Source organism: Ascaphus truei, chromosome 5, assembly GCF_040206685.1.
Source record: "Ascaphus truei isolate aAscTru1 chromosome 5, aAscTru1.hap1, whole genome shotgun sequence".
Classification (NCBI taxonomy): domain Eukaryota; kingdom Metazoa; phylum Chordata; class Amphibia; order Anura; family Ascaphidae; genus Ascaphus; species Ascaphus truei.
In genome coordinates this window covers 198,869,909-199,158,266 of record NC_134487.1, presented here as the reverse complement: position 1 = coordinate 199,158,266, position 288,358 = coordinate 198,869,909, and the positions used below count along the sequence as shown (strand labels likewise).

At 44.3% G+C, this 288,358-nt stretch overlaps 2 protein-coding genes across 5 annotated transcripts; one reads left to right on the top strand and one right to left on the bottom strand.

Annotated features, from left to right (window-relative positions):
* Nucleotides 1-62,572: 62,572 nt before the first annotated feature.
* PHYKPL (5-phosphohydroxy-L-lysine phospho-lyase) lies at nt 62,573-195,383 on the top strand. 2 transcript variants are annotated; one of them, XM_075601603.1, is made up of 12 exons: nt 62,573-62,703; nt 104,378-104,496; nt 104,611-104,770; nt 105,229-105,303; nt 129,532-129,619; nt 129,710-129,826; nt 144,956-145,038; nt 145,546-145,771; nt 146,422-146,576; nt 172,210-172,299; nt 182,946-183,076; nt 195,212-195,383. In XM_075601603.1, exons 1-12 carry the CDS (start codon nt 62,609-62,611, stop codon nt 195,247-195,249), a joined length of 1,377 nt encoding a protein of 458 aa, XP_075457718.1. In that variant the 5' UTR covers nt 62,573-62,608; the 3' UTR covers nt 195,250-195,383. The 2 variants fall into 2 exon arrangements, with proteins under 2 accessions (XP_075457718.1, XP_075457719.1); XM_075601604.1 differs by lacking the exon at nt 172,210-172,299.
* On the bottom strand, nt 133,941-225,606 carry HNRNPAB (heterogeneous nuclear ribonucleoprotein A/B). 3 transcript variants are annotated; one of them, XM_075601606.1, is made up of 9 exons: nt 225,452-225,606; nt 224,819-225,031; nt 222,930-223,098; nt 222,694-222,852; nt 221,609-221,740; nt 220,988-221,090; nt 220,563-220,730; nt 220,402-220,488; nt 133,941-135,872 (listed from the first exon to the last, which is right to left on the bottom strand). In XM_075601606.1, exons 2-8 carry the CDS (start codon nt 225,010-225,012, stop codon nt 220,418-220,420), a joined length of 996 nt encoding a protein of 331 aa, XP_075457721.1. In that variant the 5' UTR covers nt 225,013-225,031; nt 225,452-225,606; the 3' UTR covers nt 133,941-135,872; nt 220,402-220,417. The 3 variants fall into 3 exon arrangements, with proteins under 3 accessions (XP_075457721.1, XP_075457720.1, XP_075457723.1); XM_075601605.1 differs by lacking the exon at nt 133,941-135,872 and adding an exon at nt 219,839-220,171; XM_075601608.1 differs by lacking the exon at nt 133,941-135,872 and adding an exon at nt 219,839-220,171 and having other exon boundaries at nt 224,858-225,031.
* Between the last annotated feature and the right edge of the window lie 62,752 nt (nt 225,607-288,358).

The following is a 288,358-nucleotide window of genomic DNA, read 5'->3' as shown; positions in this document are numbered from 1 at the left end:
AATTTGTACAGTGGCTTCATCATGCAACTATATATACAGTATATATATGTATACAGAGAGAGAGAGAGAGATATATATATATATATATATACAGTATATACACACACATGATGAACCAATATACAAATAAATGTAAAGGGGTTATATACAGTATATACACACACATGATGAACCAATATACAAATAAATGTAAAAGGGTTATCAAAACCATACTGTACTACAAATAACACTTCTCCATACAGACACACTACATTACAATGAATTTCCTTTTATAATCCTAACTGATCTTACAATCTAAATCATCAAATGCCAATGAAAAACCTCACATTCCAATCAATACATTGCATTTACATTGTACAAATGATGCATAAAATCTATGCACCATATACATTCTGCAAATGAATGTGAACAAAATCATTGCAAGCCAAATACAAACACAGTACCTCCAAACAAGTCAACTATTTTAAGCAATCAAGTAAACAAAAATCAATTAGCAATCATTATTTACATCCCTAAACAATTGACAGTCCATCCCGAACAATGAAACAATTAACTAATTCACGCCTGGAGCAGAACAATTTAGCATGTGAAAAAATATAAGTACCAACCAGAATACAAACTTTAAAACCAAGGCTAACCCTGAACACAAGCACACAATATCAACAATTACATCTATTTAATTTTAAAATACTTTAAACACACAATAAAGCATAGCAGCATAGACAAATTATTTTAAAACACATGAAAGAAAGCTTTTAAAACAACATCATTTCTTACCCTGTATGTATATATCTCTCTAGACATATATACATAAATACATACAGTTGCAAGAAATGATATACACTGGCGACACACTTTATTCAAGCTCGGCTAGTCCCACGAATTCGGGTATACCCGGGTGTATTGAGGTTTGTGACTGATTTCTGCCCGAGTGCATTGAGGTATTTTCCAGGCAGGGATTGAAGCATTTTATTCCCGCTGGCTGCAATACTGCACAGTATATATATATATACTGCATTACAATTCATGAATTTATGCCATCTGGTAGACACGCGAAGCATTGCAGCCTATTAAATCCTAATCATTATCATTTAACAGATCAGCCGCCCGTCAGCCAGGCATGAACCCAGGCTGGGAAGGCAAACGCAACGGGGCTTGTCAGAGGTGAGGAGCGGCGCATTCCAGGTATCTGCCAGGTACATACTGGGTATTTGCTCGAATAAAGTGTGTCGGTGCAGTACCACAAAAAAAATACACATGTTAAAAAATCTTTTAAAAAAATTAACAAGTTAAATAAAATACATTTCTTTAGTTCACTTACCATTACTTGCCCCCACCGACTCTCATTGCGCACCTTACTCACGAACCAATCCACCAGGCACAGGAACCCATAAAATAATAAACCATACAAAAAAATAAACATTAAACTAAAAATCCAAATCAATCCACGGGTCTTCTACTTGTAATCCATCTTCATCTTCATATGTATTCTTCTTTCTTCTATCTTCTTCCGGGCGGGGTCTTCTTTCCATCTTCGGCCACGCCCTGGTCTTCTTTCTTCTCCGGAGGTCCTTCCTCCTCGGCGTCTGGCTTCAAAATGAGAGGACATAGGCTTTTAAAGGCCTATGACGTCACATTTTCGTCATATGGTTCCCACTGCCCTGATTGGGCCGTGAAAACCATGTGTTTTGGCCGATAAAAATAAAAATGATGACGTCACTTAAAGGCAATGAAAGCACAGCCAATCAGAATGGCTTTGCTTCAATTGCCTTTAAGATGACGTCATTAAAAGAAACATGGCCGGCCTCACATGGTATGGTAGCCAATCAGAGCATGGGAACTCCATCCCTACTCTGATTGGCTCTAGTATACCATGTGACAGAGGCTTGGGGGGAGAAAGGATGTGACGTAATTGAAAGCTTGTCACATGGTACTAGAGCCAATCAGAGCGTGGGAACTCCATCCCTACTCTGATTGGCTGTAGTACGTGCGCAACGGGAGTCGGTGGGGGAAAGTAATGGTAAGTGAACTAAAGAAATGTATTTTATTTAACTTGTTAATTTTTTTAAAAGCTTTTTTAACATGTGTTCTGCTCCAGGCGTGAATTACTTAATTGTTTCATTGTTCGGGATGGACTGTCAAATGTTTAGGGATGTAAATAATGATTGCTAATTGGTTTTTGTTTACTTGATTGCTTAAAATAGTTGACTTGTTTGGAGGTACTGTGTTTGTATTTGGCTTGCAATGATATTATTCACATTCATTTGCAGAATGTATATGGTGCATAGATTTTATGCATCATTTATACAATGTAAATGCAATATATTGATTGGAATGTGAGGTTTTTCATTGGCATTTGATGATTTAGATTGTAAGATCAGTTAGGATTATTAAAGGAAATTCATTATAATGTCGTGTGTCTGTATGGAGAAGTGTTATTTGTAGTACAGTATGATTTTGATAACCCTTCTACATTTATTTGTATATTGGTTCATCATGTGTGTGTATATATATATATATATATGTATGTATAGGGATTGTTGTTATATATATATATATATATATATATATATATATATATATATATATGTATTTATATTCATGTATTTATTTATTTATTTAGATTTATTTATTAATTGTGGGGCTGCTGTGCGTGAATTTTTTTTATTGTGGGTAGCGGGGGTGGGTGAAGGGGGTATTTGGCCCTTGGTGTGAGTTTAGGACTTGCGGGGGGGTTGCGGGTGCACTTTACCCCTTCACGACCGTAGCAGTTAATACCGCTACGGTCATTAGGGGTTAAGTGCACCCGTTACCCCCCCGCAAGCCCTAAACAACCACCGTTGGGGCTAATACCCCCTTCACCCACTCCCGCTACCCACAATAAAAAAAAATTCACACACAGCAGCAGCACAATTAATAAATAAATCTAAATAAATAAATAAATACATGAATATAAATAAATACATTTAAAATACATTTTTATTCATAGTGTAGATGTGCAAGGGGTCTCCGGAGCTGAACCGCTTTAGTTTTAGGTCTGGGGACCCCCTGCTTCCCGAGATACAGGCCCCTTTATGGGGTGCCGGTATCCCTCTGCTTTGTTTACATGCCGCGGTCACGTGATCGGAACCTTTAAATGCAGAGGGATACCGGCACCTCATAAAGGGGCCTGTATCTCGGGGAGCAGGGGGTCCCCGGACCTGAAACCAATGCGGTTCAGCTCCGGAGACCCCCTGCACATCTACACTATGAATAAAAATGTATTTTAAATTTATTTATTTATATTCATGTATTTATTTATTTATTTAGATTTATTTATTTATTTTTTGGTCGGCTGCTGTGTGTGAATTTTTTTTATTGTGGCTAGCGGGGGTGGGTGAAGGGGGTATTAGCCCCAATGATGGTTGTTTAGGGCTTGCGGGGGGGTAGCGGGAGGAGTTAACCCCTTCATGACCGTAGCGGTATTAACTGCTAAGGCCGTGAAGGGGTTAACTGCACCCGCAACCCACCCGCAAGTCCTAAACTCACACCAAGGGCCAAATACCCCCTTCACCCACCCCCGCAACCCACAATAAAGCGGGCACGGAGGGTTAACCCCTTCATTGCCTTAGCGGCTATCAGCTATGGCAATGAAGCAGCATTTCTGTATTTTTAATAATATTGTGCAGGAGCAGGGGGTCCCCTGAGCTTTAATTTGTGGCTCAGGGAACCCCTTGCTCACTGTACAATATTATTAAAAATACAGTCATGCTGCTTCGTTACCATAGCACATAGCCGCAAAGGTAAGGAACGAGTGTTTATTTATATATGTGTTTTATTCATACTGTAGATGTGCAGTGGGTCTCCGGAGCTGATCCGCTGTGGTTTTTGGTCCGGGGACCCCTGCTTCCCGAGATACAGGCCCCTTTATGGGGTGCCGGTATCCCTCTGCTTTGTTTACATGCCGCGGTCACGTGATCGGGACCTTTAAATGCAGAGGGATACCGGCACCTCATAAAGGGGCCTGTATTTCGGGAAGCAGGGGGTCCCCGGACCTGAAACCAACGCGGTTCAGCTCCGGAGACCCCCTGCACAACTACACTATGAATAAAAATGTATTTTAAATAATTTTTAATTTACCGATATTTGCGCAGGGAGAGCAGCGGATCTCTCTCTGCTGCAAACACATCTCTCCAGGGGACGGCCTATAGTATCATTGATGTGCATATACAGTACTGTATGTGTACAGTACTGTATGTTAGGGGTTATAGGGGTTGTTGTTATACAGTGTATATATATATATATATACTGCATTACAATTCATGAATTTATGCCATCTGGCAGATACGCGAAGCATTGCAGCCTAGTAAATCCTGAACCATTATCAATTAACACATCAACCGCACGTCAGCCGGGCATGACTCCTGGCTGGGAACGCGGCATGCTCCAGGTGAACAGTGTCGCATTCCAGGAACAAGCCAGGGACAAACCGGTGATTTGTTAGAATAAAGTGTGCCGCAACAGTATATATATATATATATATATATATATATATATATATATATATATATATATATATATATATATATATATATATATAATGTGGTTATACGTTACCGTTCCAAGGATTGGTAAACAAGAGACAGCACTCAATGTTGAAGATCAAAGTGTATTAGTGAAAGCAAAAATACATCCAGAAACCCAACGTTTCGGTCCTACAGAATGGGACCTTCCTCAGGGGGATACGTATATATATATAATGTGTATATATAGTTGCATGATGAAGCCACTGTACAAATGAATGGGTGAAGGGTGTGTATTGGGCCAGGGTGGCTTAAACCCTTCATTACCTTTGCGGTTATTATCCGATAAGGTGATTAAGGGGTTAATTGATTTCTGAATGTAATTGCAATGTATTGGCTATGTATTTTGTTGGCAACGGAGGACAAGGATTTTGCTGGCGATGGGGGCTTCTTATTGATGAGGTCAGTAGTACTTTATTTATTTTAATATGCTAGTTAATGTGTTTAATAATGGGCAAATAATCTATTATCCCTATCTGGATAATAGTTATTTTGCACATTATTGTACTGTATGTGTTGGGGGGGGTGGGGGGTTATGTATTGAATGTATAAGTCAGGTTTATTTATTTTACATTCAGGGTTTGTTCCTTTTGGTTCTGCGTGAGACCTCTGGCGACCACCTGCGGTATCCTCGGGAATCTCACGGGTATCAGGCTGGTGAGTCCACGGGGGACACCTGCGGGGAAGAACCGGTGGCCCCACAGCTGTGGGGGCACCGTGGACCCGTAGTCTGCGGGGAAGAACCGGTGGCCTCACATCTGTGGGGGCACCGCAGACCCGTAGTGTGCAGGGAAGAACCGGTGGCCCCACATCTGTGGGGGCACCGCAGACCCGTAGTGCCTACCCGTGGGTCCCCAGACCCCATGGGAACCACCCGAGGCCCCGCAGACAACTGTGGGTCTGGCCCGGGGCTCCCAGACATCCGCGGGCCTATCGTGGGGACCCAATTGGGGCCCACGGTGACCTGAGGAGACCATCTGGTGGGCGATGGCGCCTGGCGGGACCCACCAACAGGCCTCCAGAACCTGTATGAAACAAGTTGCTGGTAACCTGTAGGTCTGTGAGGTGACCCGTCGGACCCACCGGGGACTCGCGTGGGCCTGGGGTATGAACCCTGTATGTAAAAGAATAAATCATGTATTTATAGGGGGGCACAGGGGGTGGGTTATGAATTTAATAAATAGAATGATGTTTATTGTGGGGCTGTGCATTGTTTTTATTGTGGGTACTGGGGGTGGGGGGAGGGGGTATTGGCCCCAAGGTTATGTCGGTAGGCCTCCCGGCTGGGTAGTGGGTGAGGGTGGTTAAGCCTCACGGGGTGGGGGGTTAGTGGGGGAGGGTATGTAGGCCTCCCAAGTGGTGGGTGAGGGTGGGTTAACCCCTTAATGACTGTAGCGGTTAATAACCTCTATGGTGATTAAGGGGTTAGGGGACATTACATTGGATGTTTTTATTCTTGTTTCTGTTTTGCAGCAGCGGAGGGGGCATGGACGGTGATGAAGATGAGGATGGCCTTGATCGTGGCAGCCAGACAAGGGTGAGTGCAATATGTATTTATTGTTCTTTATGTAATTTAAAACAACAAATGCACTATTATCCATTTGTTTATAATAGTAATTTTGCCCATTACTGTATTGTATGTTTTAGGGGGGGTGTATTTATTGTTAAGTATTTGTGTTGTTGTATTTTTTTTTGGGGGGGGCACAGAATTGGTACTGCAGGCCTGCGGGGAACACCCGAGGGCCCCCGCCGGCCTATAGTATCATTGCTGTGCATCCCAAAAATGTAATATATGTAAGTGGGTATAGGGGTTGTTGGGGGCACAGGGGGTGTATGTTGTGTATTGCAATGTTTATTGGGGGCAATTGTCCCCAATAAACATGCTATTATGCCTTAACCCCTTCATTGCCTTAGCGGCTCTCCGCTATGGTAATGTAGCAGCATTAATGTATTTTAATAATATTGTGCGGGAGCAGGGGGTCTCCTGAGCTGAACCGCATTGATTGGTGGCTCATGGACCCCCTGCTTCCCGAGTTACAGGCCCCGGTTTGGGGCATCGGTTCCAGTGTCGCCGCCATTTTTATAGCGTCCAAGAAGTGACGTGGGCTCTATAAAGATGGCGGCGACACTGGCACCCGATGCCCCTTACCGGGCCCTGTAACTCGGGACGCAGGGGGTCCCTGAGACAAAAATCAATGTGGTTCAGCTCAGGGGACCCCCTGCTCCCGCACACTATTATTAAAAATACATTAAGGCTGCTTAATTACCATAGCGGATAGCCGCTAAGGTAAGGAATTATTCTTTATTGATATGTGTGTTTTACTTATAGTGTAGATGTGCAGAGGGTCTCCGGAGCTGAACCGCTTTGGTTTTAGGTCCGGGGACCCCCTGCTTCATGAGATACAGGCCTCTTTATGGGGTGCCGGTATACCTCTGCTTTGTTTACATTCCGCGGTCACGTGATCTGGACCTTTAAATGCAGAGGGATACCGGCACTCATAAAGGGGCCTGTATCTCGGGAAGCAGGGGGTCCCCGGACCTGTAACCAATGCGGTTCAGCTCTGGAGACCCCCTGCAGATCTACACTATGAGTAAAAGTTGTTTTGACATCTTTTTATTTTGCCGATGTTTGCACAGAGAGAGCGGCGGGTCTCTCTCTGCTGCAAACAGATATCGGCAGAAACGGCCTATCGCCAGGCTATCGGGAGCCAGGCTTTTTTATCACCGGCTCATCGGCGTTTTGCTTTCGCAGTGATTCGCCAGGGATTCGTCAGGGATTCGGCCCTTACTGAATACTGCGAGGGCAAATCGCCAAAATCATGCCGATAGGGAACACTTGGCGATTGCACTTTTTCGGCGCTTAGTGCATGAGGCCCTAAGAATTGATGTAATGGAGCCCAACCTAACCACTACACTACCGACACACTTTATTAAAGTGTGGCCGGTACCGCAAGCCGGGAGATTTCCCGGCTTGCTAGTGGCCGCCCCTCGGCGTGCCGCGCGTCATAGACGCGCGGTCACGCGTCTTCGGGAGCGTGCGCCCCCTGCACGCGCGTCCAGGGGCTCCCCGAGGGAGCCCTGGTGTCCCGCGATCGCGGGACAGCGGCAGGGGGTTCCGGGGGACCCGGCGGACCCGGCAGCGGTAGGGAGAGCGCCCCGATCGGAGGGCGCTCTTCCGCTGCTTCGGCGCGCGCCCGTCACTCTCGGGCGCGCGCCAGGCTACTGCTGCGGCCAAGAACGGGCAAATGCTCGAATAAACTTGGCCGCAGCAGTATGTATTTTGTCAAAGGTAGATGTATAAACCTTTCCAGAATAGCCATATAAACATTACCTAACACGGAAACGTGTCTATAGGCTATATTAGAAAGCTCACATTGACTCACGTTGGAGAGAGTAGCTGCTAATCCAAATGTTGTCTAATATGTTGCCTGAAAAGAACATTTAGCATGCATGTATAATAAAATTCACAGAAAATACTTTAAATCCCATTCAGAGTTGAGACCTTTTGGAATTAATGAATCTAAAGCAAAAATCCAAAAGGCCTCACGTTGATAGAGAATTTTAACTCTATCACCTCCCCGAATGTGTGGTTTGACATATTCAATAATCATACATCTGAAATTCGTCAGCTGCCATTCTGACACAGCTTAAAATGATAGGAGACCAGATGGGTGATATCCATGCTGGAGATGTGTCTCATGTGCTCAAGCATTCTGATTTTAAATTGTCTGGTTGTCAATCCTATATATCTCTTGTCACAACCGCAGGTGACCACATGGTCTGTTCTGCAGGTGACAAAGGATAGAATACGAAAAAGTTTAGGATTATCTTTATTGGAAGAGAAAGTTTTAGTTCTTTGAACATGTTTACAAACTTTACATTTCCCGCATGAAAAGCACCCACACAGCCCTGGGAAAAAAAACCTTAGTATGTAATAAATCTTTTTGACTTTTAACAAGACTGGGTGAAACAATATTACCTAGTGTGTTAGCTTTTTTAAAAACAAATTTAGCATCTGAAGACACCATTTCTCTTAATAAGGGGTCTGTTTTTAAAATGTTCCAGTGTTTCTGGACAATAGATCTTATGGTAATGGCCTGTTTGCTGAATTGGGTAATAAAGAAAGGTGGTTCTTTGTAAGAATCAAAATCAGTGTGGTTAGATATTTTGTTACAATCATTTCAATGGGAAAAGCTAGAGGGATTTGGATTAATCGATTCTCCTCTCGGTCGCTCTCGTACCTTCAAGTAGGCTTTCTGAACATTATTAGAATTGTATCCTCTCTCCAGAAATCTCTGCGACAGGTGAGCTGCCCCCTTGTCGAAGTCCTCCCTGATGGAACAATTTCTGCGTAAACGCAGAAACTGTCCAAGTGGAATACCACGAAGGACCGCCGAACCGTGGCAGCTAGACGCATGTAGCAGAGTATTCCTGGAGTGAGGTTTATGATAAATATCTGTTGATACCTTAAGATCCACATCTACACCAAGGCACAAGTCAAGAAATTGGATGTAATGGTGATGGTGTTGGTGAGTGAAGGTGAGATTGTAGGATTGGAAATGAGTATGTGAATGAAAGCGTGTAAATGAATGACCGTACCCCTCTAAACGAGGAGCAGGGCATCAATATATCTGTGATAAGAGACAATCAAATGACGATAGGGATTAAATAAATAAAGTTTTTTATTTTTACCTACTGGTGAGTACTGTACCCTTAAGGAGCGGCTGCCTTTTTTGAACCTCTACGTTTTGTGCTAAAATTTCCTCATAGTAGGGAGTTGGGCCCACTATAATTCAGCAACTTCTTTTGGACCCTCAGCCCTCCCCTTTATTTCAGTACTGCTTTGGCAAGTCCCATTGGTGACAACTGCCATGTGGACAACCAGGAAAATAAAAAAAATGATACCCAACTTACTGTAATTTTCTTTTCCTTATTGCGCAATCCCTGCGAGCTCTAACCCCAGCATCCACCACATCATACTATATATTTGTGTTGAAAGTAGTGCTACTGGTCGTGGCCAAATGTATACAACAAAAGACAAAAATACCTAATTCTACATCCAGGGCTGCCGACAGGGGGGTCTGCTGGGGTTGGTGTCCAGGCCCGCTGGCTGGTGGGGGGGGCAGCCGGAAGTGCAAATTTCCCCCACCCCTGCCAGGCCCTTCTACCAGTCGTGGCCGGGCCTCCAGTGCGGTTTAGTCAGGCGCCCGGGGCAGGAGGTAGGCTCGGAGGGGGCAAAACTGGTCTCCCCTGGTCACCATGGCTGCTGCCCGGGGTGGGAGGTAGGCATGCGCGCAGGGGGGGCGGCAAAGAAGACTGGTGGTTGTTGCACACAGGGCTTCCCGCTCTCCTCGGGGCTTCCCTCGATAGAGGAGGTGTCCAATGTGGCCGTGTGTGGCAGGTGCGGTTCTCTCCTGGCTCTCCGCCCCTACCCGGTTACTGCTGGCAGCTGTTTGAGTGGGGGGATGTTTGGGAGAGACGTGTTCGGTGCTTCCATGGCCTGGGTGTCACTTGAACCCAGGGAGGAGGGGCCATTGGGTATTTTTATCTTCTGTTGTATACATTTGGCCACATCCAGTAGCACTCTTTTTGAAACAAATATATATATATGTAGCCCCTCTACCCCCACCCAATCGCAGATCGGGTACCCTAGGGTGTCTAAAGGTCTGGCTACATGTCTCGGTGTGGTGCATACCTGCTGTCAACAGGAGGGCCTGAGTCTCCCGCGATGACATGGGGGACAACAGGATAGGCTTCTGGGGTGAATGCCTTCGTTCTTCTTCAATGGCGCAGCGCCTCCATCTGTAGTAGGCCCCAGGGATATGGGGTGGAATCCCTACTGCAGAATCCCCTCCCAGGGATGAGAGGTCTTTTATTATTAGCAGCAGCTCTTTATTTACTTCTCTCAGCAGCATACAATCAGGTACAGGATTAGGCACAGCCAGCCGGCTGTATTCCCTCAGGATGTCCCTGCCCCCACTCTGGACCTAAGGCCATCCAGAGTGGGGCTAGCTCTTCCTTCACCCCCTAATCAGGATGAGAGGTATTTGGTCCACCTCACTATCAGTTCTACTCATAGGCTTCCAACTCTCCTCTTCTCTCTAGCTAACTAGACATACTCTCAGACTAGACTTCTGTGTCCTAAAGAGGAAGTGCACTGCTCTTTATGATTTCAGCAGGCACCGCCCCTGTGTCTCTTGAAGTGGCAAGTGCTTGAAGTGGGGGAAACCCATGATAACTCCTGGCAACCTGCCCTTACAAGGGATTACTGCGCAGGAGGAGGATAGAAATATAGCCCCTAAACGTACCAGGGCTACACACACACACACACACACACACACACACACACACACACACACACACACACACACACACACACACACACACACACACACACACACACACACACACACACATATATATATATATATATAACAAGAAAAAAAATATTAGCGCCAACCTATCACTATATAATATCTCTATAAAATTAAAAAATAAATATAAAGATAAAATAAATAATAAAGATATGAATAAAAAACCTATGCTAAGCACAGTGGATAGAATAAAAATGAATGTAATAAACCAATAAAATGCATATAAAATACACCAAAAAAGAAAATGTCTAGAAAAATATATATAAAAAATATACAAATCCCAAGATATTCCAATTGCTATCCAAAAGAGTCTCTGCAGCCCGAATGAAGGGAACACCACTTCCTTGAAGATATCTACAAAAACACAGAAAAAACAGGCGCACTCATAGCGTAAAATTGTATAACAATAAATTTATGGAATAAGGGATAAAAATACACACTCACAAACAAAGCTGAATAAAATGCATTTTTGAGTACAACTCAGCCCGTTCAGACGCAGGAACCCAAGGAGAAGGACTTCGGTGTGATGTCCGCGGTGTGTCTTGCCACAATAGCCCCTCTATGTCCTGGCAGGGACCGAAAACCACGAGGGACGCCGCCTTCCCCTAGCTCCGACGCTACACAGAGCATACACTGAATCAAGCCTCGCGTGAGCTCGATGACGTCAGCGAGGTTTCAGCCGGAGAGAGTTCACATTGTAAACAGGGACTTGAATGTCTGAATGGCTGGTAGCAAAATGCTAGCAACGCAGCACAAGTGCAATATATGCAGATAAGTTTCAGTATAAAATATACAAACTGGACAGTAAGCTCCACAGCTATCTCTACGCGTTTCGTCTCGAACGAGACTTCATCAGGAGTAAATAGCATAGGCATTGAACATATCTATATATATCTACAAGACAAAAAAAGAAAGCGCCCGATCCTAGTGTAATATGAAAAATACACATTTAATTCCAATATTAAGTCCAACAGATTAAAACTCACAAACAAATGTGAAATAAAAGCATGTAATGAGTATACTCATTCGCCAACCGCCAAAAGCCAAACTGCTCCGCTCTGCTCACACGTCTCTCCCTTCTTTTGTGGAATCCCAGCTCTTCTTAACCACCGTCCAGCAAGGGCCTTGAAGAACGTACAGTCGCTCCCAGTATGACCCGGAAGTCCACCACTATTGCAGCAACTCCGGATGGGAGGATGGAGGACATGACCTTGTGGGGGCACGGGGGAGGGGGCAAGAGTTTGCCGATATGTAACGGCGTAACAAGCAGTCCCGGCAGCAGGCAAGGTGGGAATGAGTGTGATGATCAGTAACTCACACTATACTGACTTTCCCAACGCGTTTCTTCACACTAACGGTGATTTCTTCAGGGGATACCTCTGATCATCACACTCATTCCCACCTTGCCTGCTGCCGGGACTGCTTGTTACACCGTTACATATCGTTGCATTAATGTACATAATATTGTGCGGGAGCAGGGGGTCCCCTGAGCTGAACCGCATTGATTTCTGCCTCAGAGACCCCCTGCTTCGCTAGTTACAGGCCCCAGTATGGGGCATCAGAGGCCAATGTCACTGCTATCTTTATAGCGTCCAAGACGCAACGTGGGCTCTATAAAAATGGTGGCGACACTGGCAACGATGCTCCAAACCGGGGCCTGTAACTCGGGAAGCATGGGGTCCCTGAGGCAGAAATCAATGCGGTTCAGCTCAAGGGACACCCTGCTCCCGCACACTATTAATAAAAATACTTTAAAGCAGGTCATTACCTTGCGGCTATCCGCTAAGGCAATGAAGGGGTTAAGGAACAATAGCATGTTTATTGGGGACTATTGCCCCCAATAAACATAGCAATATACAACACACATCCCCCCCGCCCCCTAACACATACAGTACTGTAATGGTCACAAAAACAATTATCCACATATGGATAATAATGCATTTGCCCATTTTAAATACATATAAATTACAATAAATACAGTCAATATATATTACACTTACCTTTTACAGGCACCCACAATGAAGGTCGTCTTCATCCTCATCTTCATCCTGCCCATGTCCCTCTGGTGCTGCAAAATATAAACAAGAATAAAAACATCCAATGTAATGTCCCCTAACCCCTTAATCACCATAGCGGTTATTAACCGCTACAGTCATTAAGGGGTTAACCCACCCTCACGCACCACTCGGGAGGCCTACATACCCTCCCCCACTACCTCCCACCCCGTGAGGCCTAACCACCTCACCCACTACCCAGCCGGGAGGCCTACCCACATACCCTTGGGGCCAATACCCCCTTCCCCCACCCCCAGTACCCACAATAAAAACAATACACTGCCCCACAATAAACATCATTATATTTATTACATACATAACCCACCCCCTGTGCCCCCCATAAATACATGATTTATTATTTTACATACAGGGTTAATACCCCAGGCCCACGGGAGTCCCCGGTGGGCCTGACGGGTCACCTCACAGACCTACAGGTGCCCAGCACCATGTTTCACACAGGGTCTGGAGGCCTGTTGTTGGTTCCCGCCAGGCGCCATGGTCCACCAGTTGGTCTCCGCAGGTCACCATGGGCCACAATGGGGTCTCCATGGTAGGCCCGCGGGTGTCTGGGGGGCCCTGGGTCAGACTCACAGGTGTCTGATGGGCCTCGGGTGGTTCCCATGGGCGTCTGGGGATCCACGGGTGGTCCCTACGGGTCCGCGCTGCCCCCACAGATGTGGAGCCTCCGGTTCTTTCCTGCAGGTGTCCCCTGTGGGCCCGGCAGCTTGGTACCCGTGAGAAGCCCGAGGATACCGCAGGTGGTCTCCAGAGGTCTCTCGCAGACCAAAAGGAACCAACCCTGTTGTCACGGTAGCTTATGACAAGATATAATGAACACCAAATATCTGGGTTGAACTGAACGAGGCTTAGATATAATAAAATATAATTTATTCCTTAAAAAGGTGAACACAGCAATATAGTACAATTAACAGACAAGAAGGTAACACTTACTTAGGGTTGGGGGATGGAGAAGTATCCGCTAGCAATTCTCCAGCAGTCCAGTGACCTTCAAGATGGGATCAGAAGCACAACTCCAGCAACCCAGTGACATTCAAGATGGTATCAGAAGCACAACTCAAAACTGTAGGGTTGACACAGTTTATATACCTGTGCAACCCTATTCTTAACATTGAACACAGCCTATTGGTGAACAATTAGCTGTATCCACTCTCTAATGTGGAGAAACAGACTAACAGACTAACCCATGCCCTCAGGTAACAATTAGACTGGCAGAGTTTTGTTGATTGATTAATACTTAATCCCTAGACATTGGGTAACAATCAAGGCAGTTAACTTTTGATCACCATGCTTAGGCTACTCAGCCGTCTGCCCGTCATGACCTATTAGCCTAGCAAATGGTGTCTGCATTTTCAGAACAGATCCGAAATAAAATACATATACACTTTAATATCTACACATATTAATAAGTTCCATTCTGGTGGGCTCAGTGGGTCGACCTTTGCCAGTTTTTAATGCCTACAGTGCCTCCACATATTGGCCAAATATGAACTCTCTGCGACCTCCAGAACTGGAGATACAGAAATGCACTTTAAAACATTAAAATACATGCTTATAATGAAACATGGGAACAGGGGAACATACATTTTCAAGGTACAACAAGGTGCAAACCTCATCCCTGGACCGCAGTCCAGTTAACCCCTTGTCTCTCTGGTGAGGTCAGGGGATGGCCATATGGGGTGCAACCCCTTTAATACTGGGCCACCCCCTTTCTCCCTCTACACCTGTATGTAAAAAAATAAATAAACCGGACCTATACATTAAATACATTAAATAAGGCCCCACAACACATACAGTACAATAATGTGCAAAATAACTATTATCCAGATATGGATAATAGATTATTTGCCCATTATGAAATACATAAAACATGCATAAATCAAAACATGAATTCTTAATCTTAAAATCACCACATTGCATGTTATAATAAATCCAGCAGCAATTGTAAATATAAACCAACAAACCAGCAGCTACACAAATGTATATGAAATGTCACACAATTGCATTGAGTATGTACATGATGCAATTAATCTGTGCATCATGTAACACTATGCAAAATATATTTAACAATAAAATACACTATGAACAATGTCCCCTAACCACCAATGCCATCATGAAAATCAAATAGAAACTAAGCAACATTAATACAATTGCCATCAATCAATTAATCCATTTCCTAAACCAATTACAATACAATACAAATCAATTATACAATTCCCTATTCAATTCCTAAAGCCAAACCATTGCCAAAAGAATTCTAATTGAAAGTAACCACCATCATTCTAATCTAACTACCAGAAAGAAGCCATTAAAAATAACGTGTAACTAAATACAAATTACATTATTCACACGAATGTCTAAATAAAGCTGATAAATATATTAGCCATACATGAAAAGAACATAAACATTAGCAAAACAATCAATTATTATCCCTGTATGTCTATCCATATAGATAGATATACATAACATACAGGGGCAATAATAGAGCATAAAAAACAATGCATTTACATCCAAAAATCACATAGAATACACCCATTCAGTGTCCGTGAATGTATGTATATCCATAGGTACATAGATACATTCACGGGCATTAAATGGGACTGAAAAAATAAAAGACATGAATCAAAAATTTAAAAAAACTATAAAAGTAAAAATAATACACTTTTCTTTTGTTTACTTACCATTAGATGCGCACTCCCCGAAATCCAGGTGACCCGGAAGCACTGGAACCAATCCACAGGTAACCATAAAATAATAAACCCTTACAATCCACAACGGTGTCTTCTTTCTTCTATTTATAATCCTTCCCGTCAGTCTTGGGGTCCTCTTTTCTTCTTTGGGGTCTTCTCATCTTCTTCCGTCTTCTTCCATCTTCTTCTGCCACGCCCTTCTTTTCTTCATAGGAGGGGAGGTGTTCCCTCCTCGGCGTCTGGCTTCAAAATGAGGTGACATAGGCTTTTATAGGCCTATGACTTCACATTTTGGTCAAATGTTTCCCACGGTCCTGATTGGGCCGTGAAAACATGTGATTTGTAAAAAAAAAAAAATGATTACGTCATTTAAAGGCAATGACGTCAGCAAATCAGAATGGCTGAGTTTCAATTGCCTTTAAGATGAAGTCATGAAAAGAAAGATGGCCGGCGACACATGCACCCCTCATCATCATCATCATCCTCATATCTCCCCCAGCATCCATCATCATCCTCATATCTCCCCCAGCACCCATCATCATCATCCTCATTTACCCACCCCCTGCATCTCCCATCACCCTCATATACCCCCCCTGCATCTCCCATCACCCTCATATCACCCCCCTGCATCTTCCATCTCCCTTATATAACCCCCCCTGCACCCCTCTCATATCACCCCCACCACCTGCATCCCCCTCATATCTCCCCCCACTGCATCCCCCTCATAACACCCCTGCATCTCCCATCACCCTCATATCACCCCCCACCCTGCATTTCCCATCTCCCTCATATCACCCCTCCTGCATCTCCCATCTCCCTCATATCACCCCCCTGCATCCCCCTCATATCAACCCCCTGCATCGCCCATCTCCCTCATGTCACCCCCCCCTTCATCTCCCATCTCCCTCATGTCACCCACCCTGCATCTCCCATCTCGCTCTCTCCCCCCATACCTCAGGCAGAAGATGAGGCGCACAGTAAGCGGTTATGAGCAGGAGGCGGCAAGAGGCAGGAGGCAGCGAGGACTGCACACACACACGTACGCACGCACTCGCTATCACCAGGCACCGGAAGTGCGCACTGCTAGAGCGGAGTGGACTTTGGGTGGAGATCCGGAGGGAGCCGGGAGAGCAGGGGAGAGCCGGGGGGAGGTGGGAGAGCGGGGGAAAGCCGGGGGGAGCCAGGAAAGCTGCTGCGGGCAGATAGGCGGAACCCCTGGGACTGATCTATGGAGCCCCAGGGTTCCACGGAATCCTTGTTGAGAATCACTGATCTAGAGATTTGGATGCTGTAAAGGAGTCCAGGGGTTAAAATCCCTTTACAGGTCTGGAAACTGCACTGGTGTCGGGTTTCCTACCTGAACTGGGAAGTGGAGATAATAAAACTCCTGATTGAACAGGTATAAAAGGCAGGAAATGAGAACCGGTCACTGTCCCTGTTTGGAGTCTGTGTGTAACGCCTGTATGCCCGCAGACCTGGCCAGTCCCCAGTACTGAGGTGGGTAAGGGTATAACATGCACCCACAGCAGTGAGGGCATGCCCAGAGTGTGGTGTTGCATTGCCGGGCCTGGTGAATAAGGGTTAACGTTATACCTGCTGAGTCCGGGGTGCCAGAGGTTGGAGGGTAATGTCCAAGAGCCAGAGTTCAGGGGTTGGAGAGAGCAGCGTAGTGATGTCTGAAAGCCAGGGTTCAAGGGCAGGAGAAAGCAGCGTAGTCAAGTCCAAAGCAGAGTTCAAGTTCAAGTCAAAGGAATCCAAACAGGGGCAGGGACAGGAACCAGGGCTGAAACAGACACGGGAGCTAGGCATAGACACTGCACACACAGGAGCTACAGGAAAGCTATGCAGAGCAAGGACTGAAAGGACAGAGTGGGGTTATATGGGAAGAAGGGCCAATAGAGGTGAGGGGTGGAGCAGAGGCTTAAGTGGGTAATTGCAGGGATAGGTCCGTGAGAGCAGGGAAGAGACAGGGAGGTAATCCAGGGTAATTGCCTGCAACCAACGGGGGTGGAGCCAGTGCCTGGGGACGGCTGATAACTAGAGCGGGTGCGCGCGCCTTCCATAAGATTGTTATGCGCGATCACAGCGCGTGTACCAGGGCGTGAGGGGTGTATCGCGGAGGAGGCGTTTGGCATGAGAGGCAGCAGGGAAGGAGGAGCGGAGGAGCCAGGTATGGTAAGGGCTGGGATGACAGAGGCACGCTGAGGGACGCGTGTCCCACGGCAAGTGACAAGTGATCGGGAGCGCGCGCACTCAGTGAGGGGGCCGCACGCGTGCCCTGAACGTGTGCCTGGGCGTGCAGACCGTGCTACTGAGGAACGCCTCAAAGAGGAGGAGTAGAGTGGGGACGTAGGGAAAAGGGACAGCTAGCCGCCGTGGGACCTGGGGTGACGGGGACACGCTGGGAAGCGCGAGTCCCCCGATCCGTTACAGTATCCCCCCTTGAGGATCGGACTCCGGACGATCCTCCCAAGGTCTATGAGGAAACTTCCGACGGAACTGTCTGAGGAGCGCTGGGGCATGAATGTGATGAGATGGTATCCAGGAGCGTTCTTCCGGGCCATATCCTTACCATTGAACAAGGAACTGAAGTCTGCCCCTGGACCAACGAGAATCGAGTATGGACTGGACTTCGAATTCTTGTTGTCCTTGTATGACGACAGGATTAGGTCTCTGAGGGTGGTCCGGAAAATGGGCATTTTGGATCAAGGGCTTAAGTAGAGACACGTGGAATACAGAGGGGATCTTCATGTAAGGAGGAAGTGCAAGTCGGTACGCGACCGGGTTGATCTTTTTGAGGACCTTGAGAGGACCCAAGAATCTCGGGGCCAGTTTCTGGGATGGAGTCTTGAGCTTGATATTCTTAGATGATAGCCAAACTCTGTCTCCGGGTTTGAATACTGGGCCCACTTGACGTTGCCGATCTGCTTGCGTATTTTGTCTTTGAACGGAACCTTGCAAAGCTTTTAGAATCTTTCTCCAAGAGTTTTGAAGACTGGAAATGTGGGATCTGCTGCGGGAACCCCAGAGGGGAAGGAGGAGAGGGGAAGACTGCTGGTATGGAATCTATAGTTAATGAAAAAAGGTGACTCATGCGTGGACTCGTTTTTTAATGAGTTAATAGCAAACTCAGCCCAGGGAAATAGATCCACCCAATTGTCTTGAGATTCAGACACAAAGCATCTGAGATACTGTTCCAGAGTCTGATTCATTCTCTCCGTCTGACCGTTGTTTTGTGGGTGATAACCCGAGGAAAATAGAAGGGAAATACCAAGTCTCTGAGAAAAAACTTGCCAAAACTTAGAAATGAATTGAGTACCTCTGTCTGAAACAATCGAAATAGGTACACCGTGTAGTCTGAAAATTTCCTTAGAAAAAACATCGGCCAAGGTAGCTGAATTGGGAAGACCCTTGAGGGGTATAAAGTGTGTATGCTTGGAAAACCTGTCTACTACCACATCCTTTTAGAATTGGGTAGTTCCACAATAAAGTCCATGGAGATAAGTTTCCAAGGTTGTTCCGGAATAGGAAGAGGCATGAGGAGACCAGAAGGTTTGTGTCGGGCGGATTTGCTCTGGGCACAGACCGGACAAGCTCTGGTGAAATCGAAAATGTCCTTGTTCATTTTTGGCCACCAAAAGGTCCGTTTGAAAAGATCTACTGTCCTCTTGAAGCCTGGATGACCAGCAGATCTAGAAGAATGTCCCCACAGAAGTATTTTATGGCGAAAACGCGGGGCAGCGTACAACCGTCCTTCTAGCACCTTATATCTCCTAGGAATATGAGCCTGGGCTTTATTGATTTCATCTAAGATATCAAAGTTATTGGCGGAAATAATACACTTAGCGGGAAGAATCGTCTCCGAGGATTCGTTAGATTCGTTCTCCATAGAGAACTGGCGAGACAGAGCGTCGGCTTTGATATTCTTGGTGCCAGGAATATAAGAAATTGTGTAATTGAACCGAGAGAAGAACAAAGCCCAACGAGCTTGACGGGATCCCAAACGACGAGCCCCCTCAATGTACAATAAGTTTTTGTGATCGGTGAGGATGGCTACTGGCTCCTTGGTACCCTCGAGGAGATGTCTCCACTCTTGGAGGGCCAATTTGATGGCCAGAAACTCATGGTTTCCGACATCATAATTTCTCTCCGCCGAAGAGAACTTCCTGGAAAAGAATCCACAAGGATAGAGTTTTTCCTGTTGGGAAGATCTCTGAGAAAGCACTGCGCCGGCTCCCACATCAGAAGCGTCTACTTCTAAAGTAAAAGGAAGGGAAGTATCCGGATGCCGAAGGATGGGGGCAGACACGAAGGCTTTTTTGAGGAACTCAAAGGCTTCGATGGCTTCAGGGGACCAAACAGTCAGATCAGCACCTTCCTTGGTCAGGGCAGTAATAGGTAGAGCAATAGTGGAGAAGTTACGGATGAATTTCCGATAGTAATTAGGAAAGCCAAGGAAGCGTTACACGGCCTTGAGGGAATTCGGCATCGGCCAGTCGAGTACAGACTTCAATTTCTCGGGGTCCATGGTGAAGCCTTTGTCAGAGATTATATAGCCTAAGAAGGCTGTGGAAGATTGATGGAAAAGACATTTCTCCATTTTCGCGTAGAGGTGATTAGCACAAAGCCGAGAGAGAACCAACTTGGTATGGCGAATGTGCTCCTCCAAGCTTTTGGAGAAAATGAGGATGTCGTCCAAATATACGATGACGAACGTTCCCAAAATGTCCCGGAAGATATCATTCATGAATTCTTGGAAAACAGCAGGGGCATTGCATAGGCCGAACGGCATCACTAAATACTCATAATGTCCCGAACGCGTGTTAAACGCGGTTTTCCATTCGGCCCCGTCTCTTATACGAATAAGATTGTAGGCTCCTCTTAAATCGAGTTTGGAGAATATAGAGGCTCCTTGTAGACGGTAGAAAGAGTTCTGAAATTAAAGGAAGGGGGTACCGTTTTTTTACCATAATCTTGTTAAGCCCACGAAAGTCGATACAGGGTCTTAAAGAGACATCCTTCTTTTTCACGAAGAAGAAGCCTGCCCCAGCGGGGGAGGTGGAATTCCGGATGAACCCCTTCTTAAGATTCTCCTAGATGTATGACGTCATTGCTTCCATCTCGTGCACAGATAAGGGGTAAGACTTAGATTTGGGAGTATGGTACCAGGAATTAAATCAATGGGACAGTCATAAGAGCGATGAGGGGATAACACCTCAGCCTGTGTTTTATTGAAGACATCTAAGTAATCATGGTATACCTTCGGCAAAGCAGAGTGGGAAGATGAGGTGGTGTCGAGGCCAGCGAGCACGGCAACAGAAGGAGTAACCGTCTTCTCTGAGGTAGCAGCCCATTGGATCGGCAAAACATTGGTCTAATCAATACGCGGGTTGTTAAGCTGGAGCCACGGCAATCGCAGAATAACCTGGACAGTAGGGGAGTGGAAAACATCGAAGACCATTACCTCGGTATGACCATCCGCGGTGGTCAGGGTAAGTGGAATAGACTCCCAAATGATGAAGGCTGGTTGGAGCGGTCGACCGTCGATAGCCTCCAGGCCGATGGGCGACTTTTTCTTGACTAACGGGATTTGGTTGTTGCAAGCGAAGGTGTGATCAAGAAAGTTACCACCAGACCCGAAGTCGATGAACGCTTCAACCTCTATTTGAAGATCAGGACCCACAAGAATTATAGGGGGTAGTATCTTCTTCGGTAGTTCCTTAGAGAGAGAGGGGCAAGGAGAAATAGTACCCAGTAGAAGCCCCTCTACCTTTACTGGCCGTTCCCGTTTCCCAGTTTCAAGCAGCAGTGATGAAGTTGGTGTTCTGGGGATCCGCAAAAATAGCAGAGACCCTCCTCACGGCGTTGTGCTTTCTCAGTGGCCCGAAGCTGTTGGCTAGCCATTTGCATCGGTTCAGGGGTGTCCAACGCAGGGAAGGTCAATGGAGGAGACCTAGGAGAAACAGGCAGAGACAAGAGAGAACGAGAACGGTGATGCTCGTGGCGTCGTTCTTGAGTGTGCTGATCCATCCCGATACTGAGAGCAATGAGTTCCTTATGGGATGAAGGCCAAGCGTGAGCTGCAAGGTCATCCATGAGAGATTCGGACAAACCGTGCCAGTATGCCGCAGCGAGAGCTTCATCATTCCACTGGGTTTCTGCAGCGATGGTGCGGAACTCCACCGCGTATCTTGCAGCTGACCTACGAGCCTGAGAGAGATGAAACAAGGAAAAATCAGCAGTCTCTCTACGCGCTGGTGTGTCAAAAACCTGTTGGAACTCACGCCGGAATTTGGGGTAATCTTGGGTTATGTCTGATCTGTGTTCCCAGAGGGGAGAAGCCCAAGCGAGAGCGTCGCCAGTGAGTAGGGCATAGATGTAGGCCACCTCGGAACGACCAGTAGGGAAGTGGGATGGGGACATATCGAACTGGACTTCACACTGATTCAAGAATCCTCGGCAAGCGAGGGGGTCCCCGTCATACCGGTTGGGGGGTGGAATACGTGGCCCCGGATTGCTTATAGACACTGGTGCCGGGGGTGACGGTGCCCCAGGGGATTCCCGGAGAGATAAATTAGAAAGTTGCTGTGTAACATTAGTAAGTTGATCGCTTAGGAATTGCCAATGTTCCATGGAGACACCTTGGCCCACCTCAGGGGGGTCTGCATTTGTTGGGCTCTGCATAATGTAAAGCCTGTATGCCGGAGACCTGGCCAGTCTCCAGTACTGAGGTGGGTAAGAGCAGGGGAGGAGACAGGGAGGTAATCCAGGGTAATTGCCTGCAACCGACAGCTGATAACTAGAGCGGGTGTGCGCGCCTTCTGTAAGATTGTTATGCGCGCGCATCGCGCGTGTACCAGGGCGTGAGGGGTGTATCGCGGAGGAGGCGTTTGGCATGAGAGTCAGCAGGGAAGGAGGAGCGGAGGAGCGAGGTACGGTAAGGGCTGGGATGACAGAGGCACGCCGAGGGGCGCGTGTCCCACGGCAAGTGACAAGCGATCGGGAGCGCGCGCGCTCAGTGAGGGGGCCGCGCATGTGCCCTGAACGGGTGCCTGGACTTGCAGACCATGCCGCAGAGGAACGGCTCAGAGAGGAAGAGGAGAGAGAGTGGGGACGTAGGGAAGAGGGACAGCTAGCCGCCGTGGGACCTGGGGTGACGGGGACACGCTGGGAAGCGCGAGTCCCCCGATCCGTTACACTGTGAGAGGATCACAGATTGCCTGCCCACAGGGATCCAGGCTGGTTGACCAAAAGATTTTGCCTGGCAACCGTGAGGAACTAGAGAGAAACTCCGCTTCAGCTTAAAAATAGTGGTACAGAGGTGATAGTGCTGATTGGGGCGGTGAAAAAGTGAAACAACTGTAAAGGAGAAGAACCCCAAATTGATAGCACTCTCTCAGAAATGGATGATCGTTAAAATTAAAATAAGTTTTATTATGAACAACCGATAAAATACAGGGCTTTAAAATAACAATTAAATAGCACATTGAGCATACATTTGGAGTATTGAAAACCCGAATAACAAACAATGCTTAGAGGCAGTGTAATAGTAATAAGCCCTGTGCCTAGGTGTGATCTAAATGAAATCAACTACCTAGGAGAACAAGGGTAAAAGAGGGAGCTATATCTAGAGAACCAGGATTAAAAATGCCAGTAGCTGACCTGAGTGGATAATTAATGCACAGGAGTTGACCAATTAATAACAGCACCTAGTGGGTTAATGTTAACCACTGTGTACAAATAGTGGTCTGTGAAATAAGATGTCCACAAACTTCATATAGACCAAGAAATGCCAATAATAGCAAACAAGTAGGCGAGAGTCTTAAATACAGATACTTGCCAATATAAGAATTATGTTGTTAACCTTAAGAGGTAAATTAAATTCAAATGTATAGACACCATAAACAGTGTGTAAGCAGGGATCTTAGGACGTTAGATCTGGGCAAACACTGAGTACTCAGGTTGAAGAGCAGCTGCGTAATGGATTAGGGCAATGTTGAGGCTCTTGTTAAACATACAAGAAGACCGCAACTACACAACACACTGTGTTAGTAAAAGCATGTGAATGTTCCCAGTTAAAAGGACACTGCAACTAAATAGTGTGCCATTAATATAATCATGGGTATGTAAAAGCACCTCAGATTGTGAGTATTTTAACAACTCCCTGAACTGAACACCGAACTAGAATCTACAACATATGCCTAAATAACCCCAGGATAGGTACTGCTGCGGCACAGTTTATTCGAGCATTTGCCCGTTCTGTGCCGCAGCAGTAGCCTGGCGCGCGCCCGAGAGTGACGGGCGCGCGCCGAAGCAGCGGAAGAGCGCCCTCCGATCGGGGCGCTCTCCCTACCGCTGCCGGGTCCGCCGGGTCCCCCGGAACCCCCTGCCGCTGTCCCGCGATCGCGGGACACCAGGGCTCCCTCGGGGAGCCCCTGGACGCGCGTGCAGGGGGCGCACGCTCCCGAAGACGCGTGACCGCGCGTCTATGACGCGCGGCACGCCGAGGGGCGGCCACTAGCAAGCCGGGAAATCTCCCGGCTTGCGGATCTGGCCGCAGTGTAATAAACTGTGTCGCCAGTGTATATTGTACTAGTCTACAGTGTAGCAAGCACTACGTGTGACTTAGCTACTATATACATATAATTCCATGTGACTGATATAGTAGAAGCAATGGTGCTTGAATAATGTCTTTCCCCCTTAGGGATATGCTCCGTGAATCCGTCGGATCTGCCAGAGCCTTGATTTGTACAGGAGCAGGGCAGCGCATGAGCTCCCAAGTGGAGTCTGAATACTGCGATACCCATAGTGAGCCCTGCGTGTACATATTGTCAGATGTGCCGATGCCCGCGTTTTGCTGAAGAAAGCTTTGACAAGGCGGGAGATTCTGTTCTGGCTGACAGATTCAATCTGTCAGTGGTGACATTGGATACCGAGGCTTGAGCCTCATTACTCCAAGTTCTCTTGTTGAGTATATTGTCGCACATTTTAGAAAGCTTCTTGATCTGTGTTAATTACCACAGTTGAGTTGGTTTCACAGGGTCAGCGCTGTGATGGGTCGTGGCTTTGTCAAGGCCAGTAGGAGGGGAGTTTAAACAGCAGCGCTAATTGTATATCCCCTTTGTATTAACCCCAATGTTGCCACACGCATGCACAGTTGAAAGCAAGCCAGGCAAGTAGAGACGGGCTTAATTCTGTTGTGCAGTTTCAGGAGTGCTTCAACTGGTACTAGTGTTACATAAAGATAGTAAACTCCAAAGTACTTATCACTAGATAATGGAGCTAATAGTGGTGTACACAATGTATATATAGCAAGCATGTGGTAAATGCCAGTGGGTTAAATAGATTATCAGTGTCCAAATCTACATAGACCCCTAAAGATAAGGGTGGTTGCTGTGATTCTAGATGTAGAAGGCTTATATAGCAGCATCTATCATGATAAAGGCCTGGAGGCAGTGTCTTATTTCCTCCATTCTAGGGGACAGGTACTCTACCCATAACAAATTTGTGCAAGATCTACTGACATTTGTTCTAACAAAAAACTTTTTTTTATTCGGGAACAAAATTTACCATCAAAAACAGGGCACAGCGATGGGTACTAAATGCGCACCATCTTACGCCAACCTATACTTAGGTTGGTGGGAGTCTAAGGTTGTTTTCACTGAAGAACTTGAACATCTAACTTCCCACATTATCTTATGGGTATGCTTTATAGATGACGTGCTGATTTTATGACAGGGCACTGTGGCAACACTCAATGAATTCGTTGGTATTTAGAATAATAACCAGTTGAACCAACATCTCACACTGGAGCACGATAAAAACTCTATATGCTTCCTGGACCTGACAATAACAAGGGGTGATCATATAGATCAAATGATCAGATAGAGACCACAGTGTTTCGTAAACCTACTGCTACAAACAACCTTCTGGATGCATCAAAACACCACCCTCGCTAACTAATTCAGGGTATCCCGGTGGGCCAATACCTAAGGATCAGGAGGAACTGTAGCACTGACAAAGAGTTTGAAGCCCAGGCCTCCTGTAACGATGTGCTCACCACAAACAAGGCGTGACCGCAAGGCCGAGGTGGGGATTTGATAAATGCCAACCCACAGCCGCGAGGGTGTGTCTGGAGTGTAGATAGGTCGAGGTAGCCGGGTCGGGTTAGGAGAGGTCAGGATGGTCAGTGATACTTGCCGAGGTCTGGATTGGAGAGGTATGGATTGTTGCAGGTACTTTTGCCAAGGTCGGGATTGGAGAGGTGCGGATCATCGTGGGTAAGCCGGGGTCAGGATCGGAGAGGTACAGATCATCATTGGTAAGCCGGGTCAGGAGCGGAGAAGTGCACAATCCAAAGAACAAGCAAAGTCAGGTAACACAGGACAAGACAGGCAAGGCTTAGACAGGCGGCAGGACTACAGTGAACACAGCGCACATACACAAGGTTATGCTCAGCCAATGTGCCAGAGGGCAGGCTGAGCATATATAGGAAGAACAGACCAATGAGGAGGAAGCATACTCCCTAGTATGCATGGCTGTGGTTGGCTGATGGAGACAAGGCAGGTGAATCTTATTACACAGCAAAATGGAGGAGACTCTGTGTGCATCTGCTGCATGGTGATGGTGACATCACTGCACGAGCAAAGCCCGGAGGCGGGACCAGCGGGAATGACATTTAGTACCGAGTGAGGTCCGCGCGCGCCACTAGAAGGTACGCTGGTAATGGCTGGCCTGCGAGATGTGCTGCAGGAGGTAGCAGAGGCAGAAAACCCGATCGCGAGTTTGGGTAAGCTGGGAGCACGTCGGAAGGGATGCGGATGACGGATCCTTACACCTCCATCATGACCAAGCGCTTTCAAGAAAGAGGCTACAACAAGAAAACACTGAAAAGGGCGTACAAAAGAGCAAAGTGCCTACCTCGCAGGGAGGTTTTAATTGACAAAATTCCAAACACAGGTGAGAAAGTAGTACAGTTTATTGGGACTTACAATAAACAGTTGAACTTGGCAAGAGGGATCCTTGAAAGCACTGGCATATTCTCAGAGTGGACGTGGGCATCAAGGATGTTATTGACACTCACCCCTCTATGGTTAGCAGAAGGGTGCACAACCTGAGAGATATTTTAGTCCATAGCCACTTCTCAGAAACGCCAGTTAGAACTTGGCTACCACGCAAACCAGTAGGCACTTACAGGCACCTGTCAACACATCAGGACAACCAAAACTTTCCACAATTGGGATAAGTCTCGCATATAAACAACAAAACAGGTAGCGCTAACTGCTGTAGAATCTAGTACCTTATATGAAATAATATACTATCTATAAAGGGCTGCCTGGGACACAAAACCTAACTCCCTGGTCAGGATAACAGTATGGACAAAAGATAGTTTCCGTGGGCGCCTATATTAACAACTACTACAAAAGGATATATGAAAACCAAGCCTGTTGGCTGTGAAGAAACGTGGCTCTTCACGGTGTGCTTAAAAGAAAAGAAAAAGCACAACACATAGCGTAATACTGTTAAAATGTAAGACAAACAACACTTAAGACAACATATAACAGCTGAGAACTGAATAGGTGAATTTAGCACAATAAAAACATTTAATAACAATTAATAATTAATATAATGCACAATACACATGGACATATATTATATGAACAAATAAAATGAATGAATTAATGGTTCTAATACTCCGTAGCACCAATGATGATGATTGCAATGCCTACTCACCAGATGGAATAGGTTTGCAGGCAGTGGATAATTTAGAGAGTATCCCCTCTCGTTTTTAAAGTTGCTCTCTGCTAGCTGGTGTCTCCGTCTGCTCGTGGATGTGACTCGTCAAGCAGGAACTCCTGCAGCACTCCGGGAAGGGCGTCCGGATGGATGGCAAACAGCAGCAGCTGATTCGGCACGCCGTCGGCAATGGGAACTAGTCAGTTAGTGGCGCACACAGATTCGCCAATGCGTGGGGATACTAACACCAATGTGCTGGGTATTAAAATCGCCACCCTACGCGTTTCGAGAGCGCTCTGCTCTCTTCCTCAGGGGTATATGAATTAAAAGTCCAGCAATGTCCTTTAAATACAAGGTCTGCAATTTTAGTAAATAATTTCACCTGCAGCTGATTGCACATGTGCAGTGGATGAAATTAAGTAGTTCTTGAAAGTGGTTATGCAATCAAACACATGCGCAATTGGACAGTCAAGAAAGCTATTGCAAAAAGCTACTACTATTTGTATATAGCTGTTATACGTTACAAACAACATTGACATAACAAACGTATTCTATGAATAACAAATGACATATATAACTAACAACATATATTTATATATTTAAATAATTCTTCTAATGATAAGAAATTAAATAATAAAAAATGTAATCAATATATAATTGAACTTAATAATTGTGAACTAATGTGACCATTGATAACTAATATAACTTAATATAATAATTAAAATATTTAAAATATTTAGGAATGTGTTAAACTAGTGGTAGTGTACTTATGATATATGTAGGAGGAGCCTACTGTTAGAAGTGAAATAGACCCTATTATCTATGATATGTCTGTTTAAAGGGACGATTATAATTTTAACCCACCAAAAAGGATTTCAAATCAAATTCTACATTTAAGCCCATTGGGGACAGAGTGCATAACTCATAAATCCAATAGGATTCTCTTCTCCCCAATAGGCTCAACGTATTTCCTCCTCTCCAGTGTGGTGTAATACACTCTATCCCTACACATCTTAGACCTTTATTTGATCTCTATTGTGCACCTGAAGAAAATGATTAGACACATTGTGTGTAACTAAACCGGTTTTAATATTGTATATATGTTCGTACAAACGTCTTTTTATAGCTCTCGTTGTCATACCCACATACTGCAGACCACATGGACATTCGAGTAGATATATAACAAAAGAACTACTACATGTAATATGTTGCTTAATTTTGTACTGTTGTTGTGTTTTATTTGATATAAAGTTAGCTTTTTTGATACTGTATTTGCATGCCGTGCATTTATTGCAGAGGAAGTATCCCCCACAAAGTGTTGAATTGCGATGCACAGGTTGCAGCGATGGACAGCTGGGTGCCAGTCTCTGTCCTATATTAGGAGCTTTTGTGAATATAATATGTGGATATTCGGGTAAAATACCCTCAAGTTCTTTATCCTTTTTTAATATTGGCCAATATTTTTTGAAAGTTTTGCGTATGTTTGGTGCCATTTGGTTAAATTGAGTGACAAATGCCAAATTACCTGTTGAATTGATATTTTTATTTTTGTTTTTATATTGTAATTGACTGGTTCTGTCCATCGCTGCAACTTCACGTTTGTCACTAGCCCCAATAAAATAGAATTTTTAGATTTAGAAATCACTATTGTTAATAATCACATTCACACTAGCACATATTTTAAACCTGTTCAATCCAATAATTATTTACACGCACAGAGTCACCATAATCCCACATGGGTCAAAAACATACCTAAGGGACAAATCATTAGACTAAAAAGAAACAGCTCTCATCCAGATACATTCAAAATCCAAGCCGAAGATTTGAAGCAAAAATTTGTGGAGAGGAAGTATTCCCCACGAGATTTAGATAGAACTATTGCTGAAGTTGCAGCGATGGACAGAACCAGTCTCTTACAATATAAAAACAAAAATAAAAATATCAATTCAACAGGTAATTTGGCATTTGTCACTCAATTTAACCAAATGGCACCAAACATACGCAAAACTTTCAAAAAATATTGGCCAATATTAAAAAAGGATAAAGAACTTGAGGGTATTTTACCCGAATATCCACATATTATATTCACAAAAGCTCCTAATATAGGACAAAGACTGGCACCCAGCTGTCCATCGCTGCAACCTGTTCATCGCAATTCAACACTTTGTGGGGGATACTTCCTCTGCAATAAATGCACGGCATGCAAATATAGTATCAAAAAAGCTAACTTTATATCAAATAAAACACAACAACAGTACAAAATTAAGCAACATATTACATGTAGTAGTTATTTTGTTATATATCTACTCGAATGTCCATGTGGTCTGCAGTATGTGGGTATGACAACGAGAGCTATAAAAAGACGTTTGTACGAACATATATACAATATTAAAACCGGTTTAGTTACACACAATGTGTCTAATCATTTTCTTCAGGTGCACAATAGAGATCCAAAAGGTCTAAGATGTGTAGGGATAGAGTGTATTACACCACACTGGAGAGGAGGAAATACGTTGAGCCTATTGGGGAGAAGAGAATCCTATTGGATTTATGAGTTACGCACTCTGTCCCCAATGGGCTTAAATGTAGAATTTGATTTGAAATCCTTTTTGGTGGGTTAAAATTATAATCGTCCCTTTAAACAGACATATCATAGATAATAGGGTCTATTTCACTTCTAACAGTAGGCTCCTCCTAAATATATCATAAGTACACTACCACTAGTTTAACACATTCGTAAATATTTTAAATATTTTAATTATTATATTAAGTTATATTAGTTATCAATGGTCACATTAGTTCACGATTATTAAGTTCAATTATATATTGATTACATTTTTTATTATTTAATTTCTTATCATTAGAAGAATTATTTAAATATATAAATATATGTTGTTAGTTATATATGTCATTTGTTATTCATAGAATAAGTTTGTTATGTCAATGTTGTTTGTAACGTATAACAGCTATATACAAATAGTAGTAGCTTTTTGCAATAGCTTTCTTGACTGTCCAATTGCGCATGTGTTTGATTGCATAACCACTTTCAAGAACTACTTCATTTCATCCACTGCGCATGTGCAATCAGCTGCAGGTGAAATTATTTACTAAAATTGCGGACCTTGTATTTAAAGGACATTGCTGGACTTTTAATTCATATACCCCTGAGGAAGAGAGCAGAGCGCTCTCGAAACGCGTAGGGTGGCGATTTTAATACCCAGCACATTGGTGTTAGTATCCCCACGCATTGGCGAATCTGTGTGCACCACTAACTGACTAGTTCCCGTTGCCGACGGCGTGCCGAATCAGCTGCTGCTGTTTACCATCCATCCGGACGCCCTTCCCGGCGTGCTGCAGGAGTTCCTGCTTGACGAGTCACATCCACGAGCAGACAGAGACGCCAGCTAGCAGAGAGCAACTTTAAAAACGAGAGGGGATACTTTCTAAATTATCCACTGCCTGCAAACCTATTCCATCTGGTGAGTCGGCATTGCAATCATCATCATTGGTGCTACGGAGTATTAGAACCATTAATTCATTCATTTTATTTGTTCATATAATATATGTCCATGTGTATTGTGCATTATATTAATTATTAATTGTTATTAAATGTTTTTATTGTGCTAAATTCACCTATTCAGTTCTCAGCTGTTATATGTTGTCTTAAGTGTTGTTTGTCTTACATTTTAACAGTATTACGCTATGTGTTGTGCTTTTTCTTTTCTTTTAAGCACACCGTGAGGAGCCACGTTTCTTCACAGCCAACAGGCTTGGTTTTCATATATCCTTTTGTAGTAGTTGTTAATATAGGCGCCCACGGAAACTATCTTTTGTCCATAAGTCTCGCATATACCAAATTAGAAAGTGTATCAACTGTCAGAGCTTCAGGGTGATAAAAGGGGGTTTGTTCCCTTGCTGTTTCTTTTAATGTGCCAATAAACATTTTTTGTATGTGAGTATAGCAGCCCAGTCTTATTTACCCTCGGAGCTGTTGCACCGCCTACAGCCTTTTCTAAATTGTAACATATACAATACAGACCGGCGCCGTAATAGTCCAAAAGGAGATTTTTCTAAATTGATTCCATTTCGGCAGGAGCATGCTGACAGTACAAAGAGGAAACCCACGGAAAGGAGTACATTTTTTTTCAACAAATACTTTCTTCATGCTTTCATATATGCAGAGTTAACATTGATTGCCTTCAAGATAGGGCTAGTTAACCTGCTAGTAACATGTTGAGCTTATTATCAAACCCTTTGTGATCTCAGTATTGATTACTGACACCGTGGGACATTGCCTTTAAACTTTAATCATACTGTCATTGGGAACTTATTGAATATAAAGACTGAGCTTAAAAGTATACATCATCTGGATTGTCCTCAGGGAAGCATCGCTAGGGGGTCAATTACTCCCACCACCTGTATCTGATATATCAAAGTGTCTGCGCCTGTGGGAAAATGTATGGGGTAAAACCAAGAGACAATTCAAGCAACGGGTATGTTGCAGGGTACATGCAACTACACAGGCGGGTTCTTTGGATAAGGCTTATTTATTTTAGCCTTAAAACATACAGCACACCAAAAACAAATAGCTTCTCATCAGCAAACAAAAGACAAATAGCTTATCTTCAGCATGTAAACAAAACAAGTTTTCTTCAGCGTGCAGGACACAACAGTTCATCAAAATGTACTTTGCAAACAGACCTTAAATCAAGCTGTTCTCTCTCCAGAGTTTTCAGGGTATTTCCCTGCTTCAGACAGCATACAAAAAGACAGACCTTGTAACAGTAATCTCTTCAGTAACTCACTCCTGTCTGATGACCAGCTACCAGCATGTGTGCACATCCTGGGGTTTTTAACACACCTTAATTAGGCAGCTGGGATTCAACTAATTGCCATGACCTTCCCTGCTGAAGTTAACCTCATCACTGCTGCACTGCAGACTAAATATATGTCTGCCAGGCATATAGTTGGTGGCTTTTATTCACCCTGTCACATTCCTCCCCTGTTAGTGTGTGGCTGGGGCTACGCACGGCTGAAGCCCGACCATCCACCCCTTCTCTAGAAAATAAATCAGCATTTGCGTTCTCTTTTCCCGGCCTGTGCTGAATCTCAAATGAGAAGGGTTGGAGGGCCATATACCACCTAGTTAACCTAGCATTGGAATATTTCATACTATTAAACCACTTCAGTGGAGCATGGTCCGTCACCAAAGTAAAATGGACTCCTGCGAGGTAATGCCTCAAAGCCTCGATTGCCCACTTTACTGCGAGGCACTCCTTCTCAATCACTGAGTAGTTTTTTTCCCTCTGGAACAATTTCCTACTCAGGAAAAGGATAGGGTGTTCAACTCCCTCAAACTGTTGTGACAACACTGCCCCTAGCCCTATCTCTGATGCATTGGTTTGCACTACAAAAGGCCTGTTAAAGTCTGGGCTTCTAAGGACGGGACCCTCTGATAGACACCTTTTTATGTCCTCAAAGGCTCCCTGACACTCCCTTGACCATACCACTTGTGTAGGGGCACACTTTTTTGTGAGGTCCGTTAATGGGGCTGCCACTTCCGAGTAGTTGGGGATGAACCGTCGATAGTACCCTGCTAAACCCAGCAGAAAGCGTACCTGTGTTTTTGTTTGGGGGGGTCGGCACTTCTTTCAGGGCAACTACCTTGTCGGCTAGTGGCCTAACTTTTCCACCTCCCACTGCATACCCTAAGTATTTGGTTTCTGCCTTACCCAAGGCACATTTCTTAGGTTTGGCTGTGAGCCCTGCCTCTCTTAGAGATTTGAGGACCGCTTTCAGCCTATTTAGGTGGGCCCGCCAGTGTTTACTATAAATGACAATGTCATCTAGGTAGACTGCGGCATAAGTCCTATGGGGTCTCAGCACCTTATCCATTAGTCTCTGAAATGTGGCTGGAGCTCCATGCAGTCCAAATGGCATTGTCACAAACTGGTATAAACTCATGGGAGTGGCAAAGGCTGTTTTGCACTTGGACTTTTCCTCTAAAGGTATTTGCCAGTATCCTTTTGTTAAGTACAGCGTGGATATATATTCCGCGTTACCAAGGGCGTCAATTAATTCGTCCACCCTTGGCATCGGATATGCGTCAAACTTGGATACTGCATTGACCTTTCGGAGGTCCACACAAAATCTTACCTTCCCATCGGGTTTAGGGACCATAATTAATGGACTACACCACTCACTGTATGATTCCCCAATCACTCCTAAGTGTAACATTTCTTGTACCTCCTCTACCAGAGCCCTACGACTTTCAGGCAACCTATAAGGACGGGAACATACTTTTACCCCAGGTGCTGTCTCGATCGCATGGGAAATTAAGTTAGTTTGTCCTGGTAAATCAGAAAAAACATCATGGAACTGTGTAATTATTGCTAACAAGTCACCTTTTTGTTCAGAGGACAACTGTTTACCCATTGGGATTTTATCGTCACTCACGATGTTCTCCCGTGGAGGCTGAGGACCCAAGTCCGTTTCCTCCTTCACCGGGTGGATGGATAGAGACCGCTGCATCTTCCAGGGTTTCAGCAAGTTCACATGGTAAATTTGTTTACCCTTCCTGGACCCTGGTTGAGCGATCTCGTAATCCCCATCACCCGTACGGCGGAGTACATAGAATGGGCCCTGCCATTTGGCCAGGAGTTTACTCTCGCAACTGGGTAACAATAACATCTCCTGGTCTCCTGGGTGAAACACTCTCATGCGAGCATTCGTATTGTAATGTCTCTCCTGACTGTCCTGGGCTGATCTAAGATTCTCCCTGGCAAAATGGCCGACCACATCTAGGCGCTTCCTAAGGTCTAGTACATATTGCAGGGTATTCTTAGAAGGGGACCGCTGTTCCTCCCTGGACTTTTTTAGGAGGTCTAGGATACCCTGGGGTTGGCGGCCATAGAGCAGTTCAAATGGAGAGAATCTCGTGGAGGCCTGGGGAACTTCCCACACTGCAAACAGCAGAAAAGGGAGAAGTTCATCCCAGGCTCTCTTCTCTGAATCTACAAATTTCCTCAGCATCCCTTTTAGAGTTCGGTTAAATCTTTCCACCAATCCGTCAGTCTGTAGATGGTAGACCGATGTCCGAACAGACTTGACCTCTAGTAACTTTGAGACATCCTGCATCAGTTTAGCCATGAAATTTGTACCTTGATCTGTCAACATAACCTGGGGAAGTCCAACCCCCTGAGAACAGTTCCAACAACTTGTTGGCTACTTGCTTCACCATTGCTGTTCTCAGGGGGAACACCTCGGGATATCTTGTTGCATAATCAACTATTACAAGGATAAACCTGTGTCCTTTTGCAGAAGGTTCTAGAGGTCCTACCAAGTCTACCACAATCCTCTCAAAGGGAACTGACACCAAGGGTAGAGGAACCAAAGGGGCTGGTTTTTGTCCTTTTGGACTAGTTAGCTGGCACTCCGGACATGCCGCACATAGCTTAGCAATATCACTATACATCCCTGACCAATAGAATCGGGATGAAATACGGTCCAATGTTTTATCCCTGCCCAGGTGACCACCCCAAGGGACAGTATGGGCTAGAGTGAACACAGATTTAACAAACGCCTTGGGAACCAATATCTGTCTGGTGACCTCCCCTGTTTGTGTCTGCCTGTTCACCCTATATAGGATATCATTTGATAGCTCAAAATGGGGGAATACTATCACCCCCTGTGCATCTAAAATCTGCTCATCAACTTTCACCACCTTGCCATACTGTCTAGCAAGGACTGGGTCTTCCCTTTGCCTCTGGCGAAAATCAGGGAGGTACTGCTGCGGCCGAGTTTATTCGAGCATTTGCCCGTTCTCGGCCGCAGCAGTAACCTGGCGCGCGCCGGAGGGTGCCGGGCGCGCGCCGAAGCCTCGGATGAGAGGCCCGCCGATCGGGGCTTCCCCCTCTCCTCACCGGGTCCGCCGGGTCCCCCGGAATGTCCCGCCGCCGTCCTCACATCCGCGCGACACCAGGGCTCCCTCGGGGAGCCCTGGGCACGCGTACAGGCGGCACAGGCACCCGATGATGCGTGACCGCGCATCGGTGATGCGCGGCACGCTGAGGGAGTGCGGCTCGCAAGCCGGGACATATCCCGGCTTGCGGAATGAGCCGTACTCAAATAAAGTGTGCCGCCTGTGTATAGGTCTGGTAAATCTCCAGGGCCCATATCCCCCTCCCTCTGGCCATCCCCAGTCATCACTTGTGACTTCTGGCTATTAGAATGGTCACCTTGAGACCCAGATTTCTGCAACCAGTCCTGTTTGTCAGAGCGTCTTTGCTTCCGAGTCTTTCGAACCCAGTATCTACTGGGAAAAAGGTCTGCCGAGAAGGGAAACAGTTTGCCAGGGTTCTCCTGAGCCATAGAATAAGGCTCCTCATGAGAGACTGGAGCCATTAGGTCCGAAAAGAAAGGCCAGTCCCGGCCGAGCACAACGGGGGCAGGGAGCCAAGGAGCGACTCCTACTTCGAGGTAGGCCTCCTGGCCTTTTACCTATAGTCGGATTTTGGCCATCGGATACCGCTTTACATCGCCGTGTATACATTCTATTCTCCATGGGGAGTCAAAAGAACACACGTTAGGCGGTAACAGTTCCTGGAAGACCAGAGTTTTCCCAGAGCCTGAATCTATAAGGGCCTGGACGGTTTTCTCCCCAACCTGGGCTGGAAGTAGCCAGGGCTTGTAACTTTCTCCAGTGAAGGCCGAGGCGACAGTCCTGCTGAAGGAATAATCCATCTGTGGACAGTCCACGTGCCGGTGGCCTTGTTCTCCACAGGCGGAACATGGAGAGGGTTCCCTCGCAGGAGGGTGCCGCGGATAGCGCTCCACTGGACCGGATACTGGAGACCAGGCATCTGGTTGGTCCTGTGGGCGACGTCCTCAGAAGTTCCTCTCATTTGGCAACAAGCCGACAAAAGGAAAGGAATGAGGGTCTCGGCGGGGACCAGCATTTGGACTCCGCCCTTGCCGGAACGACTGCTCCTTCAGTTGGACTTGGCTGTTGCGTATGAACGGGCCGTAGGTTCCCCATTGATCTGACCTCTCTCTTTGGGCGTCCGCAAGTGCCGGTGGAGTCGGATCCGTCGGGTCCAGGACACTCGCCTGATCCTACGCCCCAAGGAAGTTCTCCACGAGTCGGACTGCCAAAGCTAGGGTTTCAGCAGCGTGGCGTTTTACCCACGAGCGTGCGTGTGACAGGGTAAACAAAAGCCACCAGTTATATGCCTGGAAAACCTATGTCTAGTCTGCAGTGCAGCACTAACTAGGTTAACTTCAGCTGGGAACCTCAGGACAATTAGTTGGATCCCAGCTGCCTAATCAAGGTGTGTTAAAATCCAGGCTGTAAACACATGGAGGCTGTCGGTTGAGGAGAGAGGAGTAAGCTGCTGAGAGATTTCCTGATACAAGGTCTGATTAGAAAAGTAGATGAATTGTGAACTGTCTGTCCCCTGCATGGAAAAGGGCAACTGCCATATACACTGTCTGCTAAAGAGAAACTGTTTTTGTCTGTCTGCTGAAGAAAAGACATTTTCCTTTTGTTGCTGATGAAAAGCTATTTTTGTTTTGTGTGCTGTATATTTTGCAAGGCTAAATAAATAAGCCTTGTCAAGAAACCCGCGTGTACTGTAGTTGCATGTACCCTGCAACAGTGCGGAAGGGGGTATTATCTGTAGGAATTGTTCCAACACCACCTGCTCAATAATTGCCTCCTTAGTGCACTCCTCGGGTTGTATCCAGTGCGTACACAAGTCTAATAACCGCTGAACGAGGACCCGGGGTCTCATTTTAGCAGTGTACTTAATGTTCCGGAACTGCTGCCGGTAGGTCTCTGGGGTCAGACCTAAGCGATCCAGTATGGCGGCTTTTACTTGTCGGTAGTCCATTGCCTGATCTGCAGGGAGGCCCTGATATGAGGCCTGGGCTTTTCCTATGAGGAGCGGGGCCAAAGCAGTGGCCCAGCGATCTGCAGCCCAGCCCTGAGCTTCGGCAACCCTTTCAAATGTCAGTAAAAAAGCCTCTGGATCCTCGTTCGGAGCCATTTTCCTCAGGAGAACCAGGGGCCTGTTAGCAAGTTCTGGATTGGCAGACCCCTGGAGTTGGGTCAGCAGCCTGGCCATCCGCTCATCCTGTGCTGCCTGTAGTCTTTCATCTCTCTCTGCTTGTAGCCAGGCCTGCTCCTGCATTAACAGTCCCTGCTGTCTGGTCTGCTCGCACAAAAACTCTTTCAAAGCTTCTTCCATTTTTCTCATTCTTGTGTGTGTGTCACGGGAGACTCCTGTGGCGGGTAGGAACTCGGTGGCCGGAACAGCACGAGCGTAGTAGGGGTCACTATCAAAGGTCCGATGTAGGTGGCAGATATCTAAGTCGGGCAACAAGCAGGGGTCCGAGGCAGGTGGCAGATAGCGAAGTCGGGCAACAAGCAGAGGTCGGCAACGAGGAGACTGGAACAGGACAGGGGAGCAGGGACAGGTCTGGGAGCAGGGACTGAGAACGGGAACAAATAGGAACAAGCCAGATTACCAGCAAAGGCCTTTACTGCGAACAGACTCAAATATAGGTACAGGAACAGATCAGGATCAGAGGCATGTGCATAGGAGTCTGACTTGAAACAGAGGCAAGGGAGGAACAGGAAAGGGAGGTTTATATATGCAGGCTGAGAGGGAGCACAGGTGCAGAGGTGTCAGGTATCAGAGTCTGGAATGTTCCTTAGTTTAGCAGCAGCAATCCTGGTGGACAATTATAGGTACTGCAGGCTAGAACAAGACATTGAGAGTGGCAGCAGTCCCGGTGGCCAAGCATGGGTACAGCAGGCTAGAGAATATGACATTACTCCCCCCTCCCAAGAGCGTTCTCCGGACAATCCTCCAGGCTCTTCCCGGAGACCTTGATGAAAAGTGGACTCAAGGTGACCCACCACTGGTGGTTTGTCAGCGGACAGAGGGTACTCCACAGGTACATTGAGTGCTGCAAGGAACCTCCAAATGAGTGCGTTCAACCCAAAAGCAGGGGCAGAGACATCAGGAATGTGGGCATCAAGGACGGCTGCAGCCTTTCCACATGAGTCAGTGGGGACACAGATTTTGCTCTCCATGGTCTCCTCTTGTGACTGCCGTTTCGTGGCATCACCCAATGAAAGACCAGCTATTTGAGTTTTCAGCTCTTGAAGCTGTCCTTCTGCACTTCTTTTCCCACTCAAAGCAGTTGTCAGTTCAGCTTCTTTGGAGTTGAGTCGCGACTCCATATCTCCCAGCTGACTTAGAACAAGGCTTAAATGTGTTTCTTTTTCTTTATTTCTGACCTGTAGCTGCCGGTACTCCTCATAGACTTTGTCCAGCTGCAGCCGGGCTTTCTCATGGGCTGTGTGATTCAACACTTTGCAGGCATCAGTCATCTTGACCCCACAGCGCAGTGTCAGGCCAGCCACTTGACGGACGGACACCTCCTCCCTCTCTTTTTTGGCCAGCTGTGTCTTGAGCTCAGCGATCTGCGCCTGTAGCGCTGTGAGATACTGTGATGTGTGTTCAGCTGTCAGCTTTAGCTCTTTCATTTGTAGGTGTTGTTGCAATTTCCACTCCTCAGTGAGAGATCCCTGGTTAAGTGCATCCTGCAATTCTCTTCTCAGGGCTTTTATCTCTTCACTGTGATCATGTTGAGCTCGCTTCCATGCATCCCTCATCACGTCTTGGAGCTCTGCAAATTCCTTTGCTATGGTCTCAGCAGCTTGTCTTTTCCAGGTCTCTTTCTCTTGGGTGCACTGGCTGTTAGGGATGGAGCAGTGTTTCTGCTCCTCTAAGTCTTGCTTCAGATCCTGGACCGCCTTGTGCTCCCTCTCATACAGGGTTACCTGGGCTCTAAGCTCCTCCTCAAGTGAGGCAAGGGTTATGCTCAGTGTGGCCTTCAGCTCCTCATGCTGCTCTTTGGGGACACACTGGGTACTCAGATACTCTTGCAGCATTTTTACCTTGTAGGCAGTCTTGAAACTTTCTTCTTGCAGAACTCGCTGCTTTTCCTCAGCATTCACCCATTTCTCTTTCGTGTCCTGCAGATGTATATGCAGTTCTTGCAGCTTACTCTGTAGCATATTTTCTGCTTGTGTGCGCTGCTCCAGGGAGACACGTTCTTCTTGCAGCACTCTCTCTGTATCCTGCAGTGCTGTCTGCACGTCTATTTTTTCCCGGGCCAACTGTTTCTTCTCGTCTCCTAATTCATAGAGTTTCTTATCTCCTTCACTGACTTGGGCATATAGATTCTTGCACTCTTGGGTTACAGTTTCAAAACTGATATTTAACCCTTCGAAGATTTCTCTCAATGAACATAGTTCTGTGTTGAAGTGGCAACTCTTCTCCTTAGAGGCTTCCAGCTCTGTAGTAAGCCTGTGAACCTCTTTCTGAGATGCTTCCAGTGCTGCGTCAACTTGAGCCATGAATGTCTGGTACTGGGCAGAATCAGCGTAGGCCTTCTCCAGCTTACTTGACAAGATCACCCTGTCATTCTCCAACTGATATTTTTCTTTTTCCCAGTCACCCTCTGCTTTTTCCAGCGCTAATTGCATCCTTGACTTTTCTTCTATCAATAGTCTCTTCTCCTCTTCTGATTCATGGAGTCTTTTATCTCCTTCACTGGCTTGGACAGAGAAGTTCTTACTCATTTGGTTTATAGTTTCAAACCTACTTTTTAACTCTTCGGAGGCGTCTCTCAAAGAACATATCTCTGTTTTCAAGTAGCATCTCTCCTCCCGAACAACTTCCATCTCTTTTTTGAAGTAGCAAATCTCCTCCTGGGAGACTTTAAGCTCTGTATTAAGCCTGTCAATTTCCTTCATAGAGATTTCCAGGAATTCGTTACTTTTAGAAGCGAGGCGCTGATCCTCAGCAGCATCAGCATATGCCCTCTCCAGCTCACCTGACATGACATCCAGGTCACTCTCCAACTGGTGCTTTTCTTTTTCCTGGAGAACACACTTAGCAATTGCTGAGGATAGACAGCTCTGTAGTGCAGCCTTGGCTTCTTGCGCTTTATCTAAACGTCCATGAAGACAATCAATCTCTTTTCGTGCAGATTGAAGTGTCTGAGTTAGGGCATCTTTTCCTTGATTAAATACTTCTTTCTTTTCCTTCTTCTTCCTTGCTTTGAGAAGTTCTGAAAAATCAGTGGTACTATGTTCACATTAACTGCTCAAGACTGTTTTTTGAGTGGGAGCCATCATTTCAGACATGGGGAAACCACACTTCCCAAGAAACCAGTAAAGAGGAAATGTGTCTTTAAAGCAGAAGCATTAGAATGAACAACAGAAACATTAGACACAGAGAGACAAGATAGGAGAGCTGACACTTTTGAGACCTTAGCATCAGTCACAAAGATATCATAAATGCAAGGAAAAAACATAAACAGAGAGACCTGCAGTTAAATCTGAAACTTTAGATATCAGGCGGAGGGATATCAGACAGAGAACCCTGCAGTAAAATCTGAAACTTTTACACATCAGGCGTAGGGATATCATATAGACAGAGAAAAATCTGCAGTTAAATCTGAATCTTTACAAATCAGGCATAGAAATATCATAGACAGCAGGAAACTACTACAGAGAAAACTTGCAGTTAGATCCGAAACTTTTGACATCAGACATAGGAATATCAGACAGAGAAAACCTGCAGTTAAATCTGAAACTTTAGAACCAATCATAGGAAGAACTACAGATTGCAGGAAAAATCACAGCATGCAGTAACAAAATAATGGAAGCACTCTTGTCTTTTGAAATGGGAACCCTGTGAACAGCAGTGGTCCAACCAGGGATGCAGAGGCAAGCCTTGTCCAGGGAATGAAAATTCAGAGTCTAAAAAGGTGGCAAGGGGTACTGAAAGGGTTAACCCAGGCACTGCACAAAAGAAAAAACCTCAAAGAAAGGTGCACTTAAAGGGCTTTAAAATAACAATTAAATAGCACATTGAGGATCCATTTGGAGTATTGAAACCCCAGATAACAAACAATGCTTAGATGCAGCGTAATAGTAATAAACACTGTGCCTAGGTGTGATCTTAATGAAATCAACTACCTAGGAGAACAATGGTAAAAGAAGGCACTATATCTAGAGAACCATGATTAAAAATGCCAGCAGCTGACCTGAGTGGATAATTGATGCACATGAGTTGACCAATAAATAACAGTACCTAGTGGGTTAATGTTAACCACTGTGTACAAATAGTGGTCTGTGAAATAAGGTCCACAAACTTCATATAGACCAAGAAATGCCAATAGTAGCAAACAAGTAGGCAAGAGTCTTAAATACAGATACTTGCCAATATAAGAATTAGGCTGTTATTAACCTTAAGAGTTAATTAATTTCAAATGTATAGATACCATAAACAGTGTGTAAGCAGAGATCTTAGGATGTTAGATCTATGCAAACACTGAGTACCCAGGATGAAGAGCAGCTGCGTAATTGAATAGGGCAATGTTGAGGCTCTTGTTAAACATACAAGAAGACTGCAACTACACGATACACTGTTTTAGTAATAGCATGTGAATGTTCCCTAATTAATGAACACAGCAACTAAATAGTGTGCCATTAATATAATCATGGGTATGTAAAAGCACCTCAGGTTGTGAGAGTATTTTAACAACTCCCTGAACTGAACACCGAACTAGAATCTACAACATATGCCTAAATAACCCCAGGATATGGATCTTGTACTAGTCTACAGTGTAGCAAGCACTAAATGTGACTTAGCTACTATATACATATAATTCCCTGTGACTGATATAGTAGATGGCAACAGTGTAGATAGGTAAGTATGTTCGAGATGATAGGTTAATAAGGAACCAATGGTGCTTGAATAATGTCTTTCCCAATTAGGGATATGCTCCTTGAGACCGTTGGATCGGCCAGAGCCTTGATTTGGGCAGGAGCAGGGTAGCGCATGAGCTCCCAAGTGAAGTCTGAATACTGCGATACCCATAGTGAGCCCCGTTGTCAGATGTGCCGAGTGGTGCGTTTCGCTGAAGAAAGCTTTGTCAAGGTCAGTAGGAGGGGGGTGTCCCATATTTCAGCAAGGGTTTAAGGAGTGGCTCAGGGAGTAAAGATACTGACTGGCACTGAGTTTGAAGCAGGGGAACCTGGTTCAATTCCCGGTGTCGGCTCCTTGTGACCTTGGGCAAGTCACTTTATCTCCCTGTGCATCAGGCACCAAAAACATAGATTGTAAGCTCCACGTGGCAGGGACCTGTGTCTGCAAAAATGTCTCTGTAATGCACTACGTAAAACTAGCAGTGCTATACTATAACATGTTATTATTATTACTATTATTATTATTATAATAGCAGCGCTAATTGTATATCCCCTTTGTATTGTGTTAACCACATGCATGTACAGTTGAAAACAAGCCAGGTAAGTAGAGACAGGCTTAATTCTGTTGTGCAGTTTTAGGAGTGCTTCAACTGGTAATAGTGTTACATACAGATAGTAAACTCCAAAGTACTTATCACTAGATAATGGAGCTTATAGTGGTGTACACCCCAGTGGGTTAAATAGATTATCAGTGTCCAAATCTACATAGACCCCTAAAGATAAGGGTGGTTGCTGTGATTCCAATGATATGGTCATTCAATGGTGCAAGTGGGTTCCAACTTACCCACTGTAGAGTAAACTGTGTAATAAAATGAATAAAAGCATGTCAGTGTCTATCATCAATGCGTATTTATTGATCCAGTTAACAACTAGTTAGTATAAAACCATACCAGGTAGGTATAAGAGAGGTCAGGATGGCCGGCACAAGAGAAGTGGCTAAATGAATACTAAGAATCAGTAAGTAGAGAGCTTAATTAGATGAATGGGCTGCACACAAAGCCCTCATTGAGCCCTTTAGGTGACAGTGATTGTAGCGTATAAATCCATTGTGCCTCTTTTTGAAGCAAACTGGAGTCCAGGTCACCTCGCCTTGGACCCGTTGAGAATAAATCAGTGCCTATAAATTCAAAGGCATTTTGAGCACCATTGTGGCATAGATTTATATGTCTAGCAACAGGGGTGTCTGCCTTGTTTCGAATGGTACCTAAGTGTTCAAGTACCCTGTGACAGGGTGAATAAAAGCCACCAGCTATATGCCTGGCAGACATATGTTTAGTCTGCAGTGCAGCAGTGATGAGGTTAACTTCAGCAGGGAAGCTCATGGGAATTAGTTGAATCCCAGCTGCCTAATTAAGATGTGTTAAAAAAACCAGGATGTGCACACATGCTGCTAGCTGGTCAGCAGACAGGAGTGAGTTACTGAAGAGATTACTGTTACAAGGTCTGTCTTTTTGTATGCTGTCTGAAGCAGGGAAATACCCTGAAAACTCTGGAGAGAGAACAGCTTGATTTAAGGTCTGTTTGCAAAGTACATTTTGATGAACTGTTGTGTCCTGCATGCTGAAGAAAACCTGTTTTGTTTACATGCTGAAGATAAGCTATTTTTCTTTTGTTTGCTGATGAGAAGCTATTTGTTTTTGGTGTGCTGTATGTTTTAAGGCTAAAATAAATAAGCCTTATCCAAAGAACCCGCGGGTGTAGTTGCATGTACCCTGCAACATATGGTGTCAGAAGTGGGATTTTCAAAAGGCCCCTGCAGTTAAAGGGCCACACACACACACTGTCATATTCTCTAGCCTGCTGTACCCATGCTTGGCCACCGGGACTGCTGCCACTCTCAATGTCTTGTTCTAGCCTGCAGTACCTATACTTGTCCACCGGGATTGCTGCTGCTAAACTAAGGAACATTCCAGACTCTGATACCTGACACCTCTGCACCTGTGCTCCCTCTCAGCCTGCATATATAAACCTCCCTTTCCTGTTCCTCCCTTGCCTCTGTTTCAAGTCAGACTCCTATGCACATGCCTCTGATCCTGATCTGTTCCTGTACCTGTATTTGAGTCTGTTCGCAGTAAAGTCCCTTGCTGGTAATCTGGCTTGTTCCTATTTGTTCCCGTTCTCAGTCCCTGCTCCCAGACCTGTCCCTGCTCCCCTGTCCTGTTCCAGTCTCCTCGTTGCCGACCTCTGCTTGTTGCCCGACTTCGCTATCTGCCGCCTGCCTCGGACCCCTGCTTGTTGCCCGACTTTGCTATCTGCCACCTGCATCGGACCTCTGATAGTGACCCCTACTACGCTCGTGCTGTTCCGGCCACCGAGATCCTACCCGCCACAGGAGTCTCTCGTGACAGAAAACAGAGGCCACTTCTGGACCTCTCTGGAACAGATTCTTCTTCTGCCTGCACCCTTTCCTGCCTGCTGCAGCAGACCGCATCCGCATGGTTGAAGATAAGTACTTTTGTTTCTTTTTTGTTAATCCCAGTTGGGATCTTGAAGTTTTTTGTTCTGCAAGAATTATTGCGTTCATAAAGAAAAACATTTTTGCTGAGACTAGAACTGTTGCTGCAGAGTTCAGACTTCACTTGGGAGCTCATGCGCTACCCTGCTCCTGCCCAAATCAAGGCTCTGGCCGATCCAACGGTCTCAAGGAGCATATCCCTAATTGGGAAAGACATTATTCAAGCACCATTGGTTCCTTATTAACCTATCATCTCGAACATACTTACCTATCTACACTGTTGCCATCTACTATATCAGTCACAGGGAATTATATGTATATAGTAGCTAAGTCACATTTAGTGCTTGCTACACTGTAGACTAGTACAAGATCCATATCCTGGGGTTATTTAGGCATATGTTGTAGATTCTAGTTCGGTGTTCAGTTCAGGGAGTTGTTAAAATACTCTCACAACCTGAGGTGCTTTTACATACCCATGATTATATTAATGGCACACTATTTAGTTGCTGTGTTCATTAATTAGGGAACATTCACATGCTATTACTAAAACAGTGTATCGTGTAGTTGCAGTCTTCTTGTATGTTTAACAAGAGCCTCAACATTGCCCTATTCAATTACGCAGCTGCTCTACATCCTGGGTACTCAGTGTTTGCATAGATCTAACATCCTAAGATCTCTGCTTACACACTGTTTATGGTATCTATACATTTGAAATTAATTAACTCTTAAGGTTAATAACAGCCTAATTCTTATATTGGCAAGTATCTGTATTTAAGACTCTTGCCTACTTGTTTGCTACTATTGGCATTTCTTGGTCTATATGAAGTTTGTGGACCTTATTTCACAGACCACTATTTGTACACAGTGGTTAACATTAACCCACTAGGTACTGTTATTTATTGGTCAACTCATGTGCATCAATTATCCACTCAGGTCAGCTGCTGGCATTTTTAATCATGGTTCTCTAGATATAGTGCCTTCTTTTACCATTGTTCTCCTAGGTAGTTGATTTCATTAAGATCACACCTAGGCACAGTGTTTATTACTATTACGCTGCATCTAAGCATTGTTTGTTATCTGGGGTTTCAATACTCCAAATGGATCCTCAATGTGCTATTTAATTGTTATTTTAAAGCCCTGTATTTTATCGGTTGTTCATAATAAAACTTATTTTAATTTTAACATTAATCATCCATCCTAGTGAGAGAGTGCTATCAATGTGGGGTTCTTTTCCTTTACAGTTGTTTAACTGTGAGCAACCCACAGCCTCACCCAGCAGAGAAGCCTGTACCAGTGAAGAGTGAAAAGGACTTATTGGGAGCAGCAAGACTTCATAGCTTGCACCTGGAGAAATCAGAGATGCCGGACCAGCATCAATCAGATAAGACTGTATACATTGTTCTCTTGTCTTGCTAATATTGTGTATAGGATTTGGAGTTGGTAACCAGTTTAGTTGGCCAGCTGTCATTAGAAAGGGCAACAGAAATGTTTAGTTAGTCTCCTGAAAGGAGTAGGTGTTTATTTTATGATTTTATGTTTTGCCTTAAAGGGGCAGTAGCCCCAATGTTTTAGTTGTTTTTGTGGCCAATAAAATCACTCAACGTTTGGTTTACCCTAAAAAGTGCATGTGTGGAATCTGATCTGACCTTGCCTACAGGCCGCTCCGTCACAGATGCCCAAATATTTCTTTGCTTTGGTATTCCACTTAAAAGGAACCTTATCTTTCTTCAAGAGTGGCATCCGATTTTTTTTAAAGGTTATTTGAATCCTGAGATGTCACCAAATTCCAGAATTGTGTTTATAAAATGTTGTATTTATGAATGTTGGTTGCTAATAAATTGCAGCATATCATCAGCAAGCTCTGAAATTTTTATTTCTAGGGTGTTTGTAAGGATTCCTTTAAATGAGTCCATGGATTTTAAATGCCTGATGAGTGGGTTCAAAGCCAAGTTAAACAACATAGGTGACAGGGGTCAGCCTTGTCTCGTACCTTTCCCTAATGTAAAGATGTTAGTGTTTAGATTGTCTGTAGTAATGAAGGCTTCTGATGTGGTATAAATTATTTGAATTAAATTGCTATAAAAAAAAAACCTCTACAAAATTTTAAGATTTAGAATAAGTGAAGCAATGCTATTTTATCAAATGTTGTTTCTGCTTCTGGATTTACAATTACATTAGGTTGCTTTTGTTTATCTCTTGAAGCTATGATCACTGCTAGGGCTTTCCCAATATTTGTAACAGAATGCCTGTTTTCTGTGAACCCTGTTTGTTCTATTGATATTATCTTTGGCACACTGTGTTTAATTCTGTTTGCCATTGTTTTTAAGATTTTAAAGTTGTTTAGTAGTGACATGGGTCGGTAGTTCTGGGTTTCTGTCAGGTTTTGGAAGTACAATAATTCTGGCTGTTTTGTGGTCAAATACCAATTTAAGAGTATGGATGACATCATTATGTAAAATGATGTAGTATTCAGTGATTAGTACATCAGGCCCAGGGGCTGTGCCATTCTTGAGATTCTTAATTACATTAAATATTTCTTCATTTGATATTGGTTTGTTTGTTGGTTTATTGAATCTTCTCTTCTGGCAATTTAGGGAGGCTTTCTTTCTCTGAAAATGTTCCCGCCCCATCTTTGTCAGCTATTCCTCATAGAATTTCTTAAACGTCATGTTTGTTTTGTCAGTGTCACTATATCTAGAGCCACTTTGCGACTTCATTATTGGTATGGTTTTCTGCTGTTCTTTACTAGGTTGGCTAGTAGACTGAAAAATACAAAAAATTGGGGTGCAAACACAAACCAAAAATAGTGTAAAATTGCATGTCCAAAAAGTAATGTATGTGAATAAATGAATGGCTTACATCTGGTGAAAAAGAGGCCTCTGGATCATCAAATCTGAGAGGACTTCCACTTACGAAGAAAAAAGAAGGAAAAAAACCACAATAGTGTAATATAGTCTAATAACATAAATTGTATTTAAGAAAAATGCGAACTCACAAACAGAAGTATATAAGCAGCATCAAGGTCTTAAAACATAGAAAGGGTCTCACGCTTTGTCCTTGGTGCAGTGGCCGATAGAAGTCCGCAGTAGTTGCTCTGTCGCCATTGCGCTTACTATAAGCGCTTGCGACAGAGTCAATGGATTTGTTTTGGATCGACGTCGCGTCGCCAGGCACTATAAACACAGCACTCTGACCAATCTGGTCGTTGACTGACGTGACATCACTATGTGACGTGGCTTGGGACCTGGATAATCACTCTCTCTCAGTGAAGGAGTCAGACAGAAGCCGTGCACGTCGAAAAGACACCGTGGGACCGGAAAGCTTGGCACTCATCCAACACATTTCATTCAGTGAAGAGCTTCCTCAGGGATTGTGGAATAACATGGACAATTGATCCTTATATACCTAATATCTGTGATTTCACACATCTGTCCCTAATATTAAGAAATCAGTGCAATTACTGTGTATAATCATATTAAATATAAAACAATGAAAACAACCTTTATTTTAATACATAGAGCTAAAATATATTAAGAATTGAAGTAATAAAATTATTTAGTCAGAACTGTAACGAATTAAATACACACGTAATGCAATTAGGAAAAACGGCCACAAGATGGTGGTAAAGAGCAAAGATACCACAGCAGAAATAACATTGATTTAATAATACACTCAATTCATATTTAAATACATATGACACCAATATAAAAAGTTATAAAATACATTAATGAGAGAAGAAAGATCAAACAACTGTTAGTTGATAAAAAGAGTTTACATCTATATAAAAATTCAGTCCATTTGGATGAAGGGTATTCCGATTATAAATTCAAAAGGACTCTCTCCGGGAAAGATCCTTTATCCTATTGCTCCCTCTCCAATTAGGAGATACTGACTCTATCCCAATATATGATAGGCTGGTTGTGTCTTAAAATGTAGGGCAACATTGTGGGTTTCCAGTACCATAATGATGTTATGAATGTGTTCTAAAAATCGAACCCTTAATGGTTGTGTGGTTCTGCTCACATATTGTAAATCACAGGGACATAATAGTAAGTATAGCACATAGTCAGATTTGCAATTGATGAATTGTTTAATTTAAAATTGTTTCTTAGTGCTGTTTGAGCAGAAAGAATCTTAGGTCTCGCGTATAGTGCCATCGATGGCGACACGACGGGTGACGTCACCCGTTGCCGCAGGCAAAAGTTATATTTCATCGGGTGGCGGCGGCGCGAGTTTCTGGCCATTTGATTGGTTCAAAGGCCGTCACATAAGGTGACAGCCCTTGAAAAATCAAATTTTGCCGGCTACCAGTTTTCGCGACAGTGACGTCGCCCCGTTGCATTGTCGCCGTCACGCTTACTATAAGCACACGCGGCGGCGGCGGCAATGCATTTGTTTTTGGGTGACGTCACGTCACAGACACTATAAGCGTGGCCTTAGGCTGTGGCCCCGCTGGCGCTGACTGTACTCATGCTTGAGAGCGGTGATGTCACTAGCTCTCCAAACATGAACGCCGGGTGTCCTGTATATTTTGCAAGCACGTGCGTGGGGGCATTGGGGGCATGTTGAGCGCACTTCACACTCTCTCTTTTTGTCTCCCCAAGCACCAAGCTTGGGAGAGGGTACGTGCCTGCGCACGAGCGTGCGCGCACCGCGTGAGCAGGGACAGGACAATTTAAATTGCAGGAACTAAACTCGGCAAGCTCTGCACGCTCAGCGCTAGCATGGACGCAGCCTTACCTTTGCAAATTGACATGCTTTGCACTTAGAGCATTTAAAAAAGCCAATTGGTCTGTTAGTCATCCAATTTGATCCACTAATAAATTATTTTTTTCTTCAAAGCTATTGGTGCTAGATTGTATTTCAAATTGTTTGCTTTGGAAAAGATGATCAGTGGTCTCTCCGGTAAAATATCTGTAAGAAAGTCATTATTCTGAAGTATATGTCAACGTTTATTAATCTTTTTCATATCATTTAGATTATTTGTTAAATTTAGCAATAAAAGGAATACAATTATCTGAAGTCTTCTTTCTATTTTTTTGGTTTTAAAATGTATTTTCTTTCAGTGTTTAAAATTTCAAGTTGTGCTGATTTAACCACTGCTTCTTGGTGTTTATTTTCTGAAAATGTATTTGAGAATACAAGCCTGTTCCTCTAAATGAACAAACAAATATAAATATAAAGTCCCCAGCGCTAAAGTCCAAGATACCGTGATCTTTAAGGCAGTCTCTAGTCTTTAAGGTGGTAGTTGGGCTCTGATATAGATGCTCCAGATGGGATGATGTCCTTGATGTAGGTGGATACACCGTCTGAAATAACAGATAAAAAGACACACCTGATTGCGCAGTGTGTTACAGCAATCAGAGCCCTATCTGAGATGTGAAAGAATCCTACTCACATAATAAACGCCAATATATTCAGTGGAGAGGATCTGTGCTTGCTCCCCTTCTAATCCGCTCCTCACACGAACCCCACGTGGAGACAGCTTACTGGGGACAGCTTACAGGGTACACCCTCTATCCTCAATGGCGTCGGGGTTGCGTCCGTAACGACACCTCCACCAATGTGAGACAGGAATATGTACAAGATAGTGTAGTATGAACAGACCTTTATTCCTTAAAACACTATAAAACGTGATAAAATACACTCACATGGTGCAATAACAGATGGTATTGCTCAATATGCCGTCCGCAGCTTGCATTTCCTGATGCCACACCGGAGAGAATCACTGCACACAGACACGCTGTCGACTTGGCGTGTGACGTCAGTGCTATAGGAAGCTCTCCCTGCGGCAGGACTACAATAGCTGGGATGGTCCAAAAGACTAAGCTCCTCCTCCCTACGCGTTTCGTGACACGTGGTCACTTCGTCAGGGGATGGTGGAGCTTTGCCGAAATGGTTATTTCTGACTTAGAGGAAGCCAGTAATGATTTCAAATGCCGCAAACAAAACCTGATCCTGGCGCCGGCTGCTTGACGTCCCAGGGAAGTGCTGCAGGACACTTTACACGTGTGTAACGCTGAGCTCAGCTTCCTGCAGAACACAGTGTGCGAACACTGTGTTCTGCAGGAAGCTGAGCTCAGCGTTACACACGTGTAAAGTGTCCTGCAGCACTTCCCTGGGACGTCAAGCAGCCGGCGCCAGGATCAGGTTTTGTTTGCGGCATTTGAAATCATTACTGGCTTCCTCTAAGTCAGAAATAACCATTTCGGCAAAGCTCCACCTACCCCTGACGAAGTGACCACGTGTCACGAAACGCGTAGGGAGGAGGAGCTTAGTCTTTTGGACCATCCCAGCTATTGTAGTCCTGCCGCAGGGAGAGCTTCCTATAGCACTGACGTCACACGCCAAGTCGACAGCGTGTCTGTGTGCAGTGATTCTCTCCGGTGTGGCATCAGGAAATGCAAGCTGCGGACGGCATATTGAGCAATACCATCTGTTATTGCACCATGTGAGTGTATTTTATCACGTTTTATAGTGTTTTAAGGAATAAAGGTCTGTTCATACTACACTATCTTGTACATATTCCTGTCTCACATTGGTGGAGGTGTCGTTACGGACGCAACCCCTACGCCATTGAGGATAGAGGGTGTACCCTGTAAGCTGTCCCCAGTAAGCTGTCTCCACGTGGGGTTCGTGTGAGGAGCGGATTAGAAGGGGAGCAAGCACAGATCCTCTCCACTGAATATATTGGCGTTTATTATGTGAGTAGGATTCTTTCACATCTCAGATAGGGCTCTGATTGCTGTAACACACTGCGCAATCAGGTGTGTCTTTTTATCTGTTATTTCAGACGGTGTATCCACCTACATCAAGGACATCATCCCATCTGGAGCATCTATATCAGAGCCCAACTACCACCTTAAAGACTAGAGACTGCCTTAAAGATCACGGTATCTTGGACTTTAGCGCTGGGGACTTTATATTTGTTTGTTCACTGTGATTATCAGGTTTGGAAATACCTGTCATTATTGTCACCTAGCTGCTGTTTTTTTCTCACAGCATTGTGTAAGTCACTTTGATATTAATTTGATGTTGCACGAGCACTTATCATTGTTTTAAGCACAATATTGTTAGCACTTAGTTTAGTGTAGGTTAGCGCTTTTGGAGGGGTTATTTTCTTTGTTTTGTTCATTTTTCTGTTCCTCTAAATATTTACAATTGTACAGTTTCATTGTAATCTACGGAATCGGCCTTTGGGAATGTTGACTAACCAACTTTTGTCATGGCAACTCTGTAGATCTAAAATTATTTGTATCCACATTTAAAAAAAAAAAAGGTTTTGGTTTTAATAAGATGGCTTTCTATATAAATATCTAAGAAATTTACTCCAGTTTTGCTCAATTCTGAGGTAAAATTCAGGTTACAATTATTAGAATAAATAAAACTAATAAAATCCTCTAATATATTAAAATCACCATGCCATATAAAAATAATATAATTGATGTATCGGCGCCAGATTCACACTGGAGGCTAGTAGACTACCTGATTTCTTTGCGTCTCTTAAAAAAACCTGTTGTTTTAGAAGTCTAATTTTAATTGGGTGTGTTCCTTAAGCAAGGTTTCATGTGTTCTTGATTTCAAGATCATTTTCATTTCGATTGTTAATTGACTTGTGTATGGGTTTGGTAAGCTTCTGTGACTTTTTTTGTTTAGGGATATTATTTTATCCTTTATTATTTTCATTTTCCCTGCTACATAAGATATGATGTGTCCTCTAAATACTGCCTTCGAGGCATTCCATAATAGTGGGGGATTGTTTACATGTTAAGCATTATCTTTTTTGTAGTTTGACCAGGGATTACGCCTTTTACTCTACAGGTACATCCCAAGAGATTTACATTTCCTTTTATGAATGGGATGGATTGAGTGTTACCTCTGTTTTGAGGACATTTGGAGTCACTCCTGTCTAGGGATGTGTTATGAGTGGTGTTGAAATGAACCCCCAAGATAATTTGGGAGCCTGCTCACTGGACGAGTTGCAAGTATACTGTATGGAGATAAACAAATTGCAATTAAGAGCATGGATATTTTCCAACACCAATTTCTTTACTTCAACAATACATCTGATCACCAGAAATTTGCCCTTTGGGTCCACTAGCTCATCTAGGATTTTATCATGGAGATTTTTATCGAATGGAATTGCTACTCCCTTTTTTCTCTGTGTATGGCGCTGCTATGTATTTACCCACCCAATCAGTGCAGAGTGTTTGGTGTTCATTTTCGGTTAGGTGTGTTTCTTGCAACATTGCTATATGGCTACCAAGTACAGTATGCTACCAATGTGGGTATCCCACATTCCAGGAGAAAATGCTAATGTTATTTTGAAGAAAGGGTCTATTACCAGTATTGAGGATATTTAAGCCTGCATTAGTCATAAGTGTTGTGTATTTTGGTGTTTTTGTAGAAAATCAAATAGTTATCTTTCTCAAGGTGTCCATCCCAGCAAGAGGACCCGAGTGTGATTCTGCACAAAGTTGTCTGACAAATTTGCACAATAGTTATCATTGTATTCTGATGTATATCTGGCCATCAGTATGTGAGTAAGGTCAAGAAAAGTAACATGAATAGCTAGAATATCTTTCTCAACATGCCCCTCGCAGCAAGATGACCCCTGAATGTAATTCTGCTTATTGTTGTCTGATTCTAATTATCTCCTTTAATTTAGCTGATCAAACCAGGGTTTCAATTATTTTTCCACATACTCATTGTTTGTCTAATTCATACGAAAAAAATTCTGGAGCGCAAAAAAAAAATGCATTGTGAAGTGATTTAACCAATAAAGGCATATTTCTCTCATTCATACATCATTTTGTTTCAAAAGACATGGAATTGGTTAATATAAACCCTATTGGATATTTAAGAAAATGAAGGTTATCATGGAAAAGGTATGGAATTTCCATAAATATCATTGGGGTTCACAAACTTTTTCTCACGTGTGCAAATGTATTGATAACAGATATATAGGTACACTCGAACAGTTTATTAATTGAAAACGTAGTAGTGTGTGTATATACCACACTTGCACCCACTACAAGATGCAAGAGACTGTTTAACCTGTGTTAACCTGTCGCAAGCATGGACCAACCTCCTAAATCTTCTATGTTTAATGGTTCTGTTAGAATCTCTGCACGGCAGACTTGCATTAAATAGCTGACAGTTCCTTACCCCAAATCCAGCGTTATCCAGTGCAGGTTTAATGTTGCTGACATCAACCAGTTTCCTCTTAGATCCCATATGTGAATCTCATCAAGCGTATCCCGGCGTAACGCACTGTGCAATGATGACTATGAAGCATCCGGTGGGAGAATCTGATGGCTGTAAGCCCAAGGGACGTCCGTGCTCTGTGTCTGTCACTCACAGCTGATCGTCTGGCCTCTCTGCTATCCGTTTGGTTCTGCAAACAATGAGCTGCATGTGGAGCTGTTAAGGACAGGTCCAAAAGAGGTCTCACCAGTAAAGCTTGTATATTCAAAGGAACAAGAGGTCCCAAAATCGACCAATGCATTTCGTCAGATGTATAACCAGCAGGGCCGCCAACAGCAGGGGACAGAGGGTACTGGCGTCCCGGGCTCTGTGAGTTAGGGGGGCCCAGCCACCCAGGCCACCTGCGCGACCGTGCCCCTCGATAAATCCCGTCGCCCGGTCACCACGATAAGACAGGATTTAGCGCTCGCGATGCGCCAGGCAACGCGCGCTTCTCTCCAAAGGGAAGGAGAGAAAAAAATTCTCCCCCCTCCTGATTGGCTGCCAGGATTTTGTTTTTGGCCCGCAGCAAGCTCTATCCGAGCTTGCAAAGCGAGGCCCGCCTCTTCCTGCATGGAGCAAGTAAGGTGAGTATTGCTCCACGCCTACCTTGCTTCCCCTTTGCCCCCCTCCTCTGATTCCCCCCCCCCCCCGTTCTGATTTCCCCCGAGTGTCTGAGAGTGTGTGTGTGTGTCTGAGTGTGTGTGTGAATGTGTGATTCCACCCCCCTGCTTCGATTTCTCCCCCCCTTACTCTGATGGCCCCCCCTGTGTCTGTGAGAGTGTCTGTGAGAGTATCTGAGAGAGTGTCTGAGAGAGTGTCTGAGAGAGAGTCTGAGAGAGAGTCTGAGAGAGAGTCTGAGAGAGTGTCTGAGAGTGTAAGAGAGTCTGAGAGTGTCTGAGAGAGTGTATGTGAGAGAGTGTATGTGAAAGAGTGTTTGAGAGAGTGTCTGAGAGTGTCTGAGAGAGAGTGTCTGAGAGAGAGAGTGTCTGAGAGTGTCTGCAAGAGAGAGTGTCTGAAAGAGAGAGTGTCTGAAAGAGAGAGTTTCTGAAAGAGAGAATATCTGAAAGAGAATGTCTGAGAGAGAGTGTCTGAGAGAGTGTCTGAGAGAGTATCAGAGAGAGAGTGTCAGAGAGAGAGTGTCAGAGAGAGAGTGTCTGACAGAGAGAGTGTGTGTGTGATACAGAGTGTGTGTGATACAGAGTGTGTGTGTGATACAGAGAGTGTGAGTGAGACAGAGAGTGTGTGAGTGAGACAGAGAGTGTGTGAGTGAGACAGAGAGTGAGTGAGTGAGACAGAGAGGGTGTGAGTGAGACAGAGAGAGTGTAAGTGAGACAGTGTGTGTGTGTGTGTGTGTGTGTGTGTGTGTGTGTGTGTGTGTGTGTGTGTGTGTGTGTGTGTGTGTGTGTGTGTGTGTGTGTGTGTGTGTGTGTGTGTGTGTCGTCACTCCGCCTCAGGCCAATGAGAGGTGTGGGGGCGGGCGGACCAAGGGACCAATGAGATTTCCCCTAGGGACACAGGAAGATGCAGACAGGCATACAGTGCTTTCACAAATATATAATAAGATATTGGAATATTGTTATTAAATACAATTAACATATTTCTCCTAACCAGGACTCAATTACCATCTTGTATGTGTTTATGAGTTTATGTTTAATGATTGATAGGGAGTGACAGCACTGGCCCCAGTTCCCAATTACTCTGTTTTTTGTGTGTGTGTGTGTGTGTGTGTGTGTGTGTGTGTGTGTGTGTGTGTGTGTGTGTGTGTGTGTGTGTGTGTGTGTGTGTGTGACAGAGAGTGTGTGTGTGAGACGAGAGAGTGTGTGTGTGAGACGAGAGAGTGTGTGTGTGAGACAGAGTGTGTGTGTGTGAGACGAGAGAGTGTGTGTGTGTGTGTGTGAGAGAGTGAGTGTGTGTGTGTGTGAGTCTGTGAATTAATACAGACACCAACCCACAGTCAGTCATAGTCATCCACCCGTCAGTCACCCACCCAAGTGTCACCCAGTCACCCACCCAAGTTTCATCCAGTCACCCACCCAAGTGTCAGTCAAAACCCAAGAATCAGTAACCCACCTACCCCCCACACCCACTCTCTCTCTCTCTCTCTCTCTCTCTCTCTCTCTCTCTCTCTCTCTCTCTCTCTCTGTCCCTCTCTTTTACCCACACTCTCTCTGTCTTGTCTTAACTGCCCTATACCTACACCGAAATAATCTATACTGCTTTCTTCCAGATCTGACTCTCAAGCCTCACACAGGAGATATCGGAATCCCCCCTAACCCAGAAGACAGGTAGGGAACACCCCAGTCCCATACTGAATCCCCCCCAGGCCTTTTGTCACATAAGATGTAGCATTGGGTATCTTTGACTTTTGTTGAAAATATTAAAATAAACAGATTGCATTGTAATGTTTTTTTATTAACAAGAAAAAGTTAAATAAAAGTTGCGCACTAAAAAAAAAAATTTCCGCGGTAGGTTTGCTATGGGGAGGCGGGGGGTGTTGCTGCTCCTTTCATTTGTCCTGGGCCCCATGATTTCTGTTGGCGGCCCTGATAGGAGTATTTAAACCCCAGCGGTTTCCAGGGTAAACTATAATCAAATTCCTTAATTAAAGCAAGGAAATGGACAAATGTGGGAAAAAGAGAGGTGCATCCTATACAAAACTGTTACACATTAACGTTAAAACAATTATTAATACAATGTATATAATAAAAACTTTCAACATTTTAATTCACAAATAACATAATAAGGTACTGTATGTTAATGTGACTAAAAACACATGGGATGTTAAAAATTAACTATAAATAAACAGATAAAGTTAGTATGTTGTGCATAGCTAAATATATACTATGCACCCAGATGATCAATAACATTTAAATAAATTAGTTCATATGTTAAAAAAGTATGTCAAACTAAATGATTATATGATGGTATACTTACATGATGCATACCATAAATATTGGGAATAGGATTAATCTAAATCCACACTGTGGTAGAGTATAACCTCTGGGGTGAGACAGGAGAAGAAGTAAAACAAATAAAACAAAAGTCTATTCAATCATTGCTGTAGAGTCCCTGGTGACTAAAGTGTAAATAAAATAATCTTTAGACCATAGATAAAAACTAGTCCCAGAGGCTCAGAACACTGAACAGAAACTCCACTAGCATTTATATTTATTCTTTCAAGAGACAAACAGTAAGAACCTTAAAACCCAATGTTCAGAGGAATCTTGGAGAACACAAAATATATGATTTGCTCTAACGGGAAATTACAGTTCTTGTGTCCAACTATTCATTTAAACCATTAGGTGTAAGGGTATCCAATTTGCAAATCCAATAGGTCTCTTGGCGGCATAGAGTCTTAAACCTATCCCCACCAAATCTTGAGACTGGGATGTGTTCAAGACCCATGATATTTAAAGTAGAGGTGTATTTGAGATGTTTATTACAGAAGAGTTTGGGAATGCTGTGTAATTGTACTCCCTTCAGAATGCTACGTCTGTGCTCTAAGAAACTAACAAACAAGGGGTGAGTGGTGCAACCTAATATAAGTTACAACCACAAGTGGTCAGGTACACAACATGACTTGTTCTGCAATGAATTTGTCCCTTAACAGGGAAACTTTAATGTGTCTTAAAGTTCTTAAATTAATTTTCAGTGATCAGAAACTGACAAGTTAAACACCTGGAGGCCCCACATTTAAAATTGCCTGTTTTTGACAATGGGTTGTAAATATCTATAGTGGAAATTAGTGGCGGCAATCTACTAGGAACCACCCAATGTTTTGACACTTTTGGCCTTACGAAAAACAAGAAGAGAAATCCAAATGTGGAGAAAAAAGTGGAGCACTGCGCTGCAAGAAACGGGGGCTAAGCAAATCCAATCTTATGGCAGAAGGAGCGACTCAATAAGTAAAGACGCTGACTCTGGCACTGAGTTTGAAGCATTGAACATGGAGATAAAGCAGGTTAGTACTCTAACGCGTTTCACGCTATTACAGTGCTTTGTCAAAGAGTGACACCCATTGACAAAGTGCTGTAATAGCGCAAAATGTGTTAGAGTACTAACCTGCTTTACCTCCATGTTGTCGCCCCTTCAATAAAGCAATTATTTAAGATTGGATTTGCTTAGCCCCCATTTCTTGCAATGCAGTGCTCTGCTTTTTTTCTCCACGTTTGGATTTCTCTTTACTTGATCTCCTGGCTGGATGCACACACCTGAAGACAGATTTTCACCACATCGTGAGTAGTATAGTCATCATTATATGTCTATTATATGGATGAAAATTGAACTCTATCAGCTCTAGGGTGATTTGCCTGTAAGAATAGGAACTGTTGAAACATTGCTGTTGTCACAGACAGCTTTTGGCTCTTAAAGCTCCAGACCCCAGCATTTCTTCTATATTCCATTAATGAGCTCTTCAAGCAAGTCTTTATTTCCACTCACCGGTGTTGTAATTATCTATCTTCCAACTCAAAGACATTAAGAAAAAATATGTTGTTACATTATTAATCCTACATGATGACACACTGATTCCAGAGACTCTCATCTCCACTGCTTTGATCTTACGAAAAACAACATTGGCGAGATGGGAGATGATTTTTTTTTTAAAACAGGGTCACTCGCAAGTATTCTCCAGTGTTTGTTAAGAATGGATTTAGTGTGGGACGCTGATTGATTAAACATTGTAGTAAATACAGATGTAGTCTCATTATACTGTATATTGTATCATCAGAACTAAAATTGGTAATGGTCCTCTTTGAGACATTTTCTATACAGTATGTTTAGCCAACATGGCCTTCCTATCTGTACTACTCACTTTCAAATAAGATTCTTCAATAACTTTGACACTAAAGCCTTTGTCCAGAAATTTCTCAATAAGGCAAAGCGACTGTCTCTCAAAGTCAACTGCTGCTAAGCAGTTCTGCTTCAACCGGCAAAACAGCCCATAGGGAATGTTATTTAACCACTACCACAGTGGTAGTGATTACTTCTCGCATCAAGTTAATTATTACAAGAAACAGTTTTAAAGTGAACATCAGTTTTAATACAATGTTCTCCATCCACATGCAGAATAAGATCCAAAAACACGGTGGGTTTGGGATTTGTAACAAAAGTAAAAATAAGACCAAAATCATTAGTATTAAACTACAGATAAAGCATGATTTATGTGAAATTTCTCACAAAAAGTGTGCACCTCACCGTGTACCTCACAACACTGAGTTGCTTGGAACTTATTTGTGGTCAGACAGAATTATTTGTGTTGTTGCAGTTCAGTCGGTGTCCAGCAGGTGGCGCACTGAATATGCTTGCCTATGACTCTGAATGCTACAATGCTGTGAGGGCAGGGGTCTTAAGAGAAGATAAAATGTACGTCTCTTTGTCTAATGACCTTGTATAGTACTGTACATATATACTGTTGCATATATACTTTATTAAAAAAACACTCTGCATTTACGCATTCTGTGTCACAACTTTTGTACATGGCATTACTCCTTGCCACACAAGACCGACTTGCAGTTATGCCTATATGATATATTGCGCCATTCAAGTCGGGAAGCTCTATCAGTATATCGTTTACAAGTAAGAATGTTACAAAGAAACACCAAACCAACTAGGGTGGAGTATTTCTATTAGACACAACTTAACTAGTAACTATAGATGCGTAGTGCTACAGACCATACTGTATACAGAACAAATAATATATGAAGATGAATGGGTACTCATATAGCGAAGCCTGGATTGCATATCTTAAAATGAGGATAAGTACTGGGTGTTGTATCCTGGTTGGTAAACCGACAGATAAAGAAATGAAGGTATGGTACACGATCTATCCAGAAACCAATGCAATCTGATCACCCTAAATAGTACCCAATGTCCTTACAATCACAGTGGGAAAACATGTAGCAAGCAAAAACTCACAAGTCTGCTGTAACATCCATGTTGATCCAGATTCCAGGCAATCTTGGGGGCCTCCGTCAGGATAATACAGGATGCAAGATTTGAAAAAAGTAACAGAGCACAACCAGGGGTATCCAAAAAAGATAATTAGAAGGAAAGTGCGTTTTCCATAAAAATAATTATTTATTGGTCATAATAGAAAAAAGTAGCAAGGCGTTGCCCTACCAACGTGTTTCGCGCTACACAGAGCGCTTTCTCAAGGTATACATATCATATCATCCCCAATATATTTATAAGTAAATAATAAAGTAACTTACCAATCATAAAACATAGCTGGGATAGCACACCTCTTGCATCAACAACGGGTTACTGCAACCCAATTTTCAAAGTGTCTAATCAAGGTAAATATAAATTTACATACTGTACTGTAGTGTACAACTATACAGTAGAACTGTCATTCCCAGATGACCTGCATATGTGTTCCATAGACCACACATGCGTCTACATTAAAAGATCAGCATATGCGTTCCATACACCAGGAATACGCATAATGTACTTTAAGCATTTATTTATTTTGTTTATTAATAGGGTACAGTAAATTATTTCACATTATTTTACAGAATTCCAAATGTCAAATTGACAGCCAGACAATGTTGATGGAAGTCTAAAAACCATTAACATTTTGAATCTTTTAAATACTGTTGAGATACACAAGGATTTCTCTTGTTTTTATATGTAGTATTTTAATTGTAGTGGGCACACAGAGATATGCTGTATACATTATTATATTACTGTGTGTGGGTGTTTCACAGAAAAAAAACCATTGTAACAGCCAAACATTGCAATTGCAAAGTGACTCGTTTCTTCAGCAATATGATAGTATTCAATGTTCACATTATTGCTGTTGGATTTGGCCACACTATCGACAGGAAGTGTGCATAGGATAGACTAAGCCATCCCTCCTCTCGCACTTTGATTCTATCAAGCGGAAAACTCTCCCCCGGGTGAAATTATTGTGCCCAAGGTCCCTTCTCACTTATTCCCTACCTTTCCATCATGTGTTGAGAAAAATTCAGCACCCCTCCCCTCTGACCACCTCCCTGAAATTCAAATACCTAATGAATGACACACATAGCCTATTGTATTGTATGTCTTTATTTATATAGCGCCAAAAGTGTACTCAGCGCTTCACAAAGAATACAGTACAGGGAATTTTAAAAATACAATAAGTGCAGCAAAAATCAGACAATGGGAAAGGAAATCTAAGAGGTTTGAGGGGAAACTTACAGAGACAGCAGGTAAGGGAATAAGTGCTGTAGATGGGTGTGCTTGGCCACAATGGTTGGTATTAGTGACTGTGGGACAATAGCCATGAGTGCAGGCTATTGGGATGCTTGATTTGTTGGGCAAGTTTTAAGGTTAGTCAGTGTTAAATGAAAAGGTTAACACCATTTACAGGGGAAGAGATGGCAGGGAGGCGTGGGTAAGATCAGGTGTGTATGTCTGGGTTCAGGCTTAGGGGAGATCCCCAGCAGCAGGAAGGGGTAGATAGAGGGTGTGAATAGACGATTTGTGTGGGTGATTTTTATTGAGGGGTAAAGAAGTTGTTGGGAGAGAGGTGTATAAATAATGGTGCAGTGGGGAGTGGGGATGTTGTAGAGAACAGAAATAGCCTATGCATTCAATAGACAAGCATGCACATAGACACAACCCCTGTAGCCTTTATTTCTGCAAGTGCAGTGTACTGTAATGACTAGGTGTAAAATATATATACATATATAAATAATAATAATAATTATTATTATTGTGGTGGGAAAATAGAGATAAACTGTATACTTTATTAGAGACATTTACATTATTTATACACTTTTATACTAGTGAAGTTTCACTGAATAAAGACATGGCTACCAATAAAGTATTGCAAATACTGTGCACCAGGGTTTCTGCTGTTTTTATATTTTAATCGTAGTGGGTTCAGAGATATACTGTATACATTATTATACTTTTAGACTACTGTGTGTGAGTGTTTCACTGAAATATAAAAACATTGTAGTGCCAAACATTCCAAATGCAAAGTGATTAGTTTCTTCTGTAATATGACAGTATTCAGTGTTCACATTAGTGCTATGGAATTTGACCACACTATCGGCTGGATGGGTGCATCAAATAGCACCCATTCCCCACTTTGCTTCTATCAAAAATCACTATCAATAAAAAATGAGACTCCCTCCCGCCCCTCTGAAAAAAAGGAGATTATAAAACTGTTATTCTGTTTAACATAATTTTAAAGAATACATTATAATAAATCTAATGCATTAAGGTTCCCCTGAGAATCTGTGTTTACCACTTTACAACTACAGTAAGTGTGAAGTCAGCTGCTGTAAAATACACTAAACATGAGTATCTCGCCTGTTAAAATACCTGAAAAAAGGGGGAATAATAAAACTGTTATTCTGTTTAGCATAACCAGTTTACAGCCTAAACCTGAGTATCTCGCTTGTTGTTAAATTACCTGGAAACGGGATTATTAGATTAAAGCTAAAGATATTTTGCATGTACAGTATTAAAAGAATATGGCATAGCATGTAGAACACTGTAGCAGCAAAGGGAAGACATACGGTGATGTTGTTATACATTAAGTGAAGTTAGCAATGCAAAGATAGAGGGCGCTCATCGTGTAGAGGAGAGGTCACGTGTCTGAAAACAGGAGAGGAAGAGGAGTGTATGAGTTTCCTTCGGCTTGACCATTGCAACATGAACGTGGCACAGGAGCTGTATATTAAGAAGGAGACTTGGGATCTACGCCTGGATTTAATAGGGTAGGTCGGCACGTTGCTGGGTGCAGTGGATTACGCGATTGTGCAATTAATGAGTTGGTATGAGGAGCCTGGTCTCTGCATTTGGATTTTACGTGAAGCTATGAGACACCAGCCCTTGCTGCAGACTTTGCTCTGGATACCGGGCCTTGGCTGTTGGATCACGAGATAACTGAACTCAGGGTCTGCAGGACGGTGACACCGGGGGAGGGGGGGGGGAGGGGGGGGGTCACTGGATTGTTTTACTGCTAAGTATTACTCTGTCTATGAATGATTAATAAAACGGATGTGATTGAAGAAGAGATTTAGGTTAAGTATGCAACTACCGCTATTTTTTCGTCTCTTACTTTTATTTACTCGTATGTTACTGTTCCAAAAGTAATGTTCAGACGGCAGGCAGTTTTCCAGATGGGGGACAGCTGTGTGCAGATGTGCCAGGGTGTGATCAGGTCTTTTCAGTACTGAAACATGGGGGTGACGTGGGAGCCTCTGAGTGTATATTGATAAGTCTTTATCTGTTGCTCATATCTTTCACACTGCGGTACTTATTTCGTTGTCTGTGTGTTGTTCGTACACAGAATCTCTTTTTCCTGAAGTACCCTTTTTTAAGGAAAAAAAACTTTGTGTGTACAGCTAATTATGTTCCTTAGTCACGATTAGGCTTGCATTGAATTGCAATTCTCTGTATAATACATGTTTTTGGCACCGAAATGGGCATACTGTACATGTATAAAAGTGCAGTCTAAGCATATTTATATTTTTTTAATGTCTGGTGTTTTTTTTTGTTTTTACTGCTGATTCTGCTTTCTGTAAACATCATAACATGGAAATAGGTTCCTCTTCAATTCATGAAAAATACATTTAATTCATAGTAAATGTTAATAAATCACCTTGGTTATCTATTTTTAACTTATGACCAATGAAACGTCTTTCGATAAATTATATTTTACAACTAATGCATGAAAACACCACAAGACCACTACGAGTAAGGGTCAGGCTGCGGCCAGGGTGAATGAGAGTGCGCTGGCACTCGAGCTAGGCGCTCATTTTGATTGGGCAGATTTGTGTCCTGCTAGTTGCCTGCGTAGGGGGGCATCGGGGGCACAGCCATAACGTCACGGAGCTGGTTCACCCTCATTGGGCGAACCACTTACGTGACGTGCCAGCGAGCGGCAAATCAAATAGATTTGTCTCGCCAAGCAGCTGAGCACCATGCGCACACAGGCGTAAACACGCACGCATGCTGGACAAACACATTGTAGCAATGTGATTGATCGCATGAGCGCCCACTCAGCATCACCCTGGCCGCAGCCTAAGGCCATGATTATACCAAAAAAAGTGTGTGTGCCGAGCACGCGCATTTTAAGTGAAACTTCTTTGTCTTTTGTCACAGAAATTGTATTTGTGATGGTGATGTTTTTAATTAAAAATCAAAACAACATTTCAGTTCCAAAACACAAAGAAGTTTGACCGCGTGCTTTAGCTATTTGCACGTCTATATTTATATTCACTGAATTCCTTGTGTCAGTCAGTGTGTGTGTTGTGTGTGTTTCTCTCTGTGTCCTGCCCCCCCCCCCTCACCTGCCCCCCGGTGGAGCTGCGGACACTGGGGGCTCTGTCTGAGTCCCACCCCCCCCCCAGATGGAGCTGCAGGCTTTGTGTCCTGCTGTAGCCAGCCTACCGGGGGAGGTACGGGGATATGTGGGGGTGTCAGGGCCATCTTAATGTATGGGCACGCTGGGCAGTTGCCCGGGGGCCCCACGCACCCAGCCCATGTGTGCCCACCAATGACCAATGCTCTCCCCCCGCCCGGCACCCCGGCTCGCTCTTAAGGTTGCCAGATGTCCGGTATTTGGTTCCCCTGCAAGAGATACCGGACATGGGATAGGGCAGGGCTGCTGCTGCTAGGGGGCTGGGCAGCTTCTGATTGGCTGAATTACACAGCAGCAACCAATAGGGAGGTGGCAGGAGCCTGGGGATGGGGCCAAAGAGCGGAGGAAAAGCATGCAGCAGAGAGGTGAGGCTGTGTGTGTGTGTGTGTGTCTGTCTGTCTGTGTCCTGTGTGTGTGTCTCTCAGTGTGTCTGTCTTTCTGTGTGTAGGTCCTGCCTGTATATGTTTGTGTTTGAGTGAGTGTGTGTGTGTATGTATATGTCTCAGTGTGTGTGGTGACAGACAGTACATACAGTACTAGCAACTTTTCTTTAATTGCTCACTCACCCTTACTTTTCTTTTACTATACTAACAGTCTTCCCATTTTCAAGATCTATTAAAAATAACCACCATTGTAAATTCTCAGAAAGGCTCCATAACTCAGCTCTCATCACAACAGCATTGGAATCTCTGCAGCACTCTTACTTACAGATCATCCCCAAGAAGGCAGAGCAGGTTACTTATTCAATGGCATGATTCAATATGCAATTTAAAGCTGGATTTTGAAGTCTAAATTTGAAAGCTGCTGTACTGATAATGACGGGGGGGGGGGGTTTGAGAGGATGAAGGGATGGGGGGTAACATAGGATGAAGGGAGGGAGGATGGGGGTTGAGAAGAGAGGATGAAGGGAGGGGGTGAGAGGACAAGGGGGGGTGGGATGGCGAGAGGACAAGGGGGGAGAGAGGATGAGGAGGGGTGCAACAATTTTGGAATTTGTGGGAGGAGCAGTAAGATCAGTATTGTTCGCCACGTACAGTATGACTGACTAAATTTCACTCCAAGCATGCACCAATTTGCACTATTTCCTATTCTATTTCCTAAAACAATCCTCGGAAGATTTTTTACGAAATAGAATTTAAATTTGTGAAAATTGGTGAATACTTCGAGTGAAATTTAGAACAAATGACATAAACAGTCAGGTCATTTATAAATAACATTCTTCCCCCCCAACGAATCTCCCGTGCGTCGCACCTTTCACCATTGTGTCCAGTATTTTTGGACAAGCCACCTAGCAACCCTACTCGCCCGGCACCCCGGCTCCGCTCGCTCTCCGCCCTCCCGGTACCCTGGCTCGCGTCACAACCTCTCGCAGCCGAGCAGTGCAGCACTTCCGGTGCTGCTAGTGAGCGCGTGGGAGGCTGGGAGCGGCAGTGTAGGCAGGGCCCCGTGCACTGCTTTGCCCGGGGGCCCCTAATGTTGTTAAGATGGCCCTGGGGGTGCTCGGCAGCTCACTGGAGGGGATAGGCACATCACTCTGGGGACGGTGTTCGGCACATCACAGGGTGTGTGTGTGTGTCAGTCAGTGTGTGTGTGTGTCAGTCAGTCAGTGTGTGTGCGTGTGGGAGTCAGTCAGTGTGTTTGTATGCGTGTCAGTCAGTGTGTGTGTATACGTGTCAGTCTGTGTGTGTATGTATGCGTGCCAGTCAGTGTGTGTATGTGTGTCAGTCAGTGTATGTGTCTCTCTTTGTTTGTGTGTGTGTTTATTTCTCTTTGTGTCCCCTCCCCCCTCTCCTGACTCCCCCACCCCCTGCGGAGCTGCGGACACGGGGGGCTCTGTCTGAGTCTCCTGAGCAGACCCCCCGTGAAGGTACATGGCCGGAGCAGCCCCCACTCTCTCCCCCCGGCAGAGCTGCGGACACGGCTATTTGTCCTGCTGCAGCCAGCCCCCTGGAGGTACGGGCCACGGCAACGCACGTGTGTGCACACGTGCTCAGCGCTCTTCCTCCCCCCCTCTGGTTATGCTGCGGGGGACTCAGCGCACTCAAGCCCCCCGTTACCGGACCAGACAGGAGGCGACAGGGCACAGTAACGCGCATGGTAACGCGCGTGTGCACGCGCACTCAGCGCTCTTCCTATATCTTCACACCCCACTGCCGAATGTGGGCATGGAGGTAAGTGTTGGCCTCATCTGCCAGCACTGACGTCACTTGCAACTCACATCTGTTTCCATGTGACAGCGGGTGTGTGGGGGCAGCAGCGGCCGTTAGGAGCGTGACATTTCCGTTTCACATTTTTGTCTCCATGAAGGAGTTTTGTTCCTTCAAAATTGACTTGGTGCCACTAAAGAAGTTTCACTTCAAAAACGCGTGCAGTGTCGCGGTGCCAAAACAATTACCTTAGATCCAATCAAACTGCTTATACCGCAAGCGACGGTCGCGGCGCGCTGTAATGCAAGGCGGATGGCTGGGGAAGAGAGTGAGAATTTTGGGGGGGGGAGGGTGGTTGCGACACCTGTGTTATGTGAGCGGTTTAGCCAATGAGGGTGAACCACTCACAGCCACGCCTCCAAGACTCTCCTGCTCTTCCTCCCCGGTATAATCAAGATGCTGCTCGGCGGCGGCACAGGGTGACATCACAGAATAGCGCTGGCACCTTGCAGCACTTGGTATAATCTCAGCCTTAGGGCACTGGTGGGTATCAGACTTCCCCTGCAGCCAGGGCCAATTTAATAATTGGGTGAACTATGCAGCCGTTTACGGCGGCAAAATGTAGGGGATGGCAGCCGGCTATTTTGCCTAATGCAGTTTCCTAACAGAGCGACCACGAGTCGGGAGAAAGCAGGGCAGTTGCTATGGGGCTGGGCAGTTAACTTCATTCATCCTTCATCATTCATTCATTGGCTGCTGCTGGGTAATGGTGCGAATCAGGTGGAGCTATGGTAGAATAGCAATTGTTACAAATGGCGATCCTTCCTAAATCTACTAAAACAATTAAATGGTTAAGTAAATCAGTGAGTGCCAATCAGTGCAAAAAACTGTGATAATATTCTCTATATAAAACAATGTGACATCCAATGTAAATATAAATGATACTTTTGTGCACAAAATAAATGAAATAACATAATGTAACAAAACAGTGATACAATGCGAGAACACATTGAAGTGAACAAAAGTTGCTGCTCAAACCCTCCCAAGAAATGTTCCAGCAGATCTTCCAAGACTTTTTTGTCTTCAGGTCAGGGGAGTGCAACTCGATAACGCAAAGATATAAAAATGAGGCAAAACTAGTGTAATATGCCTACAGCACAAAGGAATATCTGGTTGAGGGTAATAAATCCTAATCACATTTCTCCCCCCAAAAAATGCGTATCCAAAACAGTGGCATATTATTCCATGGTAGTCTGAAGTGTATGGTACCTTACAGGGAAGTGAAGAAAGAAGAGCACTTCTAAAATGGACACTTACAATAAGTAAGATCTTTAAAACATTTTAAATGAGCGAACGGTGCATCAGAGATTTTTCCTCTCGTGGATGCCGAAGTCTGGTGTTCAAACCTCCGCAGTTCCGGATACGAGCCCCGGATGTTTCTCCCTGTCTGGTGCCGACACGTAATTCTCTCTTCTCCCCTCCTGGACTAGGATGAGCCACTCAACGCGTTTCACTGCTTTACGGCTTTGTCGGGGGTGTTTGAGCCTCATCCCTTCAGGCTTTTCTTATATATCCTGTATTTCTCTCTCATTGGGCAAAGATTCCGATTGGGACAAGTGTGAGTGTTAATTGCCCAGCTTTGTTTAATCACAGCCACTCCGAAATGATCCCATTTAAAAAAAAAATGTCATACCAGATAAACCAAACATAATTTTTTTTAAAGCGCCTAACCTAAAGAATCAATTAGCACCAACTGCCCTAAAAAAGATGGATAAACCAATTGGTTAGAAGTGCCCAAGGGTTTTTTTTTATTGCAGAACATGCAAGGCATGTAAATTCAGTTTTAAAAATAAAAATCATTTCAAGTCTACAGTAACTCAACGGGGAATGAATTTAAAGTGGCAACACATATAAACTGTAGAAGTAACCTTGTGGTTTATATGTCGGAGTGCCATGTAGGAAAAACCACACACCTTTTGAGGATACGAATCCTAGAACACTTGGGGAACATCAGAAAAAAACCTGATGACTCAAGTGTCAAAACCTTTTGAAGTCTGCCATGTGTCTGACCCTACGGGATTTGGATACATGGAGATAGAGAATGTTTTGCCACAATGGAGAGAAGGAGATAGGAACACTGAACTCAAGAAAAGAGAAACCTTCTGGATTTACCAATTGGGTACTCTCATTCCAGCAAGGCTTGATGTAGGATTTTTAAATCAGAGCTTTTCTTTTGTGGTTTTTGTTTTCCTTTTTATCTATACATTTTTTTTTTTCAAACAATCTCCCTTTTTTATATATTTTTTTTACATTTGATCCAAAAAATATATATATTCTTGATGCTAACTGTTCTTTTTTGTGCCCCTTACTCTCCCCTTGTTTTGTTTTCTCTTGAATGTTTTTTGTTTTTCTACTTCTTTATAAATGATGCATTTGAGGATCTTGGTTTCAGGAATTTTGAGACTTTTTGAGTGAAGATGGGCATATGTGAGATTGCCTAAAGTTTATTTAAAAAAAAATCTATTTAGAATCACTCTTTGCAATTGTATATAATCCTAGATTATTGGATCTAAAATGCTCTATATATGTTCCATTTCTTTCCTATTAGACTGAAATATATTGTTACTAGATTCCATTTTAAGAATAATATCTAAATTATGAAGCTGATACAGTAACATCGTGATGTATCTGATATGTTCCCCCTTTAAGACAACTGTGATATTTGCACAGATATAAATTTGAATTATTAATTTTATATTTTTATAGAGTGTTTATATCCTTCTCAAATCCAGCTATACAAAACAATAGCAACCTCCAAACTATTGAAATTAGTTGCATTTTTTTGCAATAAGTTTATCAATTTTAAGATTAAAATGTTTGTTAAGAAATAGTATCTGAAGTTGATCATTGTTATGGGGCTGTGATTAAACAAAGCTGGGCAATCAACACTCACTTCTGAGTCTCTGCCCAATGAGAGAGAAATACAGGATATATACGAAAAGTCTGAATGGATGAGGCTCAAACACTCCCGTAAAGCGGTGAAACTCGTTGGATGGCTCGAGCGAGTGGAAAAAATCCGGGACTCATACCCGGAAGTGCGGAGGCTTGACTACCAGACACCGGCATCCACGAGAGGAGAGGCAGTGAGAGGAAACCCTCAGATCCTATGGAGTGCATTGTTCACTCATTTCAGATGTTTAAAAGATCTTACTAAGTGTTCATTTTAGAAGCGCGTTTTTTAAATCAATATAAAAGATACTTTACCATCTGCCTTAGTGTTCTTCTTTCTTCACTTCTCTGTAAGGTACAATAAACTTCAGACCATGGAATAATATGCCACGGATTTGAATACGCCTATTTTTGGGGGGAGAAATATGAGTACGATGTATTACCCTCAACCACATATTCCCTTGTGCTGTAGGCATTTTACACTAGTTTTGCCTTTCACATTTTTTATCTTTTGGTTATCAAGGTCTCCTGATGTGGAGAGAAAAGTTAGGAGGAGCTGTCTCAGGAACCTGGAGATGGGGCCATGAAGAGGGGGCAGCAGCATAGATGGGAGAGAGAAGGGTCGTAATTAGGGAGGGGGGGGAGAGAGTCAGTGAGTGGGGGGGGGAGAGTGTCAGTGAGTGTGGGGGGGGGGGAGTGTCAGTGAGTATGGGGGGAGAAAATGTCCGTGAATGGGTGGGGGGAGTCAGTGAGTTGGGGGGGAGAGAGTGTCAGTGAGTAGGGGGAGAGAGTGTCAGTAGGCGTGGGGGGGGGAAGAGTGTCAGTGGGGGGGGTGAGTGTCAGTGAGTTGGGGGGGAGAGTGTCAGTGAGTGGGGGGAGAGAATGTCCGTGAATGGGTGGGGGGAGTCAGTGAGTGGGGGGAAGAGAGTGTCAGTAAGTGGGGGGGAAAGAGTGTCAGTGAGTTGGGGGGGAGAGAGTGTCAGTGAGGGGGGAAGAGAGTGTCAGTGGGGGTGGGGGGGGAAGAGAGTGGGGGTGGGGGGAGAAGAGTGTCAGTGGGGGATGAGTGTCAGTGGGGGGGATGAGTGTGTGTCAGTAGGGGAAGAGGGAGAGAGCGTGGGGGGGGGGGGGAGAGAATGCCTGCGATGATCTGCTGGGCCTCTGAACGCAGACTGGCCCCCCAAGTCACTCTTGATCGAGCCTGAAATAATTCAGGCTCATGCAGAGCTGCTGTGGAAGCTATGCTGTAGCACAGGGGTGGGGAACCTTTTTTCTGCCAAGGGCTCTTTGGATATTTATAACATCATTCGCGGGCCATACAAAATTATCAACTTAAAAATTAGTCTGCTATATTTGGTAAAATATTTAATTAACTCACCCCTAATGTGATGGCTGGAACTGCTTCTCTTTGGTGAGGCATGTGATGTTAGCTGGTATTGATGATGTTGCTACTCGCAACTGGTTTTCCAGGTTTGGGTGGCTGGGTGACTGACTGACACTTAGGTAACTGACTGACTGACACTTGCGTGACTGACTGGACTGCCCTTCCCCTCAGTACCCGACTAGCACCCTCTCTATCCACCTTTAATACCCACCTTAAGACACACTTGCTTAAAGAAGCATATGAATAGCACTGTGGATTATACTGGACACATGATACATAATGCTTGGCCCCCCGCAGACGCACTTACCAGAACTCCCTCCTACTGTCTATGTACGTTCTCCCTACCTACCAATTAGATTGTAAGCTCCTCGTGGCAGGGACTCCTTTTCCTTAATGTCACTTTTATGTCTGAAGCACCTTTTCCCATGACCTGTTATTTATATTATCTGTTATTTATTTGATTACCACGTGAATTACTACTGTGAAGCGCTATATACATTAATGGCGCTATATAAATAAAGACATACAATACGTAATGCTGACTTCACGCGGCAGCCGCCTGAGAAGACAAAAATGTTTGTCTCCTCAAAACGCTGCGGCGTCAACGCACCTCTTGCCCTGCAGGCACTTGGCTAACTGCTATGGCCAATGACTGAAGTGTGCTTGTCGTGCACGCAGCAACTCCTCTACTATAAGGTTGGCCGTAGGCACCAAAACAGATTGCAAGCTTGTCTGGGCAGGAAGTCGTAAAATTATATGTACCACGTTACATTGTTATTGTGAAGTGCTTTCAGTCCCACGGAGAGAAAAGTACTATATCCACATACTTATCTAGCACTCTGTTTTTTCCCCTAGGCTTTTCAGTGTAGAATTTGTTTTCCTGGATTATGAGAGGTTGAGCACCTGGTTGTAGCCTGATTTAGTCTTCCCATAGCCAGGGATTGGTGTGGGAATCTGACAGCAGCAATCCCTGGCTTCAGGACATATAGCTGGGTGCAGCCAGTTCACTGAAATGTAGCCGTTCTTTCTCCTGTAGCTTTGGCAAAGTTGGACATCATCTGTATTTAAAGTTTTTCAGTAAACAAAAACAAACAAACAAAAAAAATTGTAGCTGTATTGATCTCTTATTTTATATTAAATAAAATGGGCAGCATGATACCTTTATTGGACCAACAATAGTTTACAGCAGTGTTTCCCAAATGGTGGGTCGCGACCCGGCACCGGGCCACGGAACCAAAATTGCCGGGTCGCAGCAAGGCTGGCCGCGCAGTGTCCCCTCCTCCCTCCCGCTCAAGTTAAAAAAAAATGACGGCGACTCCCCCGCGGTCCTGCACGCATGCGCAGGGCAAGCAGGGGCTCCCCCCCGCTCCCAACATGGGACAGGAGGAAGTACCAGCTCCTACTGCGGCCCGCTTGCCCCAGCGGCCAGCTTCCCGCGCACCCCCCGAGCTCACCTCCCGTGGCCCCCCTCCCAAGCCCACCTCCCGTGCCCCCAAGCCCACCACCCGTCTCGGGCAGCTGCCGCGGGGATATCGGGGGCAGCAGGGAAAAGAGTCCGGCGGCAAGGTAAGTCACCCCACCCAGTCATTGTCACCCACCCAGTCATTGTCACCCACCCAGTCACAGTCACCCACCCAGTGTCGCCCTGTCACTGACGCCCTGTCACTGTCGCCCTGTCACTGTCGCCCTGTCACTGTCGCCCTGTCACTGTACACCACCCACCCAGTCACTGTACACCAACGGTCACTGTACACCACCCACCCAGTCACTGTACACCAACGGTCACTGTACTTAGTCACTGTACACCAAAGTCACTGTACACCAACCCAGTCACTCACCCACCCAGTCACTGTACACCAAGTCACTGTACAAACCCAGTCACTGTACACAAAGTCCCAGTCACTGTACACCACCCACCCACTGTACACCACCCATACACCCAGTCACTGTACACCACCCATCCACCCGGATGGGCGTGGGGCGGGCAATGGTGGCTGCGCGGTCGCTGGCGGGCAGGGGGAGGCGGTGGAGCCGCCTGCTTGGATCGCCGTCCTTTCCTCTCTCCCCTGCCCCCCTCCCCCTCCAGTCACTCACATCCGTCGCTGCCTGTAATTCACTGTGTGTCTGTGTGTGTATAGGGGAGAGTGTGTGTGTATCAGTGTGTGTGTGTGTGTATCAGTGTGTGTGTGTATCAGTATGTGTGTGTGTACCAGTGTGTGTACCAGTGTGTGTGTGTGTGTGTGTGTGTGTGTGTGTGTGTGTGTGTGTATCAGTGTGTGTGTGTGTGTGTGTGTGTGTATCAGTGTGTGTGTGTGTATCAGTGTGTGTGTGTGTGTGTGTATCAGTGTGTGTGTGTGTTTATCAGTTTGTGTGTGTGTGTGTGTGTGTGTGTGTGTGTGTGTGTGTGTGTGTGTGTGTGTGTATCAGTGTGTGTGTGTATCAGTGTGTGTGTGTGTGTATCAGTGTGTGTGTGTGTATCAGTGTGTGTGTGTGTGTGTGTGTGTGTGTGTGTGTGTGTGTATCAGTGTGTGTGTGTGTGTATCAGTGTGTGTGTGGGTATCAGTGGCTGTGTGTGTGTCTGTGCAGGCCAGCAGTGTCTGTGTCTGTGTGGGTGTCTGTGTTGGTCTGTGCAGGTCAGAGAGAGAATGGGGGGGGGAAGAGAGAATAGAGGGGGTTGGGAGAATATATGAAATCTGTATGGACATTCATAACTGTTTTATTTTACCTATAGGCGATAACATTTTTAGTGGGTCACGAAGGAGAAGTTCAAAAATAACCGGGTCACGGAAAAAAAAGTTTGGGAAACGCTGGTTTACAGTGTAAAAGCTTTAATTCAGCATTCCTGAAGTTCTTACGTTGCCCAGATGAACAAAGTTGATTTATTGACTTAACAAGGCGTTAAACTAAATTACCGCCTCATTAAAGCTGCAGTTCAGGCAATATCCTGCATGTGTGTTTTTTTAATAAATCAGTCCTGTAGTAAGAAAAAATACTTTTAGCATTTTCTGTTTTAAAAAAAAACAATTTGAAAGACCAATTTTCTTGTATTCTATTTTAACAAGCATGCTTGTTCCTATAGCAACTATTTACATTCACCATATTTAAAGATGTCGCCAAACTTTACCGATCAATAGACGGAGTACGAATTAACCGGCAGCTATGCAGTTTTTTTAGGTAAGTAGAGATTGCCCAGATAAAACTATTGAAGTTAAAAAAAAACTAAAAAAAAAAAAAACGGGAGCCTGAACTGCAGCTTTAATTGCTAACATGTATATAACCCCCTTGCAAGTACAGGCAGGTAACACACATACGCTGCCCCTTGGCTGCAATAGGAAACTACAACTCTCAGCTAGCTGTGCTGCTACAGGGAGCCACTTCCAGGGCAGGAGGATGGGACTTGTGATGGACAGGGCCTCAGACAATGAGATTAGGTGGGACTAACTGAGGGGCCTTTCTGAACTCCCCTCGCATGAGCTGCAAGAGGATAACTGCTACAGCAGGGGTGGGGAACGTCCGGCCCGCGGGCCATATAAGGCCCGCAAAATCATTTGGTCCGGCCCCCGGGAGTCAGGGAGCCCGGCCGTGCCCCTAGATAAATCCGTCGCCCGCCCAGCGATGCGCCTGCAAGAAAGGTTTAAACAACAAACAAAAACCTCCCCCTCTTCTGATTGGCTGCCCGTGCTGTCACTCTGCCAAGATTTTTTTTTTTTGCCCACCTCTTCCTGCATGGATCAAGTGTAGAGTGCAAGCCGGATCTCCCCTTCCCTCAGAACTGCCCCCCTCCATTCTCTCCTCCAGTAATGCCGGCTCCGCCCCTCTATCCCTCCCTTTAGGCTCCGCGGGCCTGCCAGTCTCGTCTGCACTGGCTACCTATGCTGCTCCAGCAGCCCATCGAAGGGCCCCAGGTAACCCGCACGCACACAGCAGGATCGCATCGCCGCCGAATGACGTCACAGCGACGTAGATGGTAGTCTCTTCCGCACACGTGGTATGCAGTATGCACTTCACCTGATGAAGTAGTGATTGCTACGAAACGCATAGGATAATACTCTTCTATTGCTACGATTTTAGCCCCATATGCTTGGTGTTTTAATCACTGAGTTTGTGACTGTAAGCTGTACACTCATTGCTTTGGTGAGATCGGGACTTTGTTCCGCTTTGGACTGATCTGCATACCACGTGTGCGGAAGAGACTACCATCTACGTCGCTGTGACGTCATTCGGCGCCGACACGATCCTGCTGTGTGCGTGCACACACGCTGATATCCAAGAGAGGAATCCTCCTTTGATGAGAACAAGACCACCGGACAGACGGAGTTCCAGCAGCACCTTCCACTGAGGACGTGAGTTTGGTAAGGGAATAAACCCCTATTTGGGTGCTTCAAACTGGTGTCGGTGAAGACTTACATGAAGCTTTTAAAGTCTTCAGTGAATCCAGGGTTTTAATGCTTCACGCGCAGTGTGGTAGGTTCCCCAAATCTTTGAATAAACAGTTCATAACGACAGCTATAGAATATATCCAGACACTGTTAGGGTTAAACCGTTATTGGGGAAAGAAAACCTCTAACCTGACCGGAATGCATGTCCCATCCGGCGGTTCCTTCTCTGGCGGGTCACGTGTTCCCAGCGGGTCCTCGGGCAGGGAGTGCAGAGACTCACAGAGCTGCCTCAGTAGTGCCGGTAGGCTGTCTGTCCGGGGGAAAGAAACCTCACCACTGCTCTTCTTGTGGTGTGCATCCGTCCCAGCAGTAGATAGCAAGGTAAGTGAAAAAGGCTTTGGAGCACTGCAGAAAAAAGTATCAGGCTGGCGGCAGCGTGCAACAAAAAAACTTTAATGTGGCATATAAGCCCTGATTAAAAAGACAAACAGAACAATTCTCTGACGCGTTTCGTCTTAACGACTTTATCAAAGTCTTTGATTTTTTGTTTTTTGTTTCCTGTTCAGACCGAGTGAGCCAGGTCTCAGTTATAGCAAATAGGAGCAGAGAGTGAGAGAGAAATCATGCATAGAGGGGCACTTGTTAGAAAGGGAGTGTGCATTCCAAAGGGCACAGGAGAAAGGGAGAGAGGAGGGAGGGTGACGGGATGGGTATAAGGTTAGAGGGGTTGACACAAAAAGGAGTAGAGGTTGCATTTGGCAGGCGAGGACGAGAGTATACAGATATAAGGTAGGGACCAGGATTGATAGAGATATCCCCAGAAGCAAGGAGGAGAAGCATGGATAGAAAGAGAATGTGTGAGGAGGATTTGTAGGGGTGTGATTTAGTGCCGGGGGTATAGCTGTATAGTGTCACGTGAGCTGGTTCAGCCAATGAGGGCGAACCAGCTTTGTGACGCGTCTGCCACGCCCCTTCATCGCCGCCAGCACTATGAGCAGGGATCGCTTGTGCTGCAGCCGCACGGCACGGTAGGAGCACGCACTCTCGCTAGCAAGCGGAGTGTATAATCTGTGCTTAAGGCACAGAAAGATAAAGTGACTTGCCAAAAGGTTACAAGGGTGTGAACAAATAGAAAAAACAAATAAGTGCGCACTAAAATATATACTTAATACAAAAGTGTTAATTGTGATGTCAATTTAAATCAAAAAAACACACCCCACCATGTGGAAAAGGTAAATAAATATATACCAATGCAGATGAGCGTCTGCTGCTTTGTAAAGGGTAGCCCAAGACCCTAGAATCTAGTAACAAAAAAACAAAGCGCACAACACTCATCGTGAAAAATGTAATAAACTATGTTTATATATTAGGTGTTTCAAGGTTATGCGTACATCAAGGTAGATTAATCAAGCATAGAGCCACAGAGTGGCAGTTACCAGCGTCTGCAACCAGGAACCACCAGAGCTTCACTCTCCACCTACAGGTAGGTGAAATGCCAGATAATTGATGACTCTGCCACAGTCTGAATGTCCTGTAAATAGCGTCAATACGCTTAGTGGATTCTGGGGAGTGGTTGTCCTTTGCTCGCAAGTAGTACATAGGTTCCTCTGCAGACCTCACTGTGTTTCCCGATCAGTCAGGCAGCGTGACGGCGTGGTCCCACGGGCCCTTCTATGACGTCAGAGCGCCCGCTCTGCTTTGAGTAACAGCATCTGCCAGTAATGATTCAGACCTCACTTGGCAACCACAGAGGCAGGCAACAGCGCGGCACATGCGCAGAAGAGGAAATCAACTCGGAGTTCAGCAAACCGTTTGACAACAATAAAATACACCTTGGAACATGAATAATAAAAATATATAGGTTGAATGGTATCTCTCCTGTCTATTACATTTTTCACGATGACTGTTGTGCGCTTTGTTTGTTTTTTTTTTGTTACAAGGGTGTGACACTGGAATTTGACTAGGGCTCCCTGGCTATAGTTGTTGAGTCACTAAGCCACTCAAAATACACAGTACATAATCCCCTGAAAAGATCTACAGTATTATTTCTGGCATGGACTCTTACTTTTCATTTGTCCCATTCTATAGATCTTTTTTTTCCCCCCCATTTACAACAGTTTATAAGAAATAGAGCAAACAGAAGCACCTGAATTACTAACTATGCCTAATGGTAAACACCGAACTCAAGGATGATATAGTCAGAATTAGTCCCAAGTAATATGTGACGGTAGCTTTGAGACAGGCTATAATAGTACACCACCAAATATAACTGGGTTGAACTGAACGAGACTTAGATATGATAAAATATAATTTATTCCTTGAAAAAGGTGAACACACAAGATATACAAATAACAGACAAAATATGGACACTCACTTAAGATGGAAATGATGAAACAGTCATAATTCTGGACTGGCAGTTCATACAGCAATCTTCAAAAATCATCAAGACACGGAAGACATGAAAGACACATGAAGACAATAGCCATAGGCTGAGCCTGGTTCTCATACAATTATTTCACATTGAACACAACCTAAACCCAGCCCCTCTCATAAATCAGTGGTGAGGTTGACAGTTTTCCTCAGAGTAAAACTCCTCCCACCCAAGGACGTTTAAAAACTGCTTTTCCTATCTAAATAACTTCATAACTTCAGTTCAGTAGTACTTACTGGCACGTGAGACACATTAATACATTCCGGCACGCATGACGCTCCCAATAAGACTAAATATTACAGTGTAATACTAAAATTAAGAGAGATATTAATATCTGTCTCTTAGGACCTGCTAAACATCAGGTGTCGGTAATCGTTAGTTGCGGCTCGGTCCCACGAATACACATATGTAGCTTTTAGCACGTTCAGCCGAGGACATCTCATAATATTCTTATATTTAATAAGGTCACTCATTCCGATATCTGCTTGCGTAACCGCACCCCTGGCCCCCATAAAGAAATCCTTTGAAGCAGGGCTGTGTAGTGGACATCTGTCACTGGTGCTATATTTCACACCCAATGCCCCAGACCTCCTGTCCTAGCTGTCTCCCAGCAATATACCCTTGGCCTGCAAATTAGGTATTAACATACTGTACACTAAAAAAAACCTCTACTTTTCACACCCAACTTCAATCAAGCCTTTTGAAGCCCAGAGATTTCTGAAAAGACACCACGCATCTAATGTATTTTCCTAAACTACCGCTCATTAACCCCTTAAGCCCCAGTGTGTGTGTGGTGCAGACACTGGCCCAGAAACAATACATTTATACAGGGGAATAAACAGTTGAATGGCTGAAGCAAGGCAAAAACACATTACTGGACCCCAGTCCAGTTAACCCCTTGCTTCCCAGGTGAGAGTAGAGGGTGGCCAAATGGGGTGTAACCCCTTTAATCCCAGGCCAAATCTTCTCTCTCATGACACCTCCCCTGCTCAATGGGTGCCTGGTGCCCCAGCTGCCTCCCCTGGCACTGGGACACCACTGGCGCCCTTGAAGCACTCAATAAGTCCTGAGGGGTTGGCCTGGCAAAATTGTCTTCCGGCATTGTCCAGTACATTGTCCTGGCCACAGTGGATAATGAAGTCCAGATCCTGCTGAGCAGGGCTCCACCGTGGCTGCCGGGCATTCTCCTTTGCCTCCCTGTGCCCCCCACCCAGTGCCTGGTGAACCAAGTCCATGGTGAAGGGGCCCCTTAGCAGACCAGGCTGCACACTGCCCAGAGACTGGCATGTCTCTGCACCAGCGAGAGACCAGCTATCAAGCACAGACCGTTTCTTTCCTGTCAACCAAGTCTGGGAAAGAGCTATGTTACTATCCTGTAGGGACCCTACCTGCCCTGGCCCTGTGCCCACCTGTAGCTGCTCTGCTATACCCTTGACTCTCCTCCCTGGCTGCCTATCTACCCACAGCAATGTAGAACCCAGTGACTTGGAACGGCGCTAAAACAACAATTATAATGTGAAGAAAATATATATAAAGAAATTATAGGGTGTAGCTAAAATATTCTCAACCTTCACAGGGAATATGTGAAACAAAGGGGTTAACCGGCGCCAAAGAGGGTAAATACCAGTCCTGTTGTGACAGTCCAAATACAGTCCTTGGGATGATGAATGGTGATGATTCTCACCTCAGCAGTGCATATGTGAAAAAAGAGAAAGAGAAATAATAGTGCAGTAAATCAACACAGGGGGGGGGGGGTGATCACAGATATTGACAAAAAACAACAAACAAGACATACAAACATATAACACTAGCACGGCCTAAATATTAATAAAAAGCATATTTATTGATGTGGAAATGTGCATAAACCGCATCCGGAGGGGTAAAATTGCAACCCTACTCACAAAATGCTGGAAAGGTACAGGCAGATCTGCTGTATGCAGCTGGGCTCTCAAGATGGCGAACGGAGCACTTGTGCTGGCGTCCACACGTGACTAGGAAGCCAGGCAGATGACTCAGATGACGAGGCCTCTGGGCGGACGTGACGTCACCCCCGTTGTGTATTCTCCACCGGCTCACAGGACTCCAGTCCTCCAGTCCTCATCAGCAGCCGCAATATCGCCGTACCTCGGTTCAAAACACTAGTTGGAGACTGCAGAGTTTCTCCTTTGGAACTGCAGACTTCACCACACTGGAACACTCTAAAAACTTGAAACTTTAGTTAAGTTTTTAGAGTGTTCCAGTGTGGTGAAGTCTGCAGTTCCAAAGGAGAAACTCTGCAGTCTCCAACTAGTGTTTTGAACCGAGGTACGGCGATATTGCGGCTGCTGATGAGGACTGGAGTCCTGTGAGCCGGTGGAGAATACACAACGGGGGTGACGTCACGTCCGCCCAGAGGCCTCGTCATCTGAGTCATCTGCCTGGCTTCCTAGTCACGTGTGGACGCCAGCACAAGTGCTCCGGTCGCCATCTTGAGAGCCCAGCTGCATACAGCAGATCTGCCTGTACCTTTCCAGCATTTTGTGAGTAGGGTTGCAATTTTACCCCTCCGGATGCGGTTTATGCACATTTCCACATCAATAAATATGCTTTTTATTAATATTTAGGCCGTGCTAGTGTTATATGTTTGTATGTCTTGTTTGTTGTTTTTTGTCAATATCTGTGATCACCCCCCCCCCCCCCCCTGTGTTGATTTACTGCACTATTATTTCTCTTTCTCTTTTTTCACATATGCACTGCTGAGGTGAGAATCATCACCATTCATCATCCCAAGGACTGTATTTGGACTGTCACAACAGGACTGGTATTTACCCTCTTTGGCGCCGGTTAACCCCTTTGTTTCATCTGTTTCCCTGACTGGTTGTTCCACCAGTCATTCACCTGGCTGCCTGAACATTTATTCATCAGTATCCCTAGCGCTGTTTTGCACCTATTCCTTTTTTCTTCACAGGGAATATGTACTGATTCCCTTACAAGTAGTTAGGATCCAGGGTAGGAAGGGAGCGATGGCATCAGGAACACCCAAAACGAAAAAAATAGGATACTAATAGTGCAGCAAGTTAACCAAAAATATTCAGCAATGGGCCCAACACCTCAGCCCCTGCTGATGACTCCTGCTGCTTACCTCCCTGCAGCCCACCTGCACTCCTCTCTCCCCTGGGCAATCCTAACCCAGACCCTGGAACTACCTGAGTGCACCTACCTCCCTGACCTTGTCTCCCCCTTACCAGGGATGAGCTCAGGGGCACCTCTCCAGATGCAACCATCTTGGCTGGCAGGTATCCCTGGGGTGGCACAAGCTGGCCACTGCCCATGATACCCCCAGCCCATAGCTAGGCTGCAACAGAGGGTTGCTGATCTGAGAAACCCCCTGAGGCTCTGCCAGGGTAATGGGGAACTCTAGCTGCCATACCTGCTGCTTTCCCTCCCCGGCTACCACTAGCCCTTCTTCTCCCACTGAGATCTGATGCTGGCTACCTTCCTGCAGCCTCCCCTCACTCCGCTTCTCCCTAGCTAATCCTAACCTGGATCCTAGGGACACCTGAGTGAGGCCATCTCCCTGACACTGCCTCCCCATTACCGGGGATGAGCTCAGGGTTGCTGGTGCAGATGCACCCACCTTAGCTTTTGGCTGGCAGGGAATCTGGGGGTGGTCTAACTTTGCCACAACCCCTGATACCTCCAGCCCATGGCAAGGCTGCAACAGTGGGGCTCTTAACTGAGAGTCCCCTTGCAGCTCCGCCAGGGTAATGGGGAAGCCTGGCTGCCCTACAAGCTGCCCTTCCTTCCCCTCCCCTGGTATCCCTATCTCCTGCCACCCCCCGGTCACCCCTATAGTGAAACAACGTGGTACAGTCATAGGGAAAAATAAGTCAGGGTCAGTCTGCGACTTGGTCTAGCTTACCTCGCTGGTCCCCGCAGAGACCGCCGCCTTCGTTGGTCCCAATTGCAGCGGGACCGGAGTGGCCGCCGCCGGCACCATCTGGGCCGGGCAGCAACGGTGCAGGACAAGGGTCCCAGGTCTTTGTGGAGGAACACGGCTCCCGCCAAACCAGGTAAAATAACCCCCTCCCGCAAACCCTGTCCCTTCCCCCACTCAGAAAGGGCTCGCGCACTTTGCCGGAATCACGGCTCTTCCGCCACCGTCGCCGCCATGGGCGAGCCTCGGGTAGCTGCCGCAGCAGTACCCGGCTTTGGTGCAGGGTCGCCGGCGTGGATTGTGGGGCTCCGGTCATTGCTGGGAATTGCCGACTCCGCCAAACAATGTGAAACACTCAAATCCCGCACACCCCAACCCTCCCCCCAAATAAAATTGTCGCCGGCAGGATGCCGGAGTGGCGGCGTCTTCTCCGTCGCCACCGGTTCTCCGCCGGGATCAGGTGGATGGCCGCTGCTCTCCGCCGCTATTGCCGATGCAGCCCGTCCAGGTTCTCCAGGAGACGTCCCGAGGAGGGTTGTCGCCCCGGCTGGGCGGGAGCCATCAGAGGATGCCGCTAACTGGGTCATCTTTTCCGCAGCTCGTGAGCGCTGGCCCTGAGGGGCTTCTTCGCCCGACCGCGCACGGTCCGGGCATTATTGTGGGCCGTTTTTTGGCAGTGCCGCAGCACCTGCCAGAGCTTCTCCACCACCGATGGACTAACCCCAGCAAGGGGCAAAGGAGTCCAGAGCGGAGTTGCTCGAGCGCCGGGCTCTTTCCGGAGCTTCTCCGCCGCCGGTGGACTAACCCCAGCAAGGGGCAACAGAGTCCATAGCAGAGTTGCTTGAGCGCCGGGCTCAGGGAAGGGATAAGCGGGTCGGTGTGGTACCGACGCCAGGAACTGGGTCCACTTCGCCGGGAACCATGTCTTGCCCAACGCACACCAGTGCTAGCTCTTTCAGGGAAAATGGACGGGCCACCGCAACGGCCATTACCTCTCCTGGTGCAAGACTTCTGTGGTCTCCGAGACCACCCACTCCCTCCACAAGTCTCTGCCGTCCCGGAGCTGGGTCCATTCCTTGCTCTCCGTGCAGTTTGATGGTTACAGCGGCTGCAGCTGTGGATCTTTGCTCAGCCTGCCGGGTTTCATGCTCACCGATCGCTGTCTCCGCACCGACTTGATACACTCCTCCGGTCTCGGTGCCTGGCTCCAGTCAGACGGATGGCCGGCACTTTGGTTCTGGAGGCAATGCTTCTCACAAGTAGGGGAACAGTGAGGAGGTGCCATATCTTGTGTTATATGGTGTACACTGTGTGTTCAATATCTTCAGTCCCAGGAACTCGCAATTACCATCAAGTTCCCACTATATTACAGTATCCCGCAGTACACTGTAATACAGGTCCAGTTCAATCCCACCGCTGCCACCAGTTTTTATTATAACCCTGTGATGGTAGTTTTGAGACAGGCTATAATAATACACCACCAAATATAACTGGGTTGAACTGAACGAGACTTAGATATGATAAAATATAATTTTTTCCTTGAAAAAGGTGAACACACGAGATATACAAATAACAGACAAAATATGGACACTCACTTAAGATGGAAATGATGAAACAGTCATAATTCTGGACTGGCAGTTCATACAGCAATCTTCAAAAATCACCAAGACACAGAAGACATGAAAGACACATGAAGACATGAAGACAATAGCCATAGGCTGAGCCTGGTTCTTATACAATTATTTCCCATTGAACACAACCTAAACCCAGCCCCTCTCATAAATCAGTGGTGAGGTTGACCGTTTTCCTCAGAGTAAAACTCCTCCCACCCAAGGACGTTTAAAAACTGCTTTTCCTATCTAAATAACTTCATAACTTCAGTTCAGTAGTACTTACTGGCACGGGAGACATATTAATACATTCCGGCACGCATGACGCTCCCAATAAGACTAAATATTACAGTGTAATACTGAAATTAAGAGAGATATTGAGAAAAAGCGTAAATAAAAAATACAGTCTGAGGTTATTTTGAAACAGAATAACACGTGAATTTATTCAAGTCAAGTGCACAACGGAGACAGCTTCAAAACAAAAGTTCTCTAAACAATAAACATGGTATGCCATATATTTATACCCTAAATCCTAAAGCTCCACCCCTTTATGGGGGGGCTTGCACGTCACTAAACATTACTTCATTTTGTAATACATAACAATACTAAAGCTGATGTCATTTTGTAATACATAATAATATTGTATAACTGCCTGTCAGCTAGAAACCATTCTGGGGTTAAATGGGATGTGCCTATCCTACCACCTGGCATTTGTGTGAGAACTAGTTTCACTGCGAGAATCTAAGTTTATCTCATGGGTTCTCATAACCTTTAGCCTGTTTACACTTTCAATTTGAAGCTGATTGGATGAGGAAGGGTCAATAAATTCAGCTAAGAGCGATAACATTCCATTTTCTGCTTCACACATTTGTTTATACAGAAATGTAACACAGAAATTAAGACTCACAGAGACAAGACAAGATGGCGGATTGAAATATTCACACAAAATGGCTTCATCCTAAATGCTTTTATGTTGTTATGCCAGACCCCCTAATATCTCATCTTTGTCAGTCCCTCCTCTGATTCTTTAAAACATTGTTTTTTTAGAATTATTGGTATGATGTTAGTCCAGAAACACGTTGGGAGGCACAAGGGTGCTCCATCATCTCATAATGCTGCTTGAGGGTATAAGACAGTGCACGAGGGTGCCTGCCAAATGTAGTCATAGTCTCGTATGGCGTTGCAGCCAAATTCTTTTCCAGAGTTAGAACATTGTACTTGGCATCTTCTTTCTTCAAGGGACTGCTGTAGATTGGTTCTGCAAACAATGGCATTATGTCTGCAGAGGGGGTTGCATATTTGTGGATCATGCCTTTGACAAACGTAACACAAACATAGATGACAACGAGTATCACAATCACACACATTACCGCATTCAAAAATATCGCTCCTAGTGATCCTACCAATCCAGTCAGCCCCAAAGGGTCCCAGTCTGTGTCACCTTCCTTCCTAAGTCTTTCTTGAATTTCTCCTATCTTATCTAACTCATGTTGTACCTTGCCACTCTGATCTTGGATGAAAACACCACATTGTTCTTTAATTAGGGCACACACACCTCCTTTTGATGCTAAAATGTAATCTAAAGCCATTCTGTTTTGTAAGGTCATAAGCCTGATCTGAACCTGTTCTTGGTTTAGTGGTGATATGGCTGTAGTGGTGTGATTGAGGACATCATCTAACACATCTGTTAATGTATTAAGCCTGTCATATAGTAACCCACCTCCTACATTTGGAAATAAACTAGCCCAAAATTGTTCTCTACATAAACTACTTTTCAGTCCTGCAGTGTTTGGTGTTTTTCTCTTGTTTCTGAGGCGCCCTGCAGGTAATTCTTTGGTGAATGTAAATGCAGGGACTACTTTCCCTAAATAATTGCATCTACTGATAAAGATGTGTTTGCAGCTATGTATTTTGTTGCTGCTATTTGTTTTGCTCTATACTGTGTCTGATTCAGTGTACTGTTATCTATGCATTTGTACAAATAGGAAATTGATCTTCGGTCTTTGTTTACATATATGTCTAGTTCAAAACAAGTGTCATTTGTGGGAGGGAGGACTTTACCTATGGAAACATTTCCAGTTGTACTGCTTATATGACAACCTCCCACTGGAATATTATTCAATAACGGTACCCTGTTAAATTCTTTGGAGAATTGTCCAGTCAACATATCTGGTAATCTTGCTGTGTCATTTGCTGCAGGAGTTAATTCGTCCTGGGTATAAGGAATGCCAATCCATGGTGACTCCTGATTATGAGGCACATATCCACATACCCAGCAAGATTCGTTAATACCAGATTTCTGGTATATTGTTCTGCATGTGTCCATAAATGTATGATCTCTTTCCCAAGGGGTTAAATGTAAGTCTCGTTTGTTTCTGGATGTACCAGTGGACTTTGTGAAGTTTGTGGGTGAGATGCTTTGTGTAGTGTTACCTTGACCATGGTGATAGATATCTGCGATGTATAAGGAACACAGACAGATGAGTATTGTTGACAATGCTCCGCAGAGCATCATCATGACAATCCTGTCATCTCTCTGTGGGTTATACCTTCGCAGACTCAATGGTCCATACATCTTAAAAATCTAACTTATACACACTATAAAAGAATAAAAATATTGAGTCTCTGAAAAATGAAATGTTCTGATAGAAATCAGGAATATTGAGTCTCTGAAAAAATAGAATGTTTTGAGTCTTTGAAAAAATGAAATGTTCCTGATAAGATCAGGCCTCTGCCTGGTATCTTATTTTCCTCGTTGGTTAACGGTCAAAGTTTATGTCTCGTCAAAACGTTAACTTGATGTGGCTTTGGTGGAGCTGGAATGAGTTTTATGTGAGCCACGTGGATCCAGGAATCTCTGACTTTAATTGCTGTATTGGTGGTTAGTATGGTCCTTTTCATCTGGGATGAAGAGCATGCTTGTTTAGGAACTACTTGACCTTTAACTCCGTCTCGTGTAGGTGCACTTTTATCATACCTTATGCCTAGAGAGACTCAAAAAATATATTAGTGGCATACAATACTTATTAATTGTTTTATTACCAATAGATGGTCCTTAATTTGTTCCTTTGAACTACTGTTAGTCATAAGTCATCCCATAAGTGTCTCATAGGGAGATAATTTATACCTAGGAACAAATTCTTGTATCAATGTGTTTACTACTGTCTTAACATCCGCATATAGACAGAGGTATCTCCTATTAATGCTCCTCATATTTAAAACTAAGCAGCTAATGTGGACTTGACTGTACTACAATCTAAGTGCCTAAGGCTTTGGGCCTCCAACCATTGTCAAACTAATTGCTGCCATAATCAACTCTATCCTGTCTACAGGCCATATCCCTAAGACCTGGAAAACTACCAGAGCTGTCCCAATCTTCAAAAGTGGGGACAAAAACACTGCCTCAAACTACAGACCAATATCTCTTCTCCCAATACACACTTGCTCTCATTCATGCCTCACTATCATCTCCTCCGATGCAAATGGTATCAACCTTTTCATAAAATACTAACTAACCTTTAAACTTGCCCCACAAATTAAACATCCCAATAGCCTGCACTCATGGCTATTATTTCACACACAGTCACTCCTACCACACCCATTGTGGCCAAGCACTGCCATCTACAGCACTTATTCCCTCACCTGCTATCTCTGAAAATTTCCCTTACACCTTAGATTGTAAGCTCTTAAGGACAGGGATTTCCTTTCCTATTGTCTGATTTTGCTGCACTTATTATTCTATTATAATTCCCTCTACTGTATTCTTTATGAAGTGCTGAGAACATTTTTGACGCTATATATAAAGTCATACACTGCAATACACTGATAGAAACAAAAAAGGGTGAACTGCGCTCTAATAATTGTGAACAAAAGTGTGATCTTACAGTGAATAAAGTGATTATATATATATATAGAACCTGTTACTTTGAATGTGAAGGTGTGCAGCTGTAATCGTGGAATGGCTCCACAAACCGAAGCTAGAAGAACAAATACAAAAGAAACAGCGCAAAAAAACTCATAGTGTAGTATGTATAAAAAATTATATTATTATAACAGGTGAGTATTGCACGTACATCAGATAAAATAATTACTGGCAGTACATGTATATGGACATGTTACCAATCAACCATGGATGGGATAAGCTGGTCATCAGGTGGATTTTCTTCTCCTTTTACTTCTCCTTTGTTGCTCTCTGCATGGATCGAAACTGCCGTGGTGTATGGCGTTAGCCCAACAACGTGGTTACAGCAGCCCGGTTGGATTCATCTGTTTCACGGCTGTTACTGCAGAGAAGCAAGAATGAGCGGTGGGTGGTCCCGTGGGATCCGACGGCGGAGCACTGCAACTGTGAACAAGGGGAGCTACAAACCAGTTATAGTTTAAAAATGATTTATTTAGTGGTCATGGGGAGTACAAACGAACACTCTTAGTGTACATTCAAAGTACGAAACGCGTTGGATGAGAGGACGCATTCACAGTACTACCCGCGGTGCTATTTTATCCTGTATACACTTCTTGTTCATCATGTGAGCGCTGGCCCTGAGGGGCTTCTTCGCCCGACCGCGCACGGTCCGGGCATTATTGTGGGCCGTTTTTTGGCAGTGCCGCAGCACCTGCCAGAGCTTCTCCACCACCGATGGACTAACCCCAGCAAGGGGCAACGGAGTCCAGAGCGGAGTTGCTCGAGCGCCGGGCTCTTTCCGGAGCTTCTCCGCCGCCGGTGGACTAACCCCAGCAAGGGGCAACAGAGTCCATAACAGAGTTGCTTGAGCGCCGGGCTCTGGGAAGGGATAAGTGGGTCGGTGTGGTACCGACGCCAGGAACTGGGTCCACTTCGCCGGGAACCACGTCTTGCCCAACGCACACCAGTGCTAGCTCTTTCAGGGAAAATGGACGGGCCACCGCAACGGCCGTTACCTCTCCTGGTGCAAGACTTCTGTGGTCTCCGAGACCACCCACTCCCTCCACAAGTCTCTGCCGTCCCGGAGCTGGGTCCATTCCTTGCTCTCCGTGCGGTTTGATGGTTACAGCGGCTGCAGCTGTGGATCTTTGCTCAGCCTGCCGGGTTTCATGCTCACCGATCGCTGTCTCCGCACCGACTTGATACACTCCTCCGGTCTCGGTGCCTGGCTCCAGTCAGACGGATGGCCGGCACTTTGGTTCTGGAGGCAATGCTTCTCACAAGTAGGGGAACAGTGAGGAGGTGCCATATCTTGTGTTATATGGTGTACACTGTGTGTTCAATATCTTCAGTCCCAGGAACTCGCAATTACCATCAAGTTCCCACTATATTACAGTATCCCGCAGTACACTGTAATACAGGTCCAGTTCAATCCCACCGCTGCCACCAGTTTTTATTATAACCCTGTGACGGTAGCTTTGAGACAGGCTATAATAATACACCACCAAATATAACTGGGTTGAACTGAACGAGACTTAGATATGATAAAATATAATTTTTTCCTTGAAAAAGGTGAACACACGAGATATACAAATAACAGACAAAATATGGACACTCACTTAAGATGGAAATGATGAAACAGTCATAATTCTGGACTGGCAGTTCATACAGCAATCTTCAAAAATCACCAAGACACAGAAGACATGAAAGACACATGAAGACATGAAGACAATAGCCATAGGCTGAGCCTGGTTCTTATACAATTATTTCCCATTGAACACAACCTAAACCCAGCCCCTCTCATAAATCAGTGGTGAGGTTGACCGTTTTCCTCAGAGTAAAACTCCTCCCACCCAAGGACGTTTAAAAACTGCTTTTCCTATCTAAATAACTTCATAACTTCAGTTCAGTAGTACTTACTGGCACGGGAGACATATTAATACATTCCGGCACGCATGACGCTCCCAATAAGACTAAATATTACAGTGTAATACTAAAATTAAGAGAGATATTGAGAAAAAGCGTAAATAAAAAATACAGTCTGAGGTTATTTTGAAACAGAATAACACGTGAATTTATTCAAGTCAAGTGCACAACGGAGACAGCTTCAAAACAAAAGTTCTCTAAACAATAAACATGGTATGCCATATATTTATACCCTAAATCCTAAAGCTCCACCCCTTTATGGGGGGGCTTGCACGTCACTAAACATTACCTCATTTTGTAATACATAACAATACTAAAGCTGATGTCATTTTGTAATGCATAATAATATTGTATAACTGCCTGTCAGCTAGAAACCATTCTGGGGTTAAATGGGATGTGCCTATCCTACCACCTGGCATTTGTGTGAGAACTAGTTTCACTGCGAGAATCTAAGTTTATCTCTTGGGTTCTCATAACCTTTAGCCTGTTTACACTTTCAATTTGAAGCTGATTGGATGAGGAAGGGTCAATAAATTCAGCTAAGAGCGATAACATTCCATTTTCTGCTTCACACATTTGTTTATACAGAAATGTAATACAGAAATTAAGACTCACAGAGACAAGACAAGATGGCGGATTGAAATATTCACACAAAATGGCTTCATCCTAAATGCTGTTATGTTGTTATGCCAGACCCCCTAATATCTCATCTTTGTCATATTAATATCTGTCTCTTAGGACCTGCTAAACATCACGTGTCGGTAATCGTTAGTTGCAGCTCGGTCCCATAAAGAAATCCTTTGAAGCAGGGCTGTATAGTGGACATCTGTCACTGGTGCTATATTTCACACCCAATGCCCCAGACCCCCTGTCCTAGCTGTCTCCCAGCAATATACCCTTGGCCTGCAAATTAGGTATTAACATACTGTACACTAAAAAAAAACCTCTACTTTTCACACCCAACTTCAATTAAGCCTTTTGAAGCCCAGAGATTTCTGAAAAGACACCACGCATCCTAATGTATTTTCCTAAACTGCCGCTCATTAACCCCTTAAGCCCCAGTGTGTGGTACAGACACTGGCCCAGAAACAATACATTTATACAGGGTGTGACAAACGCCCCTCTTTTGTAGTGCTGACGTCTGTCTGGGTTCTTCCCGACACAGTCTTCTAGGGTTATTTAATACAAAAACAGGATCATGCAAAGTATTAAGCTGCTTAACTCAGGCTTCTGCCTGCTTTATTTTCATCCAAGTAAGGTACTGCAGCTTTAACATGTGAAGGTTAGAGGTACTCAGATACTTTCATTCAGCAGTTCACTCATTTCATTGTTACAGTATTTCACACACTGTTATTTCAAGTAAAAAGAAACCAAATTATATAAACAAAATCCTATCCCTTTCAGGGATCTAACTACACATCAAAATCAGTCTCTCTAACAGCTGCTGGCCAACTAAACTGGTTCCCCAGCTTAAAACAATGCCCTCTCATTTAGGGTCACAAGATACAGCACAGTCTTTTAGCAACAGCAGTAACCATTTGTTTGTCTTATCTGTTTGGGGTGTCCAGGCAAATCCTCTGGTACTGTGATACGTGGAGAGGCCGTCAACCTCGATACTGGATGCAGGAGAGTAGCGACACCCCCAGCCCCCAGGCTCCAAGGAGAGAGAGAGAAATGCAAAACCTCTCTGCTCTAAATACCTGTGCATGTGATTAGAAGAGCAGGTGAGGGAGAACTAGAGCCATTGTAATCTGTGGTCTGGATTTTCCATCCAGCTGCCTGAGTTAATGGGAAGCTGTGGAACGGATCCTTAACTATTCCTGCATTTTCTGCTCTAAAATGGGGCAGAAAGCTGCCTAACATCTTTGGACTATGTCACATATCCCCCTCCCCAGCTCACACCTACTGGGGTGAGCGGCCATGGACCTCACTGGGGTGAGCGTCCTACCTGAAATACTTGAGCTAACTCCTCAGTACAACATTAAGTATTCACATGACACGAATATGAACTTTTCCCACGGCAATTATGGACAATAGGTTTCGTCATAAGAGACTATATTTGGCAAACATATTTTGTTGCTCTCTATTAGGGAACTATTTTGAAAAATAAGTGTCTAGCACACATTCTTACAACCCAGGATATGCTAAATATATTCAGAAAACCAGACAATTTCTATTACCTCCCTGGGTTGTTCTACTCTAGAATATGAACCTCATTATATAATTTACCAACTGAAAGGGCCATCAACCCTGTATATTAATTTGTAGTTTAGCTACATTTTCAACACAGAGAACCAATATAACATTGTAATATTGACAAAATGCTTATTTGCATAGTTAAGTGTCCGTGACATAGTCCACACGTGTAATAACAAAAAAAATATCGGTCAATTCCCCAAACTTTTTTTTTTTTTTTTTTTTGACTTCCAGTCTATTGCATCCTTTGACTTTATTTCATAGCCCGCTGCAACCTGCAAATGACTGGACTGTTTCTTTAGCTTCTGATGAGACCCTTGGACCAGATTCTCCTTGGCTCCACAGTGTGGTCCAGATTGGTGAGATATGGAACTATTCAGGCGCCGTGTTAACCTTCGTTGTTTTTTCTTTTCAATCTTTGATTTCCCTTTTGTGGCCATTACCAGGCCTTTGGGTTTTGGAGACCTAGTTGCCTCTGTACAAACGTAGTCCATATTAACCACGTCATCAGGATCTGTCAACAAGTTTGTGTTTTCAGGAACTGCCACCCACTTGGCTAAAACATCTTCTGTGGTGTCCTGGGTGTGTCCACAAGTTTGATAATCTTCTGGACAACGTAAATGAAATTGAGGATCTGGATTTTTGAATCCCAGATCAGGGAGAATATTCTCAGGAGGGTGCCTATCTGTTTCTGGAATAACAGCAGCACAATCAAAGTCAATTCTTTCTCCTTCCTCTTTGTCATCAGTGAGGGCATTGAGTTTACTTTCCCTGGTCTCCTTTTGTGACCGTGTCTCTTTTAGCCTTGGAATCTCTTTCTCCAACTTCATCTTTATAGCAAATCGTAATATTGCAACAGCATTGAAGATACACGTATAGGAACGTACAGCTTGCTTGGTTAGGAGGTAGGATTGATAGCCCGACTGAACCACTTTAGCCGCTTCTCCCATGTCCGTCATCTGTTTCAGAGCGAGGTTTAACTCTGTTTCATTTTCTCTATTCTTGACCTGCAGCTGCAGGTGCTCCTTCCGGGTCTTGTCCAGCTCCAGCAGCAGCCGGGCCCCCTCATTTGCCGTGTGGTCCAGCTGCTTGTAGATATCGGCCATCTCGCTTTTATAGCGCAGTGTCAGGCAAACCACCTGACGGACGGACACCTCCTCTCTCTTGGCGCACTGTATCTCGCGCTCAGCCATCTGCTTCTGCAGCTCTTCAACCTGATCGTGCCAGACCTCCCTCAGGGTCTTCACCTCTTTCTGGTGCTTGCTCTGGGTGTGCATCAATGCATTCTGTAGTGCTTCCTGCACTTCTAATTTTTCCTGAGTCAACTGTTTCTTTACTTTTTCTGCTTGGTCAGTCAAATCTGAATTTTCCAATTTCAGAGTCTCATTTTCTTGCTTTACAGTCTCTAACTCACTTAGGGCAATCTCATAGGTTTGCTTCAACATTCCCAGCTCTGTGTTCAGACCGTGGCCCTCCAGGCGTGAGTTTTGCACCTCTGTGCTGAGCGTGTGCACCTCTTGTAGAGCCTTCCCGTATTTCTGTTTTAGGATAGCAATCAATTTGTCAGACTTAATCTGTTTTTCATCCATGGTGGCAATTACGGTGTTGGCCTTTTCCAGCCTAGTCGTCACCTCTTCCAGCTCACTCCGTAAGAGAGACTCTGTTTTCTTCAAAGCCTCGTACTCCTGTAAAGCTGGAAGTATACACCTCTGTAACTCGGCGTTCGCTTCTCGCACCTTATTGTTAGATTCTTGCTCCTTCTTCCAACATTCTCGCTCCTTCATCAATCCCTGCCGCAGGACTTCATAATCATGGCGGGCAGCTTGGAGTGCAGAAACCAAAGCCTCTTTATCCTGGTTCAAGGATTCAGCTTCCCTTTGCTCCTCCTTTTCCTTTGCCACTGTTCCCGTGACAATTCTGCCGGTCACTCCGGTCTGCAGCACATCTCGGCGCCTTTCTGACGCATGTCCTGACAGCGCAGGTTCAAGTGGCTCGGTCACTTCCCCTGTGACTTGAGGAACAGTTTTCTTTTTCTTCTTTCTTTTTGCTTTATTAGCTCCAGAGATATCAGTGGTACTGGGCACACGCTCACTGGTATCAGCTTCCACATCTTGCTTGCACTCACAGGCCGTTGCTTGCTTTTGCAGCTGTTTGTCTTTGAAAATTTTGGGGCACACATCTTCCATGTGACCTACTTTATGACAGGCCCAGCATACTAAATTCATCTGTGGGTACGGCTCTCCTCCAGGGGCCACATAGGAGTCATCATCATCATCATCATCGTATGGCCTGAAGGGACACTGTTTTTCATGATTATGTACATTACAAAACAAACATTTCACGTCGGCCATTTTAGAAGCCCGGCAGGGACAATTTGCTAGCTGCAATTTCACTCACTTCAGCAACTTGCATACAGCACTTGCTAGCTGCAAATTCACTCACTTCAGCAAAAGGCATAAGCTTTACAAACAGCACTTGCTAGATGCAATTTTTTTTTTTTTCTCTTCAGCAAAACATTTTGGTTTTCTGTTTGGGTTCAGGGTGCTATTGCATCCACACTTCGCACATTCTCTGTGTATGCTAGAAGCACAACTGATATACACAGTAGGACAGACTTCACTCATAGCATCTGTACTTTAGTTCAGCTGGGCGGCCATTTTAAACCCCCGCATTTATTTGCAAACCCACAGACTTTTAGTGTCTGCCCGCATTCTCCACCATATGTGACAAACGCCCCTCTTTTGTAGTGCTGACGTCTGTCTGGGTTCTTCCCGACACAGTCTTCTAGGGTTATTTAATACAAAAACAGGATCATGCAAAGTATTAAGCTGCTTAACTCAGGCTTCTGCCTGCTTTATTTTCATCCAAGTAAGGTACTGCAGCTTTAACATGTGAAGGTTAGAGGTACTCAGATACTTTCATTCAGCAGTTCACTCATTTCATTGTTACAGTATTTCACACACTGTTATTTCAAGTAAAAAGAAACCAAATTATATAAACAAAATCCTATCCCTTTCAGGGATCTAACTACACATCAAAATCAGTCTCTCTAACAGCTGCTGGCCAACTAAACTGGTTCCCCAGCTTAAAACAATGCCCTCTCATTTAGGGTCACAAGATACAGCACAGTCTTTTAGCAACAGCAGTAACCATTTGTTTGTCTTATCTGTTTGGGGTGTCCAGGCAAATCCTCTGGTACTGTGATACGTGGAGAGGCCGTCAACCTCGATACTGGATGCAGGAGAGTAGCGACACCCCCAGCCCCCAGGCTCCAAGGAGAGAGAGAGAAATGCAAAACCTCTCTGCTCTAAATACCTGTGCATGTGATTAGAAGAGCAGGTGAGGGAGAACTAGAGCCATTGTAATCTGTGGTCTGGATTTTCCATCCAGCTGCCTGAGTTAATGGGAAGCTGTGGAACGGATCCTTAACTATTCCTGCACTTTCTGCTCTAAAATGGGGCAGAAAGCTGCCTAACATCTTTGGACTATGTCACAAGGGGAATAAACAGTTGGATGGCTGAAGCAAGGCAAAAACACAGTACTGGACCCCAGTCCAGTTAACCCCTTGCTTCCCAGGTGAGAGTAGAGGGTGCCCAAATGGGGTGTAACCCTATTAATCCCGGGCCAAATCCTCTCTATCATGACATAATATTTTTACTAATACAGGTAAACCCCGTTATAGCACGGTCCTCGGGGGCCACCCGATCCGACCGCACTACAAACGGGGTCACGCTAATTAAATAAATTAATTAATGAAACAAATTTTAAAATGGCCGCCACACCCGGGGTTCCGTGTCTACAGAGGGGGGAGAGCTGGGATCGCATCATCGCACTGTGCTGCACTGTGCTACTCCTCCCTCCTCTCCCCTCCCTCCTCCCCCCTCCCTCCTCCCTCCTCTCCCCTCCCTCCTCCCTCCTCCCCCCTCCCCAGCAGTCAGAGAGCTGCAGGCAGTGCTTGGAGAGTGCGAGGCTCAGGGCTGCAGCCTCCTCTCCATGGCAATTTTACTCACATGTCCACTGATCACCTGCACAGCAGCTTCTCCTGCTCTCACTCACAAACTTTTCAGGGACGCCGGGGGAGCCTGCCCTGTCTAGGAGGAGAGCTGTGTGTCTGTGTGTCTGTGTGTCTGTGTGTCTGTGTTCCTGATAGCTTCTCCTGCTCTACACCACAGACATTCTATCCTGTGTGGGGGGGAGCGGGGGGTTAGGGGGAGAGGGAGAGAGTGTGTGTGTGTGTGTGCTGTGCAGTGTCCTGTGAGTGTGTGTCCTGTGCAGTGTCCTGTGAGTGTGTGTGCTGTGCAGTGTCATGTGAGTGTGTGTGCTGTGCAGTGTCCTGTGAATGTGTGTGCTGTGCAGTGTCCTGTGAATGTGTGTGCTGTGCAGTGTCCTGTGAGTGTGTGTGCTGTGCAGTGTCCTGTGAGTGTGTTTGCTGTGCAGTGTCCTGTGAGTGTGTGTGCAGTGTGCAGTGTCCTGTGAATGTGTGTGCAGCGTGCAGTGTCCTGTGTGTGTGTGCAGTGTCGTGTGAGTGTGTGCAGTGTCCTGTGAGTGTGTGCAGTGTGCAGTGTCCTGTGAGTGTGTGCAGTCAATGTGTGCAGTGTGCAGTCAGTGTGTGCAGTGTCCTGTGAGTATGTAGTGTCCTGTGAGTGTGTGCAGTAGTGCAGAGAGTGTGTGCAGTGAGAGTGTGTGCAGTGAGAGTGTGTGCAGTGTGCAGTGTGCAGTGTGCAGTGTGCAGTGTGCAGTGTGCAGTGTAAAAAAAATTAAATTAAAAATGTTTTTTTTTTTTTTTTTAAACGGGAGCCACGTGAAAACCGCGTTATAACGGGGTTTACCTGTATTCATAGATAATGCAGACAAAATGAGTCCAGAGTAATATTTTACCAGAGAGAGTGAGATTTGAAGCATTCTTTTTCATATGTCTACTGTATTTGTAACTGGCTAGGCACCGCAAACAAAAATAGTGATTCTTCTAGCATTGGGGATACATCATAACCAAATGAAAGTATTAAAATCTCAACCTTTTAAACTCCCCCCTACTCCTTCTCCTCCTTCTCCTCCTTCCTGCTGTATTTTAGTGCACATTATTTTAATTTGCTGTTGCACTTGATACCGGTTTATGTTATATGTTTGTTAGTCTGGTATTTTTTTCTCACTGCGTCCTTTAAGGACCAGTGAGTTACCTGTTGCCGGCCAATCAGGCTTTACCAGATTAAATAGTCCTCCTTCCTGCTGTATAGATACACTCCTTGTCATAGGCAGAATACTGAAAGTGACAGCCCACAGAGGAAAACTATAAAGTTACTTAGGGTGACTTATTTCCTTTAAATAACCTTTATCAATCATAGAGATGAGATTACACACCAGCGTCAAATAGAAAGTTGCATAGTCATCGGGAGATCAAGTTGCAACTTTCTATTTATCACCTTGCTGATATATATATATAGATAGATAGATACGGAAGATAGATATCTCAAAAGCAGCACAAAACATTACAAACATCTCGTGAACTGGGGAGTCCAGGATGTTGGGGAAATCATGGACTACCTCCATGAGCCCCCCACCCATTAAGTTCAGGGGTGGTTTCTACTTTTAGAGTCATGTGCGCAAACTTGGGGGTGCTAGATTTTCTGGAGGGGGGAATGGCGCTCTCCTCCCAGGCATTTAAATTAAATGCCGGGTGACCACGCGAGGCCTCTAACACACCTACCTTCCAGCAACGTGTCGTCATGGTAACCCGGCGTCAAATGATGCAGCGGGGTCACGTGACGTCAATTTACCATGGCAACGTGACGTTACATGACCCCGTGCGTCATTTGACTCAGAGGCCAAGCGAGGGGGGGGGGGTCACGAGGCGCAGAGGACAACAGGCAGGAGTGCGCATGGGGAAAAGTTTACGCACCCCTGTAATAATCCACTGAATTCCAACTGTGACACTATCTTTGGCTCAATATAAAAGAAAATAGTAAGGGAGCCCCTGCTACTGCCACGGTGATATTGTGAGCGGTGCGTATGGGTGGTAACGTGAATAATATGGGGAGAAAAGTGACCCAAATATAGCACTCAGGCTCACCCTCTGGTGGTAAATGTAGTAATTAAAAAAAAATTTAAATAGTAAATCAATCCGCAGTCGTACTGATAAGCTACAACTGTGTAGATCAGGTGATTATATTTACAGTTACTGGCATGGATAGGGAAACCATTAGGAAACATAAACCATATATTGTCAGGGTTGATCTATAATCTATATTCTTTTATATTGATTAATATGGGGAGAAAAGTGACCCAAATATAGCACTCAGGCTCACCCTCTGGTGGTAAATGTAGTAAAAAAAAAATTCTTTATTATGTAACAATAGATAAAATAATGGGTGTTAAAAGATTGAACTGAAGGTTAGTTGGATCTTGAGACTGATAGCCGTTTGGCTCAGGATCCTGTAAATCAAAGTGTATCAATAGACCATTGCTAGATAACACTAAATGACAGTCCTTGTAAAGGATCTGTCAACCAATAAGACGTCCAGGGAATTATCTTAGCTTATATGCAAGATATGATGTATAGTAAATCAATCCGCAGTCGTACTGATAAGCTACAACAGTGTAGATCAGATGATTATATTTACAGTTACTGGCATGGTTAGTGTGGTATCTAGATTATAGTATAATTAGTATACCACAATTCAACCAGTAGAGGTATTTGGTAGATCTGGGCTAATCTGAGTCCTCCATTTGATAAGGTAGAGGTATAGGATTTTCACACCAATAAATAAATGATATGACCTCATATAACCTTGCATAAATAAAGTAAATGCAATGGTGTATCCAGGTAGTTCTCCTAATGCTGAGATCTTAATATATAAAATTGAAATTTGTGAGGTTGGTGCTAGATGTGGTGAATCTGATTGGTCCTCAGCCTCTGGCCAATCAGATTGGTGGCTCTATGACGTCACTCAACTGCCACTCTCTTCTTCTCCTCACCCGCAGCTCATCTTCCCCCTCGGCCTCACCCAACTGACACACACACACACACACACCACCTCCCATCCAGGTAAGTAAGTAAACCGCCGCCTCACACCCCTGCGCCTCCAACCTCCCCTCCCAGCTCACACCCTTGCCGCCGGGGCCTCAAACCCCTGCACCTCCAGCCTCTCTTCCCGCCTTGTCTCCCAGCTCACACCCCTGCCGCAGGGGAGCGCACGCCACGTGCACGTGCCTCCGTCTGATGAACATCCCCAGCAGACGGAAGGTTCCGGGGGGTGGTGGTGAACGAACGACCGGCCAAGACAGTGGGGGAACGGCCGAACGGGGGAGCAAGCGGCCGCAGGATACATTAATTGTCACTTAACCCCCCACCTCTTCACCTCCCTCCCCACCCCCTTCACCTCCCTTCCCCACCCCCTTCACCTCCCTTCTCCACCCCCTTCACCTCCCTCCCCCCCTTCACCTCCCTCCCCCCTTCACCTCCCTTCCCCCTTCACCTCCCTCCCCCCCTTCACCTCCGTCACCCCCTCACCCCACCCCCCCTTCACCACCCACCCCCCTCACCCACACCACCCCCCCCCCAACACCCTCCCACCCCCCACCACCCTCCCACCCCCCCCTTCACCACCCTCCCCCCCTTCACCCCTCCCCCCCTCACCCCCTCCCCCCTCACCTCCCTCCCCCCCTTCACCTCCCTCCCCCCCACCACCACCTCCCCCCCCCTCACCCCCACCCCCTCCCCCCCCCCCCCCTCACCCACCTCCCTCCCCCCTTCACCCACCTCCCTCCCCCCCTTCACCTCCCTCCCCCCCCTTCACCCACCTCCCTCCCCCCTTCACCCACCTCCCTCCCCCCCTTCACCCACCTCCCTCCCCCCTTCACCCACCTCCCTCCCCCCTTCACCCACCTCCCTCCCCCCCTTCACCCACCTCCCTCCCCCCTTCACCCACCTCCCTCCCCCTTCACCTCCCCCCCTTCACCCCCTACCATCCCTTCACCTCCCTCCCCCCTTCACCTCCCTCCCCCCCTTCACCTTCCTCCCCCCCTTCACCTCCCCCCCCCTTCACCTCCCTCCCCCCCTTCACCTTCCTCCCCCCTTCACCTCCCTCCCCCCATTCACCCACCTCCCTCCCCCCCTTCACCTCCATCCCCCCCTTCACTTCCCTCCCCCCATCACCTCCCTCCCCCTTCACCCACCTCCCTCCCCCCTTCAGCCACCTCCCTCCCCCCCCACTTCACCCACCTCCCTCCCCCCCTTCACCCACCTCCCTCCCCCCCCTTCACCCACCTCCTTCACCCCCTACCATCCCTTCACCTCCCATCCCCACTTCACCTCCCTCCCCCCCTCGCCTCCCTCCCCCCTTCACCTTCCTCCCCCCCTTCACCTCTCTCCCCCCTTCACCTCCCTCCCCCCTTCACCTCCCTCCCCCTCTTCACCTCCCTCCCCCCCTTCACCTCCCTCCCCCCTTCACCTCCCTCCCCCCAGCTTCACCTCCCTCCCCCCATTCACCCACCTCCCTCCCCCCTTCACCTCCATCCCCCCCTTCACTTCCCTCCCCCCATCACCTCCCTCCCCCTTCACCCACCTCCCTCCCCCCTTCAGCCACCTCCCTCCCCCCCCACTTCACCCACCTCCCTCCCCCCCTTCACCCACCTCCCTCCCCCCCTTCACCCACCTCCTTCACCCCCTACCATCCCTTCACCTCCCATCCCCACTTCACCTCCCTCCCCCCCCTCGCCTCCCTCCCCCCTTCACCTTCCTCCCCCCCTTCACCTCTCTCCCCCCTTCACCTCCCTCCCCCCCTTCACCTCCCTCCCCCTCTTCACCTCCCTCCCCCCCTTCACCTCCCTCCCCCCTTCACCTCCCTCCCCCCAGCTTCACCTCCCTCCCCTTCACCCACCTCCCTCCCCCCTTCACCCACAGCCCTCCCCCTTCACCCCCCTCCCCCCCCTCCCCCTTCACCTCCCCCCCTTAGGGGTCAGAGGAGGTATAATGATATCTTAGTCCTTGGAGCACCGTTAAACAAACTAAGTGGGTCAGCTAAAGTACAACCTGATCCTGGAGTGAGCAGATAATGTGATCAAAGTCCTGAGTATGTACTTAAAACAACACCCCCTAAAGATGAAGTACTCATATATATTCCTAGTGGAAATACGCCCCTGATACATTTCAGTTTAAATAGCAGGAGCCGGAGTGTGTTATTTAGCAAGCTAGTGGGGTACAATATCTCATAGTCTTGCGTAAGTACATGTATCTAGAGAGTACGGTCAAGTTACGAGGCTTATATTGGTCCGTCGGAACACATTAAGCCTATATCGAGCAAGAACAGCAAACCGCATCAGCTCGCCATGCGAGACAGTCAGATGCGGTGGTAATCAATCCCTGCGCGTGCACATCTGAGAACGAGTCGACGCGCGCGTTTCGCGAGAGACGCTTTTTCAAGGCAAGTTGCAAGTAGTGATCACTGTTGCCTGGTAACACTGTTGTATACCTCCCCAGTAGAGGGTCATGTGCGGTCATATCAGCCATCATACAGATGTGATAAAACCCATATAAGATATCTCAGCATTAGGAGAACTACCTGGATACACCATTGCATTTACTTTATTTATGCAAGGTTATATGAGGTCATATCATTTATTTATTGGTGTGAAAATCCTATACCTCTACCTTATCAAATGGAGGATTCAGATTAGCCCAGATCTACCAAATACCTCTACTGGTTGAATTGTGGTATACTAATTATACTATAATCTAGATACCACACTAACCATGCCAGTAACTGTAAATATAATCATCTGATCTACACTGTTGTAGCTTATCAGTACGACTGCGGATTGATTTACTATACATCATATCTTGCATATAAGCTAAGATAATTCCCTGGACTTCTTATTGGTTGACAGATCCTTTACAAGGACTGTCATTTAGTGTTATCTAGCAATGGTCTATTGATACACTTTGATTTACAGGATCCTGAGCCAAACGGCTATCAGTCTCAAGATCCAACTAACCTTCAGTTCAATCTTTTAACACCCATTATTTTATCTATTGTTACATAATAAAGAAATTTTTTTTTACTACATTTACCACCAGAGGGTGAGCCTGAGTGCTATATTTGGGTCACTTTTCTCCCCATATTAATCAATATAAAAGAATATAGATTATAGATCAACCCTGACAATATATGGTTTATGTTTCCTAATGGTTTCCCTATCCCTTGATTTGGACCACACTTGCTGCATTGCCCAAAGGGAAGGGCCAAAAATCATGGTCTTACAGTTGAAAATATATTTTGGATAAGGTTGCTGAAAAATATTTTAAGACACTTCTCACTCCACAAAGCTTTCCACCGTAATAAGACTTGATCAGATAGACCTTTGTTTAATCCTCAAGTCACGTTTTATATAATATCTACAGTATTTAGAGATATCATCTCTATTCTTTTTTTATATGTTAGTTAGTGGTTTATTTTGCTGTTCTCCAAATGTCACAAAGGTCCCCAAGAGATTAATGGGGGCCTCTTTATAATGGAGGTGTATGGACCTCTTGCATCATAAACCCATATAGTTAAATGAGACAAGAAAAAGAGGGGAACAGGGTTACACATATATCACTGTACAAAATAAAGACAGTGATTAAAAATATACTGTATACACAGCGTATAGGCGTCACTACCACCAAAGCTGCTTGCTAACACTGGTTGAATTAATACCAGAGCAGGCAGCAAGGGAATGAATGGACGGTAGTGTGGAGATTAGTGGTGTACCGAGTACCCGGAATTACCCGGTACCCGGCGTTACCTGGCCCATTTCCAGCTACCGGAACATTACCCGGAACCGGCCACTGAGAAGTGGGCTCGGCCGGGTAATACCCGGCGTCGGGTAATGTCAGGGCAGCTGGAAATAATCTTTCATACTTACCTTTCCGAAGACATCTAGGATCAGCAGCAGCAGTCCTGTGACGGTGGCTGCATCAAAGGTGTCTTCAGCCGGCGGGGGAGCTGCAGGAATCACTTCCACAGCACCGGAGCAGGTAAGCAGTGTCTGTGTGAGCCGCCGGGGAACCATGTGACCGGAGCAGGAGATGGAGCGTTCCTATTGGACAGCCGTCTGTCCCCGGTCACCCTCTTGGTGACTTTATCTGATCACCATTTTGGTTGCGATTGACCCGGGTATTCATCTATATTGAGTTATCTATATCTACCAAGCCACAGTTGCTTTACCTCTGTTTGAGACGGTATCTCCACACTACCGTCCATACATTCCCTTGCTGCCTGCTCTGGTATTATTTCAACTTGTATTAGCAAGCAGCTTTGGTGATAGTGACGCCTATACGCTGTGTATATATTTTTAATCACTCTTTATTTTGTACAGTGATATATGTTTTATGTAACCACTCAATTAATAAAGTGATTTCATTTTTCTATTTGGTGGTGTGCAACAAAGTTGATTTCTCTCTAGAGAATTCCTTAGTATTCTCTTATTATTTTTTTGTCTGGCACCTACCTCTCATTATTATCATTACCTTACTATTTACCCTGGTCTATGAGCTGGCTGTTAAAGTTGATCATTAGTCTTTCCCTACCTCATTTTCTGATCACCAATGAAATAGTCCTTTTTTTTTTCGAGGTAGTTTTGAATATTATTATTTTTTTAAAAGCCTTACATGTTAAGAGCTCTATCATCTGAATAACATCGGCAAGCGTATAATGGAGATTCTCATTTTTCTACATAATTTACATTAATCTTTTTCTACACCTTCTTACTTGACTTTCTCATGTCTGTATCTTTACCCCTCCATTCCTTTTTCCTTAATTCATGTTATACTCATTTTTGTTCTCTCATCTTTCACATTTTTACCGCTTTCCTTTTTATTGATATTATTTCTCTCTCCTTTTTTTGTTGTCTTTCTCATTGTCTACAGCTATTCACAAAATAGCATGAAAACATTAAGTGCAAGTGTTTATCAAAGCAAATAATATTTTCTGTGTTTATATATGTATGTATGTCTTTATTTATATAGCGTCATTAATGCACATAGCACTTCACAGTCGTAATACACGTGACAATCATATAAATAACAAATGACTACAAATAAAATATCATGGGAATAAGTGCTTCAGACATAAATGTAACATTGTAGAATGAGTCCCTGCTCCAAAGAGCTTACAATCTAATTGGTGGGGAGAACGTACAAAGACAGTAGGAGGGCATTCAGGTAAGTGAGTCTGCAGGGGGCCAAGCTTTATGTATCAGGCCGGGGCCATGGTAAAAAATACAGTGCTGAGCCGCGGTGAGCCACGAAACTTACCTCCTGCATCCGGCATGTGTGGGGCGTTGGTAGACGCTTCTGCAGGCATGTGGTGGCGTGTGGAATTACAGATTCATTAAATTTTTCACGCTGAGGGAAGCGGAGGGCCGGTCACGTGACCGGCAAAAGCTAATGGAACTCCGTGACGTCGGCGTCGTGACGTGGCGCGCTAGCCCTGCCTCGCCTCCCGCCTCACAAGCGCGCTCGCTGACGCTCATGCTAGGACACAAAAAAGCTCCTGCTTGAGCAGGAGAGCATGAGTGTCAGCGCGGCTCAGCGCTGTATTTTTTTTACTATGGCCCCGGCCTCATGTATAGTATTAGCCACGGTGCTACTCATATGCTTCTTTAAGCAAATGTGTCTTAAGGTGGTTCTTAAAGGTGGATGGAGAGGGTGCTAGTTTGGTATTGAGGGGATGGGCATTCTAGAGGTGCGGGGCAGTCAGTGAGAAAGGTTTAAGGTGGGAGAGCGCTTTAGATACACAGAGGGTAGAGAGAAGACATCCTTGAGCAGAACGCAAGAGTCGGGATGGCGCATCGCGAGAAATTAGGGCTGAGATGTAAGGAGGGGCAGAAGAGTGTAAAGCTTTAAAAGTGAGCAGGAGAATTGAGTGCGAGATGCGGGATTTGATAGGAAGCCAGGAGAGGGATTTCAGCAGGGGAGACGCTGGGACAGATTTAGGAAAGAGTAGAGTGATTCTGGCAGCAGCGTTAAGGCTAGATTGTAAGGGAGAAATGTGGTAGGCAGGATGGCCGAACAGCAGGAGGTTACAGTAATCGAGACGGGAGAGAATGAGGGCCTGAGTCAAAGATTTAGCAGTCGAGTAACAGAGGAAAGAGCGTATATTTAGTCTATCATATTTTAATTATTTCAATGTAATATACAGTACTATTTTTACAGATCATCATGCAGGCTCTTTTATGATGCCGACCCACTGAAAATTGTAAGAGCTGAGGGTCAATATCTGATTGATGAGGAAGGAAAACAGTATCTTGACTGCATCAACAATGTTGCTCATGGTAAGCATAGTTATATATACATTTTATAATTGCAACAGATTCGTAAATCGGACACAATGACAACTCTTTTAATTGTTTAAAATAGTCAATTCAATACATTATTTTGTTTTTCAGTTGGTCACTGCCATCCTGCTGTGGTAAAAGCAGCACATGAACAAAATCAACTCCTAAATACAAACACAAGATATCTACATGATAACCTAGTGGAATATGCCAAACGACTGTCCAAGACATTGCCTGAGAAACTACGTATTTTCTATTTTGTGAATTCAGGGTAATGTCGAGTACATGTTGGGTCAGGGTTCATTGGTTTCCAGTCTTCTTTTGATGCAGCAAATCTTTTCCTCCTGTTTATTTATTAATTTCTTGTGTGATTGTATTTTAAAATAAATATTCTGAAAGGAAATTACCCCTGATTTATACAAAGATACCTCATATTTGCTTAGTGCAACTATAGCATTAATGTAGTTTACATTAAAATTGTAGAAGGCCAGAAGGTCCATGGCACTCGAGTTCGATGCTTCTGTCATGGCAATCACGTGATCCCTTGTGTAGCTCTTCCTGAAAGCTGTGATTATGACCATCACTAGAAGAAAGCAAAAATATTATGATATCCACTGTCATTACAAGGGCCACTAGCATACCATCTCTTGGATTTATTAAGAGAAAAACAACTTGACTAATATTTTTTTTTTTAATATCTATATTGAAATAATATAATTTCTGTTGTAGATCAGAGGCCAATGATCTTGCCCTGAGATTAGCCCGTCAGCACACCAATCACAAAGATGTAATAGTTCTTGATCAGTAAGTAATATATATCTTATTATACTATTATTATATGGTATGTTGTATTCATTAATTATAGTTATCTATCATCTATCTATCTATCTATATTAGTTGGAAGCTGGTAGAGAATGGATGGGGTGAAAGGAGAGGGTATAGAACATGGGTAGGGCAATTATTTTGTCTGGTGGAGCTACTTGACAAGCTTTCGTAAGCTTCTCAGGCAACACACTACATTAAGTCTGTGGCACGCAAAGCTTACCAAAGCTTCCTCCTCACTAGCTTCTCCCCTACATACTCTTCTTACCTACATCTCCCCTATCCTTTCTCTCTTACCCCTCTCACTCTCTCCCTCCCTTTTTCACTCACTCTGCCCCACTCTCCTTTCTCTCTCCCCCGTCTCTTTTAATTCTCACTCCCCTTCTCCCTCACTACCCTTCTCCTCACTCCTCTTCTCCCTCACTCCCCTTCTCCCTCACTCCCCTTATGCTCTTCTCCTTCACGACCTTTATCTCTCACTCCCGTCTCCCTCATGCCCCTTCTGTTTCATGCCCCTTCTCTCTTACTCCATTCTACCCTTCTCCCTTGGGCCCTACATGTGGCGCGGGTGGGCAGGGGAAACAGCAGCGCGGCGGGAGCACACACAAGCAGTGATTACGGAAGTTGGGCCTGACTAGCGGTCAGTCCTAACTTCTGTGTTAGGACCACCGGGATGGGCTCCCACCATGCTGCTGCTGCCTCCTCCGCTGCTGCCTCAGTCACTCGCACCAGAGGTGGGGAGCGGGATTCTATGTGTGGCGGGCTGCAGGACACCATCCAGCGGGCCAGATATGGCCCACGGGCCGTACGTTTCTTACTTTTCTCTTCTTTTTTCCTGTTTCTATCTATCTTTCATTTTCTATAACTTATTACTCTCTCTTTGCTGTGTCTCTCTTTTGATTCAACGGACAGTCTTTTTTTAAAAAAAATGTATTTTATTTATTTTTATTGCCAAATCAATTAAGACTTTGCAGCTTTCAAAAATAATACAGTAATTGTAATGTGAGCACAGAGAAATCTGTGAAGTGTGGTCTAGAAATACATATTGAGAGAGAGAGAGAGAGAGAGAGAGAGAGAGAGAGAGAGAGAGAGAGAGAGAAAAGATCACTTGTTAGCACATTCACACACATGTCTTAAACAGGTCTGCAACCCTGCCTTTCACCATTATCACCTAGCATAAAGTGCTTCCACTGCAACAAGGGATACTGGGAAATGACATGCAAATGAGCACACCGTGTCCCCTTTGCCTGAAATATTTTTTTACATGGAACCCTTATAGGCTTATGCTCGCTGTAACTATATATATATATTTTGGCAGGATGACTGTGGTTAGTGAGGAGGCAACACAATTCTTCCGGTGAAATAATATGCTGGTGGTTTTAATTGTCCAAAAATATAACAAAACAATGGGTGCTCTGTCCCTTTAAGTAAAACAAAACATCAAATCAAAAGCCTATCCCCGTTAGATTGAACTTTTGTTTAGTTAGTTCCCCTATCTACCTGGCTGGCCAGCTATCCTAGACCAGACCAACAATATTCAGTAACGCCAGTTGGCTCCTTACGTGGGAGCTTTATTCCCCTCGGGACAGCATAAATATGATCTGTCAGCTCTGTCAGCTCTGTCAGCTCTCAGTGTCTGAGAGAGAGAGCTGCCCCAGAAGCATTTCTTATTTCTCTTTTAAAATCAGGTGGGCTTACTCAATTAGGATCACCTGTGGACTGCCTAATCAGTGGGGTTAACTCCTCGCATACTGCCACCTCCTACTAATGTATACAGAGTCTATGACTGTCACAATACATACATGCATACATACATACATACATACATATACGTACATTGGGCCTATTACTGAGTCATGGTACATTTAAACTAAGGACTTGGACAAAGCTATGCCAGGTTACACTATATTTAGGAAAGGGCATAGTAGGAAAGAAGTACATTTTATTAAAAACAACATAAAGGGTACTTTAGTACAAGTTGTTGTAGAAAAGACTGAAACTATTTGTCGTAAACCTAGACATTTCTGAGAAGGATGTCATCCATAATGGGCGTTCTACAGTCCTTCAGAAGGAGGAATTGGATTGGGGATAGAGAACATCACAAAATTAAAGATAGGTAATCATTATGTGATACTTCAATCTGCCAGATGTGGACTGGCATGTGCCTGTTGCAGGTTCAGGGTAAAACAGAGACATCCTGGATTCCTTACAAGGGGCATCTCACAAGGAATTGGGGGGGAAACCCACTCGCAAGGAAACAATACTAGACTCAATACCTAGTTATTGAAGTATTGGCAAATTTGATCAAGAGATCAAAGAAAGACCCTCTAAACATGCACTCATATGATTAGTAATTTAACAAATATCTTGGACAGTTAGTTGATAATTTCTCTTAGAGTAGGATCTATGTTAAAATCACAAAATTAAAAAAACTTTATTACATCCAAAAAAATATATATGTGACAATGTGAGCTATAATAAAAAAAATACTAAAATCCCCGTAACGAAGTAGTAGAATTGTTCTTTGTATATAATTATTATTATTTAACAGGTTCTACTGCGACAACCAATTTCATTTATCAACAATAAAAGTATTGTTTTGACTCTTCAGAATATATGGCTCCTTAGCTGTAATTCTCTTATGTAAGGAGCTATATGATGATATAATAGCTTAGAATGTTTGTAACCGTTAGGTATCAGATATGTCTGAATAGATAACTATGATTTTCTATGTCCTAACAGAATATAATGGTGAATCCAATATACACAGATTCATTTGTTGCCCAAAGCATTTCTTGTTTATAGGAGATACAACCAAGCTACATCAGTGTGTGTACTTATGTGGCTTCTGATATGTAACAAGTTCAGCAAATAGCATTTCATACCTATACGGGATACAAACTATTGCGTAAGTGTGTTTAGTGACTCCCAATCAATAAGCGGGCTTGTCATACCACAGTATTAGCACACATTAAGTTATAACTTCAAAATGAAGGATTTCAATCCTGCCTCAACGGGTCAGGAAGAAAACTGTGGCTGTTAGGCATAATATGTCACTTGTCTCCTATAAACCTTCACTATACACCTTTCGTTTAATTGGAAATCAATGTGGCTGCTAGAGATAATAAGTCACTTTTCTCCTATGGGCTTTCAGTTAGGTATCTATGATATTGTTAATTTCCTCAGTCTTCTTTAATGTTTACCATAGACTTCTAACTGGCTATATCTATGCATAACTTGTTAGGAACATAGGAAAGAGTCAAAAACAAACTGTCTCGGCGGGTGAGTATACTTAAAACCCCATAATACAGAAAAAGCGAGTTGATCTCGTGAAACGTATGTCGTGACGTAATCGGAGAGCGACGCCAACGCCCGACACCAGTGCCAGCAACCACGGCTTGTATTATGGTAAACATTAAAGAAGACTGAGGAAATTAACAATATCATAGATACCTAACTGAAAGCCCATAGGAGAAAAGTGACATTATCTCTAACAGCCACGTTTTTTTCCTGACCCGCTGAGGCAGGATTGAAATCCTCCATTGTGAAATTACTATTCAATGTGTGTTAACACTTGGAACCTAAATGTTATCTATACATAATACACAACATTGATTTCCAATTAAACGAAAGGTGTATAGTGAAGGTTTATAAGAGACAAGTGACATATTATGCCTAACAGCCACAGTTTTCTTCCTGACCCATTGAGGCAGGATTGAAATCCTTCATTTTGAAGTTATAACTTAATGTGTGCTAATACTGTGATATGACAAGCCCGCTTATTGATTGGGAGTCACTAAACACACTTACGCAATAGTTTGTATCCTGTATAGGTATGAAATGCTATTTGCTGAACTTGTTACATATCAGAAGCCACATAAGTACACACACTGATGTAGCTTGGTTGTATCTCCTATAAACAAGAAATGCTTTGGGCAACAAATGAATCTGTGTATATTGGATTCACCATTATATTCTGTTAGGACATAGAAAATCATAGTTATCTATTCAGACATATCTGATACCTAACGGTTACAAACATTCTAAGCTATTATATCATCATATAGCTCCTTACATAAGAGAATTACAGCTAAGGAGCCATATATTCTGAAGAGTCAAAACAATACTTTTATTGTTGATAAATGAAATTGGTTGTCGCAGTAGAACCTGTTAAATAATAATCTTACTATATATTTCTGAAAGCGTCATATGTTTCCGTGTCTGTATGTGTCTCCCTGTGTCCCTAACGGCAATCCCATTGGACCTTGGGCCAGGCCAATGAGATTGCTCCCTTGGCCCGCCGGCCCCCGCACACCTCTCATTGGCCTGAAGCGGAGTGACGGGCCAAAGCAGAGACGGAGACACACATACACACACACACACACACACCACCCCCCCCCCCCCACCTCCCCACCCCCCTCCCCCACGCTCTCTGCAGTTCTCCCCTCACATAGGCCGCTCCCCCAGCTGACCATCCCAGAGAGCGCTCCCCACGGCTCTCACCACCCATAGGCCACTCCCTCACCCGGCGCTCTCCCCCCCCCCCCCGCCCACACACACAGAGCACGCTCTCTGCGGCTCTCCCCTCACACAGGCCGCTCCCCGTCCCAGAGGGCGCTCCTCCGGCTGTCTCCGCCTCTCCCCGCGAAAGGCACAGCACCTTCACACCGGAGCGTCTCAGCCTCTCCGCTGAGGAGCCCGAGGTGGAGGAGGACAGCGGCCGGTACCCGGAGGAAGAGGAGCGCGGCCGTGTGCAAGGTCAGTAAACGCAGGGGAATGGGTTATTTAACGCGTCCCTGACTCCCCCTGCCCTTTGCCCCCTCCCTGCCCCCCTGCCCCCCTACCCTCCCTACCCCCCCTACCTCCCTGTCCCCCCTACCCTCCCTGCCCACTTGCCCCCCCTGCCCTCTCTCCCCCTGCCCTTTGCCCCCTGCCCTCCCTCCCCCTGCCCTTTGCCCCCTGCCCTCCCTCCCCCTGCCCTTTGCCCCCTGCCCTCCCTCCCCCTGGCCTTTGCTCCCTGCCCTCCCTCCCCCTGCCCTTTGTCCCCTGTCACTCCTCCCCCTGCCCCCCCAGCCCTTTGCCCCCAGCCCTTTGCCCCCTGCCCCCCTGCCCTTTGCCCCCTGCCCTCCCTCCCCCTGCCCTCCCTCCCCCTGCCCTTTGCCCCCTGCCCTCCCTCCCCCTGCCAATTGCCCCCAGCCCTCCCTCCCCCTGCCCTTTGCCCCCTGCCCTCCCTCCCCCTGCCCTTTGCTCCCTGCCCTCCCTCCCCCTGCCCTTTGCCCCCTGCCCTCCTGCCCTTTGCCCTCCCTCCCCCTGCCCTTTGTTCCCTGCCACCCTCCACCTGCCCCCCCAGCCCTTTGCCCCCTGCCCCCTAGCCCTTTGCCCCCTGCCCCCCCCAGCCCTTTGCCCTTTGCCCCTCCCTACCCTTTGCCCCTCCCCTCCCTGACCTTTGCCCCTCCCTGCCCTTTACCCCGCCCCTCCCTCCCCTCCCTGCCCCTCCCTGCCCAACCCGCCCCTCCCTGCAACACCCCCCGCCCCTCCCTGCACTCCCTCCCCCCCCCTCCCTGCCCTTTGCCCCCCCCCACCCCTCCCTGCCCTTTGCCCCCCTGCCCCTTCCTGCCCTTTGCCCCCCCGCCCCTCCCTGCCCTTTGCCCCCCCCCGCCCCTCCCTGCCCTTTGCCCCCCCCCCTCCCTGCCCTTCGCCCCCCCCCCCGCCCCTCGCCCCCCTGCCCTTTGCCCTCCCCACCCTTTGACGCCCCTTGGCTCCCCCCCTGCCCTTCGACGCCCCTCCCCCCCGCCCTTCCACTCCCCTCCCCCCCCCCGCCCTTCCACTCCATACCCCCTGCCCTTCCACGCCCGGGCAACGCCGGGTATATCAGCTAGTAATTATATACAAAGGACAATTCTACTACTTCGTAACGGGGATTTTAGTATTTTTTATTATATTTCACATTGTCACATATATTTGTTTGGATGTAATAAAGTTTTTTTTATTTTTGTGATTTTAACATAGATCCTACTCTAAGAGAAATTATCAGCTAGCTGTCCAAGATATTTGTTAAATTACTAATCATAGGAGTGCATGTTTAGAGGGTCTTTCTTTGATCTCTTGATCAAATTTGTCAATATATGAATTTATTCCTCTGTTTTGCACCATGATTTCAAATTATGTAAAATATTCTATGTACAAATAGGTGAGCAGAATTGAACACAAAATCATTCTACTTATTGAAGACCAAGTTAAATTCCAGTGATGATTAATCTGTGTGTTTAGTATAAAGACAGCCGCCGAATAATGCCACACAAAAACAAAGGTTTTTGTTGCTCTATGTATTGAAGGCAAAATTTAGGCACAAAGTTTTTGTCGTAACGTAGGAAATATGGAGCAAGTGGGAGGGGTTAGCACGGAGTCACATTTTCATATTGGCTCAGGTCTATGAATTCAGAAATGTGTGGCTTGCGTAAGTAATTTTCTTAGCTCATTTTAGCGCAGCATGCATCAACTTCTTCAACAATATAAATACACTTACTAAATATGTCCGTTTCAGACATAAAAACATTTCTAATCTTTGTACGCAAATGCATCAGTGCAGACCACTTTCTTGATACTTTGACCCCTTAGATATTAGGAGGACTGACTTTTCAGAAATGGGAAATTATTTAAGGGAGTCTTTGGCCAGGTGGAGTGAAGGGCAAAAGTAATAGAAAAAACTAAAATATACAATACAACAAGCAACAGACCTTTGTGTCAGGCAGATTTGTAAAACCACAAGGAATATAAAGTCAATATAATTCTCAAAGAAGATGGCAGGTGTTGTCTTTGACACTGTCTTTTTAGTCTTTGCTAAAAAGGCAGCTTTTAGTAAATGTAGACTGAGAGGAAGGAGGATAGAGTACTATATCAGGCTATGCAGAAGGTGGCCACCCTAATAATCACGTGCAAAGGCCCACGCAGAAGAGAGAAAAAACGAGGACAAAACCTTTTTACCAGATTTTATAAAGGATGAAATAGTAAAACTAAAGATATATGAGGATAGTCATGTTGAGGGAGACAATTGTATGTATAGCAGACCTTTAACCCTTTGAGTGCCACACACATCGTGGCACACCCAAGAGGTAATTATTACTTTTGCTTAGTCTTTACAGCTAAAAGTAAAAGCAAGGGACCACAGTTTGGTAACAGGGATATAAATGTAAAGGACGTGGATACTAGTACATTTACAGAGGAGAACGTCCTACTAGAACTTTTATAACTGAAAGTGGACAAGCAGGGGCCAGATGGGATTTGAAAAAATCTTAGAGGTGTTCTGGGCACACCATTAATAGAACAATTTAACCAGTCACTATCAACAGGTGTACTTCCAGATAAGGAAGAGGCAGGTAACTACAGTCCAGTGTGACTGATGTTAGTAGTGGGAAATTGATGGAAACTCTGCTGAAAGAATTGTACAATATCTAAAGTCAAGCAATGTACAAGATTACAGGCTGAATTTATTTATTATTATTATTTTACTGGATGACCAAGGTCATCAAGATGGATGGAGCATTACCTTTAGATTAGATTTCAAGGAAAAATAAGAGCAGCACCAAGTCCTATACAAAATCCTATATATTGCTATAAACATATACCTAAAATCTCTGCAAAGGTTATACTCACAAGCAGACAGTGAATAAAGGCATTTCAAACACAAAGTGTACACGAACAGTAGTCCCACGTATAGGGGCTTCTGGGGACCAGGATGGGATGGATAGGTTGCACTACAGCAGAGGACAAGTGTCATGAGAGAGAGGATTTGGTCCGGGATAAAAGGGGTCACACCCCATTTGGCCACCCTCTACTCTCACCTGGGAAGCAAGGGGTTAACTGGACTGGGGTCCAGTAATGTGTTTCTGCCTTGCTTCAGCCATCCAACTGTTTATTCCCCTGTATAAATGTATTGTTTCTGTGCCAGTGTCTGCACCACACACACACTGGGGCTTAAGGGGTTAATGAGCTACAGTTTAGGAAAATACAAATATGTGTGGTGTCATTTCAGAAATATCTGGGCTTCAAAAGGCTTGATTGAAGTTGGGTGTGAAAAGTACAGAGGGGGTTTAGTGTACAGTATGTTCATACCTAATTGGCAGACCAAGGGTATATTGCTGGTAGAGACAGCTAGGCCCATGTCTGGAGCATTGGGTGTGAAATCTAGCACCTGTGACAAATGTTCTCTACACACGAGTCCCTGCTTCAAAGGATTTATTGACCAGGGGTTATGGGGGCCAGGGGTGCGGTTACCCAAGGAGATATCAGAATGAGTGACCTTATTAAATATAAGAATATTATGAGATGTCCTCGGCTGAACGTGCTAAAAGCTACATATGTGTATTCGTGGGACTGATTCGCACATAAGGATTACAGACACATGATGTCTAGCAGGTCCTAAGAGACAGATATTAATATCTCTCTTAATTTTAGTATTACACGGTAATATTTAGTCTCATTGGAAGCGTCATGCATGCCGGAATGTATTAATATGGCTCGCGTGCCAGTAAGTACTACTGAACTGAAGTTATGAAGTTATTTCGATAGGAAAAGCAGTTTTTAAACGTCCTTGGGTGGGAGGAGTTTTACTCTGGGGAAAACTGTCAACCTCACCACTGATTTATGAGAGGGGCTGGGTTTAGGTTGTGTTCAATGGGAAATAATTGTATAAGAACCAGGCTCAGCCTATGGCTATTGTCTTTCGTGTTTTTGGTTATTTTGAAGATTGCTGTATGAACTGTAAGTCCAGATGTGACTGTTTCATCATTCCAACTTAAGTAAGTGCCTATATTTTGTTGTTATTTGTACTATCTTGTTGTGTTCACCTTTTTCAAGGAATAAATTATATTTTATCATATCTAAGCCTCGTTCTGTTCAACCCAGTTATATTCTTGGTGTGTATTATTAATAGCCTGTCACAAAGTTACCGTCACAACAAGAACACACCATAGTGCGAACTGTGCAAAATTTAATGAATTAAAAAACACTTCACAAGTGCTCACTTACAAAGTATAAGCTATCAGGCAATAAGGAATCAGAGGTACAGGCATATGATGATCTCACCACCCCTTCCTCTCCAGGAATCGCGATTAGGTTTGGAATGGAGACGCTCCGCCACAGGTGCTCCTAATTGCGGCCGAAAGAAGCAATGAACAGTTAGGAGCACCTGTGGCAGAGCGTCTCCATTCCAAACCTAATCGCGATTCATGGAGAGGAAGGGGCGGTGAGATCATCATATACCTGTACCTCTGATTCCTTATTGCCTGTTAACTTTTATACTTTGTAAGTGAGCACTTGTGAAGTGTTTTTTAATTCATTAAATTGTTGCACAGTTCGCGCTATGGTGTGTTCTTGTCCTCTGCTGTAGTGTACTCTATCCATCCCATCCTGGTCCCCAGACTCCCCTCTACGTGGGACTACTGTTCGTGTACACTTTATGTGTGAAATGCCTTTACTCACTGTCTGCTTGTGAGTATAACCTTTGCAGAATTTCATAGGATTATCATTTTTGTGCTATACAGTACTGTACTATTTTTGTGATCTCTCTTTTACATGTGCATGGTGTCCCGCTCCCTTGTCACCTCTATCCACTACGTCCCAGGGGAAACGAAGACTTTCCCATCTTGTCTAGGTTGAGTGGGTATCCTTTGTTTATTCATTTTAGTTTTATTATATATGTTTATTGCACTTTTTTGGGTTATTTTCTTGTAGTGAGCCCTGGTTACCAGAGGGTGTCACTATTTCACTGTTTTAATTTGGATTATTTCCTTGTGGCACTATCTCCTCTTGAGCGCCAACCCTGGTTATTTTCTTGCTACCTAAAATCTCTCCCTAATCCTAAATCCCCTTTGTAGGTTCTTAACATTTCCTCAAAATGTGTCTTGACTCGTTAAGTTGAATCCGCTCCTAAAAAGCATATATAGGGAAAAAAGGGAAAAAAAAATGTAGTGTAGTGTTTTGATGATACCACTATCAGAAAAAGTGATTCTCTTTCAAATGCACTCACATTTATCTTATCTTATTACACTTGGGATCAATTAGTGCTCCACAGTGTAAATCAAGGTCGGTGAAGACCATCTCCAACAATGGAAAAAAAAGCTTTATTTATTACATGTACATTTTCTAAAATATATAAGATGCATAGGAAATGTAAACATAAAAAGTTTAGCCTAGTGCCTTATAGCGTTCACCACATTCTCTGAGGCACCTCCTTTATGAGACTTCTGGTGGCATTACTTCGAGTGCCTGCAGTCTTGAGCAAAGGAGTTGATTCGTTCCACACCTCACCTAGCGCGTTTCGTAGGTCCTCCTCCTTCCCGGGTGTATGCTAACTCTTTCCCTATCTGCAGCAAATGACTCTAACATTAAGGGCTGAAGTGTCACAGGAACAGAGCTCATACTTTTGAATACAATTTTAATAAAACCTTTGACACTGTCCCACATAGAAGACTCATAAACAGGTTCCAATGCTTGGGTTTGGATTCTAAGATGGTTGAAATCCATAGCTGAAAAATTAGCTGGGTGGAGCATGTACATCAGTACTCACGAAAGGGCGAAGCTATGTGGTGTATTAGTGTATCGCCTCTGTCGTGCCTGTAGAAACCAGCTTTAAATCTGAATTTATTTCTGCAGTCAAATCATGTTTCTGTTTCTATACACATGTAAACATACACTTACATATACTGTATGTATGTGTGTGTTTGTGTATATATATATTTATATATATAGTTACATACACATGATGTGGGAGGGGTCGCAGGAGAGGCAGGCTGCGTGTTTGCACCTTCCCGTAGTATGCCTTTTGGGGTGCGATCTCAGGGTGACTGACAATTCTACCTATGTGTGGGGTGCTATCTGGTCTCTGCAGAGGGAACCACCCTCTCCGAGACAACTACCCCTTCACAGGAATGACTTACAACACTATTAGCCTGGATTAGCGGGATAGTAGGGCTTTAGGTTAAGCTCAGGAAATCAATACAACATACAAATTTAAAATACAAATACCATAACAAACATTATTAATCCATACATTTCAAAGCATATGAAAAGTAATTAACTGTAGTTTGATTGGCACCACATGGGTTAATGATAAAATACAACCACTTAACTCATGCATGGAGAGGTCCTCCCCAAGGATGCCAACAGCTCACCCAGGACTAGAGTTTCTATCTGAGCTCCCCCCACCCCACACCCCTCTCCCTCTCCCTCTATCTCGATTTTTTCCTCCATATTATTTCTCCTCCACACTTACTGTCCCCCTCGGTCATACTCATCCCCTTTCTCACTTTCTCTTGCTATCCCCCCCTCTATTTCTCTCCCTCCCCCTCTCACACACTCTTTCCCCACTCTTATTCCTCCTCTCTCCCTCCATGTATTTCTCCCTCACACACTCATCATCTCATCCACTTCCCCCTCTTCTCCCCCCCTCCCCATGTATCTCTACCCCCCCCCCCCCCCCCCCCATGAAGGATTTTACCACGGGGAGAGGGAGGCATTCCACTCGAGGGGTCAATGACCCTTTTATAAATTATGAAATGTATGCTTTAATATTGTTTTTGTATGGTATGTGTTTTTTTATATTGTACAGTATGTTGTATTGTGTTCTGTAGCTTGATCCACAGCCCTATTTGTCAGCTCTGCTTACCGTTCACTATATTGTAATTGTGAAGTGCTTCTCCAATTGGGAGAAAAGCGCTATATGAAATAAAAGTTGTTATTAATATTATAATTTTATTATAATTTACCCCATTTGTACCAATGCCACTACCTAGGATCACAATGAGAGGGCCTAGGTAGCTTTACTGGTACTGAAGGGGTTAAAGACCCCTTTATTCAATGTGATCTTCTAAATCTTGCATATATGTATATTCATATATGTTACCCCTGTTATTCCTAGCCCCCAGAGTAATACCTGTTGCTGAGGAGGGGGCCTTAATCCTTTTATTTCTGAATGATATGCCACACGTGACTTGAGGTCAGACTATGGGAAACAACCACAATGGTGTTTGTGATTATAAGCAACTTTATATAGCAAATATAAACACTTGGGAACCTTTTGACCTGTGGCAAAGGATCACTACCTTCACATTACAACATATCAACATAACATTACCTTTAAGTGCTGTGTGGGTGGATGTCTGTGTCGTTATGGATGCAGCCACCCATTCCCGAGTATCTAGGCCTATGTGATGGTGCCGGCACACCATTGGTTCTCTTTAATGCAACAAAGTTTAGCAGGCTTGTTTGTCGCAAAATTCTTCGGTACCAGTTTTAGTTGAAAACGTTGAGGGTCCCCTCCGACGGTTCTCGCTCCTCCGTGCAGATTACCAGTGGTGATCTGCTGGGCCTCCCTGCATAATATGCTGTCCTCCCTCCAGTCAATGCCTTCTCTCAGAAAGGAATAGACTGGCCCCTTGGTCACACACTTGGAAACCTGGAGTCATCCATTTTCGTGCATATCTGCCTCACACGTGCCCTGCCAACCCCTCGTAAAGGCACCTCTCCCCTAATTCCCCCCTCTTCCACAACCTTGGTTATTGGCTGATCCTATGTCCATCATAAATCACATGACTATGGCACTCTGGGAGGAATCTGACAGGGGGTTACATATATGTACTTATGCGGGTGTGTGTGTGTATGTATGTATGTGTGTATATATATATATATATAAATATATATATATATATAGTCATGGTATGGAGATTTGCACTCACGGTTTGGTTAGAAGGCAGATGCTTGTCCCATATGCAGCATATAGACGTGTGGTAACCAGGGGATCCTGATGACCAAAGAAGACTGCACACCGCAAAGATGATATCAAAAAAGTGTATTATGAAACACAGGGCCGCCAACGTTTCGGTCCTCGCAAAGGGACCTTCCTCAGGGCAGTGCAGTATTATATATACTAGCTGAGAGACCCGGCGTTGCCCGGGATGTGAATCCCTAATAATTGTTTTGTGGGGGGGGGGGTAAATCTTGGGTGGGTGGTGGGGGGAGAATCTTGGGTGGGTGCTTGGGGTGGGGTGAATTTTTGGTGGCCGGGTGGGGGGTGAATTTTGGGTGTGGGGGGTGAATTTTGGGTGGGTGGGGGGATGAATGGAGGGTGGGGGTGGGTGAATGGTCTGTGGGGGTTGTGAATTCTGGGTGGCTGGGTGTGGGGGGGGGTGAATCTTGGCTGTGTGTGTGGGGGGGCCTGAATCTTGGGGGAGGGTAAATCTTGGGGGGGGGTGAATCTTAGGTGGGTTGGATTTTTTGGGGGGGGGTGGGTGTGTGAATCTTAGGTGGGTTTGAGTTCCCCCTCCCCATCCCAGGCGATCAGTCCCCCCCCCCCCTCCTCGGTGCTTATTCCCCCCATCCCTTGCGGTGTTTCCACTCCCCCCTGTCCACTGCGCGTGGTCCCCCCCCCTCTCCACCTCTGGAGGTTAGTGCCGGTGGGGAGAGAAGGGGGATTTGGGGGTAGGAAAGGCGGCGCCAGTGTTCAGACCAGCGCGACGTCGCAGGGCCCCCTCCCCCGTGCCGCCGTGGTGCAGACAGTAGCGGCCTGCGGATCGCGCGGGAAGGCGGAGGGATGTCGATTGTGTATTGTGAAGGCGTCCATTTTCCGACACAGCGGCCTGCTGAGCGCGGAGCTGGTGGGAGGCAGCCATTTTGGCAGAGACTGCTGAGCAGGGAGCGGCCGGAAAGGCGGAGGGAGTGTGGAGCGGGCGGGAAGATGATGATGTGGTGATGATGATGGGGACAGATATATCGGGCGTGAAGGCAGCCGGAGCGGGCGGGAAGGCGAAGGGAGTGTGAAGGCGCCATGAGGTAAGGGGGTGGACATCAGAGAGGTGGAGCACCATTTTCTCACAGGAGCAGTGATGATAGGGGTAAGCGGGGACATAGAGGAGCATTGTGATGCGGGCTACGGGAGGCTGTGTGTGTGTTGGGGTGGGGTTGCGGGCTAGGGTAGTGTGTGTTGCGGGCTCCGGAGGGGGGACTGTGTTGTCCGGTGGGGTCGGTGAAAGTGAGTAGCAGTGTGTTGCGGGCTACTGGAGTCTGGGGGGGGGGTTGCGGGCTGGTGAGGGTGTTGTTGCGGCTTCCGGAGGGGGGGAGTGTGTTGCGTGCTACTGGAGGAGATGCGGGCGTTGTCCGGTGGCGATCAGGTAATGTGGCGGTGCAAGTGAGTAGCAGAGTGTGTATGTTTGCTAGGGGTGTGTGGTGTTTTTGCGGTGAACTTGCGTTCCGGCGTGGTTGTGTTGAGGTAAAGGGGAGGGGTGTTGGCAGGGTAGACAGGAGTGTGTGTGGGTGGTAGAGGGGCTGCGGTACCGGGAGAGGTCTGGCGTGCGGTCTTGGTCTGCGTTGGTGGGGGGGGGGTGAGTGGGGGGTGGTTGTTAAGAGGTGATGGCCGTCGGTGTGCGCTCTGTCAGCGTGCGGTGTGTGTAGGTGATCGTGCGGTGTTGTGTGAGGGTGGGTAGTGTTGCAGTGGTGAAAACAATATATATATAGCTAAGAGTCTGTACCTGATTCCGCAGTTCTTTTGGTGGTATCAGGCGGTGAGGGTTGAGAGGTGAGAGCTGTGATGCGTTACATAGTTACATAGTTACATAGTAGATGAGGTTGAAAAAAGACGTACGTCCATCAAGTTCAACCTATGCTAAATTTAGACAACAGATACTTTATCCTATATCTATACTTACTTATTGATCCAGAGGAAGGCAAACAAAAAACTGCGTTCCCAGAGCAGTGAGGGTTAGGTGCTGTGAAGCGTTACCAAATCTCCCAGAGCAGTGAGGGTTAGGTGCTGTGAAGCGTTCCCAAAGCTCAGTGAGGGCTGGGAGAGTGTGGCAGTGGGGTCGGTGTGTTGGCCGTAGGCCAATGAGAGGTGTGCGGGGGCGGGCGTGGGGCCAAGGGAGCTATGTCATTGGCCTGAGGCAGTGGTGTCGATGCCAATGAGAGGTGTGCGGGGGCGGGCGGGCCAAGGGAGCAATCTCATTGGCCTGAGGCGGATTGGCGGAGTGACGGGCCAAAGGTCCAATGCGATTGCCCCTAAACACAGGGAACACACACACATACAGACAGGCAAACACACATACGACGGTTTTGGAGCAGACACAAGACAGCACTCAAAGGTAAGTAAGAAAACTTGTTTTCAAAAATAAACATAGCACAAACATGACCATACGCATGTGCTCCATAGCGTGATACTTGTAAAAATATTTAATGTAAAGATATAATCATGCACTCACATGTATATGTGCAAATAATCACATGCGACTCTTCATTTCACAAGACGCGAAACTCACGGGGTTGCTACATACTTGCAGTATTATTAAAACAAGGAACTTTGTTCTACGGCGTTTGTTCGCCACAAGTACAGTAGTTAAGGCTAAATAAAGCATTGGTATCCAAAGATAGATATGAACTCCGAGCATATTTGGACTATTACTTTGGCCTACCACTCTGCTTCTAACTTGTCTCACCAACCGTTGTTAGCGTAATGACATCCCTCAAAGTGGCCCAATACTTTTCGTCACCAACATGTGACTTCTTCAGCTAATTTAACTATTCAGATCAGACATTGGTTTAAATACCTCCTTCTTGCTAAGCAACCATGTCCAAGCATCATTGAATGAAAGGTACATTCCCCATTACTCCACACATTTTCTCTACTTCCTCTATGCTGCTGTCTTAGTATGATGAGGAGCAGCTTCTGGTTCCATCTAACATAAGCACAGGGGGGATAAGATCAGTATTGTGAGGCCTGGGGGAGGGTTTATATTGTTAGTTAACTAAACCAAGTACTGCACCGACACACTTTATTCGAGCAAATACCCGGTATGTACCTGGCAGATACCTGGAATGCGCCGCTCCTCACCTCTGACAAGCCCCGTTGCGTTTGCCTTCCCAGCCTGGGTTCATGCCTGGCTGACGGGCGGCTGATCTGTTAAATGATAATGATTAGGATTTAATAGGCTGCAATGCTTCGCGTGTCTACCAGATGGCATAAATTCATGAATTGTAATGCAGTATATATATATATACTGTGCAGTATTGCAGCCAGCGGGAATAAAATGCTTCAATCCCTGCTTGGAAAATACCTCAATGCACTCGGGCAGAAAACAGTCACAAACCTCAATACACCCGGGTATACCCGAATTCGTGGGACTAGCCGAGCTCGAATAAAGTGTGTCGCCAGTGTACTGTACATAATTACAGAAATTAGTCAACTGTATGGTTATGCGGTTTAATGTGTACTGATCTGTGTGACTGGTTGATTTCAAGTGCTGGTTGTATTAAGTGTGCAATTAGAACCAGAAGGAGTTTGAACAAGGAAGAGGTTAAACAAGGTATAGTATATTGAAGTACAGTTTATTGTTAGTAATTATTAACTTCATAGCTATAATGAGCAGGATTGAAAATGCCACTCAATGCACATCTTGCACTTGGAGCAGCGGTTCCAAGGAGCATAACGCTTTGACAAGTGTGTGCAGGTGGTCTCTTTAGAGTCAGTGATTGCTGATCTGAAAAGGAAACTTGCAATATTAAGGGACATTGACAATCTTGAAAGGGGTTTAGTTCTCATTGAGCAGGCTCTTGCTTCAGCTAGTGGTGCAGATGGTGGCGCTGTTAGTGAAGAGCAGGTAGGTAGCTGGGTAACAGTTAGAAGGGGAAGCAGGGGCAATAGGAAGAGGCAGGCTAGTTCTGAGCTTACCCATCCCAATAGATTTGTCATATTGAGTGAAGATATTGAGTGTCAAGGCAGAAATGGCAAGGCTTTGGGAGACTGATTCCTCTAGCAGCCAGGGGAATAGTTCCTCCAGAAGAGAGGGAATTCAGGATACTCAGATTCAAAGAAAGATTGTGATGGTAGTGGACTCCATTATTAGGAAGGGAATAGGGCAATCTGTGCTATGACCGCATGAACCGAACAGTTTGTTGCCTCCCGAATGCTCGGGTGCGGCACATTGTGGATCGGGTAGACAGATTGTTGGGAGGGGCTAGGATTGACCCGGCAGTCTTGGTACATGTTGAATCAATGACAAAGTTAGAGAAAGAAGGAGGGTCCTATAAAATGATTTCAGGGATCTAAGCCAAAAGCTTAAGGCAAGGACCTCTAAGGTAGTATTTTCTGAAATACTACCAGTACCGCAGGAAGACCGTCAGAGATTAGGGAGGCTAATGCATGGCTAAGAAAGTGGTTCAGGAAGGAGGGGTTTGGGTTTTTAGAGCACTGGGGCTCCTTTTCTGAGAGGTGCCATCTTTATCCTAGGGACGGATTGCACTTCAATGAAGAGGAATCTTCTGTGCTAGAGGGGAGAATGTTAAAAAGGTTGGAGGAGATTTTAAACTAGGATGGAGGGGGGAGGGGAATGAAACAGAAAACGAACTAAATAGAATAGATGAGGTAAGCAAGGGATTTTGGAGGTAGAATGGAGGCAAGTGCGAGTTTGACCAGCAGCGAGACACCTATAGTAAATACAGATAATACTAGAAAACTTCTAAAGACTAAACCAAGGTGGCGCAGAAAGGAGGGAGCAGATAAGATAATAGTACAGGCTGAAAATGCATGTTTTCTAATGTAAGAAGCCTGATAGTTAAAATGGGGGAGCTTGAATTAATAGCTACAAGGGAACAGTATGATATCATAGGCATTACTGAAACATGGTGGGATGAAACTCATGACTGGGCAGTTAATTTAGAGGGTTATTCCCTTTTTCGGAAGGATCGAGCAATATATGCTTATATGTTAAACCGTATCTAAAACCTACTATAAGGGAAGATATTTATGAAGGGAATGATGAAAATGGAGAGACCTTGTGGATAGAAATTAGCAGTGGCGGTAAGTATAAAGAAAATGTTTGTAGGGATCTTGTAACATAGTCCCAGAATATTAGGCAGCTGTCTGTCCGATTTTAAGGCAGAAAGTGGGAATAAAGGGAAAATGATCAATTCCACAGTTTCACATTTGCTGAGACTGTGTGATAGAAACTCCAGGCCAGAGATTAATGGTGCTGGTTTCCCCCACCTGCTCTCCAAATTACTAGAACAGGTATTTAGAGCAGAGAGTGTTGCTTTTTCATGCTCTCTCCTAGAGCCTGGAGGCTGGGAGGAAAACTGCTGCTCCCCAGTATCCAGTTCAGGGTAGATGACCCCTCCCCCCCCCCCCCCCCCCCACGTGTTGCAGCATCTGAGGATCTAATGGGATGCTGTCCCCATCTCACAGTTAAGAACTCAATGTTATCTCTGTGTGTTATTTTAAGTTGGTAACTGGCTTTGCCAGACAATATTGCAGATAGGGATATGCATGTGAGTTAGACTCCTGACAGGAGTAGATGTTATTTTTCTGAGTTTGTTTTGAAAACTGTAGTGTCACTAATGGAGAAATAAACAGCTGAAGGTTGAGGGCTGAGTGCACCTTGTGTGTATACACGTGTTTGTCCCCCTGGTATATAAAACAAACCCTAGAAGATTGTTGCAGCAAGAGCCTGGGCAAGCGGCAGCGCTACATAAAGGGAAAAATTTGCCACATATGGTTGATGAGTGCGGGCAGACACTGAAAGGTCTGTGGGTTTGAGGAAAAAAACGTGGGGATTTAAAATGGCCTCCCGGCCGAAGTAAAGGGCATAGTCTGTGAGTGAAGTCTGTCCACTGTGTATGACCAGTTGTGCTTACAGCATACACAGAGAATGTGTGGATGCAATAGCGCAGAGAGGTCAGTAGATGAAGATATGTTAAGGCCTTGAATCCAAGCAGAAAACCCAAACATTTTTGCTTTAGAAAGTGAATGGCATCTAGCAAGTGCTGTGTGTAAAGTCTGCCCCGTCGGGTATGAAAAGAGTGTACAGCCAACGCCAAAGCAAAGTGCTGAGTGTCAAGTTTTCCCTGCCGGGTTTTTTAAATGGCCGACGTAAAATGTTTGTTTTTCAATGTGCGTAATCATACAAAACAGTGTCCTTTCAGGCCATACGATCATGATGATGACGACTCGTACCTGCAGATTAATTTAGTATGCTGGGCCTGTCATCTGAATACCCAGTGTGTCCCCGCAGAGCAGCTGAAAATCACTTTGAGCATCACAAGAGCATCGCTGGAGGCAGAGCTTAGAAGCCAGGTGACTCTGTATGAGAGGGAGCACGAGAAGGTCCAGAAACAAGACATGGAGAAGCAGAGAGGCTGTACCATCCCCAAAAGTCAGTACACTCAGGAGAAAGAGGCGTAGCAGACAGAAGCAGCAGCGATCCTAGCGACAAAAACGGCAGAACTCCAAAATATGAAGGAGGCTCTGATACAAGCCCGAGCAAGCACCGGGAAGAGGTGAAGGCCCTAAGAGGGGACTTGCAGGATCAAATTAAAGAGCTGCAGGTGCAGATTACTGAGCGCAAGACACAGCTCGCCGAGAGGCAGCAGGTGCCCATCCGTCAGGTGGCCTGCCTGACATTGCGCTATGAAACAGAGATGGCCGATACCCGAAAGCTGCTGGACCACACGGCCAATGAGAGGGCCCGGTTGCAGCCGGAGCTGGACAAGGTCCAGGAGGAGCACCAGCAGCTGCAGGTCAAGAATAGAGAAAAGGAAATAGAGTTAAACCTTGCTCGGAATCAGCTGACAGACGTGGAATCGCGACTCAACTCCAAAGAAGTTAAACTAGCAGCCGCACTGAGTGGAAAAAGAAATAGAGAAGGACAGCTTCAAGACCTGAAGAAGGACCTGGAGTCTGAGCATACTGGCCGCAAGATGGCAGGGAAACAAAAGAGGGACCTGGGCGAGGAGCTCGAGGCTCTGAAGACTGAGCTGGACGCTACGCTGGACTCTACTGCTGCCCAGCAGGAGGTTCCTCAGATGAAGTTGGAGAAAAAGGTTACAAACCTAAGACAGACACTTGGGTCACAGAAGCAGTACATAGAAAAGATGGCAGTAGAGTTAAGACAAAAGGAAGCTATGCGGTACAGTAATGCACAGGTGTGTCCATTACAGGAAAAGGTATTGGCCCAGCCCAAGCGACTGTATCCTACAGAAACTAATGCACGTGAAGACACCCAGGCCACCACAGAAGATGTTTTAGCCAAGTGGGTGGCAGTTCCTGAAAACACAAAGTGGATGGAAAATCCTGATGACATTGTTAATATGGACTGCGTTTATACAGAAGCAATTAGGTCTCCAAAACCCAAAGGCCTGGTAATTGCCCCAAAACAGAAATCAAACATTTCTGAGTGGAAATTTTCTTGAGAGGAGACATTTCAGTAAGAAGAGCCTAGAACGTTCAAAGATTGGAATGCAGAGGCGACGAAGGCCAACACTGTGCTTGAAGAGTTCCAGATCTCGCCACTCTGGACCACAGTGTGGAGCCAAGGAGAATCCGGAAATTAAGTCTGAGGATGTAATGGACTGGAAGTCAAGGGAAAATAAAATGTGTGGCAACTAACCGATTAGGTATAACGTGCGGACTATGTCACGGACACTTAACCTTGCAAATAAACTAGTATAGTTATGTGGTATTATGCCTCTAGGATGAGCAGTACATGAATATGGCAAGGTTGTATTTCCTGAAAATGTAGGTAAGACTACAAGTTAGTATATAGTGTGACGACCCTGAACAAGATTACTAGGTAATGTAAAAAGTTAATGGCCCTTTCTATATAATTTCATATTCTAGAGTAGGAAAACCCCAGGGAGGTGATGGAAACTGTCTGGTTTCGTGAATATATATACAGATAAGGTTTATCATACGCTGGGGTATAGGAAGTTATTGTTACTAAGAAAAATGGTTCCTTATTTAAAGGCAACAAAAAAGGTTCATCAAGAATAGTGTGTTATTGCGAAACATAGTGTCAGTAATTGCTGCACAGTCAAATGGAACTCTTAGGAAAAGGTTCATATTAGTTTCAAGTGAATGCTTAATTGGGTGGGAATTAGCTCAAGTGTTTAGAGGGGACACTTCTGTACACTGGATATCCATGTTCGCTCACCCCAGAAGGTGTAAGCTGGGGGGAGGATATGTGACATAGTCCCAGAATATTAGGCAGCTGTCTGTCCGATTTTAAGGAAAAAAGGGGGAAAATGATCCATTCCACAGTTTCACATTTGCTGAGACAGTGGGATAGAAACTCCAGGCCAGAGATTAATGCTGTTGGTTTCCTTCACCTGCTCTCCTAATTACTAGAACACGTATTTAGAGCAGAGAGGGTTGGTTTTTCAGTCTCTCTTCTAGAGCCTGGAAGCTGGGAGGAAAACTGCTGCTCCCCAGTATCCAGTTTGGGGTGCACAAGCCCCCCCCCCCCCAAGTATTGCAGCATCTGAGAATCTCATGCAGGCCTGCACAACTTGTAAAGTGAGAAGGGCCGAAATACTCCAAGGAAAACAGATTCGGGCCACATGTGTAAAACAGCATTTATTATTCAAAATTATACATTTCTTTTTTTAAATGCCTGTCACGGAAGACCAGCACTTTTACCACATTTGTACCTTCTTGGATCAATCCACTAGGCAGGACAACATTGTTGAATAAAATGTGGTTTATTTGGTGAGACCACAGACATACAAAAAATACACAAAACAACATATCTCCCCAGCACCCTTCATCATCATCTCCCCCAGCATCCTTCATCATCATCTCCCCAGCACCTATCATCATCTCCCCCAGCACCCCTCATCATCTCCCCCAGCACCCTTCATCATCTCCCCCAGCACCCTTCATCTCCCCCAGCACCCCTCATCATCTCCCCCATCACCCTTCATCATCTCCCCCAGCACCCTTCATCACTTCATCATCTCCCCCAGTACCTCATCATCTCCCCCAGCACCCCTCATCATCTCCCCCCAGCACCCTTCATCTCCCCCAGTACCCTTCATCATAATCTCCCCCAGCACCCATCATCTCCCCCACTGCCCTTCATCATAATCTCCCCCAGCACCCTTCATCTCCCCAGCACCCTACATCTCCCCAGCACCCTTCATCATCTCTCCCAGTCCCTTTCAACAGTCCCCCTCATCATTATCAACCACGCCCTCCCCCCCATGCCTACCTGATCGTGGCGGCAGTGGCAGAAGAAGTGGTTAATTCTACGAAACTAGTTGGATGTAACATTCTATTGCCTTATATCTGCTTACATTGGCCTTTGTCTATGTATTGGCCTGTCCTGTTTTTATTTCATCCTGTGTGCTGTTTTGGACACTTGTGAGAGACTTTGTAAGACTGTTCAAACTTCCCTATTGAATCCACCACTGCTGTGTAGACAGTGACGCCATTACACAGCGTCCCGCGACGGAGCGGCATCGTGGCACGCTGAGGGCACCCCAGCAAGCTGCGTTTTAACCTCTGTGCAGAGGATACACCTGCCGAGGTACAGGAGCAGCTTCATATCGGCCAGGAAGCAGGAGCGATTTCACCGAGCCCCAGTACCAGCTGCTGAACCTGGCTGCATGAAGGGAAATCCCCTTGGGAGTGAAAAGACTGACGTCCTGCCCCAGAATCAACTGAGCTGCAGCAGCAGAGGGAAGCAAGCACCTGAATCTACAGCTAACAGCTGCCGAGTGGTAAACAGTGTGATACACACTACATGCCTTTTACCAACTTTTTTCATGTACGCAGATATATTACCCCCTTTTTAATTCTATAATATATTGTTGAATTTGCTTCACTATTTGGCGTTGTGCGCTGTTTTCTTTTGTTAATACGGGATACTATTCAGGAATACCTAATGGAAAACAAAATTATTAGTAATAGTCAGCATGGATTTATGAAGGATAGATCATGCTAAACTAACCTTATTTGTTTCTTTGAGGAGGTAAGAATTTAGACCAGGGTAATGCAGTTGATGTGGTCTACTTAGATTTTGCAAAGGTTTTTGATACGATTCCACCCAAGAGGTTGGTGTACAAAATAAAGCAAATGTGACTCCGTAAAATATATGCACCTGGATTGAAAACTGGTTGAAGGATAGACTACAGAGGGCTGTCATAAATGGAACTTTTTCAGGTTGAGCTAAGGTCGTGAGTGGAGTACCTCAGGGATCAGTACTGGGACCCCTGCTTTTAACTTGTTTATTAATGACCTTGAGGTTGGCATAGAGAGCAAAGTCTCCATCTTTGCTGATGATACTAAATTGCGTAAGGCATTAGAATCAGAACAGGATGTAATTACTCTCCAGAAGGACTTGGAGAGACTGGAAACTTGGGCAGGTAAATGGCAGATGAGGTTTAATACAGATAAAAGTAACGTTATGCATTTGGGAGCAATAATAAACAAGCAACTTACAAATTAAATAGGAATAAATTGGGGGGAATCCTTGATGGAGAAGGATTTAGGAGTGCTTGTAGACAGCAGGCGAGGCAATGGTGCCCATAGTCATGTTGTAGCTGAAAAGGAAAACAAGATCTTATCTTGCATTAAATGGGCAATGGATGAAGGGAAGTAAACATAATTATGCCCCTTTACAAAGCATTAGTAAGACCACACCTTGAATATGGAGTACAATTTTGGGCACCACTCCTTAGAACAGACATTATGGAATTAGAGAGAGTGCAGAGAAGAGTCACCAAATAATAAATGGGATGGACAATCTAACTTATGAGGAGAGGCTAGCTAAATTAGATTTATTTACATTAGAAAAGGTGTCTAAGAGGGGATATGATAACTCTATACAAATATATTCGGGGACAGTACAGGGAGCTTTCAAAATAAATATTCATCCTAAGGGCAGTACTAAGGACTTGGGGGCATCCCTTTAAGGTTGGAGGAAAGGAGATTTCACCAGCAACAAAGGAAAGGGTTCTTTACAGTAAGGGTAGTTAAAATGTGGAATTCATTACCCATGGAGACTTTGATAGCAGATACAATAGATTTGTTCAAAAAATGTTGGACATCTTTTTAGAAAGGAAAAATATACAGGGATATACCAAATAAGTAAACATGGGAAGTATGTTGATCCAGGGAGTTATCTGATTGCCAATTCTTGGCGTCGGGCAGGAATTTATTTTTCCCCTTATGAGATATCATTGGATGATATGACTCTGGGTTTTTTTTGTTTGCCTTCCTCTGGATTAAGTATAGATATAGGATAAAGTATCTGTTGTTTAAATTTAGCATAGATTGAACTTGATGGACGTATGTCTTTTTTCAACCTCATCTACTATTTAACTATGTGTAAATAATAATTTATATTTAACACATTTTAACCTTTGTGCAATATTTTGTGTTTTTATTTAAAGTGCTTATCATGGACATCTGACATCACTTATTGACATAAGTCCATATAAATTCCGAAAGCTGGAAGGCCAAAAGAAGTGGGTACATGTGGTATGATATTCATAATAATATATTTCACAATAACAATGCAATCGTTAGTTACCCAAAGTTCCTTTTATGCAGTGAAATATTTTATTGCAGGCTCCTATTCCTGATACTTACAAAGGACTTTACAGAGCAGACCATGAAGATCCAGCCACAGCTTACGCCAATGATGTGAAAAAAATTATAGATGAAGCTCACAATAAGAATCGACAGGTAAAGTATATCTTTAGCTATAAGTTATGTTTGTAATATGCACCAAAAATGCATTAGTATATCTGTGATCTACAGTATAACAGATAGATTATTCTCATTACAAATTACTTTTGTTTTTAGTCTTTTAGCAAAACACAGAGAAATATTAGAGGTTATTTTAGTCCTCTAGTTAATCTCTAGTTAAGCCAGCTACTAATTTACATCTCTATCTCTGCTAGGAAAGCGTAAGCGTTCAAATATTTCCAAACACCGTACACTATAAAAACAACTGATTATAGTAAGCAGCCATCCCTGGATTCAAGGGCTGATCCATACCCTTGCTAGACCTGCAACTCTGTCATCATATGTGTATTGTTTTAGAGCAGGGGCGGGCAACCTATTTTTCAATGTAGCCACAGGTGTGGCGAATTAAAAGTCAAAATAGCCACACCATGCAAAAATTTTAAACAACACAGTGTGTGTGTGTGTGTGTGTATGTGTGTGTGTGTGTATGTGTATATATATATATATATACACATATACATACACACACACACGCGAGCGCACATGCACACATTATATATATATATATGTGTGTGTGTGTGTGTGTTGTATATATATATGTGTGTGTGTGTATATATATATATACACACACACACACACACATATATACACACAAACACACACATACGTGTTTTTTACATCTGTGTACACACACACACGTGTTTTTTACATCTGTGTACACACACACACACACCAACATACCTGAGCGAGAAGGAGAGACAGGACAGACGGAACCAGCGCTACCAAAAATCAGCTGAGTGGAGGATGGGGAGGGGGGGAAGTTTACCAGAGCAAGCAAGGAGGGGAGACAGGACAGAGGGAACGAGCGCTCCCAAATTCAGCTGAGTGGAGGAGGGGAAGTTTAGCAGAGCGAGCAAGGAGGGGAGACAGGACAGAGGGAACCAACAAATTGTTCAGTCAGGGAAATGGAGCAGCTTCCCCCCCCCCCCTCGATGCAGTGCCGTGAAGGTGAGACAGGCAGATTGACAGCGGAGTGCTTCTCTGCATGGGGTCTGCATAGCTATGCAGAGCAGGAAACAGAACAGAGTTCTTGGAGGGGGAATGTGGGGCTAGACTAGATCAGTATTAAATTCACCACACTTAGCCTGCCAATTCGCCACATGTGGCAAATGGCGATAGGGTTGCCCACCTCGGTTATAGAGCATACTACCGCGCTAAAGTGTATCTTTTTGGAACTGATTTAACCACAGTTAACAGAGATCTCTAAATTGCAACCAATACTGTATTATCAGCTCTATTTCGCCTCTGGGAGTTTTTAATCAGAGTATTGAGAGGAAACAAGTGTTTAGAGTTCACTTCAATTAAGCCAGTTACCAATTGACATCTTTATCTCTGTGAGAGAAACTTTAGTTTGTAAATGTGTCCAAATACGGTACACTGTCCCAACAGCTAGATTGTAGCACGCAGACTGCTACTAAGGCTAGGTGACCGCTGCAGCCGGCGGTCTCACCAGTCAGCCCCTTGCCTCCTTAGCTGTCCCCAGTCCCTCCTCGCTTCCTGGCTCAGTGCGTACTGTGACACGTTAGCCAGCTACAACAGGATTGTGTTCCCATGTGGCGATGCGTCACATGGTGTGCCAGGAAGCCAATCAGAGAGGCGGTTTGCTCCTGCCCCTGCCCCTCCCATCATTTTATTTCATGATCGTTTAAAAAAATAAACTATATTATTTATATATATATATATATATATATATATATATATATATATATATATATATATATATATATATATATATATATATATATATATATATATATATATATATACATACATACACATTTCTGAGACGTGTGTTTTATATGCTGTTTTTAGAGCAACGTTTTGTCCAAATGAGGTTTATAGAGCTGTGTCATTCTATGCTTCATCCAGCCATCTCCTGCTGCCTGGTTTATCATGGGGGGAAAGAGGGGGATATTTAAAAGGGCCCTTTTCCATTGTGCCTCTCTCTCTCTCTCTCCCGTGTGTACATGCTGCAGAAGCAATTGACCCCACACACCCTGCTGATTTGCATTGTAAATATGGTCAATACTATGCATATAGCCTATGCTTGTGGTTCCATCATGGCCCGCCCCCCGTCATGACCGCACCCACCTGCCCCGTTTTGGCCACACCCCTTCCACCCCCTCACCTGAGAGCTGTGTCTGCAGATCGCGGTCTAGCGCTGTACACGCGCCACCAGGACGTCAAGCGCGCGTGCAGCAGCCTCCAGTGGGACCTTAGCCTAAGAATTCTTTCTGAAATACCTTTGAACCATTAACCTATACAGGCAGTCCTCGTTTATCCATCGGAATCCGTTCTGGAAGTAGCGTTGGATACGGAAACCGTTGTAAATTGAGTCCCATGTTAATCAGTGGCAGTGAGCATTGGATACCGCATTCAGGCGTCGGATAACGCATTCCGGCGTCGAAAAACGGCCCTTAGGGTTGCATTATAAAGCGTTGGATATGCCATTCGTTGTAAAGTGAAACGTTTGATAGCGAGGACTAACTGTAAACAGTTTCTACAACTAATAGAACCTATTAGTAATAGCTTCCTCAGACACCCTCAATATCTACACAATAGGCTCATATTGCCAGTGAGACTAGTCACAGTTATTAGTCTGGTATTTTTCTAGCTATCGTAGCTTTGATAACACGACTACATACACCCACAATTTACAGTGTTTGTATCAGCCACATACACCCATCAGTTACCCTCATATTTAATTGTTTTTTTTTAAGTTTGAGTATTAATTTTATTCTATGATGTATTAAACTTTAATTTTAGTGGTATACTGATCCAACAAATACCCTATACATTCAGGTATCTGTGCTTACACTTTCAACCTATGACCCACCTGTCAGGCTATCCCTTTGACATAGGAACAAGGTTTAATTGTGCTAAGAGATACCTTAGCCGGTACGAACACTTGCAAAGTGCTTATTTCCACACCGGCTCACATTTGGGATTTTCTAGGAGTGCACCGATCAAAAGGATATCTCTCTTTCTCCCCACTTGTTTATAAAGTAAGGTTCCTAGGAAGCTAATATCCTTAGGTAGCACCCTACAGGTAGAGCGAGCGCTTTCTGTTATTTTGTCCAGTGTTTATTAAGTAATAAAATTATATATAAATGATAAGTAGTGTATGTGTATAAACCACATAAGGGAGGGGTGTCACATAATAATAATAATAATAGCATGTTCTTGTATAGCGCTGCTAGTTGTACACAGCGCTTTACAGAGACATTTTGCAGGCTGAGGTCCCTGTCCTGTGGAGCTTACAATCTATGTTTTTGGTGCCTGAGGCACAGGGAGATAAAGTGACTTGCCCAAGGTCACAAGGAGCCGACACCGGGAATTGAACCGGGCTCCCCTACTTCAAACTCTCAGTGGCAGTCAGTGTCTTTACTCACTGAGCCACTCCTGTGTTGCTGTGTTGCTGTGTTGCTGTGTTGCTGTGTTGCTTATTTATACAAGGATCCATGGAAAAATAGCAAACATCAGCATCTGTAGGCATATAGTCCATTCCTCCAATGTAGATTTGCAGCATTATCTATTAATTCTGAAAGGACAATTCATGGCCAAGCAACTGAAATGGGGGTCATGCCTCTTTAAACTCATGTCATGTTAGTCATGCTGAGCACAGTGTGGTCACCTAATATAATCAATTTGGATGGAGTGAACATGGTTTTTTACTAGAACTGATTCAGTGCTTTTCAGGTTGCTATGAGAGAGAACTTCCGTTTTTTTTACATTGTTATGCTGGGAGATATTGAGGATCTGGCACAGGCAGAATTAATGAAATAGTAGCTGGCGTATGTGTCGACTACAGAGAGTCCAAGGCTCCGATCTGTAGAGGAGACAACAGTGTTGTCAACAGTGTAGTACACAGCAATGTTGGTTCAGTGTGGTACACCGTCTTTGCTCTAGACCAGTGGTTCCCAAACTTTTTCAGGTCACCACCCCTTGATTCCATAAACTCATCCCAGTGCCCCCTACCCTATAAAACGCATTATTCAGAATAGCGGTTTGCACGACCCACTAAGGAAGATAACAATAACATTCAAAACAGTAACAATTAATTGCACATTTATTCAAAATCCAATTACAACTTTTTAGTTTAATTAATTCAACAAAATTGATTAACTTGATCCAGTAATATCAGCTTTTCAAAGTCTGATAGTCATTTAGCAAGAATCTTAGATACAATATATAGTAATTACTTCTATGTTCAGTACATTCTTACTGCAATGGATGGGCTTGATGAAGTGATACCAGTTTTCCAGTGCCTGGTTTAACGTTACTTAACAGGAGTCTTAAATCACCACGTTTAGTAATCTGGAGTTGGTTTCTTTGCTTGGAGAGAATTTGAATGACCACACTAAAGCCACGTTCCACCAAATATGATGTTGGGAATGCAACATGGAGCTTCTTAACCACTGTCCATAGTGCAGGATCAGCAATTTCCTTCTGTAACCAAAACTCTTGGTACGATTTCTTAAACTTTGGCTTCAGCTCAATGTCATTTTGTAACTCAATTAGTTCTTCCTTCACCACCCCAACTTCCTCAGTATCTGAAAATGGATTTATCACCCCGTCTGGAATTTCCATCAAAAGAAGATCCTCAAATCGCTCAGACATATCTTCATGCAGCATATTCAAATGGTCACAAAAAACTTGCAGATCATCATCTTGTATCTCACTTTCTCTTCTAGCTCAGACAGGCTCGGAAATTGGTATCGTTCGTGACGACCTATATTGCGCTTGAATAGAGTTAACTTTGAAAAAACGTAGATACTACAGATTTGGCCTTGATAAGATTGACCTAATTTCCTTGCAACTGCAAATTCATTTAATTGAACTTTGCAAATAGTTCTGATAAATAAGCATTGTCACGCCTGATCTCTTTAAGTTCATCACTGAGCAAAGCATTCGTGCCTTCAAAAATCTCCACAACAGTGTCAAAAAGGTCGTAAAAGCATCTCACACAGTTGCTTTTTGATAGCCAACGAACTTCAGTATGAAGCAGCAAACGTTAAAAATCTTCATTATTCTCAACACAGAGCTCCCAGAATAGTCGATCACTGAGAACATGGACTTTAATTTTATTCACTGCAGTAATGACAGTGTGTAATGACTTGTGCAGGCGATCACTGAGGTTTTTTGCAACACGATGTTGGCGATGAATGACACAGTGAATGGTAAAGAGATTTGGCACTGCTTTTTTCAAGTAAGCAACACACCCACTGTAGTGACCAGTTATTGATGGTGCTCCATCAGTTGCACACGTAAGTATGTTAGTAAGCGGAATTTCCTTTTCTTTGAAGAACTGCTCAACAACACGAAATATTAACTCTCCTTTAGTATAGTTGCCTTGCAAGTAACAACTCTTGAGCCAAGCTTTCGTCTTTTATAAAGCGCACATAAGCAAAAAGCAAATATTCATTGCCTGTCAAAGTTGACTCATCCAGCTGTAATGCAAATTATGTTGTCCTTAGTGTGCTGCACAGTGTATCTTCCACATTCTCAGCCATTTCATCTACGCATCTATGCACTGAATTGTTGCTGAGATGAATCGTCTTAATTATATTGTGTGGTGACTTAGCAAAACAGTACTCAGAACCTCACTAACTGCTGGAATTAAGAGTTCTTCACCAATTGTGTGTGGCTTTCCAGACTCCGCAATCAACAATGAAATGTTGTATGATGCTAGCAAACCATCGTGTTTTGTTGGGAAGCATTGCAAAATATTGCAAAACATGCTTAACAGTGTTAGACGCTTATGAAGTGATTGAAAAAAAAGTAACGTTCTTGTCTGCCTTGTTAGGATGTGCCTTCTTTAAATGTTCAATCAGTCTGAAAGGCTTCATTGCCTCGCTAGAAAATACTTTTTCAGATATTAGGCACATTGGCAGCTGCTGGTTTGTTGGTGCTGGTATAAATCCATACTTCAGATATTCCAAATTACATTGTCTTTGATTTTTCTGCTTTTTCCATTTCTATTCTGAAACAAGAATTTAATTATTACAATGTATTGAAATAATGTCAAAATAAGTGCATATGCATCATTAACATCACCAAAACGTAAAAGTAAATAAATAGAGGAGGGGGCGGTATGTATGGAGGGGCACCCTGTTTTGATTGAATCTTTTTTAAGACTTTTGATTGCATTAAATGTTAAAAATGACACATCAACGTTGTGTTTACCTATTAGATATTGGTTCTCTAATCATTTTTTAAAAACCGTTATTGAGACATTTTAACTCTTTGGGACCTATGCAGTAAGCGTTCATAAGCCACTTATCAAGCACTTATCACCCAAAATGCCTACTGCTATTCAGTAAGCGGTAATAAGTGGGTGATAAAAGACTGAATCGGTCAAAAAAATTGCTCATAAAAAAAATCACCGAGGGCTTATCACCGCTTTTCAGCATGTTCATAAACTCGCGCAATTCTAGTAGCAGTGATTAGGCTATGAACGCCTATCACCGCTCTAGAATGGTGATTTTATCACAAAATCCTCATGCCAGAAAAAGTTGGCGTAAAGGTGTTGGAAACCTGCAGAGAAGCGGCAAGATGGGAGTTAGAAAAAAAAAAAGCATTTTTCCTGCATAGGATTGATGCCGGGAATCTCTGGAGCTGATATCCATTAATATTAGCACCAGAGACCCCTAGCATGAATCCCATGCAATAAAAATGCATTTACAGTAAACTTCATTACCATAGCGGATAGCCTCCCGGACCCCCTACTTCCCGAGATACAGGCTCCGTTATGGGGGGCCAGTATCTCCTATGCATTTAAATGTCTGCGTCACGTGACCATGGGAATAAAATGCATAGGAGATACCGGCACCCCATAACGGGGCCTGTATCTCGGGAAGTAGGGGGTCCCTGATGCTGAAACCAATACGGTTCAGCTCAGGAGACCCCCTGCTCATCTAAACTATTAACAAAATTAAAATTTATACACATACATTTCGGCCGATATTTGCACAGGGAGAGATGGCTCTCTCAGGGCAGCTCTCTCTGCAGCAGATACAACTCGCCAGTAAGGCCTTTTCAGAGGGTCGTTCATCAGATCACCGGCTAATCGCCCGTTTTGTGAATTTTGCTATGACAGGTAATGAAGGCTTTCTGAATACAGTGATAGCAACGCTCATAAAAACGGTGATTTAAATGGCCCGGATTTTTTTTATGAACCTTTAGTGCATAGGCCCTTTTATATTCATATAACCTAGAACTATTCTTATTGGGCGGGCTGCGACACAAAATAACACTTATATAGCTAAAAATCCCACTTCATAATCAACAGGTTCAGTAACCAAGAACAAACAAACAAGAAGACACAGATAGTCTCCCAAAGATCCATTTTTAACTGCACAGCAAGGCTGCTATATGACATATGGCAAGGCTGCTATAAGGCTATATTGCAAGGCTGCTAACTGCACAGCAAGGCTGCTATACTCCCTGACAAATAGTCTGATAAGCTGTATGGGGTACAGAAAGTAACCGCTCCAAGCACTGTGGGAGGACAGTTACCAATAAAAGCCTAGTGCAGGCCAAAATAATAAAGTTTTATTAAATGCAAAAAACAACGGCGCATACTCAAATAGCATAAAAACAATTAAAACGCAGGGTGATGGGTAACACCAAAAGGGAATGGAATGAATAGTCCAATGTGTAATGGATCTAATTTACCCTAATGGCAGTGGCTAAATCTAGGTGTGGGGTAGGGTGAGGAGGTATCTATCAATGACAAAGGGGACAAATAAATGTATATATCATATGCTTGTCTAAATAGGCTCAGGAACACCTATGTATATGTGTACCATGACGATATGTCTCCCTAGATAGAGCCTCCTCCCAGTGTTAATGGCAAAGGTGTGTAATCGAAGTAAGTAGCAATGTAATTAGCAGTGGTAATGGCAGGATGCAGTTGACACAACATAAATGGTAATCTGACAACCGAACTCCAAATAAAGTCTATGTGTCAGGAAAACCAAAGTATCCTAATTGCAAGTGTGGTATCTAGAAGTCCACTCCATATGCTTTACACAGACTGTGGATGGCTCTCATTTAAACCCATTTCACTCCTGTTTACCATATATGGTTCCTTACACGACCCCAGATGTGCCTAGGCAAACATATGATATATACATTTATTTGTCCCCTTTGTCATTGATAGATACCTCCTCACCCTACCCCACACCTAGATTTAGCCACCACCATTAGGGTAAATTACATCCATTACACATTGGACTATTCATTTCATTCCCTTCTGGTGTTACCCATCACCCTGCGTTTTAATTGTTTTTATGCTATTTGAGTATGCGCCGTTGTTTTGCATTTAATAAAACTTTATTATTTTGCCTATATCAGGCTTTTATTGGTAACTGTCCTCCCACAGTGCTGGGGGCGGTTACTTTCTGTACCCCATATAGCTTATCAGACTATTTGTCAGGGAGTATTGTACCCCTATTCCATATAGCAGCCTTGCTCTGCAGTTAAAATGGATCTTTTGGAGACTATCTGTGTCTTCTTGTTTGTTTGTTCTGTCAATACTATTCCTTTGCACCGGCTGCTTCTATCATTATCAATTGGTGAGCGGTTAACCATAAGTTATTTCAGTAACCAAGAACACAGGAAAATAAATACCACACTCAATACTATTATGTTCAGGACTTACCAGCAAAAACTAGAGAAATGACAAAGAAACAAATCACACGCAGTGACGACAGTTTCTCAGAATGCGGTATACTGATCTGACTAGAGTTCTAGTGGCGTGTTTACTAAAATGCTGATAGTTTTCACCAGATTTCCGCACCATGCGGAAACTTGAAGCTAGGAAGGTGTTTCGCTCTAGGCCCTAGCCTGGTCAGTTGTAAATAAGGGACCAACGCACTCGGAGGGGCCCACCTCCAGCGCCCCCCTGCCACCCCCTTGCCTCTTGGGGCCCCATAGGTATTTCCACAGCCCCCAAGAGGCGGTATCGCCCACTTTGGGAACCATTGCTCTAGACAATTTATTTTCAGATGAAAAAAATACATGTTTACTCCAGAAATGTGAAGAGATATCAGTTACTGATGACCTGCAAAACAGGCTTCCAATTATAGGCACATTTGTCTACCATGTTTAAGTATTTTCTAATTATTCTGATAATAGGTTGGCTGTAGATAGGCTGGGGATGGCAGATTGGAGCATGACTACATGTTGATGGTAAAGCTGAAATCCTCTGCAGATGGGGGTCCTGTAGGACCCTGATAGAAAAAGCAAGTATTCCACAATCCGCAAATAGGAGCTCTTCGAATATATATTCAGCTATTTTGGTTTCTCAATATCCTAAGGTTAAAGATGTAACCATCTGTTTGGTAGTTGATGTGCGTTCCTTTTTCATACTCTGAGGAGGCGGAAATTAGCATTACTGAAAATGGGGGCGATTCACTAAGTTCTGTTGGTGACTTGATTGGCAGATAAAGCGTTAGCTCGCAATGGACCATGGGGAATCTCCCCCTTAAGGACCTTCCAGAGACTTGCTCTTTTGGTTGTCAAGAGCTTGTGTCAAGTCAATTGTATTGTATTGTATTGTATGTCTTTATTTATATAGCGCCATTAGTGTACATAGCGCTTCACAGTAGTAATACATGTGGTAATCAAATAAATAACAGATAATATAAATAACAGATCATGGGAATAAGTGCTTTAGACATAAAAGTAACATTTCGGAAGAGGAGTCCCTGCCCCGAGGAGCTTACAGTCTAATTGGTAGGTAGGGAGAACGTACAGAGACAGTAGGAGGGAGTTCTGGTAAGTGCGTCTGCAGGGGGTCAAGCATTATGTATCGTGTTTAGAATATCCACAGTGCTATTCATATGCTTCTTTAAGCAAGTGTGTCTTAAGGTGGGTCTTAAAGGTGGATAGAGAGGGTGCTAGTCGGGTACTGAGGGGAAGGGCATTCCAGAGGTGTGGGGCAGTCAGTGAAAAAGGTTTAAGGCGGGAGAGGGCTTTAGATACAAAGGGGGTAGAAAGAAGACATCCTTGAGAAGAACGCAAGAGTCTGGATGGTGCATACCGAGAAATTAGGGATGAGATGTAAGGAGGGGCAGAAGAATGTAAAGCTTTAAAAGTGAGGAGAAGAATGGAGTGTGAGATGCGGGATTTGATCGGAAGCCAGGAGAGGGATTTCATGAGGGGAGATGCTGAGACAGATCTAGGAAAGAGTAGAGTGATTCTGGCAGCAGCATTTAGGATAGATTGTAGGGGAGACAGGTGAGAGGCAGGAAGGCCGGACAGCAGGAGGTTACAGTAATCAAGACGGGAGAGAATGAGGGCCTGAGTCAGAGTTTTAGCAGTCGAAAAACAGAGGAAAGGGCATATCTTAGTTATATTGCGGAGGAAAAAGCGACAAGTTTTAGAAATGTTTTGAATGTGAGGGGTGAATGTGAGAGAGGAGTCGAATGTGACCCCTAGGCAGCGTGCTTGGGCTACTGGGTGAATGATTGTAGTTCCAACAGTAATGTGGAAGGAGGTAGTAGGGCCAGGTTTGGGAGGAAGTATGAGGAGCTCTGTTTTAGCCATGTTGAGTTTAAGGCGTCGGAGGGCCATCCAGGATGATATAGCAGAGAGACATTCAGAAACTTTGGTTTGTACAGCAGGTGTAAGGTCAGGTGTTGAAAAGTATATTTGTGTGTCGTCGGCATAGAGGTGATAATTAAACCCAAAAGATGTTATTAGGTCACCTAGAGAGAGTGTGTACAGAGAAAAGAGAAGAGGTCCCAGGACAGAGCCCTGGGGTACCCCCACAGAGAGATCAATAGAGGAGGAGGAGGTGTTAGCAGAAGAGACACTAAAAGTACGATGGGAGAGGTAGGATGAGATCCAGGATAGAGCTTTGTTCCGAATACCTAGAGTATGGAGAATGTGGAGGAGAAGAGGGTGGTCCACGGTGTCAAATGCTGCAGAGAGGTCGAGTAATATGAGCAGAGTGTAATGACCTCTGTCTTTGGCAGCATGGAGGTCGTCAGTTATTTTAGTGAGGGCTGTTTCGGTGGAGTGAGCAGTGCGGAAGCCAGATTGTAGAGGGTCTAGGAGAGAATAGGTGTTGAGAAAATGGAGCAAGCGAGAGAATACAAGACGTTCAAATAGTTTAGAGGCAAAAGGCAGGAGGGAGACAGGTCGATAGTTAGAAAGACAGGTAGGGTAAAGCTTGCTGTTTTTGAGTAATGGTATGACTGTTGCATGTTTGAAGGAGGATGGAAAGGTTCCAGAGCAGAGGGAGGAGTTAAAAATGTGTGTAAGCGTAGGGATTATAGTAGGAGCTAGAGGTTTTAGGAGATGGGAGGGAATGGGGTCAAGAGGGCAAGTGGTAGAGGGAGAAGAGGAGATCAACAGCGACACATCCTCCTCTGAGACAGTGGAAAAAGACTCAAGGAAGGCAGGAGGAGAGTTAGGAAGAGGTGTAGGATGGGGGGAAGAAACAGACGGGATGTTCTGCCGTATGGATTCCACCTTTTCCTTAAAATAGTCAGCAAAGTCCTGAGCGGAGATGGAGGAAGGAGAGGCAGCTGAGGGTGGTTTGAGTAGAGTATCAAAGACAGAGAACAGTCGGCGTGGGTTAGACTTGTGCATGTTGATTAGTGCAGAAAAGTAGGCTTGTTTAGCTTGCGAGAGGGCAGAGTTGAAACAGGATAGCATAAATTTGTAGTGAAGGAAGTCTGCGAGAGTGTGAGACTTCCTCCAGAGGCGTTCAGAGGAACGAGTGGAGGAACGCAGCATGCGCGTGTGGGAATTTAGCCAGGGTCTAGGGTTAGAAGGGCGAGGGCAGCAGAGAGAAAGCGGGGCATGTAGATCAAGAGACGAGGACAAGACAGAGTTGTACTTTCTGACCAGGTTGTCAGGGTCTGTAGCAGAGCTGAGAGAGGAGAGGGAGGAGCGTAAAGTGGACTCAAAGTCAGGTAAGTGAATAGAGCGCAGGTTTCTGCAGAACCGGGGGGTAGATGGAGGTGGAGAAGGGGAGAAGCGAGATAAAGAGAATGAGATGAGATGATGGTCAGAGAGAGGAAAAGGGGAAATGGAGAAATCAGAGAGAGAGAAGTTTTTAGTGAAAACCAGGTCTAAGTAGTGGCCATCCTTGTGGGTGCTGGCTGCAGTCCACTGTTGAAGGCCAAAAGAAGAGGTAAGAGAAAGAAAGCGGGAAGCCCAAGAGAGAGAGGGGTCATCAATGTGGCAATTGAAGTCCCCAAGGAGAAGAACAGGGGAGTCTGAGGAGAGAAAGAAAGAGAGCCAGGATTCAAAGTGAGAGAGAAAGGCAGAAGGGGGATGAGTAGAGGTAGGTGGGCGATAGATGACCGCCACATGAACAGGGAGAGGAGAGAAGATCTGGACAGTGTGAGCCTCAAAGGAGGGAAAAGCAAGAGAGGGGGGAATAGGAAGGGTTCGGTAATGGCAGACAGAGGAGAGCAGGAGCCCCACGCCTCCACCTCTGCCATCAGGGCGCGGAGTGTGGGAGAAGGAAAGGCCACCATAGGAGAGGGCAGCTTCCAGAGCAGAGTCAGACTGAGTGAGCCAGGTCTCAGTTATAGCAAAGAGAAGCAGGGAGTGAGAGAGAAAGAAGTCATGTACAGAGAGGAACTTGTTAGAAAAAGAGCGTGCGTTCCAAAGGGCACAGGAGAAAGGGAGAGAGGAGGGAGGGTGGCAGGGGATGGGTATGAGGTTGGAGGGGTTGGCACCAGAAGGAGTAGTAGTTGCATGTGGGAGGCGAGGACGAGAGCAAGTTGAAATAAGACAGGGACCAGGATTGGGAGAGATATCCCCAGAAGCAAGGAGGAGAAGCATGGATAGAAAGAGGATGTGTGAGGAGGATTTGTAGGGGCTTTTTTTAGTGCAGGGGATATAGCTGTGTGGTGTCAGAGGACGCAGGTAAGAAAGGAGTTCATGTGAACTGAGAAGTGGTGAAGAAAGGAGAGATGGAGATATATGAATAGAGTTTGAGACATACTGAGGATATAGAGAGCGTTGATGGTGCACTGCCAGAGAGTCCTGAGAAGATAAGTCAGGAACAAAAAATAGCCAGGCCACTCCAAGGATGAAAAAAAGGATGTGAAGTTTATTGCATGCTGATGAACACACAAGGTGGACAGGAAAACGCACCTACGCGTTTCGTACTTAATGCACTTGATAAAGTACATTAAGTACGAAACGCGTAGGTGCGTTTTCCTGTCCACCTTGTGTGTTCATCAGCATGCAATAAACTTCACATCCTTTTTTTCATCCTTGGAGTGGCCTGGCTATTTTTTGTTCCTGACTTATCTTCTCAGGACTCTGGCAGTGCGCCATCAACGCTCTCTATATCCTTGGATCATCACCAGATGGATTGCACGCCGCCGACGACATGAGTGCCCCCCTGGTAGTACAGGTACATAGCCATAGTGCTTTTCATTTGTCCTGCTTACCTTGGTCATTGACCGCTTAATTCTATACACTGGTTTGGGTTGCTGATATTATTATGCAGTGAGGGTCTGGCTGACTCCACAATTGTCCCACCAGATGCCAATCTAGTTTATTGGGGGCACTCCAACGCGGCTGAGGTTAACCCTGTGTGGACCTCTATTAATACTGGATGTCCTACAAGGACTGGTACTATTGGGAGCATCACATTCACCCTGCCTCTATTTGAGACATACTGAGGCTGGTAAAAAGAAGTGCATAATTTGAGAAGAAGTGAAGTCACAGCAAATATAAATGGAAAAGGCAGCATCACAGCAGTAATGATGCAGTCTGGTATAGATGATATCCTCCTTTCCAGCGTAGATCAAATGCAGGAATCAGGGCCAAATGGGGTGTCCACTTATTCTTCACTTCTTTTGAACTTCCTTTTAAACTTCAGTTGTTCAATAGTCATGCCACTTATAATGGGCCACTTGGATATGGGCTGCAAGCAGACTAGCTGTTCTGACTGGGTTTATATAGGCCTAAAGTCACCTGACAATGTTGTTCTGTCTGCTTAATTAGCACATCTGAGGCACATTCAAACAAATGGTTTTCTACACAGGGTGTTCCCTGCCTAGGTGGCAACACTTAATTTGAACACATAGTAGATTCTGATATTGATAGGAGTGAGATGCCGCAATGGTTGTCAAGTGATAACCTTACCTCTTCTACAGGGGAAAAGTGGAAGTCTGCTTAAACTCTTAGGGGTATTCTCTGTATTCCCAGACTTTGGAGATGTTTGTGTTTTGCTGCCAACATCTGTGAACCAGATCATGCCCTAATATAGATACTTTATTTGTACACACAGTATTCACACGCATTTGGTCTACCATCAAATGTACACTAGTTATTCTCATCGTTGGCTCCTATCTCAGTGGGCATTTAGTCATTATCACTCTGAGTTTGATTTCCTCAACTGGTAGGTAGTATAAAGGATGTAGGCGCAGGATGGAATTTGGCTATGCAATTCTCACTCCATAGCAAAATTCAATTCAGTGCCTATATCCTTTGTCATTGGCACATTTTGGGAATGTTCTGTTGGGAAAGTTCTGTAAGATAAGTATTTATTCTTAAATGTTTTGTTCAGTTACCTCGTAGGACCTCTGAAACACTGAGACCATTACCAGAGGATTATTCCTGCATATCTCTCCTCTGCCAAACTAGACGTAGGAGATTTGTTGATTTGCACTGTGATGTTAACTGCTTATTTAATTATGCCAGTTTGAGTATAACGTTTTACTGCAGTGTTTGTAATCCCTTCCTGTGTTCAATTGTGGCAGTGCAAATGTAAAAAGAAGACCAAGGCATATTATTGTCGTAATTACATTGTCACTGTAAACATTTATTTTTAACTTTGTGAGAATTCAACTTTGCATGGTGTGTGGTCAATGGAGCAAGTTGAGGGAGGCTGGCATTATAGTTTTCTGTAATAAGAATGTTTTTTTATTATTTTAACTGGGATTTTCAATTTTTGCACATCAGTCAGTTGGACATCGGGCAAGAAAGAATTATATTAATATAAGTTGACTTTGAGGTACTGTAGACCTTCTATCATTCTTCATTCTAAAGGTTTGTAACCAGTATTTCTTACCTCTCTTGCAGATTGCAGCATTTTTTGCTGAATCCTTGCCTAGTGTCGGAGGCCAAATAATTCCACCAGAAGGCTTTTTCCAGAAAGTTGCAGAGTTGGTATTGGTTTTGGCACTGAAATGTATTATGTATTATTGAAATGTAAATGCAAAAGTGAATGGTCTGTTTTGGAGAACTATGATTTATAAAAATCATAAATGTGCAGTATCGTTAAATTACAACAATGTGATGGTCTACTGTATATCATTTTTAATATTTGTTTTAAAATGCTGGCTATTCGTTTTTTCAAATGTATGCCCAAAAAATTAACTCTTGACAGAGTTTGTCATACGTAACTCAGGGAAGAGTGTCTCATTTCAATGTGTGTTAAAAAAAAAAGTTACATACATAAATGTTTGTGCATGTATAAATGAGTGTTTGTTTTGTATACATACAATATGCACATATCAATATATAGACTAGTATGTTAGCAGTGTGTCACTATAAGAATCATACTGTTCCACAATCTTTAATGATGACACAAAAAGGACCACTTTGAAACTATTAAACACTTTTTATTAAACTTTGCAGATCTCAGAAATATTATTGCCAATGTATTTCAGACATGTCCGAACGGCAGGAGGTGTGTTTGTTGTTGATGAAGTCCAAGTTGGTTTTGGCAGAGTTGGCACACATTTTTGGGCATTCCAACTTCAGGGTAAAGACTTTGTTCCTGACATTGTTACCATGGGAAAGCCAATGGGAAATGGACATCCTTTATCGTGTGTTGTCACGACAAAAGAAATTGCTGATTCATTTACGGCAACTGGAGTTGAATTCTTTAATACAGTATGTATTGCTAAATGTGTTGTTTTTTAAAGATTATGTTCAATATTTATTAGCACTAAGAAATTAACATTATTGTTAAAGCACTAATCACACTAAACATTATTACTTAAAGGTTTATAAAATAATTGTACACACTCTTCTATTGTAAATAATGTGCAGTTGTTGTGGTGCTAATGCAAATTCGTCTTCTTCAGCAGCGGGCCACCTATTTATCTATTTTTACCTCCAAAAAAGCTTTTTGAGATAGAGGGGATAGAACCCAGGCTCTGCTGAAAATCTGTGTAATGCGTCAAGCATACGCTTATTGGGGTCCATATTTGAATGGACAAGAAGCAAAAAATGACACACTGTGAGTGCTCATTTGCATGTCATTAACCAGAATCCCTGGCTGCAGTGGAAGCATTGTATGCTGAGAGATAATGGGGGAAAGACAGGGTTGCAGACCTGTCTGAGACATGCAAATGTACCCACAAATGGTATTTATATTTGCTGTACAAAGTACCCTTACACAAAGTTCAGCACTTTTTTTTTTTTTTAAGTTGCTTCCTTAAACTCACATATGGAATCACCAGGCAGTAGAACAATTATTTTCTATGCAGAAAATTTCATAAAAAGTGTATAGTTGTAACTATCTTCTTATTTTATTTTAGTTTGGTGGAAATCCAGTTTCGTGCGTAATTGGTTTGGCAGTGTTGGACATTATCGAGAAGGAAAATCTTACTGATCATGCAACAAAAGTGGGAAACTTCTTAATGAAATGTCTAAATGAGTTGAAAAACAAACATCCTATAATTGGAGATGTGAGGTATTGAATACACCCCTCAAATACCTAATGTTTTAGAATAATTGGTCAATGTAGAGCCTGCACCTGTTTATAATATACCATAAAATTATTAATTACTTGTGTTGTTGTTTGCAAACTCACAGACATGGGTTCGTTTGATAATGAGAAGTTTATTGCCGAGTATGATCATACACATTCAAAAGTGTATAAGACTCTCTGCCAGGGAGTGTCCAAACAGCCTTTTAAGAACATTTTTATTCCTTTGTTCAAAATAGGTTATCAGGCAGAATATAATAACCACTCCTTAATTCTTAAACCATTCATCTTACAGAGCATTAAAACTGGCTTAAAACAGTTGTCTATAGAAACCAAGTACAACCTTACACCAGGAATGTTGGCGTAAACTACAGACACAGTCGTAAATCTACTGTGAGCGAAACACATTCAAACCAAACTTGCTCTTAGGCTGGGGCCATGGTGCTGCAGACCATGTGGACGCGTCCGCATGCTGAGCGATCAGACTGCCTTAAGGCAGTGATCGTGTGTGGGAGGTGTGGGAGGGGGCGCGCGTTGCGCAAGAAATCAGTTGAAACATATTTCTTTGCGCGACAGGCTGGTGACGTGAGCAGGTCGCCCAATGAGGGCGAACCAGCTCCGTGACGCCCCCAGGCATGCCCCCCATGGCGAGGGAAAGCACCCGCTTCATGCAGGTCACTTCCCAGCCTCCGCACGCCTCTGGGCGGGCGAATGCACCATGGCCCCAACCTTACACACAAAATGGAGACTGAAAACATAACAGACAAAATGGATACAGAACATTGCCTTCAATCCTTGTCCAGAGACCCCCCCAGTCCATTTCAGTAATATATTAATTTCAACAGTATACTGATTTCAGCAATATTACTTCCTCACTTGGATTATGTAGGGTTGGTTGACATTTTTTTTTAAATAGTACTCATTTCAACTTTTTTGATCTTAAATATTCAATCACCTTTTATAAGGAAGAGATCTATGAAAAATGTATATTTGTATTTTAACTGAATCACTATAATTCTTATATATCTTATTATCTTTTGTTTTTATTGGGTTTTTTTGTTTAATAGATCTCCTCTGTAGTTTCACAACATCCCGGTTCCCTCGCTCTGGCACTGGGCAGTATATGTGCCTATCAGAAACAAAATGGCGACAGGGTCAGTGCTTAACCTGGCGTCCAATAGAAAAGCTTTATTGCTGGCCCTGCGACCATACTTGTGGGATTTACTGTGTCAAAACTAGCACAAAATAAAATACCAGTATCTGGTTGACTAGGGGTTTTTTTCTTCCAAGATCCAGAGGGAGCAAAACACAGATCACCCAAAAAAGAAATACAATAGTGCAAAACCTATGGAATAGATGAATGATCACTAGGGAATCTTGGCTCTTATAGATTGCCTACTCACAGTGTATTAAATCCAAAAAGGCACGTCTCTCAAACTGTGGCAAAATATCCTTCTTTGGATGGATTGGTGCTGTGAACAGATTACCTCAGGGTGAAGGGCTAGAGGTGAACATAGTACAGATCCGTATGAAATAGACTTTATGTAGAAAACAGATAAAAATATACCGTGATGTCACCGTCTCCATCCAAACTCCAAGAACTTGTCTGGTCCTTTGATCGGTCACGCTCCTTACATAGTTCTCGGTCTCCTAAACTTTTCATGGAGCAGAGGCCGCCGACCAATCAGATCACGGATCGTAACGGTGCAGCCAATCGGAGGACGAGGCCTCGTCCGACTGCACCAATCAGAGGAAGGGGCCAGCCTAGGCACCTTAGACCGCCCCTCAGGGAGGGAGCCGCTGGCGAGCGGGAAATTTGAACTGGCCAATTGGAATCATGCCTAGGGGGCTGCGACCTGGCAATGGTTCCTATGGCCAGCCCTATACCCCCTGTGGTTTAGGCGTCTCAGCGTTTCAGGAGAACAGAGGCTCTGCACCACTGAGAACCAGTTCCCCGGACCTGAATCACAGCCTTTCCCCACTCACCATTGTCAAGGTACTCAAGCTGCTCCCAGGCTCTGTCATGAACCAGCATTTATCCATATGCAGCCCAGCTAAGTGAATCACTGTGTCTGCATACAGAGAAATGCTATCAACACAAAGCACAAGGTTGGCTGCCTTACTAACTGTATGGGGAACATACTACCACAGGGAATAAAAGTGCTTTTTACATATACAATTCCCGTTCCCCAAGGCGCATGTTTTTCACCCTTCCAGATATCACACAGTGACATAGCTCTCATCTGGAAGAGGTTACACGAAATACATTACATTCAGGTCAAAATGAGCCTCACAGAGGCAGCCATTACACACGGTATTGGGGCAGCCAGCCAGGCTTCACCTTTATTATGTGATGCTTGGTACCCCCTACCGTCACAAGCAGCACGTCTGCTTTATGCCAATCTTGTGATACTGAGCCTGTAGAAATGGAGTCTTTGTATATTAAATGTTACGGTTTGGCTATTACTGAACTTGGCTCCTTACTAACTCTTGGATATATGCCAACAGGGCCAGGTGCCTTATTTACTTTAATTTTATCAAGCCGCCTATTCACTTCTTCCTCAGTTAACCAATTGTTCATTAATATAGAGGTTGTGGCTTCCTCCTGCAGCCCTACTATTGCAATTGATTTCTCTCTGGTAAATATAGAGGCAGAGAATGTATTTAATACAGTATCTCTGCTTTTTTCTTATCCAATAATTTGCCTGCCCATCTCACACTGAAATGGTCCTATGTTTTCTTTTCTAATTTTTGTGTTATTAAGGTACTTAAAGAACTTTTTAGGGTTAATCTTACTTTCTATTGCATTCCTTTTTCTTTTGCTAATTTGATTGCCCTTTTGCAACTTTTGTTACGTTCCTTATAATTCCGATATGATGCCTCCATCCCTTCAGACTTTAAGAATCTAAATGCCTGCCTTGTCTTTTCCATTTCCTCCCCTACTTGTTTATTTAGCCACATTTGTTTAGACTTTTCTTTTATATTTATTACCCAAGGGTATACCCTGATGAGTGTGCTTTTCTAACAATGTTTTAAAGACTGCCCATTTATCTTCTACATTTTTCCTTTCAAATACATCTTCCTAAAGTATTCATTGTAATTTATGCCTCATTTGATTAAAATCTGCCTTTCTAAAGTTTGAAGTCTTTGTTGAACCCAAGTAATGTGGTTTTGGATTATTTATTTCAAATGAGACCATGGGCCTCATGCAGTAAGCGCTGATAAGCTGTTTATCGCCATTTTTTCGGCAAATTTGCCCTCCCGATTCAGTAAGCGCCGATAAGTGGGAATTAAAAACTTATCGGCAGCCGGGTGCCGATAAGCCACTTATCGGCACTTTTTGAACTCGGCTGAATTCAAGTAGCCCCGATCAGCTTTTCGCTGCTGATCGGCACTCCAGAATGGAGAGGTTTTCGGCAATCCAGCCCGCCAACTAAAGTTGGCAAGTTGGTGGAGGAGAAGCATCGGCAAGGTCGACACTTAGAAAAAATCAGGCCTTTTTCCTGGCTGGGATTGATGCCGGGGGTCTCCGGAGCTGATACCCATTAATACCAGCACCGGAGGCCCCCGGCATGCATCCGATGCAGGAAAAATGCATGTACAGCCCACTTCATTACCTTAGCGGCTAACCGCTAAGGCAATGAAGGGGTTAACCCGCCGTGCCAGCTTTATTGTGGATAGCGGGGGTGGGTGAAGGGGGTAATTGGCCCTTGTTTGTTTAGGGGTTGCGGGTGCACTTAACCCCTTCACGACCGTAGCAGTTAATACCGCTATGGTCATGAAGGGGTTAAGGCCTCCCGCTACCCACCCGCAAGACCTAAACAACCACCGTTGGGGCTAATACCCCCTTCACCCACACCCGCTACCCACAATAAAAAATAATCACACACAGCAGCCCCACACTAAATAAATAAATATATCTAAATAAATAAATGAATATAAATATATATATATATATATATATATATATATATATATATATATATATATATATATATAAATATATATATATATATATATATATACAGTGGTTGACAAATCACAAAAAAATCTACTCGCCACAAAAAAAAATCTACTCGCCACCTAGTACCAAACGTGTGCTGCTTTTGCCAATATTTACTCGCTCGGGGGTTAAATCCACTCGCCCGGGGCGAGCAAATGTATAGGTTTGTCGAACACTGTATATATATATATATATATAACCCCAACAACCCCTATAACCCCTAACATACACATATATGCACATCAATGATACTATAGGCCGGCGGGGGCCCTCGGGTGTTACCCGCAGGCCTGCAGTACCAATTATGTGCCCCCCCAAATTAATGTCAAAACACATACATACTTATAAAGAAATACCCCCCCCCCTTAACACATACAGTATAGTAATGGCCACAATTACTATTATCCACAAATGGATAATAGTGAATGTGCCCATTTTAAATACATAAACACCAATCAATACATTAAATACATATAGTACTCACCCATGTCCGGCTGCTACGATGAAGGCCATCCTCCTCTTCATCCTGCCCATGCCCCCTCAGCTGCTGCAAAACAGACACAAGAATGAAAACATCCAATGTAATGTCCCCTAACCCCTTAATCACCATAGCGTTTAATAACCGCTACAGTCATTAAGGGGTTAACCCACCCTCACCCACCACTCGGGACGCCTACATACCCTCCCACACTAACCCCCCAACCCGTGAGGCCTAACCACCCTCACCCACTACCCACAAGGGAGGCCTACCCACATACCGTTGGGGAAAATGCTCCCCACCCTCAGTACCCACAATAAAAACAATACACAGCCCCACAATAAGCATCATTCTATTTATTAAATACATTACCCACCCCCTGTGCCCCCCCATAAATACATGATTTATCCTTTTACAAACAGGGTTCATAACACAGCCCCACGCGAGTCCCTGGCGGGCTGGCGGGGCACCTGACAGACCTACAGGGTACCAGCAGCTCATTTCAAACAGGTTCTGGAAGCCTGTTGGTGGGTCCCGCCAAGTTCCATGGCCCCCAGGTGGTCTCCGTGGGTCACCGTGGGCCACAATTGGGTCCCCACGGTAGGCCTGCAGATGTCTGGGAGCCCCGGGTCAGACCCAAAGGTGTCTGCGGGGCCTCGGGTGGTTCCCACGGGGGTCTGGGGAATTCACGAGTGCTCACTACAGGTCTGCGGTGCCCCCACGGATGTGGGACCACCGCTTCATCCCCGCACCTATGGGTCCGCGGTGCCCCCACGGATGTGGGACCACCGCTTCATCCCAGCAGACTACGGGTCCGCGGTGCCCCCACAGATGTGAGGCCACCGCTTCATTCCCGCAGGTGTCACCCATGGAACCACCAGCCTGATACCCGTGAGATACCCGAGGAGACCGCAGGTGGTCTCCTGGGGTCTCACGCAGAACCACGGAACAAACCCTGAATGTTAAAAAAATAAACCTGGCCTATACATTCAATACATACACCCCCCCCCCCCCCCAACACCTACAGTACAATAATGTGCAAAATAACTATTATCCAGATAGGGATAATAGATTATTTGCCCATTATTAAACACATTATCTAGCATATTCAAATAAATAAAGTGCTACTGACCTCATCAATAAGAAGCCCCCGTCGCCAGCAACATCCTGGTCTTTCGTTGCCCATAAAAAACGTAGCCAATACAAAGCCAATACATTGCAATTACATTCAGATATCAATTAACCTCTTAAACACCTTATCGGATAATAACCGCAAGGGTAATTAAGGGGTTAAGCCACACTGACCCGATACCCACCCTTCACCCATTCATTTGTACAGTGGCTTCATCATGCAACTATATATATATATATATATATATATATATATATATATATATATATACACAGAGAGAAAGAGCGAGAGAGAGAGATACACACATGATGAACCAATATACAAATAAATGTAGAAGGGTTATCAAAAACCTGCTGTACTCCAAATAACACTTCTCCATACAGACACACTACAATAAAATCAATTTCCTTTAATAATCCTACCTGATCTTACAATCAAAATCCTCAAATGCTAATCAAAAACCTCAAATGACAAATCAAAACATTGCATTTACATTGTATATATGATGCATACAATCTATGCACCATATACATTCTGCAAATGAATGTTAACAATAACATACAAAATACCAATACCTCCAAACAAGTATACTATTTAAACCAATCCAGTAAACATAAATCAATTAGCATTCATTAATGACATCCCTAAACAATTTACTTTCCATCCCTAACAATTAAACAATTAACTAATTCAAGCGTTGAACAGAACAATTTATCCTGTGAAAAAATCTATTTACCAACAAGAATACAATATAGAAAAGCAAGCCTGACTCTGACCTAAAGTACACCATACAATAGCAACAATTACATCTATCTAATTTTAAAATACATTATACACACATTTAAGCATAGCAGCATAGCCAAATTAATTTAAAACACAGCAAAGCAAGCTTTTAAAACAACATTATTTCTTACCCTGTATGTATATATCGATCTAGACATACATACATACATACATACATACATACATACATACATACATACAGTGGCAAGAAATTATATACCAAAAATAAAGAAATACACATGTTAAAAAAGCTTTTAAAAAAATTAACAAGTTAAATAAAATACATTTCTTTAGTTCACTTACCATTACTTGACCCACTCACCGACTCCCGTTGAACAGCTTACTCTCGAACCAATCCACCAGGCACAGGAACCCATAAAATAATAAACATTAAACTAAAAATCCAAAACAATCCACGGGTCTTCTATTTGTAATCCATCTTCATCTGTATTCTTCTTTCTTCGTCTCTCTTCCGGGGTCTTCTTGTCTTATACGGCCACGCCCTGGGCTTCTTCTTCTGTAGGAAGTCCTTCCTCCTCGGCGTCTTGCTTCAAAATGAGATGACATAGGCTTTTAAAGGCCTATGACGTCACATTTTCGTCATGGTTCCCACGGCCCTAATTGGGCCGTGAAAATCATGTGTTTTGGCCGAGAAAAAAAAAATGATGACGTCACTTAAAGGCAATGAAAGCACAGCCAATCAGAATGGCTTTGCTTCAATTGCCTTTAAGATGACGTCATGAAAAGAAACATGGCCGTCCTCACATGGTACGGTAGCCAATCAGAGCGTGGGAACACCATTTCAACTCTGATTGGCTCTAGTATACCATGTGACAGAGGCTTGGGGGAGAACGGATGTGACGTCATTGAAAGCCTGTCACATGGTACTAGAGCCAATCAGAGTAGGGATAGACTTCCCACGCTCTGATTGGCTACCGTACCATGTGAGGACGGCCATGTTTCTTTTAATGACGTCATCTTAAAGGCAATTGAAGCAAAGCCATTCTGATTGGCTGTGCTTTCATTGCCTTTAAGTGACGTCATCATTTTTTTTTTTTCTCGGCCAAAACACATTATTTTCACGGCCCAATCAGGGCCGTGGGAACCATGACGAAAATGTGACGTCATAGGCCTTTAAAAGCCTATGTCATCTCATTTTGAAGCAAGACGCCGAGGAGGAAGGACCTCCTACAGAAGAAGCCCAGGGCGTGGCCATAGAAGACAAGAAGACCCCGGAAGAGAGCTGCAGATAGAAAAAAGAAGAATACAGATGAAGATGGATTACAAATAGAAGACCCGTGGATTGTTTTGGATTTTTAGTTTAATGTTTATTATTTTATGGTTTTTATTTTATGGGTTCCTGTGCCTGGTGGATTGGTTCGAGAGTAAGCTGTTCAACGGGAGTCGGTGAGTGGGTTAAGTAATGGTAAGTGAACTAAAGAAATGTATTTTATTTAACTTGTTAATTTTTTTAAAAGCTTTTTTAACATGTGTATTTCTTTATTTTTGGTATATCATTTCTTGCCACTGTATGTATGTATGTATGTCTAGATCGATATATACATACAGGGTAAGAAATTATGTTGTTTTAAAAGCTTGCTTTGCTGTGTTTTAAATTAATTTGGCTATGCTTAAATGTATGTATAATGTATTTTAAAATTAGATGTAATTGTTGCTTTTGTATGGTGTACTTTAGGTCAGGGTCAGGCTTGCTTTTCTATATTGTACTCTTGTTGGTACTTATATTTTTTCACAGGATAAATTGTTCTGTTCAACGCTTGAATTAGTTAATTGTTTAATTGTTAGGGATGGAATGTAAATTGTTTAGGGATGTCATTAGTGAATGCTAATTGATTTATATTTACTGGATTGGTTTAAATAGTATACTTGTTTGGAGGTATTGGTATTTTGTTTTGAATGTTATTGTTAACATTCATTTGCAGAATGTATATGGTGCATAGATTGCATGCATCATATATACAATGTAAATGCAATGTTTTGATTTGTCATTTGAGGTTTTTGATTAGCATTTGAGGATTTTGATTGTAAGATCAGATAGGATTATTAAAGGAAATTGATTTTATTGTAGTGTGTCTGTATGGAGAAGTGTTATTTGGAGTACAGCAGGTTTTTGATAACCCTTCTACATTTATTTGTATATTGGTTCATCATGTGTGTATCTCTCTCTCTCTCTCTCTCTCTCTCTCTCTCTCTCTCTCTCTCTCTCTCTCTCTCTCTCTCTCTTATATATATATATAGTTGCATGATGAAGCCACTATACAAATGAATGGGTGATGGGTGGGTATCGGGCCAGTGTGGCTTAACCCCTTAATTACCTTTGCGGTTATTATCCGATAAGGTGTTTAAGGGGTTAATTGATATCTGAATGTAATTGCAATGTATTGGCTATGTATTTTGTGGGCAACGAAAGACCAGGATGTTGCTGGCAACGGGGGCTTCTTATTGATGAGGTCAGTAGTAATTTATTTATTTGAATATGCTAGATAATGTGTTTAATAATGGGCAAATAATCTATTATCCCTATCTGGATAATAGTTATTTTGCACATTATTGTACTGTAGGTGTTGGGGGGGAGGGAGGGAATGTATTGAATGTATAGGCCAGGTTTATTTTTTTTACATTCGGGGTTTGTTCCGTGGTTCTGCGTGAGACCTCTGGAGACCACCTGCGGACTCCTCGGGTATCTCACGGGTATCAGGCTGGTGGTTCCACGGGTGACACCTGCGAGGATGAAGCAGTGGAGGCACCGCGGACCCGTAATTTGCGGGGATGAAGCGGTGGTCCCACATCCGTGGGGGCACCACGGACCCATAGTGAGCACCCGTGAGTTCCCCAGACCCCCGTGGGAACCACCCGAGGCCCCGCAGACACCTGTGGGTCTGACCCGGGGCTCCCAGACATCCGCGGGCCTACCGTGGGGACCCAATTGTGGCCCACGGTGACCCAAGGAGACCACCTGGGGGCCATGGCGCTTGGCGGGACCCACCAACAGGCCTACAGAACCTGTTTGTAACGAGCTGCTGGTACCCTGTAGGTCTGTCAGGTGCCCCGCCAGCCCGCCGGGTACTCGCTGTGTTATGAACCCTGTTTGTAAAAGGATAAACCATGTATTTATGGGGGGCACAGGGGGTGGGTAATGTATTTAATAAATAGGATGATGCTTATTCTGGGGCTGTGTATTGTTTTTATTGTGGGTACTGGGGGTGGGGGGTATTTTCCCCAATGGTATGTGGGTAGGCCTCCCTTGTGGGTAGTGGGTGAGGGTGGTTAGGCCTCACGGGGTGGGGGGGTTAGTGTGGGAGGGTATGTAGGCGTCCCAGAGTGGTGGGTGAGGGTGGGTTAACCCCTTAATGACTGTAGCGGTTAATAACCGCTATGGTGATTAAGGGGTTAGGGGACATTACATTGGATGTTTTCATTCTTGTGTCTGTTTTGCAGCAGCGGAGGGGGCATGGGCAGGATGAAGATGAGGATGCTTTTCATCGTGGCAGCCGGAAATGGGTGTGTGCTATATGTATTTAATGTATTTATTGTTGGTTATGTATTTTAAATACACAGGGGGTGTATGTTGTTTATTGCTATGTTTATTGGGGGCAAATGTCCCCAATAAACATGCTATTCTGCCTTAACCCCTTCATTGCCTTAGCGGCTATACGCTATGGTAATGAAGCAGCATTTATGTATTTTAATAATATTGTGCGGAAGCAGGGGGTGTAAGGAATCCACTCCTGGCTTTTACTATAGCCTTGCAGACATCTGCAGTTGCAAGCTTCCTCTGGCAATCAATGGCACATGTGCTGTCTCTCATTGCAGCTTCTGCTCTGTGCCCTATCATTGGAGGAATGCTCACACACCCTCCTCCTATGATTGGATCTCCGCCCTTTATACCCTGGGCGTTGGCACTAAAACAGTGCCGAGCATAATTCCTACCCTGGACGTTACAGTCTCTGCCACAAGCCGCTCTGGCTTGTATTCTGGTGTACTAACTTCTCTAGTTCTTATCCCTAGTTCCTAGTTCCTGAGGCCGCCTGCTAGTTCCATGCGGGGGCCCGTACCTGAGTTCTCTGCTGAAGCGTTGTTTTCTGAGGCCGCCTGCTAGTCCCATGCTGGGGCCCGTTCCTGACTTCTGTGCTGAAGCGTTGGTTTCCCGACGCTGCCCTGTGGTGTACTTCGGCCAGCCTGCTGTCTCCTCCTGCTGAGACCGGCGTCATCGGCCGAGGCCGCTCCTCATGAAGAGGCCACTCCCACGCTCACGCTCCTAAGCTGAAGCGGGGAACTCCTGACTACCTGTCGCCAAACTCCTGCTTGAATAACGACGATGCTGCCTTCTCCAATCCTGACCCTGCTACGTACGACTACGAACTGCGCACTCCGGATCAGTCTGCGTGGACTAAGGTCGGTGATTATAGAACCCCACCTCAGCCCCGCGGTCCGGTCCCGGTTTGGGGCGAGCACAATCGTAACAGGGGGTCCCCTGAGCTGAACCGCATTGATTTGTGGCTCAGAGACCCCCTGCTTCCCAAGTTACAGGCCCCGGTTTGGGGCATCGGTTACAGTGTCGCCGCCATATTTATAGCGGACACGGCGCGAATGGGGTGCTATAAAGATGGCGGCGACACTGCCACCCGATGACACATACCGGGCCCTGTAACTCGGGAAGCAGGGGGTCCCTGGTCCACAAAGCAACACGGTTCAGCTCAGGGGACCCCCTGCTCACAGTACACTATTATTAAAAATACATTCATGCTGCTTCGTTACTGTAGCACATAGCCACAAAGGTAAGGAATGAGTGTTTATTTATATATGTGTTTTACTCATTGTGTAGATGTGCAGAGGGTCTCCGGAGCTGAACCGCTTTGGTTTTAGGTCCGGGGACCCCCTGCTTCCCGAGATACAGGCCCCTTTAGGGGGTACCGGTATCCCTCTGCTTTGTTTAAATTCCGCGGTCACGTGTTCGGGTCCTTTAAATGCAGAGGGATACCGGCACCTCATAAAGGGGCCTGTATCTCGGGAAGCAGGGGGTTCCCGGACCTGAAACCAATGCGGTTCAGCTCCGGAGACCCCCTGCACATGTACACTATGAATAAAAGTTGTTTATAAATACTTTATATTTTGCCGATGTTTGCGCTTAGAGAGCGGCTGGTCTCTCTTTGCTGCAAACACCTATCGGCAGAAAAGGCCTATCGGCAGGTTATCGGGACCAGCTTGTTTCGGCACAGGCTCATCGGCAGTTTTGCTTTCGCAGTGATTCGGCAGGGATCGGCATGGATTCGGCCCTTAGTGAATACTGCGAGGGCAAATTGCCAAAATCATGCCGATAGGGAACACTTGCTGAAAGCACTTTTTCGGCGCTTACTGCATAGAGCCCCATGTTATGATCACTGTTACCCAAATGTTCCTGGACTTGAATATTTGTTATTACTTCTATATTGTTTGATATTACCAAATCCAGTATTGTCCCTCTCCTGGTTGGTTCCTCAATAATTTGGGTCATATAATTGTCTTTAAGCACTCCCAAATACCTGTTTCCTTTTGTTGTAATGTAAATCTAATTGCCCCAGTCTATGTATGGATAATTAAAATCACCCATAATGCAACCATGACCTTCTCCGTTTGCAAAAGTATTTTGGCTTCCTCTATCTCACATATATTTGGTGGTTTATAGCATATCCCTACCAATATATTCTTTGTGCTTTTACCTCCATAGAAACAGATAGTGAACTACGCTCTAATAATCGTGAATAAAGTGCTTAATGGTGAATATTAAGTATATAGAGTATATATAAAAAAAAACTGTTACTTTAATTGTGAGGTTGTGCTGCTGATTTCGTGGAATGGCTCCACAGACCAAGTGCTATAGGAAAAACGACAAAAGAAACAGCGCAAAAAACCTCATAGTGTAGTATATAAAATTATATTGTGTTAAAACAGGTGAGTATTGCACGTACATCAGATTAAAAATTACTAGCAGGACATGTATATGGACATGTTACCAATCAGCAACAACTGGTGGGTTAGTAACGATCACCGTGTGGAATCTCCTCTCACGTCTCCCGTAAGTAGTCCCAGCAACGCTCCACTCGCTCAGGTAGAAGTCAACTGCTACATGGCGTGGATACTGCGGGAAGCTAAACTTTCTGGTTCCTTGGCGTCGGTTAGCGTGCACGGCATCCACTGAGTGCGCGCATTAATGACGTCATCAGGTGGCGCCGACAGATGTACGAAACGAAGTACACCACATGTACAAAATGCGTTGGATAAAGAGGGCACATTCCTAGCACTACCTGCTGTGGCTTTACCCTATCTGCCATTCGTTTCATACTGGGACAATCTCCGACATCCCCGACATCCCAGGTACTCTTCTGGCTGGCAGAGACTGTGTGAGACATCTGTCGGCGCCACCTTTTGACGTCATTAATGCGCGCACTCAGTGGATGCCGTGCACGCTAACTGACGCCAAGGAACCAGAGAGAAAGTTTACCTTCCCGCAGCAGTTGCTGTATCCACGCCGTTTAGCAGTTGACTTGTACTTGAGCGAGTGGAGCATTGCTGGGACTACTTACGGGAGACGTGAGAGGAGATTCCACCCGGTGATTGTGACGATAGCTTATGACAGGTTGTAATTTACACCAAATACTGGGTTTGAACTGAACGAGGCTTAGATATAATAAAGTATATTTATTCCTTTGGATAGGTGAACACACGAAATAATACAGTAACAGACAAGAAGTACACTTATTTTGGGGATGGGGGATGAGAAGTATGTTGCATAGCAATTCTCTCGCAATCAGGTAACAATTCAGATGATATCAGAAGATAAAGGGTGGACAACAGTTTGTATACCTTTTGTACCCTATCCTTAACATTAGGTACAGGTGATTGGTCTTCAATTACCTCTAGCCACTCATTAACGTGGGAACACATTTTGATACATGCCCCCCTACTAGCTGGTACATGCGCATTAGAACTCTGGGGTCTCATTTCTGTAGCCCCTCATCTGCATCAGGAATGCCAGCTAGTCTACCAGATTGGATTCCTGGCAGGATATTCTTTGTTGTAAGGTGTTAAATGGGACACTTAAAGACTGCTCTGGTTTGAGTAATCTCCGCCCTCGTGTAAACAGTGGAGGTGACAAAATCCTTTGAACAATACTTAAGTCCTAGACATTGGGTCGCCTCTCTGGCCATATGCTACCCTGGTATGCAAAGGAATTTCCTCTGGGTTTTATCCCTGCTTTGGGACACAGTATGAAAGATAAAACACAAACATATTAAAATATCCGGTTCCGTTGGGTCCAGCAGGTCCAAACTTCCCAGTTCTCAATGCCGGAACTGGGACACCCTAGGGTCCAATTTGCGACTTGCTACGACCTTCGGAACCGGAGTTACACAAATACACTTTAAACCGTTTCCTATTTTAATACAAAAAACTCCGCTGTAAATTAAATCACGGTTTTTCACTAAATCCCCATTGAAAACAACGGGCTCCGCCGCCATAGACTTTCAATGGCAAACCGCCGCCGTTGGTGGCTATGGGAATCCGCCGCCATAGACTTTCAACGGGGCGACACCGCTGTTGAAGTCAATGGGGGTTTTCCGCCATAGCCGGTCAATGGAGATTGGCCACCATTGGAGTCTATGGGAAAAGTCCCGAACTTTCAAGGGGGTCCATACTCCGTCGGGTTGGTCCAAGAGGGTCAAGGATGGTTCTGCAGCGATGCCGGAGCAGTGACTACAGATACCCCAAACCCTGATCCTCTGGACCCTCCGGAACCGGAGCTATGGATTCCCAAATTTCAGCTTTTGACACTTAGCCGTTTTCTTGAGCTGTTTCTGCCGCCGCCATTGGAACCTATGGCGCGACCCGCTCTTCTCGGTTCGACCCTTATCGGGGTTCCAGGATACGGGGACCCGGTTGTGGTCAAGTGGGGGGAGGTCTAGGAACTAGGGGCAAAAATAATTTTATTTCTAAGTGCTCTAGAACTGTTTATTCCCACGCCACTTGTCATTGAACTTGACTGCTAAGTGATCCAAGCTCTCTTATTGAAAATGTATCCGCTTTGCGGTTTTGCAGTTTGGACGGCAGCCAACTCGTTCCTGGAAAGCTCCTTCGAGGATTCTCCATTGAAGTCAATGGGCCCATTGACTTACAATGGGAAACCGCCGCTCCTCCTCTCGGACGCCATCTGCTGGTCTTCACAGCAAACAGGACCCAAACAGCAAGATTTGCCATTGAAACACATGGAGCCCCAATGGCGGCCTATGGGACCCTGCAAAATGGTGCCTGAAAAGGCGGGAAAATTACACAAAGTGCTATAATCATTAAAGAACTATTAACCCTTGTGCTCCCGGATGGATTCTAGTGTGTGTGATGCAGACACTGATTAAACCAGATATTACAATGAAACATGGGAACAGGGGAATACACATTTTCATGTCATAACAAGGGTTAATTGCTGTGTGATAGTGATATAAAGGCGCTAACTCTATTAGTGTTCACTTATATTATACCGTGAATAACATTGAAATCAAATGATATAAAACAGTGAAAACGTGATGAATAACGTGAAAAGATGAATTAAAAACCCCTGCTCAAACCCAGCTGGTAGAGACTGGTTCCACTAGTCCCACAATTCGTCGATATCCGTTTGCAATCCAGGGGGAGCATGAAAGGGAAATAAAACAAAATACAATCTAAGTGCAGACAGTTTGATAACTTCTAGACTAGTTCAGTGATTAATCTTGGCTCGTATGTGTGGCCTACTTATAAGATGTAAGTCAAAAACGGGCAGTGTGACACAGTGGTCTATGCAGGGAGGACTTCTAATCCAATGAATAATGGAGACTTCCACTCTCAGCCAAGCAGCAGTGTATATAGAAGAGAAAAGATATCCATAGTGCAGACCAATCATAAAAAATGTGACTTTATGGGGTTTTAAAAATGAACACTTACAATAAAAACATATAAATAATGCGTGTATCACAATACTGTGACCGAGGAGAGATTGCTGTTAGCTTCTGGCTCACCCACCACCTCCGGTTTATGGACCCTGCGTGGGATGCCGCTGCATTGGACTCTCCACCTCCAAGGATCCCTCTGGGGTGTACTGGTCCCGTCAGCTCTGTTCCTCATGTAGGACGCTGCTCTGTTCTTTTCCTGGAGCTCCCTCTCGGGTGGGCTGTCCTGTCCCCTCCGGTTAGCTCCGGTTCGTCACTTCCGGTTGGCCGCGATCCGTCACTTCCGGTAGTGGTTTTGCAATCTCTGACACAGCTTCTCTCCTCCTCTGGGCGGCTACCACTCATTTTTTATGATTGGTCTGCACTATGGATATCTTTTCGCCACACATACGAGCCAAGATTAATCACTGAACTAGTCTAGAAGTTATCAAACTGTCTGCACTTAGATTGTATTTTGTTTTATTTCCCTTTCATGCTCCCCCTGGATTGCAAACGGATAACAACGGTTAAATCACATTGCTGGATCTTAGCCCAGTTAACCCCTTGTCTCCCTGGTGAGGTCAGGGGATGGCCAAATGGGGTGCAACCCCTTTAATCCCGGGCCACCCCCTTTCTCCCTCTACAGTGATCGTTACTAACCCACCAGTTGCTGATTGGTAACATGTCCATATACATGTCCTGCTAGTTATTTTTAATCTGATGTACGTGCAATACTCACCTGTTTTACCACAATATAATTTTATATACTACACTATGAGGTTTTTTGCGCTGTTTCTTTTGTCGTTTTTGCTTTTACCTCCACTATTAATTTCTATCCACAAGGTATCTACATTTTCATAATTCCCTTTATAAACATCTTCACTTATAATAGTTTTAGATCCGGTTTAACATTGTATTGTATTGTATGTCTTTATTTATATAGCGCCATTAATGTACATAGCGCTTCACAGTAGTAATACATGTGGTAATCAAATAAATAACAGATAATATAAATAACAGATCATGGGAATAAGTGCTTTAGACATTAAAGTAACATTAAGGAAGAGGAGTCCCTGCCCCGAGGAGCTTACAGTCTAAACATAGACATATAAACATACTCCACCTCCTCTTCTATTTGCTCGATCTTTTCGAAAAAGGGAATAACCCTCTAAATCAGGCCTGCACAACATGCGGCCCGCCTGGCCTCTGTGCGGCCCGCGATTAGTCCGGCCGGGCGCCATTTAATTAAATAAATAAATGTAAAAAATTTTTTTAAATGGCAGCGATTCCCCTCCTCCCTGCTCCCTCCCGGGGTTGCCATCCCTTTCTCCGGGCTACGGGTTTGTCCTTGAAATCTCCGGGTGGGCGGGTGGTCTGGACAGCAGTGAGCAGTGGTGTGCTCACGTCAATGACAAGAGCCGGGCGACAGAGGATTGGATGGCTGTGGTGGAGCGTGCTGCGTGCGCACGAGCGCTCCCAAATACCCCCAATTCGGAAGTCAAGTCCTCCTTTTCTTTCTTTGTCTCCACTGCAGCCAGCTACAGGTCACTCACCTGTTCCTGTCTTGTCCTCCATTGCGATACCACGCTGCTCACTGAGTCACACTCTCACTCCGTCCTCTCTGGCTGTCCTCCTGCTGGGGCTGCTGCTTCAAGTGCATGTTCCCCTTCAAGTCTGTTTATTTATTACTAAGGTGCACTGGGATATATATGTATATTTTGTGTATATATGTGTGTGTATATGTGTGTGTGTGTGTGTGTGTGTGTGTGTGTGTGTCATTGGATGTGCAGGGGGTGTCATTGGAGTTGCAGGGGGGGGTCATTTGAGGTGATGGGGGGGGTGATTGGAGGTGTAGGGGTGTGATTGGAGGTGCAGGGGGGATCATTGGAGGTACGGGGTGGTGATTGGAGGTGCAGGGGTGGTGATTGGAGGTGCAAGGGGGAGAGTGATGTGAGGTGCAGGGGGGAGAGTGATGTGAAGTGCACGGGGGGAGAGTGAGGTGCAGGGGGGGGAGTGATGTGAGGTGCAGGGGGGGAGAGTGATGTGAGGTGCAGGGGGGAGAATGATGTGAGGTGCAGGGGGGGGAGAAGGATGTGAGGTGCAGGGGGGGAGAAGGATGTGTGGTGCAGGGGGGATGGGATGTGTGTGGTTTGCAGGGGGGTATTGTGTGTTTGATATGGAGAGGGAATATTATGTGTGGGTGAGGGGGAGAGATGGGGGTATGAGAGATAGATGGGGAGTATCGCGATGGTTGATAGTGAGGGGTTCTGGGGGAGATATGAGGATGATGATGATGATGATGAGGGGTGCTGGGGGAGATATATGATGATTATCTTGATTTTACCCGTACGGCCCACATTTTTTTTCCTTGGAGCAGTTCGTTCCTTCTCGCTTTACGAGTTGTGCAGGCCTGCTCTAAATGAACCGCCCTGTCGTTAGTTTCATCCACCATGTTTCAGTAATGCCTGTGATATCATACTGCTCCCTTGTCGCTATTAATTCAAGCTCAACGATTTTGTGTCAAGCTTCTTGCATTAGCAAGCATGCATTTAAGTTTTTTTTTTCCAGTCTGTACTATTAGCTGCTCCTGCCATTCTACTCCAATTGGATTTCGTTTTTAGAAGTTTTCTAGTATTATCTGTATTTAATATGGGTGTTTCCCTGCCTGCCAAACATCCACTTTCCCCCATTCTACCTCCATGACACTGCTATTTCCCCATCCTTATCAATTCTATTTAGTTAGTTATCTGTTTCTTGTCCCACCCCCCTCCATCCTAGTTTAAAATCTCCTCCACCCTTTTTAGCATCCTCCCCCTTAGCACAGAAGATCCTTTTTCATTGAGGTGCAATCCATCTCTACCATAAGATAGCACCTCCCAGAAAAGGAGTCCCAATGCTCTAAAAATACCCAAACCCTCCTTCCTACACCACTTTCTTAGCCATGCATTAACCTCCCTGATCTCCAACTGTCTCTCTGGGGTAGCGCATAGCACTGGTAGTATTTCAGAAAATTAAATATTTAAAACTATTACATCTTGACTGTGAAATTGGTCAAACTAAACTTTATTAAACCATACATTTACTAAATTGAACTTTGTTTCCCTAGATCATTTGCCTGCATAGTGTGTGATCTCATGTTTGTTTATCTAACAGTCAAAGAAATTCACCTGTGTGCTTTCTTTATTGACTGATCGTAATGGTTACGAGCTCAGACATGGCAAAATTTCACAGCAACTGTGTTATAATGTCAAGAGCCTCTGATACAGAAAAACTAACAACATAAATATCATAATGTAAGGTATTTAATTACTAGAACTGCTTACACACATGCACAGGATATAATGCAAATGCACCCCAAGTGATAGAAATTTTGGACAGCCTTTAGTCTATAGAATTTAATAATAATGAAGTACAGGCATACCCCGCATTAACGTACGCAATGGGACCGGAGCATGTATGTAAAGCGAAAATGTACTTAAAGTGAAGCACTACCTTTTTCCCACTTATCGATGCATGTACTGTACTGCAATCATCATATACGTGCATAACTGATGTAAATAACGCATTTGTAACAGGCTCTATAGTCTCCCCGCTTGCGCACAGCTTCGGTACAGGTAGGGAGCCAGTATTGCTGTTCAGGACGTGCTCACAGGCGCATGCGTGAGCTGCCGTTTGCCTATTGAGCGAGATGTACTTACTCGCGAGTGTACTTAAAGTGAGTGTCCTTAAACCGGGGTATGCCTGTACTTGTTTTTAATTATAAACTTTGAAGTAATATATAAGACACCCGAAGGGGAGCAATAAAATAAATTCAGCCCGGTGGAGACTAAAACAATTTTAGCATAATTTTGAGGTTACAATTTAGGAAAATTAGAAATCCAACAAATTTCCTGAGTAATCCCCAAAGAGCTTTCCAGCAATGTATAACACATAGAGAGTGTGAGACTGACAGACACTGGTGAATTATATATATATACATAGATACACATACATACACACACACACACACACACACACACACACACACACACACACACACACACACACACACACACAAGGAATACCTACAATAGGCTAAATCAAAATAAATGATGCTATAATTGGGACCAAAATAAAGCTGTAAATAAACAGCCCCTGATGGTGCTCAAGTCAAAAAATAGATATGACAACAAGAGGAACGGAAGCCAAGAGAGCACTCTAGCATATTAAAAAGGTAATAATTTTATTCAATAGTATCTAAGACACACAAATATTAAAACAGTTTGAAGTAATCCACTAATATACAACAAGCGACAGAGAAGCCCAATCCTACATCCAATATGACAAAAATACACAGTAAAATACTTATATATTCTCTTGAAAAAGGGTAATTTAGTTTAACCCTTTGGCCAAAGCATTGTAAGCTTGCGAGCCACGACAAGGCAGACCCAGTTTGCAGGTCCTAACACTACCAGATAAAATACTAATATACCTCTGTTAGAATTAAAATTCTCATGTACCTCTCTATTAGGAGGGAGAAAGACCACATTGGATCTATATCCAGTAGAATTAAAAAGACCTGCTGACTTGGGAAGTGGAGAGGGGTGGGCTTAAACCCTGGGAAGGAGGAGCCACTAACCTCCAACAGCTGAGACCAGCTGAAAATAAGTTAACAAACAAAACACAGAACCCCAGCAAGCTCATTTTAGGAACCCCTGAGCCCCCACAAAATATATATGTATATAAGTGTCAAAAAAGAGAGCTACTCAGCGTGGCAAATCTATATGTATCCCCTAATATAGTAACATGTCTGCAACACATAATCTAATACGCAACAGAACCAGGTGAGGTAATAAACAACTGCTTTAGGTTTACAATTTAGTGTTTTCCTGATGTTAAATTGATGTGTATTAGTTGAGTCATTGAAGTCAGTTCTAGCTGACATGAACTAAAGCTGAATATGTTTTACATGTAGTAAAACCCTGTTGCATGGTCTGTAAGAGAAAATTATCTTGTTTCTTAGCGATGTAGTGGCTATGAACCAGTTTGTCAGCAAGGATAGATGCCCTTCTGCTGACAAGATCAAAAGTTCGTCAACATCAGGATCTGTTTGGAGAACATACTGTACCAATGCCTCTGAAGAATTTGATTCTAACCTGACCAGTTTCTGTTGAATGTCCCAATAAACCGGACTGCAGCATCTCTCTGTTTGTTCTGTTGTACTTTTGGGGTATATATACTTAGGTTTAGCCCCCGCTGCAGCTTGACTGTAGAGCAAGGGAAACGGTGCTGCAAGGGGTATATAACTTAATGCACAAATAGACAGACAGAACCCCTAATGATAGCACTCTGTTTCAGTGTGATATGGTGATTAATTAAAATAACTTTATTGATTGACAGTAACGTTAAAATATTGGGGTTTAAAACAAGGATTAAATATAACCAAGTATTACTTAATCTATTGGATATGTGTGTCCAAGAGATTGTACAATGGTATTATAATGTCCAGTGTTAGGATGGTTCACTGGCCCTAGTGTTCCTCATATGGAGTGAATGGGCTAGAGGTCTCTGTAGTTATGCCGGCAGTTGGAACCACAGATGAAGTGCCCCAGTGTGATATACTAGCTGGTGCTCTTTTATATGACCTGTACTACGCTGTATAAGTGATGCAGCTAGTAGTACATTATAGATTAGATAGAGTCAAATCTAGGTCTGAGTGCACCTACTGTTGTATTACTGACGCCACCCTATATAGATGGTGGTATATAGGTGTAGGTATGTAGTACTTAGTACATGTACATCCCAGGTGTTTGTTGACCGGGCTGTAGTGAATGCTAGTATGGATGATACAATACTGGTAAGTATAGTGGCACTGCTGCAACTACTGTATATGCAAATACAGAGTTTGCAGCTGAGTACTGTGCCTTGTAGGGTGTGTATACCGGTCAAAATTTAAAGACCTTTCCCTAATTGGTGCAGTAATCCTCATTTGTGGTTATTGTCTGGCACTCCAGAGGTTAATAGCTGGTACAGGTGCCGTTTGCTTGTATATAATGCCCTGCGAGCTCAATGCTGTGAGAGGGAAATAGCATTCAGGCTACCTAGATGGATATTGTAGTACATTGCCAGATATTATTGTGCCGTTGAAAGTATGTGACTGCTGAGTCCATTGGGTCTAATAGCAGTCCTGTAATGCGCACGGGTTGAGCCACGCTGACTTCCTATATCACATTGAGTCAGTGTATGTGAACTAGGACTCCTCCGCGTGCACGTGGTCACGTGGTTGCCGACGCGCGCGTTTCGCGAGTGCTTTGTCAAGGCTAAGGTAATCAGAGGGTTTCCTATGTCTGAGAAGGCTATTTATACCTTTTGGGTTAACCTGTAGTGACCCCATTTGCTGTTGGCGCATGCTCACTGTGAGGCTGTTGGATGACTAGAGTTTAGACCTGCGCTATGTTTCCTTATGTGTTGGACTTTGAAATTTCGTTTGCATGCTACTTTTGACTCATTGCTTTATCAAGTGTTAACTTTGTGTCATTCTTGTGTTTACTTCCAATAAATTACACTATTGTGACACCATGTGTATCTTCCTTTATTGAGTGAATTCACTTGTATATATGTTTGTCTGGTTTATTAAGCTTTTTTAAATGATCAATAATATTGTTAGTAATTTATTTTGTTAGTAAATATTTTGGCTGTTTATTGAATGGCAGAATGTGAGTCAGGTAAAACTCTGACCAGTTTTACTTTGGGGAGAATGCAAAATTCTATATTAAGGTTCATGTTTCAATTACTTGCATTCTACTATAGACAGATGAACCTGGGAGCTTAAATGAAGGGACTATAGACAAATCCTTCATTGAGGCCTTTTGGTGCTAGTGCTCTGAGATTATAGATCCACCGTGCTTCCTTCTGTAGGAGCACAGTATCTATATCCCCTTTCCTCTGACCTAAGGAGAATTGGTCTATACCTGTGAAGAGTATAGACTTGATGTTTCCTTGTTGACAAGAGTTTAGGTGCCTCGCCAGTGGGGTGTCCACATTATTACGTATTGTGCCTAGATGCTCCAATACCCGCTGTTTAAATTGGCGTTTTGTTTTGCCTATGTAGATCTTCCCACATTTGCAGAGGCCTTGATATATCACGCCAAAACTCTGGCAAGTAATGAATTTCCTGATCTGAAATGTTTGTGAGTTGTTCCAATTTTGGAATGTTTTGGTAGTTGTAATGTTAGGGCACGCTTTGCAGTGATGGCATGAGTAGCTTCCGTACGGTTTCGGTGGTAGCCATGATTTGCTTGGAGTTTCCGTATAGTGGCTGTGGACTAAGATGTCTTTAAGGTTTTTTGCTCTTCTGCTCACCATTGATGGATGAGCAGGGATGACTTCCTTAATGTCCTCATCTGCCTCCAAAATGTGCCAATGTTTCCGAAAGACTTCTCTGGCTAGATGCCATTGTTTATTGTAAGTGCCTACAAACCGTATCACTTTGGGTTCATTGGTTGGTATTTTATCAGTCAGCAAATTTGAGCGTGGAGAGTATTTAGCTCTTTTATATGCTGTTTTTATACTCTTGTTGCTATAACCTCTTGTTTTGAAACGTTGGCTCATTGTCCTTGCCTGCGTTTCAAATTCTGCAATCGTGCTGCAGTTCCTCCTGAGTCGTAGGAATTGGCCTACTGGTATGCCCCTAATTAAAGTGTTAGGGTGATGGCTTGAGGCCTCTAGAAGGTTATTTGTAGAGGTTGGTTTACGATAGACAGTTGTTTCTATCGTGCTCTCTTTCCCTCTTTTTAGTTGTAAATCCAGGAAGCAAATGGATTTATAGTCATACTCTAGAGTAAGGTGTAGGTTGAGTGTATTCTTGTTCAGAATGCCAATAAATTCCTTTAGCAGCGTTGGTGTGCCCTGCCATAACATAAACACGTCATCTATGAAGCGCGTCCAAAGTACGACGTGTGACGTGTAATGTTCCATTTCTTCACTGAAAACGTATTTGGCCTCCCACCAACCTAAGTAAAGATTCGCATAGGATGGTGCACATTTCGTGCCCATGGCGGTTCCCTGTGTTTGATGATAGATTTTGGTGTTGAATAGAAAATAGTTTCGTGTTAGGACAAACCTTAGTAATTCTATCATAAAATCAGAGTGGGTGGAGAAATGCCTACCTCTTGTTTGTAGATAGTAGTTTGTAGCTTCAAGGCCTACTTGATGGAGAATGCTAGTATAAAGGCTTTCTACATCCAGGCTTACTAAGATGGTGTCTGGTGTAATCACTATGCCTTCAAGTCTCTGAAGGACATCTTTCGTGTCCTTCAGGTAAGACGGTAATGATGCCACAAAGGGTCTTAGAACCTGATCTATGTAGCTACTGGCATTCTCACTGACATTTCCCACCCCTGATACAATGGGGCGGCCCGGTGGAGGTATTTTACGTTTATGTATCTTTGGGACACTGTAGAACGTGGCAATTCTTGGGTTTTTATTGAATATGTAATCATACTCTCTTTGTGTTATGACTTTATTTTGGAGTCCTTTATCCAGAATGGTGCGGAGTTCTGTCAGGTAGTCTGTAGTGGGGTCCCTTAACAGGACTTCATAACAGGTTTTGTCTGACAAGAGCCTCAAATTCTCAGCCTTGTAGTCTGAGGTATTGAGTATAACCAGGTTCCCGCCTTTGTCTGCTGGTTTTATAGTTATAGACGTGTTTGATGTTAATTCTTTTAGAGCTGTTTTTTCTGGCTTGCTCAGGTTATCAGTCATCCTGAGCTTAGATAGATTCTCGAGATCTCTCGTGACGAGATCACAGAAAACGTCTATATTAGCAAACCTGTCCCCAAACGGTAGGAACCTGGATTTTGGTCTTAATTGGGTGAACGGCCCCTCTCCTGGGGTCCTATTTGACTCCTCCAACACTGGGGCACTTCATCTGTGGTTCCAACTGCCGGCATAACTACAGAGACCTCTAGCCCATTCACTCCATATGAGGAACACTAGGGCCAGTGAACCATCCTAACACTGGACATTATAATACCATTGTACAATCTCTTGGACACACATATCCAATAGATTAAGTAATACTTGGTTATATTTAATCCTTGTTTTAAACCCCAATATTTTAACGTTACTGTCAATCAATAAAGTTATTTTAATTAATCACCATATCACACTGAAACAGAGTGCTATCATTAGGGGTTCTGTCTGTCTATTTGTACTTTTGGGGTAAGAAGTGAATTGCGTGACTGTTGGGATGTCTTGTTCACCTATTGCGTATAGCACACACACCGGTTTATAAGGGGAAGGGTGAATAACTTGTTTTCACCTGGAACCATTCTGATACTTTAGGCCAGCGGTGTGCAAACTGGGGGGCGCGAGAATTTCTAGGGGCCAGGGGGGTGCAGCGGTTAGAGAGGCCCCGCGCTGTTCCCCATGGCATTTAATTTAAATGCTGTGGAAGGCGTGAGGCCTCTGTAACTCACATACCTTTTCTCTGCCGGGTCTACGGCGACGCGATGTCATGGCAATGCAGCGTCAAATGACGCCGCGGGGTCATGTGACGTCACACGTCGCCATGGCAGCACGTGTCAATTGACACGGTGGGGTGACGTGATGTCACATGACCCGCGTCGTAATTTGACGCCGAGTCTTTGGGCGCAAACGCTGCGGCTCCCGGGCAGGGGGGCGCAGCTCAAGAAGTTTACACACCCCTGCTTTAGGACATTCACGCTTGAGTTCAGTGATTAATTATGTGTTCAGATAACATTGTAACACTGGTTCTGTTGCGTATTAAATTGTGTTGCAGGCATGTTACTATATTAGGGGATTACCTCAGACTGTTTTAATATTTGTGTGTCTTAGATACTATTGAATAAAATGATTACATTTTTTATATGCTAGAGTGCTCTCTTGGCTTCCGTTCCTTTTGTTGTTATATATATTTGCAAACATCCCTTAAGAGATCAACCTGTGTACGAACTAGTGTTTTATATTTTGTATTATGATTTTTTCTACAGGTAAGTAGGATGATCTTAATATTTGACATTCTGTAAGTTTAAATATGATATTTTAGCTTTACACTATAGTCACAAAGGCACACATGGTCATTTTGGGCATGTGAGGTTTCAACGTTGACCCTTATATAATTTTTTTGTTTAGAAAATTTCACCTGCACGAAACATGCATATTTGTTGCTAAATAAACATACAAATGATATTTCTCTAACTTCTAATTGTAGTATTATTTTCTCTAACTTCTGGTTTGAGTAATATACATTTGTTTTCTTATAGGGGTATAGGACTGTTTATTGGAGTAGAATTAATAAGCGACCCGGAAAACATGACCCCCGCCACTGAAGAAGCTCAATACGTCATAAAGCGGTATTTGCATTTTCCTATAGCAACAATAATGTTCCCAATTTAAGACCTATTCATAATAAATAACGTTCAAGCTTTGTTTTAGTAACAATGTAGGCATTTGAGCAACCCACAACCTACATTTATGGTGTGTTTGTTTTATTAGTTTATTGGATTTGATAGCTTTGACCTTTTATCGTACCCATGATCAACTTAATGAATGAAGGTAAATACTAAGGAAAGCAGAGTGCCGTACACCCAAGAGTTGGAATTGCTGCTCCCCACAGGACAAACACAGGCTTTAGCCTCCTCAACAATGAGTTTTTATCCTAGTCCTTGCTAGTTTCTTAGCAGTAGCACAAACTTTTTCTGCAATGTGTCAACATGTGTGATCATATCAATCTCTGCTAAAATTGCCACTAGCCATTAATCCTGCTTTATGTTTTCTGCTAATCTGTTGACTTCTATTTGGAGCAACAGTTATAAACACATTGTGCCCTGATTGCAAATGAACAATAATACTGTGGCTTCACCATTTTAGAGTGAAGTACATTGTCCATGCAAATGTTGCATATCATGCTCCTCCTGTTTTAGCCGAGCCTCAATCTCTCCATCTCTCCTCTTCAGAGCTTTTTCTCCTTCTACTCACCACTGTAGCCTATGTCATGGTTGTGACTCCATACTCCCCAATACCATACTGTGGCTTCTTTGTCTCTCTGTACTTATGTAACCCTCCCTGCCCGCCTCGTAGGGAGTTTACATTGTTGTGCAATGTTTTGCCACTCAGCATGGATTACCTTGACTCAGGGTAATTGCTTCATGGGACTGGGCGATGAGGTAGCAGGGATGTATAATAATGGGCACCAGGAACTTTTGTAATACAACAGGCTTTTATTCTAGTTCCCGGGTACAGGGACCATTTAATTTCAAACTATAGACGTTGTACTTCTTTTTAGCATACAATATTTCTGTTGTTTCCATTAGTGTCCACACTTAACACAATAATGGAGGTGTATTTACTTAGTTCCTATCTTGTGTCGGACCCAGCCTCCCCTATTACTTCAGGAACCTCTTCTGTATTACCCCTGTTACCTACGGGAAAACAAGGTGGGTCCTTTGCGATTGGTCACAAGACCGTTAGGCTGTTTTGGAACTGCCACTTACATACCGACTGATATGGAATATGAATGCGGACCTGCGGTTAGAGCCGAACCGCTGACACCGGGGGAGTCCTCTTTCCTGGGGCCCTCTGTGGCATGCCTTTCTCCTCTCTTTAAGATCTATAGAACTTCATATGCTTTCATCTGGGATCATACCTTAGGGGCACTGTCTCTATCTTCAACACAACAAAATAAACGGGGCCTGGTCTGGGCTATTCCTTTAGGAACATCTTTATCTCTTCTCCCCAAGGCTCCCCTCCTCGTGTCCTCCCGGGAACCGAACATTCCCCTTCTATAATATACTCTCTGTGACGTCATGACCCCAGGCCAAAACATAGGGTGGGGCCAGATACACTTCATCCCTTTAGTAACCCTTTAAGAGGGGGGTTACACTTATATCTGCAAAGATCAATGCATTGCATCCCCTTTTAATAATTATGAAAGAGATTCCCTATTTTGGCATGTAGGTCCATCCCCCACATCCTCCTGTAATTCCCTTTTTGTACGGTTACCTTCTATTTGCTTTTGCACCATAGGCAATTGATGGCATTTTATCTGTTTTTCACTTTGTCTGCATTTTGCTTTACCTTCCCATCTTTCAATTTGCTTTTTACCAGTAGATTCCAATGCGCACTTCTTGAACAAAGAATTTGTATGCGCAATTATGTTCGTTCATGTCCTCGATGACATCATGCTTTTAATTTTTTCACATCCTTGCTTTCTATACTAGGCCCTATGTTTTGTGAAACTTGCTACACCTGTTATATAGAGTGCATATTCTTAGGGTAGTGATTGAGCCACAGGGGCTAATCTAAACTTCCTGCATATATCAGAATGGTTTGGTGACAATTGCATGTCGAAGTCCTTTAGAAAGAAAATGAAGACCATTTTAACTGCATGGCCTTACAGCACCTGAAATTTAACTAATGTCTAAAACGTAGCTAATCATAATCCCACCAAAACCAGGCCCAATTCTTCCATTCCATTTTCTTTCGTAATTAATATCACTACCATTCACCCAGTCTCCCAAGCACACTGCCTAGGTGTAATATATGGCTCTTCCCTGTCTCTCTCCGCTCACATTCATGCTATTGCTAAATCTTGCTACTTTTCCTCTGCAACATTACCAAAATCCATCCCTTCTCCTGTTGTTTCACAACTAAAAGTCTTATGCATACCCTCATTGTATCCCAACTTGACTATTGCAACCTTCTCCTCTCTGGCCTTCCTGTCTCCCAACTCAGCAATCCACAATCTATTCAAAAGGCTGCTCTGACAGTCTCTTCTAGGTCTCTCTCTGTCCCTCGCCTCCTAAAATCCCTTCAATGGCTCTCCATCATTTTCTGTATTAACTACAAAATTCTACTTCTCTCCTTCAAGGCTCTACATTCTTCTATCCCATGTTACATCTCAGCTCTAATCTCCCGCTCTGCTGAAGGTTGTCTCTCTTCTGATCCATTAGGCTGCGCTTATAGTGCCGGTGACGTCATGGCAAAACAAATGTACTGCCGCCGTCGCGTGCGCTTATAGTAATCGTAACGGGAGCAACGTGGCGGCGCGAAATTTTGAAGCCGGTCAAATTTGATTTTCCAGAGGCTGTGACAGCCTCTGAACCAATCAATGGGCAGGTCGCTTGCGACGTCGCTACAAAGCGAAATACAACTTTCGCGGGTGGCGACAGTGACGTCATCCGACGCCGTTTCGCGCACTATAAGTGCAGCCTTAGTCTATACAGCACTTTCACGTCTCAAATACTTTTCACTTTTGGCTCTCTATCTGTGGAGCTGACCACCCCCTCCCCCCCCTAAAAAAAGGGACAAAAAACATCCACAGTAAAGCATATAGCAAATGGAAATATTACTGTGTGCCATTTGCATGTCTTAGACAGGTCTGCAACCCTGTCTTTCACCATTATCACCCAGCATACATTCATTATCACCCAGCAAATGAGCACACAGTAATATTTCCATTTGCTATATGCTTTACTGTGAAGGGTTTTTGTCACTTTTTGTACCCACCATAACTTAACTAAGTGTGGTGAAACATATACCAAGCTTCATTTTGCAAAGCCAGTTTAACCAACCTCACACTGATGAGACCCATTTAAGGTCAAAACGGCTGTCTGTGGGTAGGTTTACTGGCTATGCATCTTAACCCAAGCTGTGCTCAAAAGCTGTGCAATGCAGCAAGCATACGCTTATATGGGACCATGTCATATGATTTTGAAGCAAAAGGTGGCACTGTGTGCTCATTTCCATGTAATTTCCCAGAATCCCTTGCTGCAGTGGAAGCATTGTATGCTTGGTGATGATGGTGAAAGGCAGGGTTGCAGACCTGTCTAAGACATGCAAATGATATATACAGTCATGTGAAAAAGAAAGTACACCCTCTTTGAATTCCATGGTTTTACATATCAGGACATAATAACAATCATCTGTTCCTTAGCAGGTCTAAAATTTAGGTAAATACAACCTCAGATGAACAACAACGCATGACATATTACACCGTGTCATGATTTATTTAACAAAAATAAAGCCAAAATGGAGAAGCTATATGTGAAAAACTAAGTACACCCTTACTGCTTCCATAGGAATTAAGATGCAAAGTAGCAGACAGGTCCTGCTAATCAAATGCCCTTGATTAATTGATCATCAGCAAGTGTGACCACCTCTATAAAAGCCAAAGTTTTAGCAGTTTGCTGGTCTGGAGCATTCAGGTGTGTGTTAACACAATGCCAAGGAGGAAAGACATCAGCAATGATCTTAGAGAAGCAATTGTTGCTGCCCATCAATCTGGGAAGGGTTATAAGACCATTTCCAAACAATTTAAAGTCCATCATTCTACAGTGAGAAAGATTATTCAAAAGTGGAAAACATTTGACAGTTGCCAATCTTCCCGGGAGTGGACGTCCCAGCAAATTCACCCCAAGGTCAGACCGTGCAATGCTGAGAGAAATTGCAAAAAACCCAAGAGTGACATCTTAGACTCTACAGGCCTCAGTTAGCATTTTAAATGTTAAAGTTCATGACAGTACAATTAGAAAAAGAATGAACAAGTATGGTTTGTTTGGAAGGGTTGCAAGGAGAAAGCCTCTTCTCTCTAAAAAAGAACATGGCAGCACAGCTTAGGTTTGCAAAGTTGTATCTGAACAAACCACAAGACTTCTGGAACGATGTCCTTTGGACAAACGAGACCAAAGTTGAGATGTTTGGCCATAATGTACAGCGCCACGTTTGGCGAAAACCAAACACAGCATATCAGCACAAACATCTCATACCAACTGTCAAGCCCGGTGGTGGAGGGGTGATGATTTGGACTTGTTTTGCAGCCACAGGACCTGGGAACCTTGCAGTCATTGAGTGGACCATGTACTCCTCTGTATACCAAAGTATTCTAGAGTCAAATGTGAGGCCATCTGTCCGACAGCTAAAGCTTGGCCGAAATTGGGTAATGCAACAGGACAATGATCCCAAGCACACCAGCAAATCTACAACAGAATGGCTGAAAAAGAAAAGAATCAAGGTGTTGCAATGGCCCAGTCAAAGTCCAGACCTCAACCCGATTGAAATGCTGTGGCGGGACCTTAAGAGAGCTGTGCATAAACAAATGCCCGCAAACATCAATTAACCGAAGCAACGTTGTAAAGAACATTGGGCCAAAATTCCTCCACAACGATGTGAGAGACTGATAAAGTCATACAGAAAACGATTACTTCAAGTTATTGCTGCTAAAGGTGGTTCTATAAGCTATTGAATCATGAGGTGTACTTAGTTTTTCACACATGGTTTCTCCATTTTGGCTTTATTTTTGTTAAATAAATCATGACACGGTGTAATATGTCATGTGTTGTTGTTCATCTGAGGTTGTATTTACCTAATTTTAAGACCTGATAAGGAACAGATTATTGTTATGTGATATGTAAAACCATGGAAATCAAAGAGGGTGTACTTTCTTTTTCACATGACTGTGTATATAGTTATATATAAAAAAAGGTTATACATCAGTGGCGTGTCTGTGTATTATATATATATATATATATATATATATATATATATATATATATATATATATATACATACACACGCACAGTGGTCAACAAATCACCCAAAAATCTACTCGCCACCTAGATAGGGTAAATAAGATATCCAGGTCCAGAGTGTGAGAGAGAGACAGACAGTGTGGGTGAGAGAGAGAGAGAGAGAGAGAGAGAGACAGAGAGAGCGACAAAGAGAGAGAGACAGAGAACGACTCACAGAGAGAGACAGAGAGCGACACACAGAGAGAGCGACACAGAGAGAGAGAGCGACACAGAGAGAGAGAGCGACACACAGGGAGGGAGAGAGCGACACACACACAGAAAGGGTGAGAGACAGAGAGTGATAGAGAGTAACAGAGAGATAGAGTGACCCAGTCAGTCATCCCACCCTCTCACACACACACACACACTCACTCACTCTCTCTCACACACACACATACACTCTCACACACACACTCTCTGGATGCCTCCGCATACACTCAATGGCCACCGCTTACCCCCAATGTCCCCCACAGGCCCCCGCATACCCCCAATGGCCGCCGCATACCCCAAAGGCCCCCGCATACCTCCGATGTCTCCTGCAGGCCTCCACAACGCCCCAATGGCCGCCGCATACCTCCGATGTATATATATATATATATATATATATATATATATATATATATATATATATATATATATATATATATATATATATACATATATATATATATATATACATACATACCACTGATGTCTAACCTTTTCTTTAAATATATCTGTTGTGTTTTATCTATCTGTAGTCTCCATGGATACTATATTTCATATTTTGATTGCCTTTTGTGTATAGATCTCTACACAGCTGTTAAAATGCCCTTCCTTCAGTCCTTCCTTCTTCTTTTTTTTTCTCTCTTCAAAGGATTGACCCTGTGTTACTTTTATGTCCATGGTATGAAATAATCTCTTGTAAATTCCTAGTATTCACCTTGAGTATATTTGTTAATAGAAATCATATACCATATTAGACGCCACATTTCTAATCTAAACAATGCTAATATAGATGGCCTTTCCTCATAAGTCTGACCTTTCATCTCTTTTATTATTTTTGGTGGCTTTTCTCTGCATAATGTAGTTTTTATTGAGTGGTGCCGAAAACTGTACTCCTTATTAACGGTCTGATCTTACTAAGGGTTTATAAAGTGCAACATCATTCTGTCTTCCCTTCCATCTATACTCTGTTTTATACATGATAAATTTTGCTAAACCTGCTGACTGCAAGCACTTCACCATCAAGGATTGACCTAATTCTATCCAATTTAGTTTTTAGGTAGTACAACTTCCCAATTGCATAACCTCTCTATATTTATCTGTATTAGACCTAGACTATTTACCTACCAATGCTTCTAATTTATCCAAGTCCTTCTGCTGCAAAATTACATCCTGCCATGATGTCCTACCTTACATACTTGTTTTATAAGCAAAGATGGAGCGTTTGCTCTCAATGCTTATCTCAAGGTAATTAATAAATAAGTCTAAAAACAGTGGCCCCAGTACTAAACCTTGAACAACTTTAGCCCAATCTGAAAAAGCTTAATTTATTAGTACTCTGCAGCCTACCCTTCAAGCAGTTTTCAATCCTGGTGCAAACATTTGCACCTAGACAATGTCCTTATTTGGTGCACTAACCTCTTGTTTGGAATTGTAGAAAAAGCCTTTGCAAAATCGAAGTAGATCACATTAGTTGCATTGCCTTTGTCTATCATACAGAAAGCAGTCGCGATCTAGTCTATATTTTTTGCAATGTACTAAAGGATCAAAATGTTTTTCTCAATTTTGTGTTCCCTTATTAAGTGGATTTAGAGCATGTACCTATTCCAGTAGTTTGGGATTTTTTCAGTGTCTGGAAAAGTTTCATCTAGAGGCAGATATCATACATTAGAGAGATTCTTTAACAACTCATCAAGAGATGATCAAAATGATAATAGATAAAACCACCATTATATAATATGGTTCAACCTTAGGATCTTTCTCTAGTATTGGAGGCCCTGGTGCCTGCACCTTTTCAGTCTTTTTTGGTAACTATCACTAATAAAAGGAGAAGTAATGAGATTCATTCTTTGTCTTGAAAGGGACCTTATTTATTCCGCCCTCTTTTCTTCCAAAACTTTACACCTAAACCAAGAGATTGTTCCCCCCTATCTTGTCTCGGTCTCAGTACTTGGCTGCTTTGAGCGCTCTACAATGATTTTTCAATAGGAAAGTCTAATTTAGGAATGTTTAACGCCGTGGTAAATAGATGAGCATGAACGGTTTCCGTGAAATGGGTGATGCTATGTGAAGGACTCTCTATTTTGACAGTGAAAGCCTATTCTACTAGCTCAGTGGCAACTTTGATAGCAGATTATTAATTGGGGACATCTGCAATGCAACCACACAGGCTACTTCAAGTATTTTTGTGAATAATTAAAGGCCCATATTCACTGAAGGGTGCTACGCCATAGCATGGCCTAACTCCCAATTAGAAGGAATGATAATACTGTATTATTATTATTAGCAGAAACCTGCACAAGTTTCCTTTAGTGAATATGACCCATAGAGGGGAGTAGACTTGAAGCTGCATTTGGGAGGAGAATATTACAGGCTGCTGTAATGTTGTCGCTTTTTGTGAATTATGTTAGTTTGTTAAATACTTTAGTCTATGTGCTGCCAGGGGAAGATGCGCCAGGAAACACATTTCCTTGTCGTCATTTTCTTTAGGACTATGTAGGCAGCACATCTCTCTCTAAATATTTTTTATTCTTTTTGTGTTATTAAAATGTTTTGAATATTCGCAGAATCACTAGAGTTTAAAAATAACTAGTGCTAATGATTTTTTTTTTTTTACTTTTGAAAATTAGCAAATATTCAGGCAATTTTAAAATATTCAAATACTGTACACAAAATGAAATAGTAAATAGATGGAAAATGTAAATTAAAAAAATGCCAGAGATTTTTTTCCACAACACACACCCAGCAAATACAGTTTGTATGCCACATATAGTAGATGAGGTTGAAATAAGACTTTTTTTATGGAGTGGTGCCCAAAACTGTACTCCATATTGAAGGTGTGGTCTTACTAATGCTTTATGCAGTGGCATGCTTTCTTCCCTTCATCCATACTCTGTTTAGTGCAAGATAGGCTTTTATTTTCCTTTTCAGCTACTTCCTGACATTGGGCACTATTGCTATATCGTTCTCCATCAAGGATTGACCTAATTTTTCCCCATTTAATTTGTAAATAGACTGTTTATTCTTTCTTCCCAAATGCATAACCTTACATTTATCTATATTAAACCTCATCTGCCATTTACCTGCCCAAGTTTCCAGTTTATCCAAGTCCTTCTGATTTTACTACCGTACATAATATAGTGTAATCCACAAAGATGGAGACTTTGCTCTCTATGCCAACCTCCAAGTCATTAATAAACAAGTTAAAAGGCAGGGGTCCCAGTACCGATCCCTGAAGTACTCTACCTACAACTTTAACCCAACCTGAAAATATTCCATTTACGGCAACTCTGTTTCAATTTCCTTTATTTTGACCCTACAGATGCAGCCACGAGTATTAGAACACTTGTACCTGGGAAATTCTGAGAGATTGTGGGGCAGTCTCACAGTAAATGCCTCAACATTGCCTCAACATTTCTGTGAGATTCTTAATGGCCCATAGGATTAACACAGCGGGGGGTCCCTGCAGTCCCATTCAAACTGAATGGGACCACAGGGACCCCTGCTGTGTTAATCCTATGGGCCATTAAGAATCTCACAGAAATGTTGAGGCAATGTTGCGGCATTTACTGTGAGACTGCCCCAGCATTTCCAAGGCAAGAGTTCTAAAACTCGTGGCTGTATCTGTATTGTGTGACACCATATCAAAAGCCTTAGTAAAATCAACAGCATTACCCTAGTCTAAATTCCTACTTACTGCCTGAAAGAAACTAATGAGGTTAGTTTGGTACGACCTATCCTTCATAAATCCTTGCTGACGATTACTAATCACTTTTTTTTACTGAGCCTGTGGAAATAAAGTTCTTTAATATTAAATATAATGCTTGGCTATTGCTGACTTAGCTGCTTGAGAACACTTGGGTGCATGACATCAGGGCCAGGTGCCTTATTTACTTTCATTCTATCAAGCCACTTGTGCACTTCTTACTCAGTTAACCAATTGTTTGTTAATATAGAGGTCGGCGCGCTTCCTCCTGTTACGATTTTGTACAATTGACTCCTTGGTAAATACAGAGGCAAATCATTTATTCCATACCTCCGCCTTTTCCTTCTCCACTAATTTTCCAGACCATTTTACACTGTCCTATATTCTCTACTCCAATCTTTTTGTTATTAAGGTACTTGAAGAATGTTTTAGGGTTGATCTTACTTTCTAATGCAATCCATTTTTTGTTTTCAATTTTTGCTAATTTGATTGCCCATTGCAACTTTTCTTAGATCCTTAGAATTCTGATATGATGCCTCATTTTCCTTTCTATTTCTCTTTAAGAATCCAAATGCCTGCCTTTTCCTTTCCATTTCTTCCCCTACCTGTTTATTTAGCCACACTGGTTTACACTTTTTTCCTTTATATTTATTATCCAAGTATATATACACTGATAAGTGTGCTTTTCTAACAATGTTTTAAAGACTGCCCATTTATCTTCTACATTTTTTTCCTTGCAAAATGTCATCCCAATTTATTCCTTGTAACTTATTCCTTAGGCCACGTCCATAGAAGGACAAGCCGTGCTGAGCCGTGCGGACGCTCCGCGCTGAGCCCCGGCATCCTCAATGAGGATGTCTTTTAGAGGGGGCTCACGCGAGCGTCCGCAGGCGTGCTGACGAGTTGGATTTTTCAGCCGACAGCCAAGCTGTTTTTCAGCGCGCTGTCGGCTGAAAACATCCAATCAGCGCGAAGCAGCATCAACGTCACGGCGCTGTGACGTCGGCGCCGTGACGTTGACGTCGGTGCGTCACGGGCGATTGGCCCAGCGATGTCACTGCCCCGCCTCCCTCTGCCTCCCCTCGCCTCCCGATCGCGGACGCTGGCTCGCCTGCATGGGCATGAAATCGCTCATGCTTGATCAGGTGAGCATCAGCGTCCGCTCGGCTCAGCGCTGCTCCACGTTCTATGGACGCAGCCTTAGTTTATTAAAGTCTGCCTTTCTAAAATGTAAAGTCTTTGTTGGACCTGTATAAAATTCTTTATTTATAATTTATTTCAAAGTGACTATGTAATGATCACTCTTTCCCAAATTGTCCCTGACTTGAATATTTGTTTTTTACTTCTACATTGTTTGACATTAACAAATCCAGTAATGCTCCTCTGTTGGTCGGTTCCTCAATAATTTGGGTCATGTAAATTTCTTTTAGCAACCCCAAAAAACTGTTTCCTTTATGTTAATTATCATATTCAAATGTAGATTATAAATTTAGAGATTGATACTTTAAAATGTTTATTCTAGTATGAAGGAAGAATACATTTTACTGAGTACTGATGGACCAGGAATGAATGTAATTAAATTTAAGCCTCCAATGTGCTTTACAATGGAAAACGCAAGCTATGTTACTGAAAAATTGGAAGAAATTCTAAATGGTAAGTGTTTTTTTTTTTGTGTAGTGGTTAAAGTATTGATCTTGTACTTAAAGCATCAAAAAGGTTCCAATGTGGGCCTCGTCCATCTGTAAATGTTCCATTCTTGCCGTTGGATGCAGATCAACGTATATGTGCTGCCAGGATACAACAGCAAGGGTGAATGTCTCAAAAACTACAATTTTATTGTCGTGTTGCTATATATGTGTATTAGATGTTTTAAACAGGAGACATGTTCACTCTTGCTCTACTTCACCTTTTATTTCATTAACGCCAATACACGAGTAATTATTATAATCATGTGGTTGTATTTTTTATCTTTATACTTTATTAAAAATTAAGTCTTAATGAACTTTTCCAGTGGTGTGCTCCAAAAAGTGAACCTCTTACTTTTGGTCTTGTCTCCTTACATGCCCTTCAGTTGTGTGGTTGTTTGTCATTCTAGCCCAAGACAATCTTTATAGCGGCGGCTTTCATCATAAGGAATCTGGCTTGGGGCACATGGGCACGGTAGCATGACTAGATCTGTATTGCACTTCTCAGTTTTAATTCGGTTCTACTTTCATGAATTTTGTGGCAAGCCGATTGTAGCACTGACACGAAATTGCAGATGCGCTTATACCAACGCACAGCTTGCTTGGTTATGACTGTGGACCTATATCTGGACTGAATCATACAAGCAGCTTTCTTAAAATATTCATAATTCTTCCTCTGTCATTGCATTCTCCAAACTGACTAAAGAATGCAGGCTGCTTTATTCTGGCAATTAAAGCTGACAAGCTTTCATCCCTCTGTAGGCAGTCTGTATGACGACGGCTGCAGAGTGTTTGTGCCGATACGATAACTTTCTCTCTCCATCCTACCTTGGATTAGAGGTCTGTAGTATTTCTGAAATGTTAGAACGCTTCTCTCCTTTCTTCAGTCTGCTCTGATCTGAGAACGTTTTACCTGAAGACAACATGATATGCTCTTTTCCTGCTGCAAAGTGCCCTCTGTTTCTTTCAGCACCTCCAACTTTTCTTTTTCCATTTGTTTCTACACTTTTTTAACTCGTGAAGCTTCTCATTTCTTTCACTGACTTAAGCCGCGCTTATAGCGACGGCGACGCGACGGCGCCCGAAAACAAATGCATTGTCGCCGCCGCGTGTGCTTATAGTAAGCGCGACGGCGACAAAGTGATGTGACAACGCGATTTTTGGTAGTCGGAATTATTTGATTTTTCAGGGGCTGTCCCCAATCAGGAGCCTGGTCATCTGCAATGCGGCCGCAAAGCGAAATACAACTTTCGCTTGCGGTGACGGGTGACGTTGCCGGCACTATAAGCACAGCCTTAGCCAGATCTGAAACCTCCTCTTTCAAGTTTCTGTTCTCTCTCTCTTTTCATCATCTCTAACACACTCAGGACCTCTTCATAGTCCTCCTTGAGACTTCAGATCTCCTCGCGCGAGACTTCTTGCTCTATGCTGAGAGCATGAAGCTCTTTTTGAGAGACTTCCAGATCAGTACTGAGACTGTGGACCTCTTTTTGAGAGACTTCCAGTTCTACACCGAGACTGTGAAATTCCTTTTGAGAGATTTCTGGTTGTGTGCTGTGACTACTGACTTTTGATACGGTTTCACACAAGAGGTTGGTGTACAAAATAAAGAAAATTGGACTCAGTAATAATATATGCACCTGGATTGAAAACTTGTTTAAGGACAGACAACAGAGGGTTGTCATAAATGGAAATTTTTCAGGTTGGGTTAAAGTCGTGAGTGGAGTACCTCAGGGATCGGTACTGGGACCCCTGCTTTTTAACTTGTTTATTAATGACCTTGAGGTTGGCATTGAGAGCAAAGTCTCCATCTTTGCTGATGATACTAAATTGCGTAAGGTAATACAATCAGAGCAGGATGTAATTTCTCTTCAGAAGGACTTGGAGAGACTAGAAACGTGGGCAGGCAAATGGCAGATGAGGTTTAATACAGATAAATGTAAGGTTATGCATTTGGGATGCAAGAATAAAAAGGCAACTTACAAATTAAATGGAGATATATTGGGGGAATCCTTGATGGAGAGGGATTTAGGAGTGCTTGTAGACAGCAGGCTTAGCAATAGTGCCCAAAGTCAAGCAGTAGCTGCAAAGGCAAACAAGATCTTATCTTGCATCAAACGGGCAATGGATGGAAGGGACGTAAACATAATTATGCCCCTTTATAAAGCATTAGTAAGACCACACCTTGAATATGGAGTACAATCTTGGGCACCAATCCTAAGAAAAGACATTATGGAACTAGAGAGAGTGCAGAGAAGAGCCACCAAATTGATAAAGGGGATGGACAATCTAACTTATGAGGAGAGGTTAGCTAAATTAGATTTATTTACATTAGAAAAGAGTCGTCTAAGAGGGGATATGATAACTATATACAAATATATTCGGGGACAGTAGAAGGAGCTTTCAAAAGAACTATTCATCCCACGGGCAGTACAAAGGACTCGGGGCCATCCCTTAAGTTTGGAGGAAAGGAAATTTCACAAGCAACAAAGGAAAGGGTTCTTTACAGTAAGGGCAGTTAAAATGTGGAATTCATTACCCATGGAGACTGTGATGGCAGATACAATAGATTTATTCAAAAAAGGTTGGACATCTTTTTAGATGGGAAAGGTATACAGGGATATACCAAATAAGTATACATGGGAAGGATGTTGATCCAGGGATTAATCCGATTGCCAATTCTTCGAGTCAGGAAGGAATTTATTTTTCCCCTTATGAGATATCTTTGGATGATATGTCACTGGGGTTTTTTGTTTGCCTTCCTTTGGATCAATGAGTAAGTATAGATATAGGATAAAGTATCTGTTGTCTAAATTTAGCATAGGTTGAACTTGATGGACGTACGTCTTTTTTCAACCTCATCTACTATGTAACTATGTAACTTCCTGGCGAGAGACCTCCAGTTTTATGCTGAGTGTGAACCTCTTTCTGAGACATTTCTAGCTCTGTACTGAGACTGAGGGCCTTCTTCCGGGAGACGTTCAGCTCCTCCTCATACTTCTGCTTACAGTCAGCATTGATTTAGTCAGAGCTGCTCTGTTTCTCATCCATGGCGGTAATAGCAGAATTGACCATCTTCAGCTCAGTCATCAGGTCCTCCCAGTCACTACACAAGCAACGCTCTATTATTTGCCAAGTTGCATGCTCAAGGAGAGCTGGAACCAGAGACCTCTGTAGCTTGGCGTTAACTTCTCGGTTCTTTTCTAATTGTACACAGAGGAGATCAAATGCAGTGGTTTCAGAAAGATGAGGGAGCAGAGGATGTCAGCCACGTTATGCAAAAAAATACAATAAAGATACCAATAGGATAATATGTAAAAACTTATGTGGAAAGATTTCTAATAAATCTCCAATGTTTATACTCGCATGCTCATGAGTAAGTTAAAGCACATCACAATCTATAGCACTGCAGGCAGATGGTATGGTGTGTGTGTGGGTTCTCTGGAGAGAAAAGAAGACCACCATAGCGCAAATATCTGTAACACTCTTTATGAAAAGATTAATTCCCATCCAAGGCTATAGAGTGTGCACTCACAAGAAGGCGACTCTTTAAGACGATGTAACAAGTTAAAAGCAAGATCTCATTGCAAGCGGCGATCTCACCGCTTCCGCGACGCTGATGTGGTTGGCTGTGGGATGCCGGCTGGTGTAGCTTACGGTAGTGGCCGCCCAGGAACTTCGACAGACCCAACAGCAGGTCCCTCTCGGATATGAATGCTCTTCTCTGGGACTCTACGCATTTCGTTTGTATCTCAGCTTCATCAGGAGTCATATCGCTGACCCACACACTGATGTATGTATAAAAGGACTGAACTAATGCCATTGGTTGAACGATCAACATTAATTAAATATAATAATACCATTGGTTAAACAAATTGAGGAATACAATTTCTAAAAATGCAATCATTACAATAATAAATATATCCAATTAAAACGCATCATGTTTACCGCAACAAAACTATGATTGATGTTTCTCAAGGGACTGGTATTGGTGAACACACAATTCTGAGTATACCAAAATGCATACAATAGCGGTTAACAGCACAGAGGTGCTAAACACTGGATGGAGCCTGCACCTTAATATTACATTACAACGATTATCAATGAGCTTCCTCGTTATCATGTATGTATATGTAGATAGTGTTATACATGACAGGGGTAGATCTTTAAGGATACTGTTACCGATTAACCCCTTATGGGTAGGGGACAGTTCTAAACTAATCTGTAACATTGCGCGAGGTGCAAATTAGTTTACATACAGTATGTCACTTATAAACATAAGATTAACACTAAGTGAACCAAGTGTCACCCTCTGTAGTGAAGGGATTTCAAATTTGTCAAAAGTACTTAAGTAAGTATTGAATGTTGGTTCTTTGAAACCAATGTAATTTTAATGGAACGGGTTCTAGCACATAGGGAATATTCCGACAGTAGGCAGAAGTTAAGAAGTGTTCCTGTTGTTAACACAAATGTTGCTACATGATAGAAATGTACTCGGTGCACAACACAGAAGTACACATACAGAAGTAAGTGTGAATGCATCTTATTTAGAACAACATAGATAAATTATCATCTATAGAAACTGAAAATATTATAAACTGAAAATGTTATAAAACACTTCTCTGGCGCATTCTTCATCCATTGTGATGTGTTTCATCTCAATTATATGATAATAAAAATATAATAATCGATATTTTTATAGTTCTTAAGAAAATTAGTAAAGAAATAGAGGTATTGTTCAATACTCCTATGTGCATTTACAGGAAATGTAAATCTCAGGAATAGTAATTGAACAACCGTCATATATCTGATAGACAATAACTAGGGATGCTATGATTGCTACAGACCACACTTTTAGTATCAACACCCAATCAAAAAGAGAGAACTGGGAAGCAACATGCTATTAATAGTGATCCCTTAGACCAAGAATACTCCTAGTTCGATGTCAACATTTAGGCCTCTTGGTACCAGTGTCCTAAGTCTGTGGATCCAATATGTTTTGTTTTTAGTGAAATCTCTCTCTCTCTCACTGTCTCGCTCGTTCTCATACGTATTTATGTATGTATATATATATATATACATATATATATATATATATACATATACATGGGCGGAGTGACCCATCCTTTATCTTTACGAAGAAAAATTTGGCCCCTGCAGGGAAGGATGACTTCCTGATGAAGCCTCTCTGCATATTCTCCTGGATATACGCCTTCATGGCAGGAGTCTTTGGAAGAAACAATGGGTAGGAGAAACTTCTGGGGGGCACTGACCCGGGCAGGAGCTTGATGGGGCAATCTAAGGGACGATGTGGCGGAAGCTCTTCAGACTGGGCCTTATCAAAGACGTTCCCATAATTGGTGTAAACGTCCGTTAGGATGACCGGGGTAGCCTCGACGGTTGGGACGATGTTGGACAGAGTCTGGGACACCTCAGAGCAGGTCTTCTTAGAATGGGTGCTCCAGCGTGCAAGACGAGATGCCGTCCAATCCACCAGGAGGTTATGCTGTTGAAGCCAGGGTAAGTCCAGAATGACATCGACGGATGGCGAGTGGATGACGTCCAAAAATATCTCCATATGATCTTTGCCTGTCCTCAAACGTAACTTGACCATCTCCAGGGAGATGAACGCCGGCTGTAACGGCCTCCCGTTGATCGCATCTAATCCAACAGGGACCTGTTTCTTAAGAGGAATTCGGTGCTTCTCGGCAAATGCCTGATCAGTGAATTTGCTGCCCGATCCGGATTCCAGGAAGGCCTGTGTCTTGACCTCGAAGGATGCACCGAAAAACTACATGGAAAGAAGGAGCCTAGTAGGTAGGCCAAAAGGAGAAGGGCAAATAGTTCCCAGTGTGACTCTCCTGGATGTTACTGGGAATTGGCGTTTCCCAATTTGTTGGGACATCGAAGGGCCTGATGTCCGACAAGGCTGCAGTTCATGCAGAGTCCTGTAGTTTTCCTGCGGAGTCTCTCACTGGAGGAAAGCCTACTGCCTTCCAGTTGCATTAGTTCCTCTGGGCCCGGGAAATCGTCAGGACTGTAAGCTACCGAGTAAGATGGAAAGGAGCGGGTACCTCCTCGACGCTGGGCTGTCTCTACTCCATTCCTGCAGACGCTGATCCAAGCGGATGCAAAGAGTGATGAGATCCTCCAGCTCCCCTGGCCGTTCGAGTGTGGACAGTTCGTCTTTAAGAATTTCGGAGAAGCCTTGTCAGAAGACCGCAGTGAGTGCCTCGTTATTCCACCTGGTCTCGGCGGCCAGAGTCTGGAACTTGATCATGTAGCGGGCCACCAATCGAGAGCCCTTTGAGATGTGCAGAAGAGAAGAGGAGGCAGTCACTTTACGTCCTGGTGTGTCAAATACCTGCCGGAATTCCTGTGTGAATAAAGCCAAATCATTAGTAAGATCCGGTCTGTTCTTCCAAAAAGGTGAGGCCAAGGCCTCATCCGTCAGAAGGGAGATAATGTATGCACACAGGAGCACTGAGATATGAAGCGGGAGGGTGATAACTCGAACTGAATGGAGCATTGGTTGAGGAAACCCCGACAGCCGAGCGGATCCCCATCATAGCGATTGAGCGTAGAAAGTTGTGGTTCCGATGAGGCGTGCACGGTGACTGGTCCCGATGTTAACAAAATGGACTGGGCAGGGGCTGCTGATGCGGATGGTATCTGAGCAGGTGCGAACTGTACAAAGTCCTGGAGCTTATCCATGTGTTTCTCGTTCTTGTCCAGGTCCAGTTTTTTAAATAAGCTGGCGTGCAGGGGCAGAACTCGACCCACCTCAGCGGGGTCCGTGTATGCGGGGCTGAGCATACTGTAACGGATGCTCGTCACAAACCGGACAGGACCGCGAGGCCGAGGTGGGGATTACCAAACACTGATCTAGAGATGTGAGGCCGCGTCTGGTGTGCATGTTCGTAGTAGTGGATAGTTGGGTCAGGGTAGGAGAATGTAGTATCGTAGGAGGCAAGTTGAGGTTGAGGGTTGAAGGGAGCAGAATCATAGGCGTCACTTAGCCAGGCCGTGGGTAGGAGAGAGCAGAATGGTCGAGAGTAAGCCAGGGTCCAGCATAAGAGATAGCAGCGAAGTCCAATGCAAACAAGGCAAGGCAGGAGGAGACAAGGCAGGGTGCTTGCAACCAGCAAATGTCACAAGGTTTATGCTCAGCCAACTTGAGTTGAAGGGTTGAGCCTAAATAGGAGGTCCGGCGAATCAGATGCCGGATTGCTGCTGCAGGCAGGAGTGAACCTGGAACCAATCAGGCGACTGGACCTTGGCAGGCGTGGAGTCTACGATGGATCCTTACACATGAATTTCCATTTAGTGATTAATCACTAGAATTTGTCTGGTAGAGAGCGCCATCCTAGACACCTATGTCTTGCATAGAGAAGATCAGTCATGTCTGGCTGGTCAAGGATCATCATTTGTTTTTTGTCAACACTTCCCTGGTACTGTTTGAGGGTTTCTCACTGTCAGAAACAGATAGACACGTCTTCGGGGCACACGACTTCTGCCTTAGGCCCTCCTGGGATTCCACCATTCCTGGGAAGAATATGCCAGTCGCTCTAGGCTGCAGGACAACTCAGCCCCATTCTGATGTCGCAGGATCATCGGCGAACATGTCCGTCACTTTCATGATAAGCTGAGAACCTCTTTTCTTTTTCTTGCTCTTGCTTTTTACTTTGGACGACTCTGGTACACCAGGGATACTGTGGTCTCCATCTTTGCTTGAAACTTCTGCAGTTTCAGTGAACCAAGCTTGATTTTCTTGCATTTGCAGTAGCAGGCGGTAATATTTGGCGTTCAGCTGGTCCTGCTTTTGCTGCTAGCATTCATATTCAAACAAATCTTCTGTGTACCCAGGGTCCAGGCACCCTCAACATCCTATGGGTGTTTCACTGGTGCATTTCGTTTCTGGGACCATACTGTGGCATTTGTTACTTTATCCAGCGCAGTGTACCTTGGTTTTCTGCCTGGATTTGTAGCTCCTTATTGTGGTTACCTCTACACGTTTCTTCCGTCTTACTCCTGTTGCGCAATCTGTTGCAGGAACTGCTGCCAGAAAAAAAGCACATTTTTTTTTCTGTGGCAGTCTTTGGGCCCGTTTGAAAACCACAGACCACCTCTCTTCCGGCTTCTCACACCATATGTAGGAGATGCGTGTAGAGGTTTTAAAACAGGAGACATGTTTTAAGGAAAAATAATATAGACTTTTGTTAACTGAAGCTTTAACAACATAAAATACTGCTTATGGTTCAACCAAAATAAATATACCTACTTAGCTCCAAGAATAGCACTGACTAACACAGATCTTACTCCCGTTATGTGTGTTGGAGGCTAAGCCCCTTACCAATGTGAGGTAAGTTTTTTTTACCTATGGCCCTCCGGCTTCTTCCTGGCTGAATTAGAGGGTTAAAGATTTCATGTGCTGAGTGGTCTCTCTTCAGCGGTCCAGGGTGGTAACTGGAGTTCCTTGCAGGGAGCTCAATAGACTTTTTATAAGACTCTAACAAGGCAGCTGAGAAGGCTAATTAAGCCTGGCTGCTCTGGACTTAACCTGCTCAGTTCTGTCACAGGTCTAAAAACATGTTTCCCCTGCATTATTATCTGACAGGGGATTCACCCTGTTACAATATGCATTTGATTATTCAAACAATAGACACATATAGCAGGGCGCAAAAGAGAAAAAAACACACTATTAGTATAAGATTAAAAGTAATTAATATTTATAGTATGCATGAGATAAAATAACACTTACATAAAAAACAGGATCACAATAAATCCAACCAGCTTTAGAATGAGGGGTGTCGTCAGGCATGCAAACCGAAACAATGGCAAGATCCAAAAAAGCCTTATCGTCCGGTGAAACCAGTTCTTCCGGCTCAGAAAACAACCTTTAAACCTCACGCTTAAAAAACCCACAAGGAGGTATATCAACAGCTGCCCGGAGGAACGTAGTAACGCTTACTCTCTGCTGCGTGTGACGTCACCTCTACGCATTTCGTGTCATACGACGCTTCGTCAGGACGTCACACGCAGCAGAGAGTAAGCGTTACTACGTTCCTCCGGGCAGCTGTTGATATACCTCCTTGTGGGCTGTTTAAGCGTGAGGTTTAAAGGTTGTTTTCTGAGCCGGAAGAACTGGTTTCACCGGATGATAAGGCTTTTTTGGATCTTGCCATTGTTTCGGTTTGCATGCCTGACGACACTCCTCATTCTAAAGCTTCCCCAGAGATGGTTGGATTTATTGTGATCCTGTTTCTTATGTAAGTGTTATTTTATCTCATGCATACTATAAATATTAATTATTTTTAATCTTATACTAATAGTGTTTTTTTTTTCTCTTTTACGCCCTGCTATATGTGTCTATTCCTTCGGTTGTTTGCCCCGCTGATCACGGGAGAGTGAGGAGCTGCAGAGAGAATTTTATTCATACTTTTGGGACATTGCAATATTTTTGGGAACGCACGCACTAATTTTAGTTTTTCAAACAATACATCACAAATACCAATGAACAGAGATTCAGAATTATTATGAAGTTTTACGAACTAGTTTTCTGTATCACTTTCTTCTAAATCTATAATTGGATTGAAACACATGGTGCTCTTACAAAAATACAGCTCAGTTAAAAGTAACAACAATAGAACAACAATTGCTAGTGTATTGACACTGCTTAATTATGAGAGTCAGGATAATTAGTACAGTATCGGTAATCAAAAACATGGCAAATGCAAGTATAGGTTGCAAAAATGAAAAGATTTGGCAAAATATATATATATTTTTTTTATTACTTAAGTTTTTATTGAGCATTTTCAAACATACAAAATGAGGTAAACACAACATACTACACAAAAGGAAAAGGGGATACAGTAATACAAATAAACTGGTTGTGGAACAAGAGAGGAGGGAGAACGGGGGAGGGGGGGAAGGGGTAGCATTTGTACCAATATCGCACTGTATTCGACAATTTAAATACCACATGTATCACTCTGTTCAAAGTATTCTAGTCTATATATGGGGATATACCTGTATGACGGAACCAAGGAGCCCAAATATTAGAGAATTGCAAGGTAGAGCCGTTCAGATAGGCTGAGAGTTTTTCCATATAGACTATATGCCAAATTTTGTTGTTTATTTGATTTAAGGATGGGGGGGGGGGGGCGGTTGTTTCCAATTTTTGGCAATTGTACACCGTGTAGCGTTTAAAATTTGGGATATTACTCTAGCTTTTTTTTTTGGAGATATTAGCCATTGGTTTTCCTAGTAATATATATACTGGGTCGTGTGGGACAGAGATTTCTAGTATCTTGTGTATTAGGGTGAACACTTCCGTCCATGTTTGTTGGATTTTGGGGCATGACCAGAATATGTGCAGTATATTCCCCACTTCACCACAACCACGCCAGCACAGAGGGGAAACGCCTGGGAGAAAAGAGTGCAACCTGGCAGGAGTCATATACCATCTAAATATTAACTTGTAAATATTCTCCTTAATTACAATGCATGATGAGTTTTTGGAAGCAGCTTCCCAGATGTCTGTCCAGGTATCGAGATCCCAGACGTTAAGATCCTTTTCCCAGGATACCATATAGTTATCGGGGGTTTGGTTGTTCTTGGTAGAGGATAAACTGTGATATATTGTGGAGATGATGCCCTTTGTGTGGGGTTGGTGTAGACACCAGTCCTCAAACAAAGTCAAAGCATGGTGTTTACCTGGCTTGTAGACTGATTGGATATAGTGCCTAACCTGGAGAAATCTGAAGAATTCGGAGGAGGGGATATCGTGGTTTGTTTGTAGCGAAGCGAATGGGGGGACTTTCCCTTGGGTGAGGATATCCTTGACTCTTGTGAGTCCTTTTTGAATCCAGGTATGGGAGTGCGGGTTTCCTGAGTAAAAAGGAAGGGAGGGGTCCGAGAATAGTGGTTGCATAAGGGAAGGGGAATCGGTTAGTTGGAACTTGGTTTTGAGGGAGTCCCAGAGATTACAGGCAAAGGATATCACCGGGTTCTTGTAGGTCTCAGGTGGTCTAGACTTTTTGTTGAGCCAGAGGGGATTTTTTATTTTACATGGGGAACAAATCAGGTCCTCTATCTCGACCCACCTCCTCTCGGTTGGGTTTGAATGCCAGCTAATGAATTGCCCTAACTGTGCGGCTCTATAATAGTTTTGTAAGTTCGGGAGAGCTAAGCCTCCTTCTGATTTGGATTTATAAAGAATATCTCTACGAACTCTGGGTCGCCTATTTTGCCAGACAAACTTAAAAATTTTCTTCTGTATATTGTTTAGGTCTTTCTGACAGATTTTGGCAAAATATATTTTTGATGACTTGCGCTATAATAGGACTTAAGTGACCTACATGTGCATTTCTTCCACCCAAGATAAAGTTACTCCATGGTGGTCTTTGTCAAAATTGAAACAGGAGTCTCCAGCCTCCTGGGCTTAAACAAGAACAAGGCTGGAAAAGGGGGATTCTCAGCAGAATTTCTCCAGCTTGAACAATCTTTCTATTTACATAAGGAAACCCCCACACACCAAGTTTTAAATAAATATCTTAATACCCACCTCTTGTGTAAAGCATTCTGCATTATCCTGAATTGCTCACCATATTGATTCACGCTGAGAAGCCCTTCAGTGGTCTGCACAGCTCGGAATTGCATATGGAAAGTGTTTTATTTAGGAAGTAATACATTATGGGTTACCTCTCATTTTCAAGTATATCCTGATGTTGGATGTCAGAAACCAACATTACCACCATAAAAAGAGATGTCAGTGATTATGCAATTTTCATACTTTGGTAAAGAACATTGTCCAATTCAGGAGACCTAGAAAAGTTAATAATAATGATGATAATAATAATAATATGGATCATAGTCTAGAATTACTTACGGTCTTAATATCCCATTTCAATGTCATTTTGGTGCACAGTTGAAGATGAAAGACAAGACATTTTCTGGTATTGTGTATCATGTTCACCGTATGTATTCTCAGTGTTGACTTAAACTCATGATTCTATATGCAGTTTACCCTAAAATACAGAAAATCTGTGTATGTCTCATTGTGGACTGTTCACATTCCAACTGCTTCTTTTTTATCTTTCAGATTTGGAGAGCAAAAAAGAAACTTGTCAATCATCATAGTTTGGATATTCCTTCGAAGTTCAGAACCTTATGTGTAAACAAAATATGTTATGAATCATTTATCTTATGTATTCCTATATACATAAAAAAAAGTCTTTGCTGCATACTGATATATAAAAATCACTACCCCATTATTTATTTATTTTAACTTACATTTTATTGAGGTTTTTCCAACACTTATGGGGAGGGGGGGGGGGCAGAAAAAGAGAAGGGGGGGGGAGTGTTGCAGCACTCCCGACGAGCAATGTTAAATAAAAATAACAATAAGATATGCATACATACACATTGAATTATAAGCATTTGTCACTTTTACTATTTGGTTTAATATTCATCCGTTAAAAGAAAAGAAAGAGTAGGGGGTGGGGAGTGGAAGAAAGGGAGGGCGCATACTGTGTAGTTTAGACATTCCCCTATCCCAGCTGGGGTTGTGTCAATAGCTTATTTTTGTGGTGGCTAGGTCAGTTTTGTTACTGTATAGTCCTTGTTTTCTGGCGTGGGACAGGTCTTTATTGGAGGATGTTGGGCTGATTAAGAGGAGGATGCCACTGGATATTAAAGCTCTGGTAAACCAGCCAAGGCTGCCAGACATTCTGAAATTTTGAACAGGAATCCCTTAGTACCCCTGTAAGTCTTTCCATTTTAAGAGAATATCATATTCGTGTTTTAATCTGATAAAAGACTGGCAGTTCTGGGCTCATCCACGACGCCGCAATGGTGCAGCATGTTGCTGTCATTATATGAGATATCAGCTTGTTTTAGTGTCTCTCTATGACCTCCTGAGATCTGTTTAGGAGACACGACCAGGGGTCGAGGGGGAAAAGGGAAGCCCAGTACTCTCTGCGCCAATCTATGTACCTTTTTCCAATCCACTGCCACCTCAGGACATGACCACCGCATGTGGATGAACGAGGCTCGTTGGCCGCAACCCTTAGGATATATGGGGGATGTCCAAAGCAATTGTGTGTGCAGTGCACAACAAAACAGAGAGCAGGTCTAGCAAAAATGACTATTTTATTGAGAAAGCATAAAAAACGGAGAGTGCAACACTTCTACACGTTTCATGCAGGTAGTGCACTTTATCAAATAAAGTGCACTACCTGCATGAAACGCGTAGAAGTGTTGCACTCTCCGTTTTTATGCTTTCTCAATAAAATAGTCATTTTTGCTAGACCTGCTCTCTGTTTTGTTGTGCACTGCACACACAATTGCTTTGGATATCTCTGGATCTGGACACAGCTGCACGCCAAGGAAGACTGCTGGGAACAACAGTGAGTACTTATCATTACCTTAGGCCAACCCAATGAGGAGGGGAGTATCAACATGCTGACCCCCACCTTCAGGGTGATATAGAGCCCCCTTTATAGGTTCAGGATTGTGACTGGAACTTCTGTTTTATTGCTAATAGCACCCAACATTGTCAACCTTTCTTATTGTTGGACTTTAACTATGTAGACAGGACCAGGCACTTGAGCATCACCTAATTCTCCTTATATATGGGGGATGTCCCTGGAAACATTCTTGCCAGGGGTACCGGGGTTAAGTGCCACCTGTGTTAAACTTTATACGCATTCTCGTTAATCTGCGTACATATGGAGCTAGTGGCCACCACCTCAAATATTTTCCCCCTTATTCCAGGTTCTATAACTTGGTTCAGGTTTTTGCCTATTGCGATATAAAGGGAAATTAACTTTCTGGGGAAGAGAGAAAGATTGAGGTGTTGATGGTCAAGATTGACCCTTTTTGAGTTGGGGCATCATTACATAGTGTCTCGAAAAGAGTCAAGGTAGGAGGTGGGCCTATACATTGGGCAAAGCCTTGTATCTGAAGATATCTAAATACAGCTCAACCCCGTTATAACGCGATCCGTTACAACGCGAATCCGCTTATAACGTGATGCAAGCGTGGCTCTCAATTTTCATATTTATGAATACTTTACAACACGATTATTGGTATCTTAAATACTTTATTGTGCAATGCATACAATTGTACATTATTTATAACGCGATCTGTTTATAACGCGACGTGATTCTTTGGACCCCAAGCACAGTGTTATAAGGGGGTTGAGCTGTATTTTGCATTTCGGAATTCCACGAAGATCCACAAGGGTGGCAAAAGAGGACCTTGGCGTTCTCCATAACGTCTTTTACCTTATGAATTCCTCTTGACCTAAATGCCTCGAAAGAGGGCATTGCAAGACCGGGGGGAAATTCTGGGTTAGGGTTTAATGGTGTCATCGCCGAGCCCTCAAAAGTGAGATTAGACTTCTTGTTGTACTAGTTCCACAGGGTTAAATTGTGAGAGATCGTTGGCAGACATCCACTTGCTTTCTTTTGGGAGAGTCTCGTGGACCAGAACATCGAACCCAGAACCAGAGGGGATAGCAAATCCGCCTCCAGTTCCACCCATCTCTTGCATGTTGTTTCAGAATGCCAGGCTAGAATTTGACTGAATTGTACGGCTTTGTAGTAAGAGAGCAGGCACAGGAGTGCCAGTCCTCCATTTAGTCTGGATTGGCATAGTATAGTCCTAGCCACCCTGGGTCTTTTTTTGTTCCATATAAAGGTTTTTATATGGGATTGTAAATCTTGTATGTCCTTTAGTGAGACAAGTATGGGGAGCATGTGGACCAAATATAAAATTCTTGGGAGGAGATTCATTTTTACAGCATTGATTCTGACAATCCAGGAGATGTTGTGAGTGTGCCATATAGCCACATCACCCTTAAGGGTCCTAAATAGTCCCGGAAAGTTTGCTCCATATAGAGAAAAATAGTAATTTGTCTAGAATATGCCAAGATATTTCAGGGCTTCCCGACACCATTTAAAATAAAAATTGACTGAGATTAGTTTGGTAACCATTTTGGGCATGTTGATATTCAGGGCCTCTGATTTATTGCCATTTATTTTGAATCCCGAGAGCCTACCAAAAATCCCAAGTTCTTGAAACAGGTTTGGCACTAATAGAAGTGGTTTAGATAGTGTCATAAGTGCATCATCGTCGAAGAGTGCTATTTTGTATTGTTTGTCCCGAACTGGGATGCATTTAATGTTGCGATTGTGACTGATATGGCTAGCCATTGGTTTGAGGAAGAGGGCGAACAGCAGGGTGGGAGAGGGGGCATCCCTGTCTAGTACCTTCCCTGATCGGGAAAGCATCAGTGGCTATTCCCAAGTATAGAACCCTGGCTGAGGGAGAGGTATAAAGAGCCATAACGGAGCGTAGAAATGTGTCCCTGAATCCATTTTTTTTTAAAGTGCCTCTCATATAGTCCCAGTCAAGATGATCAAACACCTTTTCCGCGTCGAGATAGTAGCATTGACTGGATGTTTGTTTGTTTGGCGTGGTCTATTAGATCGATCATTCTCCTAGTATTATAAGCTGCCTGCCTACCTGGGACAGACTCAACCTGGTTAGGATGGACCAGTCTGGGCAGCACTACGTTAAGATGGTTAGCTAGTATTTTTGAAAAATCTTAAGTCTACATTGACCAGTGAGATCGGTCTGTAGCTCGTGCAACATGCAGGATCTTTCTCTGTTTTAGGAATGAGGCAGATATGGGCTTGTAGCATGTTGTTGGGGAACTCCACTCCATCTAGGATAGAATTAAAGAGCTTTTGTAGATGGGCTATAATGGGATGAGCGAATTTCTTAAAATATAAGTTTGAGAACCCGTCTGGGCCCGGGGATTTATTTGGCTTTAAAGACTTAATCACCTCCGCTATCTCTTCTGGAGAAATTGGTTTGTTTAGGCTTACTTGGTGGAGTTCGGGTATGGTGGGTAAACCTGACTCAGTTAGATATTTTTCAAGTTCAGTGCTGTAGTTCTGAGGCTTGATTGCTTTTTTGCCATCATATGGCTTACTGTTGTAGGAGTGGAATTCTTTTGCGATTTTTGACGTGTTTGGCGTCAGACTCCCCAATTTGGTTCAGATCTTATGGATCCCATGCATGGGTATCTCCTGTCTAAGGCGGTATGCCAACATAAAGTCGGGTTTGTTAGCCTTCTCGAAGAACTTTTGTTTAGTCCAGGTCATCATTTTTTTTGCTGCCTCGGACAAACAAGTATTGGGTTCTCCTACAGGTCGTTAATTCTTTTAGGATTCTGTTAGAAGGGTTGATTTTGTGTGTCTGTTCTAGTCTTGCGATTACTAGGTTCAGTGCGTTGACTTTTGCTTTTCCCGCCTGCTGCAATTCCAATTAATTTGCCCCTTATTACAGCCTTATGGGCTTAACATATTGATGACTGGACCGGGACACTGTCTGTATTATAGAAGAACTATTCTGTGATTTCCTTGTCTATTTCTTTGGTGATCTCTGGGATCTTGTGTTTTCAAGACCGAAACAGAGAGAGAGAGCTACCAGATCTCTTAGTATTACTTCTATCGGAGCATTGTTGGACTATGTTATTCTTTTTTTCGCCAAATTTGTTAGTTTTTTTAAAAAGGTGTTGAAAAATCTAGAGCGTAGACATTCGCTATTGTCACGTTCGCACCCAATATTGTACCTGAGACAATCAAATACCTCCTCTCTCCATGAGGCATCACTTTGTTTGGGATAGATGGGAACTTTTTGTGGAGCAGGATTGACACACTTTTTTTTTTTTTTTTACTGGTGCCAAGGCAGAGAACTCCTGTGAAAAATGTTTGTCATAAATTCGTTGGAGGTCGGTTCTTTTAAAATTGTTTTCTTGCAATGGTATAATATCTCCTGTTGCTTTCTTATAATCAGTGAAGGCTATGCGCTTTTGGGGGGGCTGTTAAGCCCTTTAGCATTATGGGATATTACCTTGATAAAGTCAAGCTAAAAAAGAGAGAATCAGGACAAATGCAACTTGGGATGCCCCAAATGAAATGTGGACAAAACCTAAAGCAAAGGGCAAATGTATGGGTGCTATAGGCAAAAACCTCTCAGGTACTTTGCACCATTACGGTGCCGGGGCTCTTTGAGGTATTAGGGCTTGTAGGCCTTGTGGGGGATTGATGTCCAGACTTTCCAAAAAGAGCTGCCTTTTCCAGATCCCTCAGTGTGGGTGCGGCCCTCTCGATTCAGCAGGATTTTATATGGGAACCCCCAAGATATCGAACACCCTTATCTTGCAGGAGCTCGGTCACTGGCCTCATGTTCCTCCGTTGGGCCAGTGTGGATGAGGCTATGTCTTGGAACATTTGGAGAAACATGTTCTCAAATGTGTGGGATCATTCGTCTTGGATACCGTGTGGGAGGGCCTCTTTGGTCTTGTAGAAGTCTAGCCTGAGGACCACATCTCTGGCCGAGTCGCCATGTGGCATCTCTCCATCAGTAGTTCTGGAGGCATGTCCGGCAGGAGGGCCCTAAACCACCGACTCAAGAACTCCGGGTCCGCCACCTCCTCTGTGATGTTCCGGATTCTTAGGTTATTTCTCTTAGCATGGTTGTCTGCATCCTCCTGTCTCGTGGTTATTTCTTCTATGTGGCTTTGCAAAATTTGGTCTCTGTGGATTGCAGGGCCTACATTGTGGCATCCATTTTTTCTTCCCGGAGGTGTGTACGAGATCCTAGGGTGGTAATATCTTGTTTAATGCCCGTGAGAGCTGGTTGCATCTCTGTTTGGACCAAGTTATGAAGCCTAACAAATAGGTCTTCAATGTCCTGTTTAGTGGAGTACCTTGTGTTCTCCTCCTGGTCTGATTCAGAGTCTGATTTCTTAGTGTCATGCACTGAGCCTCCGCCTTCTTGGGATGCTGTCGAGAGATCATTTTTTGAAAAGTACTGCTGTACTCATCGCTGCAGATGTTTTCTTTGTTTTGGAGCCATTTGTGGCATCCGGAAAGGTTCCGATGGCCTGGATCACGTTTTTGGGATCTTAAATATTATCCCGGATCTGTTTAAATCCGCCGCTCCTCCCGTCTAGACACGGAGCGCGTCTCTCAGGCGTCCATTGCAGTTTATGTCGCGCATGCACCTCCACTACCCCTTTATTTTAACATTTATCAATGAAGGGTTCTCCAAAAGTAGTAGATAAGAAAGAATAAGGTTATATAGTGCACCAAATTGATGATATTAAAAAGTCCGATTATATTATTCGAAATTACATAAGTCCAATGTCTAGGTATAGATCAGGTAACAGAAGGGTTGATCTTTGAAATATGTTATTACATTGTAAAACAAGATGGATTGTACATTTTAGACCAGGCTTGTTAAAAACATATAGTTACATACATAGTTACATAGTAGATGAGGTTGAAAAAAGACGTAGGTCCATCAAGTTCATCCTATGCTAAATTTAGACAACAGATACTTTATCCTATATCTATACTTACTTATTGATCCAGAGGAAGGCAAACAAAAAACCCGATTAAGGGGACAAATTAATTCCTTCCTGACTCGAAGAATTCATAATCGGATTAATGCCTGGATCAACATCCTTCCCATGTATACTTATTTGGTATATCCCTGTATACCTTTCCCATCTAAAAAGATGTCCAACCTTTTTTTGAACAAATCTATTGTATCTGCCATCACAGTCTCCATGGGTAATGAATTCCACATTTTAACTGCCCTTACTGTAAAGATCCCTTTCCTTTGTTGCTGGTGAAATCTCCTTTCCTCCAACCTAAAGGAATGGCCCTGAGTCCTTTGTACTGCACGTGGGTTGAATAGTTCTTTTGAAAGCTCCTTGTTTTGTCCCTGAATATATTTGTATATAGTTATCATATCCCCTCTTAGATGCCTCTTTTCTAATGTAAATAAATCTAATTTAGCTAGCCTCTCCTCATAAGTTAGAATGCCCATCCCCTTTATTAATTTGGTGGCTCTTGTCTGCACTCTCTCTAGTTCCATAATGTCTTTTCTTAGGATTGGTGCCCAAAATTGTACTCCATATTCAAGCTGTTGTGTTACTAATGCATTGTAAAGGGGCATAATTATGTTTACTTCCCTTCCATCCATTGCCCGTTTGATGCAAGATAAGATCTTGTTTGCCTTTGCAGCTACTGCATGACATTGGGCACTATTGCTAAGCCTGCTGTCTAAAAGCACTCTTAAATCCTTCTCCATCAAGGATTCCCCCAAAATATCTCCATTTAATTTGTAAGTCGCCTTTTTATTCTTGCATCCCAAATGCATAACCTTACATTTATCTGTATTAAACCTCATCTGCCATTTACCTGCCCACGTTTCCAGTCTCTCCAAGTCCTTCTGAAGAAAAATTACATCCTGCTCTGATTCTATTACCTTACACAATTTAGTATCATCAGCAAAGATGGAGACTTTGCTCTCGATCCCAACCTCAAGGCCATTAATAAACAAGTTAGTTAAAAAGCAGGGTTCCAGTAACGATCCCTGAGGTACTCCACTCACGACTTTTGCCCAACCTGAAAAAGTTCCATTTATGACAACCCTCTGTTTTCTGTCCTTTAACCAGTTTTCAATCCAGGTGCATACATTATTACCAAGTCCAATTTGATTTATTTTGTATACCAACCTCGTGTGGAACGGTATCTAAAACCTTTGCAAAAATCTAACTAGACCACATCAACTGCATTACCCTGGTCTAAATTCCTACTTACCTCCTCAAAGAAACAAATAGGGTTAGTTTGGCAAGATCTATCCTTCATAAATCCATGCTGACTATTACTAATAATTTTGTTTTCCATTAGGTATTCCTGAATATTATCCCGTATTAAACCTTCAAGTAGTTTCCCTACTATTGAAGTCAGGCTTACAGGTCTGTAATTTCCCGGTTGGGATCTATCTCCCTTTTTAAATATAGGCACCACATCTGCTTTACGCCAATCTTGTGGTACTGAACCTGTGGAAATGGAGTCCTTGAATATTAAATATAATGGTTTTGCTATTACTGAGCTTAACTCCTTGAGAACTCTTGGATGTATGCCATCGGGGCCAGGTGCCTTATTTACTTTAATTTTTTGAAGTTGCTTATTAACTTCTTCCTCAGTTAACCAATTGTTCATTAATATGGAGGTTGTGGCTTCCTCCTGCGGCACTACTATTGAACTTGATTCTTCCCTGGTAAACACAGAGGCAAAGAATTTGTTTAATACCTCAGATTTTTCCTTATCTCCAATAATCTGCCTACCCATCTCATACTGAAAGGGTCCTATATTTTCTTTTCTCATTTTTTTGTTACAAAAAACATGACATCTGGCTGCAAGCAGCCCACGAAACATTGTCATGTGGCCCACTCAGCTTTTGTGCCTAGTACCTGCCTCTTCTGCCTAACTACGCTGCTCCCGTGCCCTACTCCTCCAGCAGAAACTGTAGCGGGGCTTGACGGGCCAATGATAGTACCCTGTTAAAACTTTGCGAGAGGAGAGAGATGAGGGGAGAAGATGATAGGAGAGAGATGATTAGGGGGAGGAGAGATGATGGGAGGGAGGAGAGCGGGGATGATATGGGGGAATGAGATAATGGGGGAGAGAAATTAAGGCGGGAGAGATGATGGGGGGAGGAGAGATTAGAGTGGGGAGATGATGGGGGTTGGGGAGACATGTTGGGGAGGAGATGAAGGAGGAAGGATGGGGGGAGAAGAGAGATGATGGCGGTGGGGAGAGGATGGGGAGGAGAGATTAGATGGTTGAGGGGTGGGGAGGAGAGTGAAGATGATGGGGGAGAGGAGATAATGGGGAGGGGAGAGAGGAGATGGGGAGAGAGGTGATGGGAGGGGAGGAGAGGTGATGGGACGAGAGGAGATGATGGGGGAGGACAGAGAAGATTATGGGGGAGGGACAGATGGTGGGAGGAGAGGAGATTTGATTTATAAAAATGTTTTACCAGGAAGTAGTTTATTGAGTTACCTCAATGCATGGTTACATTAAAAGAAGAGAGGTTATACAGTCAATTCACAGACATTTCATGGACAGATAGAGTTGTAAAATTGGGTACAGGGGTTTAAAGGGCTGGTGAGTTTCAGATTGAAATAGAGGAGCTTAAACATCACCAAACATAAGCGAACGGCAGCAACCGACTCACACGCTTTGGATGCCCTTAGACTGCGCCAAAGGCTCTCCGCCTTTGGGATGACGCAGATGAACACTGAAGGGGTTCAGGTTGAAAGCAGCTGCGAATACAAAGTTCTTTGTCCTCTTGGCTCATTAACATTCCAGTGGGTGCGGGTTGTTCCACAAAGTACAAGCAAATGCTAATCCTTAGCACACTGGTCCTGTGCAGAGGGGAGCAGCTCTTGGGGAAGATGGGATGGGGGAGATGATGGGAGGAATTGAGATAAAGGGGGAGATGGTTGGGGAGAGGAGAAATGATGGGGGGAGGCGAGAGATGATTTATTTTATTTATAAAATGTTTTACTGGGATATAATACATTGAGTTACCTCTTATTTTCAAGTATGTCCTGGGCACAGATGCATGGTTACATTAGGTGCACAGGGTTATACATTATATATAAATACATTGCATTACATTAGGTCAACAGTGTAATACATTAGATAACAGTTCAACCTGGCACTATTTTTTTTTCTAGTAAACAGGATTGGCTTAGACAGATTTAATCACCCTTAAATGTACTGTACTCCTTATTTATATCTTCTTAACAATATAAATAGTTTATTGTTGAAAACAGTGAAACTAAGCACTTCCTGCTGTTCTACAGCATTGGTGGACTACAGGTAGCCCTCAACTGCTGAACCCCATTCAGGAAACCATTTCATTTTTTTAGGGTATTTTAAAAACGTTTGCAAGCAATTTTCTTTTAAAAAAAAAAAACTAAATTATACAATTTGCTACCATGCGCTTTCTGGTGGCGCAGAACTCGGTGGCAGTGAGAACTTGATCTTTGAGTCATGGAACTTGCTTGATGGCAGGTCTGAGGCATTTGTTGGCAACCTTCATGATCTGAATTGAGTGGGCATGAGGGCGGGCACCCATATCATGGTAGAATTGTGTTACAGCAGCAGCTTTCAGTTCTCTGTATATATTGTGTGTTCAACTACGAGTCACCGGAGCCAGATGCCGCAGTTCTTCACCCTAAGAGGAGACTTCTCAATGACCTGTTCACATTACACTATTTCTCCAGATGCCTTCTTCATGTTTTTTAAATTGAGAGACAAAGTACTAGAATCTGGACTTGGCAACCACCTGGTTGGGCGCAAACATTTGCATGCGATAGAGAGGTGGAGCAGGAGGTTTCTTTGTAGGCAGATGGAGCCCGATGATCTCATGCACCCTCAGAGTGCCTGACGCCTTCATGATGTCTCGATCCCTGCCACAGAATAAAAGCATGATGAGGGGAAAAGAGAGAGATGATGGGCAAGGAAAAAAATGATGGGGGTGTAAGAGCTGATGGGGAGAGGAGTGAGATGATGGGAAAGAATACTAATGGTGGGGAGAGAGTGAGCGGAGGAGAGAGATGATGGAGAAGAAAGCTGATGCGGAGGAGCGTTTGAGTGGAGAAGAGATGATGAGGAGAGTATGAGCGGAGGAGAAAGCTGATGGGAAAGAGAGAATGAGAGGATGGGGGAGGTGATAAATGAGGGGGAGGAGATGATGGGGGAGGACTGAATGAGAGACGATTGAATGGGAGGGGCGATAGGGGGAGGAGAGAGATAATGGGGGGAAACAGCTGATGGGGAGGAGAGAATTCATGGGGAGAGAGATGATGGGGAGGGGACAGATGACTGCCCCTTTTCTCTTGGTCCACCCATTTTTCTCACAGCCCGGCAATTTTTCTCCCAACTTTCCCCTCCCATGGCTGCCCCACCCCATTTACTTCCTTGCTCGTTCCATGGCTTTCCCATTACCTTTTTTCCCTAGCTCATCCCCCTTTTTTCCCCCTGAACATTGCCCCCTCATGAGGTCTAGATGCTCCCATCGGGATAATTTTATTTTATATAGCGCTTTTCTTGCAATGGGACTCAAAGGCGCCTCACAATTCCTATATAGTGCATGGTAAGCAGCACATAGGACTTTTACAAACACAATCCCTGCCCAAATTGAATATAATCTATGTTTTTGGTGCCTGAAGCATAGGGAGATCAAGTGACTTGTCCAAGGTCACAAGGAGCTGCCACCAGGAATTGTGTCTTTACTCACTAAGCTGCTCCTCGAGGGGGTTTGAGGCCCACCTCCCCTCAACAGGAGGCTAGATCCCCCCCGCCCGCCATGATTTTGACCCGTGTTCAGCACCGCCCCACTGAGTTCCCGTCTCGGCCAGTCAGTCAGGGCCCCCGTCGACTGGATCAGGTGACTACATCAATGTCATAAATACAATGTATGATGCTGATTCCAGAGGTTCAAGTGATAGTGAGACATCAGACTCAGATTTGGGTAGCATATTAGACCACCCAATGTTTAGATTAATGAGGAAATGTCCATTTAACCTGTCTGTAAATATATTGACATGTGAGATATCTAAATGTGAGATCTGCCACGATAGCCAGCTTGTGGATGCACAAGGGGATCTCCCCAAAGATAGCATTGGGCAGAACACAGATATTCCTGTACCCCTAGAAAAGGGTTAGGGGAGGGAGGTCAGCTGAGACACAACTGATAAGGTTCCCTCCCAGTTATGTAGTTAATTACAGAGCACAGCCAAATGACAGTCAAAAATAGGAATAAACTTGAAAAAATCCAGGGCAACTTTAAATAGGCAGATCAGTTTATTGCAAGCTCAGCAATAGATGGACAGGATGAAACGCACCTTGGCGTTTCACTTTATCACTTTATACCAGGCCTGCACAACTCGTAACGTGAGAAGGGCCGAACTGCTCCAGGGAAAAAAAATTGGGCCACACGGGTAAAATCATCATCATCTCTCCTCCAGCACCTCATCATCATCATCATCATCCTCATATATCTCACCCTTCACCCCTCATCATATCTCCCCCAGCACCCTTCATCATCCTCATATCTCCCACAGAACACCTCACTATCAACCTTTGCGATACTCCCTCTCTCGTACCCCCATCTCTCCCCCTCACCCACACATAATACTCCCCCTCCACATCAAACACACAATACCCCCCTGCACACCACACATCCCGCTCCCCCCATCACTCTCCTCCTGCACCTCACATCATTCTCACCCCTGCACCTCACATCACTCTCCCCCATGCACCTCACATCACGCCCCCCTGCACCCCACATTAACCCCCCAGCACCTCACATCAAGCCCCCAGCACCTCACATTAACTCCCCAGCACCTCACATTAACTCCCCAGCACCTCACATCAAGCCCCAGCACCTCACATCAAGGCCCCCCAGCACCTCACATCAAGCCCCCCCCCCCCCCCGTTCCCTACCCATGTTTGCGGTGGAGGAGGCGCGGCAGCAGAGCAGGCAGTAGTGCACGCACGCTCTAGCAAGCAGCAGGCAGGAAGTGCCTCAATGCTAGAGCGCGCTGCTACCCTGCGAGGGTGAGAGCGGGCTCGCGGGGGAGGGTGAGAGCGGGCTCGCGGGGGGCGCGGGAGTGGACTCGGGAGGGAGGGGGAGAGCAGAAAGCCGCCGCGGGCCGCACAGTGAGTGCATGCGGCCCGCGGGCCGTGTGTTGTGCAGGCCTGCTTTATACCATACAATATCTGTATCCCCTCCCAGTTAACGTTTTGAGAGCACACAGGTGTTTCTTTGTCCATGTTTACTGGCTGCCCGGGAAAACACAATTTGACCAAGTTAATCGTAATCAAAAATTAGTACAATCTACGCAAATATAGTGAGTACAAATTGTACAAAGAGTTAGGATTCCTTATTGCAGGCCCATCCAAGGTAGCCCTGTAAATAATGCCATAGATCAAGACCTCTGCCACGTTCAACACAGCCATAGAGGTGATGGTGGAAGAGATATGATGGGGGAGAGAAAGATGGCAATGGGGAGAGATGACGATGATGGGGGAAAGATGATTATGGAGGATGGTAGGGAGAAAGGGGGTGAGAGGGGATGGGGGGGAGTAAGAGCAGATGAGTGAAGAACACGGATGGGTGGAGAGACCGAGAGGTGATGGTAGGTGGAGGAGGAAGCAACAGAGGTACCAGTGACATTTACATATTTTTTTTAGTAAGGAAGACTCAAAAAAAAAAGTGTACATGTAGGTTATAGTGCCTGCGAGTCAGTTACTTTCGTATTTTCCTTCCGCCTCTCTGATGATGCAGTCGGATTAAGAGTTGGGGCCCAACCTATTCTCAGTTTGACAAGCCTGCTTTAGTGTCTATAACATACATTTTTGTAAAGAGCTAATTATCAGCAATATGTTCTATATATAGTATTTTTAGAGGGGTAGACCATTAACACTCATGAGGAAGGGAGCTTAGCTCACGAAAAACACGCAGAGAAGGAACATAGCTGCCACTAGCAGCTAATCCTGCAGAGCACAGCAACACTGATCTGAGCGGCCCCGAGCCATGTGATGTGGCCCAAAGCCACTGCAGACATCACCTTGAACGGACGATATGGAGTGGAAGGCTGGAGCGCTGCGGGGAGCAGAGAACTGCAGGCTGCTAGACGGCAGGGACTCTCTCTTCCTACATGCTGACACCTAGACTTCACCTGGTATTTGCAATATAGTTATTGGTCCTCTTCATCTTGTTTTGATCACTCTATTAGCAGTATCACATATATTGGAGACTTTCTGCAGTAACTGTCACACTTTAAAATAAATTAGCAGTTTTTATTTAAAAAAAAAAAAAGAACATTAAAATCAAGGGGACTACACTATTGTGGTATTTTGTGTGCTCTTCTGCCTCTCGTCTCAAGAGTATTTTTAAAGTTTGATTACTCGTCTTTCTATTTTGTTTGAGATATTCCCAACAATTGGCCATGAGTGTTTGCCTTTACAGTTATATATTTGGGCTGCGTTAATTTATGAAATGCATAGTATTATCTATTTAAAAAAAAAAAAAATTGTGTATATATATATATATATATATACACACATATATATATACACACACACACACACACATTACTGATTGCAGTATCAGGTATAAATGCACCTAAATATTAAATAGGTATTCATTTTACCTATTTAAATTCAATGAGGATGACTGTAGGTAGAGCTAATCTACATATATTTAACTAAATAACACTGGTTATACATTATATTTGATGCAGACCATGAATCATGGACTAAAAACACAATCAATCACCTGATCTATACCTAGAAATGTGATTTGTGACTTAAAATAATACAATTGGATGTTTTAATATCAATTGAAAACCCACCACTGTAATAGTTTTCAGGCTGTGGACCTTAATGTATTTCCTAGAGGCCCAAAAAAGATAACTGCAATGTGCAGACCTGGTTAGTGCTTGTTGCGTAAGGAGAGGCAGACACACTTTAATCATACAGATGTGATGCACTGCAGTGAATGCTACTGAATGAGCACCTGAGTAGATATAATTATGATGGACCAGCCATCAATATGGTATATCCAAGAGTTATAGTGATATGTATCCCAATAGGGCTCAACAGGCAAGGGTATCTGCAATATACATACCCATTGGGTACCTGTCGCAGAGGAAAGGTTGAGCACACATACCAATCCCCCCGGTGCAACACATTGTAGTGTTTGAATTCCACCAAGCACCTGAAAAATATCAGCTGCGACTCGTCACAAGAGGGGTGCTTCTAAAACCAATCAATCCGTGTGATTCGGCCAATATCTTGGAAGTTGCAGTCCATCATACTAAAAAGTTTAAAGTGAACTCTCCCTAACAACTCAATATTGCCCTACAATGGTGGGATGGATAAGGGTGGGATAGATGAGAACAGAGTAGCCCTATAATGAATATTAGGTAAGATCTAGAAATATATACTCTAATCTGCGTATAGCCTTGTATTATAGCGAATTCTACATAAAGGTAACGGCTGTGTAATAGAGGCTTGAGGACCTCCATTCAGTAGCTCAGAGAAGCGTCACTGACCCCTGGGTTTGTATATTGCAGATACTATTATCTGTTGAGCCTCATCAGGATACATATCAATATAGCTATAATCTTAGATATAATTACGATGAATCGGCAATCAGCATGATAGATATACTCAGGTGCTCATGCAGTAGCAACCACTGCTGAGTATCGGAGCTGTATGATTCAAGTGTCCGTCTCTCCTTAGGTAAAAAAGAACTTACCAGGTGTGCACATTGCAGTCATCCTCTTTTTTGAGCCAATATAGGGCATACATCAAGGTTCACAGCCTAACAACCATTACAGTTGTGGGCACTACAGCAAGGGGTCACCTCAGACCTGTGAAATATAGCTGCAATAAAATTACAATAATTTAGCGACTACACCTATCTAGTAGCCATAACTACAACACACCCTCTTTTTACCTTTATAGGGTGTTTACCTATTCTTTTTTGTGCCTGACTAAATATTCATTGTCAATGATAGGCAGGAGCTCCTCCTCACTGAATTAATATAACAATTAAAACCTTAATCTCAGCTCAGATTCTCTGGTCGGTACTATAGGTTCTATTCGATCTTTGAAATATCAAGTTCATGATATCCAGTCTATATAAAGAATCTGATCAGATATGCGTTTGGTTTTTATTCTCCGTCTTAATTAAAGTTGATGTTGCACCCAATCAATTGTCTTTTTTGCCCATTAATTTTATGAGTAATATTAATAAAAATTGATCCTTTACACATGGTAATTTACAAAACTTTTGCCTAATCACACAGGGGCTCATTTAACTAGCTACTCACATCCATCCAGTAATACATTAGATACGTCTGCCTCCAAACATATGTTGCATCTAATAACTTCACACTGACTCTCTAGCAATAAACTAAAATTGTAATTTAACTAGCTGAGTGCACATAATTGGGGGCTCTTCACACCAGAGAATCTTTAGGTTAGGACCGTTTGGTTGTTTGCCTTCCCCTAATTCATGTACTTTACCGCAGTTGAGCAGGTATCTCCTTTCTGTCTCAATTGAGTACTCAATATACTGTAGGCTTATTTTTCTTTTGATCTATTTTACAGTTACATAGTAGATGAGGTTGAAAAAAGACGTCGTCCATTAAGTTCAACCTATGCTAAATTTAGACAACAGATACTTTATCCTATATCTATACTTATTGATCCAGAGGAAGGCAAACAAAAAATCACAGTCATATCATCCAATGATATCTCATAAGGGGAAAAATAAATTCCTTCCTGACTCCACAAATTGGCAATCGGATGAATCCCTGGATCAACATTCTTCCCATGTATATTTATTTGGTATATCCCTGCATACCTTTCCTTTATAAAAAGATGTCCAACCTGTTTTTGAACAAATCCATTGTATCTGCCATCAGTCTCCATGGGTAATGCATTCCACATTTTAACTGCCCTTACTGTAAAGAACCCTTTCCTTTGTTGCTGGTGAAATCTCCTTTCCTCCAACCTAAAGGGACAGCCCCCCCCCCCCCTTAGACGCCTCTTTTCTAATGTAAATAAATCTAATATAGCCAACCTCTCCTCATAAAATAGATTGTCCATCCCCATTATTAATTTGGTGGCTCTTCTCTGCACTCTCTAGTTCCAGAATCTCTTTTCTAAGGAGTGGTGCCCAAAATTGTACTCCATATTCAAGGTGTGGTCTTACTAATGCTTTGTAAAGGGGCATCATAGTTTACTTCCCTTCCATCCATTGCCCGTTTGAAGCAAGATAAGATCTTGTTTGCCTTTGCAGCTACTGCATGACTTTGGGCACTATTGCTAAGCATGCTGTCTACAAGCACTCCTAAATCCTTCTCCATCAAAGATTCCCCCAATTCATCCCCATTTAATTTGTATGTCGCCTTTTTATTCTTGCATCTCAAATGCATAACCTTTCATGTATCTGTATTAAACCTCATCTGCCATTTACCTGCCCACGTTTCAAGACACTCCAAATCCTTCTGGCGAGAAATTACATCTTGCTCTGATTCTACTACCTTACACAATGTAGTATCATCGGTTTAGATGGAGACTTTGCTCTCAATGCCAACCTCAAGGTCATTAATAAACAAGTTAAAAAGCAGGTGTCCCAGTACCGATCCGAGGTACTCCACTCACGAATTTAGCCCAACCTGAAATAATTCCATTTATGACAACCCTCTTGTCTATCCTTCTACCAGTTTTCACTCCAGGTGCATACATTACCAAGTCCAATTTGATTTATTTTGTATACCAACCTCGTGTGGAACGGTATCTAAAACCTTTGCAAAAATCTAACTAGACCACATCAACTGCATTACCCTGGTCTAAATTCCTACTTACCTCCTCAAAGAAACAAATAGGGTTAGTTTGGCAAGATCTATCCTTCATAAATCCATGCTGACTATTACTAATAATTTTGTTTTCCATTAGGTATTCCTGAATATTATCCCGTATTAAACCTTCAAGTAGTTTCCCTACTATTGAAGTCAGGCTTACAGGTCTGTAATTTCCCGGTTGGGATCTATCTCCCTTTTTAAATATAGGCACCACATCTGCTTTACGCCAATCTTGTGGTACTGAGCCTGTGAAAATGGAGTCCTTGAATATTAAATATAATGGTTTGGCTATAACTGAGCTTAACTCGTTGAGAACTCTTGGATGTATTCCACCGGGGCCAGGTGCCTTATTTACTTTAATTTTTTGTAGCCTCTTATGAACTTCTTCCTCAGTTAACCAATTGTTCATTAATATTTTGAGTGTATATAGTTTGGGCCCAGTTTGTAATAAAATGTTTGCCTTACCTTTGCACTATAGCAGATCATTACATTATAGAAAACACAGTATCCCCTCCAGCAACTGGTACCTTAAAGTTATAAAGATAAGGATGGGGTTATTGTAATGTATAATTAAACTGTTTTGAATTTGGCTACTTCTACCAACTTCTAGTCCACTGATATTCATGCTTCTTCACATTTCTTGTATATAAACTGGTACTTTCAGCATACTTGGTTCTGAGCACATGTAGTTGAGAATATCGATAATACAATGATTTGTAAAGCCTCCATCACCCTCTAGGAAGAGGGTCTGGTTTTTAAGCTCCTTGTGTATCTGGAACTGCAGGTTATCCAGATCGGAGCAGGAGGGAAGGCCTGGTGTCTACAACTCAGGTAAGACAGGCAGCCAAGGAGCTGGGACTGCACAGTTGGTTTACAACTACAATTAAAGACACATTTAGAGTAAAGACAATAATTTTATTTGGTAATTGATGTTATGAAAGAATTGCAAGATTTCCACTGAAGTGCCTTCGTCAGGCTTGTATTGCAATAAAAGCTGAAACATCTTGTACACAAAGAAAAACAATATAGAATAATCATATGTGCATCTTGAGCTGTGTAATACAAATGCAAAAACAATTACCGTAATTTTCAAAGGGGTATCAAATATTAATAATGTGTTAACTGTCATCCCCATAGCTTAAGGGAAAAATAATATATATATATATATATTAAATAAATCTTATGTCCCCTCTTCCTAGCAAAGGTGAAATTGGTATAAGGGGGAAAACAGGCAGCCATGCCCTTGTTCTGTGTAATCCATAGCCTTAAGAGGGGAACAATAAAAGACCCGAAGAATGAGGCCCGGTGCCTTCGTGCGTGCAGAGGCTGTGGGAAAGCGGGTGCTTTCCTGGCCATGGTCGACAGGCCGTGGGGGGGCGTTACGGAGCTGGTTCACCGTTATTGGGCGAATCGCTCACGTGACCCACCAAGAAATCAGTTTCTACCGATTTCTTGCGCAACGCACGCCACCTCCTGCCCGGTCTTTGGGCGCGATCACTGCCTTAAGGCAATCTGATCGCGGGCCGCGTGCAGCCGCCTCAGCGCGGCCTCCCACACCATGGACTCAGCCTTAGGGAGTGACATGGAGACACAATTTGTGCATGCTAAGAACCTTGAGGCATCTCACAACACAAGTTTTACATTTTAGTATGTTTCGTCAATGACAGCTTCCCATCTTTAAAACAAATTTGTCTATATGCAAACATTGTCTCCAGGCCAAATTAACATTTTTGTACAGTAACCTTTTTGTAGTGATATTCCTAAATGGTGCAAAGGTGTATGGCACATCACATATACTTCATTGCCTTCATTTAAATGTCTATTTACCTACTCAAAGATGCAAATACCTTTGGTTTGACCGATCATTTATGAAAGCATGCAGATTATTATAATTAGTCGTATTTTCTAAAAATGCTAATTCTGAATATTATCACTTTTAACGCTTTGGGTGCCAAGACACAGCTACTACATCATGGGGTCTGCGAGTAAGAGTCTCATGACGTAGAGGCTGTCAAGCCTGCAGTGCTTATTCTAGGGAAAGATCGCAACATGCACTCCTATTTCTTGCAGGACGTGATCTGCATTGTAAGGAAATGGAATAAGATCCTTCCTTTTCCAGGTTAAAGGGATGCAGTGCGATTGCTTTGCTGGAGATGCCACAGCAATTTGGTGCTGCGGCCAGTACCTATCCAGGAGCTAATAAGCATTCAGGTAGCTGGTGCACTTTTGATATTACGCTTATAGGTATGTAGTTACTGGGTTGTGTGCCCTTTTTCTTTTTAATTTTTTTTTTAAGAGGCACCGTATTGTTTTCTTTTACATCTTCAAAAGTTTTCTACAGAAAGAGAATCATTCGATTAAATATAATAGTTCATCTTAAGAACCCTTAAGTGGATACCATCAGGAACAGGTTCTTTATTTGCTTTAATACTTATACTAGTAGCTAACCATTAGTACATAGTTAAGCTCCACCACACCCCAATACAGCGTTAAGTGCCATTTAAGTTCAATAGAATGAAGCACTGCATCAATGTCTGATAATTGTCATTGTTGCTTATGGAATCCCTGCAATAGTCGAACAATTTTACACAACTCACTTCATCTCCTGTTGGCATCGTCCAATAAAGAAAGATGGATTAGACCTGGAAACATCTGATCCGATACTTTTCCAAAGTTACTCAATAGCCTTTGCTCTATACATGTGTCAATTAATAAAGTTCCTGGTACGTCACCGACAAAAAACAAAAGAGAAGGTAGCACTAGGTCTAACCAACAATGACAATTAGTACACAGCTTATTGATGTGCAGAAAAAAAAAAAGACGGTGGCTGGATCAAAAGTAAAATGTGGTAAAAAGGTACTTTTTATTGTTGGACATCAGACACTCACAAAGCCTTGTGAGAGGAACCTGATGCATTTCGGGCTGGCCTGACCTTAGACAAGGCTTTCAGTGTCTGCTGTCCATTCAACAATAAAACGTACCTTTTTACCAGATTTACTTTGATCCAGCCACCGTCATTTTTTTCGTTTCCATTCCAACAAGCTGTGCACTGTTTCCCCTTCCTGTGATTTCTTTCTTCTGGTTCAAGAGTGAAATGGTGTTATGAATATAGAATTTGATGCTTTTATAAATCTTATGGCTGCATTCACTAAAATGTATTACTGCCTATAACATTGATGCTTATGCAATTAGCAAGAAACCAACTGCACAAATCTGTTTTGGACACTCATTGTTTTGTGCTATGTATCTGCAATGTAAGAACCACCATGGCTCTGCAAAGTGTGTGTGGTGGGGGGGGGAAGGGGGAAGGAGAATGTATATATGTTTTAAGGGTAAACACACGCAACATTGACCATGCTTTTCTTCCTGCACCACTCAACATTTATGGTATTTTGTTCTTAACTCAGTGCCTAGGTCAATACTTCAATCCTGGTCAACCTATTAGCTGGCCAGGCCTCATATGGTAATTTACTAGCCCTTATGGCATAACATCGGAACTCCAATCCTGCTTCCCCCAAAAAGGTAGGGAGAGTGACTGGACAGAAGCTGTCCAGATATCCTCTTCAAAGCGACCAATCACACCTTGCTCCTACTGCTGGAAATAAAAGTAGGTTATACTCACTTCAATATTTATTAATACTTCCAATTTAAGTGGTTGAGAATTATCTTATTCAGGCCATAGCCATAATCCAACACTACTGCAAATATATACACCAAGAAAGATTTTAGCCCAGGGAAATCAAACCGCCACATATCCAAGACATCCAACTATTGCCAAACCAGATGTTCCTGCAGGTCCATTCTATCTTTTCTACATTTGCAATGACCCAAGGTATTGTATTGAATGAAAATTTGGGAGAAATTGATTTATTCAGAGACCACATTTCTATTTCCACTTGTGCTATAGGGATTATATATATATATATATATAATCCCTATAGCACAAGTTTTTATTATAGCACATTTTTTTAATATATATATATAAAATAAAAAAAATAAACAAAACCATTGAAAAAAAGGAGACAATTGCCTCTTGAAGATTTTTGATTGACTTTCAAACTATAGCAGATAAACAATTTTAGTCGGCTTTTCATTGAATTTCTTGTAATGTCTTAATCTATGAAGACCATTGTGGCTGCGTATTGCATAGTGCTGTACATATAAAAACAAATTGCAGGCACAAGTCCATCCCCAGTAGTTTACAATCTTTTGGTGCCTTGAGGCACTGGGAGAGAAAGTGACTTGCTCAAGTCTGGCACCAGGCTCGCCTGCTCCAAACTCAATATCTTTACTCAGAGCCACTCCCACACACGCACTATATAGGCATGTTGAAACATGGACTATACATCAATGACTGTTTAAAACTCCACACCCTGTCCTTAAAATTGTTTTAATTCAATTCATTATAGGGAGCCTATAAGACAAAAACATGGAACCACCACTTACTCTGTAGTCTGCACGGCTAATCAAGTTTTCTAATATTGAGTAGTGGGGAGAGGTGGGGGTAGGGGAAGGAATTGATTATGCATGTATCAGGACAGGGAAAATTATGCACTTGAGGCAGGTGATATTGTCCACAACTTCAAGTGATAAGTGCACCACAGACCATATTACTCCACAGACCAGGGATGTGAGATTTTTCAGGGGTGGGTGGGGGGCCCAGCACTTAGACGCTAGAGACAATTTAAGATGGCGCAAGGATAAGTTTGCACACCCCTGCCATAGACCACAATTTGATACAACCCAAGTTCCTTTACAGGGAGGGGAGTAAAATAAAAACAAAAATGGTCTACATTGTAGCAGTACCCAAGTAATCAGCAGCCACCAAGAGGAGGTAAGGTAAAGAAAGCTTGAGAATAAATGAGGGCAACACACCTAACTTTAATTTTACAAGAGGTTCCTAGTTGATCCAGCTGGATACAGGGAACCAGAAGAGCACAGCAGCAAAAATAGGGACCAAACGATTAAATGCCGTTAAAACACGGTAATTTTAATCCATGACAAAGCGCTGCACAAGCGCGAAACGCGTTAGAGGATCACTTGGCCCACCTGTATGTTCCTGTGTATTTCCCTTATGGATTAAAATTACTGTGTTTTAACGGCACTTAATCGTTTGGTCCCCAGTTTTGCTGCTGTGCTCTTCTGGTTCCATGTAACCAGCTGGATCAACTAGGAAACTCATGTCTTAGTCTAAGGCCCCGTTGCACGCGTCTGCATGGCTGTCTTGCTTGCCGGCGGCGCGTGCAACTCACTGCACCGCGATCTGCAAGAAACTTTTCGGCGTGGAGGGGGGCGCGCCAAAACGGGTGGGGGGGGGGCACGGCCATGATGTGAGGGCGCGGGACCGCCCGTCAGCCCTTCAACCACACACGCGCAGCTCTCCTCCCCATTGGCTGACTCGCGTACCACGTCAGCGCTGAAAAGCACAATCCGGTTGTAGCTCCAGCAGGCTGACGCGTCACAGTACGTAGTCAGCCCTGCCGGACGGAGGCAAGGTCCATTCGATTAAGGGTCTGGTGGCCTGCGGCCGCGGGTTCTCAGCCGTACACTGTTGCAGAAGATGCACGCGACCTGGAGCCTATACTGATGGTCACATTCAGTGAGTATCTTTCTACCATTATTATTGTCTTATCAATTGCTCTCGGACTGTATTATTGGGCTCATATTGCCAACGGGACTGAGAACTGATTATCAATGTGTGCTGTGTATACCTAGAGATTCATTATTGGATTGATATCATCATTACCTTTAATTTTAGGAAGGGAGATTATTTATATATATATATATATATATATATATATATATATATATATATATATATATATATATATATATATATATATATATATATATATATATATATATATATATATATATATATATATATATATATATATATATATATATATATATATATATATATATATATATATATATATATATATATATATATATATATATATATATATATATATATATATATATATATATATATATATATATATATATATATATATATATAAAAAGCAAACTTTTCCAGTATGGGAATGTATGACAATATACAAAGACCTTCCACAGATTGCGTGTAGAATGACAATCCACAAGAGTAATGACTTCGCACCATTTATCAGAAAAAGCACTAGATTGGAACGGGATTTTCCACTACCTGGTTGGGGGGGGGAAGAAACATTTAAAGCACCTCATTCAAAATACTTTTTTTGTTCAAACAGTAACACTGCATTTTCCCCTTCATGCCCTATGATTTTTTTGTCTTAAGCATTCTTGGGGTTGCTATAGCAACCATTTAAGCCACCACTTCATGTGAAAGAGATAACATAACGTGATTTACAGCAATGCTATTATCCAAGCTGCCAATTGAAGGATCTTCTGCATTTATTAAAAATGCCAAAAAGGAAAACCAGTTAAGTTCTCCCATGTTCGTCACTGTTCCATTAAGAGAATTGTTCACACTAGGTAGAGGGGAATTTCGTAGTCAGTTAATACTGTACATTACATAAAAAATAATAATTTGTATGGTAACAGCATATGGTTCTACTATACTAGTCGTTTGAATGGTACCAATGTAGTGTATACCGTTGAGAAAAACGGCAATTGTCTTAGTACAAAACACTCAAAGCAACAACAGTAGCTTCATTAAAACAGCAATGTACCAAATAATTGAAGACAGCACTAGTTCCTTAAGTTTGTACAAATGTCAGACCTGTTACAAACAGGTAAAATAACTGCTGTATATTCACTGTATAGCATGTCCTATATTTTACAAGACCAGTAGTATGAAGCGAGCAAAACACCTTTAATGTTGTAATAGCTTATTCAGGGGAGGACAAAAATGTAAACTTAATGAGTCGCCCTAATTTTAGGAGCTTGTTAAGGGAGACAAGGGGGCTGTGGCTGCAACAACATCCGTCAGCAGCTGTGAGAATCAGTAACGTATGCCAATGTATTTTTAGTCTATTTTTATAATTTATAACATGCCTATTGCAAAATAATCCCTGTCAATTGGTGTCTTAGGCAAAATCTGTGTATGTTTAATATAAAAAAAGCTTTCATTATGGTTTGTAGAGTATCTATAGTGACTAGATTCTGACCAATACCTGCTGTGCTTCCACACCTATATAAGACATGTGTGCAAATTTACAACAATTGCTTTAGTGTAACAATATATTTAATGTGAATTCTAACAAAGGCAGATCAGACATTGCTGTAGGCTTCAGACTTGTAGTTAATCTGTAAATACTATTGGCGGTACAAAACTACAACTCCCAGAAGCCCCTGTAAGAGAAGGGACATCACATAAGCCATAGAATGAAAACACAGGCACCTGGGATTTTTCCACCCCTGTTTTATGTGCAATTAATGCTCAATAATACCACACCAAAAGACTACTCAAAGTTTGTTTTTATTTCAAAAGCTAGGATAGCTTCAATATCCATGTTATGGTGAATCAGAACACATGTAAAATACCTTACAATACATTAGATTCCAAAAAGGTACCAAAAAGTACAGTAAAATTAACACTTCCAGTACTGGAAATGTATGACACAAAACAATACAAAATAAAAAGGTGGAAAAGTGACACTGGTTCCCTAAGATGCGTCTCATTCTGTACAACTGGAGTAATGATGTAGAGTCCATACTTAACTCCAAGAAGAGGCAGTCCCTAGATGCAGAGCTGCAGCTTTAAGCAGACCCCAAAATCAGTTCAGTTTTAACCTATTGATAAAATCATTAATTAATATCTTCCTTGCAAAACTAGCATTTACACACCACACTAACAAAATTGAATATCTGCAATTAACACTAAAGGTCCATTGGGGGTATTGTACAATGAGAAGCTTAAACAGGCCATAGAATTTGTAGAAATTTAAATTTGGTACATTTCAATATCCAGAGTTTACAAAATCCGCGCAGTTTTCTGAAATACTGAGCATGCCACAGCATACCTGAATTAAGAAATGTTCAATATGGCTTGTAGTTATTCTGATGACTGCCACGCCTGGGAGCTTTTCCATAGTTTGCACTGCCCTGACCTGCAAACAAAGGGCACCTCATTAAGCAGTCTTCAATTAACACATGCCAAAACACTAAAAGTTTATTTACTTACTGTAATCATATCCTGGTCCATATCCATAATATGGATATCCAGAATAGTCATAGTTTCCGTAGCCACCACTATATCCTTGCTGTCCATAGCCACCACTATATCCTTGATTACCACCATAGCCCTGGTTCCAATAGTTGTTGTAGCCTTGATTCCAATTTTGGCCTTGAGCTGTGAAAGTCAAGAGTACAAACGTTTGTATTAAAAGGCAATGTAAGTCAATAAGGAAAGTCACCCAGATTTCTAAACTAGTCCGTAAAACAATGCTCATGTTACCATTTAAAAGTTAATTATCTGCATTTGCCAAAATAAGGGGCAAAGCATGCGATTCTACTTTAAAAAAAAAAAGTTATATATATGGCAACACAACCCGTTTAATGTAAATTGGAGTAACCAAGTTTGAACCCATTGCAAGTTTCAATTCATACCTTTTCCACCACCTCTGCCTCTTCCTCCACCAAATCCACCACCTCGTCCACCACCGTACTGCTGCTGGTAAACTTCTTTAGGTTGTGCTATCTTTATTTCACACTGCAAGAAGTATTAAGTTTTTATGAAGCATTGTGCAAGCTTAAATCAAGTCATGTTCACACTTTAGACCTAATGGATATACTGTAGTCAACACACGATAGCTCTGCTGGTTCATGAATACGGATCTAGCTGGCGTTTAATTAGAATATGTACCTTCCTGCAGGTAAGACATAAACCAAGTCTATTAAAGTATACATATGCCAAGAGGGCCTTAAGTTTGTCCACATTTTGAAGACTATTTCAACAAATTAGAGCACATTTGAAGAGGTGTGGATTTGAGGATAATATCAATGCACTGGGAGAAGGTACTCTACTAGTTGTTTGCACAGGTAAGTTCCAATTTGTCTTCACACCAGTAATTAAGACAAGTCAATTGTAATCCAGTTGAAGCCCATAACAAATAGGCTTCCAAATGACACTTTACACGTCATACAAACAAACAAATCTAAATGACTACTGAATTATGGAAGTAACGAAGTGTGTAAAGATGACTGTCCAAGCAGAGACCAGTTGCTTACCTTGCTACCACTAACGTTGTGGAACTTCTTTTCCAAGATCTTTTTTACAGGATCCTCTTCTTTAAATGTAATGAAAACAAAACCTCTTCTCTTGTTAGTTTTTGGATCCATTGGAAGTTCAATTGCTTCAATCTGAAAAGATGAGCAAAACAAAAAAAGGTATACTGAATTCAGCAAGAATTTTAAATCAAGGTCCACTACAGTAACCACATTAAAAACAAGTTTGCACTGCATGAAACGGGGGAATTTAAGCAGAACCAAGAGTCCAAAATTATCCAATTTACAACCTCTGGTGATCCTGTGCTCCAAACAGTTTTCAACCGGGGAGGGGGGGGTGGATGGGGCAGAATATTAGCTTAATGGCGCAAAATAAACCTACTGCTACCAAACACTAGAAACAGCGGTCTGAGCTGATTCTTTTCTGCATTCTACTTTCAGTAATCTCTTTAGAGCAGATTCTATTCTTAACATCTGGTGCTTTTAGTGTTTGAAACACCAAGTGCCCATTGCAATCTTAAAGGAGCACCCAGGTTGATTTTTTGTTTTTTTAAAATACAGGATTGAACCATGGGTCTCCAGGAGCCGAACTCCATTAATCTCACCCCCTGCTTTAAGATACTGGCAGCCCCTTTGGGGGGTGGGGGGGGGGGTTAAGCATCTGAATTTGAAAGAGCCCAGTCATAAGAGCCAGAGTGGAAATTAATGGGGCCGAGCTCCGGAGACCCCGCTTCAAAATACTGTATAAAACTGTTGGCATGCGTTTCAAAAAAAAAAAAAAAGTTACCATAACACAGAAGCTAGAGGGGACGAAAAAAAATAAAATAAACCACCACACACTTTAATTCGACCTGCTCAGTGGGCAAGATACCAATATTGTAAGAGTTTAAGCATCAATCCCCAGAAGCCCATGTGTTTAAGACATACCTATGAATCTGAAGGGGTTAACAGAACTACACAGGTTTCTACAGGAAAAATGACTAATATCTGCCAGTTTCTACATTCTGCTCCACAATTATTCACTAGAACCCTTGGAGTTTGAATTTAAAGTTACAAACCAATCTGACTAATGAATGAAGCATACATACCTCTCCAAAGTTTCCAAAGTATTCCCTTATTTTGTCCTCTCCTGCTTCTGGGTTGAGTCCTCCAACAAAGATTTTCTTTATCGGGTCCTTTTTCATTGCCATTGCCTTCTTGGGGTCAATTAACCTCCCATCTAATCTGTGTTCCTTCTGCTCCAGAACCTGAAAAAGTAATCTGTATTGTAAGATCCATTTCCCTCCCCCCAAACCTCAACCAAACTCCTTTCTGATTTACACACCTTGTCAACACTTGGAGCATCTTTAAATAGAATAAATCCAAACCCTCTAGATCGCCCAGTATTTGGATCCATCTTGATTGTGCAGTCTGACACTTCACCAAACTTGGAAAAGTAGTCTTTTAAGTCCTTTTTGCTTGTATCCCAACTCAGGCCACCAACAAACATTTTCCTAAAAATCGTAATTGTGACAATTTGAATCTCACATTACACATTTTCAAATGCAACACTTAAATAGCTATAGCAGCATCCCCTACACAAGGGGAGCGCGGACTTTCCCCACTGCGCCCCCTCCTTAAATAGTCTTTGGTGACAACTACTGCGGTGTCACGTTGCAATGGGAGTCACCCCTCTGCATCATTTCACACCGCGTTGCTGAAGACAAGGTAGGGACGTTGCAGAGGTCTCAAACGATCCCCCGGCATTAATTTAAATGCTTTGGGGGAAGAGCATGGGGCCTCTGCAACCGCTGAAAAATCTTGCGTCCCCAGCCTTATGCCCCCTCCCCCCAGAATCAAAAATCTAGAGGGGTCTGCCAGAACTGTTCTATTATCAGCTCTAACCCCCCCTGGTTCACACGATGCCTACTGGTGGTCACTAGGTTTAAATCTTACTATAGAGGGAACAAAATGGACACCAAATCGCAGGCCAATAGGAAGCTACAATGTAGTCAGTCGTTCCTGTTGCCTATTGGACAGACATTTAAAATCCAACAATTAGGAATACGGAATGTTAGAAGTCAGTAGTTTTGGGGTACTCCCCAGGATACTTAATAGACATGGTTCAGCCCCACATTACAATCCTATTTTATAAATAAAAATAAGTGGGTGGCAGATTACTTTAAGACTAAGAAAACATGGTAGTGTCATCTTCAAACTGCAGGTTATTTGAGATGCACTGCATGGAAAAGTTAGTTACAGTCCTAATATAGAATCTCAATTGGGAGGTTTTAACATTTAACTAAACAGACAAACTCATTACAGGAGACATGTTCATGAGTAGTGTGCCAGTTTTTTTTTATTACCAAGTCTTGTTAGATTTTAAATAATTGGTAGTCACCTTTTCTGCATTTTTATTTAGAATTATATTTTTTACATATACAGACCCGTATAAATTTGTATAACCATCTGTTTACAATGGAGTTGCAAGTGCTTTGTTGTGAATGGGATGCCAGGCTACATTTGATGCAGACTTTAACAATTTGTAACAACCTTGTATTAAATTCAAATGCAAATAACTTGTAATGAGGTGTACATAATGTTATATTAATTAACTTTAAAGATAAAAAAGCAGTACAATAAAATCTTGTATCATTCACCAATTTATATGGAAGTCTAGATAACGTCCTACATGTTTGCCATAGATACTATAGTATTAAGTTCCTAATAAACCACATTCTTGTTGTAAGCATCAATACAAGACACACACACACACACATCAATTCAATATCGGTAGAGTGCATGCAAGTGTACATCAACGATAATAATTTCAAGGAATTAGTCCTGTACAATAGAATTGTGATTACCTGGAAGTGACCAAAAAATAAAATACACAGCAGTCTACTACATATAAAAAAGGGCTTTAAGTTAACGGTAGCATCGCATTACATTCACATAGAGACGTTAGTTCAGTTCGTTAAAACGCGTAAAAAAAGGTTTAAAATTATACACAAGTGCGATATTATTTAAAACACTTAATCCATTACATGTGTACTTAAAAATTAAAGCCTACTTCAGCCCTCCGCCCCCATGCACCACATGGCGCCAACAAAAGACAGTCAGAACAAAGAAGAGTTTTGCTCATTGTCACCAAGCATCCCCTGCCCCCGAGACCCACTGCCCGCAGCACACAAAATATAACAAAATATGAGAAAATACGTAAAGATAACTTACATTCCTTTATTTAAAGGGTTAGAAATATCAGGTACGCACCCTGCGTCCTCCTCGCCTTTGCTCGCATTGATCTGATCACCTTCGGCGCCGTTTTGGTCTTCGGGCGCGTCGATGTCTACCTTGATGCCTTCAGCCTCAGCCGCTTCGTGACCATTTTCGTTTGTCTCCATGTACTGCTGCTCAGTATCAGACATTTTGAGAGTGATTTAACGCCTAAAAAAAGGGAGGAGGAGATCGATACCGTTAATAGGAAACCAGTGCGCCGCGGCCTAGTTAAAGACGCCGCCTTGGGCCTACTCGATGTAAAGCCAAACACGGCCCGCTCGCATAAACCAACAGAAGTGGGGAGACCAACGAACTCGATTACAAGCCTAATGATATAATAAGCCACTGTATTTAAAAAAAGGGGAAAAAAACAAAGTAATCAAAGAATTTCTGCCGGAGCAGAAATGAGCGGGAGGTAATTACACCGCGACTGAATAATTTCAACGTCACAAAATAAAACAAAGTGCTACCTGAAACAATAACCAACCGTTAAGAAAATAATATAATAACCACCTCCTCCCAAAAGCGGCCAGTTACTTCCCCCCCATCAAAAATAAAAAATACACAACCCAGGCCTACTGTGCTTACACAAGAGACTGCGAATGTTTAATTCCTCCAAGATGGACTCTCCCAACAATGCCAACTCGTGGCTGCCTTTATAGAGCCGGATTGCGGCACTCCGGAACATAACGAGCACAGATTGGCTGGCGCGGCACGTCAATCATATTGATCGGGGCTTGCTATTGGAGGCTTTGTTCTAGAGCCAGGGAGGCGGCCGCCGGTTAAACGAAACCTCGCGGCACTTTTATTTCTTTTTTTCTAAACGCCTCCTCCCAACCGCCACCAGGGATGCGCCGGCGATTTAACCTCTTCGTTAACAGAACGGCCTCCAACGCATTGCTAAGCTCTCCACTTCGGGGAGCCTTGTCACCGAACTGGGCCAAGAGCGTTTGGGGACAAAAGAGGACGCTAGTTTGATATTAACGATGATAAAATGAACCACCCCTAATTGATAAGCTTAGACTTGTGATCCTATACTAATTGAGACTTGTGAATATTGCTTGGTTATATTCGCATCTAATGTCTCTTCTTAATCCCTATGCATAGATTTAAATGCCTGTCTATGGCGAGCACAATAAACAGGGAATGGGATCACAAGGTCTTTAAAGGATAACAAATGTTTATAACACATGTAGGAGGACGTATTGCAACATGATTTATTGGTAGTGCCTCATTTTACAAAGTGTGCCAAGTTAATTATTTTGATAAATATTGAGTGCTCTGTAATATTTATGTCCTATTAAGAAAATACATATTTTTTAAAAGCAGTTGAAGTTGCAAACTCTGGTCCTGATCGCTCAAATATATCAATTGCCCTTTCCACTGCTGTTTTTACTTTTTTAATCCAATGCTTCGTTCAGGAGATTTAGATGTTTTAAATATGAAATATGCCATGGAATTTAAAATGGAGCTGTCCCCAGAGCCAGGTGTAGTCTAAGGCCTGGGACATAGTGGTGTGAGCAAGGCTGAGCCGTGCTCACACTCTGCACGGAGCCCCTGCAGCCGCAATGAGAGCGGCTTTAGCAGGGGCTCGCGCACGCTTCCGCAAGCGTGTGTTTCAGGAAGTTTTCCAATTTGGCGCTCGCCGGAGCGCAGGGCCGGTCACGTGAGCGGTTCGCCCAATGAGGGCGAACCAGCTACGTGACGTCACTGGGCCACCCCCAGACACGCGCTGTGTAAGGCCCGGGAAAGCACTGTTTTAATCACTATGTCCCATGCCTAAGGCTGAGTCCCCTCTGGCGCTGAGCGCGAGCGCCGGGTGTTCTGCAACTTGCGCGCGCAGGGGGGAGGAGGGGGCGCAATTGCGGGCTATCTGAGCAAGCGGGAAAGTTTAAACATTTTATTTACAAAAGCGCCGAGCGTGTGTGCCCGCACATGCGCGAGCGGGAACTTTATATATATATATATATATATATATATATACACAGTGGTCGACAAATCACCAAAAAATCTACTCGCCTAACAAAAAAATCTACTCGCCACCTAGTACAACACGTGTGCTGTTTGGGCCAATAGGAGCTCGCCACGATGTTAAATCCACTCGCCCGGGGCGTGCAAATGTATAGGTTTGTCGAACACTGTATATATATATATATACACATACAAGTAACCGCGCCAAGCGCCACCCGCTCAGCACCAGCAGGGACTCAGCCTAAATAAGAGTTTTGCTGGTCGCATGAACCGAACAGTTTGTTGTGTCCCGGGTGCTCGGGTTCAGCACATTGCGGATCGGGTAGACAGATTGTTTGAGGGGGGGGGGCTGGGATTGACCCGGCGGTCTTGGTACACGTTGGCACCAATGACAAAGTTAGAGAAAGATGGAGGTTCCTAAAAAATGATTATAGGGATCTAGGCCAAAAGCTTAAGACAAGGACCTCCAAGGTAGTATTTTCTGAAATACTACCAGTGCCATGCGCTACCGCAGGGAGACAGTCAGAGATCAGGGAGGTTAATGCATGGCTAAGAAAGTGGTGTAGGAAAGAGGGGTTTGGGTTTTTAGAGCACTGGGGCTCCTTTTCTGAGAGGTGTCATCTATATTCTGGGGATAGATTGCACGTCAATGAAGGGGGATCTTCTGTGCTAGGGGGGAGAATGCTAAAAATATGTTGGAGGAGATTTTAAACTCGGATGGAGGGGGGAGGGGAATGAAACAGATAATGAACTAAATGGAATAGATGAGGATACAAGGTGGTATGGAGGTAGAATGGGGGCAAGTGCAAGTTTGACAAGCAGTGAGATACCCATAGTAAATACAGATAATACTAGAAAACTTCTAAAGACTAAACCAAGTGGGCGCAGAAAGGAAGGAGCAGATAAGATAATAGTACAGGCTGAAAAAAAACTTAAATGCATGCTTGCTAATGCAAGAAGCCGGACAGATAAAATGGGGGAGCTTGAAATAATAGCTGCAAGGGAGCAGTATGATATCATAGGCATTACTGAAACATGGTGGGATGAAACTCATGACTGGACAGTTAATTTAGAGGGTTATTCCCTTTTTCGGAAGGATCGAACAAATAGAAGAGGAGGTGGAGTATGTTTATATGTTAAATCGTATCTAAAACCTATTATAAGGGATGATGTTTATGAAGGGAATGATGAAAATGTAGAGACTTTGTGGATAGAAATTAGCAGTGGAGGTAAAAGTATTAAGAAAATGTTTGTGGGAATATGCTATAAACCACCAAATATCTGTGAGATTGAGGAAGCTAAAATACTTTTGCAAATGGAAAAGGCATCAAAACTGGGTCATGTTTGCATAATGGGGGATTTTAATTATCCAGACATAGACTGGGGCAATGAGATTAGCGTTACAACAAAAGGAAACAGGTTTTTGGGGGTGCTTAAAGACAATTATATGACCCAAATTATTGAGGAACCAACCAGGAGAGGGGCAATACTGGATTTGGGCATATCAAACATTGTAGAAGTAATAACAAATATTCAAGTCCTGGAACATTTGGGTAACAGTGATCATAACATGGTCTCATTTGAAATAAATTATCAAAAAAATAGATTTCTTGGGTTCAACAAAGACTTTAAACTTTAGAAAGGCAGATTTTAAGAAACTGAGGTCTAATCTACAAGTAATACACTGGGATGATGTTTTTGCAGGGAAAATGTAGAAGATAAATGGGCAGTATTTAAAACATTGTTAGAAAAGCACACTTATCAGTGTATAACCTTGGGTAATAAGTATAAAAGAAATAAGTCAAAACCAATGTGGCTAAATAAACAGGTAGGGAAAGAAATGGACAAGAAGAGGAAGGCATTTAGATTCTTTAAGTCAGAAGGGACGGAGACATCGTATCAGAATTATAAGGAATGTAACAAAAATTGCAAAAGGGCAATCAAATTAGCAAAAATGGATAATGAAAAAAGAATTGCAATAGAAAGTAAGGTCAACCCTAAAAAGTTCTTTAAGTGCCTTAATAACAAAAAAATGAGAAAAGAAAATATAGGACCCTTTCAGTGTGAGATAGTTAGGCAGATTATTGGAGATAAGGAAAAAGCTCAGGTATAAAACAAATTCTTTGCCTCTGTGTTTACCAGGGAACAATCAAGTTCAATAGTAGTGCCGCAGGAGGAAGCCACAACCTCCATATTAATGAACAATTGGTTAACTGAGGAAGAAGTTCATAAGCAACTTGAAAAAATTAAAGTAAATAAGGCACCCGGCCCCGATGGCATACATCCAAGAGTTCTCAAGGAGTTAAGCTCAGTAATAGCCAAACCATTATATTTAATATTCAAGGACTCCATTTCCACAGGCTCAGTACCACAAGATTGGTGTAAAGCAGATGTGGTACCGATATTTAAAAAGGGAGCTGGATCACAACCGGAGAATTACAGACCTGTAAGCCTGACTTCAATAGTAGGGAAACTACTTGAAGGTTTAATACGGGATAATATTCAGGAATATCTAATGGAAAACAAAATTATTAGTAATAGTCAGCATGGATTTATGAAGGATAGATCTTGCCAAACTAACCTTATTTGTTTCTTTGAGGAGGTAAGTAGGAATTTAGACCAGGGTAATGCAGTTGATGTGGTCTACTTAGATTTTGCAAAGGCTTTTGATACGGTTTCACACAAGAGGTTGGTGTACAAAATAAAGAAAATTGGACTCAGTAATAATATATGCACCTGGATTGAAAACTGGTTAAAGGACAGACAACAGAGGGTTGTCATAAATGGAACTTTTTCAGGTTGGGCTAAAGTCGTGATTGGAGTACCTCAGGGATCGGTACTGGGACCCCTGCTTTTTAACTTGTTTATTAATGACCTTGAGGTTGGGATCGAGAGCAAAGTCTCCATCTTTGCTGATGATACTAAATTGTGTAAGGTAATAGAATCAGAGCAGGATGTAATTTCTCTTCAGAAGGACTTGGAGAGACTGGAAACCTGGGCAGGTAAATGGCAAATGAGGTTTAATACAGATAAATGTAAGGTTATGCATTTGGGATGCACGAATAAAAAGGCGACTTACAAATTAAATGGAGATACAGCTTAACCCCGTTATAGCGCGGTACCGTGTCCGCCGGAGGGGGAAAGCTGAGAACTCTCCCAGCGTTCCCAGACCCGGTGGGGCAGCGGCAATAGCACACAGCACTTACCCGGCATCTGGCAGCTCTTCTCCCTGTCTCTGCTTCTGCTTCCGTCTTGCGAGAGCAAGCTCCCTTAAAAAGACAGTGTGTCTCTGTGTGTGTGTGTGTGTCAGTGTGTGTGTGTGCTGTGAGTGTGCTGTGAGTGTGTGCTGTGTGTGTGTCAGTGTGTACAGTGTGCTGTGAGTGTGTGCAGTGTGCTGTGAGTGTATGCAGTGTGCTGTGTGTGTATGCAGTGTGCTGTGAGTGTGTGCTATGAGTGTATGCAGTGTGCCGTGTGTGTGTCAGTGTGTAGTGTGCTATCAGTGTGTGCAGTGTGCTGTGAGTGTGTGCAGTGTGCTGTGAGTTTATGCAGTGTGCTGTGAGTGTATGCAGTGTGCTGTGAATGTATGCAGTGTGCAGTGAGTGTGTGCAGTGTGGGTCCACGCTCAATCCGCGTTATAGCGGATCGCGCTATAATGGGGTTGAGCTGTATATTGGGGGAATCCTTGATGGAGAAGGATTTAGGAGTGCTTGTAGACTGCAGGCTTAGCAATAGTGCTCAATGTCATGCAGTAGCTGCAAAGGCAAACAAGATCTTATCTTGCATCAAACGGGCAATGGATGGAAGGGAAGTAAACATAATTATGCCCCTTTACAAAGCACTAGTAAGACCACACCTTGAATATGGAGTACAATTTTGGGCACCAATCCTAAGAAAAGACATTATGGAACTAGAGAGAGTGCAGAGAAGAGTCACCAAATTTATAAAGGGGATGAACAATCTAACTTATGAGGAAAGGCTAGCTACATTAGATTTATTTACATTAGAAAAGAGGCATCTCAGAGGGGATATGATAACTATATACAAATATATTCGGGGACAATACAAGGAGCTTTCAAAAGAACTATTCATCCCACGGGCAGTACTAAGGACTCGGGGCCATCCCTTAAGGCTGGAGAAAAGGATATTTCACCAGCAACAAAGGAAAGGGTTCTTTACAGTAAGGGTAGTTAAAATGTGGAATTCATTACCCATGGAGACTGTGATGGCAGATACAATAGATTTGTTAAAAAAAAGGTTGGACATCTTTTTAGATGGGAAAGGTATACAGGGATATACCAAACAAGTATACATGGGAAGGATGTTGATCCAGGGATTAATCCGATTGCCAATTCTTGGAGTCAGGAAGGAATAAATTTTTCCCCTAAATGGGATTTTTTGTTTGCCTTCCTCTGGATCAATACGTAAGTATAGATATAGGATAAAGTATCTGTTGTCTAAATTTAGCATAGGTTGAACATGCTGGACCTATGTCTTTTTTCAACCTCATCTACTATGTAACTGTAGCTTTGAGGGTTTTAACTACCACAATGCACAAATAGCCATTGTAAGTTTGGTAGTATCCGTTCAGCCCTGTGAAAGCTGTAATAGTGAAGATGTTCCTGATACTCTGGCCACATTATCAGTTGGCTCTCAAAGTGGTTGTTTGTCTGTCTGGAAAACTGGTACAAAAAAATCCTGTTGCTATTAAATGTTTTTTTTTACCTTTGACAACTCTGGTACTTGTTTAATGAATCCGCGTCCATGCTGCTTGCACGCGCGAGAGAGCTGCACGATGAATCACATTAGGGTAATATGATCGTGTATGGCGTGCACGCGCGCACATGCACATTGGCTGGAGAGCTGCTTGTGGAGACAAACTTTTTTGTCTTTGCTGCGTGACAGCTGGGTCACGCAACCGGTACACCCAATGAGGGCGAACCAGCTCCGTGACATCACGGACACGCCTCCCTGTCACGTCTACCAACAGGACAAGAATCGCTCCAATTACATGCGAGCGTGACGTCACAGCGATCAATTGTGCGCGCAAGTAGCATGGACACAGCCTTAGGCCGCGCTTATAGCCCTGGCTACGTGACGCGACCGCGTGAAAACAAGTCTATTTAATCCGTCGCGTGCGCCTATAGTAGGCGCGACCGAAAACTCTGAAGTCAATGAAAATTGTTTTTTTTCGGCCACTGCCACGTGACATCGGCCTCATGAGTGCTTCAGCCAATTAGAGCGAACCGCTCATGGCCACACCCCTAGGTCACCGTCTCTTGTCTAACACAGAGGCATTGTTTTTTACAGACCTATGGAAACTGTCTGTCATGGGTGTTTGGTACACACAGACACTATATATAAATATATATATATTTTTTTTTACAAATTAGAATTTGTTTCCTGTGTGGGCCCTTCATGCCCAAATCCAACACTGTCTCTATCCCCATGGACTGTTAATTAAGGGTAACCTGTGTCCCTTTTAAGGACTCAACGACATTGTCATTGAAGTATATCATGTTGCCCACCACTGTGTTAGAGAAGCTGTTAGGTAACAGCTGGAGGAGGTGTGTAACGAACGTCACATCCATGTGCACGTGGCTCCCCAAAAAACATCACACTATAATGCAATTTCGCTTCCACCACCCAGAATAATTCAAGGTTTTACCCTCAGGAGTCCTTGGTCCCGTTTACTGGAAAAAGATGTAATTAACAGGGGGAAAAAACAATGTAGCAATGTTACGCCGGTGCTGCCCGCACACCAGACCTGTCCCTGTTACTGAGGTGGGGACGTATACGTGCACGCACCCGCAGCAAAAGGAGCGTGTCCGGAGTGCGGTGTTTTAGGCGTTGCCAGGCCAGGTGATGATAGCTATAGCAATACTTGCCGGTTCCGGTAAAGAAGAGCCGTAGTCGTTGCCATTAGCCAAGGTCAGGGATAGGAGAATTCCGGAAGGTCGGTGTCCAAGCAGGGGTCTAGAGCCAGAGATTGCCGTCCGCCGAGTCGTGACCTGAGTGAATGAAGAGAGAAAGTGCCAGAGTAGATATCTGCAAGCGGAGACTATGTCGAGCAATGAGTGAGTGGCAGGACAGGCAATATAAAGTGCGGCTGACCAATCAGAACCAGGGGCAGACCTGGAGGAGTGCGTGGAGCTGCCTTGGATAGGTCCCCCTGATTGGCAGGCAGGTGAGTAAGTTTGGTCTGGGGAAATAGCCTGTACATCAGTTGGGGGCGTGGTTACACTGCTAGTGCAGTGAATAAATTATGTTCACCCGGCACGCACTGTCCACACGCGCGCGCCCAGGACAAATGGCAGCCGCATGAGAGGCGGCCGCGGAGCAGAGGCGGACCGCCGTAGACGGCGGGGAACCCCCAGGGCAGCGGGAGATGACCAGCGCTGGCGAGGGGGGAGACCATAGCAGCAGCAGGAGGTGAGGAGGGGTCGCGCTGTGAGCGCCGCGATCCCCGAATCCTCACAAGCAAGTGTGTCCGAAAATGCAATTGTCGCTTCAAAAAGGTATTGGGTTCAATTAGAGCCCAAAGACAGTACTTATTAAATTTTAGATTTAATATACGAAAAGTTTCCAGTGCTTGTTTACAAAAATTGAATATTGCTAAAACTTATAATATATATATGCAGACAGTTTCATAAAATAATAAAACAGAACCTCTGTGTTACCAATGAACTATATTAGAACCCTTCAACGTGGTCTTGAAGTTGAAGATATGAGAACTCAGGTGTTACTGCTATAACACCCCCCTTTGTTGAATTCTACTTTTGATATTTAAATGCATTGTTTTTATGTTCAAAACAACAGGCCAACCTTTTGTGTGTCTTACCTCCCGCTCATCAGTCTTTCGTGACATTTATGGCTGGATAGAGAATAATTTTAAAACCAAATTTCTCCATATGATCCTAGAATAATTGTATCCCTCATCATTATATTTGTATGATTTTAATTCACACCTGGACATCTGTGCTGACAAGGCAAACAAAAAACCCCAGTGAAATATCATCTAATGATATAAAGGGAAAAAATACATTCCTTCCTGACTCCAAATATTAGCAGATTACTTCCGGTATCAACATTGTTACAATGTTTACTTATTTGATATATCGCTGTATACCGTTCCTTTCTAAAAAGATGTCCAGCCTTTTTTTTTTTTTAAGATATCTATTGCATCTGCCAACACAGTCTCCATGGGTAATGAATTCCACATTTTAACTGCCCTTACTGTAAATAATCCTTTCATTTGTTACTGATAACATCTCCTTTCCTCCAACTTTAAGAGATTACCCTGTATCCTTTGTACTGCCCTTGGGATGAATAGTTGTTTTGAAAGCTCCTTGTACTGCCCCCGAATAAATTTGTATATGGTTATCATATCCCCTCTTGGACGCCTCTTTTCTAATGTAAACAAATCCAATTTAGCTAGTCTCTTCTCATAAATCAGATTATCCATCCCCTTTATTAATTTGGTTGCTCTTCTGCACTTTTTCTAGTTCCATAATGTATTTTCTACGGAGTACTGCCCAAAATTGTACTCCATATTCAAGGTGTGGTCTTACTAATGCTTTATAGAAGGGCATAATTATGTTTACTTCCCTTCCAGTTAACGCAAGATAAGATCTTGTTGGCCTTTGCAGCTACTGCATGATTTTGAGCACTATTGCTAAACCTGCTGTCTACAAGCACTCCTAAATCCTTCTCCATCAAAGATTCTTCTAATTTATCCACATTTAATTTGTAAATTGCCTGCTTATTCTTGTTTGCCAAATGAATAACCTTATATGTATCTGTATTAAACCTCATCAGCCCTTTACCTGCCCAAGTTTCTAGTCTATCCAAGTCCTTCTGGAGAGAAATTATGTCCTGCTCGGATTCTACTACCTTACACAATTTAGTGTCATCAGCAAAGATGGGGACTTTGCTGTCGATGCCAACGTCAAGGTCATTAATAAACAAGTTAAAAAGTAGGGGTCCCAGTACCGATCCTTGAGGTACTCCACAAACCACTTTAGCCCAACCTGAAAAAGTTCAATTTACAACAACCCTCTGTTGTTTATCCTTCAACCACTTTTCAATCCAGGTGCAAACATTTTTACCGAGTCCAATTTGCTTTATTTTGTACACTGACCACGTGTGGAACCGTATCAAAAGCCTTTGCAAAATCTAAGTAGCCCACATCAACTGCATTACCCTGGTCTAAATTCCTACTTACCACCTCAAAGAAACTAATAAAGTAAGTTTGGCATGACCTATTCTTCATAATTCCATGCGGACTATTACTAATAATAAAAACCTATTAGGTATTTCTGAATATTATTCCATACTAAACCTTTATGTAGTAGTATTGATGTCAGGCTTACAGGTCTGTAATTCCCCGCTTGTGATCTAGCTCACTTTTTAAATATAGGCATCACATCTGAGTTGCGCCAATCTCGTGGTACTGAGCCTGTGGAAATGGAGTCCTTGAATATTACATGTAATGGTTTGGCTATCACAGAACTTAACTCTGTAAGAACTCTTGGATGTATGCCATCGGTGGCCAGGTGCCTTATTTACTTTAATTTTATCAAGCCACCTATGAACTTCTTCCTCAGTTACCCAATTATTTGTTAATATAGAGGTTGTGGCTTTCTCCTGTGGCACTACTATTGCAATTGATTCTTCCCTGGTAAATACAGAGTATTTAAAGTATTTAAAGTATTTACAGAGTAGAGTAAATACTCTACCCCCTTTTATATCTAAAGCCCTCTCCCACCTTAAACCTCTCTCACTGACTGCCCCACACCTCTGGAATGCCCATCCCCTCAATATCCAACTAACACCCTTTCTATCCACCTTTAAGACCCACCTGCTTAAGAAAGCATATGAGTAACTCCATGGCTGATATTTTACACCTCATACAAAAACCTTGGCCCCTTTCAGACGGACTTACCAGAATGCCCTCCTACTGTGTCTGTGCGTTCTTCCTACCTACCAATTGGATTGTAAGCTCTTTGGAGCAGAGACTCCTTTTCCTAAATGTTACTTTTATGTCCGAAGCACTTCTTTCCATTATGTGTTATTTGTATTATTTGTTATTTATATGATTGTCACGTGTATTACTGCTGTTAAGCGCTATGTACATTAATACACTATATAAATAAAGACATACATACAGAGGCAAATAATTTGTTTAATACCTCTGCTTTTTCCATATTTCCAATAATTTTCTTGCTCATCTCATACTGAAAGGGTCCTATATTTTCTTTTCTATTTTGTTGTCGTTATCTTAGATACTTAAAGAACTTTTTAGGGTTGATCTTACTTTCTATTGCAATCATTTTTGCATTATCCATTTTTGCTAATTTGATTGCCCTTGGCAACTTTTGTTACATTCCTTATAATTTTGACATGATGCCTCTGTCACTCCTGACTATTTAAGAATCTAAATGCGTGCCTCTTCTTTTCCATTTCCTCCCCTACCTGTTTATTTAGCCACACTGGTTTAGACTTGTTTCTTTTATACTTATTACCCAAGGGTATACACTTTTAAGTGTGCTTTTCTAACAATGTTTATAAGACTGCCCATTTATCTTCCACATTTTTCCCTGCAAAAACATAATCCCAATTTATTCCTTGTAAACTAGTCTTCAGTTTATTCAAATCTGTCTTTCTAAAGTTTAAAGTCTCTGCTGAACCAAAGTAATATGGTTTTTGATAATTTATTTCAAATGAGACCATGTTATGATCACGGTTACCCAAATGTTCCCGGACTTGAATATTTGTTATTACTTCTACATTGTTTGATATTACCAAATCCAGTATTGCCCCTCTCCTTGTTCGTTCCTCAATAATTTGTGTTATGTATTTGTCTTTAAGCACCCCTCAAAAAACAGTTTCCTTTAATTGTAATGCTAATCTCATTGCCCCAGTCTATGTCTGGATAATTAAAATCATCCATTATGCAAACATGGCCTAGTTTTGATGCCTTCTCCATTTGCAAAAGTATTTTGGCTTCCTCAATTTCACAAATATTTGGTAGTTTATAGCATAACACCCTACAAACATTTTTTTATACTTTTACCTTCACTACCAACTTCTTTCCACAAGGTCTCTACATTCTCATCATTCCCTTCATAAACATATTCCCTTGTAATACTGTAGGTTATAGATCCGGTTTAACATATAAACATACTCCACCTCCTGTGGATATGGGAAATGAATCCCCAATAGGTGCTACTAATGTCTTAGTGATATTATGCAGTATAGCAGTGGAATCCAGGAAAGAGTTAACTTCATATGCAGTAAAAGGCTTAGATGCTCACTTCATAGCCATAGTGTGGAATATATGTATAATGGTATGAAGGCACCACAGTGGGTGTGTGAAATGTGCACTCACCGAAGAGAGCACACCCCACACCCACTAATGGGACAGCACACCTCAATCCCTAGGCATGAGTCAATGTATAGCCATATACAATATAACTACAATAAAAATATATTGAATAAACTCACAAATCATCAAGTCCTGGATAGATGTAGCGTGCCTCCTTCCGGTATAAGTAAGTCCAAGTAGAAAAAGAGTGGTGGAGCACTGCTGGAAAAAGTAAAGGGCTGGAGGCTGATAGCAAGTAAAAATGCTTTAATTTAATGCACGAGTAGACCGGGCTACAAACAAAGAAGGTATCTCTAACGCGTTTCGCGCTGTCAAAGCGTTAGAGATACCTTCTTTGTTTGTAGCCAGGTCTACTCATGCATTAAATTAAAGCATTTTTACTTGCTATCAGCCTCCAGCCCTTTACTTTTTCCAGCAGTGCTCCACCACTCTTTTTCTACTTGGACATACTCCACCTCCTCTTCTATTTGCTCGATCCTTCCGAGAAGGGAATCGCCCTCTAAATTAGCTGCTCAGTCATGAGATTCATCCAATCATGTTTCAGTAATGCCAATATCATCATACTGCTCCCTTGTAGCTATTAATTCAAGCTCACCCATTTTATGTCAGTCTTCTTGCTTAAGCATGCATTTAAGGTTTTGTTTTTTTTAACTGAATCTTCTTTGCTGGCACCTATTACAATTTCATAGGACTGAATCTCCTTCATTGGGAATGTAAAGTGTAATGGAAGTGACATCACACTGTACTGTTGGCCACGCATGCGCAGAAGCGGCTGTCGCTGTGTACTGCAAATGACTACCTTCACTACTGGTCCCTGTGCATATGCTGAAGCGGATTCTCATTCTGGGAGTTGCTCCAGCACCCCGGTCATCTACTTGCCGCTGCAGTCGAGCAGATCCCCGAGCCAGCAGCAGTGACATGGGCAGGAGAGGCGGTCCCGTCTCACCCCAAGCGCTGAGCTGCCTGCCCCCAGCACAGCCGCCACTAAACAGCATCACGCACCGAGAATCAGCCAAAGAGAGCTGGGAACATTCATCTAAGATGGTCCAATTGATGTACAATTCCATCATATAGTAGTGGCCTATATAGTGTTTTGTGCTACAGTATATAGTTTAGAGTGCAATATACTTGAGACTGTAGTACTTTGTTTTGATATGCTTCACTTGCATTATGGAAAAGAAACACCAGTAGTACTGCCCTCTCACATTCAGTACTATACACTAATGTAACATACTGCCCTATCACATTCACTACTATACACTACGAAAGTAAGAAGGAGTGGAGGGCGGGCACCGCTAACCTGGTAGTGATGAACTAAACGCCATTGCCAAAAAATGAGTTTTTTTCACATCAGACAAATACACATGGATCTCCCCAAAAAACTCTGATGCGTTTCGTACCACGCAGGGTACTTTATCAAAGTACCCCGCGTGGTACAGAACGTGTGAGAATTTTTTAGGGGATCCATGTGTGTTTGTCTGTTGTGAATAAACCTAATTTTTTTTGAGATTGCGTTTAGTTCATCACTACCAGGCTAGCAGTGCCCGCCCTCTACTCCTTCTTACTTTAGTTTTGTATCTCGGCTGGAGCACGCCTCGGGTTCACAGGGAATCAGCTGCTGTCTTCCTCATGTGAGTAAGCTCATTTTTGGCTTCTCTAGACCCAGTGTGGTACACCAGGGACAGTTGGGGGTTGCGGGGGCAAGGGAGCACATTCTCATTGGGCGGTTCTCTTGCAGGGAGTGCTCAGGTATGGATAGCCACCCCCTCCCTGCTACATTCACCCCCTACCCTGCTATATAGTCCACACTTGCATTGGGTTTATATGCTCATTCTTTATTACAACATTGCCTTATACCATTACATTATAGTCTTTCTTAATTTATGCATTGATTGATTCATTTCCATTGCCTGATTATTCTTTGAGCATCAGTTCTGGGGTTTATTCCCCATGTTTCGTCACTACTATACACTACTGTAACATACTGCCTGTAGAAGATGTGTGCAGAGGTACGCAATGGAGACCGTTTTAAGGTGAAACTAAAATAAGGCTTTATTGCGTCCGTTCCTTTAACACGACAAAAACACTAAAAATAAACAAAATAAAGGCCTACTCCGCTTTGGAGAATATCTACACATTTACTCCGTTCCTCTCTAACTTGATGGGTAGCTAAGCTAGTTACCACCCCCAAACATATATACATATAGATATACAACAGTCCAAGAAGAAAGTCTCTTATCTGCTTGTTGTATCTGTAGGGGAAGGCCTCTCTGCTCTCTTGGGTCAGCACCCTTGTGTGCTATGTCAATGTCTGTGTCCAGGTATAGAGGCAGGGTCTTGCTATCAGCATACAGTCCTTCTGCAGCTCAAGACATCTGTTCCTCTGGTCAGCCCTAATTGTGGGCTAAGGAAATCTTCCCGTTTCTCAGAACAGGCATTTTCTAACACAGTCTTAATCAGCCAGGGGGAGTGTGGTTGATTGTCTGTGCAATTAACCAGCACACTGCTGGATTTAGAGACAGTTTTTCTCAACAGTGATAAGTCCCTGTTACATACATCCCCTGCTTGTGGGAAGCTCAGGCTTACCACGGCCAAAACCCATCCTTCCACTCGCACTCGAGATACCTCTGCAGCTCCAATGAGAGTGGATGGAGGACGAAAACCCTCAGTCCCGCTGGGACTGAAGCCCTTTCTCCAGGTTATTAGTGTCTCCTCCAGAAGGTGCTTAAGATCAGCACTCCTCAGTCTCTCGAGGAGGACTTTTTCCAAATACAGTCCTTCTATGGACCGCATGGTCATGAGATTTCTCCAGCGTTGGGCAATCCTCTCTTTGTAGGCAGACTCTATGGCGATAGTCGCAGAGCGTTTACGCAAATAGCTTTCTCTCGCCATCTTTTCCATGGACTCCATTTAAGCAATAAATGTCCATTCCTTATAACCAGGTCTTGCAAAGCCTCTGTCAACTCACTCCTGAATTCTGTCTGATATTCGGAATCTATTTCTACTATCTTAGCATCGGGCCATTTTGGCGGTATCAGGTGTATTTTTCTTCCTGACCTCGGGAGGCGCTATTGCAGCTGTTTTCTCTATATTCGCTAGAACCCCAAATTGTGGTAATCCTACAGGTGCACAGACTTTGTTTGTAGAGTTCGTAGCTCTCACAGGCATCTCTGTAGACTTTCTTTTTCTTCTTATTTACTTTTGCAGATTCTGAAACATCAGTAGCACTGTGCACACATTCCTTTTCATTAGTGATACTGGATGTGCACTTGCCAAGAAAAACTTCTGTACCTTTCTTGTGTCCACAGCGCATTGCTTGCTGCTGCAGTTCCTTGGCTCGTTGAAAAAAATATTCCTCTGGCTCCTGCCCTTTTTCTGGGGCCACATAGTGGTCGTCTTCATTGTCCAAATAAGGCCTGAAGGGTCACTGCTAAGTGTGGCTGGGCTCTTTACACCAGGAACACATTTTCTTCCCCATTCTTGCAGAGTTTGTATTTGACTTCAGCTGGGCGGCCATTTTAAATTCTCAGAGTTTATTTATTTATTTTCACACAAGTGGAGGGGTAGACGCTGGTCACAGAATCAGTACCTTGTTTGGGTCACCGTCTGTTGCAATCCTCCCCGTCCAACTGTGGCATTGTGGCTTTCTCCAGTGCAGTGTAGTTTTCCTGTAAGATGTGTAGCCCTTTAATTCTGGTCACTGCTGCACGTGATTCTTTGTTTTGTGGCTCATGCTATTTGCAGGAACTTAAGCAGGCACAACATTTTTTCACAAGTAGTCAAGGGCCACCTCTTATCCCAACTTCTGATACCATATGTAGGAGATGTGTGCAGAGGTACCGACGTAATGGAGATCATTTTAAGGTGAAACTAAAATAAGGCATTATTGCACCTGTTCCTTTAACACGGCAAAAACACTAAAAATAAACAAAATAAAGGCCTACTCCGCCTTGGAGAATATCTACACCTTTACTCCGTCCCTCTCTAACTGGGTGGGTAGCTAAGCTAGTTACCACCCCCAAACATATATACATATAGATATACAACAGTCCAAAAAGAAAGTCTCTTATCTGTTTGTTTTCGCTGTAGGGGAAGGCCTCTCTGCTCTCCTGGGTCAGCACCCTTGTGTGCTATGGCAATGTCTGTGTCCAGGTATAGAGATCTGGTCCCCTTGTTCTGCTATCAGCATACAGTTTTTCTGCCGCTCAAGACATCTGTTCCTCTGGTCAGCCCTAGTTGTGGGCTAAGGAAATCTTCCTGTTTCTCAGAACAGGCATTTTCTAACACAGTCTTAATCAGCCAGGTGGAGTGTGGTTGATTGCCTGTGCAATTAACCAGCACACTGCTGGATTTAGAGACAGTGTTTCTCAACAGTGATAAGTCCCTGTTACACAGACCAATCACATTCACTACTATACACTACTGTAACTACTCACTCACTCATGCTATGAAAAAAAAAGCTGTGTGTGCTGTGCACACGCATAGTAAGTAAAACTTGTGTTGGTGATGTTTTAATTAAAATCAAAATACAATTTCATTGACAAAACGCAAATAAATTTGACTTATAACGCGCGTGCTAGGCACACATTCCCTGTATTTGCTATTTGCACTAAGTGTGAATTCCTTGTGTGTATGTGTGTCAGTCAGTGAGTGTTTGTGTGTGAATGTGTGTCAGTCAGTGTGTGTGTGTGTATGTGTGTCAATGTGTGTCAGTCAGTTTTTATGTGTGTGTGTGTCAGTCAGTGTGTGTATGTGTGTCAGTCAGTGTGTGTGTGTGTATGTGCGTCAGTCTGTGTGTGTCAGTCAGTGTGTGTGTGTGTGTGTGTGTGTGTGTGTGTGTATGTGTGTCAGTCAGTGTGTGTGTGTATGTGAGTCAGTGTGTGTGTGTATATCAGTCAGTGTGTGTATGTGCGTCAGTCTGTGTGTGTGCATGTGTGTCAGTCAGTGTGTGTGTATGTGTGTCAGTCAGTGTGTGTGTGTGTGTCAGTCAGTGTGTGTGTGTGTGTGTATAAGTCAGTGTGTGTATGTGTGTCGGTCAGTGTGTGTATGCGTGTCAGTCAGTGTGTGTGTGTGTGTGTGTGTGTGTATGTGAGTCAGTGTGTGTGTGTATATCAGTCAGTGTGTGTATGTGCGTCAGTCTGTGTGTGTGCATGTGTGTCAGTCAGTGTGTGTGTATGTGTGTCAGTCAGTGTGTGTGTGTGTGTCAGTCAGTGTGTGTGTGTGTGTGTATAAGTCAGTGTGTGTATGTGTGTCGGTCAGTGTGTGTATGCGTGTCAGTCAGTGTGTGTGTGTGTGTGTGTGTGTATATGTGTCAGTCAGTGTGTGTGTGTATGTGAGTCAGTGTGTGTATGTGTGTCAGTCAGTGTGTGTATGTGTGTCAGTCAGTGTGTGTATGTGTGTCAGTCAGTGTGTGTGTGTGTGTGTGTGTGTGTGTAAGTGTGTGTATGTGTGTATGTGAGTCAGTGTGTGTATGTGTGTCAGTCAGTATGTGTATGTGTGTCAGTCAGTGTGTGTGTGTGTGTGTCAGTGTGTGTGTATGTGTGTCAGTCAGTGTGTGGGTGTATGTGTGTGTCAGTGTGTGTGTGTATGTGTCAGTCAGTGTATATGTGTGTGTATGTGAGTCAGTGTGTGTATGTGTGTCAGTCAGTGTGTGTATGTGTTAGTCAGTGTGTGTGTGTGTGTGTGTGTGTATGTGTGTCAGTGTGTGTGTGTGTGTCAGTGTGTGTGTGTCAGTCAGTATGTGTGTCAGTCAGTGTGTGTATGTGTGTCAGTCAGTGTGGGTCAGTGTGTGTATGTGTGTCAGTCAGTGTGGGTCAGTGTGTGTATGTGTGTCAGTCAGTGTGGGTCAGTGTGTGTGTGTCCTGCTGCAGCCAGCCCCCCGGCGACTAGTTAACAACCCTCCCTCACCGGACCGGAGCAGGAGCTTTTCCTTCGTCCTCCTGCCCCGTCTGGCGGTACTGCGTGGTAGGGGAAGATACTCAGTGCCACTATCGGCCGGGAATCCACACTCCCCCCCCTCCGCAAATTCTGCGCCCCACATGACCGGGGGGAGAGCTCCCATTGTTCGCGCATGCTAACCAGGAAGTACCCGTGTCTGCCTGGTGCTGGAGGGCAAAGCGGAGGCCTCGGCTATCACAGCCGCCATGAGCTTGCCGGCGCTACGGGAGTGGGAAGACCTGCAGGAGCACTACCAGGAGATCCAGGTCAGTATGCTGCTTGGCCTGCACCCGCCGGTGGCAGATAGCGGCTGCGCGCCACCCCCTCCCCACTCCTCCCGCAGTGATTGGATATGTCAGTGGCGCCATCAGAACTGCGCATGCGCGGCATGGGCGCGGGCAGCGGGCAACGGCGGCCGTTAGGAGCAGCGGCGCATATGTCAGCGGCCGTGTGGGGGGTGCGGCAGCCATTACGTGACATCACTTCCGTTTCACATTTCGGCTCCCATCTCTCCAGTTTTGTCCCATCAGGGCACTGCTCTCTATTATATACTCACAAACGTGTGAGGTTTTGCAGGCACATAAAGGTATCTTTTTGGGACGCTCTTAGTTGTCACTCAGTCACCAGAAGATGCAGAAATCAGTGTTTCCCCGTATGAATGGACTCCCAGGGACCTTGTTTAAAAGATACAACTGGACATAGTGCAGACCGTATGTATAATACGGTCTGCACTATGTCCAGTTGTATCTTTTAAACAAGGTCCCTGGGAGTCCATTCATACGGGGAAACACTGATTTCTGCATCTTCTGGTGACTGAGTGACAACTAAGAGCGTCCCAAAAAGATACCTTTATGTGCCTGCAAAACCTCACACGTTTGTGAGTATATAATAGAGAGCAGTGTCATCATTTTTTGAGCTTAATTTTTACAATATTGCACTATCACTATTTTATTTCTCTTTACATATATTGCGCTTCCCGGAGACTTCATCGCTACTATATACCATGAGGATTGACTGAGCAAACCTCAACCGGGTCACAGCTGCATCTTCCTATATGTTTGCATAAGTATCACTGTGTATTATTTTTTACACTATTATCACTGGTTAACATCTGATTATTTGGAGCGCCATATTTTGATAAGTTTTCTTTTGTATGCACTTGTCCCATCAGGACCAGGTGCCACTAAAGAAGTTTCACTTCAAAAATGGGGGGGGGGGGGGGGGGAGGAGGGGGGGTGCACACGCATTGTGAATGAAACTTTTGTGTTTGGTCAGTGACATTGTATTTGGTGGTTTGGATTGTATGAAAGACTTTTGAGAGTAAAATTAATATTTCAGTGACAAAACACAAAGAAGTTTCACTTACAATGCGCGTGCTCGGCACCCCCTCCCCTTATATTTTAGTCTGTACTATTATATTATCTGCTCCGGCCTTTCTGTGCCAATTGGGGTTAGTCTTTAGAAGTTTTCTAGTATAATCTGTATTTAATATGGATTAGTAAAAAATAGTCAAAAGACAGCACACATCTCTCATAGTATAGTAAAATTATATAATATGCTTTGGTAAAAAAATTATTGAGTATTGCACGTATATCCAGATAGATATTTAAAGCATTTCATGTTACAAATAAATGTTACCGCAATGGGACACGGCTCTCTCACAGGTCGTGGGCGACAACCATCATTGTCTCCCGGGACAGGTAACCGCAGTGGTGGATAGATGTAGGCGTGCTTACAATTGTCCCACAGACTCTTTACACACAACTGATGCCATCCGTGCTTGTGGCTTCCTCTTGGCTTTTTGATGCTCCACCATATAGTCGCTATCAGTGTCACATTCCGGTGATGTCGTTAGCCGCCGCTTAATGCACTGGGGGTTTTCGGCCTCCACCGAGGGCTACTAGCTCTTCCTGCCAATAGTGTGTGAGTCGCATTACTGGGATTACAGACACGCCATATCTCTTGCCATACCACAAGCTGCCGTCGCTACCCATCCTGACACCGCCTGGAACTTGGTTGTTTGGAAGCAAGGACACCTACATCTATCCTCCACTGCGGTTACCTGGCCGGGGAGACAACAACGGTGGTCGCCCACGACGTGTGAGAGAGCCGTGTCCCGTTGCGGTAACATGTATATGTAACATGAAATGCTTTAACGATCTATCTTGATGTACATGCAATACTCACTCTTTTTTTTTTTAACCAAAGTACATTATATAAATTTACTATACTACGAGAGTTGTGTGCTGTCTTTTTCTATTTTGTACTAGTTGCTGAGATAATGAGCCATCTTTATTGACAAACAGCAGACTCTCGTAGTTACACTTTCTACACAAGGTTTTGTTGCTCTTTTGATACATAAGTATCATTTTTGTGTATCACTCACTACGTTATATTTGGTTCATAAGGCTTTGTCCTTTCACTCACGTTTGTGTTACTGAGTTATATGTGGTAATATCCTACTCAGTATCTTGGGCTGAAAACTTCTTTGTAATTTTAAAGTCTTATCACTGTATATACATATTATTATATCAACAATTTGGTGTGCAGGTTCTATTTCACCTATTTTATATGGATATCTTCCTGCTTGCCAAACTCTCACGTGCCCCCATTCTACCTCCATGACCCCTTATTAATTTCCCATCCCCATCCATTCTATTTAGTTTGTTATCGGTTTCTTCTCCCTCTCCCCACCATGATCTTTTGTAGCTTCTGAGATTACCATAGAAACTTTTAGGCTGCACTAGAGAATAGCTCCATTTTAACCTCCCAAACACTTAGGGACCTATGCTATAAGCGTTCATTAAAAAAAAAAAAAAAAAAAAAATCTCTGGGCCATTTCATTTGCCTGTTTTATGAGTGTTGCTATCACGGTATTCAGAAAGCCTCTATTACCTGTGATAGCAAAATTCCCAAAACGGGCGAGTAGCTGGCGATGTGCTGATCGCCTCTCTAAAAGGCCTAATCCAGCGATTTCTTTCAGCTGCAGAAAGAGCCGCCTCTCCCTGCGCATTTCTCACCAGCGATCAATTTTTTTTAAATATTGATGTATAATTGTTTATAATTGGTGCCGGTATCTCCTGTGCATTTTATTCACAAGGTCACGTGACATGGGGCATTTAAATGCATAGGAGATACCGGCACCCCATAACGGGGCCTGTATCTTGGGAAACAGGGGGTCCCCGGACCTGGATTCAATGCGGTTTTACTCCGGAGACCCCCTGCTCATCTACACTAGTATTAAAATTAAAACAGCTGCTACCCACAATAAAGATTACAAACATAACAACACTAATACTCACCTCCTCTACGCCCACATGATTGATACCAGAGGCTACGGGTGTCTGGGGGTCGTCAGGTGGTCCCCGTGGGTGTCTGGGGGCCCTTGCGTGGTCCCTGCGGGTGACTGGGGGCCCTCGGGTGGTCTCCTCAGATGGTCCCTGCTTGTTTTTAGTAAATTTTAGGATTGGTTAGCCGTTTAAATTAATTATTTGTTTTGTTGGCTACTAGTTTAAATTCATTAAGTGTTTTGTTGGTTAGTGCTTTTATTTATTAAATTGATCGGTTGGATAGTGCTTTTATTTATTTAATTGGTTGGCTAGTGCTTTTATTTATTTAATTGGGGTGTTTAGGTGCTTGTGTATATCTTTTATTGTGTATTTTTGGCTTTCATGCTTTTTTATTAGGGTGACCATTGACTGCTATAGTGGCTTATCATGCCCATATTATATGGGTATGATGTACCACTATGCCAATCAATGAGGGTGGGTATAGTGGTCCCGGGGTGGGTGGTTAGGACTCCTGGGTGGGTAGTGGGGGAGGGTGGGTTAACCCCTTAATTACTATAGCGGTTATTCTGGCAATGGAGGACATGGACTGGGAGTATGCTGATGAGGATGCCCTTCATAATGGCAGGGGTAAGTAGAACAAGTTTTATTTACTTTATTTATGCTGGCTAATATTTTATTTTATAATGGGCAAATGAGCTATTATTCATATTGGGATAATAGTTATTTTGCCCATTACTGTACTGTATGTGTTGGGGAAGTGTATTTATTTAAATGTATTGCACTTTTTTTTCCCGCCACAGGATTGGTACCGCAGGCCAGCAGAGACCCGCGGGCCCCCAGACACCCGCAGGAACCACCCGAGGGCCCGTGGATACCCGCAGGGAACACCTGAGGGCCCCTGGACACCCACGGGAACCACCTGAGGTCCCCCAGACACCCGCATGGCACCACCCTCCTTTTTTTGCCACAGGATTGGTACTGCAGGCCAACGGGGACCCGCAGGGACCACCCAAGGGCCCCCAGACACCCGTGGGGACCACCAGAGGGCCCCCAGACACCTGTGGGGACCACCCGAGGGCCTCCAGACACACATGGGTACCACGCGAGGTCCCACAGACACCCGTGGGGACTACCCGAGGGCTCCCAGACACCCACGGGAACCACCTGAGGGCCCCCAGATACCCACGAGGACCACCCAAGGCCTTCCATACACCCACGGGGAACATCCGAGGGCCCCCAGACACCCGCAGGGACCATCCGAGGGCCCCCAGACTCCTGCAGCGACCACCTGAGGACACCTGCGGCCTCTCATATCAATCATGTGGGGGTAGAGAAGGTGGGTATTAGTGTTTATTGTGGGTAGCGTGGGTGGGTGCAGGGGGTATTTGGCCCTTGGTGGGTAGCAGGAGGGGTTAACCCCTTCATTGCCTTGGTGGTTAGCCGCTAAGGTAATGAAGTTATGAAAAATGACTGCGGTGCTCCCGCAGATACATAAACAATCATACAAAGTCATAAGAAGCACAGAAAATACCAAATGGGCATTATACTGGCCCTTAGACTGCTGCTCAATCAAAAAGGATCTTCCCTTGATCCTGTATGTATCAACTAGTAACATGCAATCATCTGCAATCATCTGTTAAGCAGCAGTTATGTAAATACATCTCTGTTTACTAGAGACGTCAGAAATACTTACTTCTAATGAGTTATTGGTTGAAGAGAACTACAACTGGGACTTTTATGTACCAACCAACCGAGTCCAGATATTAATGTCATTTGATACACAACCAATGTTATTACATACATTTAACACGAACAGAAATATTTCACATTTTTGCTCTGTATGCACATTGTGCAAATTAGTTTTGGTTTTCATGTTGTAACAGCTTCTGTTTTATGAAGTATCATTAACATATTTATGCTCCAATTATTAGTAGTTTGAAGACTGGAATTGCAATGCAGTATCTATTTAAATGCATTCCCCATCTTATGATGTTTGTGATTTTTGTGCAAGTTATGCAGTAAAAAATGACCATTGTGACATTTATCAATAGTATCTTGAGGCTTGGAATTGCTATGCAATATTTATTCAAATGCATACCTATCTCAGGTTTTTTGTGCAAATCACTATTGTGACCTGTGTATAATATGTATTAATTAGTATCCAATTGTTTAGCAGCAGTTATGAATATGCGTGTATGTTAATAAGTGACGCTGGAAACACTTGCCTCTAATGAGATATTGGTGCAAGAAAAATACAGCAGAGTCTAAAAAACAATATCATTTCATATAGAAGTACAGGTCAACCCCCTTATAACGCTGTGCTTGGGGTCCAAAGAATCACATCGCGTTATAAGCGGATCGCGTTAGAAATAATGCACAATTGTATGCATTGTACAATAAAGTATTTAAGATACCAATAATCGTGTTGTAAAGTATTCATACATACGAAAATTGGGAGGCACGCGTGCATCGCGTTATATGCGGATTCGCGTTGTAACGGATCGCGCTATAACGGGGTTGAGCTGTATTGTGATTATAGACATTTAACCCTGATATTTTACAGCCTTGTTTTTATAATAATACAATTGTACCCCCTGGGTACTGAAACTGCCTGTGCTGCTGTCACCTGTTTGGCTAACAAGAGGCCCGAGCCTCTGCCACTTGGAGCCTGGGGTATACTTAGTATCTTGGTGCAGCGCCTCCACCAGCAATGAAACCCAGCGTGGTGATATATGATAACAGTATTTACTATGCATAAAGTATAAATCATCCACATAACACAGCTTGCATAGTTTTCACTATTACATTTGTGTCCCTGTGCCATTCAGCACATACCTCAACACTGCTGAGGTGACTGGATTATATTGTGTGTTCTCACACCTGTTTTATCTGCATATGGAAGACCTGACTATCAGTACCTGTTTTACTGAGGTCACTATTGTGTACCAATATAGGTGTTTCACACTTATTTAGACAGAGTTGAACTATTACTGTGTGTTTTGGTTTTCATGTCAACACTGGTGACCTGCGCTCCCTGACTCCTCTACGCCCTCACTATCCAGACCTTGGCTGACCTCTGCACTCCCAGCATGCAATATGTATGTGTAGCCCCTGTAAGTAAGAGCGGGCTACTTCTCCTTCTCCTACTTGAGTAAGCACTGGTAAGGGCAGGCGCCAGTAGTAACCATGGGTTTTCCCCCCTCACCAAGCCCTGCCTGGAGTGATAGAGGTAGGCCCCTGACTCTGTAGCAGGCCTGAGACAGAGGGGAGGTTATGCTGACATCACAAGGGGCAGGGCTGGATCTATTTAGTGGGCTGTCCTGTGTGAGTCTGTTCAGTCTGTTGGAGTTGTCAGTCTGTTGGAGAGTTCAGTCTGGAGAGTGGAGGCTGTTGGAGTGGTGTGAGTCGAGAGTGCTGGAACAAAGAGAGCATGGTCTGGAAGTGGCAAATAACCAGGAGGGAAGAAACTCAGAGCCCAATATGAGTAGAGCTGATACAGCTATAGTGGACCAATGCCCCTCACCCTGCTGAGGGGGTGAGGGGGGAGATCTACCCTCACCCAGAGAGTCTATCCTGGAGGTGGGGGTTGGGGTATTGAAGCCCCTAACCAGCCCATCCTGCTAGGGTACAACCTGGAGGAGAGGAGAGGAGGAAAGGCCTGTATACATTTGGAGTGCACTGCTGTACATGTACTGTTGTGTGCCGCTGTGCATGAAGTGTTGCTGTATCATTGTGCAAGGACAATAAAGGGTGCTGCTATTTTATACAAAAGACTGTGTGAGTTTCAGATCACTCGCCCTGGGACCAGGGCTTCTTCTGGGAGGATCTTAACCTATCCCTATAGGTCTCGCCAGAAAATGGAGGCGCAGCACCGGTGCTAAAGAAGATGGAGGCATATACACCAGAAGCCTGGCCCTGTTATCCCCCATACCACCGCGGGAGACTCAGGCCCTCCTGTTCCAAGCAGGTATGCACCACCATAGTACATGTAGCCAGCCCTCACTACACCCTAGAGGTCCAATCTGCGACCAGGGGGGGGGGGGGGGAACATGGGCTACATTTGGAGGCGCTGCTGACATCCAGAACAGGACAGGCTTTCAGCAAGGCAGAGCGGGAAGAGCGGGAAGAGTGAAGTGCACCTTCCGTGCAAGTACTGGAGAGAGTAGGGCATGTAATACCAGGGGTAGTCAGGGGAGCGTGGATTCCCGCACAGTAAGCCCTGGGTGCCCTAAGAGGGTGTGGTAGATGGGTGTATGGCTATTGCTGTCCTTGTCCCTTGAGGCAGAAAGTGTGAGGCAACTCTGGGGGTTAGCCTGTTAACTTGTCCAGGGACCATGGCCCAGGGCCCGCACTATGAGTGGCCAAAAGTAGGAGACGCCCGTACAAAGGGAGATGCCCGGTACACTAGCCAGCACCCACATAAAACACACCACAGAGTACTTGTAGGAACCGTCAGCAAGTGTGGTGCTCAGAGAAGGAGTTCTGCCTAGCCTGGGGTATGCCACATCATACTAGTGGGTAAAGCATGCAGGGAGCGTTTACTGAGCAGTTGGAGTATAGTTAGTGTCTAGGAACGTGTTACACAGTAGACACTGAGAATAGAGAGATTATACATTTGGAGGGCTCATCAAAGATGGCGACCGTCACTACATGTGCTCTGCGGAGCATGAAAGCGTTAAAAATGGCGACCGCAGCGCCATGCACGGCCCAGCAGTTAGCAGCCGAACTAAAATGGCGACTCCTGCCAATCCTGGAGCGCGCACGTGAATCGTGCAAAGAGACTGTGAGAGAAATGTGGAGGGAGATGTGCAGGGGTTTGGCGCCAAACCCAGATCCCCTGCAAGAGGAGCGGAGCGGTGCAAAAGCCCACCCACCTGTGCTGTGACAGGCCAACAGACCAGGCCACGTCACACTGAAAAAAGGAGTGCCCCTCCTCTTGTTTCCACCAGAGGGAGGGGGCACAAGGAGAGCCAATCGGAAGCGCCCTACCCAGAGAAGGGAGGGACAGGAAGTGAGAGTGAGGAACTTCACTTCTATCTGGCATTCGAGGAGCAAGGAGCTGAAACATTGAACTGTTCCACCCCTGAGCTAATAATGTCTGAACTGAGCACAACACTCTTCCAACTTCCAGGAGGCTTCATGGTGGTGCAGATCGAGGGCCGAGAGTACCTCCGGTGCCTGTGCGTCCACTGCCGAACACCCGGGACGGTAGCAAGCACCAAAGCACGATGCCCGCAATGTGGCACGTTACCTGTGGCCTACCGAGCCATGGCCAATGATCAAGACCCCTCGGGGTGCCTCTCCGGGAACACTAACGGAGGTGGCGGAGACGACCGACAAGGCTACCCTAGTTCCCTGAAACCCAGCTGATGTGGGAACCAAGGCCCAGCCAACTACAGAGCCGAGCGGAGATCCGGCGGAGAAGAGCGTGACCGCAGTGGAGGTACCGGAGCGGGCCCGTTTCATACCACTACCCACTGGCGTTGCCGCAAAAGACCCAGGTGACTCCCTAGCGGAGGATCCGATCAAGTCGTCTTCGGAGGAAGAAGATGGCGTCTCAGCGGTGGCGATGGTCCTACCGGCGAACCACCCCAGCTGTAACAAAGACGGCAGTCCACTTACCGGAGAGATGGAGCAGACGAGTTCGGACACTTCCCGACGGTGAGCGCTGGTGCGGCCTGAGGCCCGTAGAAATCCCACGGCCGTGGTGACTCCCAGTGTGGCGGAGACGGTGTCCGAGACAGCTTCGGAGGAACCAGATGTCGTCCCCCGGCACCAGAGCGGTAAGGAGACTCCACCACCCCCTTACTCCTGCCAGGCGACGACGGCCCCTGAAGAGAACGAAAGAGAGAGGCTTGCGGCCTACCTGACCGTCCGCGGACCGGACGAGCCACCACCGCCCCTTCCGGTCCTTGGCGCACTTCCGGTGCGTGACCACGGAGCGGATGGAGATTCTGCGGGCACCAGTGATGACGTCACTTCCAGTTCCGGTTGGCACGGAGGCCCGGCGGCCATCTTTGCGACCCGAGGAGCCGCCATGGCGGCTGCACTGGCCACCCTTGACCGCCACGGCGTTCGCAGAGGATCAAGGGGCTCAGCGGAGAGAGCAAGCAAGAAACTGCCCACTGGTCGCGGGATTGTTCGCTGGCTGGACATTGAAACGGACATTGCCCCAGCCCCAGTCCATAGAGCCCTTACCCCGGCCACTGCCCCTGCCCCGTCACGAGTATTACCACCGGGACCTAGCGGGGATAAGTCAATAAAATACCCCAGGTACTCCAAGGATTTACGGGATTGGAAGTTAAGTGATGAAGGGTCTGATGGGGAGATACCGTATGCAAATGTAATTCGTATACCTAACGCTGTACCATTTTCTCCTGTATCTAGAGGGAGGGCCAGAGGGTCCCATACTACTGCTGAGGTTGGGACTGCAAGTACGGTGGTTTCCAAAATTAACCCTACTAGGTACTTCAACGCCAAAGGGAGAAGAGATTGCTCGCGCTCTACAGAGGCGGGTACGTCCGGTGTCTCATCGCAAGCAGAGTCAGAGGTAGATACTGGTAGTCCCTTATCAGAGTACGAGCACCGTGACAAGTGGTGGGCACCCCTGTTCACTGGGTATCACGAAGGTATGGACCACACCAGGTTTCTGTTGATCAGAAACAACATAATTGATCATTGGTGGGCGGTAGGTGTCTTTACTCCCCAAGAGGTAATGGATGAGTTAGACTCGCAGGGGTGAGCAAACTTTTTATGCCGAGCCCCCCTTTTCATCCATAAAATTTCTCGGGCCCGGGAGCGCATGCGCGACGCTGAGGTGAATGGAGTCCTGATTCCAGTGCTCCTCACCCGTCGGCATTCATAAGTAAAATATAAGCGGCAGATTCAAAAACTCCCCGGCTTATTATACTGCACAACCTGCCTAAAACAGCAGAGATGGCTTCAGGCAAAGCTGCCCGCACAAAGAGCCAGCCGGTTTCTACTTATTTTAGAAGGAGAGCGGTGCCCCCATCCGATAAGCAGGACAAGATGGAGTCTCCCGCTCAGCCTGCTAGCAAAGACCCTGAAAAGGATCCTTTTACAGAGGACGAGGGAGATGAAAAAGTGGTGCGCAGAAAGGACCTGAAAGAATTCTGCTCACAAATTAAAAAGTTTTTCAAATCTGAGTTATGGGCCCTCAGAAAGGACTTAGATGCCCTGGGCGAGAGAACTGACACTCTCGAAACAAAAGCAGATGAATCAATGGCTGCCATCACTCACACACAAGAACAAATATCCTCTCTAACAGATAAGGTCAAGTTCCTTGAGGACAAAGCAGAAGACGCAGAGAACCGCGACCAGAGATGCAACATTAGATTGCGTGGTGTCCCCGAGAATATCACAGACCCAGAGGATTTTACTCTCAGATGGTTGGAGCACCTCTTTCCAGACAAACCGGAGACAGAGATAAGGCTGGACCGGTGCCATAGAGCACTACGAGTGGAGACCCCCCCAGGGACATCGTCTCCAGGTTCCATCACTTCCGCACCAAGGAAGAAGTATGCAGAATTGCCCGGGAAGCCATGTCACTGGAGTTTGAAGGGATTAAGCTCCAGGTATTCCAGGACCTGGCCCCGGCCACCCTTATGAAAAGAAGAGCCCTAGCCCCTACCACATGAGTGCTCCGAGACAATAACATTAAATACCGATGGTTGTTCCCGTGTGCCCTTCTCTCTATCAAAAATGGTGTAGCTCATACACTAAGGAAACCTGAAGACGGAGAGGGCTTCCTAACTAAACTGGGTATCACCGGAGCCACCCGAAGCATGACAGGTTCCCCACCATCAAGCCAACCATCTGCCTCTAACAGCACACCTGGCCCCTCGTGGAACAAAGTGGGAGCCAACAAAACAAAAAACAACACCGCTCCTGAGACATCAGGCTCTGAGTGAACCCGTTCCTCATGATTTTGAGCTTTCCCTAAGTTTTCCCTATTCTCAAGAGGAGCTGCAACGTATCCCAACTAATATACCAATCCCCGCTAGTATCTGGACTTACCCCCGACCTCAGGATCCCGTTCCCTGCCTGGAGCTGATCCGCACACCACATCAGAACGGCAGCCATCTTACCTCGATCCTTCCTGGAGCGGTGCGGGAGCTGCAATGAAGATGGCGCGAAACTGGGTATGACGTCGTCATCACGCTATCCCCTGTCGCGAGATCCAGGATACCCTTGCTATCCGACGCCACCACCAAGATGGCCGCCGCTGACGTCATCAAAGACCCGGATGCAGGAGGAGCCCGAGACGGAAGAAGGAAGCCGGATGAGCAGACCGGAGGCACACCAGCCCTCCGTGACACACCTGTCAGGAATCGGCATTCTCCAAACTCCTCACACAGAGCACTCCCTCCCCGCAGGGAGTCCCTGGACACACAAAACAATCCTGCCTTACCGGCCTCCACGGCTCCCCGCCCCTGCCGCCGTCGTGGGATCACTCCCCTCGGCGATTCCTCTGTACAGCGCCGCGCGCGCCCACGCCCTCCTGCACGCACACCTGCACCATCCACTGGCTCGATTCACGCGCGTACACGAGTTACAGAGCATGCTCAGTCTGCACACTCTTCTTCACGTCCCCCGGACCTCAGGCTCCGCCCCCGCACACTGCACGAGCATACTCAGGTTACCAACAAGACTCACCTGGCCTGTTATGCCTGCACCAATCTGCAGTGTCTCCCTGTAGCTCTTCCTGTCCCATCTCCATTCCTAATTGGACCTTCCTGCTTTATCTAGCTCCTCTCTGCTCTCAGTCTTTGCTCGACATAGTCTCTGTATGGAAGTACTTCTGGATTCTCTCAGTGTTTTCACAGGTTCTGACGCGGCTTGTACGACTACCCCCTCTGGCTCTCGATCTCGGCACTCCTTGGACAACGCTCACTCTGGTAACCCCTTGAACACGACTTGGACTACGACCTATCTCCACTCTCCACTCCCTGACCTCGGCAAGGCATTCATCACTCTATCTCTACAACCGGTACCGGCAAGTATTGTCTACCTTACTACACCTGGCCTGGCAACGCTTCATACCACACTCCGGACACGCTCCCTTTGCTGCGGGTGCGTGTATTACCACTTCCCCCTTCAGCTCAGGGGACGGGTCTGGTCTGCGGGCAGCACCGGCGTAACAACACCGCAATAGAGAGCCACAATACAGTGGCATTCTCTCCAGTAACCACCCCACTAATGCACTACAATACACAACACACACTAATAAACTAATAAACTAACACAATACACGGGTTCGTGTGGATGCATGTGTATGTATATGTATGTGTATATGTATGTGTACGTGTGTATGTATGTATGTATGTATGTATGTATGGATATATGTGTCTTCACGTATGTACCTGTGTATGGCTGTATATACCTGTATGTGTGTAGGTATATGCTAGAATATGTGTCATATATTATATGCATAAAATGATAGACTGTGATATATGATATAACATGATGCAGCGCTTTGTGCACGTATATATTTATGTATATGGGTTGTACACGTGTTGAACATTTTCATGTATATAGGCACGGATTGTATGGTATGGGGTGACATAGTACAGTATATTGCTGTGTATGATGGGGTGCGTATGGAGTATATATAGATACTACGCCACACGGTGCGAAGTATATAGAAGCATATAGATATAACATATATAAGAGTTATATAAGTTATCTATATAGAGAGGAGTTAAACTAAAGCCTTTAAATTAATTAATTAAATGCCCTTTTTTTTTTAATCATTGACTTATTTACATGTTACATGTCACTTTATTATGTGTTATTTTACTAACTGTCTTTTCCTCTAAGTATGATTTATTTATTTAATTATATACTATGTTTATATTTGGCCATATTTAGGCCCCCAGGTAGAAGACTATCATCTTAACCCCATTGATGTATTATTCATACAATACTCACACATCATATCTGTCGATATCCACTATATATACATATAATTGATATGTGGATATGTATTCCGTATATGTCCTGGCTAGGTCGGTTTACAACATCCTCCAACACCTACTGACTCCCTAATACTCACCACTAACACACAGCTGTATTACCTCCAAGGCTTAATTGAAAAGAAACACTCAATTCAGCCACTTTCCTTTTGTGCTGGTTCTAATGGAATTTGGTTCAGGGAGATCTCCTATCTCTTTGGGCTATTAACACATGGCAACATTAAGCAATACCACCCACTAAAGTACTTTAAGAACAGCCAGTGTATCTCTATAACAGGCTCGCTATCATCTCTTTATTTAGCTCGAACGGTGGTTTGCTGAATTTCTACATTAACTCTGTTCTGGCTCCATTATAAGAATGGGGCATTCAGCTTTTGCCTTGCAGGGAGAAGGGTGGGGGGGCTCACTAATTATTTGACTGTCCCACAGGTTGTATTGGTTTATCTTCAAGAGTTTACCATATTCTCAAGGGTTTCAATACTTATAACTCCAAACCTTAACCCAAAACTTGAAAAGTAAATGATTTACCTTTCATAGAGATTATTGCTAAACAGGCTTTTTCCACATATAGCAGATAACACAATTCATTGTTTGCAGGTATCCCCCCACGTATATGTATATATATACCTGTATACATCGTTGTAAGTATATGTAAGTATGTGTGGTACTGGATTGCCGAAATTTACGCATAATATACGGTTGCTTGGTACCTTAATAGTTTATCACAGATAATTTGACATTATTCCCAAATTATATAAGTGGTTGTTACGCGGGGTTAACGTTAAATAACTCTAGCGGGTATTGGTCAGTTCCACAGAGAGTTTTACGTTCTCTAGCAGAAAGCATTATACTTCACTATTTAAAGTTTAAAGTTTAAGTTGTTTAACATGTTTAATATGTTCAATCTATCTGCAGCAGTTTTGTTTTAATATCAGAAGAATGCCGGCGGGCCAAGCCTCGTCGTGGCATATGTACTCTCCAGTGTGGTCCCCAAAAACAAGGGACCAGCCTCAAGACCCAGGGAGGTCTGACTCCAATTTTGGAGGCTGGCTCATCCAGGTAATGATGCCTGAAGACCCTCCCTCTGGGCGCAGGAGCCGTCCTCGGGGGCCCCCGAGGCGAGCTCTTGTCTTTCTTTTTTTTCCATCCCTGTTTTCACTTTTCTTATTTTGTATATTAATTGTATATTTGTATATTAATTAATTTATTTTGTTTTACCCTTCATGTAGCTTTCCCAGTCCGTCTAACCCCTCCCCACCGCCACCCCCCCCCCACCCATACTCTCAGGTTACTGGGTATCAAGAGTCGTCCCACAGAATCAAGCAGAAAAAGGTAAAGAAAGAATTCCAACGGGAAATATAAGATTCAACATCAGCAGTGAGTATTCACCTTGTGACACATCGCACCTCCTCTTTAATAAAAGATGGCATTAACCCTAATTTCACACAACGTTAAGGGCTTTAATAGCCCAATAAAAAGAAGGCTAGCCTTTTCCGACTATAGGAGAAAAAAGGCTGAGGTGTTACTCCTCCAGAAGACTCACTTTAATAAAAACAATACACCCAAATTCTTAGACAAGGGCTTCTCCCAGTTTTATACAGCTTCAGCATCTACCAAAAAGGGCGGAGTAGCCATACTCTTCAGTAACAAAATCCCATTTGTAGTCCAAGCCGCACTCATCTTCGGCTGCCTGCCCGTGCACATCTTCTTGGCGCCCCTCGCGCACAGCGTCTGCTGGCCCGTGCACCCAGTTTTCGTCGCATGCCGCCTGCGCCCCCCTAAATAATCTTGCGCACCACTGCATTACAACACACACTCTCTCAATCAATCAATAACCACATACACACATACACTCAATCAATCCCCACACACACTCAATCCCCCCCCACACACACACTCAATCCTTCCCCCCCCCACACACACCACACACACACACACACACACAATCCCCCCACACACACTCAATCCCCCCCCACACACACACTCAATCCTTCCCCCCCCACACACACCACACACACACACACACACACACACACACACACACACACACACACACTCAATCCCCACACACACTCAATCCCCACACACACACTCAATCCCCACACACACACTCAATCCCCCCCACACACACAACCCCCCCCCAAACACACACACAATCCCCCCACACACACACTCCCCCAATCCCCATACACACACAATCCCCCCCACACACACAATCCCCCCACACACACACAAACTCAATCCCCCCACACACACACACTCAAATACACACACACACACACACACTCAAATACACACACACACACTTTCTCCTGGGGGGGGCGACATGCTCCGATCCCCCAACACCCAATGCTGCTGAAAACTGTTGCGGGAAGCAGACAGGAAGAGAAGGAGGGGCTGTCTGTGTGCAGAGAGAAGCCCCGCCCCCTCTGCAAGACACAGACACATAGGAGCAGCAGCACGGAGTTCTGGCCGCCCGTGCACAGCTCTGCCCGCCCCCAGGTTTCGCTGCAAGCAGCCCGTGCCCCCCCTACATAATCTTGTGCCCCACAGTTTGCGCACCGCTGAGTTAGAGCACCGTTTCCAAGAAATAGAGCAAGGGATCATCATGCCTAAGGGGCCTAGCATACTGTATGATGATATTGCTCCTGTAGAGCCGGAGTTTTGGGTGCTGCCAAGCAGGGCGGGTCCCAAGAAACTACCTAAGTTGAGCCGGGCTGACAGTGCCATAGTGTTCAGGTTTAGACAGTCCCATGGGTACGAATACCCTTATGTGCCTGAACCCATAATGAGAGAGATTGAAGAGAACCGAGACAGTTGGCTCTGAGCCGCCGTACAGGAATATTTAAGAACCAAGTTTGGTAAGGCGGGTTACCATAATGAAGACCATATCAGTGAAGTGGTCCGGGCTTGGAGTGTAAGGAGGTGCATATACATGCACAGCGTGATATACCGGCCAGAGTCTGGGTCGGTGCAGCCTTATTATATAACGGTCACTGACCATAACGGGAGGAAGGTGCGAAAGCCAGACCCAAAGCACTATCATTAGAGTTCTCCCCGTTGGGAATGACTGTACGTTACTGTTGTTATACGCCACCTGGTGGTTGGCTCAAGAAAAGATAACCTGCCATGCAATGTGTTTGTGTTTCCCAGGTTTGTTCTCTGCAGGATGGTGCTGCTAGAAGTAGGTCCAAGTGGGGACCATTGGATTCCACCAGAGGGATAGTGTAGCCCCTGTAAGTAAGAGCGGGCTACTTATCCTTCTCCTACTGGAGTAAGCCCTGGTACGGGCAGGCGCCAGTAGTAACCATGGGTTTTCCCCCTCACCAAGCCCTGCCTGGAGTGATAGAGGTAGGCCCCTGACTCTGTAGCAGGCCTGAGACAGAGGGGAGATTCTGCTGACATCACAAGGGGCAGGGCTGGATCTATTTAGTGGGCTGTCCTGTGTGAGTCTGTTCAGTCTGTTGGAGTTGTCAGTCTGTTGGAGAGTTCAGTCTGGAGAGTGGAGGCTGTTAGAGTGGTGAGAGTCGAGAGTGCTGGAACAAAGAGAGCATGGTCTGGAAGTAGCAAATAACCAGGAGGGAAGAAACTCAGAGCCCAATCTGAGTAGAGCTGATACAGCTATAGTGGACCAATGCCCCTCACCCTGCTGAGGGGGTGAGGGGGGGAGATCTTCCCTCACCCAGAGAGTCTATCCTGGAGGTGGGGGTTGGGGTATTGAAGCCCCTAACCAGCCCATCCTGCTAGGGTACAGCCTGGAGGAGAGGAGAGGAGGAAAGGTCTGTATACATTTGGAGTGCACTGCTGTATATGTACTGCTGTGTGCCGCTGTGCATGAAGTGTTGCTGTATCATTGTGCAAGGACAATAAAGGGTGCTGCTATTTTATACAAAAGACTGTGTGAGTTTCAGATCACTCGCCCTGGGACCAGGGCTTCTTCTGGGAGGATCTTAACCTATCCCTATAGGTCTTGCTAGAAAATGGAGGCGCTGCACTGGTGCTAAAGAAGATGGAGGCATATACCCCAGAAGCCTGGCCCTGTTATCCCCCATACCACCGCGGGAGACCCAGGCCCTCCTGTTCCAAGCAGGTATGCACCACTATAGTACATGTAGCCAGCCCTCACTACACCCTAGAGGTCCAATCTGCGACCAGGGGGGGAGGGAGGGGGAACATGGGCTACATGTCTTTCCCTTCCAGGGGAAACAGCAGTTCCATTTGCTGCCGGGGGTCACCTGTTACAATCTCCCTAAGCATCATGGGAATTGTAGTCCTTGCAGAGTCTCCTTATCATTGCAGCTTCGTGCACCTAGCGTATTGCGCTAGTGCGACACTGTCATGGCCACCGCTGCGCGCAACCTTCCCGCATGCACACAAACATGGCGGTGCCCTGCGGAGGGAGCCGCCGGCGAGCCCGTTGCCCTCCCTGCAACATCCCCCAGCATCAGAGGTAAGCGGAGGGGGGGAAATGTTAGACCGGGGGGACCGGGCTACACAATAATACAGAAATACTCTCACACCACAAGTTTTTAAAGAACATGATCAATTAAAGGTAATGCCAGCAAGGGTATAAAGCTCCGTCCACTACGCGTCACCAACAGAAACCTGACGAAGCAAGTTACTTGCGAAATGCATTGTTCTGTATTCGGATGTGGAGCACTTGGTCCATCAAAGGCCACCATAGAACTCGCGAGAACTCGGGCTGCAGTCCTGCCGACCGGATGCGGAAGGAGGAAGCAACTGCGTCCGATCACTTGGTGGGGCTACCTACACCGCAGATGTTTTGATGACGTAAGTCAGTGGATACTTTTATCTTTTAATAATAAATTATATATTTTACACCTTGACCTGTGGCTGTCATCCTTTTTGGGTCCGTTGCATGGATGCTGGATGTCTATGAATGCGTGACACCAGATGACAGACTGACGAGCCATCGACGGGCAGAAAGAGACACAGTGCCAAAAGAAATACCTTACGGGATTTAGTCTCACACATAGCCGTGTGAGTACTGTTTATTTATTTATTAATTTAATTCATCCCTCTTCTTATTGTTTGTTTATTACCCTATTTGACAAGAAAGTTCTACCATTTATCAGTGTTTTTTATGTTGTTTTATTTCTGCATGCGCTCATCGCCACTTACTTTTCAAAGTAATGAAGTTGCCTGTAAATGCATTTTGATTGCATGGGATTCATGCCGGGGGTCTCCGGTGCTGATATGTAACGGTTATGCTCACCACAAACCTGGACTGGACCGCGGGGCTGAGGTGGGGATAGATATACACTGACCTTAGACTACGAAGCCGGATTGCGAATTCAGTGGTCAAACGTAGCTGGGTCAGGATTGGAGAAGGCAGGGTAATCCGTAGACAAGCCGGGGTCAGGGCAGGCGGCACAGGAGCGATGGTCACGGTCACGAGTTGGGGTCATCATCAGCAAGCTTGAGTGAAGCTGCTTCAGTGTAGATAACAGGACTTCAGGAAGGAGGGAACAGGGGATTCAGTGCTTCAGCACAGAACAGCTCTCCCTAGCCGGGTACAGCTGAGAGTAGTGGAGGCCACTGGAATGTCACTGGGAACAGGAAGTGCAGACAGGACAAGAAACACTGAGGGCGTTAGTGTAACCGCTTCAGCACGGCGAAGTCTGCCAGGAAATGGGAGCTATGGCAAGAAGGCCAAGGCAGGCCAAACAGAGGTGCTGTGGTAAGCACAGTTACTAGAGAAAATCTATGTTAAGCAACTTCCTGGGGGGTGGGGTAGGAGTTAAATGGAACAGGCAGCCAATGAGGCAGAGCTGCATAGGAGGGAGCAGTCTAATTGCAGGAGCAGGTGATTCTTGATTGCAGGTTCAGACAGGAGTTTGTCTGGAAACACTATAGCTCTGTAAGGATGCGTTCCAGCCAAAACCAGGAGCGGATTCCTTACATGAAATTAATGGATATCAGCTCCGGAGACTCCCGGCATCAATCCGATGCAGAATTTTTAATTTTTTTTTAATAAGTCCTGTCTCGCCGCCTCTTAGCAGCTTCTCACCAGCCTCACGCCAACTTTTCCTGGCGTGAGCATTTTGGGAGAAAATTCTAGAGCCATTCTAGAGCCGCGATAAGCCTTGATAACCTAATCGCAGCTACTAGAATTGCACAAGTTTCAGAACCTGCCTTTAAGTGGTAAGTGGTTTACCGCAGCTCAGCCGGCGATCTTTTTTTGACGCCTGAAAATTTTGGCGATTCATTCCTTTATCGCCCACTTATCGAGGCTTACAGAATCACAGTAGGCATTTTGGCCGATAAGTGCTCGATAAGTGGCTTATGAACGCTTATAACACAGGCCCTTTAGTATTTCAAATTTCCTGAATTGAGCATCAGATTTAAAAAAACAAGCGTTGGAAAAGGCAAGAATAGATTTATTAAATAAGAATAAAATATAAAATAATATGGAAGTATCACCAGCGTTGAAAGTATCTATGCTGCTAGATAATTTAATTACCTTGTGTTTTCCTGCCATCAATTTACAGGTTTGTGAGGTTGCATTGAGGTCTACGATACAGTACCTGGAACATAAATATAATCAAAGAGGCAATATGGCAGCTCCTGTCCTTTTTTTATTGTTATTTATAACTTCACTATTGTTTTTTAAAAAAGTAAACAATGTTTAAAGGAGTACTTAAATTTCTTGGGGTTAGCTGATCTTTAAAACAACCAACCGCACTGATCTGTTTATTTTTTATTTTTTCCTTTAAAATATCTCTTCTGCCCCTTTGAAAGCTGTTTGGATTTTTTAAATCCAAGGTTTCATTCAGGTAATAAAAACCTTTTAGTTTGTTTGTGTAGCCAGGTCCTCCGGTCCCCCGCCCCCTTACCTCCGCTGAGTGCCGGGAAGCTGCGGGGTGGAAGCATCGCCGGGGGCTCCCGGAGGCATTAGATGCAGGGCACCGCCATTTTGCGCGGTGAGTGTGGAAGTTGCGGTGGCTGACAGACAGCTTGCGCATGCGCAGTCTATAGCGCGCGAAGCAGGGCCAATCAGAGGAGGCACCAAGCAGGGACTACATGTCCCATGAGCCTTGGAATGGGTCACATGCCCTCAGATAGCCAATAGGGTTGGAGAAATCCCCGTTGACAGGATAGAAATATGACACACTCGGACCACGCTAGTCAGTAGGTGCTAGAAGAGGATAGCGGAAGGTGGTGCAGGTGCAGAGATGCAAGTAGCCTCTGCACTAGGCCAGAAAACCCCCTACGCCCTGAGTCAGTACTTAGCTTGTGGCTGCTATAGGGAAAGGCCCTAGGAAAGGGATCCTGCCCCTTTAGTACTGAAGGAAGAGTGACAGCGGAAGCTGAATACCCTGGTGAGAGGTCTGGGACCAGGCCTACTTAGTAGCGAAAGAGACTGTCTTCAGGGTGGGACCACCCCTAAGGGACGACAGCCCCAACAGAGTTCAGGACTTCACGGAGGAGATCGTGAATTGGCGGATCCATTGTGAAGATATTGTAACGGATCGGGGGACTCGCGTCACCCCATGGTTCCATAGTGCCTAGTCCCTCTGCTCCCCTACGTCCCCAATCTCTACCTCCCTCCCTGAGCCGTTCCTCCATGGCATGGTCCGCACGCCCAGGATCACACTCTGCGCACGCACGCGGTCCCCTCACCAAGCGCGCGCGTTCACGATCGCGGGTTCCCTATCGTGGGTCACGCGCTCCTCGGCGTGCCTCTGTCATCCCTGTCCATTCCCTACCTGGTTCGTTCGTTCCTCCTTCCCCTCTGCCTTCTGTGCCGTGCGCCTCCTCCGCTGGTCTTCCCCCACGCTCTGGTGTGCAATAATAACAGGGTTACAGGAGGCGCGCGCATAACAGGGTTACAGAAGGCGCGCGCACCCGCTCTAGTTACCTGCCGCCCCCACGCTCTGGCTCCGCCCCCGTCAGTTGCAGGCTATAACTCTTGATTACCTCCCTGTTTCCTCTTTTGCTCTCACTGACCTATCCCTGCAAGTACGCACTCAAACCTATGCTCCTCCCTTCTTCCCTATTGGCCCTCCGTTCCCATATAACTCCACTCTGCCCTCTCAGTCCTTGCTCTGCATAGCTTTCCTGTAGCTCGTGTGTGTGCAGTGTCTATGCCTAGCTCCCTTGTCTGTTTCAGCCCTGGTTCCTGTCCCTGCCCCTGTTTGTATTGTATTGTATTGTATGTCTTTATTTATATAGCGCCATTAATGTACATAGCGCTTCACTGTAGTAATACATGTGGTAATCAAATAAATAACAGATAATATAAATAACAGATCATGGGAATAAGTGCTTTAGACATAAAAGTAACATTTCGGAAGAGGAGTCCCTGCCCCGAGGAGCTTACAGTCTAATTGGTAGGTAGGTAGAACGTACAGAGACAGTAGGAGGGAGTTCTGGTAAGTGCATCTGCAGGGGGCCAAGCTTTATGTATAGTGTTCAGAATATCCACAGTGCTATTCATATGCTTCTTTAAGCAAGTGTGTCTTAAGGTGGGTCTTAAAGGTGGATAGAGAGGGTGCTAGTCGGGTACTGAGGGGAAGGGCATTCCAGAGGTGTGGGGCAGTCAGTGAAAAAGGTTTAAGGCGGGAGAGGGCTTTAGATACAAAGGGGGTAGAAAGAAGACATCCTTGGGAAGAACGCTAGAGTCTGGACGGTGCATAACGAGAAATTAGGGATGAGATGTAAGGAGGGGCAGAAGAATGTAAAGCTTTAAAAGTGAGGAGAAGAATGGAGTGTGAGATGCGGGATTTGATCGGAAGCCAGGAGAGGGATTTCATGAGGGGAGATGCAGAGACAGATCTAGGAAAGAGTAGAGTGATTCTGGCAGCAGCATTTAGGATAGATTGTAGGGGAGACAGGTTAGAGGCAGGAAGGCTGGACAGCAGGAGGTTACAGTAATCAAGACGGGAGAGAATGAGGGCCTGAGTCAGAGTTTTAGCAGTCGAGCAACAGAGGAAAGGGCGTATCTTTGTTATATTGCGGAGGAAAAAGCGACAAGTTTTAGAAATGTTTTGAATGTGAGGGGCGAATGTGAGAGAGGAGTCGAGTGTGACCCCTAGGCAGCGGGCTTGGGCTACTGGGTGAATGATCGTAGTTCCAACAGTAATGTGGAAGGAGGTAGTAGGGCCAGGTTTGGGAGGAAGTATGAGGAGCTCTGTTTTAGCCATGTTGAGTTTAAGGCGTCGGAGGGCCATCCAGGATGATATAGCAGAGAGACATTCAGAAATTTTGGTTTGTACAGCAGGTGTAAGGTCAGGTGTTGAAAAGTATATTTGTGTGTCGTCGGCATAGAGGTGATAATTAAACCCAAAAGATGTTATTAGGTCACCTAGAGAGAGTGTGAACGGAGAAAAGAGAAGAGGTCCCAGGACAGAGCCCTGGGGTACCCCCACAGAGAGATCAATAGAGGAGGAGGTGTTATCAGAAGAGACACTGAAAGTACGATGGGAGAGGTAGGATGAGATCCAGGATAGAGCTTTGTTCCGAATGCCAAGAGTATGGAGAATGTGAAGGAGAAGAGGGTGGTCCACGGTGTCAAATGCTGCAGAGAGGTCGAGTAATATGAGCAGAGTGTAATGACCTCTGTTTTTGGCAGCATGGAGGTCGTCAGTTATTTTAGTGAGGGCTGTTTCCGTGGAGTGAGCAGTGCGGAAGCCAGATTGTAGAGGGTCTAGGAGAGAATAGGTGTTGAGAAAATGGAGCAAGCGAGAGAATACAAGACATTCAAGGAGTTTAGAGGCAAAAGGCAGGAGGGAGACAGGTCGATAGTTAGAAAGACAGGTAGGGTCAAGCTTGCTGTTTTTGAGTAATGGTATGACTGTTGCATGTTTGAAAGAGGATGGAAAGGTTCCAGAGCAGAGGGACGAGTTAAAAATGTGTGTGAGCGTAGGGATTATAGTAGGAGCAAGAGGTTTTAGGAGATGGGAGGGAATGGGGTCGAGAGGGCAAGTGGTAGAGGGAGAAGAGGCGATCAACAGCGACACATCCTCCTCTGAGACAGTGGAAAAAGAGTCAAGGAAGGCAGGAGGAGAGTTAGGAAGAGGTGTAGGACGGGAGGAAGAAACAGAGAGGATGTTCTGCCGTATAGATTCCACCTTTTCCTTAAAATAGTCAGCAAAGTCCTGAGCGGAGATGGAGGAAGTAGAGGCAGCTGAGGGTGGTTTGAGTAGAGTATCAAAGACAGAGAACAGTCGGCGTGGGTTAGACTTGTGCATGTTGATTAGTGAAGAAAAGTAGGCTTGTTTAGCTTGCGAGAGGGCAGAGTTGAAACAGGATAGCATAAATTTGTAGTGAAGGAAGTCTGCGAGAGTGTGAGACTTCCTCCAGAGGCGTTCAGAGGAACGAGTGGAGGAACGCAGCATGCGCGTGTGGGAATTTAGCCAGGGTCTAGGGTTAGAAGGGCGAGTGCGGCAGAGAGAAAGCGGGGCATGTAGATCAAGAGACGAGGACAAGACAGAGTTGTAGTTCCTGACCAGTTTGTCAGGGTCTGTAGCAGAGCTGAGAGAGGAGAGGGAAGAGCGTAAAGTGGACTCAAAGTCAGGTAAGTGAATAGAGCGCAGGTTTCTGCAGAACCGGGGGGTAGATGGAGGTGGAGAAGGGGAGAAGCGAGATAGGGAGAATGAGATGAGGTGATGGTCAGAGAGAGGAAAAGGGGAAATGGAGAAATCAGAGAGAGAGAAGTTTTTAGTGAAAACCAGGTCTAAGTAGTGGCCATCCTTGTGGGTGCTGGCTGCAGTCCACTGTTGAAGGCCAAAAGAAGAGGTTAGAGAAAGAAAGCGGGAAGCCCAAGGGAGAGAGGGGTCATCAATGTGGCAATTGAAGTCCCCAAGGAGAAGAACAGGGGAGTCTGAGGAGAGAAAGAAAGAGAGCCAAGATTCAAAGTGAGAGAGAAAGGCAGAAGGGGGATGAGTAGAGGTAGGTGGGCGATAGATGACCGCCACATGGACAGGGAGAGGAGAGAAAATCTGGACAGTGTGAGCCTCAAAGGAGGGAAAAGCAAGAGAGGGGGAATAGGAAGGGTTCGGTAATGGCAGAGAGAGGAGAGCAGGAGCCCCACGCCTCCACCCCTGCCATCAGGGATTCCTTTGGCTTGAACTTGAACTCTGCTTTGGACTTGACTACGCAGCTTTCTCCTGCCCTTGAACCCTGGCTTTCGGACATTACTACGCTGCTCTCTCCAACCCCTGAACTCTGGCACTTGGACATTACCCTCCGACCTCTGGCACCCCGGACTCAGCAAGAATTACATTAACCCTTACTCACCAGGCCCGGCAACGATACTACCACACTCCGGGCACGCCCTCCCTGCTGTGGGTGCGTGTTATACCCTTACCCACCTCAGTACTGGGGACTGGCCAGGTCTGCGGGCATACAGGCGTTACATTATGCAGAGCCCAACAAATGCAGACCCCCCTGAGGTGGGCCAAGGTGTCTCCGTGGAACATTGGCAATTCCTAAGTGACCAACTCACTAATGTCACACAGAGACTTTCTAATTTGTCCCTCTGGGAAGCTCCTGTGGCACCACCTACCCCGGTCCCTGTGCCTATAAGTAATCCGGGGCCACGTATTCCACCCCCCAACCGGGACGGGGATCCCCTCGCTTGCCGAGGGTTTCTGAATCAGTGTGACGTCCAATTCGAGATGTCCCTGTCCCACTTCCCTACTGGTCGTACTAAGGTGGCCTACGTCTATGCCCTACTCACTGGCGACACTCTCGCTTGGGCTTCTCCCCTGTGGGAACATAGACCAGATATAATCCAAGATTACTCCAAATTCCGGCGTGAGTTCCAACAGGTTTTTGACACACCAGCGCGTAGGGAGACTGCCGCTTTTTCCTTGTTTCATCTCTCTCAGGCTCGTAGGTCAGCTGCAAGATACGCGGTGGAGTTCCGCACCATCGCTGCAGAAACCCAGTGGAATGATGAAGCTCTCGCTGCGGCATACTGGCACGGTTTGTCCGAATATCTCAAAGATGACCTTGCAGCTCACGCCCGGCCTTCATCCCTCAAGGAACTGATTGCCCTCAGAATCCGGATGGATCAGCATACTCCGGAACGACGCCACGAGCGCCACCGTTCTTGTTCTCTCGCGTCCTTGCCTGTTTCTTCTAGGTCTCCTCCATTGACCCTCCCTGTGTTGGACGCCCCAGAACCGATGCAAAATCGGTAGTCAACAGCTTCGGGCCACTGAGAAAGCGTGACGCCGTGAGGGGGGTCTCTGCTTCTACTGCGGTTCCTCAGAACACCAACTTCGTCACTGCCGCTTAAAACCGGGAAAGCCCAGTAAAGGTAGAGGGGCTTCTACTGGGTACTATTTCTCCTTGCCCCTCTCTCCCTAAGGAACTACCGAAGAAAATATTCCTCCCCATAACTCTCGTGGGTCCGGATCTTCAAGTAGAGGTTGAAGCCTTCATCGATTCCGGGTCTGGTGACAACTTTCTTGATCACGCCTTCGCTTGCAGCAAACAAATACCGTTAGTGAAGAAAAAGTCGCCCATCGGCCTGGAGGCTATTGACGGTCGACCGCTCCAACCAGCCTTCATCATTTGGGAGTCTATTCCACTTACCCTGACCACTGCGGATGGTCATATCGAGGTAATGGTCTTCGATATTTTCCACTCCCCTACTGTCCAGGTTATTCTGGGATTGCCGTGGCTTCAGCTGCATAACACGCGTGTAGATTGGACCAATGTTTTGCCGATCGAATGGGCTGATTCCGCAGAGAAGACTGTTTCTCCTTCTGTTGCCGTGCTCGCTGGCCTCGACACCACTTCATCTTCCCACTCTGCTTTGCCAAAGGTATACCATGAATACTTAGATGTCTTCAATAAAACCCAGGCTGAGGTGTTACCCCCTCATCGCTCTTATGACTGTACCATTGATTTGATTCCTGGAACCATACTCCCCAAGTCCAAGTCTTATCCCTTATCTGTGCCTGAGACGGAAGCGATGACGTCATACATCCAAGAGAATCTTAAGGGGTTCATCCGAAATTCCACCTCCCCCGCCGGGGCAGGCTTCTTCTTCGTGAAAAAGAAGGATGGCTCCTTAAGACCCTGTATCGACTTTCGTGGGCTTAACAAGATTACGGTAAAAAAAACGTTACCCCCTTCCTTTAATTTCAGAACTCTTCGACCGTCTACAAGGTGCCTCTATATTCTCCAAACTCTATTTAAGAGGAGCCTACAATCTTATTCGTATAAGGGACGGGGACGAATGGAAAACCGCGTTTAAAACGCGTTCGGGACATTATGAGTATTTAGTGATGCCGTTCGGCCTATGCAATGCCCCTGCTGTTTTTCAAGAGATCATGAACGATATCTTCCGGGACATTTTGGGAACATTCGTCATCGTATATATGGACGACATCCTCATTTTCTCCAAAAGCTTGGGAGGAGCACATTCGCCATACCAAGCTGGTACTCTCTCGGCTTCGTGCTAATCGCCTCTACGCAAAAATGGAGAAATGTTTGTTCCATCAATCTTCCACAGCCTTCTTAGGCTATATAATCTCTGACAAAGGCTTCACCATGGACCCTGAGAAATTGAAGTCTGTACTCGACTGGCCGTTGCCAAACTCCCTCAAAGCCATGCAGCGCTTCCTTGGCTTCGCTAATTACTACCGGAAATTCATCCGTAGTTTCTCCACTATTGCTCTACCTATCACTGCCTTGACCAAGAAAGGTGCTGATCCGACTGTTTGGTCCCCCGAGGCCATTGAAGCTTTCGACTTTCTCAAGAGAGCCTTCGTGTCTGCCCCCATCCTTCGGCATCCGGATACCTCCCTTTCTTTTACTCTAGAAGTAGACGCCTCAGATGTGGGAGCCGGCGCAGTGCTTTCTCAGAGATCTTCCCCACAGGAAAAACTCTATCCTTGTGGATTCTTTTCCAGAAAGTTCTCTTCGGCTGAAAGAAATTATGATGTCGGGAATCGTGAGCTTCTGGCCATCAAGTTGGCTCTACAAGAATGGAGACATCTCCTCGAGGGTACCAAGGAGCCAGTAGCCATCCTCAGCGACCACAAAAACTTATTGTACATTGAGGGAGCTCGTCGGTTGGGATCTCGTCAAGCTCGTTGGGCTTTGTTCTTTTCACGGTTCAATTACACAATTTCTTATATTCCTGGCACCAAGAATATCAAGGCCGATGCCTTGTCTCGTCAGTTCTCCACGGAGAACGAATCTAATGAATCTTCGGAGATGATTCTTCCCGCTAAGTGTATTATTTCCGCCAACAACTTTGATGTTTTGGATGAAATCAATAAAGCCAAGGCTCATATTCCTAGGAGATTTAAGGTGCCAGAAGGACGGTTGTACGCGGCCCCGCGTTTTTGCCACAAAATAATTCTGTGGGGACATTCGTCTAGATCTGCTGGTCATCCAGGCTTCAAGAGGATGGTAGACCTTATCAAACGGACCTTTTGGTGGCCTAAGATGAACAGGGACATTTTTGACTTCACCAGAGCTTGTCCAGTCTGTGCCCAGAGCAATTCCACCCGACACAAACCTTCTGGTCTCCTCATGCCTCTTCCTATTCCGGAACAACCTTGGAAACACATCTCCATGGACTTTATTGTGGAACTTTCCAATTCTAAAGGGATGAATACGATCCTTGTCGTAGTAGACAGATTTTCCAAGCATACACACTTTATACCCCTCAAGGGTCTCCCCAATTCAGCCACCTTGGCCGACGTTTTTTCTAAGGAAATTTTCAGACTACATGGTGTTCCTACATACTGGACACCTAACAAGCTCCTATTGAACCCCCAAAATAACCACAACATATATATAAGCATATGAGTGTCACAGAGGAGTGCTACTGAGCATGGCAATATATATTTAAAATCAGAGACAGAACATAAAACACAGACAGAGCTCAGTTTTTAGCACATCCAGTGAAACTCATACACGGTACAGTGTCTAAATATATATGTATAAATATCAAGTAAAATGGTCTTTTAGTTTAACATTTTTGGCCAAAATTGTTGTAAGCCCCTGAGCCAACTGCACGGCAGACCACAATTCAGGGGTCCCTAACGCTAATATAAATTCTTAATAACCTGTGTAGTAACAGGAAGAATGATTTATAGTAAATCTGTCAATATTAGTTGCATATATGTTCTGTCTCTGATTTTAAATATATATTGCCATGCTCAGTAGCACTCCTCTGTGACACTCATATGCTTATATATATGTTGTGGTTATTTTGGGGGTTCAATAGGAGCTTGTTGGGTGTCCAGTATGTTTTACAATTGTTGTTCAGCTAGTCTTGGCTGTTTGGAGGGTGGCAACCTCCTACCTAATTGTAGCTCACCCCCTCCCACATTTAAATGGTTAAGGGCTCACTCCATAGCATCTTCCACTCAGGGGAACTTGCTGGCTTGCAGTATGGTTGTGACAACTCTAATACAGAGTGCTTTTCCTGGTAATGCACAGGTTATTAAAAGCTTCAATCAGACTTAGAACTTTGCAACTAATATTGACAGATTTACTATAAATCATTCTTCCTGTTACTACACAGGTTATTAAGAATTTATATTAGCGTTAGGGACCTCTGAATTGTGGTCTGCCGTGCAGTTGGCTCAGGGGCTTACAACAATTTTGGCCAAAAATGTTAAACTAAAAGACCATTTTACTTGATATTTATACATATATATTTAGGCACTGTACCGTGTATGAGTTTCACTGGAAGTGCTAAAAACTGAGCGCGCACCCGCTCTAGTTACCTGCTGCCCCCACGCTTCCTCCCCTGCTCTCACTGACCTATCCCTGCAAGTACCCACTCAAACCTATGCTCCTCCCTTCTTCCCTATTGGCCCTCCTTCCCATATAACCCCACTCTGCCCTCTCAGTCCTTGCTCTGCATAGCTTTCCTGTAGCTCCTGTGTGTGCAGTGTCTATGCCTAGCTCCCTTGTCTGTTTCAGCCCTGGTTCCTGTCCCTGCCCCTGTTTGGATTCCTTTGACTTGAACTTGAACTCTGCTTTGGACTTGACTACGCTGCTTTCTCCTGCCCTTGAACTCTGGCACTTGGACATTACCCTCCGACCTCTGGCACCCCGGACTCAGCAAGTATTACGTTAACCCTTACTCACCAGGCCCGGCAACGCTACTACCACACTCCGGGCACGCCCTCACTGCTGTGGGTGCGTGTTATACCCTTACTCACCTCAGTACTGGGGACTGGCCAGGTCTGCGGGCATACAGGCATTACAGATATCTGCAGGCCCAGGTGCTGGAGCGCCCGGCAGGTATCGTTAATAAGTGCAACAACAAAGTATACACATATAGCGGCAGCGCTGACCACAGGACCAGGGTGGGATGGGTTGTACTGTGGACACGGTGTGGGATGCACGGTGGTGGGATTCTGGGATACGCCTTGCATGGTGCGTGGGCAGTTGTACTCTTAGTCATAATAGAGTATAGCGCATTAAGAGTTAAGACTTATCTATGTACAGTAAAGTCCATTTCATTTTACAAGTGTGTGGGTTCATTGAGATTGGGTCCTGTGAGGGGCTCCTCCCACTCCATTCGGATCCCTCACAGGTGGAGGCGCGGAACATTATTGTAAGTAAATCACCCCAGGCTCTCTGTGGCAGAGGCTTAGGCTCCTGGGAGCCAACAGGTGAAAGGGCAGCACCGGTAGCTTTCTGTGTTCAGGGGAAAACAGGGCTACATTTGTTTTAAGAGCAGGTTATGTTTAGGGGCAATATACTAACATTATATTAGTTAAACTCACATAGGCTTCTGGGGGGACTGCTACTTTAAAAGGGGCAATACCACCTGTGTCAAAAGTGAACTAATGGGGTTCAACGGGTTTCATCTGGGTAATTTCTACCCAAATCTGACACCTACAGTATAAGTATGTGTCATTTATTTTTTAAAGTTAAGACTTGGGAGGGGTTTGATTTCTTTCTTTTGACTACATCCTTTTGTGTTGTGTCACTACAGTATGTGTTCAGCAAGTGCTTGTACTGCCAGAGTTCCCCTCCCCACCTCCCCTTCACGTTATTGGTGCTCTGATGGTAGGGTGACCAGATTTTGAAAATGAAAAACCGGGACAAAAAAAAAATTATTAATACAACAAATAACATTACTAAAAAAGAATATTATAATGATATTTATCTAATAGTGTCACCATTGATGCTGTATTATTCATTCTACCTCTTCCCATTCTCTCTCTACCTTCTCCCCCATCACGGCCGCCAACAGAAATCATGCGCGCCCCCCCCCCCAAAAAAAATCTACTCGCCCAACCGAAAAATCTACTCACTACCTAGCCCCGCACCTAACCCCACCCATTTAAAAAAAATTGAATAAATTCCAAGTAAGAACTAATAACAGGATTAGTTTTTATACATAACAATTTATTTATTGTATTACACTTATACTGTACTACAATTAATCCTTGTTGCGTGTGTGTGTGTGTGTGTGTGTGTGTGTGTGTGTGTGTGTGTGTGTGTGTGTGTGTGTGTGTGTGTGTGTGTGTGTGTGTCGGATGACCTCACTAAATCGGAAAAAAGTCAGATGTGAATGATTCGGGACCCATTAACCAGTGGTCAGGATGCCCCCTCCTCACAATTTCTAAAGCAGCAATCCCGCCTGGGATGTTACCTGATCCGCAGTCCTTCAAGGTACTATACTGGAGGGGAGGTGTTCCCTACCTGTCTTCCGATGTCTCCCATGTGAAGCTTGAGTCAGATCTGGAAGAAAGCAGTATAGGTTATTTCGGTGTAGGTATACAGAAGTTAAGATAAGACATGGAGAGAGTGGGTGAGACAGGGAGGGAGGGAGAGAGGTGACAGGGAGGGAGGGGGGGCGAGGGAGGTGACAGGTAGGGAGGGAGGGGGGGAGAGGGAGGTGACAGGGAGGGAGGGAGGGCGAGGGAGGTGAAAGGGAGGGAGGGGGGGAGAGGGAGGTGACAGGGAGGGAGGGGGGGCGAGGGAGGTGACAGAGAGGGAGGGGTGGCGAGAGAGGTGACAGGGAGGGAGGGAGGGGGCGAGAGAGGTGACAGGGAGGGAGGGAGGGGGGCGAGAGAGGTGACAGGGAGGGAGGGAGGGGGGCGAGAGAGGTGACAGGGAGGGAGGGAGGGGGGGCGAGAGGTGACAGGGAGGGAGGGGGGCAAGAGAGGTTACAGGGAGGGAGGGAGGGGGGCGAGAGGTGACAGGGAGGGAGGGTGAGAGAGGTGACAGGGAGGGAGGGAGAGAGGTGACAGAGAGGGAGGGAGGTGACTGGGAGGGAGGGAGGGAGGGAGGTGACTGGGAGGGAGGGAGGGAGAGAGGTGACTGGGAGGGAGGGAGAGAGGTGACAGGGAGGGAGGTGAAAGGGAGGGAGGTGATAGGGAGGGGGGGAGGGAGGTGACAGGGAGGGGGGGAGGGAGGTGACAGGGAGGGGGGGAGGGAGGTGACAGGGAGGGGGGGAGGGAGGTAACAGGGAGGGGGGGAGGGAGGTAACAGGGAGGGGGGGAGGTGATAGGGAGGGAGGTGACAGGGAGGGGGGGGAGGGAGGTGACAGGGAGGGGGGAGGGAGGTAACAGGGAGGGGGAGGGAGGTGACAGGGAGGGAGGGAGAGAGATGACAGGGAGGGAGGGCGAGAGGTGACAGGGAGGGAGGGAGAGAGGGAGAGAGGCGACAGGGAGAGAGGTGACAGGGAGGGAGTGAGAGAGGTGACAGGGAGGGAGGGAGGCGACAGGGAGGGAGGGAGAGAGGCGACAGGGAGGCAGGGAAAGAGAGAGGTGACAGGGAGAGAGGTGACAGGGAGGGAGAGAGGTGACAGGGAGGGAGGGAGGTGACAGGGAGGGAGGAAGGGAGGTGACAGGGAGGGAGGTAGATGACAGGGAGGGAGGTAGGTGACAGGGAAGGAGGGAGTTGACAGGGAAGGAGGGAGTTGACAGGGAAGGAGGGAGTTGACAGGGAAGGAGGGAGGTGACAGGGAATGAGGGAGATGAAAGGGAGGGAGGGAGGGAGAGAGGTGACAGGGAGGGAGGGAGAGAGGTGACAGGGAGGGAGAGAGAGAGGGGGAGAGGTGACAGGTATGGAGAGGATGACAGGGAGGGGGAGAGAGACACACACACACACAGAGACACACACCCAGACAGAGACACACACCCAGAAAATTATATAAATAATTTATTGACATTAATTAAAATTAAATAAAAAATGAAGACATTAATTGGACATTCCTCATTGTCATTCCTGACCTGACCTTGGGGCTTGTTTATATAATATAAAAATGTGTTAAATAAATAGCAGGGGAAAGCAGAAACATGGTTGTGCATTATTATACATATATATGTTGCTACTTACAGTACTTATTGTACAGACTGTGTCACACGTGCAGCAGCAGCAGCTCTGCCTCTGAGCAGCTCCAGCCTGTCTTCTCCTGTGCTCCTCGTGGCAGTCACTGTCACAGGTCAGTGACATCACTGCCATCCCATGGATTGGATCACTGCGGCCCCTCCCACCCGGCATCTGTCCAATCCCCTGCAGTCTTGCTGAGCTGCTCCCATCCTCCTCAAATGGCCACCAATCTCCTGCACCGTTACTCCCTGGTAGTGTAGTGTGGTGTGCTCTGCTCATACTCTGCCCCCGCCCCTCGGCATTCTCACCCAATCCCCTGCAGCCTAGCATTCTACTATGAAGGAGTATGCCAGGGCGGGGCTTTGTAGAACACCGGCCGGCACGCAGGGGATTGGTTGAAGGATGTCTAAAGCCCCACCCCCCGGCAGCATTCTATTCTACAAGTGAAAAAACTCACCAGCTGAGTCCCGCACCCTCCTCGCGCAGCTCCGCCGCCGCAGACTAGCGCACCGCCGCCCGCTCCACATCACATCTAAGTACCGGGGCAAAGGCCAAAACCCGGGACTTTTCCGGGACAGGCAGGCAACCGGGACAGTAATGAAAAAACCGGGACTGTCCCGGCAAAATCGGTACAAGTGGTCACCCTATCTGATGGGGACATCCGACGCTATCATATTTTATAGAATAAACCCCATAGTGTGAAGATAAAATAATATTTTAAACAAATATTCTGTGCTGCACCTACTGAAAGGTTCGAATGGACCAACTTTTCATTCTGTTAAGGCACGGAAAGTAGGCATAAATGGCCTATTTGAAAAGACGTGGAACTGCAACTTTTCATGTAAAGCTTTACCGACGTATTTTGGTATTACAGATAAAGTTTAAAGCAACAATCCCACAAAATATGTACATTTATTATTTTACATCATTTGAACCAGGGGAACCCCTGGAGCTGAACCATTCTATTTCCAACCCAGGGACTCCCTGGCTCCCCAGATAATTATGGTTTTAAATGCTGATGTCCCTCACATTGGCCAGTGGGTTCTGTGAGATTTGGCGGCAATAATGTTTCCCAATGAGGGGGCACCAGGGAGTATACTGGATATTAACTCGGAAACTGGTGGATTCCCGGCACTGGAAAAAAAGATGTCCAGAGCTGGTGGATTCCCCTGGTACCTATTATATGAAAATACGTGGGTGAAGGGGGACATTTCAGCAGGATTGCTGACTTGAGGCACTTTGCCTCATAACTTTTGAATTTTAATGGTTGTTTATAATTTTTTATTTAGAAAGATATTTTACCAGGGAATAAAACATTGATAGTTACCTCTTCTTTTTAAGTATGTCCTGACTACAAAATAATAAGTTGACAACGTAAGTTACAGTTGCAAACATGTTTAAAGTAGGAAACTGACAAAGTCTTAAAAGAACTTTAGAGGTGGTTTTGAGAGAGTAAGTTGTTCCAGAAGTGATGAGTTAGAGAAGGATGAGCGACCGAATTCTTTACTGAACCTTGGAACTTTAAGCAGGTTTATGGAGGCGGATCTAAAGAGATAAGTGCTGTGTACAGTAGTGATGAGAAACCTGCTCAAATAATTGGGTAACTTGTCCAGAAAGTATTTGCAGATGACAGCAAAGGTGTGTGTTGCGTCCAGACTCAAAAAGGATAGCCAACCTAGCCCAATTTACATATCACAATGGTGGGTGTTGACGTTTCATAGTAAGACAGAATGGCATATTGATTGAGTGGTAAAGAATGTCAAGTTTGTGAATTTGGGATGCTGTACCATACATGGTGGACATAAAATGGCAGCAGAGTCCGGGCTTGCTCCAGGGCCACTCAAAAGTGGCGATGCTGTCGTGAAAACAAAAAAAACATTTTTTTCAAGAACCATGGAGTACCTGAAGGTTTGAGGAGTATGGATGAGCTTCAAGGGACGCCCCCGGTTCAGATACATATTTTAAAAATAAACACATTTTTGTGGTGATTGCTGCTATAAAAGCTTACCATTTACTCTGGTACTTAATCACTATTAAATTCTACAAACTACATGCTATTTTCCCGAAATTCGTATCACTTGTGTATCACATCTGGTGCATGTGCAAGGGCAGGGCTAGTGTATATATAACATATACATACTGTATGTGCTGCCATTTATTATATGAGCACTTGAAACAGAAGCTCGGTAACAATGACAACACTAGTCATTATTTACCTTAACGATCAAGAATTCTAGGCAAGCTTAAATATCACCCTTTTGACTAAATACCTTCCCACTATTTTGTTATTTTATTAGACCAGTACTAAAGATGCATAATTATATCATAGCAAAATAAATATTTCAGATAAAGGAAGCACAGACGTATCTGCACAGTAACTTAAACAGTGCCAAACACCTTCTAGCTGTGGAAGATTCTTCCATGTTGGCCTCTTTTGTTCACTTGTTAAAGATACTTGGCACATATTTCAAAAGCAACAGTAGTTTATCAGTTTGCTTTTCATATTTAAATTACTTGCAACAAATCCTGAGCTTGCGTGTCCTGATCTGTGTCACTGAATTACAGTTGTGTTTAAAGTGCTGTTTGTATAAAGTGTGGTGTTAGAACCAGGAGGAGTTGGAACAAGGAAGGTATGAAACAAGGTATAGAACTACAGTAAAGTGTTAGCACTTTATACTCCATAGTTGCAACAATGAGCAGGATTGAGAATGCTACTCAATGCACATCTTGGAAGTGTGAGCAAGTGGTCTCTTTTGAGTCTCAGATTGCTGATCTGAAGAGGCAATGTTTCAATATTGAGGGATATTGACAATCTTGAACAGAGTTTAGTGCTCACTGAGCAGGCCCTGGCTAGGACTTTGGTGCAGAGGGTGGAGCTGTGAGTGAGGACCAGGAAGAGGTAGGTAGCTGAGTAACAGTTCGAAGGGGAAGAGGAAGATGCAGGCCTGTTCTGAGCTGACCCATCCAAATAAATTTGCCAGATCTAGTGAAGATATTGGGAGTGTTGGTGCCAGGCCTGTCCCTACGGTATATGCCGCCCTTAGGCAAGTACTATTAAGGATGCCAAACTACAGAAAAAATCCCCCCCAAACAAATTGGCCCTGGAAATGTTTTCCGTGTTGTCATATGTGGCTTCCTATTGGCCCATGTTACTGGTGCTTTAAACCGGAGCTAAAATACCGTCACCCCTTAAGGGGGTAAGTATCTCAGTAAGCAGGGGGTCCCCGAAACGGAAATTAATGGGGTTCAGCTCCGGAGACCCCGTGCTTCAATCCAATATGTATTTAATTAAAAAAAAAAAAAAAAAAGCAAGCAGTATTGCTGCTAGTCTCTCTTGCCACCCTAGGCAGTGCCTTACATGCTTTCTGCCTAGGGATGGGTCAGGGCGGGAATGGCAAGACGGGGGGAAACAGATTCCTCCGGCAGCCAGAGTGAAATTTCTGCCAGCACAGATGGGACTCAGGATACTCAGACCAAGAAAGGTTGTGGGGGTAAGGGACTCCATTATTAGGAAGTTAGATAGGGCAATCTGTTGCCGTGACTGCATGAGCTAAACAGTTTATCTTTCGGGGCTCAAGTTTGTCACATTGTGTATACGGTAGACAGATTGTTGAGAGGGACTAACTGTAGAGAAATATAGAAAAGGTGCTTTACGGTAGTAGGAATCTGTAGAGAAATATAGAAAGTTCACCTAGCACACTCGCAGCATGTCAGATGCTCACGTGGTAATCCATCTAATTTCCTGTACAAAACCGTGGATGTCAACCTTCCAGTTGCACACCACAGAGAATCATGAGTAAAGAAAACGGCTGCAACAGGGCAGTGTTACCACAATTCGGATTGGTCCGTATTTTATTAAATGTCCATGCAGGGACTTTAAGTATCAAACAACTACCCAAAACGTTGTGTTTGATACTTCACGTCCCTGCATGGACACTTACTAAAATACGGATCAATCCAAATTGTGGTAAAATTGCCGGTTGCACCAGTTTTATTTATTCAGGGCCTGTAACTGATCCGGCGGTCTTCGTACACATTAGCACTAATGACAAAGTTAGAGAAAGATGGAGGGTCCTAAAAAATAATTTCAGAGATCTAGGTAGGCAGCAAGCTTAGGGCAAGGATCACCAAGTTAGTATTTTCTGAAATACTATCAGTGCCATGCTACTCCAATAAGACAGTTGGCGATTTGGGAGGTTAATGCATGCCTACGAAAGTGGTGTAGGATGGAGTGTTTGGGGTTTTTAGAGCACTGGGATTCCTTTTCTGAGAGCTATTTTTAAGGCAGGGATAGATTTCACCTCAATGAAGAGGGCTCTTCTGTGCTAGGGTGGAGGATGTTAAAAAGGTTGGAAGAGATTTTAAAGTAGAAAGGATGGGGCAGGGACAAGAAACAGAATGAACTAGACAGAATAGATAGGAATGGGGAAATAGCAAGGGGTCATGGAGGTAGAATGGGGGGGAGTGGAAGTTTGGCAAGCAGCGAGACACCCATATTAAATACAAATACTAGAAAACGTCCAATTGGAGTAGAAAGGTAAGAGCAGGTTAAATAATATAACAGACTGAAAAAAAAACTTAGATGCATGCTTGCTAATGCAAGAAACCTGACAGATAAAATAGGAAAATTGAATGAATAGCTGCAAGGGAAGCAGTATGAGGATATTGGCATTACTGAAACATGGTGGGATGAAACTCATGACTGGGCAGTTAATTTAGAGTGTCATTCCCTTTTTCACAAGGATCAAGCAAATAGAGGAGGTAGAGTATGTTTTATATGTTAAACCGGATCTAAAACCTATTACAGTATAAGGGAAGTTATTTATGAAGGGAATGATGAAAATGTAGAGACCTTGTGGATAGAAATTAGCAGTGGCGGTAAAAGTACAAAGAAAATATTTCTAGGGATATGCTATAAACCACTAAATATCTGTGAGATTGAGGAAGCCAAAATACTTTTGCAAATGCAGAAGGCATCAAAACTAGGTCATATTTGCATAATGGATTGATTGTAATCACCCAGGCAGACTGGGGCAATGAGATTAGCATTACAACGAAAGGAAACAGTTTTTTGGGGTGATAAAAGACATACATTATTGAGGAACCAACCAGGAGAGGAGCAATACTGTGTTTGGTAATATCAAACTATGTAGAAGTAATAACAAATATTAAAGTCCGGGAACATTTGGGAAAAAGTGATCATAACATGGTCTCATTTGAAATAAATTATCAAACCCATATTATATGGGTTCAACAAAGACTTTACATTTTCAAAAGGCAGATTTTAATAAACCGAGGAATAATCTACAAGGAATACATTGGAATTATGTTTTTGCAGGAAAAAATGTAGAAGATAAATGGGAAGTCTTTAAAACATTGTTAGAAAAGCACACTTATCAGTGTATACCCTTGGGTAATAAATATAAAAAAGAAACAAGTCTAAACCAGTGTGGCTAAATAAACAGGTAAGGGAGGAAATGGAAAAGAAGAGGCAGGTATTTAGATTCTTAAAGTGAGAAGGGACTGAGGCATCGTACCATGATTATAATGAACAAAAAAGTTGCAAAAGGGCAATCAAATTAGCAAAAACTGAAAATGAAGAAAGGATTGCAAAAGAATGTAAGATCAAACCTAAAAAGTTATTTAAGTACCTTAATAACAAAAAGATTAGGAAATAAATATAGAACCTTTTCAGTGTCAGATGGGCAGGCAAATTATTGGAGATAAGGAAAAAGCAGAGGTATTAAACAAATTATTTGCCTCTGTATTTACCAGGGAAGAATACATTGCATAAAGCGTGCCACAGGAGGAAGCCACAATCTCTATATGAACAAACAATTGGTTAACTGAAAAAGAAGTGCATAGGCGGCTTGATAAAATTAAAGTAAATAAGGCACCTTGCCCTGATGGCATACATCCAAGAGTTCTTAAGGAAGCCAAGTTCAGTAATAGACAAACCATTACATTTAATATTCAAGGATTCCATTTCCACAGGCTCAGTACACACAAGATTGGTGTAAAGCAGATGTGGTGCCTATATTTAAGAAGTGAGCTAGTACACAACTGGGGAATTACAGACCTGTATGCCTAACATCAATAGTGGGGAAACTACTTGAAGGTTTAGTACAAAATAATATTCAGGAATATCTAATGGATAACAAAATTAGTAATAGTCCGCATGGATTTATGAAAGATAGGTTGTGCCAAACTGAAACACTGATGACAGCTGAGGAAGGAACATGATAGCAAACTGGATTTCATTAGGGCAGAGACAAGCAATCCTGGGTAAACAGGATAACAGCAAGGTAACAAACAGGACTCGGAAAAAGGACTAGGGCATGGACAGGTAATACTGATGTGGGCTGCCAAAAAAAACAAAGTTAAACACCAGGAAGGAGTACCTTCCTGGATTTTAAATAGGGCTTGGCAGTAAATGGGAGGGCCCTCCGTTGCAATACCTCTGGGAGTTGTAGTTCTTTTTGGGCTTACGCCCAGTGGACAACTGCAACATTGCAGCCAGAATAAATTCCATGAGGACAGGTTTTCAGAACACTGTAAATCCTGGCTAATTGCCAATGCACAATTTATACAGCACTCCCCTTCCTAGGGGCGACTCCCGACGCTTGATCAATGAGCAAGGCTACTTGGAGTTGTGGCAGAAATGCCTCAGAGTAGTAGCAGACTTGATATGAGACCGTCTCTTTGCGAGTACCACCACGGAGACAGAAACCAGTGGTACTGAAAGTCTTGATATGCAGAATGCATCAGAAGTATCGAGCTGTAAGGGAGCACCAGTTTTTCTTTGGACACAAACCCTAGCTGCTTATGAGTAGTGTCCCAAGAAGACTCTGCCTTGATAGCATCATAGGAAGACTCGGGCAAAATCAGATGTATTGTTAGTTCAGAGGCCAAGACTCGCTACTCAACAGATTGTACACATAGATACCAGTTCATGATGAGAGTTTGAATACTTGGGCACGCAGAGTGGCAGCAAGGCTGGGGACTCAAGCACAGGCTGTATATGCCCAGCTGAAGGCTGATAGCTGGATGCAAATTTCTCCATAGTATAACATAGAAAGCACAGAAGTTAGGACAGACACATAAAGGCAAAAGTTATAGTAGAGTAATTGTATTACTTTGATCATCATTCAGAATTTCATGAAACTGCTCTACCACAGGTTGAATCCGGTTAAAGGACAGCATGGACAGTGAGTGAGGGGGTCCTATTAAAGGCTCAGATACAATCCTCTCGTCAAGGTCTAATCCAGTTACACATAGCAACTTATCTGGGAAAGTTGAGGCGACAAAATTGTGTTCTTCCTTTGGATTGGCCAACAGTAAAGGGCCAGTACTTTGGGGCAGTTGAATGTGAAGATGCATCTACACAGATGCCAGTGAATCCATATGAAAGGAGCCTCAGGATCAGTAATTGGAACATCAGAAACTGCTGAGAAATCAGCGTGCAGTAAATCTGTCTAGATATCAGGCAAGGTAACAAAACAGGACTGGGAAACACGGACAGGGCATAGGCAGGTAAAAAACAGGAACGCTGGCTTGCAAAAGAACTAAGATCAAACAGCAGGAAGAAGTAACTTCCTGGACTTTAAGTAGGGCTTAGCAGGAAGTGGGAGGGCCCTCTGTTGCAATGCCCTGGGAGTTGTAGTTCTTTTTGGGCTTATGCCCAGTGGACAACTGCAACATTGCAGCCAGAATAAGCTCCATGAGGGCAGGTTTTAAGAACACTGCAAATCCTGGCTAATTGCCTATGCACAGGTCTTGCAATTAGCTTCTTTCAGGAGGTAAGTAGGCATGTAAACCATTGTCATGCAGTTAATGTGGTCTACTTAGATTTTGCAAAGGCTTTTGATATAGTTCTACACCAGAGTTTAGTGTACAAAATCAAGCAAATTGGACCCAGTACAAAATATTTGCACTTGGATTGAAAACTGGTTGAAGGATAGACAACAAAGAGTTGTCATAAATGGAACCTTTTCAAGTTGGGTTAAAGGTGCAAGTGAAGTACCTGAAGGATCAGTATTGGGACCCCTACTTTTCAACTTGTTTATTAATGACCTTGAGGTTGGCAGAGAGAGCAAAGTCTCCATCGTTGCTGATGACACTAATTTGTGTAAGGTAGTAGAATCAGAGCAGGATGTAATTTCTTTCCAGAAGGACTTGAATAAAACAGAAATAGCAGTGTTAGTCAAGTTGCGATATAAATTAGTTATTTATTTATTCTGCAGAAGGACTTGGATAGACTGGGAAATTGGGGCAGTAAAGGGCAGATGAGGTTTAATACAGATACATTTAAGGTTATGCATTTCGGAAACAAGAATAAACAGGAAACATAAATGAAATGGGGATGAATTAGGAGAATCCTTGATGGAGAAGGATTTAGGAGTGCTTGTAGACAGCTGGCTTAGCAATAGTGCCCATGTCATGCAGTAGCTGCAAAAGCAAACAAGATCTAATCTTGCATTAAATGGATAATGGATGGAAGGGAAGTAAACATAATGATGCCCCTCTATAAAGCATCAGTAGGACCACACCATGAATATGGAGTACAGTTTTGGGCATCACTCCATAGAAAAGACATGGAACTAGAAAAAGTGCAGAGAAGAGCCACCAAATTAATAAAGGGGATGGAGAGTCTGATTTATGAGGAGAGGCTGTAAGGAATCCGCTCCTGGCTTTGATTATAGCTTTTGCAGACTTCTGCAGTTGCAAGCTTCCTCTGGCAATCAATGTGCTCCATCATTGGAGGAATACTCACACACCCTCCTCCTGTGATTGGATCTCAGCCCTTTATATCCTGGGCGTTGGCACTGAACCAGTGTCGAGCATAACTCCTACCTTGGACGTTACCGTCTCTGCCACAAACTGCCCAGGCCTCTCTCCTAGTGTTCTAACCTTACTAGTTCCTGAGTATCCAGAGGCCTGTTCCTGTCTCCTGTGCTGAAGCGTGGTTAGCCAGCACTGGTACCTGCTGCATTCACTCCTAGCAGTGGTCACCCTTAATTTCCTGGTACCTGCTGCATTCTCTCCTAGCAGTGTTTACCCTTAATTTCCTGCGGCCTGCTGCTATCTCCATGCAGTGGCCTGCTTTGGACTTCTGTGCTGAAGCGTTGGTTTCCCCGACGCTGCTCTGCGGTGTACTTCGGCCAGCCTGATGTCTCCCCCTGCTGAGACCGGCGTCATGGGCCGAGCCCGCTCCTCGCGCAGAGGCCACTCCCGCGCTCACGCTCCTAAGCTGAAGCGGGGAACTCCTGTCTGCCTGTTGCCGATTCCTTGCTACGACTATGACCACCCTTGTGTCTTCTATCCCGACCCTGCTTCGGCCATCGATTGTCCTGTCTTCTACTACCCCGACGTTGGCATCAATAACGACGATGCTGCCTTCTCCAATACTGACCCTGCGATGAACGACTACGAACTGCGCACTCCGGATCAGTCTGCGCGGACTAAGGTCGGTGATTATATAACCCCACCTCAGCCCCGCGGTCCGGTCCCGGTTTGTGGCGAGCATCGGCGTAACAGAGGCTAACTAAATTAGATTTATTTACATTAGAAAAGAGGCGTCTAAGAGGAGATATGTTAACTATATACGGATATATTCAGAGACAATACAAGGAGCTTTCAAAAGAACTATTTATCCCAAGGGCAGTACAAACGACACAGTGTCACCTTAAGGTTGGAAGAAGATTTCACCAGCAACAATGGAAAGGGTTCTTTACAGTAAGGGCAGTTAAAATGTGGAATTCATTACCTATGGAGACTGTGATGGCAGATACAATAGATTTGTTCAAAAAAAGTTGGACATCTTTTTAGAAAGGAAAAGTATACGGGATACACCAAATATGTAAACATGGGAAGGATGTTGATCAAAGGAGCAGACTTGATTGACAATATTTGGAGTCAGGAAGGAATTTATGTTCCCCCTTATGAGATATCATTAGATGCCATTTCACTGGGGTTTTTTGTTTGTCTTCCTCTGGATCAATATACTATAAGTACAAATATAGGATAAAATATCTGTCGTCTAAATTTAGCATAGGTTGAACCTGATAGACGTATGTATTGTCAACCTCATCTACTACTGTATGTAACTATGTAAACTGAATATTTATGTATCAAATTGACATCAGGACAGGAGTAGAGGTGTATGTTATATCTATATTTGACACACACACACACACACACACACACACACACACACACACACACACACACACACACACACACACACACACACACACGGGGGCCATGGCCTTAGGCTGCGCTTATAGTGCCGGCTACAGAAGATGTCACCCGCCTCCGTAGTCCTTGCGAAAGTTGTAATTTGAGTTTTGGAGACCACCCCTTGCTACAAGGGGTGTGACATCAGGCAAGAGGGAAAGCAGAGGGGCGGAGACAAGAGCAACGGGGAGGGCTGAAACGGAGAGGAGTTGTAATTTCTGTTTGTTTGCTGAACTTACTTTACATTTACTTTAAATTACGGGAGAATTTACTATTTTAAAGTTGTTAATATAGTGTGTTTCACTTAACAGACACACAATCACACACAGGGCCGCCAACAGAAATAATGGGGCTCAGGACAAATGAAAGGAGCAGGTTCCCTCCACCCCCCCAAACCCATAGCGCACCTACCACGAAAAAATATTTTTTAGCTCGCAACTTTTACTTAACTGTTTTCTTCTAATTGTTATATGGAAAAAGAGATTACAATGCAATCTGTTTATTTTTATATTTTCAACAAAAGACAGGTGACTATCTGCCTGGGTGGGTGACTGCCTGGATAGGTGACTGCCTGGGTGGGTGGATGGGTGACTGCCTGGGTGGGTGACTGCCTGGGTGGGTGACTGACTGCCTGGGTGGGTGGCTGAGTGACTGGATGGGTGGGTGACTGGATGGGTGGGTGACCGAGAGGGTGACAGAGTGACTGGGTGTGAGGGCTGCTGAGTGACTGCATGGGTGGCTAAGTGAATGAATGGGTGGGTCACTGAGTGGGTGGGTGGCTGAGTGAGTGGGTGAGTGGCTGAGTGACTGGGTGGGTGGTTGAGTGAATGGGTGAGTGAGATGGTGACTGCCTGGGTGGATGACTGCCCTTGACCGGGTGGGTACTGCTTCCTTGCCTGCCAGATGCTTTCCCCCCGATATCCCTGTAGCTGCTGCCTTGGGCGGGAGGTAGGTGGCTGGAGAGGGGGGGGGGGTGGGTGGATGGGCAAGACTGGCGGGCTAATTCCAAAGCTGCTGCCCGGGTGTAAGGAATCCGCTCCTGGGTTTGGCTGAAACCCATTCCTTAAAGAGCTTTGCAGTTTCTAGACCACTCCCCCTTGAATCTGCAATCAGTATCACCTGTGCTTGCAATCACTGCAGCTCTGTCTCTGTGCTCAATTATTGGAGGAATTCCCTCACACTCCTGTCCTTTGTAAGGCCCGGGCCAAGGAGGTGTGGGGAGAGCGGAGGCGCGCTAACGCTGAGGCTCGCCTGCTTCAGTCAGCGCGATTGCACGGACTTGCAAGCGAGCCAGCGTGCGCGAAGGGAGCCGGGGGGAGGTGGTTGGAGGCGGGGCAGTGACGTCACTGGGCCAATCGCCCGCGACGCACTGACGTCAATGTCACGGCGCCGACGTCACGGCGCTGTGACGTTGACGCTGCTGTGATTGGAGGTTTTCAGCCGACAGCGCGCTGAAAAACAGCTTGGCGCTCGGCTGAAACCTCCAACTCGTCAGCACGCCTGCGGACGCTCGCGTGAGCCCCCTCTCAAGGCATCCTCATTGAGGATGCAGGGGCTCAGCGCGGAGCGTCTGCACGCCTCAGCACGGCCTGTCCGTCTATGGACTCGGCCTTAGGCTCCCTGCCCTTCTTATACTGGGCTCTCCCTTTTCCTCATGGCTGGGCATGAACCAAGTGCTACTTGGATGTAACGGTGTTTGCCACAAGCTACCTGCCTTAGCCATTCCTTGTTCCAGTGGCCTGCTGCATATCCTCCTTGCAGAGGCCTGCTTCCTGGTTCCTGCAGCCTGCTGCATATCCTTACCGAGGCCCGCTTCCTGGTTTCTGTGCTGAAGCGCTGGATCCCCAGTGCTAACCTTCGGTGTTCCTAGGCCAGTCTGCTTACTCCCATTGCAGAGGCCTTCGTCATGGGCCGCTCCCATTCTTCACACAGAGGCCATTCCTATGCTGCAGCTTCTATGCTGAAGCACTACATACCTGTCTTCCTGTTGCCGAACCCCAGCTTGGATATCGTTAACCCTGCCTTCTCCAACCCTGACCCCGCCTTGTCCACAGATCACTCTGCCTTCTCCAATCCTGAACTGGCTACGTTTGACCACGGAATCCGTACTCTGGACCTGACTCCGTGGCCTAAGGTTGGTGTATATGCATCCCCACCTCAGCCCCACGGTCTGGTCCCGGTTTGTGGCGAGCACGTCCATTACACCAGGGCAGGAGGCGGGCGCAGGGGGAGCTGGGTTGGCGGGCCTGGGCTCACCACGGCGCATCCCCTCTGTCCCGCGGGGGGGACCAGGCCCACAGGCAGCAGGCTGGACGCCCTGTTTTCCCTGCGCATGCGCGCCGGGACCTCGGCTCTGCGCATGTGCATCACCTCCTTTTGTTTAAAA

What these genes read in the sequence shown, in the direction of transcription:
- PHYKPL (XM_075601603.1), top strand. Translation starts at nt 62,609, where the DNA reads ATGAGTTTCCTTCGGCTTGACCATTGCAACATGAACGTGGCACAGGAG. An exon ending in GATGTAATAGTTCTTGATCA is followed by an intron (nt 105,304 to 129,531) that starts GTAAGTAATATA and finishes TTTTATTTAAAG; the next exon opens with TGCTTATCATGGACATCTGA. An exon ending in CCTATAATTGGAGATGTGAG is followed by an intron (nt 146,577 to 172,209) that starts GTATTGAATACA and finishes GTTTTCTTATAG; the next exon opens with GGGTATAGGACTGTTTATTG.
- HNRNPAB (XM_075601606.1), bottom strand. Translation starts at nt 225,012, where the DNA reads ATGTCTGATACTGAGCAGCAGTACATGGAGACAAACGAAAATGGTCAC. An exon ending in ATGCTCCAAGTGTTGACAAG is followed by an intron (nt 222,853 to 222,929) that starts GTGTGTAAATCA and finishes TTACTTTTTCAG; the next exon opens with GTTCTGGAGCAGAAGGAACA. An exon ending in ACTTTGGAAACTTTGGAGAG is followed by an intron (nt 221,741 to 222,693) that starts GTATGTATGCTT and finishes TCATCTTTTCAG; the next exon opens with ATTGAAGCAATTGAACTTCC.